The 288,358-nt window shown below is 41.1% G+C and overlaps 1 protein-coding gene across 1 annotated transcript; it reads right to left on the bottom strand.

Annotated features, from left to right (window-relative positions):
- Positions 1-4,854: 4,854 nt before the first annotated feature.
- RAPGEF4 (Rap guanine nucleotide exchange factor 4) lies at positions 4,855-217,796 on the bottom strand. The gene is made up of 30 exons (XM_016205212.2): positions 217,658-217,796; positions 215,100-215,188; positions 200,495-200,641; positions 118,332-118,404; positions 114,561-114,580; positions 86,274-86,327; positions 85,880-85,986; positions 81,655-81,776; positions 79,941-80,124; positions 65,910-65,994; positions 63,839-63,899; positions 62,066-62,142; positions 61,488-61,634; positions 59,532-59,647; positions 54,420-54,508; positions 50,272-50,350; positions 38,031-38,181; positions 36,305-36,393; positions 35,528-35,558; positions 35,235-35,313; positions 33,899-34,045; positions 32,072-32,169; positions 27,106-27,231; positions 26,506-26,684; positions 23,382-23,472; positions 19,384-19,434; positions 18,512-18,599; positions 18,034-18,098; positions 8,539-8,593; positions 4,855-5,625 (listed from the first exon to the last, which is right to left on the bottom strand). Exons 4-30 carry the CDS (start codon positions 118,387-118,389, stop codon positions 5,498-5,500), a joined length of 2,577 nt encoding a protein of 858 aa, XP_016060698.2. The 5' UTR covers positions 118,390-118,404; positions 200,495-200,641; positions 215,100-215,188; positions 217,658-217,796; the 3' UTR covers positions 4,855-5,497.
- Positions 217,797-288,358: the final 70,562 nt, after the last annotated feature.

Raw genomic sequence — 288,358 nt, forward strand, 5'->3', positions numbered from 1 at the left:
CCACGCCACTATTCTCTTGGGATTAGGAACATTTCCTCCAGTTCTCCCATCCTTAAGTGTCAGGCAACAGGCAACAGTAGCCTGGATACATAAACCAACAGAGCAGCATGGACAGACCAAGTTTCTGGGGCTGTGGCTGCCTTGTGAGCCGTCATGACCTACTGGAGGGCACAGTGGCAAATGAAAACTTTCTGCTTCATCCTTGAACATGCACATACTACTATATACAGCTGGGCCCCCCAGCTACTGCTTTTCCCGGCAGCCATGCCATACATTGGTACCCTGTTTCCAAGGAGATGACATAGGTAAGCATGGGCTATGTCATACGTAGTCCATAAAACGGTGCAGCAACTGTGAAAGACAGAATGGCAGTCCCTCAAAAAATTAGACATAGAATTACCGTAAGATTCAGCAATCCTACTTCTAGGTACATATCCAAAGAATTGAAAGCTGGGACTTGAATAGCTATTTGTACACCCATGTTCATAGCACCATTGTTCACAATGCCAAAGGTGTGAACAAATTAAATAATGGGTGAATGAAGAAACAAAATGTGGCGTATACATGAAAAGCAATATATTTTAAGCCTTAAATAGGAAGAAAGCTCTGACACATGCTACAACGTGGATAAACCTTAAAAACATTACGTAAAGCGAAACAGAGAGACAAATGTTGTATGACTCCACTTACATGAGGTAACCTCTAAATTCTAGAGCTAGAAAGTAGAATTGTGGTTACCAGGGACTGGGGGGAGGCAGAAGTGGGGGTCATTGTGTAACAGGAGGTTCCTTTAGGGAAGATGAAAAGTCGTGCGATGACAGTGGTGATGTCTGCGTTAACAGCATGATCGTACTTGATGCCAGTGAACTATGCACTCAAAAATGGTTTAAAGTGATCAATATTAAGTATATTTTACCACAACAAAAAATTTAAAAATGGCCCAGTGTGGGCCCTGGCCAGTTTTGCTCAGTGGTTAGAGCATCAGCCCGCGGACTGAAGGGTCCCGGGTTCGATTTCGGCCAAGGGCAGGTACCTTGGTTGCAGGCTCAGTCCCGGCCCTGGTCGGGGCTCGTGCGGGAGGCAACCAATCGATGTCTCTCTCTCACACTGATGTTTTTCTCTTTCTCTCTCTCCCTTCTCCTCTCTCTGAAAAGCAATGGAAAAAATATCCTCAGGTGAGGATTTAAAAAAAAAAAGGCCCAGTATTGACTAAGTCAGGAGGAGGAATGGCGTTTGACTGTGTGAGTATCTGGTCCACCACTTTTAATACTTCAATTTAATATGCTTTTTAATATTTGCCATTATCCACAATTTTCTCTGTCTGACCTTAAGCCTGCATAATAAAGTAATTAAGGAATTAGAGATGACACCATGGGTCATCTGCCGTGTGGTGTCATAAAGCAGTGGCCTTCATAGGGATGCAATGTACAGCATAGGAAACAGAGTCAGTAATATCGCGTTAACTATGTGTGGTGACAGATGGCTACTAGACGTACTGTGGTGACCACTTTGTAAGATATATAAAAATGTTGAATCACTATGGTGTACACCTGAAACTAACAAAATATTGTATTTCAACTAGAAATGGCAATAAAACTTTTTTAAATGCACCATTTGAAAAAAACAGAAAAATAAAACAAAAATAAAGCAATGACTTTGCCTTCCGAGGGCCACCGTTAGAAATGCAAACCCCGGCCTCAAGCGCTTCAGTGGCTTCCCATGGCTCTTGGGTAAAAGACGAAGCTCCTTAAAAAGGCCTGCAGGGCCTGGAGGGCTCCGAGCCAGCCTTCGGGTGCCTGTGTCTTGGCGCATGCTCAGTAGCTCTCTCCGCCCCGCACAGTCAAGGTCATTTCCTGCGCAGAACACTTGCTTCTCCGCCCTCTGCGTCAGCATTTCCATCCCTCAGCGCGCAGGTCAAACGGCACTTCCACAGGAAGCCTTTCCGCACCTCAGATCAGGCTGCATGCCCTGGATACATATTCTAGCAACACCATATCCCTCCTTGGAGACCATTTATATTTATGTGTTTGATTATTTGATTGGCCTCCTGTCTCTCCCACTGGGTGATCAGCTCCAGGAGAACAGGGACCCTCTAGTTCTTCTCGGCACTGAATCCTGAGCTCACAGGGGCCCTGGCATTCAATAAGCTCTTCAACCATTACTGGCTAATGAATGAATGAATGAATGAAATGAAAGATAAACAATAATGAAGTTAAAGGCTCTTCTCCAGTTTAAAAGGCAGGGACGCTGGGACCAGCTCATCTAAAGGCACACTCTTCTCCATGTAGGACAAATAGAGAAAACGAAGATCATTCTGAAACAAAAGAGATAATACACTTTAGGTTGACAGTAAGAAATAAAAAGCTATTAGATGGTAGGAGTTCATTTTTACCACACTGCATATTTTATGCTGATTTTTAAAAAAATTATAAGCACAACTTGAAACCAGAATGACATTTCTTTTAATTTTCTCACACTGTTAGTCATTGATCTGCATTCATGTTTCAGAGGAAATGCCACTGAATTCAGGAGAAATCTATTTAACCTGCATGGTATTCAAAACTCGCTGGAAACGCTTAGCTCCAGTGCTCTGTACCCGTGACCTTGCTAAGCGGGTGTGTTAAGCACTTAAATGTATAATTTTCTATGGGCGCTTTTGGTAGAAACATTCTTTTTTCCTCTTCACGTCTTCTGCAAACCTCATTATCCTTCTTGTGACCCTTTAGGCCTCTCATTTTCTTTTCGTTTGTTTGCAAGTTGGAAAATATTCACTGCAGCTCCTGCTTTCAGGAAGGGCTGCATGGCTACGACTCTCCATTTCTAAAGTGTGAATTCTTTTACTTAGCCATCGCCACCTTGAATAATGAAGTTTAATGCATTTTCAAAGAAGTGAGATCTAATTAAAAATCTCTTACCTTTATTAAGTACAGCAATAGTTATTCTCATTTGGAAGACCAAAGGGAATACACGTGTAAGGGTATGTATTAATTTTGAACAATGTAGAAACTGAATTAAATTAAGGTTATAAGGTGTCAGTCACCATGGAATTGGGGGAAAAGGAGCTATCAGACATCAGATACCAGTTTTAAGTAAGGTGGGAGTAAATAAAAGCACAGCAAGAGCAAGGATACCCAAGGGATTGTCTTTTGGAGTTATTTGTCTTTTAAAATGATCTAGAAAAGGAAAGATATATAAGTGAAAATCTTACAGCTGGTATTGAGGCCTATGAGATTGAAATGCTGAACAATAATGACTTCAAGAAAACTTATTCAGTGACTTCTGTGTTTTTTTTCCTCTAGTAAATTACAAGCATTGTGCTCTACTCTGGGTATAAGGCATAACACTGCATGAAACAAAATCCCTGCTCCAGAGGACCTCCCTCGAACTATTATGTGATTGACATAACAGAAAAGCATTTGCCTGGTTTAGCATTTCTCAAAGTAGGCTTGACTGTGGGATGGTAAGAAGGATTACAGCAGGACTTCTCAGTGCCTTTAATATGTTAATGAATAGTAAGAATCATTTCAAAGAATGGGGAATACTATGCATGGGTTCCCAGATTTATTTGAAGATATCATTTGGTTATGTTTTTTGCTTTGAAGTTGTGTGTCTGCTTTTGGAAAAGAGCATGTGAACTTGTGAAATTAGTATAGCTTGGAACGTACTCTGGCAAATGCTGACATAAAAAAATAGAGGTGTCTGGAATTTAAAGAATTTTGGAAATTTCTTCATCAAATATTTACTAAGAGCTTAAATCACTGAGAAATGCTATGAGGCCCTTAACTAGGTAGCTCTAAAACTCAGTGTCCCTTCCATACCAGCAATATTCCTAATAGCCCAGAAGTGGAAATAGCCAAAGTGTCCATTGACCAACGAATGGACAAACAGCATGTGGTATATCCAAACAATGGAATATTATTCAGCCGTAAAAAGTAATGCAATAACATGTGTGAACTTGAAAACATTATGCTAAGCAAAAGAAATCAGACACAAAAGGCTACACGTATGATTTCATTTATATAAAAAAAAAATGTCCAAAACAGGTAAATCCACAGAGACAAAAAGCAGATTAGTGGTTTCCAGGGACCAGAAGGAGAGGAAAATGAGGAGGGACTGCTAATGGGTACAAGGCTTCTTTCAGGAACGACAAGAATATTTTGGAATTATAATGTGATGATGGCTTTACAACCTTGTGAATATACCAAAAACCACTGAATTGTACCCTTTAAAAGGGTGACTTTTATAGTATGTAAATTTTATTTGAGCTTTAAAATTCAGGACCCTACTATACCAAATGGCTATCCCTCCCATATTATAGGAATTGAGAACAGAACCATTTCTTGTCAACAATTGTATTTAATGAAGATACTAGCTGTTATTTACAGAAGATATACATACATACAATTCCTACACATTAAATGTAGCCTAATTGTGAAAACGGGAAAAAAATGTACCCAAAATTACATACTAAATAAAATAAAATAAAATAAATAGAAAGTAATTATTTGGCACAATATCTATTATGTAGCAAATAAATAACTCTATACCATTGATTGAATGAACTATATACAATCTATTTGAAAGTGCAAAATGATTGTTGAAAATTAAGATATTTGTAATAACATTGAAGTCCAGAAAATATGTTTTTTTTTAATCAGTAACAATTAGCCAATAGTAAAGGTTTTTAATGCCCAGGAAAATATTTTAATTTTGAAAAATGTTTTGTGCATATTGTGCTCGTCTGAAATGTTATTATTTTTTTTTATCTAAACGCTGGCAATTTTAAGAACCTTGGAGTTTCTTAGTGGAATTCTTATGTATGTAATCCTGATTTGTAAGTTTAAAAAAGTTACATTGTAAACATAAATATTATTCTATATATCATTCAGAAATTACAGACTGGTCCTCCCTAAATTACATAAATAGCCATAATGTTTTATAGGAGAAATATGATCAGGTTCAATTCCTTCAGAGGTAAGACTATGAAGATGGCAGAATAAAACTTATAATTTGGATTTATACTTATTTCTCAACACCTTCCAAAAACCTCATGCTCCAAATCAAGAAGTTGAGTTAAAAATTATGAAACTATATGACCACTGATGTATCCAGATAAATCCCATTTGTAGCACATCTCACCCTGGAAACCACCTTAAAAAAAATGTCGGGCTTGATATTTCTCTTGACAATGGTATTTTTACCAAACTCTTCATGTGGACCTTATTTTATGTTTCAGCAAAGAAGATGGCACAATTGTAAATGAAACTGGGTGACTACAAACTGGGGATTCCTAAGCTAGAGAGTGCAAGCTGGATGCAAATAACTTCTTGTCCTGTCATGACGCTGGTAAGCGAAGTGCAGCCCTGAGAGGTCTCAGGATGTGTTTTTGCTTGTTTTGTATAATTCTCTAGTGACAATGCAGTCAGTAGTAGCATGAATGCCATTTCTGAAAGATTGTGGACTGGAGGCAAACCACTGTTCCGGGCACTTTAAATGTCTATGGTCGACGAGGCTCTAATCGGTGTGACATCTGTGATAAAGTTCTCTGGTTGTCAATCACGTTTAATTGCCGGACGTAACTCCGGACATCCTGATGGTTCTTATTAGCTTGAGCTGCGTCAAGATCTGTTGGAAAGAGAAGAATTGGCATTGTGTAATATATGCATATAAGATACACTTTATTTTCTCCAGCTACTTATTACATTTATCTCAGATTGCTGGGTTCCATCAAGACCTTTCAGCAATGCCCTGTTCATTGAAATGTTTCCACTTGGATGGTCCATCTCCTCCCTCTCACCCCGTTCCCCCCCAGAATCACCTATTTTCATCATTTTCCTTTGCATTGCATGTTGTAAGAAAAAAAAAAGGTGCTAAAAAAAGAAGTAAAAGCATCACCCGATAATCCCTGGTTATACATTAAAATAGTTTCCCCATCGCATCCCACCTATGTCTCAAACTCTGGCCTCTGCCCCCTCTGATCCAGATGCAGACTAAAGACAAAAGACAGTTTTCATTAGCTCCTAACAAAAGCACTTAAAACCCGGGCTGACCTGAAGTGAGCCAGTGACACTCGTAAGCCCAACTCCCCTTGTTACTTGCATACAAGATACAGAATTCCCGCACAGGTTGTGTGTTCTTAGAAATGCCCATTCTCAGAAAAAAACAAGTCATGGGTTGAAGTCAGGACTTCTGCTAGGCCTTGGATGCTCTGCCGCAGCTTGTCCTGAAATCTCAGTTACCATTCTATTCTCATTCACTTCCCCAAACGTGTGAGCGACAGAGCTTTCTGACTGACTGATTCCCTAACACCAGGCTGGGAGATGAATCAGATGCTCCAAGCCCTCTGCGGGGGACAGACACAAACGAGGAAAGCCCAATCCCATGGTGCTGAGCTAGAAACACGGGCCCCTCCAGACCTCACCTTCTGCATCTGCGCCCTGAGTTGCTAGATCTTCCTGTTTTTCTAGAGAAATGAGAAATCCAAATTTCTTCCCTGGGAATTCCCCCAATTATTAAATGATGATATTGTTTTAAAATAAAAGGTTAAAAAAATGCTTGGTTTAGACCCAACACTTCTGCTGTGGCCCTTGGGCCACCTCAGCCCTGTGGATTCAGGTGTGGGGCTCCTATCTAGTCGTGGGACAACAGGCGTGGCCAAGCCAGAGCCTGGACTCCAGACCAGTGTACTTTCCACCACAGGGCACACCTCGTGCAGTTCCTACGCTCTTCTTAGATGCTCACGCCACTCCCAAAGACAATTAGAATGCCATCTGCCTACGGGGTGAAGGGGAGTGTTGCAGGTCTGAACACAGAAAAGCAGAAAGAAGATACAAAGGCCCCTACTTGCTCTAAGAAGAAACTCATCAGTATAATTATCACATATAAATAATACCACAGTATTTAATTTCCTTGCTTCTCACTGGCAGTGTACTCCACATGTACAATATACTGTAATTACATTGTACATATTCCCATAATGTTTATGAATCTATTCCTATAGCTTTATCTATAGATTGTTGACTTCAGAGCTGAGCAGCTGTTGTTTACCATCAGTTACTGATAACTTCAACAAACGCTGTGGAGATATATATATATATATATATCCCCACCCCCACCCCCCAGAGCTCTAGGAGAAAAAGTAGGCCAATGGGGATTTATTTCCAAAGAGGTTATGGAACAAAATATATTTTATTGTGGTTCTCAGGTTCTTGGACCTCACTGAAAACCTTCTCAAGGCTACGAGCCCTCTCAGGCACACAACATTTTGCATTCAATTTCAGGAATTTCCTGGACCCCCCAAGGGGCCACTGGTTCTAGTTTATAAACCCCTGTTGTAGACTGGCACCACTTACATATCTTCATATTCACTTGTATAACTGCTTTGTGACCATGTATTTATACATATATTAAGCTACAAGATGAAGGGATATGAGACGCTTCAGCTCTGGCAGCATCCACGTAGGAGTGGCCCATGACGTGCAAGACTATTCTCACTTTGGAAGGACAAGAAGGTACAATCATCTGAATCAAAATTTTAAAGATCTACTTGCTCCTCAAGTCAAGATTATTTTTCCTAGATTATTTCTGCTGTACGTTAAAAAAATGAACATTTAGCAATTCTGGCATCCCATGTTGGCAAACCCTTGCTTTGGCCAATCTTGTGCCAAGAAGAGCAAGCATCGCTGTAATTAATAAAACAAGGACTTTTTAGTCTCTTAGAAAAGGTTTATTGGAGGGAACAGTACTGCTAGCCTCACAGTCCTGTTGATGTCAAATTATCACGTTAATGAGTCAAGTGACTTCAAGTGACTCATATGATGAAGCTAGCAAAAACTTTTACAGGGGCCACCTTCTCACTAACAGCCCAAACAGAGGGAGCCAATGCCTCACCCCCTACCCAAAGTCTCAGCCCAGAGGAGACAGTATCACTGGTCTGGCACGCTGAGCTAGCGCTATGATACAACTTAACTCCAGTTTAAAATGGCTATTTATGATAACTAATAGTTTTATATTAAAGCATTGTGTTGTGCCAGTTACTGTGCTATGCATTCAGATTTAAGTAGAGCACCTTAAATTCACCTGGGAATACTAGAAATGTAACATGAATTCCTGCTATGGAACATTTTATAAATGTGCTATCCACATTAATGCATTCTTGCAACACCATAAGGAACAACAAATATTATCTTTCCCAGCTTAGAAATGATAGAACTGAGTCATCAAAAGTTGATGGGAGTTTCTGAACATCAGGCAGGGAGTTGTAGAGTTGGTTTGAGGCAGGATTTCTTGGCAATCGTGCCTTAGTTGTCTCTAGCCACACTGGAAAGAGCAAATTAATTCTCTTTGAGTTCATTCATAAAATAATATTCTTATGGTTATTTCCTGGTTTAACAACGAGAAAATCCTATCCCGTGGATTTCATGGTCCAAAGTGTCTCTGACACAATCAAATATTGTCCAGACTTCTCGAATGTCTCAGTAGCTTCATTAAAAAAAACCCCTCAATCACCATAGATCCATATTGCAGCAGTGAACTTACTGAAAGGTTGGCTTCTGCAGTATCTCACCATTCTGGCAGTATTTGCAATCATGCGCTAAAGAGAACAAAGAAAAAAAGACCGAAATGCAAGTAAGCTTAGTGTATAATCCAAAAAAGGAAAACAAACTATTATTCATTTCTGCAGTACCTGGCCTCATGAGAAGCAGCCTGTTCTGAGGTGTTGACCAGCTGGAGGCAACTGGCTGATGCAGAACCTGTTTAATTACTTGAGAGAGGCGCCCACTCTCACGCGTGCAAAGCGTTTTTCAGGGGAGGCAGAGCAATGGCCTAATTCCATCCTGCTGTTTACCTGCTTCTCGGGACACAGAAAGCAGCCTGTTGGCCCTGAGACTACCCTGCTCCCGAGGACGAGCTCTCACCTCCTGGAGGTCACTGTGAGTTTATAAGAGAAGTTGTTAACTATCCTAGATTTGGAGATGGGTTAGTTTGTCAAGTTCCTCAAAGTGAAGAGGTCTCAGTAACGAGGTGTCAGGTCATATTGACTGAACAGTCAAAACGCTCTACCTGTACATTTTTCTATACCTTATGCATTACCGACCTTTCCAATTTCCAGCAAAGTTGTGTGTTTTAATGTTGATCTCCCTCCCTTCTTCCTGATTATAACACTAACACAAGCACATTTTAAAAAATATAAAAATATAGAAAATGTCAAGAGCAAAGTAAAAACCACTCAGAATATCACTTCACAGGGGAACTTCATCAGTATTTTGGTATATCTGTTTCTAGTACTTTAAAACTAAATATATAACAGCATATTTTTTAAAAAATTGAAGCCATGTGTATTTTTTATTTGAAAATTTTTACATGGCATTGTGACTATTTTCGACACTGTTTGCATTTTAAAACATTTTTTAAATGAGTAGGCACTGAATCATATGGACGGATCATAATTTATTTGACATCTGTTAATTTTGTCATTAAGTAATGATTTCTTTGTAAAATGTTATTGCCATAAAGACTTATTAGGAAACCTTTTGTACTTTACTCGACTTAGTTGAAAACAAAAGAAAAAAGGAGGGGATGGGGAAATGAAGCGACAGAAACATGAGGAAAAATATCAGTGTGACTTAAGCACCATTTCTTAGCCAGGATGTACTTTTCCTGCTCATGGTATTTAAATAGTAGCTGGGACCCCAGGCTCTGTGTACTGTCTCAGGACACCTTTGCTGCACAGACTCCAAAGGAGGTCCTGCAGAGGTGGTGGGTTTATTCTAACACTAGCAGAAAATTGATAAGGCTCCAGCCCAGAAGTGAGGCTTTCTAATCTCTGAGTGGCTATATAATTCCATTTCTTGCTGTCTTCTCTCTTGCACCCTTAGCTTGCCAAAGTATAGAAAACGACTTTGAGAAAGCTTATGCAGTGTTAAAAAAATATATCAACTTATTTGGCAGGACAAAAATTCCTAGAAGAGTCAAAGCTTTAGAAATACGTATATGTGAACATTCATAAAACTTCACTGTACACTCCAGCTTCAAGGACTGGCAAGCATTTCGGGGACATGTATTTGCGCTGGATAATTTCTCATACACAAAGAGGTGATCGGAAAAGTTCGAACTTCACTTTCCTAAACGATCCTAAAATCCAGCACGCCTGCTGATCAGCATGAGAAATATATTACAAATAACTCCAAGAAACTGTAGCATACAATGTGTCATTAGCCTCTGATATATGGAGCCCTGAAATAAACAGCAACTATGATAATTTTCCTGCTAATTTACTTTAAGCTGTTTTTTCACTTCTCTAAAGACTTTGCATCTGAAGGGCACAAGTATATTCCATGTAGAATTATTGTAATTCTTCAGATATTGAATGGAGTGTAATTACTGAAAACCCCGGGAGATGCCCCTCTGGAGAATAAAAAAACAATTAGCAGGGGTCAGAGACCTCTTCCTATACCATTTTGTAGGGAGCAATTGTTCTGCTTTTTAGTTTTGAAAGCTAAAACATTTCATTCTGACTTTAGTTTGTGACGACTCTTTATAGTTATATTCTGAGGCTTCATAATTTTTAGCTCATTATGTAGTTTAAAATGTGAGAACAATTGTTTAAATCAGTAATTTCCAGCTCTGGAGTTCATTCTACCTTTCTAAGTCTTTGATTAATTTTAACAATGGTTTTAATTTTGATGTATCCTTTTTAATTGCATTCAAAAATAACTTCAGTTTAACTTGGAAATCTAAATCTGGTTTGGCAATGAGGGTTAGAACTTGCCCGAGACTAGGGGCTTCCCACCATTTAAATGCAACTGGCAGCGGGGAACTCATTGCCCTCTGAGGAAAATCCCTTTTGTTTTTTACGCTTTTCCACTAGAAGTTTCTTTATTGAGTCAAAGTTTCTCTCCCTTTACTTTTCATCCATTGACCCTGCTTCTGAGTTCTGGAGCCACAACAAACACATTCAGTTCCTTTTTAACAGGATAGTTATTCGAATACTCGAAGGCAACGAAAATGGGCACCTCCCCACCCCCGCCTCTTTTCTGGTCAGCCTAAATGTTAACAACTTCTGCCACGACTTTTCATAAGAAAGTTTCAGGTCTCCTCTGGGCAGTCTCAGGGTGGTGCCGCAGACTAAGCAAACCAGATGCCAAAGAATTATTTCCTTCCTTGATCTAGACGAAGCCACATATTTAAGTGCACAATTTTTAAAAAGTCCCATTACTGACATCTGCTGAACTAACAGTGAATTAAATCTCTCCTCCTATGTCACTGAGCTGCTGTTTGGACTCGGCTCCCTTCTCTGTAGATGTGCAGTTTATTTCTTGGGCCGAAGTAAAGGACCTTGCATTTATCTCCACTAAAAGCCGTCTAGTTAGTCTTCCTGTCTTTCTGCAGACTGAAGCCTCCGTGTCCTACACTGGTGTTCTCAGTTCAGGTTGGCAGAAACGAAGGCTGAAGAGACCTGGGCTTCATTACCCAGGCTCACAGCAGGGAAGGAGCCAAGAATTATACCCCAGGCTCCAGGTCCTGCCGGAGCAGGTCGGCCCGCCCGGAGCAGGCCAGGCCGCTTTCCTGGGAAAATACCTGATCACTCCACGGCAGGCCTGCTCATCTCTTCCTATCTCAGCAAGCCCGAGGTCTATGACGCGTTCCCATTAGCAGCCGGCTTCCTAACAGAGTGATTTGTAATCCAGGGCTGACCGTGAGGAGAGCGTGCTCCTTAAAGGCTCTGAGTCAGCCCCGGCGGACAGCGTGACTCCCCTCCCCACCCCTGAACTGATCCTGATACACCCCACTCCCTGCGGGATCCGACCGCCCCGAGGGGTTCCCAAGAAAACAATCCAGCCTTCTCAAGCTCAGACAGGCAGGCCGTCCAGGCAGTGCCACCTTGCACGGCCACCCTCGGCCTCCTGCTGAGACAGCTGCCAGCACGGCCGCCCTCTTCTTAGCTGCCCAGTCCCTCGGGGAGCTGCCCCAGACGTCAGACCTCTTCTAAATGCCTGCCCCCCACATTTTTGTCTCTCCTGCTGCTGCCCCTCGAGGTCTTTGCCATCCTTGCTCTTAATGCTTGTCGGATTCCCTTTCTTTTCTTCTTTCTTCCCCTACTGATTTGCCTCTATCTATATGCCCATTAAATATAGAATCTCAGCCAACGATTCCACATTTACACCATCTGACTGTTTCACTCAGACCCTAATATATTTGGGACAAAAATTTTTTTCCACAACGAGATCTAGAAATATATGGTCTCTCAGCTACAAAGACTGTACCCACGAAGCCACTAGGTAGGATTAAGTGCACTGTAAGGACCAGAGATAAAAGGTGAAAAGGCCCGGGACTGAGCCAGCCTTCACTGTACACATCTGAGGAAGAGCCCTGCACTCTGCCCCTTGGCTATGGATCTTTAATGTCCAAGAGGTGTGTCACATACAGATACACATGTGTAACATGCAGGATGGTATATTGCTCACACGATGGCCACGGATCACAGCAGTCCAGGCACATGCAGAGTGCTGTGCATGTCTGCACTCAGGGAAGGACACTGAAGGACAGATGCCATTAGTACCACGGGGAGGAGGGGGACAGAATAATGTCCACTTAGGAACAGGCTAAGGGAGTCCTCTTGCTTTAAGTATCAGTAATGCAAGGTGCTTAATCAAATTTCCTAATAAAATAGAAAATACTTTTGGATTAAATCTTTGTTGCATAAATCCTTTAAAAATGTCTTAGTGACTGTCCTATCTCACTAAGTCCAGCCCTGGGATGTAATTGGGTCATTCTTTTATTCAACAAATATTTTTTGCATACTTATGATGGGGGAAAAGACACCTTTTTGGTGTTTGCTGAGAAATATCAGTGAACAAAACAGATGAGATACCTGGTCTAGGACATTAACATTCTAGTGGGGAAGACAAGTAATAAAGAGGTAAGTAAAGAAGATCATCTCAGATTGTGAAACCCGCTATAAAGACAAGGTTATCTGTCTGGAAGTGCAGGGTGTGGAGGGTAGGAGAATGTTTGAAGGGTGGTCAGGGAAGGCCACTCAGAGGAGGGGACACATGAGCTGAGACCTGCAGGATGAGAAGGAGCCAGACAGGTGAAGACTAGGGGAAAGCAATTTCAGACAAAGGTAACAGCTAGTGCAAAGGTCCTGAGGTGGGAAGGAAAAGAAAGAAGGCTGGTTTTGCCAACTTGGACTGAGTACAGTGAAGATGAAGTGTGAGATGAGGCTGGATGCTCAGAAGAACAAGTCTGGATTTGATGATATTATGTTGTTGTATTTAATATGGTTTTATTTTCTTCGGATACAGCTGCATGAAGTTACCTTTCTTTGCATGTTGCTTTTTGACATCTCTTTCATTATCGTTGTGAACTAGTTTTTATATTTTTTGTTGTTTTTTTAATATTTCGTGTCTTTATGTTTTATCATCTCAATTGCACATAATCTCTAGGGATTGAGGACTACTTTTGGGATTTCTTTGTGCTTCCCAGCAAAATTCTTTGACTGGACACTTTCCACATATTATATTGCTTTGAAACATGCCCTCTGGAAAATCTGCACTCAGCCCTGCCTGTGAATTCTATAGGAAGAAGTAGACCTTCAAAGTCGTCTCATAGATTTCTAAGTGTGTTGGGAAGGTCTGGGAATTAGGTGGGTTTGAACATATAGACTTTTACTTGGAGATTCTTTTTGATATTAGCCCAATGCTCTCTCCATGAACTTGTAATAATAATATTATTGGTGGTAGAAAACATATTGTTGCTAACTATGTAACAGCATGAAGGGGAACAGAGTTTGCCACCCCAAAATATGATTCTTTGGGATATTAATTATTTTAAGCTGTGTGTGTGTGGTGGTGTTTTTTTAAGGCCCAGGAGGCTCAAGGAGAACCTTTGACCTTCCCTCTAACTGCATAAAAGAAATTAAGATAGAAAGTCTGTTCCACCAAGGTGCTATCATCATAGCTAACAACAGTTCACCCTTGAACACATGAGGGTTAGGGGTGCTGGCCCCCGTGCAGTTGAAAATATGAGTGTAACTTTTGACTCTCCCAAAACTTAACTACAGTCATCTGGCAGTATCCACATGGGATTGGATCCAGGATCCCTGCTGATAACAAAATCTGAGGATGCTCAAGTCAAGTCCCTCACATAAAATGATGTAGGACGATGCATCCAGTCAGCCCTATACACCCACAGATTCCCAACTGCGGATCAGAAATACTTTTTTAACCCATGGGTGGTTGACTCTACTGATGAAAACTTGGGGATACAAAGGGCAGACTATATGTTTATTGAAAAAAATCCACATATAATTGGATCAGTGCCGATCAAATCCATGTTGTTCAAGCATCAAGTGTACAGTTGAATCTGAACGATCTGTGACATACAGGGAGGAACCTCGCAAGGCCTGCTTGATCAAAGTCTTCTCTGTCCACTGTCTCTAGATGTCCCAGCAAACATGTGTTTATGAAACATTAACTCTCTCCATCTCCCTGTGAATTACTTTACTTCCCTTTGAAGTCCCAGGCCCTCCCCTACCTCTCCTTAGTCCAGGATGATATGTATACACACACACACACACCTCATTTCACTTTACTGTCTCTGGAATTCTTCATGCTTATGTGAATTTCCCATATGTATATATTAAATTTGATTTTCTCTTGTTAATCTGCCTTATATCATTTTAATTATTCCACCAGCCATAAGCATCAAGAGGGGAAGGGATAATTTTCCCCTTCCCCCACAATACAAAAATAAAAGGATTCAAAACATTTCTCTTCCTTCGTGAATTAGCTTCTGTTAATGTTTCCAGAAGTACAGAAGTTTGCCCCATGCCTCTCATTCCAAATTAAATGACTACCTTAAAATAACATTCATAAATAAATACACCTAAATATGGGTACATCTGAAATAGAACCAACCTCCTAATACAGTAGCAACTGCGGCTATCAGCATGCTTTATGCAGCCTGGGTAGTGGCAGCCGGCCAGCACATTACCCTCTAATCCATTGCTAGTCTACCTCCTAAATGCTATAAATATTCATGTATGCCATAGAAAGCTACAAAGGGCTTTATTCAAACATTTTTTTTGAATACTCCTTTATGTTCCCCCCAAATGAAAGAATGTCTGCCTTTTTTTCCCCCTGCATAAGGATCAGAGTGTGAATTCTTTTGTTCATACTCATAAATCCTGAAAATCAATATGCAACAAATTCTCTAATCCTCATTTCATACCCCAAGGGTAAAGAGGTTCAAAATAAAAATACTTGGGGTTGGCACGGCGGTTTGCTGTGACTGCAATGCCGCCATCAAGAAAAGGCATCTGTGTTCCTGGCTACCCCGGTGCCTCCCGCCCCTGGCAGGGGCTCCTTCTGGGGACAGAGCCTACCAGCCCCACGGCGGCTGCCAGCTCCGCTCATCACCTTGGCCTTGCTGGTGATCGCCTGGGAAGCAGCATGCACATCGACCTGAGACGGGAGCTGTACCCTTCCCCAGGCACCCAGGGTCACAGCAGCCACTAGGGGGAGTTGTAGGTGGTAGCGGCGGTGGTGTGGGGGCAGGGGTGGGCCAGTGTACGCACAGAAGGAGTTGGAAAGTTGACAACGAGTGCCAGGTGGGTCAAAGCCAGGTTTGAAAAACATAAACGAGTCTTTTTAAAATTCTATTTTCTTTTCCAGTAACATCTAACTCACGGAAGGGCAACTGTAAAATTAAATACTGTCATGGTATGATTTATCAAATGATGTAAGTTATTGTTGAGGGAGCAGAGAACTAGCAGTATTCCTTCTCTATCATAGTAATAGAACCTCCTATTTTTTAGTGGGGCACATGGATACCCCAAATAAGGGCTACCTTCCCTTTCATGGGACTACATTTCTGGCCAGTAAAACGTGAGCCAAGTGGTGAGTGCACCGTCAGGCCATGCTCATATCCTTGTGTGGAAGAAGCGTGACTCTGCCTTTCCCTTTGCCCTTCCCTCCGGCTAAAATGAGGTCCTGGTGGTCACCACCTTGCACCACCTGGAAGGTGAAATGGTGAGAGAGAAGCCAGAAACCTTGACTGCCTCCTGGAGTAGAGCTACCATACTGGCTTGGACCTTAATGTGAGATAGATACACTTATCTGGCTTAAGCCTTTGCTAATCTGGGTTTCAGTTATTGCGGCTGAACTGCTATCTTAGCCACTCAATAGCTTTTAAGGAAAAGTGGACTCTTTCTGAGAGCAGGGGCTAAAGGACCCCCTTCCTCACTGCTAGGCACATAAGAATCCACTGCTATGGGCATGAAGTGCAGAAATGGGGATGGGGAACTCTTTTAATGCCCATTGAACGCAATCTTGACCTTGCCTTTGCAGGTTATGGGTGCAACACCAAGATCTAAAAACCCAGATTAAATGATTCTCATCCTCCTTGATGGATATTTTTGCTGTTCTTGTTTGTTCTGTTTAGTTAACTTTAATGATGAAAAGTTCTAAAATGTTCAGTCAACTCTTTAGGAAACCCTGACTCCCACCCCTCTGTGCAAATGTATATTTTACAGTTGGATGGGTGGCTCAGCCACCCCTCAGTCTGCACTTCTGCATGATCTTTAGCTATTTGCAAAATCTTTCATTTCTGGGAAACAGGTTTTCTTTTGAGAAATCAAGGAAACATGTTTAATTCTCCATACTAATAAGTGAGCAAAGAATGTTTTCTTCTTAATCAGAGAATTATTAAACTGACACAGTAAGAGAGATGCTCATACCCTGCCCTTGGTGTGAGGGGTAGAGGAGAAGGCTGCTGAGAAAATATTTGCCCTCTAGTGTAGAGTGTCTTTGAGGGGTGTGGACTCATGTGCTATTTCTTAAGAAGCTTAAGACATGGGGACCTAGTGCCCAGTAATTGCTGCGCTTCTTTATCAGATTGGGCTTTGCAATGAGCTCATTCCCAAAGTTGGATGGTGTGAGCCTTACAGGATTACTACAGGGTGTTTCAAATTCTCCTGGAGTCACACAGGCCAGCTGGATTTCAAGAAACAAACAGAAGAGCAGTTTTCTGATTAAGACTTCTATAGCCCTATATGGCTTACAGGATTACTTATGTACTCTGGGCTCACCCACAATCTCCAGGGACAGATGGAGCAGGTACGATCCCCATTTTCTATTGGGGAAACTGACCGGCAGAGAAAGGACAGCTGCAAAGTGATGAAGCTGAGAATTGAACCTCATGTGTCCTAAACTCCAAGCCCTGAGCTTTTCTTGCAAGAACCACCTTCAACACTGCAAAGCATGGCCCCAGGCAGACGCTCACCCACAGATGCAACACTGTCACACCTCATCCATCCCGGCTGCAGCCAAACATTTAGAAGACAATGGAGCATTCCATTCGTATGCACTATGCAGCTAAATAAAGGTTTTGGCATGACCTGTTTTATTGTTTTGAAGAAGATAAGAAAATAAACTTCGAAGTAAACTAATGCCAGAAAACACAGCTCTTTGGGGGGTGGGGAGACTGGAAAATACTGAATATGTGCCAGTTCCACATCTGTTATTTATGAAGATTTTGGTTTTGGATATGAAGATTTTCAAGTTCCCTCTTTGAACTTCGGTACTTTATTGGAATAAACAATACACATTTAGATTAATAGCCCATAATAAAGATCAGCTATAGAGTTGACTTTTACCTACATGCACTAAAGTCAGCTCAGCAGATAAACATTCCAAAGGCATCCCGGGGCAGGCTAGCGCCACAACACGGGAGTCACATGGGAGTCACTCCGGCATATTCCACATTTTAGCACCAGGCGGCCCAGGACGGAGCACGCAGCGTAAAAGCTGCCGCCGCTGTGATCCGCAGCACACATACTATTCAGCCTCACAAAAGAGAACTGACAGACTAAACTAGTAGCCAATTTGAACCAAATATTTCAAAACTCCTTTATGTGTAACTACCTTTTTAACAAGGCAGCATATATGAAAATTATTTCCTTTATTAGTACAAATGCAAATTTTATTTAAAAAAACAACACTGTGGTTAAGGTTACAATACTGCACGTACCATTTTTTCAAAGTTGACTAGATTGTCAATGAAAGTCTTGTTCCCCTCATGAGTAAATGTCATATCTGCAAAGAAATAAAAGTCGAATTCTAATCACTAACAGAAATATGTCACACTACGGAACCACAATAGCGCCATTAGATTATGCAGGAGTATTTGCATAACACTGCAGTTGGCAAAAGCTGACAATAGTTCCCTTTATGTTAGGTGTTTAACTTTCTAAAGCACTTTACCTGAGGTTAGTAAAAATTTCCCCACTAACCTTCTGTTTTACTATCAAGTCTTCCAAATTGTGGATTCTTGCTCCTTCAATAATCTTCCCAACCCTTCCAGAAAAGCCAGGGCTGAGAGGCGATGATGAAGAAAGTGGAAGGATGGGATCATTCTGACCCAAAAGACCAATCTGACTAGGCTCTAGTTCATTTCCTTCCCCACATACTCATCGCAGGGCCTCGCCTGTGCATTTCCTTAGAATTACCTTTGATGAGCAAAGGCATGAAGGGGATGAGAGGAGGCTCCAGCTTAGCTACTGTCAGCCTGTAGGCCCTGTGGTTCCTTGAAGGATCCTTCAGAGAAACGGAGAGGGCGATTAACAATCAATGACACACACTCCACTCCCTTTACCTCCTAACACACCCAGCCTTGTCATCCCACACGATCAGGTAGTTTGGAATCAAGTGTAGCTAGAAAAGAAAGGTAGACTTACTTAAGCAAATTGATTTGTGTTACAGAACAACTTTATGTGACATGAAAGTAATTTGCTTTTTGTTTCCTTTCTCGTTTGAAGGGGAGATGTGCCTTTTGGATCAAGGGGAGAGGTTCCTTTGCTAGCAAATATAAAGCATGTAAAGCAACCCCCAACCACGAGATTCCCTTCTCCCAAAGCGCTGCTCCTTCCTGGGAGCCGGATCACCCTCCTCTCTGCCTTGCACAGCCAGTCCCGACCTGCCCTCTCTGAAACCATCCCATGGCTCCTGCCAAGTCCCACTCGCTCCCTTTCTGTCTGTTAACACCTCCCAGCCAGTGGGGAAAAATAATTCTGGCAAGCCAAGAAAAATGCAGCTTCCAACCCATAGCCAACCTGTGCTAGATGGAAAGGATCTTATTACACTGCTTTTCTTAGTTACACAAATTGACCTTATGTGGGACATAAGTCCTCTTTAAGTTAGTTCCTGAGAGTGCCATTCATTAGTCAGACATGCTTGTTTTAGCAGCACTAAAACGGGATCATAAACTTCTTAAAGTCATACAAGGACAGATAAAATTTCTGAAATGAGAACTTCAATTCAGCTAATCAGAAATTGGATTAATGCAGACAGTGAACAGAATAAAGGAGCCACTGTCACTTACCATTAAACTTTCAAACTCCGCATAGAACTTCTTAAACTTGCTTGGCAGTTTCTGTTAATGAAATGAAAATGCCACACGCGTATGTCAGATTCAACATCCAGATGTGTGTCACGTGTTACCATTTCTAGGGGAAATGTATTTCTTTTGGCTCTTAATTGGTCAGCTCTAGGACAGGCCACACTGCAATCTGTCTCATCCTTTGAGGACAATCTTCTGGAATTCGGAGAACTCTCACCTTTCTCACCTGTTAAATTTTAACCTAGTTGAACCAAAAGTAACTATGGATGCTTTGGTCTTCCTGCTTTTATAATGTTTTCTGAAACATTATTTGCAAAGGGGACTGCATTCCCAGATTACAGATGTTTTGGAGTTAAACCCTCTGATTCCCACAATTAGGAATTTAGATCAGAGAATGTTAGGATTAAAAGTTTTAGAGCCGTGGCCAGGTAGCTCAGTTGGTTAGAGCATTATCCTGATATCCCAAGGTTATGGGTTTGATCTCCAGTCAGAGCACATACCAGAATCAACCAATGCATGCATAAATAAGTGGAACAACAAATCAGTCTCTCTCTCTCTCTCTCCTTTCCTCTAAAATCAATCAATAAAAATAATAATAAAATAAATTATTCTGAAAAAACGTTTTAGAAATTTCCTATTTTAACCTGTCTTCCTTACGATGGGAGCTACATGAGAACAGGGATTTTCATCAGTTTTGTTCAGTGCTCTATCCTCAGTGTCAGGAACACAGTAGGTGTTCAATAAATATTTATCTGGATAGATTAAACCTGTGTTTTATAGATGGGGGAAATGAAATTGCACAGTATAAATGAAACGCCCAGAGCCACGTGGCTGATTATGGCCACAGCCTCTGGAACTCACGTCACCTGCTTCCTCCCCGGTTGCCTCTCTTGATTGCTCCGCGCTTTTCTACACAAGCATTTCCCTCACATGATTGCCTGCCCTGCTCTACAAAACGGGACAGCTCCATCCGTTTAGTAACTTCCTATGTTTATATTTTGGCACGTGATTCAACACCACCAACTGTACCCATGTGTTTACAGCAGCGGGTCAACACAGACGTCTTTCAATCTACGGGTATCGCTCTGCTTAGGTTCTCAGCTTCTAGTAAAACTGAACTTTTCTCTTCTGACTGGGCCACACCAAGAGAGAGCAGCGTGACACATTTCCCATCCTGAGCCTATGGAAACCCTGACCGAGTCCTGGGCACAGAGGGTCCCCGCTCAGCTCTGCTTTGCACAGTGATGTCAATAACCAGTTCACCGGTCAGAAAAACTGCCACCCACAGAAGAGCTCCTCTGTTCTGTTCCCCTCATATCTGAATCGGTTTAAATATTCCCACTTAAACACTGTAAAATATATTATTTTGTTTCTAAGAAGCCAAATTCATTTTCTTAGCACCTATTTTCAAGTTAGGCTTCAGGGAAACTTGATATCCTTGCTTAGAGGGGATGCCCCAAGGGATGGAAACTGGATGGGCATCAGAGACGCAAGGATCTCATCCCACATGAGCACCCACATCCTCATGTGAGGAGGTGACTTTCCATGAACACAGACCATTTTAAAAGTTAGAAATGAATTACATTTTTTGTTAGATCTGTCACACGAGTTCTCTTTCTTGACTTAGCTGCCTTTTGGGTCAAAGGCAGGAGGGCAGACGGTAATAAAAAAATGTAATGGGTCTTAACCCTATTATCTCTCCACATCTCATGCTTCCAGAGCAGTGGTTCTCAACTGGGGGCAGTTTTGTACACCCCTCCTGGTATATAGTAGGCAGAGTCCCGGGAGGCTGCTAAGTATCCTACAATGCACAGGGCCGCCCACTCACAGAATCATCCTGCCCTAGACGTCGGCACTGCTGGGGCCAAGAGCCTGCTCTAGATTATCATTTCCATTTGCGTGATTTCAGACGGCTCTTTCCCTTCTATTTTGATCCATTTCCTATGCCAAGTGGTTTAACTTGATTTTCTCTTTTGCTCATGGACAGTTTCATATGGTTCTGTAGTTCCTGGAGGTCAGGCACCGGTCCCCACATGCTCACGCAGGCATCAGGGTTCTCACTGGAGTTGTATGGGAAGCCCTTGGGGGCTACTTGGCAAGGACAGGTAGATAAACCCAAATCAAAGACCTTTCTGCTGAATGATATAATTATATTCATCTTAAAAAAATAAAGGCTTATAAATGATGATAGGTTCGTCTTCTCTTCTCAGCAACGTGCAAGGATGCAAACAGAAGCTCACAGAATGAGGCTGCTTTCCTCTGCCCGTGAGGCTGAAGGACGGGCCAGACAGCTCTCTGCCTTTGCTGACTGCACCCCCCCCAAGCAGCCTCCATTTTCCTCTTCAGACCAGGAAAGGGGGCTCCGACAGTGTTCCCCACATGCTACAACCTTAATGTCTGCCTGCTGTCAGGCAGTGCCTACACCGTCAGCACTGCTGGGGCCCCAGACCCCTTGGATTATCCCAACCAACTCATTTGGACTCTTGGGGGGGGAAATCAGAAGTTGGAAAGAGGCTGGGGAAAGCAGATTACCTGAGGGGAAACCCTAGGTCTCCTGAGAGTCCAAGAGCTGTAGGCTCAGGACAGGTGAGTGCACTGTGGCTTCATTGCTCAGTGTCACTGGCAGCACTAACTCTGTCCTTTCCCTACGTGGAAGGTGACATAGCTGCGTGGCACGTGGCCTCACCAATGCCCTCATGCCTATATTCAGGGGATGAGCTGCTATGTGCTGCATCTGCCTGGAATTTTAAGAGAAAACCAAGACAGAAGGACTTGTGAGGACCTGCCCTCTAAACAATGTTTCCCTGGAAGAAAATTGTTTCAAGAGGGACATGGGGAAGGAAATGTTTCACGGAAAATATTTAGAGATGCAATCAGCTGCCTTGAAGCGCCACTGCGAATTAAGTCTCTGATATCTCCTTCTTGCCCTCTTTCTGTGTCCCACTTACACAGGCTTCTTTTTTTAGTAAGAGTCTATTTTTGTGTATATGCTCTATTAAAGGGTAGCATTTCTTTGACTATATACCACATATAAGGGGTCAGGCACATTTTGAGTACTTAGCTAATGAAAAATGAAGATGTTCTCTAGTACTGATGACCGACTAGCAACAAACCACTAATCATATGTGCTTCAGAAATTCATGACACACCTGCACAACTTTTGCCCTGAACTGACTACTAGCCGCTGCTGTTCCTCCTTACACAGAGAGGCCTGCCAGGCGGTTAAGAGATACTTAGTTCTCAGCTGGGCCAAACAGTTGGCCTTCTGGCTAATTCTCCCAGAAGCAAAATGACTACTTAGGGGGAAAAAGAAAGGGATCTTATGTTCTCTCTTTTTTTTTTTCCAATCCTTACCAGAGGATATTTTTTCCATTGCTTTTTTTGGAGAGAGTGGAAGGGAGGGGTGGAGGGAGGAGGGGAGAAAGAAAGAGAAACATCGATGTGAGAGAGACAGATTGATTGGTTGCCTCCCTCACGCACCCTGATCAGGGCTGGGGATCGAACCTGCAACCGAGGTTCATGCCCTTCACCAGGAATTGAACCCACAACCTTTCAGTGCGTGGGCTGACACTCTAACCACTGGGCCACACCGGCCAGGGCCTGTCCTCTTAATTATTGATAAGGTTTATTGCAAAAGCAATAAGCAGAGGTTGCAGAGAACAATGGAATCCATCAGCAAAACCTTTGAAGTCATCCAGGCAATGCTGTGGATTCACGTTACACCTGGGAACCAGACTTATTAGTATTTACATTACAGAGACCGAGGTGCCGAGACCCCCTCCATACACAGAGGACAATACCTTTTTCAATTCACACGCTGAGGCAACTAGAAGAAGGAGACAGGTCACCTCCCTCAAAGTGTCCCACCTTTTCCATTGTCACACGAGTGTGAGTGATATTTCTATACAAAAAGCTCACTGGTGAGCCTGTGTTTTTATTCTCAAGGCAAAAGTCACAGCTGGATCTCAGCTGAAGCTTACCTCCCACGTCAGTGCCAAGCGGCTCACGGCAACGTTACTTAGCCCCATGACGATGGCAAAAAAGGAATTCAGATTTTTGTACTCCTTACAGCTGAAACACAAGAGGCACATGTTTGAGTTAAATGCTACTTTTGAACGAGATTAAAAAAACAGAATTCTCTATTTTCTGGTCATCATTAATATTTGTCAGGACTCCTTTATGAGAACCGGCAACGGTGGATTTCACGCGCCGTGTGAGTTCCACCTGGGTGACCATGCTCTGCTGTTTGGTTTCTCAGTGTGATTTTAGAAAGGTGGTGGTTTGAGCCATCTAAGTCCAGGTTTTGAGGAGGAATTTAAAGACACCTACCCTAGGGATTGTTATTATGGCCCCAAAGCTCGCTAAAAGCCTTGTGGGACTTGAGGGAAACAGCTCATGGGACGGGAGAAGAGAAAGTAAATGTCCTTGAGGACATCCAGACTTGAGAGGGAACAAAAGTCACACTGCTTCAGCCACCATGATGTCTACCTGCCATGCAAATGCTTCTAATCTACTGAAAAAGATCAATGTATCTGTCATGATCCCTATGGACTCAAGGAGTTTTAAAGCTGAGGAAAAAAAACTTAAGCAATTGACAAAAAATTAAAATAACCTTATTTTCTCTGTGTATTACTGATGTTAGTGAAGTTGATCATTTTGAATCTGTACTTAGGCCACTATTAGCTTTTATAAATATATATTTGGGAATAAAAATATTGTGGGGCAAGACCAAAGATTCTTATTAGAACGGCAATATTTAGTCCAGGTACTTGAATTAGTTTTTAAAAAAGAGACTCCTCAACTTCATAACAGCTATTAGAAAAGGGAAATAAGAATTCATTTTGCAGTAAGTGCAAATCCCTTACCCCAAGTCAATATGGTCATCTAAGTTGACTATATCATAATTAAATCCTGTTTATATTAACATTATCATAAAAGGCTAATTTTTTTGCCCCCGTTCTTGCAGAGGTAGCAACGAGTGATTCTTAAATGGTCTGTGTGGAAATGGGAAAACATTTTGGAGACGCTCTAGTGTATCTGATCCCACCAGTGAAAAAGAGGGCCAGGCCTTTGCTGTGTGGCGACAGTGGCTCTCAGGACGGGGCTGAAGGCAGTGAGTGTGATCAGTACACATGTTTGCCTTTGTCCTGTCCATGGGATCTTCAAATAAAGCAGGCAGGACAGCAGGCTTGCCTTTCTGGCCACTGCTTATTACCAGCTGACTTTATCACCCTAAGTGGGTCACATTTCTCTATGCCTCAGTCTCTTCACCTGTAAAAGGGGATGATAATATTTAGACCCCCCCCCACTTCACAAAGTTCTGGACAAGTCAAAGAGCTTAAACAGAAAATGCTGACGTTCTTTAAAAATACCAGCCACTGGGCTTAGATCTCAGCCTTGTAGCTCTTGGTTTATCAGTATCTGCAACCTTCTGCAGGGGCCTGTGTTAACCGGGCCTCTGCAGGACAGCATGGAGTAATAATGGTTAAATAATATAAACTAATTTGCCCGGCAGGGCGTGGCTCAGTGGTTAAGAATCGACCTAAGATCCAGGCGATCAGGGTTCGATTCCCGGTCAGGGCACATGCCCGGGTTGCGGGCTGCAGTGGATCAATGACTCTCTCTCATCATTGATGTTTCTATCTCTCTCTCTCCCCCTCTCCTTTGCTCTCTCTGAAATCAATAAAGATATATTTAAAAAAAAATAATAATAATAATATAAACTAATTAAAAATGAAGGCCATTTCCACCTACTCATTTACATAATCAGAAGGAGGAGAGATAAGAAAGGCAAAAATATTTTTTAAAATTCCTGCGCTCTTGAGAGGCTCTCCCGGGTCACTGCTGTAAAATAAAGCGGGTTGGGCCCACATGGTTCCTGGTCTCCCGCATTTGTGTGCAGACTGCCTCTCTCGTCCCCTTGTGGCTCTTAGTGCTGCCAGGCTAAGGTGAAGAGGGAATGTGCTCCTTGTAATAGGAAGGCACATATTGTCACAGTTTCCATAATCATCTCCTTCCAAATATGTAAAGGCATTTGTCCCTTGCAACAAGGCTATTCAGTCTCTGAGGGAAAGTGGCTACGCTCTGAACCAGAAATTCGTAAGCAACCTTTTACCAAATCTTTCTTTGAAAAAGCAGCTTTTCCAAATTAAGAGACACTAGCATTTGAATCCCAGGGATTTGGATATCCTGTGGAACCTTCACATTTTTGGCAAAAAAATTCAAAGCATTTGGCAAGCAGATATGTATACAATGTCAAGCAGCATTTACTTCTTTGTTTAGCTCTGGAAATCAGCCTCTGTATGGGATCTAAACTGTTTGGCTCAAGAAAATTGCCTGGCTGGGATCACTTGTGCTCCCCACTTTCCTGCGCCCGAGCTCCCTGCATTAAGAAAGGAAAGACGTCTCCCAGCCACAGGCCACATTTAGCATTTTATTTTTAGCATTGTGGTGATACCAAAAACACGGAGGTAAACAGGAGGTTGTCAGGCATATCTAAATAGCAGAAGATTAAATTCGCGTCAGGAAGAAATTTAACTAGCCCCTGCAGTATACAAATTGTGTTCCCATGAAGTGCTGTTAAATAGAATATTTATAAGATGCGTACTTTTTCCGATGTGTATGGAGATGATATTCATGTACCAGGTTAGCTGGCCGGCAGGCATTTTACCAGTTTTATTCTGGCTGCGTTGGGAGTGCTGCTGTACATGCGTGTGCGCACTGCCCTCTACTGGTGAGAATGTGGCATGTTGGGCATCGACTTCAAGAGCCTCCTGAAACAGAACTTTCCACAACAGAACTTTGCTGAAGGGCTCTTTACCCCAAAGGAGGCACAAAGTCCGAGGAGTTCAGGGCAAAAAGAGGCCACAATTTCGGCTCCAACATCAATGCTATAAGATGTTAATTTATATAATGATGTCAAATGTTACAAAAACTAGATGAAATTCATCTTTTACAAGAGTGTGGCTATTCTTAAGCCCCTGTGGTTGGTCCTGGTGCACAAGGAGACCCTACATCTTGCTTTCCTTTTTAAGGTGTCGTCTGAGAGAACAGAGTGAAAATGCAACTCAAACACTATTCTCTTCCCAAGCTAATGATACTTACTGAGCTGCTATCTTAATAAATTTTTTTAAGAGCTGAACACGCTTGCTGGGCTGGGAACAAAGGCAAATCTCAGTGATGACCCAAAACTGAATTTCATTAAATCTTCTCAGGAACAAATCCAAGTTTGCTGTGGTCTTTTTAAAATTATGCCTTCCAAATGTGTGGTAGATTAGCTCCAGCTAGAAGAGAAAGGGAAACAGTTTCACTTCTTTGCTTTCAACCAAAACACTAGCAAGGCCTCTTTTCTCTTTGTCAAGACAAATCGACACTGGTCAGCAAATGTGAATGTCATCACTGACCAGGATTTGACCTGTCCTCTAGGTCCTAAGGTCTTTCAGTGAGGCTTGTTAAACAAATTAACGATAAACTAGGTGCTGTTGACTTAATATACTCAGGGAGACATAGCTTACAGTAAATCATAAAGATTTTTCTTTAACACTCAAAGACTTTATGACAGACTTTATTAATAAACTCAATATTTAAACAATGATCATGTGGTTTCCATATTGCAGCACACACTCACATTTGCAGCTGAGCGATGCCAGCAGCTCCCTCCAGAATTGCTGTGTATCTACTAATGCTCTCAATCAAGCAGCTTACCTCATGCACGCAGTTGAAGAGTTCCCAATCATAAATTGTCATCTGGTATGCTAAATCTTTCGAGCTCATCAGTTCAAAAGTTCCCACTGTTCCGACAGTTGGGCCTTCCTGTTCTGGCAAGGGAGTCTATGAATAATCATGCAAGAATATATCAGAATCTCAAAACAGGCGAGTACTTACTGCTGCCTGCTGTAAGGAGTCACCGAGGGGAAAGGATCCTAGAAACGCTTTCAGGGATATCTTGCAACTTTTATTTTACCCAGAGGGGAAAGATACCTTATTCTCAGGGCTCACTCGCTCTGGTGCCCTCTTTATAGTCATCATCGTCACTATAATCAGTTCCACTGGTTGAAAAACATGGACCGTGACAAGTGAGATTCAGAGCAGAGTGACCTGGGGAGGCTCTCTTCTGCTTGGGCCTGGGAGCTCCCTGGACACAATTCCTTTTCTCTGGTAAAGATGTAAGAAGTTCTTGGCGGCCTTTTCCTTCCGATTTCCCAGGGAAGCTGGTCCAAGCAGGCATGGCAGTTTAGCCACAGGGCTAATTACTACCTACTCTGCTGGGGCTGGTGATTGTGGTGGAGTTGCCACAGCTCCATCTCTTATAACACACTGCCTGGGGTTACAGGTGACGGGCTCTGCGTGCTGTGATTCGTCCACTCCCTGGGGAAGGTTGTGCTTAGAATGATTTTCACATGGTCACGATGTTCTGGACAAGGCATCAGAAAACCAAACTCCTCTACTCTCTGGAAGACCCTCAGCCAGAACTTTCCATCCCAACTTATTTCATTTTATTTTATGAGAAATGCTCTACAGTGCTTTCCTTAGTAAGATGAATGATTCACATACATTAGAAACATGTATAAAATATTAATACCTATTGATCTATAATATAGGTACAAAGTTATAAAAGTCACACAAGCCAAACAAGAATTGCCCTCATATCATGCATACCATATTTGGATATTCAATATTTAGATTGGAAGTACTAATATTGTACAAGTTGCACCCTCATCATTGTTATCATCACCCGTAACCGTTATATTCTATAAATGCCCACTGCGTTCTGGGCACTAAAGAAAGTATACGTTCAGGATGTAGGCAGTCCCTGCATTTGAAAGGTGGCCGTCTAAGAGAGGAGTGAGCCCTGACCGGCAAGTGCCTCACTGCACATCAGCGAAGAGTCAGCTGCTGGCATTCAGGTGCACGTATACAGGGACGGACAGAGGCATCAATACACACCTGACGCCCGGATACACAGATAGCCACGTGGGAGACTGTGAGTGAGCTTTTGCAGAGCTAGTGGGCATTTGGAAAGAAGTGTGGCCCGAAGAGGTTCTCAGAGAAAGAAGCTGGGCTTTGAAAGATGAAGCAGACAAACTTCAGGTGGGTTAGAGCAGAGAGGATTTCCCTGAGCAACCTGTTGTAGGCTGAAAGATGCAAGAGAGGCATGAAGGTGGGGAAGCTGTCATTAGCCTTGCCTGGCAGGAACACGGAGCTCGGGGGAACCAAATGGCCGGCTTCAGAAAGCCTTTGAGTACAGGATGAGGAGCTGGGGTTTTGTAATAGACCAGGTTAGTGCCAGCTTTAGACAGTAACAGAGTCTAAATCTAAGCCCCACTCTCTACAGACCTGGATTGATTCTCTAATCTCCTGAATGTCTGTTGCCAGCTCTGGTAAGTTGAGATCACAGTACCTAGTACCTAGGCCTGTTAGAGGACTGGAGGGGAATAATTTAAGTGTAGGGTAAACACAGCACCTGGCACAGGGTAGGTCCCCCCCCCCCCCATTAGCCCCTTCCTAGAGGTGTGGAGCATTGCAAAGCTGCAGGAATGCGTGATCAGTGCAACACCTGGATGTAGAAGCTAAGTACTGTTGTTCCTGATTTACTCTGAGGGGGACAGAGAGCAGGGAAGGAAAACAATGATGTCCACGCTCTGAAACTTAGGGAGCCAACCTGAAGCTGATGGGCAAGTAGTTTAGGCAAGTAAATACGAAGGGTGGTTTCCAGCAGGGTAGGTCTTAGGTAGAAAAGCTGAGGAAGCTTTTAAATGCTTGGTCTGAGCACGCCCCTCTTCCCTCTAACAGTTGCCTCTGTGACCACAGCCCCTCTGTCCCTCTGTCTACTCCATGGGTCTGCTCTATGCTCAGTCTCCCCAGTTCCCTGGCTCTTTTCCTTGAGGCCTTAAGGCTTTTCATAGAGGGGACAAATTACCCAACAACTGCAAAGAAGGTGCCAATATAAAGAACTATACAAAATTTCTTTTACTTCTAGATACTGGTCTATCATCCCTGCATCCCTTTGAAAGAAAAACAGAAAGCCTTGCTGCATCTTTACCTTTTTTCAGTGGGGAGGGCTCACTGAGCCTCCTCCCTTTTTGGCAAAGGGCAGGCTGACCCCTTTGCTCCATGAACCTCAGAAGCAGCAATGTGAGCAGTCAGGGGTGCTCCTCTGTCTGAAGTGGGAATGGGCTTGCTGACCCTGGCCCCAGAGAGGCATCTCCTTGGGCCGTTTTCACATAGATCCCTGTGGAAATTTCCTACAAGTGAGGCACAGCAGAGCTTGTGTAGGGTCTGCACACAGAGACCTGAAAACTGCCTACCCAGAGGCATGGCACTCCCAGGCTCTCGCTCTGTTCTTTTTTGAGAGCTGATTTCTTTGTTAGGTCTGGATGGTGGTGATTGAGAGGATAGCACTGTTACCCTCCCACTTTCCAAATGAGGAAACTGAGAAATAAAAGGGATGTGCCGATTGTCAGTGACAAAGAGACGGTGAAACTAAGCTGCCACCCCAGCGTCCCTCTCTCCTTGTGCTCCCAATTCTGTGCCTCGCTCTGAGTTCTCACTCCACTTCGGTGTCCTTACTGCACTGTGAGTTCCCTGAGCCACGAAGCCATCCCAGAGCCGGAGCCATCAACAATACCTGGAATGATACAATAGGCACTAAATAAAAGTAGAAGGAACCTGTGAACGGATAAAAGTAGAACCAAATCACAGTACGTTGGGATTTCATTATAATTGACTCTGTGCTAATAGTTATGCTTCAACACAACGTCAACAGCATTTAAAGCTCCGGACCCACGCCCTGAGCCACCTGGGATAAATCGCTGGCACTATACTAATTCTAGACAACAGAATTTAGCGCCACGATTTGTTCTGTCCCAGGCTATTTGTGTTGGCCTCACCTCCTTAACTTGACCGTGACTGTCATGAGGGATGCCAGCCTAGTGTCACACAGAAACTGGGACAGCACTGAGCGCATGCCGAACAGACATTTTGTAAGTATGTGCTGATGGCTCCCAGGCTTTGGCCAACCTTCTGGGCTGCAAAGTCACCCTGTGCGTGACTCTTCTTAGAAAGACTGCCTTTAAAGAAACCTTCAGAAAGCCGGGGAAGGAACTGCATGTCTGCGGTTTTGTGAGGCCGGTAAGGTCTGACCACTCCTTAGTATGACGACATCCCTTGCAGCCCCGTGAACAGCAGGACACCAAGAGGGGAAAAGTTAAACAAGTTCCCAGCCCGGGTACTTGTTGCAAAGTAAATTCCTTTCAATTGCTCAGGCCTTAAAATGGAAGACTAGCACGGACTAAGAACTTGTAAGGCTGCGGGGCAAATAAACAGAGGCTTAAAAGTTAGTATCTATCCCACGGGGAACTGGAGACGGTCCACGCGCTCCCTTTATATACCTCGGCAGTGCACACTGTGGCCCGGGACCAGCTGGCAGGAGAGGCCTGAGAGCACGTGGCCAACACATCCCGCAGCACCCCCATCGCGCACTAGGGGGCTTCTGGCGGCCCTCATTTCCAGGAGAGGGCAGCGTGACTCATTGACAACATCCCCCCCCTCCCCCCGCCTCTCAAGGGGAAATATTTTTTAGAAAGCAATGAATGTAAATGACTAAAAAATATACGGAAAGGATGGCGAGGAGACTCAGATCTTATAGTACTGTGGCTGAGAAAAGGCAAGGCTGCTTGTGGCCGTGATGGAGGGAGCGGTGAGAGAACTGAGGCTGCAAGGCTAAGTTTCTCTCCAGGCGAATTCCAGATACTGCAAAAATCTGCTGAGTTGTGCTAGAGTGCGCAACATGGATCTCCCCAGCCCAGAAAATCAGAATTATGATGAGGGGAAAACAAGCTCTAAAAGTCCAAGGAGGGAAATCTTGATTCACCTACAGTGTCTAACTGGATTGAACTTCAAGGTATTCATGCGGCACTTACATAGTTCAATGCTCCCCCCCGAATGCAGTGCAGTTCGCCGCTAGCCCTGTGTGTTCAAAGATGTAGAAAACTAGTCTTCTGTCCTTTGAATGGTCCCCACAGGCTTTCTAAGGTATAGCTACTCCCCTCCGTGCCTCGTTTTTATAGGATAAACAGAAATGAACCCTGCCACCTGCATAAAAAAGAGTAGGCTATTCAATTAATAGCATGGGCCAGTTAGTCCTGTAGCCACAGAGAGCTCTGTGTGGCTGGGAACGAGTGTTTTGGGAGACTTAGGGAAGCCCCTTGGCCCCTGGTATTTCCCACACAGGACAGAACGCTCTCAGGGAACAGCATTTTTTGGAGACTGGAGAGGGGCTTTGCCAAAGTGTATTTCTACGTGCCCCTACGGAGCATGATGAATCAGAATAGCTTGTCTTAAAATTATTTTTATTCTGGCTTAACTATTCATGTTTTTAATATTAATATTTAAATGGAGTACATTTCAGTGAGTGAATTACTACAAAGAGTTCTGAAAGCTGAATTACGCCCCAATCGTGGTATGATTGGCTTTTTCCACAAAGGAAAACCTAAAGCTCAGAGCTTCTCAAATGGACACCTGAGGCTTACCCAACAGACTGCAGAAAAGGGGGGAAAAAACAAGAAGCACTTGAGATTTTTTAGAACTGGGTTCGACATGACTGCCGAGTGAAGGCCCAGACAAGTTTTCCTGATTGCAGACGCTGCTCCGAGGGGGCCGCCGCACCTACCAGTGAATCGAACTGCTCTCGCGGGCAAGCGAACAGGCGTCCGTTAATGGTGAGCGTCGTAAACACGGAAACATCATTAGGTTTGAGCACCACCTTTTCTGTGAACATAAAAAGCATGAGATTGCCTATTAAGTGCATCTGCGATTTGCTGCACTGCCCTAATCACACCAACAAATTGCCAGCTCGGTGAATTACCGGAACACGCAGAGCAACTGCATAAAACATAGCGCTGAGGGGCCCGCTGAGGAAAAAAAGGGGCCTGCACAGGCAGGACACTCGGATGCCATCAGGAAGGCCCACAGACAGGCCTGCAAACGCCCGAGGGCCCGCTCCCCCGGCCCGGTGCTGCGACTGTAATTGCACACAAGACCGCGCTTGCTATTTATATAACAAGTTATCTTTCCAGGTGGCAATCGCGCCCGGCTCTTTGGAGAAGGAAAGATCACTTTTAGAAAACTCGGGCAGGGGGTTCGGAGAGCCAATTTGACTTTAGGTGCAAAATTTATTATTATGTTTCACTTATTTCTGAAAATTGGAGGGCAACCACATTACCTATATTAAGCCTTCTATATTTTAAAAATTAATTCATTCAACAAATATTTATTTAGACTTTACTACATGCTGGACACTACTCTAGGCAATGATGATGCAGAAGAGAACAATACAGGGAAAAAACCCAGTCCAGAAAGAGCTGGCATTGTAGCGAGGGAGGCGGCGACCAAGACACGTATTAGAAAGCGAGGAGTGACGAGCGACATATAATACATCGGGGGGAGGAGGCTAGACAGTGTATGTAAGGGGGAAAAGTTACAATTCTAGAAAGGGAATCGAGGGAAGGAAGGGGTTGTCAGTGAGACACTGCCATGTGGGTGAAGACCTGAGGGAGTGGGGCAGGGACCCGGGACAATTATGGGAAAAATGCACCAGAGGGTCGGCGAGGGCAGACGTCCTGGGCCTGATGGGACTGGGACAAAGGGGAAGGGAAAATCTTGGGAGAGTCCAGCATGCATTTCAAAGTCCTACATCGGTGGCATCATTTGTTTTTAAACACGGCAGAGATGAGTCACCTGATGCTGAAAGGTTTCCCCCAATGGCTGTCAAATCATTACTGGATAAACGAACATTACTGCTCCTTCCTCCTGGCTCTCACGGCCCCACGTGCTGACCGGCCCTGCACTCTTGCTGGCATGGATGGTAACAGTTTCTTTACTATTTACCTCCTTACTGGCTTGGGAGCAACTTGGGGGCATGGGCTGTGTCCAATCCTCCTCTCCTGTGGCAGCCACACTAAGTGGCCAGCAAATACAAGATGAATGAATAAATGAGATTTCAGGAAAGCACAGAGTAATCAAGAAATCCCATGGGGAAAACACTCCTCATGTCGCTTGATGACCTGCGTTCTGTCTCTCTACTGCGTAAGGAGGGGGCCGTCGTCAGCTGTGAAAAAATAACCTATAACCACTTCCAACTTCAGATTTTAGCTTGTCCTGCTAGATGCTCTCTTAGTGTCCATGCCTTTCAGAGTTCCAAGGCTTTAGCTTTTCTTTTTTTTAGGGTTTGTATGGAAAGACTTTCAGGCTGACATCCACACCAGTGGAGTCCTCGGCTCCAGCTGCCTTAGACAGACTTCCCCTCTTCCTGCTGTAGAGTGGGCACTTACCCAGCTCACTTCTAACCATGTGATTTCTGTTGTTCATGGCAGGACACATAGCACCTACTTGTCCCTTTGGGTGAATGTGGAAGGGCCACACTAACTCCGGGTGGGGTTTCTGGTTGGGTGGGATACCCCATTTTGCAGAAGCTCAAAGGACTAAGTAAGACTGTTACCTCCTCCAGAGCTCATCTTGACTATGATCAGGCCTTCCCCAGAGCCCAGCTTGTCCGCAACTGCACTGATGACTTCCTTCACTGAGGCGGCCACCGGCACCCGAATGGTTGTGTAGGTGTGGTCCATGCAATAGACCTTGAACAGAACTATGGAGGAGGCAGTAGCAATGCACTCAATTAATCTGGGGAGTTCTTAAGAAAACTGTAAGCTATGCAAAATACTTAGACACCCTCCCAAGTTTGCATCATTTTGCCATTCTTACTATTATAATTTATTTGGGCTCATCTATACCTTTTCCTGCCCCCTTCTAACTCTTTACCCTTAGCATTGGTCTAAGAACAGGTGCACACATGACTGTCGTCCCCAATTTAAAAAAAAACCAACAGATTATTTGTGGAAACCCCACAAAAAGATCATGGGGAAAAATGAGAAGAATGGTTTGGTCATTTTTCTGGGTCTGCCCTTGCCTGTGAGTCTTTTTTCCCACAATACAGGGAGCGCTGCGTCATAGGCTGATGACTAGATTACTGCTGCCTGGTGTGGCGTGGGGAGCCAACGTTACCACCTCTGCAAACAGGACTGCCTCTGCCCGGGGCAGTCAACATATGCTGACATTCCTGCTCTCTTGTTCCCGGGTTTGTGTACTTTGGGGCCAGGCCACAGAGCTTGGATGGCATTTAGGTCAGTGGATACATATGTGGCACCCACATGCTCACCTCTGAATACACAGATTCTGGAAGTAATTCTAGCTACTATAATCCTTGGGTTAAGAGGCATTCTTAAATGATAAGGTTCATTGGCGGCTTAAAATAAATTTTTTAAATCATTTTATGAGCTTCATTTTGGTTTTGTTTCTTTGGGAGAAATCTTAAACAACCAAATAATAACGGCCATTTCCTGCACCTCCCTGATGGCTGCTAATGAGGCTGTGCTCGGAGCCAGAGCCCTCGCCCTCGGCTGGAGTCCTGCTCTGCACATGAGCCTGGCCCCCCACTTCCGCTAGGAGTCTACAAAGTGCCGGCTACTTTTCTGCCAGCTCTTCCCAGAGGTGGGCAACCCTGACAATTGGTCCCTGAGATGATCTTTCTTTCCTTCAAGGATCGGAGGTAGTGGGAAAGAGGCAGAGTCAGGGAAGTGTGGATGAGCACCTCAGCTCCGGGCACAGAGTTCAAGAGCGTAAATAATTGGAATGCTAAAGGGCACCTCCAAGCAAACCATTTGGAGTGCAAAGGGGAACCCCAGGAAAAGCTATTCTGTGGGTCCAAAGTGATGCTTCCCAGGGGAAGATTTTACTCAAATAATCTAAACAATCCTGAGTTGGGAGAAAAATCTCACCTTCATCAGAGCCACGGATAGGCTGACGCTTCTGGGCTCTCTCATCACCTGTGTTGAAATGTTGCAAAAGAACTTTGTGCTGTGAAAACAATAACAGTAACTGCTTTAAAGGGACAGTGACTGATACACATTTGCAACTCAAAGCAAACACACCAGAGTAGAGTCAAGAAATGAAGAAAACATATTTTGTACTGATGAAAACATCACTTCTATATGTCGCAATATAACATTTCTAGAGAACTGTCATTTTCAGGGCACAGGCAGTGAGAGAATCCTAATCCATCGCCACTTACCTTCTTTTGTGGATTCTTTGCATCTTCTGAACTACGAGAAACAGAGAGAACACATTATTTAATACCCTTAGTGCTATTATTTGAAATTACTTCATTTGTATACAACTTTATGTTAGAAAATGAAATCACAGCATCCCTTCAGGAAGCACTCTGAGTCTCCTCATCTTAATACTAAGAGACCAAAGCATGGAGCACACGGCAGAGATCAGCTCTTGCCACAGGCAGATCTCTAATGAACTAATGTTAAAAGCCTGGGTTTCTAGCTCTCAAAATCTATCTAGCAGCGTACACTCTCTCCACTATTTAATCTATGGCTCAGGAACAGCATGTGAAAACTTTCTATGTTTTTACCAAGAGGACACAGATATTTGTCATCAATAGCTTTGGCAGCAGAAAGTGAATTTTCCACGTTAATTCCCCCCAAACTTTCTTTCAATGCCACTGACCATTTTATGACTGCATTCACTGCATTGAACCAAAGGGACCCAAGTTTATTGAGTTAGATGCCCCAAAGAAGGATCTTTTCCTTTCCAGGCTTTCTCATAGCAGCTGCCCAGCCTAAGAGGCAGCTAAGCAGAATCTCAGTCCCTTTGTTCCTCTGGCTTTATCACAGTACCTACACCCAAGGCCCAGTCTGCTCAAAATCAGAATATTGCGTGGCTGTTGGAAAACCAGCTTTCACCTTTGGGGGAGAAAAAAGACTTTGTGGAAGATGCTTTGATTGCAAGCAGGCACTTCTGTGATGGAAGCACACCCCAAAGCCAAGCCCTTCCTTACATTTGCTTGACAATCCTCTCCAACTCGGGCAGTTGCTCCTTGAGGGCGGCGATCATCCGGGCATCATCTGACACAGACACATAAAACTCCTGTAATTGGCAAAGGTCACAGGTTTTTAACAAGAGCGGAAAAAGGTACACAATTCTGTAAAGAGCAATAAAGACTTTTCCCTCTGTCACCTGCTTCTCTAGTATCTCCAGACCATGGTTTCACTGACTGAAAACAAAAAGTAAAAATACGCTGGAAGTCAAAATTGCAAGTGAAAAAATATTTTGGAAATAGGGGTGATGGTTGTATAACATTGTGCATGTAATTAATGCTACTGAATTGTACACTGAAAAAATGGTGAAAATGGCAAATTCTATGCTGAGTATATTTTAAGAAAAAAAATTTTTTATTGCTAATGAACTGTACATATGTTTATATGAAAAGGCAATGTAATGTGATGTTTTGGAACTGGTAATTTCATACCCTACCTTTTAAGAGCACTTCGTCTACCTCAATATTTTTTCAGGGAAATGTAACATTGATTTTGATATTATTTTAGTATTTGTTGTTTGTTTAACGTTTACCACTAGTTGTAGTTAATTGTCTGTGGTAAAAATGTCTGTGCTAAATTTACACTGAATCTGTGCCACCAACTCGGGTCTCTTTGCTGAAGTTCTGGGACCTGTCCTGGCCCCAGAGCAGCAGCAGCAGCAGCTGTGCTCTGCTTTGCTCAGGAGCCCCCAGAGCGGAAGATGAGAGTGGTGGCGGGGCCAGTTTAACCACCGCTTGGGCCTTTACTCCATGGGAGGAAGCCATGAGCCAAGTCATGATTCCAAGCTACTATTATTCCTTTACATTTTTAAAATACTTCATTTCCCAACTTTAAAGGACTCTCGTCCTTCCTCCCTTCCTCCCACCTCACCAGTCTCTGACAAACGATATGATTAAAAAGAAGAGGTATGTTTCTTTTGGATAATTCGTTCTCTCACATACAGACTGATAAAGTTTGAAACTGAAGCCGCATTGTGTTTTGCTTACACAGGAGTCCTTATCTAAACTTTGGAGGACAGTGTGAGTCATCAAGGATTAAGTGCCAGGGTCAGGGCTGTAATGTGGGGCTGGGGCCCTGGGAAAGAAAAGGGAAGTTCAGCTGAAAAGTAGTGTTTACAAAATAAATCATTTCTCTTCAGAACCACCTCTTGGTCCCATTAATTCCTTAATAAAATGACCCGCTTCCCTCCACTCGAAAATCTTCCATTTGACCTAGTAATTGCGTGTCTAGGAATGTAACCAAGGACAGACCTACATGCATGAAAACAATCACTATGCTATTATTCTAGGAAGGTGAAAATGGAAATGATGTAAATATGCAACAATATGAGAACAAATAAATATATTTGTGGCAGAGCTGTTCAAAGTTAGAAAGACTGTACTGACATGGAAAAAATCCTTACATGAAGTTAAGTGGGAAAAGCAACTTGCAAAATGATGGATACTGTGTGATTACAACTACAGAAAATATACAAAGAGACTATTGAAAATATATTAAAGTGCTACCAGTTATTGAATTAGAGTGGTGCGATAACGGATGATGTTTTTCTATACTTTTCTTATATTACAGCACCTTTCTGATAAACTACCATGTTAACAAGGCTAGAATTGGCGATTATAGTCTCTCCGGGAGCTGCCCTGCCTGGGGGTAGTGTGTGTATTGCCCTGGGAAGGAGGGCCCGCGTACCTCCAGGAAAGCCATGGCCACGCCATCTTCTTGTAGGAGGTCCCCATAGGCCGAGGCCCACTGCAGAACCAGGCGGACAACTCGCCTCTTGTTGTTGAGGGCATAATCCACTTTCTCCTGCTCCGTACCTTGCGAAGGCTGTGCGTGGTAAGTTCCGAGGGGTCAAGGAAGACGTTAGCCATTTCACACTCATTTGACTGTGGTGCTTGTTAAAGGCAGAGAGTGACAGGCCCCAGCCTCAGACAGCCGGGCTTCTGAACTATTCATTTCTTCCCTTAGGCCCTCAAGAAAATCACCCACACAAAGGTTCTGGACCAAATGAATATAGACCCTTACTGACAACTGCTGACCTTGACCTGATGGTTTGCCCAATAAATTAGACTTGCTCGGCTCCACCTGCACTTGCTTGTGGGCAAGGATTCTTGCGCCCAGCTCCGGCTTTCATCAGGCTACATCATGTCTCCTGCCTGCCCTCCACCTTGGGCTTCATTTCTAGGGCTGGTAATGCTTCCCACTGTCGCTTGTCTCTGGGCCTTGCCATCTCTCGCTGGTTCCCGTAATTCTGCACGTGGCTCCTTACTCCCTTTCATTTTATGCACTGCAGTTAAACCCTTCCAAGTGCCCGTCTAGTAGGGCCGGAACCGTGACTAATACATGGGGGCAGGGGTGGGGAGCCAGGCTGGGGGGCGGTAAGCTCAGACGGGGTGAGGAAGGGGAGAGGTTCCTGCTGTATTGATCTTCTGGTGAGGGACTGAGACACAGTTTTCATGCCATTCCTTCTTCTCTTGTCTAGAACCACAACTAGCTCATATTGGCTCTTTGTGCATATATGGCCAGCCACCTTAATAAGCTCTCTGAGGCTTCAGATGACATACTATTTGTCTTATATTCTATACCATGCCTAGCACAGTGACTTTTATCTAGAAATTCTATTTATTTATTAATACAGCAAACAGTTGAGTGAGTGCCCACTCTATGTGATCGGGAAAGGTCCTTGCTCTCGGTGTTCATTCTTACATGGATGACAGTAAGGAGAATCTAGTATGTGATCAAGAAAGATTTTAGACTAGACATACTGTTCCTTTTTCAGTCATTTATGGTCGTTCATATTACAGACAAGTCATTCACAGAACAATTCCTCATTGTAACTTACGCCATGACTTGCACATGGAGTCCCACAGTTAAGCTGTACTTTATAGTCTTGTGAGGAAAGTATCGTTCCCTTTCTACAAGTGAGCACGCTGACAGCAAAGGAGCACAAATGGCCGGGATCACATAGCGAGGAGGTAGAGTTGGGTTTGATTCCAGGACTCCTAATTCCAACTGTTTTTCTCCCGCATTACACAGCACTCCAAGCCTCAGGGCTGCCTGCAAGACTGGCCCTGCCTTAGCTTTCCACCAGCACTTCAAAGGCACTGCAGAAAACTGGCCCGTGGCTGTGCTGGGCCTGAGAGCTACACCAGTAAAGGGACTTTTCTAAAGGGACTATAAATAATCATGATCAAGGTAAATGACAGAACCTTAAAGCAAAGGTGTACTGCATGTAAATGGGTTGCAAAATGGCTTTCATAAATTGAGCACAGGATTCATAAAAAAGAAATTGCTCAACCTGTATTGCTACAATTCTCTCTGAACTTACAATAAAAAAAAGGGAAGAAAGATCATTTTATGTGAAAATTATTTCTTTTCTGATTAACCCTTTGGTCTCTTGCTTGTCTGCACATATAGCTAGGGTTTCCCACCCCCCAAAGAATTGTCTATTTTTTATGGTAACTAGCAGCATAGTCAAGTACATGGTGGTTGCCAAATGAATAATTCCTGACAGATTATAAAAATATGTACTGGTTCACCCAAGAGTCAGTGAGGAAAAAGAGAGTCTTTCCTACTTATATGGGGCTGAGATGGCTTGAAATTTCAAGTTGATGTCAAGTGGCTATAAGTTTAACCCTCCAGGTTATCTGGATTTGGACTCCAAGAAAACAACACAAATGCCTGTGTGTTGGACACAGAGATATCAGCACACATCTGTGGCTAACCTCTGGGGCCCTGGGATAGAATAACTAAATTAACATCTCTCTGCAGGTCAAGACAGAGATTTTTCTTATTCTCTTTCTTGCTTTGGAAATCATACTATTGTCAACAATGGGATAGAAGACCTGATTGGAAGGATTAGCATGGTAACACCTCAAATGTATAAAGAGCTTGACAGTTTATAATAAATACTCTCAATGTGCTCACATAATCATATCATGCTCTCTACAAACGTGAATGGGAAATATTTTTAGATGAGGAAACTAAGTGTCAGGGAGACAAGATCTGCCCAGCATTGTTCAACGAGTCAATGGCAGGGTTTACAAATCCAGACAAGGCTCTTTCCACTATCACCACTCCCACAGCCCCAAACAGTGGCTATAGTAACAAGACATGAGTGCTTGGGCTAATGAAATAATTAAATAATTGTATCCGAGAAGCAAAAACCCAAGTTTCGTGGAGCTGACTCAGCGTGATCGGTCCCTAAACCAGAGCTGAGTGTCTGCTGGTCGTCATGAGTAACTCCCAGCCTCCTGGGAGCTAGAATCGATCAAATCCGGGGGAAGAAGGCTTTCTCTATTTTCTCATAAAAGTTAAGTATTTTTGCCTCTGGAAAAACAAAAGGAAGCACTGATTTGTTTCACAGACCTTTCTCTTTCCCCTTACAGATAGGTGCTTATTTGCTAAAATAGAGGTGGGGTAACACTACTTTTATAGCTGAATCCAGGCATGTGCTCAAGGATGCTCCCCTCCCCAGGCAGCGCACTGTTCCATTCCTGAGCAGTCGGCTGGGTCAGACTCTTAAGGGGCACCGAGGAGACCTTACATGTCATTGATTATACCTGAAATGGTTGCAGGCGAGTTACTAGGGCTTCTATTTATTCCCATAACAATCTTCTCAGGTTTTTAGGAGTTTTATGTGATTTTTAGATTTTATTAAACTCCTACAAAAAAGGTGGGGAGAGGAAAAAAAACTATGTTCCCCTTAGATAGCAGCCAAAGAATACAGAACATCCCTCCAAGTCCCTTGTCTCAATTTGACATCAAAATGCAACTTAAAAAGAGTCATATTTCACATGTCGTATGTTCATAAATTTGAACACCTCAGACTAAAACTGGAATAATGCAGGGTTCATTCGCTTGAGTAAGTCCTATATGGAATAAAAACCTAATGCTTTTTCAGGAGAAATAACAATTTAGAAAGGATTATCAATACATAATCACACACAAGGTATTTTTAACATCTGAAGAACACTATCAGAAAGATGTAATTGGTTAATGTCTATGTTAAAAGTATATTAGTAAAGAAAAGAAAATATGTAATATTCCAATGATTTTGTCAAATTATCTGGAAATGCCCGTATTGAATAAGACCATGGTTTCTGGTATCATGGCAGTTGGGTTCAGGTAAGGAGCAATATGACTGCTTGAATTCAGAGGGAAAAGGACAGAAAGAAAACACTGTTCTGACATCTCATAAAGTAGCTGGGTAAAGTCTGTAAGAGAATCTAGAATTAGTCACTGAATTGTTATTTTAAACACAATTTTAAAAAGGCTGTAATAGTGGAAGGGACCAAACTCATCACTGACACTCAGTTCACTGCAGACGATTAACAGAATTGTAGAATTTGTGAGCCGCAAAAGCCCCTGGATTGTACCTCCTTCAAAACCACCATTTTAGAGGTAAGGAAACGAAGGTAGAATGAGGTGATTTTTCCAAACTTATCAATGGAATTCTTGGGACTAGAACTCAGTTCTTTTATCTCCCTCCCTAGTACTCTGTTTACCTCTTTGTGTTGTGTTTTATCTGACATTAATAATTTTTATGCTAACATATATTATATAGCAGAATTAAGTTAGATAACAGGGAAATCCATCTGAGATGTAGAAATTGACCCCCCCAAATCCTCAAAGACGACAAAGTGCGTGCGAAAAATCAAGGGTTTAGCCCGGCTGGCGTGGCTCAGCGGCTGAGCATCGACCTAGGATCTAGGAGATCTCGGTTCAATTCCCCGTCAGGGCACAGGCCGGGTTTCGGGCTCGATCCCAGGAGGGATTGTGCAGGAGGCAGCCGATCAATGACTCCTCATTATTGATGTTTCTACCTCTCTCTCTCCCTCTCTTGTCCTCTCTCTGAAATCAATAAAGATATGTTAAAAAAAGAAAAAGAAAAAGAAATCAAGCTCCTATTGTTGCAGCCTTGACAATCTGATGTCAGGGAGCATAGAAATTTTAACTGAACTAGACCCTCTCTGCTATAGTTTTAACCATTTCTCTTGTCCAGTATCTGTTGATTTAGAAAGCAGCAGCTCACCACTACTAACCAAACATTCTTAAATCTACTGACCATTCAAATCCTAACTTGAGGTTTCTCTTATTATGGTAATAAGATTCCTCACCATCTGGCAGCATTAAATTCGAATCTTTAACAGCAGGAACCATGTGTTAAACTCACTGTGTATCTCTACATTTTCTAGTCAAGGACTGGGCACATGAAAACATAAAAAGCCTCAAGTATTTGTTGATTGACTGCTTACCTTAAACAATTCAATCACACGGTTTGGAGTGCTATATATAAGGCAATTTTCTAAAAAATAAGACTGTTTTTATCTTACTCGCCACAGCTCTTTAAACCCCTTTATCTAAATTATCTGAAGTTCCATCTTGTTGAGATGTCAACAAGATCGTAGATACATTCTAAACAAGATCATGCTCAATGTCACCAGGTTGACTAAGTCTACACAAACACCAAAATGTGTGGTACATCCTTTACACAGAATCGCTTAGTTATCGAGTATTTATTATAGGACCACAGACTTGGAGCAACTAAATCTTCATTGAATCGGACCACCTCCTTCAGCGTCATGCAGACGTGGCTGAGGACAGACTGGATCTGCTCTTGGTGAGGTGTTAGGGCTGAAAGTCAGCAGAGCTGAAGGCCACGGTCTTTCTACCTCGCCAACGGCAGGCGTAAGATTCCATTGAGTCATTTTCCTCATGCCGGCTCTGCCGTTCAAACACTATAATTATTTCATATATTTTTACCTAGTTATTATCTTACTCACCACAGGCACCTGTGATGTTTCTGTACTTTTTTTTCACTGCTCATTTACTTATTCTTAATTCAGCTAATAATGGTTCCACATATTAAAATTATCACGGGGAAAGTAAGTGAAAGCCTCCTAGGATGCAAGGCAGCAGACTCATTACAGCCTACAACAGGGAATCCAATATTATGTATACTTTTTCCAGTAAGTATATGCTAATTATGCAGCTATTTATAAAACACTTATCAACATTCAAACTGATACTCTTCAATGTTGTTGTTTTTTAAAGCCCTGCTTTGCATACAAGATCTCTGCTTGCAGCTGAAAACAAACTTTGGGGGTCATATGCCCACTGACTAGACAAAGCCTTGGTTTATTTTTTACACTATGCCACGTACCTCTCATGATGGTATAATAATTTATTTATATGGGGCAATATATTTATATTTATAAGGGGCTTTATGGTTTATAATGTGCTTTCATGCACATGGCCTCATTTGATCTTTACAACAACCTGGGGAGGTGGGGAGGACAGGAATAACTACCCCTGTTACACAGACGGGGTTCAGAGAGGTTAAGGATAACTGCTGAGTAATAAAGCTTGTAAGACGCAGGTCTTCTGACTGCAGAGCCCTTGCTTTTCCCACTGTGCTGTGGGCCTTCTGCCCACCCTGCTTGCCCTGTGAAGCATCCCAACACCCTGATCATGGAGCCCGTTCCTTCCTTGACGCAGTATGTCCTTGGGAATGTAAAGTTCTGAAATTAGACCACTTGAGTTCATATCCCAGCTTCCCCACTTATAAACTGTGGGACTCTTGGTCAGTTCGTGAACTATTTAGAGCCTCAGTCTCTTTATCTGTAAATGTCAGAGGACTACTGTTAAGGAAGAGATGAGACAATATCAGCAAACCATGTAGAACAGTACCTGGGGCATATTAAGTGCTCAGTAAAAGTTAGCCATCACGACGATTATAGATCCACCTCTGGAAATCATTTAAAATCCTTTAAATGGTTGGCTCTGGAATTTTTCATTAGAACTGGCATTTCTGGGTTTAACTCTGTGATGCTATTCCTACCACCACAGCTGCTCCTGTGTCTGTGTTTTCCTACTAACTCTGAGCTCCCAGAAGCAATTTCTGTGCTGTCGTTTTCTTTAGATGCTTTCTTTAGATATTTCTTGCTCAGAATATGTTTTTTCCCCCCACTAGGTTCAAATCTTATTCTAACACCTACCAGTTATATAAGTTGGGGCCAATTACTTAGCTGCTCAGTCTCACTTCATATTATAAAAAGAGTCTATATACATCTCATAGTGTTGATATGAGGCTGAGAAAATGTATATAAAATACTTGGCAGAATATCTGATAATATAGTCATTTTCCCCCCCAAAGAGCACATCACATTCATATCATCAAACCAAGTCTTCTTTCCTCATTGAAAATAAACTCTCAACTTGCATATCTGCAGAAGTAAATTGCTGATAGTGACATATGGACCAAATACTTTCCAGAACTGAGTGGGAACTATAATGGTAACATTAAGCTTCAACAAAATTTAAGATGAAAATTCTCCTTAGAAACCTAAAAAATATTCCTAAAAACCTGGCTTCATCTAGAGAATAAGAACCTGATGTTGTTTTGTAAATATTTCATCAATAAGACAAGCAAATTTTGAAAAATGGTTTAGTTTCTCTTTAGAGAACCCAAGACAGCTTCTAAAAAGAACACCTTCAGGTCAATTTCACAGAGAAATATAAATGATGGAGACCTTTCCTTTTCAGAAAAGAGAGCTCGTGTGTTTACTTTATTTCTGTATAAGGGGTATCATACATATAAAAAAGTTTCAGTTAAAACTTAGTGACAAATCTGTTTTCTATTTTTTTTCTTTTTAATTCAAGAACCTAACCATTTTTTCATGCCAAAATCATAGAATTTGTGTTGACTACTAAGTCAAAATAAATTAGGATAGTAAGAGAAAATATTTGACCAAAATTATTGCTGTACTTAAATTTTTATAAATTTAAATGAGCTATTTGTCACTTAAGATTCTTTCAGCTGCAAGAACAATCAGTCTTAAACAACAGAGACTTGCATTTGTTGACATAACAGAGAATTTATTAGCAAGATTTGCCCAAGTGTTCACAATGTCATCCCAGACTCCATTTTCTTTCCTGTCTTTACTCACTTCAGCTTTGTCATTGGGCTCCTACCCCTAACAGTTGTAGAAGGACTGTCACTGGCATTGGGGCTACAGGCTTCCTGTTCTCTCTCTTAAATGTTGAGAAAGCTTTTTACCCAGAAGCCCCAGGAAGCCTCTCTTTGAATCTCATTGTTCAAGTCTACCTTGGGCCTGCAATTTGAGAACCAGTTATGGTCAAGGGAAGCCAGCTACCATAAGTAGCTAGAAAAACCAGCTGAGATCACATTGATGTTAGGGAGTCAGCTACAGTGTCCACTGCAACTAGAATCTCATTGGCGCCACCTGGAGTTTCTAACAGTATATGTGGAATCTTAGGTAATTATTTCGCTTCCATGTGCCTATGTGTAAAATGAAATAAATATCATACCAGTCCTTCTTTTGCCTCACATGTGGGGGCTGGGTGTTAGAATGATAAATAAATTATATAAAAATGCTCTGAATCAAGGATACAGTTATTAAAATTCAAAATAATATTAACTTAGTTGTGATCATTTACTGCATTGAAGGACGGCCTGTACTTGTACAAATACAGCAGAATTTAGTCATAAAAACAAAAATTAAGACAATCAGAGAGCAATTTGGTAATGAACACCAAACGTGTTAAAATATTACATATTCTTTGCCTACTTTTAGAAATTTAAAGTAAGAAAATTATATCATCAATGTGGGCAAAGATTTAACTGCAAGGACATTGATTCATCCCATTATATTTGTTACAGAAAAAAATGTGGAAATAATCTAAATATCCAATCAGAAGAGGCTAAGAAAATAAATTATGAATACCTGTCATATAATATTCTGAGTCATTAAAAATGATAACATGTTTTTCTCATGTAACTTTGTCACTTTGTTGCCCAGCACTGTATGAAACTTTGCAAGTGCTCAATAAATGTTTGTGGAATTATCTGGGAAAAAATGATGTCGTTTTATTTATATATATTGGTTTGAAAAGATATCCACAACATACCATTAAGAGGGAAAAAACATATTACAAAAAAACCCTACATATAACATGATCTCACTTATATGAAATTATATAAAATTTATGGAAGGGTTTTCATAAAACAGTAGTGAGATATCAGATGAATTTTGCTCTCTTTTTCTGTAAATTGAATTTTTTTACAGGGAGAATGTTTTATTTTTAAGGATGACAAAGCTATCTATATTTAGAAAAATTGTGTGGGAAAGTATTTAATGGCAAAGAAAGATACTCATAAAATGCTATTTAGTGACAAAACATACACAATTATTTATACTATGATCCCATTCTTATATTTATAATTATAAATCTATATGTTTTAAAAAAAGACTAGAAGGATACATACTAACATGTTAACAATAGTAAAACCTGTAAGGTAATAGGTGGTTTTAATTTTCCTTTTAAAGGCTAATGGAAGATTGAACTGAATTTTAAGTGCAGATTTAAAAAATGATTTAAAAAACTGGAGATGAAGAGTACAGAAATTGAACAAATATAATTTTAAAAACTCATTATAAAGCACTTGTATTCATCAGGTCAAATCATGTCCCGAGCATATCTAATGAATAGAGAGTCTCTCTCATTAGCACATAAAAGGCCTGAAATATTAATGTTAAACAGAGTTCTACCACCTTCCTCTGTGCTAAAAGCAAAATTGGAGGAGACACACAATGTGGATTAAGGACAGAAATTAAGTGTCAGTGGCTCAGGAATTAAATCTTTTCTGTACCAGTAATTACCTTTCTCTGAGCAAATCATAATTTTTCATTATCCTAGTTTATTGATTTGGAAAAAGAGGAGTGAAAATACTGACTTCTTCATAGGGCTGCTGTGAAAAGTCACATATTAAGCACTTTGAAAACACTCAGCCACAGTGACTCGCTTTAATGGGGGTGCTTTAATGGAACGTGGGTATTTTAATATCCCTACATTCCATGTTAAGAACATGAGAGTTAACCCACTTGTTTGGTTTTATATTTTATCTCCCTGCCGTTCATACATGTGATGTCACCCGGTTTATGTGTATGTTGTTTTTGCCCACCTGTTCTGCACTTTTGTTTTTCTTTATAGGCAGTCGCCCTACAGTAAAGCGTTTTGCCTTCCTGTGACCAAGATGTCAGCAGTGACCCAAGCTAGGCCAACTAGACCCTCCTTCCCAGCGATATGGGAGGTGAGGGCCCAGGATGCTTGGAGCAGGTTTACCCCACCAGCACTGCCTTTCGTTGCTGCCCGCCGAGGCCCCTTTCTAAGGCCCGGGCTCTTCAAAGATTCCTTCAGTTCTCTGAGTTACCCCACATCCTTCATAAATTCCTTTATTCAAGTCAGTCACAGTTGCTTTCTGTTACTTATAACCAAAAAAAAAGTTGCTTATATAAGGAACCTATATAAAATCTCCCTGGAGGGAAAGGAACTAAAAATTGAGTCCTTAGCATGATATAGAAGCACTTACACATACATGACCTTCAGGGATAGAGCCTCTCCATTGCTTGCATGCAGTGGGATAAGCTCCTGGCCACCCAGGGACGCCCTCCCTGGGCATTACAGAACAGTAGTTGTTGTTTGAGACTCTGATTCCCAGGATCTAAGGACCAGACTTAGACTGTCCAATATGGTAGCCACATGTGGCTATTTAAATTAATGAAAATTAAATAAAATTAAAAATTCATTTCCTCCATTAGAGTAGCCAATTTCAAGGCTAGAGGCTACTGGGCTAGCACAGATATGGGACATTTCCATCACTGCAAAACGTTCTATTGGACACTTCATCTATTTGCTTTCAACAAATTAGGCCTACTTTGGTGTTACCAATTGTGCAATACATTGTCGAGGAACGTTCTTAAATGGTAATTAAAGGATTAAGTTGTAAAGAATAAAGCCACCACACCCCAGGCTTGGAATCCTGAGACCTAGATGAGTCATGGCTCTGTAGCTGCCTTGGGCATGTCACTTTATTTTTTTGAACTTCAAAATCCTCATTTGTGGAATAAAGCTAATACTAACCCAATAGACTCCTGTAATGACAAGTGGTATAAAGCAGGTCAATGCTCTTAGCATGGTGTCTGATGCAGAGAATCGATCCCAAATAGAACAGCGAAGAATCTAAGTTCCTACAGGGCCAGGCATGAAGAAGGTGTTCTGAGGGCACTAGGGGGTGCACATGGTGCCCAACCACCCTGGATTCCCTCCATCTATTGAGTAAAGAACTAGGATTGGATACTCAGGTTTCTCTTGACTCTACCGTTCACTTCCCTGTCTCCCCCTACTCCCCGCAACCTCATTAGAGCCATACCACCCTACCTGGGATGGCAATGACTTTAGGAACTTTAATTCTAAAAACAGAGGTCAGCAATAACAAATTGTTCTCAATCAACTCCAGAGGAGAACAAGCTAATAACTGAACAAAGTAGAATTTGCAAACAAACAAAAAAGCTCAGTGTTTGGGGCTTGAGTTGTAAAGATGATATGACTTAGTCCACTGGACCCTTCTTTTTTTTTTTTTAATCCTCACTAGAGGATACTTTTCCCATTGCTTTTTCAGAGAGTAAAAGGGGGAGAGAGAGACAGAGAAACATCGATGTGAGAGAGACATGTTCATTGGTTGCCTCCTGCACGCGCCCCATCCAGAGCCAGGGATGGAGCCTGCAACCGAGTTAAGTACCCTTGGTCGGAATCGAACCCAGACCCTTCAGTCCGCAGTCTGATGCTCCAACCACTGAGCCAAACTTGCTGGGGCCACCATGCTCTTTACTCCTCTTTTGGTTTTGTTTGCCTTAAGCTTATCACTGTGCTGTTGAAAAAATTAGTGTAAACTCAATGGTGGTTTTTATTTTTCCTTCCAACAAATCTCGAAGATCGAATAATGACTACCACGTATGGAGCTGAAAAAGCAGAGAGATCCTGAGTGTGTTAATTTTACTTGAGAAAAATTGAATATGAGCCAGAAAGAATACATAATATAGGTAAGTCTCATTAAGCTCTTAGAAAGGTAGTTCCCAGACAAATAAACTCCCAAATTTCACTCCTGCAGCTCCCTCTGAACAACATGTTCAACTCGAATCCCCTATCGTCCCGCGTTTCCAATTCCGGAAAAGGAAAGCAGACCCAACATAGACTGGACTGCCCAGGAAAGAGAGCTAGTCTCCTTCAATATGTTTAACTGCTCACAGAAGGCCAAAGCATTTTGAGTTCTAAATTTTTGTTGCTTTAAAAATAGAGCAGAATTGGAAAATACATTTTCACAGGCCCCCCAGATTTGAGGATGTGACTCATTCATAATATTTACTTCTTTTATTCAACTTGCATTTTCTGAAAGTTCCCTGTGTGCCAGATATGGTGTACCAAGTGGCCAATTCAACAGACTATTGAAAAGCTGCCCCAAACAAACTCAGCTTTCAGGCTGCCGAGAACTACCATTAGAATTTCAAGTTTTGTATCTTCTGTTTGAATAAATGTAATGATAATACAATAGCAATGAAGGAATAAATTTCAGTATCTAGAGGAGAGGATGGACTAGGACAAACATAAAAGAAAAGCTACCCCACAATGACAACTCATCTTTATCCCAGTGGGTTAGTTGTCTGATTAATACTACAGCTTAGAGGAGGGACACAAGCAGGCCAACCTGACCTGCCAGGTATCCTAACAGGTACATAGTGTGTCTCCCAGGTTAGGGAACTGTCCCTAATAACACTCCCAGATTCTTCTCCATGACTTTCTCTAGCCGACTTCCCAGGTATGCATATTTCTAACCAGTATCGCCTTCCTGACGTGACTTGGTTCCCATTTTACACAGGTAATGAAGAAATCCTCAAACACGGCACAGCAAACCCACGCCAAGGAGAGCTGGGGTCTATGGGGAAAACCGCTGACGTTTCAGTTAGACGGGAAAGCACAGCTCTGCCCGGGACATGACTTACCTTCAGAGACTAGGATGTACATGTGGGTGTCTTCAAGGGAACAGAGACTTTTCACAGTAAAAGGATATTGGGCCATCAGGGCTGGGCAAAGCTGGGTATTTGGCATAAAAACACAGTGCATCATAACAAAGTCATTTAAAAAGGAGTCTGCAGGGGAAAGAAAATGCAAAGCAAAAAAGGAAATTAGGTTCCTATAGAAATCTTTAGGAAAGCAGGAGTATCTGGTCATTGGTTCTTGACCAATGGTCCTCGTACGCTGGCTTGGAGCGTTGCGGTGTTACTGCCCACAGATGCACCGCATATAAATAACTTCATGCGTGTGTATATTCAAAGGGCACCACGGGCCGTACCACGTATGCAGGAAAACACGGTCATTTCTTTGCCAACTTTATACCGTATGTCTTTTGTCAATATTGCTTTTTTTCTTTATCTTTTTCACATCCTGCTTCCAGAGGGAGCAACGAAGGATGAGAGGATGACAGAAAAAGGAGGTGGGAAGAGCAGAGAATTCATTGGTGAGGGAAACAAAAGCAGGGGGGAAAGAAAAGGTCAAGGCTGTGAGCAGCAACTGAAGCAAAACAAAGGTCTCCGGTAGGTTACAATGGCGACCAGCCTGCATCTGAAGCTGTTCTGCAGGCAGGTGAGCAGGGAGATGACAAGGGAAATAAGGCAAGTCCCAAGGGGAGGCTTCATTTGCTTTGTTCTGATTTCATGCTGGTCCTTTACGGCAGAGACAACACTATCTACCAGCGCTGGCAGGAAGGCGCGTGAAGACAGGCCCAGGAGCCTCTGGGCGGTCCCGGCCGGAACTCAGAATCCACGCCGCAGCGGGGGTTGCAACCAGAAAGTGAACTACACTGGCCGGAATCTGTGAAACTCACATAACTTTCCAAGTAGAAAATGGTGAGAAATATGGAAATTTTAACTATTTAAACGTTAATATCTGTGTTTTAAATTTACTTATATTGGCAAAGTTGGAATCAGTGATTAAAGGTTTAACTACTACAGTCATCTAAAATGTTGAGATATAATGACATACAACATTAAGTTTAAGGTGTATCATGTGTTGATTTAATACATTTATATATTGCAGTATGATTACCCCGTGGAGTTAGCAAATGCCTCTGCCATGTCACGTAACGCCATTATACTCATTTAAACATGAGGGATAAGGGTAATCCCAAGCTGTCGTCCTGTCATCACTCAGTGTGACCATTCATTTCAGTCCCGTTATACTGAACCAGCGAAGATGCAGACAAAAGTTGTATAGCCCTTTTTTAAGTACAAAAGGACTTTGGCTTGTCCGGTTTTCATATCTAGGGTCTCCTTTATATGTTCTGGATACTCTCAGAGGACAGGGGAGGTAATGCTCGATTATGAGGCTCCCAGAAGGCCTGTGCTAGGTTTTTAAGGAAAATGTGCAGTTCACATTTTCCTAAAGCAGAGATTTCAGTAGTCACTTCACACGGCAACTACCCAGCACCCACATTTCACCATAGCTTCCTATTCTCTACTTTTATGCAGTATATATGCAGTAACTCTTCCTGAAGAACCTCAAGAACTGATTTTTAAAAATCATTTTCTACTAGGAAATGATTGCCCAAGCCACTCAGGGACTAATGCTGCTCCTAGAAGTTAAAAGTCTAGGAAACTAATAGGTCTAGGGTTGAACATAAAAGTTTTGGTAAATTAAGAAAATGTACTGTCAAACCCAGAGGTGTTCATTTCTATGATGTAAGCCAGGTTCACTATTAACCCTGATATTTCTCACTGTACTGTAAATTTATAAATGCCAAGGGTTTCCCACTTCACTGCATCCTTTAGTTTTTTATCATGGGCTCAGGGCATTCTCCTTGCTCAGATATCCTCAGCTATTCCCCAATGCTTTGCCTTTAAGATCCTCCAAGATCTGTAGTCAAAAGCTTAGATCTCACCTTCCTTCTGCCACTTACATATACAATAGCCCGGCAAAACCAAGCTGCTTGACCTTCCCTGACCACTTCCATGCCAGTACTGACGTTGCACCTCAGTATGGAAAGCTTGGTCCTTCGTCTCCAGTTACTAGACACCACCCTGCTTTCAGAGTCACTACTAAGGCTACATTCTCCATGACACTCTGCCTGGTCCCCTCAACTAGTCAGTGCTCCTGAACACTGACTGCATCCTGCCTTATGTCCTAGCTATTCGCACATTCCTGTATGGCCTCTAGTAGGTTATACACTTCCTGAGGACAGGAGAGAGGTTTCTTGTTCACAGTTCCTAGTCCAGAGCATCCAGCTTAGTGCCTGCCCAGAAAGATGCTCGAAATATACTGAACCAAAAATACCTGCCCAGGAGCCAGAGATCCTGGCTTTATAACAATTACTCCCCAATTAATTCGCTAGATAAAGAAATATCGCAGATAATCTCTACTTATAAAATGAGAAGCTGGAATGAAGAACTAAAATAAGAAGTAAATCAGTGCTAAAATACTTTTAGGAGGTATATAAAATAATAACTTCACCTTGAGTATACTGCAAAGATGATGGAAATGGACTTTGAACTACCACTAGGTTTTTAGATAAATCTTTGAACTTCTTTTCTTAAAAAATGTTTTTATTGATTTTTAGAGAGAGAGGAAAGGAGAGGGAGAGCGAAACATCAATGTGAGAGCAGAACATCGATCGGCTGCCTCCTGCACACCCCTCACTGGGGACTGAGCCCGCAACTCAGGCATGTGCCCTGACTGGGAATTGAGCCGGCAACCTCTTGGTGCATGGGACGACTGAGCCACACCAGCCAGGGCTCTTTGAATTTTTTTTTTTTAGTGAGAAATCTTCTATGGAGTTCAGTTTGCTTAAAATATTAACCTTTTATTCTGAGTGACAGGCCAGTAGCATAGGATTTTTTTTAAAAGAACTTGAATGTAGTCTGTTCCAAAGTTACATACAAGATGGCTCCCAAAGCGGAGAATGATAGTGAAACTCTGAACACTCAGCTCACGGTGAGATTCATCTCATTCACTCTCCAATCTCTGTCTTAGTTAATAAGGCTGGTTCACTATAAGGCAGTGTTATGGGTTGGAGTTTGTCTTCCCCAAAAGGATATGCTGAAGTCCCAATCCCTAGTACCTCAGAATGTGACCTTATTTGGAAATGGGGTCTTTGTAGGTATTTCAAATTAAGATGTGGTCATTAGTGTGGGCCCTAATCCAACATGACTGGTGTCCTTATAAAAAGAGAAAATTTGGAAATAGGAACAGATGCACAGAAGAAATGCTATGTGGAGAGACAGGGAGAACACATGACCATGAAGGCTGAGTTCAGGGTGATGCATCTATAAGCCAAGGAACACCAAAGATTGCCAGCAAAACACCAGTCGCCAGGAGAGAGGCACAGAGCAGGGTCTCCCTCACAGCCCTCGGAAGGAAGCAACCCTGCCCTCACCTTGATCTTAGACTTCTGGCCTCCAGAACTGTAAGACAATACACTTCTGTTGCTTAAGCCACCCAGTTTGAGGTACTTCATTACATCAGCACTAGCAAGCTAATATAGGCGGTGTTTACTTACACTTTGGGGCAGCCTGCAAATCTACAACCACAGACAGAACCATTTTACCCCATTGGAGCGAGGTTGTGCCTCTTGTGTAGGCAGCAGGAAATTCTTTATGGGAACAGGTAGAATTTAAATGATAACCTAATAGATGCCTGTAAAGGTGAATTTAAATGATAACCGAAGAGCCCTGGCCTGGTGGCTCAGTTGGTTGGAGCATACACTGAGGGTGGTGGGTTTGGTTCCTGGTCAGGGCACATACCTAGGTTGCAGGTTTGATACCTGGTTGGTGGGTGTGCATACAGGAGACAGCCAATCAATGTTCCTCTCTCACATCAATGTTTCTCTCTCTCTGTCTCTCTCTCTCAAATCAATAAACATATCCTTAGGTGAGGTTCAAAAATAAATGATAACCTAAGAGATGCCTATGGAAGGCTGATCCTAAGGTGTATGAACAAGACTGAATCATTCATGAAGGATAGCAGGAATGCAGCGGGCAGAGGAGGGCCAGAAGGATGGCTCCCTGAGTGCGCCACACAGGGATGCTCTTAGGATGTTAATACGCATAACCACCTGCTAAAACTGTTTTGGGTACACATGCTGAGAATGAACTCAGGATTTAAAAATTTTTTTTTACAGTGCTTTACATGGATTTAGTGAACACACAAACTGTTCTAGGTATTTACCTGTTGCTTCATTTAAAGCTGGCTCAAGGCGTATTGTTTCTAGAAAATGCTCTAAAATTTTTTCAGGTGTTCCTGACATCACAGTATACCTGGATAAAAAATAAAAACATTATTAGCTTTTAAAAAGTGGGCAAATCATTAATGAATACCTTTTCAAATATCTAAGATTTTTATTTTTATTTTTTGAGATCCCAGGAAACCATCTGACTTAACCTATGGCCCATATTCTCCTGAGAGTAAAAGAGACCAGGTACCTTGCTGAAATCACATAGGAAGACAATGGAAAAATCACAAATGGAAGTAGTTACTAAAACGTGACTCTTTTTCCCTATATGGAACTAAAGTAAGTTTCTTGGAGAGGGGCTCTAGCAGGCTGAGAACGGAACAGCTCCGGCCTCGTTCCGGGAGGAATGAGAAGAAAGCCGTGAATGCAGGGCAGTTCAGGGCAGGAGCGGGGAGGCGACAGTAACTGGGTTACCCATATATGGGTTACTTGTAGCAAAATATCAGCCGCACACTGGAGTCCTCTGCCTATTTCTGGAATGCTCTGTCTTTCCCAACTGTACACTGGCATGTGCTTTGGAAATACAGCTAAGAATAAAACAGGAGGGGAAAAACCAGACCCAAACACCCATGAGCAAACAAGCAAATCCCAATAGCTTCCGAACAAGCAATAAAGCAGCAGCAGAAAACTCAGGTAATTTATTTCAATGTCGAATATATATTATTGCGGGGGGGGGGGGTTAGTCATTATTTCAGAAGATCCATCCAGGCAGCTCTTCAGTCAGCATGAAAGGATTTATTTTTTAAATTGACTGTGGGTTATTTCAAAGTCATATTCAAGACGGTGACACAGCGGTGAATGAAAACTTAGAGGCAAAATACATTAGGATGATATGGGGCTCCTGTTCCCAAACTCAGACTTTGCTGTTCTGCTTGGCATTTCACTTAAAGCAAAACACCAGGGAAGGAAAACAACAATGAAAACAAAACTCCCTTCTGTTCAGAAAGCAGGGGTCGAATTTGGCTCCAGGGCAAGCTAGATTTCTTTGCCTTCTCACCACACTCTGTCTTTGCCTGAGACCTTGGAGGCAGTGCATTGAGATCCCAAGAATATCCCTAAGTAGTAAATCTCAGGGTCTTAACCTCACGCCTGAGGGAGTGAAGGAGAAAGAGTGGGTTGAACATGTGACTCTCTGCCTGTGAAAACAGAGAGGGAGAGAGTGTGACGCAACTCTGGTGCCGACAGAGGTAACAAACGGGGCCTACCTGGGAGGCCACCGTGAGCTACAACTAGTGTGTGTGTGTGTCCGTGTCCACACGTGCGTGTGTGTGTGTGTGCATGTGTGTGCGTGTGTGTGTGTCCACACGTGCGTGCGTGCACACAGGGGCTAAAAGAATTGAAGAGTTAAATCTTTGAGGAAACCTGGCTTTGGAGACTAGAGAGAAGAGAAATAGGGAAAAAAATACTTTCATCTCAAAAGCATGACCCCTTTCTCAAAGTAAATAAGGTAGAAGACAATGGTTTTTCCTCTTGTCGGCAGTGAATATTTGAGGAAGAGAGGACTTTCAACATCTAAATGGAGAAAATTGCTGAGTTCATTCAGTAATTCCTGAGATATATGACTCTTTGATAGTGCTCAGCAGATGAGCTGAAAAGGGAGCAGCAACCGGTCTCATAATCAGGAGCTGGGGTTGGAGAGGGCGCTCAACATCTGTCAAATGTTTACTGTGCCCCAGACAACTAGCCGGGCCCTGGACAATGTCTTCATGCTTACTCCTGCTAGTTAAATATTATCTTTATTCTGCAGGTGGAGAAACTGCTCTGTAAGGGGGGGATCAATTAGAGTGTACATATATTACATTAAAAATCAGTCGCTTGTTGTTTACTACAGCATTGGGCAGCTGCTGCCAGTAAGCTGCATAGCTGGCTACAGGGCAGATATATCACAGTGCAATTGGTCCCCTTGTCAAAAGTTTAACTCTGATAGAAGGCTGGCTTCACATTCCGGTGTTCTTTGTTTGGACATCCCTTAGCTAGGGTATTATGTCTGGTCAAAAAGAATAAAGACCAGGGTGGCAAGCCAAGCATCCTGTCACTTTGCTAAAGAGACGTGGTCTCTCTATACTTGGCCACCTGGCCAACCTGACGCCAGGGGATCTTTCTTCTGCTCCCAAAGCCTCCCTCTAGTGCTACAGCTGTGGTGGCTGCCTTGCATGTCCTCTCTGCCTCTTCTCAGCTCCAGGGAAGGCTGTCCAGGTGTTGACTTCCTTTTAAGGCAGGGAACTCTGAAGGGGGAGGGACAGGGGGCTCCTGGCCAGACACAGCCTTGTATGTAGCCTGGGTTTGACTGAAACATCACGTTATTGCTTTGTTTCAGGCTGGACACTGCCAGGCGCCTCCTGCTTGACCTCTGTCTAAGTGAGGGACTTGAAGAACAGACAGCACGGCTCTGTTGAGTTTACTGCATGAAGGAGCTACTTTAGTCCAAGTCAAAGAGAACCCCAATTGGTTACATTATCCAACTTGTGAGGTTTGAAGCCTGTGACAGAACATCTTTTCCTAATATCAAGTCTGGAAATGATGTTAGGAACATTTCCATCTGTACCTAGAACAAAAAAGAGGTGGTTGCAGGGGAGGCCTGAAAGAGACTATTTTTCTGCGAACAGGATGGAGCTGAACAGGGTGGTTGACAGACTAAGGAAAAGCAGCACAGTAAGTAAAACAGGAGGGGTCATTTGAAATTCATTCTTTCTTACTAAAACCAGTAACTACAGAGCAGATGATAACCAAAACGGTAAATTTTGAGGGCTCCATAAAGTTTATCCAACATGAGAAATAGTGTCTAGCAATTGACATTTTACTATTGCACTCACTCGATGGCCGGGGCAGAGTGGGGCAGCTCTGAAACGCTCCTGGATTCTCGGGGAAAGGGGAATCAGAAAAATAGCACTGTTGTCAGCACCAACAGTGACCCCCTTTGAGCACAAAATGGATGATTTCTGAGGAGAAGCCCTAACGGTTCCTAAATTTTAAGTCCATCCATAGACATGATTGTTGCCATGTTCCTGAAGTTATCCCGAATATCAGCCAAAATTCACCTGCACAGCCTCCCATTTTCAACTCTGGTTTGGCTTGCAGAAGCCCAACGTGGAAAGCAGCCCTTTGAGAGGGTGACTTTTTATTCTTCAGGGAACTGACTTTGCCGGCGTGCTCTTTTGTATTCACTGATATTTCTTAAATGGTGTGCTGAGAACATGCACAGGCTTTGGAATTATATAAGAAATTTAGATTGGTCTAGAGGACACAAATGAGATAAAACAGAAATCAGATCCAGGTCTAAAGTGAGTTTAATACACATGGTCTCTCCTTCTCTGTTCCTTTTAGTTTGATTTCATACCAAAAAAAAAAAAAAAAAAATCTATATTTGGAAGGTGCTCTGAATGGAAGATGTTGTAACAAGCAAACGCTTTTGATCACTCTGCTATGAAGATCAAAACGAAGAGCTGAAGGAAGGGGACCTCCAGGGGACTTCTTGGTCGAATGTTTCAGGGTTAAGAATTTTCAAGGCTTCCCTTTTCAGGTCGCAAAATTTCCCTGAGATATCTGAAGCATTATTAAAGAATGCAGATTATCACCATAAAATGGCCTAGTTATATGTAAGAGCACCAAGGAAAATCGTCGGGGATAGTCCCAACCTTCAAATAAAAAATGTCCTAATTCTCATCTTCTGTGGGCTGGAAGGAAAACTGTTCAAAACACCTGAGCAAGAACATTTAAGAATGGATAGAAGTGAAAAATAAAAAAACAAAATAACAAAGAATTCTGGATGGTCATTTTTATGTTTGTAAGTGAAAGGATACTTTCTATATAGTCCATTTTATGTCAGTCCTTCTGAAATATATTGGTTTGCAAGGTTTACTAGATAGTGTTGAGGATATAGTGTTTATATGACATGTTTTGCTATCGTCATCTGAGAGGTTAAAGGAGAAAAGGCATGGCAACTGATCAAGCTGGACTTGAATCCCAGCTCTATCATTATAAGCTTTGTAATCTTGGGCAAGTAACTTGCATCCCTGAGCCTCAACTTTTCCATCTGTTAAAAGGGGTTGTAATAAGGTATTATATAATATATGCAAAATATACTATGTCTATTCAATAATAAATTTCTTCCCACCTTCCTTGTAAATATGTCGATTCATCCAGATGAAAATATCTGAGCCTTAGGCTTTTAGTCTAAACAATAAAAAGTCAGTTATGGAGACTGGTCTACACCCCATTCACATGGCAAACAAAGAAAACTACTGGGATGCATTCTTTTTCAATGTATTATTTGGTGACATTTCATTAGCTACAGAATTGCTGTTTTTATTATCCTAAGACAGAAAATAAATCTTTCTTTTCAAAACAAGATTCTGTGATTTTCTACAATTTCTTGGAACTACATTTCCTAATTCTCCTGTATTACCACTCAAATGTTGGTGCATTTGATGAAGTCTCAAGTAGGAAGTTGCTGCAAAAGAGGGAACTGAACATACATGTACTGTAAAGATCCAAGTTAAACAGGGACCTGAGAAGCAAGCACCCTTTTGACATTAGCAGGAATGAGTATGGAAGAGGCCAGATGGATGCTTCTGGGTTGCAATGAACAGTCTGTCTTAGATTTGAAATCTGGGTTTCTGTCAAAGATGCTCATTCTGATAACAAGATGAAAACGCTTCTGGAGAAATCCTTCATGTGAAATTAAAATACCAACGGGTCTCATCACCTAAGGCCTCGGTGTGCTCTGAGCTGCCTGGCATTCCCACTTCCATTGCTCTCTCCGATGCCTTCTGCTCCAAAGCTATTACAGTTGATCACTGTACCCAGAGAGCATTTTTAGAGTAGGGGAATATTCTCCCCCCAATTACTCTAGGCAGCACCAAGCTAAACACAGTGCCAGAAATGGATACATTATACTCCACAAAATGTGTGATTAGTCAATAGAGAGAAAAAAGTCACACACACTGCCGTCTTCCACAGAAAAGGAGAACATGCTATTGTAGAGATGATGATACCATGTGAAAAGGTTAATCATAGTCTGGGAATTGCAGTGTTGGATGCAAACCTACTTTTGCTGAGGCTGTGAGTTTCCTTGATTAGAAGCCCTGCTCCCTGCTGGGACCTTCTCCAGCACCAAGACATCTTGGTCATGTTCTTTCAGTCTGACTGTATTCGCCTCAACGTCCTGCAAATACAAATTACACCACGTACAGATGCTGCTATTTTCTCAGACAATGAAAAAAATTTCAAATGCGTCAGAAACTCATTTGGTGCTTGTGATGCTAATTGTTGTGTCTACAAATTAAGTCATTTTCAAAGTCAAGGGCTGGAATGGCCAGAGAGAGGACCAGATGAGGTTCAGGCATGTGGTTTTAAAGCTCTGCTTTTATCCTCGATTCAGAAAATCAGCAGAGTGGAGAGGAGAGGAGTGTGGTTGTGCTCTGAGAAACCTTTGGGAGAGGGTGGTATAGCAGGAAGATAAGGGAGCAGAGCATGTATTCTCTACAAAAATCCGTGGTAAATAGCACTCAGCTTCTACAAAGTTCTTTCATTTTGATTTTCTTCTGAGGGTATTTCGTTTTCTTAGCGGTGGTACTTTTTCTCTCTAATCAAGATGGTTTGTTTTTTAGGAAATCAGTTTGAAATGTGTTAGAAACATTTTTCAGTTATTTTGAATAACTTTATAAATCACATCAGTGATAGTGGTCCTAATGTGATTATTTCAGATAATTTTTTGGCTAAATATAAACTCCATATGTGCAAATGCAAAGTGTTAGTTAAAGTTTACCTCTAGATTTCAATGTTATTTAAAATAATTAATTTTAAAAATTTAATGTGCTTTTTGTCATCATTTGGCCCCCATTTTAAAAGAGATTACATAAGAACCAAGTCAAATTCCACGTGGTATTTTTTCTATATTATTCAATGGTACAGTTTTTAGTTAAACTTTCTTTGCATTAAGAGAATGAATTCCTAAGACAAACTTTGGTGCCTGAAATTGTGCCACCGAAGGCAACTATTAAGGCTGTGTGGTGATAGGTGTCTGCATAAGAAGTGGAGAATGCTGTCATAAGCCACCATTAAATAATGCCAAATGTACCAGAAAGCATAGAATTGTGGACGTTCAGGTAGGATGAACAAAGACACTAAGGGTGGGAGAGGCAAAGAAGAGAGTCTGCTCTGTGAACCGGAAGGGAAGGGAGCAGAGCAAAGTGATTATAGGAGGAACAGTGTCTCTCGGTTAACTCAAGCTAGGGAAGGATGAAGTATAGGCCACTGGAGAGGCCAGGGGTGCCGGGACACTGTCATTATCCCCAGCAATCCATAATCAGGCCTCTACCCGCCAAGGCTGGATTGTTCCTCCCAAGGGACCAGAGGCTGCATGGTGGGGAAAGGCCAGGGACTGTCTCTTCGAAAGATCACCCACTCTCACAAATACCTAAACAAGCTTAGAGTAGGCCCATCTGCAGAGCCAACTTTAAATGTAATTATTCTTCACCTACTTGCCTAAGTCTGAAATTCCTTTAGTATGAATCAATTTGACATTAAGCACTTGAAATAAAAATGCTTGATTAGAGTAACCACGATGAACATAATTCCCACTAAAATGTAATCACTCAATACATCAAGAGTGTGTGATGTTATAGAAAGGTTCACATTTGGGAAGAGATTGGAGGTGGAGACTAGAAAGGTTTAGGATAAAGACAGACATAGTAAGGAAGGTCTCACTTTGACATTTGCCAAAGCAGTCCCTCTGGCTTCTATTCCCATGGACTGGTTCAGGCGTGTGCAGAGTTGTTTGGTCTAACATAGCACGCCCCATTTGCAGCTTTCCTGGACTATCCCCTCTGGACCCCAGAATGTACACCAGCACACTGAACATCCCAGGTCTATGACCAAGGCTCTTTGTCCCTAGAGCATTCATTAATCACAGTACTGCTCAATTTACATGACACTCAAATGTTCTCTTCTCTGGCAAAAGGAAAAGTGGGGTGCCCTTCAGCCACTGTTTGCCTTGGACTTACCCTCAGAATCCGGTTGAAATCCTCCTTGTCTACTCTTAAGAAATGGCAATTATCTTCTCGCAAGACGATAGAAGCAGCTCTCGGAGCATCGTTCACTAGTGCCAACTTGCCAAAATCATCTCCTTCATGCAGGGTACAGACCACACCCTGAAGGAAGCAAGCATTCAGATGAAAGAGACCCCGGAAACAGAGCCAACACCCACCCACCCCACGCCACAGACCCTGCTCCCTAATACACTGCAGATATAAATGGGCTGTACCCAGCGATGCCCAAGAGGAATCACATAATTAAATTACAATGTTTCATTTTCCTTTCATTGAGTAATATGGGTTATGGAATAACTTAAATGTATACCTTATAATCTATAAGGAGATGAGCCCCAGAAAGTTCAATACTACTCTGAGTATAATAATTTAGATAATTTATGATTAGAGATGCTATAATGACTTTTCTACATTGAGTAACAATGTTGTTGCAAGTTCAATTGTAGCACTACATTGTTAATACTTAGAGCAACACTAGTAAATGGAGCATAATACAGATTCAAAAAGAGAAAGAAAAAAATATACATATATACCTTGCCGTAAATGACTACATTCACTGATCCTTTTAGAATAATGTACCAGGAGGTACCTTCTTCCCCCTGGTTAAACACTAGATACAAAGAGAAGAAAAGACTTATGACAAGAATTTAGAAGCACATCAATATAAATTATAGCCTATCAAATCATCATTTTTAAGTTCCCAGAATTACACATTTATTCCACAAGGAAAAAAATTACTGGCAAATACTAACTTATTCAGGTGGAATATTGTTCCCTTTTCTATAGAACATAAAAGGAACAGAAACACTGCTCCACTTGCCAGGCCCTGAAAGATCCATTGGTACTAGATATCAATTCACCAGCAACCCAGTACATCAAGCAGTATGCTTTCACCCACAATTCATCAAAACGTATTATGCTACAGAAAATAGTTTTTAAAGGTAATCTGACCAATAATGTGAATTGAAAACATGCAAATCAGTACTACTTATTGTTTATGGATATAGATCTACATATATATATTTTTAAATGGGTCAGAATGAGAGCCACTACACATAGGGTAGAAGTTACCATGCAGAGGGAAAGAGAAGAATGATATAAAGGAGGAAACAAGGGCCTTCAACTGCATCTATAATTTCATTCTTTAGAAAACATGAAAAAATATTGCATGTTAGTGTTTAATGAAGATTAAAAAGGTGCTTGTAATAATCTCTATTGTTTGTTTGAAATGTTTAAATACTTCACAAATGAAAACAATTAGTAAGTTTGAATAAAAAGAATAAAAGAGAAGTTGTGAATCACCAGTGATCATAAAAAAATAAAATACTAAACTGAACCTTTGAAATTTCTAGAAAGGACATTCTTACAAAAATAATTGTTGATATTAGAAACACCACTTTCGATGACTGAAAACATTTTGAAATAGAACTCTTTTTGCTTTTATGATTCCTGCCCCTGTTTATTTGACTAACACCAATCAGTCTAAAGAAAATGAAGACTTCTCAAGGAATGTCTCTGGAAGCATTAACAGGTGTCCATTAAACAAGCGTTTCATGTTTCTCTAGGTTTAGGAAGCTTGAGTCTAAATGAAGTGAACATTTTCCTTTATTGCAGAACTTCTGAGAGCCTCAGCAAGCTGAGGAGTGCCATTCTCCAAGAGAGATCAGAGAGGGCATTTCCTGACCTGAGGAGACCACGAACCCTACTTTGCAAGGACTCTGCAGATTAGTGGGCAATGTTAGTCTGAATAATTTCGTTCACATTTATTGATATCAAACTGCAATTTCTTGCTTCCAAATATAACCACAGAGCTAAAATGACAACCTGGATTCTGGAGAAATCCTAAATATCAGTACTGTATAAGTATTTGGGTCAAAGAAATTCTTTCAGGCTTGGAGCTGATAGTGGAAGCGAGAAAAGAAAAACAGGCTAGTTTATCATTCTAACGGGCAATCTCAAGAGACGGGTTAGTTCTTCTAAAACCACTAACTAAAGTGAGGTCACTGTGGAAAGATCCTGCCTGAAGAGCAGCACCTTCATCCCACCTTCTTTAAACACTTCTTGAGCCAGTAGGTTGGGCGTGAGCAGTGACTCTGACTGGCAACAGCTCCCACACAGAAAACCACCGTGCTGCAGAATGGACGTGTGCTGGGAATGATCACAGGTCCCAAAAAATGAAAGTGCTGCAGGCTGTCCTGCCAAGTCTGACCCAGGCCCAAGAAAGGAGAGCATTTGCCACCAGGCTCCTGTGGCACATGCTCGCGAGGAGCCCAGGAGGTGCAGTTTCCGATCACAGCTGTACTTACACACGGTGCCTCCTTTGGCATGAGACTCAAAAATGAGAACGCCTGCTAACTCCCGTTTCACCTAGAAGAAAAAGAGAAAAGATGTGGAAAGACCGGATTTTGGGGGGAAAGGGACATGTTCCCTTTCTGAACAGTGTCAATTGTTCCCTTTTTCCCACGCGGCCACCTCCGACTCTGCTTGCCATTACTGTCGTCTAGAACCACTTCCACTAGACTTGCCATTAGATTCTTAAAGTTCGTACAAGAGCTGCTGTATAAGCCAATTCATACAAGACAACCACCCTAGAGATGGTTTAAAACAGGGTTTCGCCCGGCCGGGCGTGGCTGAGCAGTTGAGCATCGACCTAGGATCCAGGAGATCAAGGTTCGATTCCTGGGCAGGGCACATGCCCGGGTTGCAGGCTCAATACCCAGTCGGGGGCGGGCAGGAGGCAGCCAATCAATGACTCTCTCATCATGGATGTTTCTCTCTCTCCCTCTTTCTGAAATCAATAAAGATATGTTAAAAAAAAATAAAAAATTTTAAAAAATAAAATGTTTCACATGTATGCACTAGGTGATTTCACTGCCCGTCTTTTGTGTTGGGTAAGAAGGTGAGAGCATCTACAATATCATGTGACTCCATCGCTGTTAGAGGCTCTTCCCTGCATCCCACATAATGCATTGCTGCAAACCTGTTGGGAAATTCCATGCCTTGAAGTTGAATAATTAAGCTCAAATGTGTAAGCAGATTTATACTCCAAGGTAGCTAAGAAAAAAATTTAAATTCCAAATTATGGCTCTATCTCCCTAAGAACCAAGTAGCCTGAGACTTTTCCACGTGCGTGGGTACCTGTGGTTTGAGGGAGAAGAGGAGACTATCCACAGTCCTCTCCATTCCACCAGGACTGGGGAAGTCAGACCAGGGGCATGCAGGGTAGGGAAAGGGGTGTTCCCTCACTTCCTCTGCAGCATGAGCCCATGGCGCTTACATTTGTGGGGGCTCCCCACGTGAGGCTCCCAGGCACGAGACCTTCTCCCTCACCCCATGGATGAAGTGAGGATGACAGGGCAGTGGTGGGTGGGAGGGCAGGCTGGGCTGGACACACCCCTGGTTCCTCCACCTAGGTGAGCCAGCTTGTGGACCCGGGCAGTGCAGGGGGGAGGAATGTGAAGGCAGCTCTGTTGGGTTCAAGGGGGAGGAGTTTGGAGCCCTTCTGCTTGGGGCTGTGCCAAATGCCTTGCTGCTCTATTCAGAGACCTGAACCCTATGCCCCAGAGCAGGGACCACAGACACTGCCACCAGGTGATAGCATAATATCACCTAGTGAGCTGGGAATGAAAGGCAAATGAGGAATGTAGATGTTGCTAAGGGGCCTTGGTATATAATCTGTGAACATCGAAACAACTTTTTTTATTATTATTATTGAAGTATTAGCCTATCGGAGATGTGTGTTGCCTGGAAATCCTGTTCCTATGCTCCTTCTATGGGAGGAGGTGTGTCTGTCCCTGTTCAGAGGCCACATTTCTGTCCACTGCTTTCCTAAATATCCTAGTCACATAGAAGTTCAGAGTCAGATACAGCCATTGGCCGTTTTTCACTACTGGGTACTGCTACTGTGCCCTAGCATATCTGAAGTAATGCTCTCTCAAACCTTCTGCTTCCTTTTTCAATAGGGCAGCAACCTGGGCAAAGCTGGCCACTTGGGCCAGGACAGACTACCTTGATTCCTCTCCCTCCCTCGGGCTCTGTTTCACGGAAGGGCCTCAGAGCCCCTCTGAAGGCCGGGCTGTCTCTTCTAAGTGTGCAGGCTCCAAGGCTGGACTTGGAGAATGAAGCACACGCTCCATGGATGCGAGTGGGATGCACTCACACCAAACTGCTTTGGGGTTTAGGGCCCGTGGGTGACTACTACTGACATGACGATACTTGATCCCATTACAGGGACTGTTCTTGGGTATCACTTACTTAGCATCTCATGAAAAAGACCAGGATGATTTATGAGGTGGAATTCAGACATTCTGCCCTCCAGCCCTAACAGTGCATTTAACTCAAAGTCCTCCTGACCATGCTCAATAAGAGACAACTTACGGTGGTGGAAAGGTGGGATAAGGCTTTGATGTGAAGGAGCTCATCATAGATAATCTCCAGGTCATCCATATTCCTCTGGCCAGGTCTACAAGGAGAAAAGTGAGAAAATAGTGAGAAAATAGTGAGAAAAAACTCATCACTAAAGCCTGAAACACAGAAGTAGATTCAAGGGTCAGTAATATGTCCACAGACTTCTTAGCAGTAATCTCTATAAGAAGATATTGGCAGAGGGTGAGATTACGCCATAATTATCCCTAAGGGAAGTTCGGGAACGAACGTGTTCGTAAGAGAAGAATGTGCACAGTCCCCTTCCCTCCCGGTCTCGTGGGGAAGGGCCTCTGCTCGCATTGCAGTCGGCTAACCTCTCTCGCTTTGTAGGTGATTGCTCTAAAAAACTGCTTTTCATTACCATCTTAATCAATAACAACAAAACTTGTATTTTAACACAACTACAAACAATTGATTTCATCAACTGGATGACTGATCCAAATTCCTTGGGATCCTGTGTGATATCTTAGCCTAACAATAATGATGCTGTGTCACGAGGTTTCAGGTTATATAACAAGCTTCTACCACAGGACTTGAATAAGGGATGTATAGAGACTCAATACTTTCTTGCCTATCCTGAGGAGGTGAGGACATGAGATGAGCAGAAGGCAAATAGTAGTGTCTGGGACCCGGAAGAAAGGGAAAGAAGAGAGGGATATATTTACACTTCCCAAACTCTGTTTCATGGATGACCACTGTTCCTGCCATGAGGTGTTAATCAGCGTGCTAGTTAATCAGTTAAGTTTTAACTGTAGTGCACACCTTCCTGAGACAGATGTGGGAGCTGAAGGAAATAGTGAATGTGAAGGTACCTGCATATTTATTTGTGTAAGTGGAAAAAAAAAACCCAGAAGAATGATACTCAAAACTCAAACCTTTGCATAAGAGGTTAAACTGATAAAGGACAACATTTGGGCCAGCAAATTACATCTGAAATGTAGTCAATTATAGATAAGTACACTGAGCAATCAAAACTGAACTGTAAATACTCTAAAATAGTTAATTGGATTAAATAGTTTTGCAGCCATTCATAATATGGGGTAGATGGCAGATCAAGTCGGGACTAATCAGAGGAAGAAAAGTTATTGCACACCTTGTGCATAACCTTCTCAAGGACAGCGTGAATATGAACAAAAGAAAATGATTTGCCTCTCTTCAGCGTCAATGGAGGATATATTTCCTAATCTCAACTATACAAAGACAGGTACTAAATCCATGACCCGGGGAGATGCCAGCCAGGCTCACCTCCTGCCAAGGATCACCACTGTGTATCACTCCAGTGCTTAATGGTGGAACTCAGAAAGTACTGGACCCAAACGCACCAAAGGAAAAGCTATGGCCACAGGGCTCTGAAGGAGCCAGGCCTTCTTAGCAAGGGGCCTAACCTACTACTTGACTTACACATGGGATTTTGAAACGAGGATCCTTGGGGATTTAAAAGTCAATTCAGTCACCTTAGTCCATCTACTATGATAGAGGCGGCTAAGGTGAAAGTCTCAAGATAGGTGTAATAGGATTATGGTTCTTCAGCACAAGGAGCTGCCCTGCTGTTCTTGCTACTTGACGTTAGCTGCAAATAGCATGGACCCTCCTAGAAGCCTGGCTAAAGAGAAAACAGTCCCCAAGACTCATTCTCACCTCCATGCGATGGCTGTTATGAAGGGAGAAGAAAAACTCAGCTGGGAAAAGAAAGGGTTAGAATTTAGCTCTAAAATCTTAACAGGTTCAAGTTTGGGATTTTGGGAGCAGATCTCTATGAGCTTAGAAAGAGTGTTTTTACATAATATCAATATGAAACCCATATTGATCAACTCGTTTTTTTCAGGTTTAATTGATTCTTTTTTTCATATTAATCAACTCATACAGGTTTGAAAAAAATGTTGCTTTTGGAATCTACACACAATATTATATTTTAAATGACTACATATTTTCCCAGAGTTAAAACATGTGAAAGAACTCTGCCAGATCTTCAACGCAGCATATTAAAAATCTGTCTTATGCCCTGGCTGGCATGGCTCAGTTGGTTGAGCATAATCCCCTGCACCAAGAGATTGCTGGTCTGATTCTGGGTCAGGGCACATGTCTGGGTTGCAGGCATGGTCCCCAGTGGGGGGCGTGCAGGAGGCAGCTGATCGGTGCTTCTCTCTCAATGTTTCTCTCTCTGTCCCTCTCCCTTCCTCTCTCTAAAATAAATAAAAGTACATATTTTTTAAAAATTTGTCTTTCCTTGTTCAAGGCTGCCCTTTGAGCCCTGAGAGGTAGTCTGACAATCTGCCCCAAAGTGTGGGAGAAGAGAGGCAACAATGGCAACATTTAAGCCATTTCTGAAACCTAGTCAACTTCTCGCTGCTGACACCACTGAGCACTGACCGAAGCGCTCTTCTCCCCACGCTGCCACCCTCCTGGCTCTCCCTTCCTGCTTTCCTAAACATTTCCTCTCAATGTCTTTTTTCGTCTGTTGTCCTTTGGTTTACCTCCTAAATTGTGCTGCGCCTCAATGTTCTGCCTTCAGCTCTGTTCTCATTTTGTTCTGCTTTCTCTTCCTGGAAAAATCACCAACTTTCATCTATATAACGCTGAGACCTAAATCTTTATCTCCAAACAGATGTCTTTCCTGGCCATCTCTTCCCCAAAAAACCACAAGCTCCACAATCTCAATCTGTCCAGGGTGCTCCCTTGTCATCACACAAGGCTCTTTAAAAGCAGGTCTCAATCGACTTTTGCAGACTCATTTATCTTCCTTCCATCTCTTCATGCCTTCCCTCACGGCTCTGTCCTCTGCTCCACCCACACCAGACATCTCTCCGTTCCTCAAACAGGCTATGCTTTTTCATGACTCCAAGACTTTTCACATGCTCCTCTCTTTGCCCAGGATATATTTTTTTTTTTTGGCTTCAAGCCAAGCTCAGATGTCATCTTTTCCAGGTCAAACTGGTTCTCCAACCTTTATTCTTTCACAGCACATGGTCCTACTACTGTGGTAATTACAATGTACCGTGAAGATGTAATTTGCTTAAATACCCAGAACCCTACACTGCTCTTCTCAAGAGAAGCAGCATCAGATAGTGCACAGGGCTCTGGATTAGAAGCAGAAACTGGATTTGAGATCGAAACCAGGAACTTCCTAGGTGCCCGATCGGGCTAATGCCTTATTTCTGCATCTGTAAAACGGGATAATAAACAGGATTGCTGTAAAAGTCAAATGAGTTAATACGCTCGAAGCATTGATACACTGGAAGTATGGCGCAAACGGAGAATGAATTAGGATGGGTGTTCAATAGTTTACCAGATGAAAAACACGCCAGTTCTCACGATTTGTGCTGAATCCGGGGTTTACCCAAGGACATATGGCAGCAATACCACAAACCAGTTGTTTTGTGGCCTGAGAAAAATGGGGGCTTATGCCCTGTTATGTGTCCTATTCAAGGTCAAGTAAGACAAGGTGGCCACGACCCAACTCACTTTTGTCATGGCAAATAACTGAAGGAGGAGATAGGAAGAAAATGTTGGACCTCACCTCTTACTCCAAATCCTGTTAAATGATGGAAAAGATATATTTTCTAAAAGATTACAGATCTTTTTCATCCAGCTGTGAGGAAGAAATGATCATCTTAGACCAGCTGCGGTCACTCAGACTAACTCAGTCAAACCCAGAGGGGGCCTGGACGGGGTGATCTCCAAAGACCATATAGCACCGGTTGAGCTGGGCCCTTTTGTGGCCGGAGTTTTGTCTGTCATGCTAAAGGTCTGATGGGAAAGACACTTGAAAATCCAGAACAGCACCACCACCACCAACCACAAAACTACTATCTGCTGATCAGAGGTTTAGGGATCCTTAGATGAGAGAAAGCTGATAGGAATAAAATGTCCGAGAAATAGCTGGAAGCAGCTATAGCTCAACACTCATAAGAAAACCAGCACAGGAGAAGACGGCATTGCTGATAAGACAAGGACAGGAGAGGGTCACTGTGGTTCATCACAAGGTCAGCGGCCAGTCGGGCCCTCCCCCCCGCCCCACTGAGCAGCAGGGAGTGGCAGAGTTTACTGCCAGGCTAAAACTACGAATGCCCAGCGAGAAGCCTGAGAGAAAAGCGGAGCAGAGCGTGTGAAAGCCCTGGCCCTCCCGCCAGACACAGAGGAGGGAAAGGAGTGGCAGGATTCCCAGGAGGGAAATACCCAGAAGGGCTCCATTCCTGGGAAATCCTCCTTAGTTTCGCAACTCATGGGAGGAAGGCGGCGGGGTGGTTCAGCCTGCCTGTTCCCCCTAGTGCCTCTCATAAAGCAAAGCCTGCCAGGATACAGGGCCCCCACTGCCTTCAGGGCAGGCTCTGTTGGGGATGTGACAGCCACACCTGCCCCAAGACCCATGTGGCAGCTTATCCTACCCCTGGTGCTCAAGTATCAGTCATAACCACTACAGAGAAACAAAGACTTCCCAGGGCTCCCTGGATGCCATGGAGAAAGCTATGGTAGCCATTTGAAACAGAATGGAACAAAGCTTAAAAACAGTTTAGTCTCTGAGTCCTAAGTAACATTCAAAATGAAAGGGAAAAAAACAACCCTGAGGTCTAAAGTAATCGCAGGGCAGGCCATTGTCATTTGGCAATCTGCCCAGGTAGCCATGAACTTTTTGGTCGTGTTTACAGCAAATTTTTAATGAGGTGAGAGAAGTCAGAGCTTCAAGGTGTGAAGAGACTTACTCTAAAATGTGAGTATATTCACGGTTAGCAAAGCAACAAAAGCATTTGGGAGAGGTTTGTTACCAGCAAACTCACTGTTGTCCGGGGCCTCAACATGTCATTAGGATTGAAAGTCGACAGAAATCCCAGGGAAGAGGCCAGGCGGAGCAAAAGCCAGTGTGGCCAATCTGTGCCACCAAGGCAAATCAAAATGTGAGCCCCCCTCCCACAGCAGGTGGATCTTCATGCTTGTGGCCGTAGTGACAGAGAACAGGCCCGGCCTCTCCCGAGGCCACCAGCTCAGAGCTGCTGTGCCATCTAGTGTCTCAGAGAAGACTCGCCTCTCTACTCTCGCATCAGGCAAAGGTTCTCCTCTTGATCCACCCCCACCCTCAAAGAGCCCCGATAAATCTAAAACAGCCTTCCCCACCACAATCACCGAACAAAGTCGAGTTTTCAAAGCAGGTTTCTCCTGGCAAACAGTGGCATTAAGCACTTCTCATGCTTTGGTCTTTACTGGGATGGCAGGGGAAAAAAATGGAGAAGAGATTCTACAAATCAGCCCCCAGCCTGTTCAAACAATAATGAAAGGGTCCCAAGGACTGAAGGCAATTTGGCTTTCAAGAGTCGAGGGAACACTGTGCCCCAAGCAGGAGGAGGGATCTCCCAGGCACCTTCACAGAGTAACCTACGAGGCTCGGGGACTGAATTGACTCTCCGGCTGCTCTGAGTGGCAGCCGGTGAATGTACCTGGTCTTTACTTGTCCTTCTCCAGATGTCACAGGGAGAGATATTAGGCATCCCTGCTTCTTTACAAGTCTGCGTGGTGCCACATTGATGTGGATTTGTCGGATCCTGCTGTGGAAAGGCCTAGTTTCTGCAGGGGATGCGTTCTGGCAGCAACGTCTAGTTACAGACAAGATAATAAACGGGGATGGCTGGAGAAGCAGTTTATACATTAAAGGATGGGAGGGCCCAGGTGATATTGGAAGCTGCTGGTAAATACAGTTTTATCAAGGAATTTATCAAGGTCAGACAGAGAGCCTCAGTTATTGGGACGTGGGTAAAATGAGGGATTCATCCAGCCCCCAAGCAGCACGTTGACATGGCACGTGGTAAAATGTGTGGGTGAAAAAGCAGATAACCCAGTTCTTCTAGACCTGTCACCTTTAGACTTAATCCCTGGTGCATTTTCTGGGGAAAATACCCAGAAAAGTCAACGTTGTAAGTATCTATGTAAGCCACAGTCAAGCTTAAAAATAAAGGAAATGCTTCATTATATTTTTCTGAGGTTGAGAATGCTTTATTGTAATCCAGCACTCCACCTCATCTGGCCTGGTCCTCTTGCTGATAAGTCATTTCTCCAAATTGGATCATTTTCCAACGCTCCTAAGACCTAGAGAGCTCACCTTCTCCCACTTCCCTTACTGGTAAGTTTGGTGTGGTTTCCCACCCACTTGTCTAACAAACCAGCAAATTTTGTTTCTTTTCTCCACCTCCCAAGACCCTTGCTTCTTAAGAGTTAGCTCTTACGGGGTAGAGTCATTCGAGGACCCTGGTGACTTGAGATTTAACATGTCCTGCCCCTCTCTGTCGGCTCACCTCCCTGCCATGCCACCACCCCTTCACTTTATTTTAACCCAGAAAAAACATTTTAAGTTTATCAGATGCAATTAGGCATTTTTTAGTTCTGATAGCAAAGCCTATACACACAGGGATTCTTTCCATCTCTGTGAAGTTAGAAATGAATGTAGTTTATAGCTGCAGTAAAGGGCAAATGGTTCATGAATATTCATGAGAAATAAAGTCACCCCCATCAGGACATGGGGGAAGGGATCCATAATTGAGGGCTTCTGAGTGCTAAGTGTTTTTAGGATAATATGATTTGAGATTTTTCATGTTTAGAAACTAAATATTCTCAACATCCTTCCAGCAAGAGTATTTACTACGAGGACACTAGATGTTTAACATAAGATCATTTAAAAGATGCAACCATAAATATTTCCTTTAAAACACCTAAGGCAGCAAGTTGAAAAAAATAAATTTGGATGGAATCAGATAGTACAGTTACCCGCCTTTTGTATAAGGAATATATATATATATCAGGTGGAAAATGCAAACATTTTTTAGGAGATAAGTGCGTATGAGGATGCATTATTATTTTTCCTTGTAAAAATTAATTCTTAATTAATCAATTGCAGATAGATCATATTTCTTTGGATTTCATTGTTTGTTTAGTAAATCCAGCAAAGAGGGCAAATTGAGGCAACCTAGTAGAGAGGAAAGAATATTAGATATTAAAAAAGAAAAGAAACTGGATTTGGAGTTAGCAGGCTTGGGCTCAGTTCCAGGTTAAGCCACATATACTACTGTGTGATGTTTAGGAAGGTATGTGGTATCTGCTAAGCTCAATTTCTTCATTTGACAACTCTAGATAAGAAGGCCTATTCCAGTCACAGAGTTATTTTGAGGTTCAAAGAGGTGATGTATGTGAGGTCACTATATAAATTATACTGTGAGTCAATTATTATTAATTTTTATTTTAAAATCTGTCTAGTTGGTTGCTGTGAATATTTTTCTACAGCAGATGGTACACTTGTCCTCCACTCAGGCCTATATGGTAGTAATTGAATGAGATAAGATTTGTCTGTAATAATTATTTTTAAATCAGATTTCTATGACATATTTCCTCCCCAGTACTCAAAGAATAAACCCAGGAGGCCATGGTGAACCATTTTGGGTCCAGGTCAGGTGATAGAGCACAGTAAAGGACACAGGCTCCAGAGCCAGACAGGCCTGGACCAAATCCTGAGTCCACCACTTTTGGGATAAACACAGGCAAGTGACTTAACCTAAGCCTGTTTCCTAATCCATAAAATGGGGATAATATTAATGACTACCGAATAGTTCTGTTGAAAGAACTGAATTAGATAATTGTTGATTGAACACAGTGCCTAGCCTGTGGTTAAATACAATACCCTTGTGAAGTTGGGAGAGGGTAAGTAGGTATCATTAAACTTACTTTCTAGCTTCAGAGATTTGTAGTCTGGGGTTGTTGGGTGATTTATTGGTAAACTGGTAAGACTAGCATCCAGGACTCTTGTACTCAGTATTTCTTTCACTCTGTTTAGCAGACTCTTGGGTCAAATGCATGTATCTCATATGCTGTCATTAAGTTCTCAAAATATAATTTTAGCCTCATAAAACTCAATCTCTGGCATTCTGTCTTTAGTCTCGTCCCCTCCAACCCATTCTCCATAGCCAGCAGAAAAACCTACCTACTGCAAAACTGAGCAGGCCACACTTCCCTTTAAAACTCTTCAGTGGTGCCCCAAGTGGCTATAAAATAATATCCAAGGCACACAGAGGGATAGCAGCCCCTTTCAATCTGAGCTCAGCCTACTCTCCAGCCACATTTACTAGCACTCCTGGTCTGAGCCCCCCTCCAGTGTGAAAGAGCTTACTGTTCCTTGCTGGAACTTCTGCGACATCATTCTGCCTCTCCACCACCACCACCCCCGATCCCTGCTCCCCCACCAGGCTAGATCTTTCTTTGTTCAAGGAAGAAGAGCACTAAAATATTGTGTTTTGCTGCTGTAAGGAAGAGAGGGCTTGAGAAAGTAAAGTATAGGGAATGTAGTCAACAATATTGTGATAACTGTGTATGGTGCCAGTTGGGTACTGGAAATAGCAGAGGGAACACTTGTAAAGTATATGATTGTCTAACTGCTATGCTGTACACCTGAAACTAATACAGAATAATGTTGAATGCAAACTTAATTGAAAAATAAAATTTTAAAAATTATAAAAGAAAAGAAGAAAGGGCTTGAGAATTAATCTAAACATCCAACAATGACAAACTGAATGCATTAAGGAACATTCAGAGGGCAGATTACTATGTACCTATAAAAGTTCCATCTTTCAAAAATATTTAAGGTTAAGGGGGAATGCCATGATATATTATTAAGTATAAAAAGTTAGGAATTAAAATATAACCAGAGGGATAAACACCAAAATGTTAATAATAATTATTTCAGGGAGGTGGATTGCAGGTGTCATTTATTCTTCTTTAGCTCTTTCGGTTTCCCAAATTTTTACAATGAATAGATTGACTTGAACACTAAAAAGTCATTAAAATTTTGAGGTAATCTTATAATGAACCCTAAACTGTAAATGGGCAGCAACATCCATCTTCCTCTCTGCCAAATCTGACCCCTCATGGCAGCAATCCAACCATTGGTTTCTTGGGCATGTAAACAGAAGGGAAAGGGTCAATTGCTTTTATAGGAGAGAGGCAAATCCAAACCCAAGAAATGGCCCACTTAACGCCATCATTTCTTCTAATAAATTCTACAAGCTTTCACTAGGGCACAGCAATCTTTCCAAGAAAAACAATGACGAAGTTTGTCATGCTGTGAAGGGAAAGATTCACAGTGAATTTCTTATTTCATTAATATTAGGCTCTTTCAGTCATGCTTCTCTTTTCACCTGATTTGCATTTGAGAGTGGACTTTATGACTCTGAACATACTCTTGGCATATTCCAACAAAAATCAAAACCCTAGGCACCACTGATTTTAGGCTTGCTAATCTGGGTTCCGCTGGGGAAGCAAATTTCCCTATAATTATCAGGATTTCAAATTCTATTCCCTCAAAAACAGCTTGGACAAATAAAGGCCCTATTAAAACAGGCTCTGCTAATTATGAGAAAATACACAGCCTCTCAAGCGCCCTCTAAAGCAGATGTGTGGAACAGCTAATACGTCCCCCACTCACACCTCCGGCCCCTCTCCCAATATTTTTTTTCATTTCATCTTAAATTGCTTCCTTTCAACTTGATGTACAAGCATGTTAAAAAATATTAATTTATCACATGAAATAATTGAACTTAAGTTTCTGAATTTCCAACCCATTTGAAAGACTCCAGAGCCTGCCAACAATTCTCTTGTTATAGATATGTAATAAAGAAACATATTTTAGTGCTGGCCGGTGTGCTCAGTGGGCAGAGTGTCGGCCCATGCACCAAGAGGTCACAGGTTCGATCCCCAGTCAAGGGCACCCACCTGGGTTGCAGGTTCGATCCCCAGCCCTTGTCAGGGCATGTGTGGGAGGCAAACAATCGATGTGTCTCTCACATCAATGTTTCTCTCTCTCTCTCTCTCCCTCTCCCTCCCTCCTTCCCTTCCACTCTCTAAAAAATCAATGGAAAAAATATCCTCAGGTGAAGATTAACAACAACAAAAGAAACATATTTTATATAATATATTTAATATGTAATATTAAATATATTAAATATTCATATTTCTTCTGCTCAGGTCTAACTGACTTAATCTCTTTCTGAACTACTTAAGCGTCTCAGTTTTTAGGGAATTTAAAAATTGTAGACCTACCCAGAATTAGATTTGGGAAATGCCATCTACTTCATTTCTCTCCCACATTTAGGCTGATTCTCAGAGGTCATTCTAAATAGCAGAGCAGTACATCTCACTTTACTTGGAAGAAGAGGTTGAGAACCTCGAATGGCAAGAGCCTTCTTTGTCCCCTTGAAACCTCTTTTTATCCAGCTGACCTCAAGTTTATAACATCCTGCTGACCTGGTCACTCCACATCTTGTTTCCCATGGCCCCCTACCAGAGTATCTGCTCAAAGTCAGCCAGAATGTACATTTCTACTGGTAAGGGTCTCCATCGTACCTATTTGCTGGAGGGTAGCCTCTTGTTTTTAGGCTTGTAAACAAAGCAAAAGCAAAATAGTAAGCTCCGGGAGCTCACTTTAGGTTTGATGGCCCTGTCTGTGAGCTGCAACATCAGCACCGTCAAACTGTCACTGCTCTATGGCGCTTGCCCCCAAATGCCATCCAGGTCTGCACCTGTGAAACCAGGACAGGCATTGTGAGTCATTCTGCCTGCCACCACATACAAAGCTAATTCCACATTCAGAATGTATGTGTTTTTTTCAATACCAATAGCAACAAGAGTGTGCCAAAAAATGTCCCCTGAAGCTCTATTCTGTTTTTTAAACTACAGAACATTCTTTCATACTTTGACAGATAAAATGCTGCAGTTAATGTAATAAACAGAGAATTTTTCTAAGTAGCCTGTCAAAACAAGTGACACTTTTTTTCTTTGCTAGCGAGTCTCAGATTCAGAACAATAGGAAGTACCTTTCAAAGCAACATCTTCATTATACAATCAAATTCTCAAAGTAATCTTCTCATCAAAGAATATTGTGTTATTTCTTTCCCAGTAATTATCAGAGTTCTGCAACCTCTCTGGCAGTGGTGACGGTTAGAAAATGCAGCTGTGCTGAGTTATAAAAAATTGGGGGGTCCTGCTCCGGTCGATATGGAGCCAATGCATCTCACGCCTCCACATTTCTGAACAGCTTGGCAGTTTGGGCAGTAAAAAGTCAACATTTCTAGGAGCTATGGACACACCCTCAAGTTTCCAGGAGCAAAGTGCTCAGCTAGTCTCTTCGAGGATAGCAGTGTTACTGGTAATTCTTGACCAACTAAGCTTATTTTATTCTTGCCACTTAAATAAAATAAGGTAGAAGCTCCAAAGGTTATTACCAGACTAAAAAATGGGGTGTGTGTGTGGCATCTGAAAGTCTGTCTCATTAAATGCGATTCCTTCTTTTTCAGTTTCCCTTCTCTTGGGGACTGCCTTTGCAATAGAAAGGAAAACCTGAGAATACAGACTCGCAAGAGGGGCTGCCAGCCCTGTCTCAATGTTCGCAATTCCATAAAATCTGGGAAGGTGGGAAAACCCCAAGGGCACCCAAAATAATGTATCTTGGAATTCTGCTGAAACCTGCACTTTAACAGCCAGTAATAGGCTGGAAAATTTCAATGTCTGGAATGTAATTTTCTCTGAAGAACGTTTGGGCTGCCAAGAAGCACGAGAACAGAATCCCGTTTCTAAGGGTGACTCGTGAAACTGGCTTGCAGGCTCTTGTGGGAGCGAATCAAACGATTAGCATGATGTTCCCAGCAGGTGCCTCGCACATAGTAGGCACTCAATAAATGTCTGTTGCATCTGAATCTAATATGGGATTATAAACTCCCCAAAGGCAGGAACCATTTTATTATATATTTTTTTAACCTCTTTGGTCCATACTAAAAAATCGCTGTAAATAGAGTGACATCTCTGCCTCCCTTGAAGCAGCTAAGAGCTGAGGGAACATCAGCTGGGGCTGTATGTTCATGGGGCTATGGCCTTTTCTAACTCCCACACCAGGTTAAATCCCCCTCTCTCTATTATATTCTCTTCACACTCACTACACTTTCCTTTGTGGTTCATAATGCAGCTGTGATAAAATGATTGATTGCATAATTAGTTGTCGAAGGTCTGTCTTCTGTACTAGAAGGAAGCTCCAGGAAGGAGGTGCAACCCTCTTGTTCAATGCTGCAGCCTTAGCAACTGACCTAGTTTCTAGAACAAAATAGGCGTTCAATAAATACTGGTTAAATTAATAAATGAACAGATGAAGTAAAATGAGATATGTTTTTGTCTTTAAGAAACTCACAGCTTACAGCAATGTTTCTCACCAGGGCACTGTTTCCAGGACAGCTAATTTTGTAGGGTTCTAGGTATTGAGGCGTGTTGAGCATCCCTTGGTCCCAGCCACGGGCCAACGAATGCCAGCAGCGTGTCCCTCATGCACTGAGACAACCAAACATCCTCCCGTATTTCCAAATGCTCCTGAGGGGGCTGTTCCACCTCTGGTTCACAACCACTGCATGGTGTCGGCTTGAACTTTGAAAGTGACGTCAAAAACAGCAAGAAGGGGCTAGAGGCAGGAAATGAAGAAGGAAGATGGGAAAGGGGGTGTGGAGAAGCAGCCTGACAGGAGAGAAAGCATGGTGGTGTTCATCTGAGCTCTCCAAGCCCTGCGGATTCTCTTGTGTCCCCTCAGCCACCAACCCCTATGAGCCTCAAGACAGACAAAGCACACATTGCCTGGGAAGGTTTCTTGGATGCTACTTATAATTAATTATGTCTGTGCAACTGGCTTTCTGTTTGATGTTTGGGATTTTTCTAGTAAAATTTTTGTTTGAAGAAATAAATGTTTGAGGCAATATAACCATGATTTTTTGTTTGAGGCTAAAGTTGCTGAAAACCATGGTGTCAGGGTTAAGGATGATGGTGCCACCTGGGGTGGGGGAAGACCTTAAACACCTGGCAGAGGAAACTAAGAGCCAAGAGAAAGTTTTGGCAAAGGGGACATGGTGTGATAAGAATGAAGTATGCTGGAAAGCCTCGCGCAGCACTGAGGGCAAGTGAAAAGGGACAGATCCTGGGGAAAGGACAGAAAGGGAGCTGAGAGGCTTTTGTGAGTTGGTATGAGGGTCGGATATTGAGGAAATTGTCTGAGGGACACCTCACTTTTGGAAAGTGCCCAGGGGACACACAAGACACATCAAGTCCAAGCCTCTCGTCGAGACCCACTAATGAATGGAGGTCAGCCAAGCCAGTGACTCAGAGTTGACATTCACAGCTGGCTGGCACTGGTTGTAGGGTGGAGAGCAATTTCACTTCTAGCAGGAAAACATAAGCCTGTGTGTGGCGGTTTCAGAACCTAGTGCCAAGCCATCCCTTATTGAAAGGTTTCCCTGAGCCTGGGACCATGGGGTGCGCCTCTCTGTGTACCCCATGCCAATTAGGAGAGCTCCCTGAGCAGCAGAGGGGCTCAGTTCTTTCCGAATTGACCTGATTAAACAGCTAAAGTCCTCAACTTCAGCTTCTGGGCTGCTACTGGAGTAAGGTGGGTTTCCGCCAAAACGGAAGGATGGGGGCTGAATGGGGGCCTCAAAGCGGTAATGGAGCAGTGAGGGTCTCTTTAGTAGGCGTCCTTCAGCTAAAGAGCAGAGGTTCAGAACAGGGTGAAAGGACGTGCTGAATGAATGGATGGATGAACGTTCGTACAAGCCCAGGCATAGGTCTGTGTCCTCACAGCATCTGCCTTACTGCGGTAGGAGGAGAGGGGCTGTCGTGGTGGGGCACAGAAAGGGAGCAGCTTGTCATTGACCAAAAGTTCGTTAATAAATGGACTCAGTTTTGACATCCTGAGCCAATCACTAAAAATCTCTACAGTTTGAACGCATACAAAAGGGAAATAAAGCTATCTGGCTCAAAAACAAAATAAGAAAGAGACAAACTGCTGCATCCTTCTTCAGACGCCCTCCTTTGGCCCCAGGTGAGACCAGGCCTTTTGAAATCGGCCTCCCTCCCCGCCCACGTGGGCGCCTGCTGGCTGCGTGGCCCCTGCGACTTGCAGCAGGCGGGCGCCAGGCCCTTACTCACGATTTGCGGAGGATCATCCTCATGTGGGCGTCCGGGCCCATCTGTGACAGCAGCAGCATGGTGTCCTGCAGTTCCTCGTCACACTCCTTCTTCTCCTCCTCAGTCGGCAGAGGGGCGTCCTCGTGGTCATCGTCCAGGAAGCGATAAAATAAATATTTGTCTTGGAAATGATGCTCCTGGTCCACTGTGGGAAACATGGAGGCAAGTGTCAGCGGCTGCACCTCTGCCTCCCAGCTTCGGTTACCAGAATCAAATGGATGATATTGGGCTGGAGAGCCCATCAGTAGCAAAGGGGGAGTCTCCTCGACCTTCCCGCTCCGCCTCGCCTCGGGCAATGCAGCTGGGAAGTGTGACCTCAGGCTGCCGTCCGGCACCTCGCCGCTCCCTCTGGCCCACCCATCTCCTGGGCCACCCTAGGACTCTCCTGTGGAACCTGCCAACTTGTCTGAGATGAGCAAAACTTGCCTTGGGGACATTTTCTAGTATGTGGGACATAGGTCTCAACCAGGAAAATAACCAACTGCCAGATCTTGCTCTAGATTAGTTTTTGAAAGTGCAGACTTAAAAAATATATACCCTACTTTGTCGGGATTAGAATTCATGGTTTGGTTGTTTTTTCTGTATGTACTGTTTATAAACATGTCTGTCTGTACTTAAAAAAAATAGAGTAATACTGTTTGAACAAAGCTGGTTAGACCAAGCTTCTAGGTCACATACACCCAGAAGGAGCTTATGGTCATTTCTTTCCAGTTCTGATTTTTAAAAGGTTTTTTCTCTTGTTCCTCTAAACAAAATGATTTAGATCTGGGAAGGACCAAGTCTGGGAACTTGGCTCAGAATCCCTCACCTACGTGTGTCTTAAAGCTTTTAGGCCCCTTGTCAGGTTGGAGCATCAAGATTGTGAAATGATAACGAGAAGTGGCAGATCACTGCTGCTTAAAATATGATCCTGGAACAGCAGCATCTGGGGCCTGTAGGAAATGCAGACTCTCAGGACCCAGCCCAGCCCTGCCACATCAGAATCTGCATTTAACAAGAGTCCCAGGTGGCTTGCGTACACATTAAAATCTGAGCAACACTGGCAAGACCATCAGTAGATTCCCAGGTACTGGTAAATTAAATGAATGATTTCAATAGTTTGTCAGTTTGGAAAAGTGGTCTTCGCACAAGTGGCATGAGCGATTCAGCCACAGTCGCACTCCAGGCCTGAGGAGCTACCTGCTCAGGCTGCCGCTGCAGAGCACACTCCCGACTTTAAACATGCTCCTCCTGTGGGCATACAAATTGGCTCCCCCAGATAAGGCCACGGTTAAAAGGCAGCTTCTGAATTCATTACTTCTTTTCATGTCGTCAGCCCAGCCGCACATTTCACCGCTCTCGATTCTGCCCCTGCACCGGGATTGCTGTGCGGTGTTCAGAGTATAATCACCACCAACGAACCATGAACGCAAACTAATAAACATAATTGGAACTGACGCACTCGGGTTGCAATTTCATTTTCCTTCACACAGTCTCCCGAGTTAGGAAGGTACAATGGTGGAACACAGCAATCAATAGCACCCGCTCACTGCATCTGCGCTGCTAAATGAAGACGCCAGCCTGGCGGGTCCCTGAAGGGATCATAATTCTCTCTTGCTCATTTGGGAGTTCAGCAACAACTCACCCAGGGAAATGCACTCAGCATCTCTTGAGAGGGGACTATGGCTCATCTTACCGTGGTTGAGAACACCATCTTCCACCAGGACCTGCCACATGCCGACAGCTTGAGTTCGGGAGTGAACACACGGAGTCTGCTGCAGCATCCAGTCCACCAGCTCGGTGCCCACACAGCATTGTCTGAGGGGAGGTGGGACACAGAGGACGGGAGATCACCCCCTTGTAGACAAAGATGTCTCTTTTGAGTAGAGACCCTCCAAAGAGCTTAGTGCTCTTGCACCATGAGAGGTCTCACTGCAAACATAGCACCACAAGGTGTGGCCTCAGGGTCTCAAACTCCTGTACCAACCAATAAAGCCACTCCACTTGTGAGAGAAGCTTCTAAGCAAGGCCGTCTAAACAAAAAAGCACTATAAGTTGTGGTACCCAGGAGACCAAAGGGCTGTAGGCAGGGAGCATTTATCTGGCAAGCTAAAGATCACAGGGCCAGAATCTCCCATCTTGTGCCTGTCCCAGAAAATCTCTGTGCAAAATGAAGGCAAAGTAAAACTCTGACTTCCTTCACCTGAGCCTTGTGAGGAATCAGTTAATGTGTGTGAGGCACTCAGAGGTGCTCCGTGAAGGGCGCTGTGTAAGTGCAAAATTATATAGCACTTTATATTTTCAAGTAATACTACTGATCTTCCTCAGAGGGGTGTTGGGAGAAACAAGCAATTAGCAATGCAAATCTCTCGGAAATAAGTTCCATGTAATGAGTATCAGCACTTCTACTGCGCCTGTGGTCTGAAGAGCACCAAATGCTCTCTGTATGGTCACGCATTCATCCCTAAGGTGCCCTCTGCGGTAAGTTGGTCAGGATGGGTGAACTACAATGCATTAGTTAGGAAACATAATCACACACACACATTAGGAAACACTAAAACCTTCAGTGGGGTGATGGTTTAAGGGAGGAAATGGGATCTTTAAATCCTAGCGATGAATCCCGAGGACAAAGGAACAGGCAGGGAGTCACAGAGCAGCTGGGTCTGAGTCACTGGTGGCCTCCCTCCCATACTAAGGATGCCACCAACTCTGGGGCACAAGCTGAGCCTGGGTCAAGCCCAGACAGCTCCTCTTTAGTTTCAACTGGAGGAGATTCCTGGTGCTGCAGCACTTTAGGAAGAGGCTTAGCCTGGGAGGACCAGGCTCATGTGGCTCACTAGCTACATGGCTTTGACCTTATTTTTTGACTCTCTGGCTCTCAGTTTTCTCATCTGTAAAAGAGGTGTCCTCTAAGGCCATTTCCAGTTCTAATATTCTAGGAACTGAAATTTATCAGAGCCCCTGGGCTGCCCTGATTCAGGTCTGACCCTAAAACAGTTCACAACAAGGAGGTTGTGCTGAGAAGGCCGTTGGATTCCCAGGACTTCTCTGATCACAGGCTAGACCCACACACTGGAGCTGCAATGGGCAAAGAGGCACCTGGTTACTATTCATCCTGAACCAAACCTATGATCTGTCAAAAGATACCTCTTCTAGTGTGAGAATTTATTAATGGACAAAGCCTTGTAAAAGTGTGGAAAAAATCAATCTAATGTGTTTTTTTAATTCAATGGTTACCTTTACTAAAAAGAGCACATGGAATTGAGATGATCCCAGATCACCTGGGCCCTGGCACAGGGCCTAAGAATCCTGCAGTCAGGATACAGAAAGACACCCAGCTGCGGCGCTCGGAGCTGATGGTCACTGGGTTTCCTCTCTGTTCATCATCACCAGCCACTTTAGAACTGACAGCTAGTAGAGTGATCATTAGGGATGATACTACATCTGGGGAGACTTCAACCCCCTAATACTGCAGCAATGATATAGTGGATGTAATGGGGTGAAGGCTGAATTGAGAACAAGATCTGGTACAAGGAACTCAAACTGTGCTGCAGAAAAAAAGAAATCATGCCTTTGGCTTCCAGTTGAGCCCATGGGTCTTTACCAACAGATCATTAATTTGTGTCATAGGGTGTGGAATAGACATAACACCTATATTTCAGGGGTTTAAAATCTTAGTACTATGGGGCAAGAAAGTGATTATGGTGTCTGACTTCTAGTTTCCATTATTTGTCACCAAAGATGACATATTTTAATGGAATTTCCCTAACGCAAGTTAACATTTGGGAAAACATAATCACATCTTAAATTAAGGGAAAAAACTAACAACATTTTAAAAAGAAAAAGGTCCTTTAGCCATATGAAATCTTGAAATCCACTTAATGAGTTAAAGAGGTTAAACTCTGAGTCATATGACTACAATTTCTTTTTAATTTTACTTCCCCTAAAGTTATAGCAGTGTGTCCGGACCACAGACTCCCAAAAGAATGAGCTTCCAGGGTTGGAGGAGAGGACTTCCTTCCAAACGTAATCATCCAAAATGATAAACACCAACATTAAAAGGGTTAGATGAACAATCTGTCTAAAGAGGTGGAATGTGTACTAAGAGGAATGTGCTACTGATAAGACTAAAGTGTTCTTCAAATCCCATCTCGTTTCAAAAATTCTTTCAAGAAGAGGTCAATCTAAGTGTAACAAACAAACTGTCCATTTTGGTCTTGCAAACATATTGGGATCTAAAGAACAATATAAATGAACAAACAAAACAGAAACAGATTCATAGATACGAGAACAGACTGATGGTTGCCTAAGGGGAAGGTGATAAGGGGACTGGGTGAAAAAGGTGACGAGATTGAGAAGTAAAGATTGGTAGTTACAAAAAAGTCACAGGAATATAAAGTACAGCATAGGAAATATAGTCAACAATATCGTAGTAACTATGTATGGTGCCAGGTGGGTACTGGAAATATCAAGGGGAACACTGTAAAATATATGATTATCTAACCACTAACACAAAATAATATTGGATGTAAGCTGTAATTGAAAATATAAATAAGTAAATAAATGATATTCATGGTGACCCAAGAGGAAGAATTTGCAATGATTTTCCATCTCTGTCATTTAGATGAGTTGAATCTCATCTAAATATAGTAATTTTCCTAAAAAGACACTAGTAAACAGAAGTACAAAAGTTTTATTCTGGATCTTGAAGCACATATACTCAAAGGCTTGCTATAGGGTAAACCAGGTATAATTTTATAAATTCTATCAAAGTTGACAGTCACTAGGAAGATATATACCCTTCATGGTGATGTTACAATGTGCATTCTAGCTTTGCACTGTGTCTTATGAATTTGGTTTATGTGAATCAAATGGGTTGTGACCCATACCAAGTCTCATGGGTTCTGAGGTCATGTCTAGGCCAACTGGGAAAGTGAGTCTGGCCACTGCGGGAAGAGAGCCGTGAGTCTGAACGATGGGTGCAGGCAGACAGCATGAAGGCTTGTGTGCCATATACAGGCCATTCGAATTCCTAAACCCTTAGCGAGTTGATAAAATCAAGAGTTAAAGATTAGACATAAATTCTTATTTGACTCACGATGGCTCAGTCATCCCTGACGGTTTAACTACATCATGCAGCTCCAGTCTTTATTATTTTTTTTACCTCCAGTGACAGCTATAATGAGTCCTTAATTCTATATGATTACAGCTGTGACAGTGTTGTATATCTTACTATATGCATAATAGAATAAAATCTATAGTGTTTACTTTCTAAATAAAACCTGTAAAATGCATTGTATATATTTTTTCATTCCGGCATCCTGAGGGCTTGGAACACACAACAGTGTCCAGTGGCCAGTAACTACCTAACAAATTTGTGGAATGAATAAACAATAGATTAAATGAACAGATTACTGAACCAACCTTGGTTTAAACCTTGGCTCTGCCACTCACTAGATTTATGACTTGGACAAAAACTAATCTCTCTGAGCCTCAGTTTTATAATCTGAAAAGTGGTTGTACACCTAGCAGGCTACAGTGAGGATGAAATGAGATAATGTATAGAAAGTGGCCTGGTACGGGCTTCAAGCGTAAATAAATGCTCAGTAAGTGTTAGTTGAATCTCACCTAAATACAGTAATTTTCCTAGAAAAAACTAATAAACAGAAATACAAAAGTTTTATTCTCTTTGTTCATCACAATTAAATCAATGCCCAAGCAAGCTAGTTTAGGTGTAGCCGCTGAGAGTATTAAGGCTAATTAAAGTCATGCAGCATCCACGACAAGCTTAGATCTTCCAGAACTCCTGGGAGGATTATAAAACATGCCGCCCATGCATGAAAAACAGGGAAAGGCAAGTTTGTTTCCATTTCACTAAACATGAACCCGAGGCTCGCAGCCTTTAGAATCACGGCACCTACCTGTATGTCTTTAGGTGATACTTTCTATCTCTTATCATGTGAGGTGCCCGAGAGAGAATGGCATTTCGTAAAATTTTTCCAGCCCTGAGGATCTTCTCTGAAGGAACCTGGTTTTAATCAGGTGGTAGGAGGGGAAGAGAGAGAAGAGTTTACAGAAGCAAAACCAACCAGATGAATCCTTAAATCACTTTCCAATCTGCCTCTGGCTTGCAAAATGCAACTAATTCATACATTTACATTGTTCACGTGTGCGACTGCTTTAAGTAGAGAACCGAGACACACTGAATATTTATCGTCTCTGCAGAGTGTAACTGAGGCGGCTGCTGGGATGCTCTGGCTCTCGGACCGCCTGCGGCGGTTACTGACGGTCATCAACCCACCTACATCCCATTACCTTGGGAATGGTGTTAGCAGGACGAGGAGGGACGTGAGGTTCAATGGGAGGTGTCTGAAAAATAAAACGTTAAAGCAAAAGGAAATTAAACAAAAATTCACTAAAGAAAATTATGGGTTGGGGGATAATAGGAAACATCCATTTTTATAAAACTCAAAATAGAATTAAAACAAAACAAAACACAACAAGAGTTAAAATCTGCCTACAGGACTTGAATGCACAGGCATTCAAAGGGCAAAATTAGACCATTCAATTTGCCAAAATTTAAATGTAAATTATTAAAAATGAAATAAACAAACAGATAGGAATGATTAGATGTCTGTAGGCTTAATGAGAGGGGAACGGATATCTTCTCAAAGCATAAAAACATCAGAGGAGAGGCAAAAGCAAAGCAAGAAAAGCGGGAACAGAGGCTAAAATGACTACCTCGGGGGAAGGGTCAAAGCCCTGCTTTAGGGCGGAAACCAGCAACTGCATCCCCCATGTGGTAAAGCTTCTTTTTCTGTGTTTTTTGGGGGAAACGCCTTAATTTTTAAATAATGCTTCTTGGTGGCTGTGTGCATGCAGGTTCCTGGAAGCCACTGGGGCAGGCCGTGACCTTGTCTCTCACGTGCGAGGCAGTGCTCAGCTTTCAGGACGCTGTGCCTGTCCGAGCAGCTGGGACCTAGGTAAAGCTTCTGTCACTGTCCACATGCTTCCGCTGAAGGTGCTGTATCGGAGTCCCAGGAAAACGACTCACGACACAGCTGCAGGTTGAGTCCCCGAGTCCTACCGAAATCCCTTCTATTTCTCGGAAATACCCGGCCATGGCATGTCCCAAAGGAGACAGATAGATTCAGTCAAAGGTGGTGGTAGAACCATCAATACCACACTGTTTATGCCACTTCCAGAAGGTAAGAAGAGACGGTAGGTTTATTTATGGGTTGCAGTAGGCAAAATAATGGTTCCCCAAAAGATGTCATGTCCACACCCCCAGGGCCTGTGAATGTATTAGATTACATGGCAAAAGAGACTCCATAAGTGTGATTCAGTTAAGGATCAAAGTGGGAGGTTATCCTGGTGTTTCCAGGCGGGTCCAACGTAATCATATGGATCCTTAAAAGGTAGACGATGGAGGCAGATGAGTTAGAACCAGAGAGGTGGCAGAGTGAGTAGGACTCAGCCCCATCGTGCTGGCTTTGATGACGGGAGAGGCCAAGCGCCAAGGAATGAGGGCAACCTCTAGAAGACAATGTACGGATTTCCCCCGGAGCCTCCAGAAGGAGCTGAACTGCTGGCAATGTGATTTTAGCTCTGTGAGAGCATTTCAGACGTCTAAATTACAGCGCTGCAAGGTTATTAATTTGTGTTGTTTTAAGCCAATAAGCTTGCAGCCATTTGTTACAGTAGTCACAGAAAACTAACGCACAGATTATTATACTTCACACTAAAAACCGTACATTTTGCAAATAGAAACCAATACATTGAAAATAAATTGGTAGGTTATCACTCTAACTCTAATTTTATATGAGATTATATAAATATAATTAGCGGAGGAAATAAAAATCAATATTAATTTAAAATACTTTATGTACTAATACAAATAGACATGCATGAACATATACTTATCTTTTTATCAGTGATAAATTCAGTTGTGCTGATGCTTTTAATATTATAATAACATTAAGGAAAAAGTGAAAAGACACTAAGCTTTAAGAGAAGGATAGATGAAACAGATTTATTTAGCATGACTGAAATCTCATTGAACTTAAACATTTTCATCACCTTGCTGATATCTAGTAGGCTTTTTTTTCCTCTTGAAATCACTAGGTTTGAATTAACTAAATTTTTAATTAATCAAATTTAACATGTAACATTGTGGGAGTTTAAGGTGTACAGCAGTGTTACTTTAACACATTTATATATTGTAATAACATTGCTGATATAGCGATACTTATCACCTTGCATAATTGTAGTGCAATATTATTGTCTACATTCACTGTACTGTGCATTAGGTCTCTATGGCTTATTTACCACTCATTACAAGTTTGTGCCCTGAAACACCATTCCTCTCATTCCCCCGCCCCACCCCCTGGTAATTTCCATTTTACTCTGTTTTTTTCAGGCTTAACTTTTTTAGATTCCACATATAAGTGGTATCATACAGTACTTGTCTTTCTCTGTCTGACTGTATGTCTCTTAGCATAATGTGCTCAAGGTTCATGCATGTTGTGGAAAATGGCAGAACAGCCTCCTTTCTCATGGCTGAATAATATTCCATTGTGTAAAGGTACCACATCTTTTTTATTCCCATGTTTATCTCAGCATTATTCACAATAGTTAAGATATGGAAACAACCCAAATACCCATCAATAGATGAATAGCTGATTTAACTTTTTAAAAAGCAACTTTGTGACAATAAAACATTTGGCATTGAGGAAGTGCCTTACCAGGGCTAAAACAAATACACCAGGGATATGGGTAGCAAAGTCTGAGCAAGAAAGTGGCTACCACTCATTATTTCCCACAGAGGGAATTTAATGCCTGAACTAGCTTTGTGGGTGGTGGAAGAACTAAGCCAAACAGGCGACAGGAAGGTAACCCAGATGTTAGCAAAGCAGGAAGCCTTGGGCAGAGGAACAGAAGGAGAAAGAGGCATTACCAGAGTCTGAATCAGGTGTCTTGATGTGAATCTGAACCCCAGAGAGCCCCCAGGCCCAAGAGGTATGGCCACTTTGAGGACACTGCCTACCCTCTCACTGCTGAGAGGGAGGTGACACCCTCCCCACAATTTCCCTCCAGGCAGAAGCCACAGAAACAAGGAAAAGAATTTCACTGTATAAATGATTAGGTTAGAAGTCGCCTGGTAATAGCGAGATGATCAAGCAAAACCAAGGACAGAGAAGTCTGGGAAACACTGCAGAGGTTGGCCTGACCTGAAATGCACTGCAGAGCATGGGGAGGGTGGAGAATTGCTTTGAGGACAAACAGGGCCAGGACTGGCACAGCAGGGTGGCTGCAGTGGCCATGGGGCGCGGGGCGGGGGGGGGCAGGGCTGTGGCATCTGTCCCTCAGCCCTCTCACCCTCTCACAACTCCATATCCCTTAGGCACTGTCCATGTTGGGCTACAGACAGGAAAGGTGGGCGGTGGGTGAGCACAGAGTGAGCCTTCATTAATGCAGTGCTTCCTTAGTTTGTTTCCTGGGCGGCCCTATGTTCAGACCTATAGCCAGAAAACACATATTGCAAATGGGCCCTAAAAAGGAATGGACTCTTCTCGAATTAAATTTCATACATTTCAACACATCAATCACACGCTGAGAATAAAAATTCTTCCTTCTTACCTAGGCATGAATGAATCCAAACTGGGCTACGAAAATATGATCCTAAAAAGCTAGGCAGAGAGAACAGATAAAGGCTGGGGTATTCAGCTCTCTGCTTTTCTTGGCTTTCTCCACTGAAGACTTCCCTCAGGATTGACCATAATTGATTTTTGTTTGTTTCTGGAAAGCAGATGCATTCTACTGCTTTTTATTATGTTTTTATTACTACTGAAAAGGAGAAACAGTAAGGGAAAATATTCCTTTTGGAACCAGAGCCAATTCAGAAATACTAATCAGGTGGCGGAAAATACGAATGTAGCCTCCATTACAAGATGCACAATAACTCCCCAGTAGGTTATAATGAAGTATAAGGCACTGTAATAGGCTTTGTGAAAAACCATATTCAGGCCCTTTTGAAAGCGGGTAATTCTTTTTACTCAAGTACTTGCTCACAGAAGCCTTTTGCAAGGCACAACATTTTAAGCCAAGTGATAAGAATAACAATCTGGATGTTGACACAAAGCTCATGGCAGAACTCCGGCCACCCAGTGCAATAAAAAGTCATAGGAACCCTCATCCAATTTAATTCAAGTACTTAATGAAGGCCTACTGTGTGCAGAGCAACGTGCTAGGCTAAAGCAGAAGACTCTGATAAAGTGCCCCATCTAAACAAGCTCTTGATCTTGATGGGAAAGCAAAACTTCTGTGGGCTAAATAATTAGTGAGACAATCTGAGTCAAATAAAAGCAACAACATTCTGGGTTTCAAATTTTCTCTCTCTCATTTCAGGTGAGGAAAATCTCTAGGAAGTGGGGAAAATAATATTCAGTTTTTGATGAAAAACTAAACTTTTAGGAATTATATTCCCTTGTTTTGGCATTTTGGAATAATGCAACTAAAGTCTCAGAAAAGTATGCCTCATTCTTGTAATAATGATCCTCAATGTCATCACTCTTTGGTTGACCAGATGAAATTAAAGGAACGACTAAGTCAGACTCATAGACAGATTTCACCACTCTGAAATAACTATGTAAGTTTTTCCATTTATTAAATAGTAATGGGAAAATTATCTATAGACCTCTTTGGCTTCTATCTGCAGGCTTTTTATTTTTTAAGTTTTTTCTAGTTCAAAACTGGCTTATAGATTTCCAATTTCAGCTTCCATATGTATAGAGATTAAAAGTTGTTACCCCCATCCTTACAACAAGAAAAAGCTGAACAAAGTGAAAATGACTTCTCTCGGGTCCATCAGAGAACTGAGTTTGCAGAGGAAGCTGCAACCCTGAAATGTGGAGAGACAAGGGAATCCTGAGAGTTAACAGCTGAGATTTGGCTACTTGGAACAGAAGCCACAAACTGGTAGGGACACTTAAATGGTGTTAAATTAATTAAACAAGGAAGCCATTAGGCTGATGTGGCTCGAAGACCAAGGCTGCTAATGTAAGCAAGCCCAAATCTAAGTCTGTAAATGCCTCAGGGTTATGAAACTGAAAGCTAAGGGCAACCAATCAATCACAAACAGCCAACTAGGCTTGAAGCGATAGCCAGTTAATTTCCTTGCTTTGCTTCCACCTTTTGTCTGTCAAAGCATCTCCCTGAGCTCCTATTGGTAGAGTACTCCTAACCTCTTCTGGTTGGGGTCTGCCAGATCCAAATCAACTTCTGCTCAAATGAACTTAAAATGTTTAATACGACTCAGTTTATCTTTTAACAATGGTCATTGTGATGAAATGCTAGAAACTAAAATACTTTATTAGTCTTATCCTACATGAGAGTTGCGCATTTCTTTGACTCTAGTTCCCTCTAGCCTTCCTGTCTCACCTAAGAGAGGAAAAAGGAGCTAAGAAATAATTGTGAAGGTCACAGTGTAGGGACACGTGCCCACTAAATGACTGAGATTTAATCATAAGATTATAGGACACTTCCCTTCCCCTGCGTGCCTCAGGCCAGTATAAAAGTCATGGGTTACAGCTGAAATCGCTGAAAGAGGCAGACTCTAAGTTACAAAATAATCGTGAGGACGTAAGTAAAGCATAGGGAATATAGTCAACAGTATTGTGATAACTGTGTATGGTGCCAGTTGGGGTACTGGAAATCTTAAGGGGAACACTATGTAAAGTATATGACTGTCTCACCAGTAAGCTGTACACCTGAAACCAACACAAAATAAAATTGAAAGAAAAAAATGCAGACTCTATCTAAGGAGGAGTTCTTAGGGAAGCCCAAACAAAACCCAGGAGACAGAAACAAGGACACTAGAAGCCTCTGGCATCTATAACGACAACAAACATTAAAAGCTCAAACCTTAGCCAGATTAACAAAAAGCCTCACACTAAAGGCCTACTTATCTCAGTTCCTCCTGCGAGAAACTTCACATTTGGCATTCCACCAGAAATTACAAGGCATGCTAAAGGCAAGTGAAAACAAAGTCTGAAGAGATCAAGTAAACATCAGAGCCAGACTCAGATATGACACAGATTTCGGAATTGTCAGACAGGAAACGGAAATTGCCATGTTAACCATGGAATCGTATTCCATTAACAATGCTAATTTAAAAAGTAGACACTATGCAAGAATATACTGGGTAATATAAGCAGAGAGATGGGAACTCTGAGAAAGAAATGCCTGCCTTCCCTCTCCTTCCTGCTTGGACCCACAGCAGCAGGAAGAGCCACAGCGGGTGGAGTGGGGGGCAGACGACACCCCTCTGCCAAGTGCTGCGACCGCCAGCCCAGTCTCCAGAGATTCCGCGCCGACAAAAGCCAGAAGTGAAAAGCTGGATCTAGCAAGTTATTTTGTAGATATTAACAAACTGATTCTAAAGTTTTATACAGAGAGGCAAAAGACCCAGACAGTCAGCACCATGTGGAAGGAGAGGCTGGAGGTGGGGGACCGAGCGGCTCCACCGTGGGACCCGCCGTAAAGCCACAGTGAGCGAGACGGTGAGGCCCCGGCAGAGCAGGCAAATGGGAACAGGACACAGAGCCCGGAGACAGGCCCACAGAAATGACCACACAAACTGATCGCTGACAAAGGAGCAAAGGCAAGGCGATAAAGCCAATCTTTTCAACAAATGGTGCTGGAACAACCGGATATATCCACAGGCAAAAAAAAATGAATCTGGACGCAGACCTTACACCCTTCACGAGCAATCACTCAAAATGGATCACACACCTGAATGTTAAATTATGTAACATAACAACACATTTATAACAACATACTGTATATAATGACATGTAATATAATGAGTTACCATGCTGTGTAATTCTAGTTTGAATAAAAACATGCATAAATATCACCTTATTCCATGGACATTTGAGAATGTCCTCTGTGAGGTGCTAAAGTTAATTTATTAGAATTCAAAGGGGATTATTCTGGTAAATGATGCTAAGTTTGGGTTACAATGCTAGGTTTGGGCTACAAAATGTTTAAAATGAGATTGGCCCAATTAGGGACACAACCTCTGACAATCTGAGAAGCTATAGAAACTCCTTTAAAAAAAAAAAAAAATCAGCCCACAACAAATGATTTTTCTCATCCTTGGTGCTTTGAAGATTCATAATTAATGCATTAGATGAAGCAATTGAAGGAACCATTTGGGGAGATTAGTGATTAGGTAAGAGCCGTCCTGAACTTCTTATTTTGAGGGATCTATTGAATGTTTGCTACGAACATCAATTGTGTCCCGAGTTGACCTTCCAGCCTCTGCATGTCCTGAATCTCCATTACTGCAAATATGTCACTGCTTGTGCCACAGCTGTTTACCTGTTTCTCCAAGTACAACAAGAGCTTCTTAAAATCAAAAATTGTGTTCTTGTTAGCTCGGTATGCCGGTGGTGCTTTATGCGTAGAGATTAGTCATTAAATATTTACTTGACTAATATGTGGAGAAATCTCTGAGGAGCTTTTTGCCTGGCAGCGGTATAAAAAGAATGGAAATAATTTTTCCTCTCTTCATTTCTGAAATTCCAGTTTTGCTCTTCACTGTTAGATGGGGAAAGACTGGGTTTATTGGCTGGTGGCAGATAATGTGCGGACGACTACTTTTGTTCCTTCCTTCTCTTCAGTTCATGTCTGGAATGAGGTGTTTTAAGGCTGGAAGGGAGAAGCAGTAACCTAAAGTTGACACTTTTGCATTCCCTTTATTTAGATCAAGGAAGTTATCAAAAACTGATGGCCCCAGGGACATGAAGCCATCCCTCTCCAGCATCTGGACTTTCTCTTATTTTCTCATGATAGACACAAAATAAGTTTTGAGTTTTCACTGTTTTGAAAAGTATTTCTGAAAATTTTTTGGACAGTGTTGAGAATTCATACAAGGGATGGTACCCTCAAGATGCTCATACGTACATATATCCAAAATTCTGCTTATAGTTTCAGGGGTTAACTGAAATTTATTGAAGTCCATACACAGATCTTAAGTATGAACATGTGTATTAACTATAGAAAAAATCCACTATATAAAAGCCCAATAGAAATACGTGAATATATTCACCAAAAGACATGTAATAGGATGTTCAGAGCACAGCTATTCATAATAGCCCACCCACAACAGAATTATATATATTATGATATATTCTCATAATGGAATGGGGAAAGCAACTTACAGCCACATGCAACAATGTAAACCACACAGACTTAATATCCAATGAAAGAAGGTGGGTACAGAAAGTATGTATCAAGTGATTTAATTTATCTGAAATATAAAAACAGATTACCCTTAGGTGGAGGGGTGGCTAGAGGAATATACGAGTTTCCTTGCGGGGTGATGGTGTTGTTCGGTTTCTTAATTTGGGTATGGTTTACATGAGTGTGTTTGTGAAAATCTATTGACCTAAATGACATGTGCACATTTTTATATGTATATACTAAGTTAAAAGAAAAAAACCTATGTTGGAACGAGACATTAACTTAATCTCCTTATCAAAAAAATAAAATATTTACTAACCCTCCATTATACATAAAAATAAAGGAGACCTTGGGATTTTGAAACAACATTTTTAGGGCACCTGGTCATATGTGATCCTGACACACGGCCCAACTGGCACCAATTTGTATATAGTGTTTCTCTGAGGGCGGCTCAAAGGGAAAAAGAGGATGCATATAAGTTTGTACACATGAAAAGCACCAGCAAAAACGTGACCACCACCAACCTCCACAGAGGGTGGCACTGAGGAGTAGGACACTTGGTGAGATGCCACCTAGCATTTTTACACATATTTATTCGTTTAGCAATTCTGGAAAAAAATGTGGAATACTGATTGCAAATGTCAAGTATCTACTGCTTACACACTAATAACGCTGTCAAAGGTATGTAAACACATGAAAAATTAAAACAAAAGGAGTATTCAAGTCGGCATATAATTAAATGTTTTACAGCTATTTCATTTAAATATTTGCTATACCTGGCAAAACATACCCTTTTCCAGCAGATCACAATAACTATTAACAAAATATCGATGTATTTTATTTATTCATATATTCCATCACAAATACAATACAATCACATCCTTCTCAGCTACTGCGCTTAAGAAGCCCAACAATTTGACTCTCGAGAGAGTGAAAAGCATTTTTCTACAGCCAAATATAGGTTTCTGAAGATAGAAGTTGAATCCATCAAAGATCTCAGAAATTCTCACAAATACTTTTAGGTGATGTATTAAATTCAAAATAAGCGACACGCATTTAAGTTATATATTGTGGAAACTACTACTCATTTTTTAAGTTAATGACCAGTAAGAAAATGCATACACTTTTCCAGGCAGTCAGCACTGATTAATCAGCAGGCGGGTTTCACAAGATCAGGGGGATGCCTGCGCTGCCACAGGCTGGCATGAGCAGAGGAAAATCACGTCTAGCCAAACCCGATACACATAAGTATTTCATAGAGGTGCAAGAAGAAGGGGGTAGCAACAGTCATCCATGGCGGCCCAAGGAGGCCTTGCCCGAGGAGGTGGGATTTGGACAGTATCTTTAGGATGAAGAACCTAAAGGCTAGAGTGTAGTGTAGGCCAGAGCCCAAAATCACAGGGGTGGGAGTTGAAAGTATTCTGAGTCTCCTAGTCCAGCTGTAGCACAGAGCTGGCTGGGAAAGGGGAGAAAGTGCAAGAAGATGGTACATGTGAAGATATTACAGATTCAGCTTTGTTAAGAAGACACTGGGAAGTCGGATTATCAATTGTAGTAAAGGCAATTTGGTTACCGGTTTTTTAAATCACAGAATAATGCATGCTCATTGGAAAGTATAAAAACATTTCATCATATAAACCATCACTCAAAGAAAACTATGATTACTATTTTGGAATATTAATATTAATCCCTTTTGTCTAAGTGTGGGTATCCATTAATTTTTAACTGAAGTGTGATAATACTCTAGGTAAAATTTTGTATCTTCCCTTTTCATATAACACTAAGTTATAAACAATTTCACATATCACTACAAATACTTTGTAGCATCATGTGAAAATTCATTAAATGTATATAGCATGATTTAATGGTTCTGTGCCTGCACCTTTAAGTTGTTTGTAATAGTTTGCTAGCATAAATATGCAATGAATTTGGGCAAAAAGTTCCCCTCACCCAACCATGCTTGGAGTTATCTTCTCAGGATCAATTCCCAGAAGTAGAATGCCTAGGTTATGGATTCAGGTTCTTTTTTTTTTTTTAAAGAATGCTTTTCTTTTTTAAAAAAATCTTTACCCAAGGATATGTCTATTAATTTTAGAGAGAGAGGAAGGCAGAGGGAGAGAGAGAGAAACATCCATGTGATAGAGAAACATTGATCAGTTGCCTCTCATATGCACCCCAACCAGGCACTGAACCCGCAACCTAGGTATGTTCCCTGACCTGAAACCGAACCCAAAGCTTTTTTGGTGCATTGGACAACTTTCCAACCAACTGAGCCACCCGGCTGGGGCAGATTCAGATTCTGGACACATATTGACAAATTATGAAGCTTACATTGAAGGCAATTTGGATGGGACATTTCTTCTGGATAATCTCTTGGAAAAATGGTCTATCTTTGGCCTCCTGAATATAGACATTCGTTTCTGTATTAACACTAATAAATATTAATGTGGAAAAATTAATCAATTAAGACAAAAATTTCCAACAGGAAAACACAAATACATTTTCTTAACTTTTAACTGCATGCTTTGCAAAATGCCCTAAGCCATTATTTTAATAGCATAGTAACTCCCAGGTGGGAAAGGTAAAATAATTACCATGAAAGAGAGTCCTCATGCACCTTGCACAGTCCTCTGCATGGAGGAGTATTTGTCTGCATTGACTGAAAATTTTGAAAGATTTTTTTCCCCCCTGCCTCAAACAACCTAGTAGGTGAAAGCTGCAATAAATACAACTTTAGTACCAAGACAGGATAAGAGCATTCAAACAGATGACTTGACAACCTTGAAGGACTCAGGAGCCTGAGAGTAGTTGGATAGTTGATCTCTGTTATGCAAAATTCCTGGAATAGCGAAACCTTATTAATGTTTTCAAGAAATATTTTAAGCCTTTACAAAGCTCATCAAAACAAAAATGATCAAAGTCCTAAAAGGCATATCGTATAAAATACGAAAACAAGGTAGAAAAGTAGCTTACTACAGAAGATAGGTCATTTCACATCTGGCTCAGAAGCCGGGTTTCCTAAACCACTCTTCTTTCTTTATTTTAATCATCAAGTTGCACTGGTTTAGACAGTGGTTTCAGTTCGAAGTACACACTGCCTGGCTTAAAAAGCCAAAGCAGTGTGATACATTACACTTCTAAAATTTGATTACACTCATATTTTCCTTTCTTCCCCTTTCTGTATTTCCTAATTTTCTAGAGCGTGCATAAGAAACCCTCCCAATTTTTAAAGCCTCACTGTTACTGGAGGCTGACGGAAGCTTTAGCACACTTTAGAAACCTGACATTTGTACCTCAGGGTCACAATCTTTTTTATTAACGGTAATTTGAAAGGCTTTAGAACCACTTGAACCATCTGCAGGCACAATGAGAAGGGGTCAGGCGTTATTGTGTTCTTTTATTGACAAGAAACTTAAACTGTGGACATAATTTTTTGGGGAAGTAAGATGAGGATTACAGCGAACCCTTAGGAGAGATTGTCACAGTAGCTCTTGGAGAAAGGGGAAATGTTTGGCGGCATGTAACCAAATGATGACAGTCCTTTGATTCAAGCTATCAGCCAGACTGGGGTAAATCATTACACGATTTGGTGATTAACGGGCTGCTTTTGGAGAAAGCATCGAGGATCGCATTCCCATGTGCTTCACTCACACGAGGCCCAGGTCCTGGGAGGGTTGGGCTGCACAGCCCCGGAGCAGACAGCCCTGCCGGGGGGGGGGGGGGGGGCGCGACCCTGGCAGCGACAGGGCGCCCGCGGATGGGGGGCCGAGGGGCCCGCTGCCCCCTGCTGTCTCTACCCCGCCTGCGCTGGAAACACCGCGAATCTCTGCTCTGTGCAGCCTCCGCCGAAAGAAATGCTGGGCTCGTTTCAAAGTAAATCTCTTTTCGAAATAAAGACGGAGTTTTTCATATGTTACCTACCTTCTTACCACTTAAACCTAAAAGCATTTTTGAGGACTCAAAGTTTCAGTCTTTTACACAATGGGGTCCCCTCCAGAATGCAGAGGAGGGCGGATGACCAGGAACAGGGAGGAGGAAGGGGACAGCCTCAGATGTTCAACATATTTGGGCCATAAGTGAGGGCAACACTGTCCCTGTGATTTAATCTTAGTATTAAAATATTTTATTGCAAAATTTCGCAAATAAAATGCCCTGGGTGAGTCGCTATGCTTGAAAACACCATAAATAACTGGTGTGTTATTGGTTGGAGCTATCATTGCTTTTCTTACCTTAAGTACTCATTTTGAGAACGATTTCCCTCTAATTATCATTAGGAGGTTAAACCTCAGTGATCGTATTGCATTTTTAAAAGAGGAGCACATGGGAATCTATAAATATATAGATCAGAGAAAGCTCTGAGACTATAGAGTTCATGTAAAAACTTTCTCAGGATATAAAAGCAAATGCAAACAAAGGCAAAAAGTGGGATGAAAGGCAAAATAGTGAAAATCTTGTCTGATTTGGGGCTGTGGGCTAAGGAAAGCTGCTCCACTCTTTTCTTGTCTCCTCCTTTGGGCGCTTCGCAATAGGTCCAGGAAAGAAGGGGAAGCAGGAAGGAGAGTCTGTGGGTTCATCCTGCAGGATAATAGTCCAGGCCCAAGGAAGGATCAGAAAAACAGTTATTAAGTGCTCTACACTAAGTGCTTCACATGAAGTGTCTTACTGAATACTCGCAACAGCCCTTTGATGTAGGCACTCTTATTCCCATTTCACAGATGAGAACACTGAGGCCGAGGGAGGTGAAGTCCCTCATGCAGGGTCAGAGAGCAGACAAGTGGCAGCTCCGGCACATGAATCCTGTAGTTTATCTTCTCTCTGAAGTAAGGGTGATTTTTTTGAAGGAGCCAATCTGATCATGCCACTTTTCTATTTAAAACTTTTCAATGGCTCCCCATTCTTCTGGGAACAAATCCAAAAGTCTTAACACTATTTAAAAAGCTCTTCATAATTTCACCCCTGCTTACTTCTCCAGCCTCACTTCCCACCACCCTCCCTCTTGTACAATTGCTCACAATGTTTTTCCGGTCCCTCAAATATGCCAAACTCGTTTGTTTTGGAGGCTCTGCCCAATCTGTTCCCTCTGCCTGTCACATATGTTCCCCTCCCCCTCCCTGATTTTCTCAGCCTTCGAGTCTCAGCAGCATGTGTCAGGCCCTCTATTTCTGTGCTTCTAGAGCTGCAGTGTCCTGTTGCAGAGCACAAGCTAGACATGAGCACTGTGCACGTGAACTGTGGCCAGCCTGAACTGTGATGTAAGTGAAATACACGCCAGAATTCACAACTAAGTACAAGGGGGAAAAAGTAAAAATGGTGATAATAATGTTTTCTATGGGTTATATGTTGAAACAGAATACACTGGGTTAAATAAAATGTAGTATTAAAATTAATTTGACCTTTTTTTTTTTAAATGGGCTACTAGAAAATTTTAGAGTACGAATGTGACTCATGTTACATCTGTAGAGGACAGTGCACCTTTAGGGCCCCTCCGTTCCCTTAAGTAACACCCAGTGCTATCTGACTAAAGGTCTAAGAGAAGAGGGAGGGTGATACCTGTTTTATTCCCCCTGGTGTCCCAGTGCTGAGGACAGCAGCTGGCATGGCTTAATCTGAATTGTTGAAATAATTGTAAGGCTAGTAGAAGGTGGAAGCCAGTTGGGAAAGGAGAGCAGCAAAAATATTACCTCTTTTAGCACAAAATGCAAATGTGGTCCTTAACACTTGATTTAGAAAGGAAGGAAGGAGTGGTGGTTATGAGTTTGGGCTAAGAGAATTTAAAAATATATTATTAGAGACATAAATGAGGCAAACCAACTTTAACTTGTTTACAGTTAAAAGTCTATAATATTTGTTGCATGCATTCCATGTGCCAGGTACGCTGTGAACTTTATCCGCATATTCTTATTTAATCTTCACAACAAACTTAGGAGGTAAGTTCTATTGTTATCAACCCATTTTTTAGATGATGAACCTGAGTCTTAGAGAGGTTAAGTGACTTGCTCAATGTCATATAACTAAGGAGTGTCAGAGCCAACATCTGAACCCAAGCAGTCTGGCTCCAGCCTCCCTGTTGGTATATTGCCTTAATACAGTTTCCACAGAAGTACAGTGGTCTCCCTTACCCGCAGGGGAGATACTTTCCAAGACCCCCAGTGGATGCTTGAATCTCTGCATAGTACTGAACCCTATATATACTCTGTTTTCTCCTACATATACATACCTATCACAAAGTTTAGTTCATAAACTAGGCACTACAAGAGATTAACAACAGTAACTAATAACAAAATAGAACATTTTAAACACTATACTGTAATAAAAGTTATGTGAGTGTGGTATTATTAAGTAAAATAAGGGTTACTTGAACATAAGCACTGCGATAAGGGAGAGTCGATCTGATAACTAAGACAGCTACTAAGTGACTAAAGGGCAGGGAGGACATGCAGTGTGGATACGCTGGACAAAGGGATGATTCACATCCTGGGAGGAACAGAGTAGAATGGAGCAAGATTTTATCACACTACTCAAAACGGTGCACAATTTAAAACTTAGGAATTGTTTATTTCTAGAATTTTCCATTTACTATTTTTGGGCTACTGTTAACCTCGGGTAACTAAAACAGGGAAACTGAAACCACGGGTCAGGGAAGCTACTGTATAAAGAGATATCTCTGCCCATAAACACAGGCTCTACCCTAATTTCTCTAATCACTTATTTTTCACAAGCCTTAATAATAAAAAAGCATTTTATTTATTGCTTATTTTTTTGTCAGCCATGGCAGTAAGAACTTTCCATAGATTATTTTATTATCTTATAAATAAGTTTATTTAAGATTGAAGGCAAAAACATTGTACCTTCTATTCCAGTTGATAAAGTTTGTCTTTCATGGGGGAACAGGTAATCAACCTAAAACCACCATACATATAAACTGGAATTAGACAAATAAATAGAGGGCAGATGATATGAGTCAGATTTCTCACTATTGGAGTGGAAAAAAGTTATAGGCAAACATGGAGAAAAGACTAGAATAATCCATGTAGTGATGGATTAGAGATAGAAAAATCAGTATGAACTCATATTTAGCTAAATATTGATACAGATAGGTATACATAAACAAATATTTATAGATACATATATATGCTGAAGCTAGTATACCCATATGCATGTCCTTGCTCTCTCAACTGAAAGGGCTTAGAGGCAATAACAGCCCAGTAGAAACAAGCACACGTACCACCTAGATTTTAGTTTCTAATACCATCCTTCAATAAGAGAAACCAAGATCCTTGGCAAAATGGCTGTGGCTGAGATAGGGACAGGGGATATACAAGCATCTGGTTGTGTCAGAAAGTAAGAACATGTCCAAAATACAACATTGGGAGCCGTCAAAGAGACATAGGAGCCAAGTGAAAGAGCTTCCAATGGCCAAAGCTGGAACGATTTGAGCAACAAAATAAATATGGTAGTATGGGACTGTAACCCAAAGTATAAATTAAAAACCCATGAGTCCACGCTGATATAAATAAATGACTGAATACATAAATAAATATGGGGGAAGAGGCAAATCTCTCATGTAGAAGGATTCCCAAATAGTTTATGTAGATGTTCACTATGAAGGAGGTGGAGCATAACACTGACATGTGCGCAGTGCATGGTGACTTCCTTCCAGTGTTCAGTATGGAAAGAGCAGCGGGGGAGAGTGGCTTCACAGTGGAAAAACTGGCAATACTGCCTTAATCAGGTAATCAAGGTCAACATCAACAGTGATAAACCATACTGACCATATGTATTCTTGATATGATGTGATGAAAATGGTACCTCTGTGGTATTTCCACCCTCAAAACCAATAATCTAAGTCTAATGGAAAAAAGCCAGTCATATCACAATTGAGGGACATCTGCCTAAACACCTGATCGGTATCTCTCAAATCTGTCAGTCATCAGCAAGGAAAATCTGAGAAACCTACAAGAGCCTAAGGTGACAGGGCCACAACATGTAAAGTGATATTCTGGATGGGATCCTGGAACAGAAAATGACACCATGTAAAAAGAAAAGAAACCTGAATAAACAATGGACTTTAATGATAACGTATCAATACTGGTTCATAAAAAATGCTGAAAGATTAAAACTGTCAACTCATAATTCTGTATCCAGAGAAAATATCCATTAGGAATGAAGGTTAAAAAAAAAAAAAAAAAAAGACATTCCCAGATAAAGGAAAATTTAGGGAAATTGGTGGCCAGCTGATCTGTTTTACAAGAATTCCTAAAGGTAGTTTTTCACACATAAAGGGAATAATGCCAGAGGAAAATTCAGAATGTCAGAAAGGAAGGAAGAACAGTAATGCAAACAAAATAATTCCAAAAATGGGAAGGGGATGGCGTGAAAACTAGCTTTTACAAGATACATATTGCTGTCTGGAAAAAAATTGTTGCAGAGGAAATTCATTCTCCAAAATGGTCAAGACAATATTAAATAATAAAATAGTCCTTTAAAAAGTTAACTGCAAAATGTAGGCTACGAAACTATATATATATATTGTAAACCAAATTTTGTTTCTATATATTAAATATATAAATACACAGAGCTCTGGGTGGTGGGATTTATGGGAGATGTTTAAAATAGTTTTATGTTTCCAAATAGTCAATTTAAACTCTACTATATTTATGACCAGGAAAAGGTAACCATTGTTTGAAAAATCCACTGTCTTGCTAGACTTCATTTTAGACTCTTGGCACAAACATTTCCTTTTAGGCCCACCATATAAGCTTCAGTGACTCATCTGAATGTAAATTTGGCTCATAGATGTTAAAGACTTAAAATCAAACAGATAAAAAAGAATTCCTATATCTAGGACAAATAGAATTGCTTACATCATCTGCTGGTTCAGAATCCACCTCTAAGTATCTCAAAAGACTTAAGATCAAATCTTGTTCATTTCCACATCACACACGTTAAGAAGACAGGAAAAAGAAATTATAACTCTGGATGGAATGTATGGAATTTCTAAAGCACAATGCTTACTGCAATCAAAGCTGTTGCAAAACATTGTGTCAACATTATCGTCATAAGTGCTTCTGTCCTACTTCTTCATAAACAAGGGAGAAAGACCAGCCCCAGGTGAGACGCTGTTGCACTCTGATGTTATCTGAGGAAGGGACCAAGGGAAGGGACTGGTTTTTCAGTAGCCAGCTGACTGTGTCTCCCTGGGAAAGAGCAGGCAAACAGCCCCTATTTCCTGGTCCCCATTTTTCTGGGCACAGACCTTCTCTCCGTCTTGAGCTCAGCCCAGGCTGACTCAGAGTTGGGGTGAAGGAACCCCATGACCCACACTAGATCAATCAGTGTCTTTCCTCAAGATTTTCTAACTGTAGCTGCCGTGGAAGAACCAGAAACGGTTGGTGGCCAGGCTTCCGGGCCTGGGGCAAAGCAGAAATAAGCAGAGCCCTTGGCTTCTGTCGGCTGAAGGCCAGCTCCACGACCTGTTCGTCCTGTGGATGGGGCTTGTGAGTCCCACCTTACCCTCTTGTTTGCTTTTGAAGTAGCCTAATAGGGGTTTCTGCCGCCTGTAACCGACATAGTCTAAAGTTACAGGGGAACTCTGCATTCCCGTGAAGGGGAGAAAGCTGGGGGCAAGGGTGGAATTGGAAGCAGTCCCGTTTCAGCAGACCTTCGGGTCCAAGTGCTGTGGCTCGTACAATATGCGAGGTATTCTGGCACTTGACTAATTTCTGTCAGGACCACGTGCTGATGTACCTGTCGTTTTACCTCTCTCTCCCCTAGCCTGTAAAGGCTATTAGGCTGTTTGTTCTTTGAAGTCAAGAATTAGTTGTATTGGACTTTGTATCTCTAGAGACAAAGCATGTGCCCGCATGGCACTTAATAAATGTTAGTTGATTTTAACAGGATTAAATAAAATATGATAATTGTCCCTCCTATTATGGAATTACTTTACTCCTTCAAACTTTATTAATTGGAAATTTGTGACTAGGCTATAAAAATTAATTCATTTAAGAAAAAGGGGTCATTATCCCATTTAGTAGCATTAGAAACTATAGAGAATGATTAAACTAATTAAGAAAACAAATTGTTTCAAGCAGGCCATCACCTTTAAAATCACCGATTCAGATAGAAATAATTTGCGGGCTAAGTTACAAATAATAGCCCTCTACCTATTCATTAAATTAGGTCCCTGAGGATGTCTATTAAGCAACACTTCGTTAGCTCGGTCCATTTGCTATTTGTACTTGAGATACACCATACACCAAGCTTCTATTCATTCAAAAGGAGACACTGGCAGTTACACAGAGTTTACTTACAAACACAAATTCTTTTAAAAGCTACAAAATATAGCAGAGTGAGGTGACAAACCTAATAAAATTCTTGCTAATTTTTGTCTCGTTATTTTTATTTCTTTCAGACACATTCTAATTTCATTTATGCCCCAGGTACGTGTTACTCAGTATAAACACCCAACATCCAACCTCATTATCACTCTTGCTAATGTTTATTACCATTAACTATTGACTGGACCGAGGACGTAGAGAACGAAAGTATAATCACACCCCATTCCTGGATGCTGTCCAGTACAGGGACCTTCAGATCAGGCCTCCAAACTCACTTTACCCTGAGCTTTCCCTTTCGGAGCTATCGGCAGCTGCATCTGAGGTCAGGCCCCAAACACCGAAGCCCTCCTTGACTCCCTTCTTTCTCTCTCTCCTCACATTCAGCCCATTAGAAAATCCTATGAACTCCATTTTCCAAACCCATCTAGAATGCACTTCCTCCCACAGTCCCCACTGCGACTATCCCATCTTCCCCTGTCCCCATGAAGTACCGCGCTAGCTGCCCAGGAGTCAGAATTCAGTGACACTGCTATTTCACACTATCTCCACTCCTATCGGCTTCCCTATGTGAACAGGCTTTCCCGGTATTTACTTATCCAAAAACCAAGAAGAGGAATGGAATAGAATGAATGTTAGACCCCTATTGTATATAGATAACAAATTCATTTTTAAAAAGCACCCACCTCACTCAGTCTTGCATTTTCAATAATAATTTACTTGAATATGTAACAATTATTTATTAAAAAATCTATTAAATATTTATTTTTTTTGACAACTGTATACTACTACTAATTCTTATAACTCAATCCAGAAGAAAAAATGTAACATTTATAGTCATGAGAAATTTTTAAATGTTAAGATTTAAATTTATATACTTATGTTTGATAAATGAAAGTGTAAGAATAAGACAATCAAGAAGAGACTTTCAGTCATAAAAGTACCTTGCACCATGGGTGCCATATTAAGCCTGGAAAGCTCACATTTAGACAGTTCACATGAAGGAAAATTTTCCTCTATTTAAGTGACTTTTATGCTTGGGTCTATGTTATTATTGTTGAATCTGTATATTGACTAAAACATTGACACAATTAAAAAGTAATCTGGCCTAGAAAATATTCATTTAATAGGATAAAATTCTCTAGGGAAAACAGAATGGAAATATGATTTGGTTTAAAGAAGAAAAAAGAAATAATATAACATTGCCAACTGTTAAAGAAGAGCATATTCATATATTTTTAAATGGTAAGTAACAAATTGTTTCCCACAGTACCTAACTCTGGTTTAATACATGGGAAGCATTCTATAAAAACTTGCTTGTGTAATAGAATCACTACCTGAGAACATCTGTTTCACTTACAGGATTGGAATTAAATATTTTTCTATGAACTTGCAGACTAAATACGCCTCTATTTTGGAAAGCCAAAGATCAACAACATATTAGATTGGAAGACAAATGAATGAATGAATTGGATATTTCTTCCAATTTGGAAGATCCCAAGTACCGGGTATCTTACAAATAAAAATAACACGTACCGTTAATATTTCCACTTTCATCCAAAACTTTTGTGTCCTGTAACTAAAACTTCAGCGCTAAGGTTAGACATGCAGAAATATTGGAATGGCCACCAGAGGGAGCCCAAGTGTTTTTCTGAATATACGAGACACCGAAGAGAGGAAGAAAACTCCTACAAAATACAAAGCTGTGGAAATGGGAAGCTGGGGGGTTAGTGGGAGGGGGACCATTATCTGCTTTAGTCATTTAAAATAATACCTTGTCAAATGACAGAGCCATTTTTGCATATATGTTACAAATCCCTTTACTAGACATTGCAATGCTTTAACATTTTAAGAGGATTGATTAAACATAATATTGAAAAACCTCACATACCCTAAAACTAGAAGGTCCAGGGTGGGCTGCTGTGATAACATCCATGATTCTCTGCTGGGCCCCAAACAAGCCAGGCGCCTTCTTCAGCTATCTTCATGTTCCTGCTCTGACTCTATCCTGGTTCATCTTTGCAGTGAACTTAGGGTGTGGTTTCCTCACTTTGTCTGCGATCGAGTTATCAAATTACAGCACCAAGTGAGCGCTTGGTGTGACTTGGGAATTTCTCCTTCTCCTGGCTGAGCCAAATTATATGGACATTAAGATGGATGGCTTTCCGTTTGGCATCCTAAGTTCTTCCCAGAACTCAGAACTGGACTGAGTCCTAACAGGATGCAAGAGCAACTTTATAAAGCTTCCCAGACCCAATCTCCATATACACCAGAACCCACTGGCCAACCTCAGTGAGCCTGCAGGCCAGAAAACTGTCCTCGGGCTGAGGTTACAGACAAGGGTATGATCTTATTTAGAATTAAGCTCCAGACAATATGATGTGGTGGTGTTTTTTAGAGGGGTGTCAAGTTTGGGGATTTTCCCCACGTTTTATCTTAATTGATGTCCCCCAAATTCTTTTATTGTGGTAGTTCAGGGATCACCATTTTATCGCTGAGGAAACTGAAGCTCATGGAGGTAAGTGACTTGTACAATGTCACTGGCTATTAAGTGCCAGGGACAAAAACTGATGCATTTCTGGGGACATGGACTCTAAAAATAAATGAGTATTGAACTCATTCATACTAATGCCTCCTGAGATAGAAAATGTCTTCTTCCTTTTCTTTCAAATTACAGGTGAGTGAAAAGCATGACAGAGTGACTTTAATGACTTAGTACTTGTTTTTTATCTAGTATTCCCCTCATAGTATATTTTCCTAAGTAATGTTATTATGTTATCATGTATACAAATAAATTAGTACAAATTAAATTCCACAAGGTTAAGTCATCTGCTGAATGCTGGTAGATTTAACATGCTGATCAATGCCTTTACTATGGAATCAAAAGCATTCTTATTAATTTTGACAATGATACCCATTTGGGTGGGGGTGGCTGGTACTTAGAACTGGAATGAAATTTAAAATGACCTTGACAAATGGAAAAGGTAAAAGAGGGCAAGATTCAATAGAGAGCTTTGCTGAGTGATTCATTCAAGGAAAGGGGGAAAGAACACAGGAGAACATCAGGCCTGAGGGAGCACCGACGGGGCAATCACTGCAGGAAAGGAGCTGGGGATCAGAGCGAACAGCAGGCTTCTGAGGCATCAGCCATCTAGATCTGTCGTTTAAAAAAGAAAACATGATATTGGGAGGTACAAATAGTGGGAAATTCAAGCTCATTCCCCATCTGCATTCAAAACAGATCAAGCTTGAGGGGTTAAAAATATGGTGTTTTGTTGAGACCAGGAAATGCTTGAAGCTTGGAAGCCAGATTTGGATTACTTTGAAAGGGATTCTAGAAAGCAGAGTATCCACAATAATGAACAGTTTTAAATTCAGATCCTATGAAATTAGCCTCAAAAGAGAAGGTTCTGGAACTCTGCTACTTTGTTTATGCAATATTCTCCTTTCCTTTCCACCTGGATAACATCCATTTCCACCAAGAGTGCATGCAAGCATTTCCTCCTCTGTGAGGCCTGCTCTGAGCCCTCCCTTCCCTGAGAATGCAAAGACCCCCCATGTGTCTCCTGAGAGCACACTGTGGCTTGCAGCACTGGCTGAGCGCTTGGCACGCTTCATCTCATTAATCCCCCTGGAAGCCTCCTGGGGTAAGACACTATCATTACTCCTACTCTGTAGATGAGGAAACAGAGGACCAAGGAAGTTAACTAACTTGTCCACCTTCACTTAGGTAGTAAGTGGCAGAGCTAGACGTCAACTCAAGCCCGAGAGCTCCTAAGGCCATGTCCTCATGCCACATTCTGCCCACATGTGCCCGTGACACTTCATTGTACTTTTGTGTTCACACTTCTCCATCTGCTGACTGCAGTTCCCTGAAGGTACCATATTTTATTTTAGTAGCCCCACATGGGCCTGGGATTGATGGATGTACCCATGATAAATGAAAGGTTTTTGAGCAAACAGATGGCATATTCTATGGGTATTTCTGAATTACTCTTTGACTGAAGGAAAATAGAAAATAAAACTAAGTTGAAGTGAAGAGAACTTAAACATTCATAAAAATTGGCAATATGAATGCCAGGTCATATTACTAAAGGTGGCTTGACAACTTCCTTTCCTGAAAATTTAAGAATGGAAATAGTTAAATATATATTTATATAATCAAACATATGTATGTGTCTATATATGCATGTATGTGCATGTGCATATCTACCGTCTATCTCTCTTCAATGCAATCTTACCTAAAGGTAAAGACCATGAGTACAGAATATTTTAATATCTATGGACTCAGGGGAGCCTGTCTGACACAGAATTGTTATTAGAAGAGAATCCAAGTCCTAAATGATATGTAATCACTAGATTAATTTACCCAATCTGAGAACACTACAATTTTCTCTCCTAAACATAAGACATATTTTGCAAATAATTTGGTTTCAATTTCTCAAAACAAGAACAATAAAAATTCAAAGTCATCAAACATAAATGATACTATATATTTTATTCTCACAATCAGTGGAGATAAACGCGCTAGCAGCCCAAAGTTACTGGTGATGAACATAATTGCCTGCAGCACAGGATGAGATATTTCTGAAGACAATTCCCTCTCCCATAACTTGGGGATCAGCAGTAGAGCACATAATTATCAACATGAGATTATGTTGCTCGTCCCCGCTGACAGTGGAACTAATTCTCAGCAGCGAGCTAATACTGAGCAGGCTCACCTCAAGGCCATGCTCTTTTTTTAAAGCGAGAACCGGAAGAAGCTGTTGGCTAAAGAGATTGGGAAATCTCATTTCTTTCATTCTGATGATGTTTAACTATTAAACGCTATCCAGGTTCTCTCTGTGATATCTGGCCAAGTCAAATTCTGATTACAGAAATGATTAAGAGAATATATTCAAAGCAACCCTAGAAAACCATCAGTGACAACCCGAAAAAACTATCAGCCTGGCAGCAACATGAAAAAGTTCTATGTCCCAAAGAAATTTTTTAAATGTAGAGGAACCAAAATCGGAACATTAAAACAATCACCAAATGTAATTCGTAATATTATAAACATAATTCTAAAATATGGTAACAAGGGACCGCCCAAATGCACCCCAATACGTGGCCCTTTGCCAAGCAAACTCCCGGCAAGCAAGTCCCGTGAACCTGGCTGAGAGCAGTTAGAGGCAACAAACACGTGGTCTGATCGACACACCAGGTTAGGCTCCTAGAATGTCATCTGCATTCACTGTTTACTCTTTAGCTGAAGGCCAACCACACATTCCCCTAAAAATTCAATCAATATACCACCGCAGAAGCAAGAGACAGAGACGGTAGGGTCAGCTTTCACAACAGAGAGGAACAGATGGACTGAAAAGCAGAAACAATTCAGCAGGGGCACTGCGCCCCGTAAAACGCGTAACTCACAAACACAAACACAAACACAAACACGTCTTCAGAGAGCTGAAGCTGTCCTTGGCACCTTGGACATTGTCACTGGTGTTCTCCAGGAGGCTGGGCAAAGCAAGTCTTGGCTCGCTGAGCTACGCATTCCAATAGGCCAGCTGAAGAAGTGACTATTTACACACCAGACGTCGCACGGAACGGGGTCAGCCGCCCCTAGGTCTAATCTTCATTTGGGCGGTAAGCAATTTGTCCTTCAACAATCAAAACGAGGAGGCTCAGGGTTTTCCGAGTCTCCAGCCTTTGGGAGGTTTGCTCTCCTGTGCAGGGACCTGCACCCCAGCCACGTGACACCCGTGCTGTTCTGTCCGAGGGTGGTGGCGGCCCCAGGGAAGCCACTCTCGCCCGGAGCGGGCTGGGCAGGCCCGCGGACTCGCCAACACACCCCGATAAGCTCTGCGCGCGCCAGCCCTGTTCAGGCAGGATTTTCAAAACTTCTGTGCTCTGCAGAAAACTGCTCGTTTCACTCAGTCGGTGTTCCAAAGGTGAAGTGGAAAGGTTTTACAGGGTTTTGTGGGATTGTCTAAGTTTTTTACAGGTTAAGTTTGTATCAGGATACACGCCTACAGTTTTCTTTATCTGGCCCAGGATCATAGCTAACGTATAACTGTAAAATAAGATGTTGTTATTTATTTGGTGTAAAACATTCTAATTTGTTTTCTCTCACCTTGAAAAAGAGCAATAGAGATAAATGTTATTATAGTCCCTAAAAATACCTAAAATTCCTAACCTTTGAACCCTAATAGTTGTTTATTATTACTTTATTTATTACCCTCTTCTTAATGAGAATTTTCACAAACTGTGTAGATTACTTCCTTACCATTTGCCATGTAAAACCTTATGTCTTTATAATAATTTCTGAAAATCATTCTTCATATAAATGACCTGTGATTTTTATTTTATTTTTTATTATTATTTTAAATATATTTTTATTGATTTCAGAGAGAGGAAAGGAGAGAGACAGACAGACAGACAGAAACATCAATGATAAGAGTGTCATTGGGGATTGAGCCCGCAACCCGGGCATGTGCCCTGACCGGGAATCGAACCCTGATCGCCTGGATCCTAGGTCGACGCTCAACCGCTGAGCCACGCCCGGCTGGGTGACCTGTGATTTTTAAAAGTTTGACAAACTTAAAGTCATCTTTTTTAAATGAGACCTACAAATAGTTTTATAAGGCCCTCCCCCGAGCTTGCTCATTACTAATAGCCAGCATCAGTTCCTCTAGCGCTGTGGAAACCTTTGACCTCTGCATTGAGAGTGTTTTATACTGGGAAGTACTCTCTCGTATCTAGCAAGAAGCTTGCTGGTGACACAATCAATACTATAACTGCCTAAAAAATAAAGATCTCAGATGATCTTTTTGGGAGCAAGATGTTATAAGTCAGGAAATGGGATTACTTTGTAAAACCTTCCTGAGTTTATTTTCTGGCTTCTTGCACATTTAAGAAGAAAAGCATAAACTTCTAAGACTGCGAAACTCCATAGCAGTTGTCTCCCAAAAGGACACAGCACAGCAAGCAACACAATCTACGTAAGTAGCAAAAATTACAGACAAGCTCATTCTTTCTAAGGGCAACCGTAATGTTCAACCATAAAGCTTTCTTTTACTGTGATTATTTTAGCTTTTGTGTTGAACATGGGCAGTCAGGTATGGCACAGATAGGAAACAGAAAATATACAACTTAAACAGATCAAAGAAAAAAAATTCTTTATAAACCCAACAGCCCCAAACAATCACAACCCTATCAAAATAGTCTACTTGCTTTATTGGCTCAACGGTCGTTTTTCTAATATTTTCATCAATTATTTTATAGGTTCCAGTATCCTGTGGTATCTAAAGTCAAGAATCTCTATCAATTACAATAAGTAATAAACAACATAATCCAGCAAATTAACTGCCAGCCCATTTGTTTCTACAAAAGTACGATTTATCAAAAGAAAGTTCTTTTATGCAAGGTAATCCTGGTCTGGAAATAAAATATAGCTGGCAAGGCAAGTAAAAAACACTACTTACTGACGTCTGCATATTTTATTAAAAGTTGAACATGGTGATTAACAAAATCGAGAGTAAGAGCTGGAAAGGAGAATATATTCTTTCCACAAAGACTCTGTTTGGACACCGAAATAATAGTCTAAGAGCTTTTTTTTCAGTCACAGGCGTATTATTGCTATTTAGAAACATAAAGGGAATATAATATTGCCCAGCATTGTAGTTAAAGAAGGTAAAGTATTAAAAGAAACCATCACAACACAACTTGTCTCTTCTAAAGGAAAAACTTAAATGAACACCACTTTAAGGATCTTAAGCTTCTTTTTATCTTTCTAGAGTTTCAACTCTGCTCACGAACGTCTTTCATCTCATTTGCTGTACTTTGACTGATGGCACTGGAGAGGCTTCCTGAGAGTACAGGGTGGCATTACATCCACTCTATTTGCTGATGGAGAAAACGTGTGTTTTTCCTTTTGCCAGAAGATGTGACACAGAATGGCCCAAACAAATGCAAATAAGCAGACAGCACAACTAATACAGGGGAAACTGCCTGGCCAACCCCTAAATCATTGTACCTAACTTGCTACAAGCTTCAAATTCCTATTTTGTCACAAAGTGAGCTACATGATGACAGCTGGTAGACTTTCTGCTTAGAATGTTGAGCCTGTTGTCCCACTGCAGGGAGGTCCAAACTAAAGGTCACCAGAGGCCTAAGAGAAAAGAGCTTCCTTTTGAAGCTTCGGTTATTTTAGACCCCCTGGGGTTTGGCCATTCTGTGCGCTTTCCACATCACTGATAGTCCCTGGAGGAGGAAGCAGCAGGCCCTTTTATCATCTTCATTTGGCTGATGACCTGTGTACTTTTTGTTACAGTGTATTTTGGGACATACGTGTCCAAACTGGTGGCAGAATCAGTGTGTCACTTTGGGCTCTAAAGGCTATGGCTTTAGACTCTCCATGAACCTGGTTATCTAGAACTTTATCCAACACACACAGTTTTTGTTTTTTTTAATTGAATTTATTGGGGTGAAATTGATTAATAAAATTATATAGGTTTCGGGTATCCAATTCTATAGTATATCATCTGTATACTGTATTGTGTGTTCACCACCCCAAGTCAAGTCTTCTTCCATCACCACCCCCCATACCCTCTTCTACTTCCCCTACCCTCTTTCCCTCTGGTAATCACCATACAGTTTTCTGCGGCTAAAGATATCCTTTTAAATGGCAAATGATCAATGGAAAGTTTCACTGAAGAAAGGTACTTTAAAGAGAGCCATAAAGGCAAAAAAGTCCCTCAAAAACAGTTATTTTATAAAGGACAGGACATTTTCAGGCAAGGAAAGATAGCTAGAAAATGATAGAAGGCTTGAGAAAATAATAATTATAATAATAGTCCTAACATTTACTGAGCTCTACTGTAATGTCTCTATGTTTCCCACAGACTATCTCATTCAATATTCATAATGGCCTTTTAGGATAATCAGGACTAACACCCACATTTTGAAGATAAGGCAAGAATGTTTGGAGAAGCCAAGCAGCTTGCACAGGGCCCACCAGGGAGGAACCAAAATCCTTTGCTGAAACAAGCCAAGTAAAATTTTGGTGTGACATTTGAAGCGACACTGCTGGGTCTTGACCCCAAATTTGTAGTGGGACAGCAATGGTCCAGAGTTCCCACCCAGGCCTTTAAAACCAAGACTATGAGAAGAGGAAGACCCAAAGAAAGCTAGAGTCAGATTTCTGAAAAGGAACACAGAAAGAATCTGAATTTAATTAAGACAATGTCTTAGCCCGCAGACATAGGACTGAAAGCAGGGAAAGAAAAGGGTGACCATTTTGTAACATTGCCACTTGGGTCTAGCAATCAAGGAACACAACTGGCAAGATGACCCATCTGAGAGCCACCAAGCCCCGCTTCAGATGAATCACGAGACGCTTCCATCAGTAACCCTTCCATGTTGTCTAATTTTAGAGTCCAGTTAATATAATTAACATCATTATGATTATTTACATGCAAAGGTGATGTCACTATGGCACTACCATCATTAGAACGCATGCTTGGTACTGTTCCTTAGGAAAGGTTTCTAAACCTTCTACACTCACCTCTTTTCCCTAAACTACTACAGCAACTAATTATTTTCAGCTTCCAAAGGGAAATAATAACTTTAATGTACCTGAATACAATTAGGCAAATTCATCATCTGACCCTGAATTTCATATTTTGTATTCCTACAAAGAAAAAACAACACATTTTCTACAGGCCATTAACCTAGTGATTTGTTCTACTGCTCTGTACGCATCGTGGGAAAAAGAAAACAACACTTGGACTCGTTGCCCCTGGAATAACCTTTTTTTGGGCTACTTAATGTCAAGGGCATGTGACGACCATGCCATGGTAATGACCTTCTCACCTTTATACATCAAAGTGACTGACCAAAGATGCCAGAATAAGATTAGAACAGTATTTACTGCTCTGTTGAGTGTGGATAAAGAGCTCTCTTTGCTGGCGAGGTTACCATGATTATTTTTTACCTTTTGACAGTTTTTAGGAGCTAGGCAGAGAGAGTAGCTACTCACATTCTCCTTGTCAGGAATCCCTAGAAGAGGAAAAGGAGAGAGAAAGCATGACTGTAAGATCAATCCGTAAAATGGAACTGAAATCCTCTGCTGAATCAAACCAAGTAAAATTTTGGTGTTTTTAAAAAACAAACAAACAAACTACATAACGCTGCTTAGAAAAAGAGCAGCAGCTATCACATCTGTAACATAAATAAATCAAGGAATGAGCCGGGGCTGAGAGCCAGACAACAAAATCTTAGGCTGACTTTGCTTTTCTCCCATTTGCTTTACTTTTCCAGAGGTAGAAATGTATCCCTGACTCATTTCCACCATGGGAGCAACTAGGTCCTCTGTCTTGGGCACTAGAACACTTAGAATTTCAAACAGATATATCAAGTATAAGTGGCATGTTTGTATTTTTACATTTCAGACCACCTCACATCACACTGCTCCAGGGATCTGAACCTAGGGACAGCTTGCACATGAAACCCACCAGAAACATCTTCCATCGGGGAAAAACCCACTGGAAGCAAACTCCTGCTGCCTCCAGGTCAGGGCTGAGCAGGGCAATCGCTGTTTCCAGGGCTATCTCAGTTTTCTGAGCAAAAGAGTTAAACATTCATCCATTCACTTCTTTGTTCATTCATTTGCACACATTTCACGAGCATCTACTACAGGCAGGTCCCGGTCCTCTGCACTTTAGTTTCGAACCACTGGGGGCAGTGAGAGGTGGTTTGCCGTGTTAAAGTATAGTACTATAGGTCCAAATTCTGAGTAAACAACATTCTGTGTTTAATATGAGACTATACTGATTTACAATACTGTCATGAAAAGAACTGAGCGTGTCCATCTAATGGGCAGCAGTACAGTTCAGGAGAGAAAAGAATGGAAAAGACTATTTGGAAACATTCCCGAGTCACACGTTGGCTCCCAAACTGGGATAGCACCAGGATATAAACAGAGAATATAATGGGCAGGTTTGTCATCACTGCCCAGATGTGTCAGAAGTAAGGGTGGCTTAATGTCTACACTCTGAAACTCATCCTGAATCCATCCATCCATCCATCCATCCATCCATCCATCCACCCACTCACCCACCCACCCACCCATTCATTCAACAACCACTTGAAAGAACTGGAATTGACTGAATGAGGAGATACAGGAGTGTGGCTTACATCTTGGGAGGTTTAATAAGAGAAATACACGGTTGCACAAATCACCATAAATGAGTGCCTGGAAATTAGGGTCTCTATAGAGAAATTATATTGAAAAGGTGACTTGGGGCCATGCAGGAACTTGAGAGTTGGGCTAAGGCATTAGCAGTCCTAGAATTCACCTTCCATGGCAAGTGACAAACAATTATTCAGTTGTTTTGAGCAACAGGAAAAAGAAGGAAAGGGACTGTTCATAAGTAACAGGCACTTAAGACATAAAAACAAGGTTCAATGGCAGGTCCTTGTTTGAGGTCCAGTTTGAGCAATGAGCTATAAAGATATTCAGTTGGGGAAATGTGAATATGCACTAGGTAGTAGATATTATTAAGGAAAACCATACCAGTTATTATATGTGATAAAAGTGTTAAGATCATGCATGGAAAAGTTTTTATTTTCAAAAATACCTGTTGAAGCATGTGGTGCAAAATGTGTATGATTAAAAGAAAGAATTATAGCAAAATATTAATTTTAAAATACACATTAAGTTAATAAATACATACTATTTAAATATTAAGCTATTAATTAAATTGCAGTGATAAGAACATGGGTGTTAACTGTATCATCCTGTATGTCTGAAATTTTTCACAACAGAAAGTAAATGTCTAAAAAGTTCTGCATAAGTCAGGTAAGCATAGGGTAGACCAGATGCGAGATACTGAAGGCTAGAGCCAGCGAAGTCATTCTTGCCCTCAGGTCAAGAGTGATGAAGCCCTCAGCCAGGTGGTTGTGGAGGGAACAGAAATGAAAGAATGTGAACAGGACAAAAAGGGGAGCAGGGGATGGACACGTGACTAACCTCAGTGAGTGGAGGTAAGAGAAAGGAGGGCTCCAGAACAGCTGGGGTTTAAAGCCTGGTTCATGGAGAAGAGCAATTATGAATGAAAATGCACTTGCAGAAGAAGGATTGGTTTTGTGAGAATCAGGATGTGTTCTGTTACTGACATGTGGAGTTTAATAAGCCAACAGGACATTGGATGGAAAGAGAACCAGCAGTCATTTGGAAAGCTAGGCTGCCCTTTGGAGGAATCACAGGTATTGGTTGGGGAAGTACTGCTATCAATTGCAAGAAAGGATGCAATGGTCATGAGAAAGTATAGAGAAAACAGCAAAGGCTAGACTCTTGAGTAATGCCTAAAACCTTTGAATGAAAGGAAGAACCTATAAAAGAGACAAACATGCAAGTGACCAAGAGAGATACAAGGAAACCAGGATGGTGCAGTGGAGCCTGAAACCTGGATGGAGTCTTGGCGTGGAAAGTCTCACTCAAAGTTGGAGAGGCTGGGAGTGGTAATGACTGAGTCTGGTTATTGGTCAGTGGAAGCTGCAGAGTAATTTGAGTCAAGAAGTATGGGGCAGAAGATAGACTTGAAGGGGTTAAAGAGTGACTGGTGGTGAGGAAATAAGAGCTAACACCCTTTGGGTGCTAATTATATGCTTGGAACTCTTGACAAGTTTTGCTTCATTTAATCCTCACAATAATCCTGTGAGGAAACTGAGGCACAGAGAGACTAAGTGCTTTGCCCAACATCACACAGCTTGAAGACAGCACAGCTGGGACTTCAACTCAGGCACTCCTCATGAGCCAGCCAGCCCTTGATCAGCCAGGAGAGAAAAGTCAAAGCAGGGGAGCAAAGGAAAGAAGGACCTGCCCTTCTCCCCCAGGACAGAAAAGAAACAGGAGGCGCAGAGGCCGCACAGGAATTGCGGAGCAGAGGAGGAAGGTGAGGAAGCTCGCTCAGGTCTCGGTCCAGCTGGAAGGAGAATCACCTGTACAAAGTGACACGTCCGGGATTAAGATGCAGACTCGAGGAGCAAGGAAGAGGACCCGAAGGGTGATGCTCGGGCTCTGAAGGTGCCTGGAGTGGAAGTGCTGCCTGCTCTGTCACTGTGTCAAAAAACCCCAGTACTTGGTACCTTGTCACATGTAAACGTGCAGGAGCCAAATAAGGGGGCTTAGAGATGCAACGAGCGTCTCCCAGGGACAGTAATGAGTGCTAACCAGATGCTTCCAGCACGCACAAACAGATAAACAGATTCAGGACACGAGATTTCTTGGAGTCTAGTGGGAACCTGCTAGAAAAGTGCATCACAGAGAAAAACTGCCTTTCTTTTTTGATCATATAGAGGCTGGTCTCTTATGAAAGGCCTGGAGTTTGGAGAGGCTGTGATTTAAGGAGAACACTGACTCACGCAGCTTCCCTCCTTGATCAATAACATCAACATGAGCAAGAGGCGGGGCTCTCGGGTGTAAAGTGTCCAAGATAAACAACGCTCATAAATCCCATTTTTAAAAGAGCCCAGAAACAACACTAGATTTTGCTCTAAAACGAAGAGATTCTGAGAGAGCACTCTAAGTATGCTGAAGTTTCAACTAGCACCAGAACATCAGCGAAAGCCGCAAACTAATACTGTTAACAATTTAAAAAATAACCCATGTGGGCTGGCAAGTCTGTTTATCCACAAGAGTCTGGAAACTTAATCTGTCAAGCTGGTGTAGGACTTATTTTTTTGTCACATGAAAACACACACCACACACCACATTTTTAGATACAAAATGTTCACGTTTTTCACTTACTGTCATTGTTAGAGCCCGTTTCCATAACACCATAAGGAGGAGCCAGAAGTCCTGCCATGTACTGTCGATATTTCTGAAAGACAAGATTGTAAACTCAATGCACAGATATTTACTCACTTGGCACATTCATTTATTTACACGTTAAAAAGCAGAAACGTTAGTCATCGGGAAGCATCTGAGTCTTGTATTTATAGCGCCTTGAAACATGCTATCTGGGATCAGTGGCCTAAAATAAAGATGCTGCATTCTAAAGAGGTCCTCCTGGGTAGGGCTGAGTGTGCCCCCAGCACGGAGGGGGGCTATCTCAGGCAACTCATTTATGTATTTGTGACTGATTAACTGAATTGTGTAGTCTTTTACCCTCCCTCCACCTCCTGCCCTGCTTCTCACTCCTACAAACACATGCTCAGGTTTTGGCAGAGGGGAAAAACACTTAGTTTTTATAGATGCAGATACAACTAAATAGGTGAATGACACTGAATCAGTTTTCTTTCAAAGCAAAAAGAAATGCATCCTTAGAAAAGGTCTGCTTTGAAAGAAGCTGATTTGCTTTCATTTACCTACTTCCTTTTACAAAGTACACCTGCCCGTTTTGTGACCTCCAAGGAACTGTTGCTATGTTGTCAAATAGAAGAGTCTGGCTTCGTTTAGAACTGTTTGGATTCCCCTGAATTGTATCCCCCTGACTTTCGGTCCAGGTATGCCTTAAAACCTGGGGCTCAGGGATGTCTATTAGCCCTCAAGGTCGGTTCTGTTCTGTTCTGAAGGCGTGGTGAGCGTAAAGCGATCTAGAGCATCCTATGAGAGCGGTGTGGCATTTACTAAGAATGCTAAAGGAATATTAGACATCCTCTCTTGTCAGGTAATAACACAGCCTCCTCCCCTTTCCGAATGAAAGCTGGGCAATTCTATTTATTGCAGGGTGTCATGTATATTTATGGTTTCTAACTATGATGACACAAATGTTAACCTGCATCAAAAGAATCAACACTCTATGATGTGCTGGTGGGTTACGCAGGCGTCAGCAGAAAAGACTTCATCTGTAGCAATGGGCAGCTGGCAATCTGCAATATTCGAGCAACCATCTGGCCCATTTGGTATATTTGAATGGTGTTTGTAATGTAACATTGATGATTTCTCAAAAGAGCCTTCTTCCAGTCAAGATGTGACTAGCTTTTATTTCTTAATCCATTTTTGCTGTCATTCCGAGGCAACTATACCAACACCTGCATGCAAACATTAAAAATCATGAATTTCTCTGCCTCAGAATTACCTCAACACTCAAACATGCCCGCAGGACCAATCTTGCACCCTGAATTCCTGACATTTCCTTTGATGACTTCCCAATTCTGATTCCCTTCTTTCTCATGACACCGTCTACTCTTCCTCCTCACCAGAGAGCATTGATTAAACACATTTCTCGGCATGATATCCTGCTGGACTCAGAACAAAACAGGCCCAAAGAGAGGAGACAGGGATGGGGATTTGTTCTAAGAAGACTTTGTGGCCGCCTCCCCACACACAGCCTTTTGAATTACTGTAAGTTCCTCTTACTGTTAGCAACTCCCTACTGGGCGCCTAAAAGAAAGAATTCATGTAAATTAAAGGAGCAATTGTGCTTTGCTTAGAAATGTTTTGGATGCTGAGGGTGTCCTTTGTCTCAGGCACCTCAATGTCAATTCTCATGAACTCCAGGGAAGCACCTTCTTGACCCCTGAATGAATGGGACTTCGCCTTCCTTCAGCTCCATAGCCTGTGGGCTGTTGCTCGCTCATGGGGCACATCACCACAGAGGCAGCTCCTGGGAACAGAAAAAAAGAGCAGCCCTTTGGGAGCCCGAGTGCGGGCTGGAGCTCAGGACACATTGAGCACCTACTATGTGCAGACAGTGCCCTAGACACTGACAGAAAGGCACGTTCAAACTATAGTGCAGTATCATATTTTACTTGTCAGATTTGGAGAGGTTTCAAAAAGTTAGATAACATTATTAGTGAGAATGTGGAAAACAAGTTCTCTCATATACTGCTTATTGGAGTATAAAATGATACAACCTCAGTGGAAGGCAATTTAGAAGTATCTGTCACATTTTAAAATGAGTAATTCCTTTGACTGAGCAAGGAGCCTCCCTTAGAGGACAGAGGTAGAGCCTCCTAAAATACAAGAATACATATGTAAACACACCTATCTGTTTATAATAGCAAACAAAACAACAACAACAAGCAGGAAATAATCCAAACGTCCACAAAGTAGATAACATCTGGGTTACTTCCTGAGAAGTAGATGAAGATGGGTTATTTCTTGATAAACAGATGATGTTGGAATATTACACAGCCATGAAAAAGAACGAAGCACCACCACATGTGCCGATATGAAGTGATCTCCACAATATATTGTCAAAAATTTTAAAAGCAAACTACAGCACTATGTGTAGAGTATGCTACTATTTTGTAGAAATAAAAGAATAGATGTGTGTTTGTGAACATCCATAAAGATCTGTAAATGTATAGACTCTTTCTGGATGGATATACAAGAAAGTAGCAACAATGAGTGTCTCTGGGAAAGAGATCTGGGTAGCTGAGGGTCACGTGGGAGAGAGACTCAGTTTTCACTGTTCGTTCCTGGCTGAGGCCGGGGGATCACCCACTGTGCCTGTCTGCCCAGAGGCTGGACTGGTAGGTTGGCTGGCCTGCAGTGGTCTTCAGTGGCAGTCATCTGAATGTGCATGGTGCCTGGCAGCAAGGGATAGTGGCAACAGGGGAATGAGAAGACAGCTCTTCTCTCTTAGTTAACAGTGGAGGTGGGAGTAACACCCTTTGACTATAAAATCCTCCAGAGGTGGGGAAATTGGGGAGTTAGGTACTGGGCTTCCTTGTCATAGGGCTTATTGGCACTGAAGTGATGTATTGAAAAATGAGAGGTGACTGTATTAGTAAATCTAGATCGTGGAGTAGTTCGTATCTTCATAGAAGATTAAAAGCCACTTCAAGCTTTCTGAGAACCAGAATAAAACGAATGGGAATTACCAAAGCCATGATTAATAAGGCGCCCACATGACAGTCAGCACAAGGCCAGCTTAAACCTGAGGTCAGTAGTTCTTCAGAGGTGACCCAGCACATTTGTATGGTGGTTACTCAATGTCATTCCTACACACCTCCACCACCCCGGCCGCTGAGGTGTATAGTGGCCTGGCTGAGTCCTTTGATAATGCCTTCTTTGGGCCCCTGGTTGACATTCCCTTGCAGAGCCTTTCCCTGGATCCCAACATACTCTAACACTACAACAGCTTCAATGGCCTGACCCAACCATTCTTAAATCGCCATATGCACTGGGAAAGAGCTATGCCTTTAACTGCCATGGACACTGACCCACACCATGGAAGGCCCCTGGCTGGAGTTCTCCTCAACATTCCCACTCCCCAGCCCTCCAGGACCTCTGAGAGCAGTTAGGATATAGTATTCACAGCACATGAAAACCACAAGGGCCTTCAAGAGTCTTGGAAGAGCTCGGTAGGCTTCATTCTTAGGATCTACTCCTGGCTTTGTTGCTAATCAGCTGAGTCAGCACAAACACATCCTCTGAGCTCTCTGGCCTCAGTCTCCTTATCTGTAAACAAGTGCTCTGAATCTGATCCAGGGGTTCGGAACCTTGTCCTTCAGCAGAGCCCCGAATTCCTGCAGGCAAGGGCCCCATGCAAACAGAGCCTTCAGCCCCCAGGTAAACTAGTGTTTTCACTTTTATGTTTGATAAGGTTCCAAGAGCAATTTCATTTGAAAGATGACTTTTGCTTTTTTTAAAAACAGAAGTTTCCAAACCACAAGATTAAATAATCTCTAAACTTCCAGCCAGATAGAGGTCACTCAAAGATCTCTGAAGAATCAACAGAGACAATTTAGGATTTGTCTAGGAAGTATCAGGACTCTACTCTCTGTGAGGAAGGCTTCTGTGGTTGTGGATTGGCCACGTGAAGGTTGTTCCATACCTGAAAGGTTTATCAGAACTACAGGTATTAAGGATTTCACTGAGATGCACCACAGTGCTGACCTTCTCACACTAAAGTGTGCAGCCCCCCGGGGTGGCAGCCAGCAGGGCAGGCCCGGATGTGACAGGGGCTAACAGGAGCTCTTTCTGGAGCTTAAATTTTATTTTATGTCAAGTAGTTTAGAGGATTATTTTTATACTTTTACATTATAAAGTAGAAAGCTAAATTTGCATAAATTTTAAAGATTAAAGCTTGAGACTTCAAAGAGATTTTGAGCTTGCTGCTGGCTATGTCTAGCTACAAAGGGTCTAGATCCGGGCATAAAATGTTGATTTCATCTGCATTCAGGGACTTCAGTGGGGAAAAACAAGAAGCTCTGATGTTATGGGAAGCATGCACACACTGGACTCACACAAGAACGGGGTCTTAATTCTAATTCCACCACATGAACTTCAGTAAGTTTTTACCTCAGTTTCCTGGCTAAAGGGCCTGGAATAATAACACCCATCTTTAGGGACCATTGGGAGAATGAGAAATAAAATGTATAAAAGTGCTTAGCACATATTAGGCACTTAATAAATGGTTGCTGATAATAATACTAATAGAAATAATATGGCAAGAATTAATCAAGCTAACCATAGCAGAGTCTTTAGCCTTAGGAAAGAATATTCTCTACATGACTTCACACTACTGGGGCTGTTGATATAGACACAATATAAAGACTCACAATACATCTACTGACCTGACAGTTAAATGGGGCTGTGGAGAAATAAGAATTTAAGCAACAGACTTTCTTAAATAGTTTTATAGTATTCTGCTTATTTTTATCTCCACCTAATAAAACAGTCCAAGGGAAAAACAAGAGCACAAGAGAGCAAGGCCAGAAATAGTTCAACAAAAATAAGTAAAGCCTTTGAGCCACCCGAACTGTTTTTGATTAACAGAATCCTTTTTTAAAATTTGATCTGTAAGTACAGTTGGCCAGCTTGTAAAGCAAAGTCAGTACCTGTGGCTCAAAACAGAGGGGAGAGGAAAGGCAAGGGTGGGGGGTGGAGGCAGAACCAGAGTAGAGGGGAGGGGAGATATCCGCAGGCTCGGGAGGCCAAATGCTGGTCCCTAAATCCAGGTAGAAATGTGCTACCAGCTGTACTAATGTTTTCTGAGAAGAAACAAAAGACGACAGTCTTAGAAAGGTTAAAACCTGGTCCATCTCTGGGCCAATTCATTGCCTCCACCAAGGCCCCTGCAGAGGCTGAGGGAAGGCTGGCAGAGCACCCGCCAGTGCGAGGGGTGCTGGGGAGAAACCCAGCTCGCCCCACAGCCTTGAGCCACACAGAGCAGGGAGTACTGCTGTTTACTGTGCACGAAGGCTCCGTATGGCCCAGGAGCCAGAACGCAAAGGTTTGGTGGTGTCCGCTGGGGGTGGAGGCATGCGAGAGATGTGTCGCATTCTGAAAGGCCAGCCTCCATTTCAAAGCAGGACTCAGAGAACAAAGGAAGCCTGGCGACTTGAATCTTAGCTGGACCCTCTATGACAAGAGATGGAGTCCCAGTGGGGCAGGACACCACATCCTGCAGCTCAAGGTTTTCCTGACACACTGAGACCTTTTCTGGATGTTCTCCAAGATGCTGCCCACTGCCAAGGCCTGTCCAGGCTGCCACCAGGAGCCTCTGCGAGGGAGGCCCGCGTGACACACGACTGTCTCCACATTCCTGCCCAGCCAGCAGCAGGCAGGTAGAGGCCCGAGCTTTGGGCACACCCCTTCCCAGCAATCGTCCCTGTGGCACCCACTTCCACCTAGGAGATTATCAGGTTGCAGGGAAAGCATAAACAGTATCCTTGGGCTGGGCTATCAGCACTGGAAAACATTAAAAACAGGAAGGCGTGAGGATAGTTGACAGGCACTGTGTGAACAGCCGTGGGGGGCTGTGCTCAGGACGGGGAACACTATGGCAGCCCATCGTGGCAGTGTCCGGGCCTGGGGAGGAGCAGAAGGGACTGTTCCGGGAATGTGAGGCTGTCTTGTCACAATGTCCCATCCGCTATATCTTTACTAGGTTCTCCCAAAGTATCAAAGATGAGTTTACAAAATGTAACAGCAAACGGTGCGTCTGTGCTTTCTCTGAGAGCATCATGATTATGCGGTAGAATCGCTTAGACTAGGGGTATAAAGTTTAGGTCCCTTTTTTCTGTTTCTTGGCAAGAGCTCTTTTATAGCTTCTGTATGATGTATAATATATGATGTAAAAATGGACACGGCACATTGCTCTAAAATCTCAGAGAGAGCCAGACAATTTTTTAATGTGTAAAGGGCAGAAGAGAGGGGAAAGTGGAGCAGCTGTAAATGGAAACCTTCAAGTGAAGTTTCCTGTTTACCCTTTAAAGCCACGTGCACTGCTTTTCCCACAGCCAGTCGTTGGCTGGACCAGGCTTACCGCTCATGCCAAGTTCCTGTTTCCTGATTCTTGATTTCTATAGCATTGGCATGATGGGGCACAAAGAACTCCCATAGCTATTTCTTCAATGGTGTTTCATGACATCCTATTATAGATATTTCTATTGGAGGCAAAATTCTGCTTGCTGCTTGCCAACTCCTGGCCATTTTAAATTCATGATCGACCTGCAGGAGCTGTAGTTTGGAGTGTGATAATCACACGTATAGCTAATGGAGCAAGTATTCCAAAACCAAATCATCTAAGAATCCTATAAGTAAGCAAATAAAGTCTCTGAAAAAGCCACCTGTTTGAAGTTCTCTCTCCTACTGGCCTGTGAAGGTGCCAAGGTCCTCACGAATTAAGTGTAGGGACTCTACGGAATTATTTGCTATGGGGAGTCATAGTTCTCAGCCAGTTCTCATTCCGCCAGTTATAATGGAGGTGAGTAAGGCTAACCCTGAAGGAAGGGGGGGTAAATACGCATTCACTCAGTCAAGGTGACCAGGGAGGCCCAGCAGGGTTCTTGAGGGCACCTCCCCCCCCCCAAGGCCCACACAAACAATCACCTCAGCACACTGGTGCCAAGGGCTTAAAAGGAAAGTGTGGGGTGCACTGCAAATGTGGCTGGGTGGTGGGGAGTGGGGTGAATTCAGATTTGGGGGTCAGGGTGAGGCTGAGGAGGCTTGGGGGTGAGAGACTGAAGAGGGGAGTGGGATGGGGTGCGGGCAGGTGGAGCGGGAACCCAAGTGTTAAGAGACAAAGAAGGCCACCTAGCAGGAGAGTCAGGACAAGAGGGTGGGGGAGGGAAGGCCCTGCAGGTCACATGAAGATTTTCAACATCATCTGAGTACAATGGGAAGCAGTTTAAGCGGAGAAGTGACCAGAACAGATGGGTGTTTTTAAAAGATCATTCTGGCTGCTGCGTGGAGGGTTTTGACAGGAAACAAGGAAAGCATAAGCCAGAGGGCAGGCCTGACTGGCCCCTCCAAGGGGCCTGAACTGGGGGAGACGAACAGAAAGAGACTAGCATAGGGGGTGGTAGAGACACTCTTCCCTAGAAGCTAAACCATCTCTAACTACCTACAGTTAATGATACCAAAGATTCAGACTTCTTGTTGAAGGGCTCACTGGGATGATTATCATTTAAGTCAGTGCACACTCTGCATATTCAACTAATTAAATTAGCCATGAACTCCTCTTAGAGAAACTCAAATTGAGAACAAGACACACACACAGTAGGTCAATGCTACTTAATTAAGAGTCATAAACTAATGTGCTCCGGAGCTGCGACTGCAGAGCAAATCCGCATGCCTCTCTTCTTGCCGAGCCTGAACCCACTACAGACCATCTCCTGTGTACATGTCACTGTGGACACTGAAGATCAGCTGCTGCCTCCTTGTTCACAGAATAGAACAGATGATTGACATTCTATGTAACCATATGAGTCTTCAAAGGGTGATGGATATTAAGTATAGTTATTCTGAATTAAAATGATCAAGCCCAGCTCTTATAAAACTAACAGGAATATCAGTAATACATACCACTGAAACATGGGGATTCTAAAAAAGTGCTTAAATACTGATAATACAGAATTAGGATGCACTTGTCATTTACAAACCTAAAATAAAGGGTCCACTCTGAGGTTCAAGTTCCTCAATAACAAACCAGAAATATTACCATGTGCAGTCATGGTTGATGGAAGGACTGACTGAGGTAACCCGGGCTCCTCACGACCCAGGCACACAATGACTATCGGTTCCCATTCCCTCTACACCATGATTTCTTCTCATACCGATTCTGCCAAGGGGCACATTTCCATTTAAAAACCAAATGCTTAAAAGAAAAACAGGCCTAATGCATGCAGACCTATAAAAATCATTCTAATGATTTGGCGATCTGATGAAAGAAGTTATTTGAAATCATATGATGTACACGGTTAAATATCTCTGTGATGTTTGTTTGCTCTTTATGAATAAGCTTCTTGCTTTCAGAGAAGGAACAGAAGAAGCATGAAGATCAGTTGATGCTGATAAAAACAAAACCTAAATTTAACACATCAAAGTCTATGAAGACTAATCAACTTTGTAATTTAAAAGGAAGCGCAGAGGGATAGAGCAGCCAGTCTGCTCTACCAGAATTAGCACCAAAATACACTCATTAGCGAAAATTAAGTTTTAAGAGACCCATGTATGAGTCTTGCTGAAAAAAACTGGAAGCCATGTACAAATAGCTGGAAGTAGAAAATGATTCATTTTAGATTTCCAACTTATTCATAATTCCGCCTGCTGATGTTCCTCTCTAAGCCACACCGTTTTTAATGTTTGCCTTTTGGTTTTGTTTTAACTACCATTCTCTCTCTCTTTCTCTATTTTCTCCCTCCCTACTATCACCAGTTTTATTACTACAGAATAAATAAAAGTACATGATAACAAATTTAAACTCAAGGTTATAAAATGAAAAAAATAAAAAGTAATTCTCTCCCTTCACTACCCTCCACCTACTGACCTGCCCAGTCTCACTGCCACGTTAGCCACTGCCGACACGCATTTCTTCCGTGACTTCCACAGTGTTTCTACGCGCACACCAACACGTCACCTCAACTGGCTTTAAACTGATGAGATTATACGGCATATGATGTTTTGTCCTTTCTTCTCCCTCTCTAAGAATACATCGTGGATAGCTTTTTATATCAGAACACATTTCACATTGCTTCCTTGTTAAACACTTTTTTTTTTCTTCTATCTACTCATTTAACCCCATTGGGGTAAATCTGGAAAATATATTGAATTTGCATCATCAAAATATCTTCCCTGAGTTTAAGGCCAAAAGATAAAGATCATGTCCATGGGTCTTAACAAATGGCGATTTCAGTGTTATTCTTAAAATGAGACAGCACTGTAAAAATGTAATTCCAAGGCAAACAAATATGCAAGCACATTACTCAGGAAAGCTCTTTGATCTCTCTGATGGCTTTATCTAAGCGGTGTCATTAGGCTGTAACCCCACTGACTGCCAACTGCGTTTCTGTAAACTTGGCAAAGGCTTCCCATGGAATACACTTGAAGAAAAAATGTTGTGTGTGCTCCCTCCCCAACATTGTCAGAAGGAAAAAGAAATGTAATTAAATTTCAATCTCTGACAGTTAAAAAATAAAAGAACAGAAACTATCAAACATTATGAATGGTATTTGAATATTACTGGTATTAAAAGGAGCCAGATTTCCTAATCTTGGTAACTGCATTGTGGTTATATAAGAAAATGCCCTTGTTCTAAGGAAACATATGCTGAAATATTAATATTTAGGGGTAAAGGAGCACAGTGTCTCAACTTACAAATGATTCAGGAAGAAAATGAGAGAATGATAAAGCAAGTGGGGCAAAATGTAAACAATTGGTAGAATCAGAATAAAGAGTCTAGAGGGGTTATTTATACTATTCTTGCAATTTTTCTGAGTATATTTAAAATGATATCAAACTTAAAAGCTACCAAGAAATGAAAAGGAGTCACAGTTGAAACTTTAAATGATCACTCTTAATGCATTTATTCTGTCAGTATCTGCCTTTCCCAATTTGGCTCAATGACAAGCTCTGTCCCCATTTTGTAGGTCCAACGGCCTCTGTCTCTCCAGCAAGTCCTTATTGGAGTGGGAGCCTTGTCCCCACCATCAGGGAAGGTCCAAAGTTGCCCGTGGGTGCCATGTGTTCAGGTATCTGGCATGTGGGGAGACGGGGTGCAGGGGTGAAAAGAGCTAAAAAGCCACAGCTCTCTCTTAATCACTCATGTGCTCAGCCTTTACCCCCTGTGTGTCCACTCTCTTGCTGGGACTATAGCCCAGCTTCAACACAGTCCACAGCCCTTCTTGCCCTGGCCTGCCCCTGGTTCCCTCTTGTTCCTTGTACCTCTAGTTCTAGTCTGAAATACCACCCAGCCTTTACAGATGACCCAAAACCATGAAACAATCGCCTGGTTTGATTTTTTGTTCTGTCACTGTTAGCAAATCTTTTCTCCAGGCACCACCCAACCAGACCAGAGAATCCCCTTGGTCTCAATGCCATTCTGATCGAGTAGAAATTTTCTGGGCTCTTTTAGCACTGTTGTTTGTATGGTTGGCCACTGACCTCAGGGGTCAGCCTTACTGCTTTTATAACTAGGTTGTCTGGGATGTGCGTTCTGGCAAATGTCCCATCTCCACTGTTAACAGAGCTGAAGAGTCTAACTGTCCTACACGGATTTACCTTTGATCACACATGAAAACAGATTTCTGTGACAATCTAGAAACTCGACTTCAAATGTCAATTTCCTGGTCAGAAAATAGCTGCTTTGGGCTTTTCTATAAATTATCTCTACAGTGCCTGAAGGAGAGAAACAACCTTTCTACCAGTCAACACAAAAATCTAAACAAAATAATACAGTTATGCTATACTTATAAAAATCCAAAGTATAAAACATGAACGTGTGTTTTACAATATTTGTAACATACAAGTATTCTTGATTTTAATGCAGGTTTAAATAAAATTCTTGATGTTTTCAAAATAATATTACCCCAAATAATATATGCCTAAGTCAAATATTACATATATATGTGTATATACATGTATACATATATAGTTTTAATACACACACACAGTTTTGAAATAACATCTATTGAATATAGTAAAGTATATTTAAATTTGGGGGGAAAATTAAAGCACATTGCATCAGAGAGTTAGAACAATCTGAGAAGGAGAAAACTTTAGGGCTTGGAGGAGTGCCTCACTAAAAGTTCCTTAGAAGCCTCACTAGGAGAGGAAATATTTTCAACCACTTTCCAACAAGGCACACAGCTAATCTGGACAAAAAAATTCTCCTTCCTTTTATGAAAGTGTCAAGCTAAAAAGGGCACCTTTAAGAACAGATGTGGGGACAGCCCAGAAGGAGGGCGGCCAGGTGAAGGACTCTGAATCTGGACCCCCAGGACCCAGGGGAAATCTTGTCAGAACCTTCTCTACCCATCCTGTCCCTCTAAATGATGACGTCTGGCTCCTCCTCTACAGAAGCGGGCTGGTCCACGCCATCTGCACCCCAGGGAGCTGAGCCACCTGCCCCGCGCCTCTCCCCTCGCCTGCGGGTGTCAGGGGCTGGCCAGAGGGGGCCTGGAGGCTGGGAGAGAATGTGCCTGCGGGAGCCGGCCCAAATGGGTCCGCAGAGTGAGGTGGGCCTGAGAACAGGCATGGGGTGGGGATGGAGAGTTGGAGAGAGAAAAGCAAGGACCGGGACTACTCAGACAGAGCAAAGAGCGGTGGCCTGGGCAATTCGGAGTGTGAGGTGGGGTCCAGGGTGGGCAGGTGGGGTCCATCCCTAGGGTGCAGGATTCGGCAGCCATGCCGGACCTCTTCCTGGTTCCCCACACCTGCTGCAGCTCCTCCATCCTCGTGTGCAGACGGCATCCCCCCTGGATGTTTTCCACGATCTCCACCTCTCCTTCAGATCTGTCTCCTGTTTGAGAATCCTCCATCTTGATGTCTAATCCCCAACCCCAAGACCTCCTGTAAGGAAATCCTCCTGGTCTCCACATTTTCCTTTTCACCCTGGATCCCCTCTGGCCACTGGCTCTCCTGCTGTCCCCGCTCCAGACCTGACTCTCCCCCCACCCAGTCATGCTCAGGCTGCTCAAATGTCTGGGCTCCAGCCTGAAGGCCCACGCCTCTGATGCTGCCAAATAGTATAGTTCCTCTCCTCCTCCTCCTCCAGGTGCGTATCCTAGGGACCTCTCGCCCCGACCCTGTCATGCCGCCAGCCACACCTCTCAGCTGCAGTTTGACAGGAAATGCTTTGCACACTGTAAAGTACTGTACACACACTATTATGAGGATCGAATGCAGCTGCTATGCCATAAAATGAAGACACAGGGTGAAGAGGCAGTTCCAAAGATGAGAACCCCATTTAAAAGCAGCCTAGAAACCAATCAAATGGGAGAAGATATTTGCAAACAATACCTTCGATAAGGGGCTGATATCCAAAATATATCAAGAACTCATAGAGCTCAACACCAAACAATCCAATTAAACAATGGGCAGAGGACCTGAACACTTTTCCCAAGAAGATATACAGATGGCCAACTAGCTATAAGGGACATGCAAATCAAAATCATGCCTGGCCAGGCGTGGCTCAGCGGTTGAGTGTCAGCCTAGGATCCAGGCAATCAGGGTTCGATTCCCGGTCAGGGCACATGCCTGGGTTGTGGGCTCGATCCCCAGTTGGGGGCATGCAGGAGGCAGCCCATCAATGACTCTCTCATCATTGGTGTTTCTATCTCTCTTTCCCTCTCCTTTCCTCTCTCTGAAAGCAATAAAGATATATTTTTAAAAAACAAACAAAAAAACAAATCAAAATCACAATGAGATACCACCTCACACCAAATAGAATGGTCATCATCAATTAATCAACAAAGGAGTGTTGGCAAGAATGTGGAAAAAGGGAGCCCTGTACACTGCTGGTGGGAATGTAAATTGGTGCAGCCACTATGGAAAACAGTATGGAGGTTCCTCAAAAAATTAAAAATAGAGCTACCATATGACCCAGCAATCCCTCTCCTGAGTATCTACCTGAAAATTTTGAAAACATTTATTTGTAAAAATATATATGTACCCTTATGTTCATTATTCACAGTGGCCACGACATGGGAACAACCTAGGTGTCCTTCAAAGGATGACTGGATAAAGAAGATGTGGTACATAAATACAATGGACTACTACTCAGCCATAAAAAATGATGAAGTACTGCCATTTGCCACCACATGGATTGATCTTGAGAGTATCAAGAACCACATGATTCACTCATATGTGGGAGATAGAACTGAAAACAGAAGTAAATAAACAAAACAAACAATCTCATAGACACAGACAGCAGTGTGGTGGTTACCAGAAAAGAAGGCGGGTAGGAGGCAGGGAAGAGGGGTCAAATATATGGTGGCGGAGGAAGACTGGACTTTGGCTGCTGAGCACACAATGCAATATACAAATGCAGTGTTATAGAACTGTACACCTAAAACTTATATAGTGTTATTAAACCAATGCTACCCCAATACATTTAATTAACAAGTAAATGAAAGTAGCCTAGAGAATGTTCACCTTCCACTCACTGAATTAATTTATCCAAATGTGGGTCTTCAGAAAACATTAATCGGGATGTGGCCTGTCTTTGGGGTAATAAAAATGTTCCAAAACTGACCGTGGTGATAGTTGCACAATATACTAAAAGCTATTGAATTGCACACTTGAAGTAGGCAAATTGTATGTATGTGTAGTATGTCTCAATAAGCCTGCTTTAAAAAAGAGAAAACACTGAAGAGAGTTCAGGATGTCAACCTAACTTACCCAATGTATCCACCTGGCTGCCAAGAGGGAGGTGATCAGAAAAAGATGCAGGAAAAGTCATTTTCCGGAAATTCTGGGTGGGCTCTGCTGAAGCACACACTCTGATTTCACCTGCATGAAGCCCAAGTCTGAGCACCCCTCCCGGCGGCTCTCCCCACCGGAACACTGCACACCGAGAGAACTGGCCTGTGTAGGTTTCTCCGTGCCTATGGCATGCAGAGCTATGCTGACTTTTTTCAGCTTTTGATTTTTCCAAACAAAAGGAAAAGCCAAGCACATAAAACCCAACAGTGAATTGATGAGCAACTTTGCATATATATAGAATTTCCAGGCAATAAAGCATGCTCTCCAACAAGCCTGTCTTTGTTTGGAGGAAAATTACACTTTGCTTTCTCACAATGCCCTCTGCCAAGCCCAGTGTGCCCTCCTAATTTAAATTAGTCTTTCAATTGTGTAATGGTACCAAAAGAAACTAATTTTCACTACGCTCATTTAGGGAACTTAACCAAAACTTGAAATTTTGTTGGAAGGAGGTGGCAAACCCACACAGTAAGGTTCTTCTGCTTTGTCACAATCCTAAGATTAATCATTTTCTGAATATCTATAAATATTATTTCGATTATGTGGATGGCTTTAAATAGCTGTTTATGAAAAACTCACACTACTGTAAGTCTGCAAAGAAACAAGCCTAATATAAAATGTGAGCGGGAGAATTAAACACAAATTGCACAATTATATTCTAATTTGTAGGTTATAATTCAGTATGCCATAATGGTTAATCCTGAAAAATTATGTTATCTCAAAAAAAAAAGATTAAAAACTGATTAAGATAACTTCTCTCACAAATCCTAAAATGTTTCAATTACCGAGTAATTTCATTCTACTATCTCAAAAAAAAACCATTTCAAATCAAAGACCTCAAAAGGAAGGCTAATAAATCTTGATGGCTTCAACAGGTTTTCTTATTATACATTAAATTCTGTGTGAAATTCAGTAGTCCATACAATCTGGAATAAAAATGGAGGGTTAAAAAAAAGTTTAAAACTTTGATTTCTCAGAAAATGTTTTAATGATATATTTCTCTCTCTCATTGCTGGGTTATTTCCCAGAAAAGTCTCCATTTTCACTATAATTTTCCTAAATAAAGCTGTGATAAAAGAGGATATGAGAGCAATGGAAAGTGTGAGAAATCTGATCAAAAGTGGGTTAATTTTCTTAAATTGTCATAAATATATAGCTCATCCTATAAATTCATAATCCGAACAAGCCAATCATTCTGAATGGCTTTGGGCAAATTCTTTTTTCTTTTTTTTTTTTTTAGACAGTGTTATTTTTATCCCTCCCCACCCGAACTCCTTCCTTGCCATATACAAAAATGAAATATTCATCTCTGAATGTCCTTAGTGACCTGAGTATGTATATTTCGGGGACACATTATGTCAGCATAACATTCAGAATCGGCAGTCTCAGAGACCAAGTTAGAAGTAGGTTCACGTATATAAAATTACACCATTTTAGTAATAACTAAGATCACAGAAAGTTGTGAACAATAACTCATAAATTGTGATTATGCCTTTTGGGGCACGTTCATATAAGTTATAAGACAACGTGTGCAGTTTGCCTGAGGTAAAGCATGCACAAAAAGCAGGGAGTTAGTTGGTCAAAAGTTCTTGACCTTGGGGGGGAGGCTGCAAGGGTAAAAGAGGGCCTCAAGCTCCTTGGAAATATCCACTGGTTCTGTTTTCTAGCAGTCGCCAACACCAAGTTCCAAAAAGTCAAACTTTTAATTAAATAGTATGGAAAAGTAGGATGCCACATGCCTTTTAAAAAAAGAAAAAAACCCACCACAATGGCTCACAACAGGACCGGAATCAAGGGTAAGTATTAACAGCAGAATCCAGCTGTTGTCTCGAAAAGATTAAAAACAAAGAACAGAAAACATTAAAGTGAAAGGGTTGCAGGGATGCTGCCATGGGAGCATTTAAAACAGACCCAGAAAGTGACAACAAATTGCTCCTCTCTCCACCACCTTCCCTCACATACCAGAGGCTATCGGGTGCCTTCTAAAGAAAATTCAAAAAACAGTCCTTCTGTTTGGGATTCTATGAAGATCCTCAACGTACAAAGCATCCGCCAGCCAATGGACACGCAGAAAGTTCAAACCAGTTCAAGTCCACTTTTGTGATAATTATTATGCAATGTTCACTGCCCACTTCAAAGGCCAAAATTATAAATATGAGTGTTTTTTAAAAAGGTTGGTCAAACTGGAATTAAAAAACAGATGGCGAGACATCAATACCATTATTTTGGGCTTCTCTGAAATGCCCCCTCAGAGCACAAACAGACTTCAGCACCCACTTCTCACAAAATCAGATGAGTTTTCTCTTCTCATTAAGTCATCATTCCTGCAGTCAGTCTAAAAGCTCATGACAGACTAAATCCCTGTTCAAGATGGAAATGAAAGTGTCACCTTTTCCCTGCATATCCAGAGAGTCACTTATATGTGCTTCCAAAATAAATCTCCATATGTGTATATATACATATATATATATAATTTTTATTTTTTTAAAAATAACTGTTCTACTCTTTCCCACTAAATCCTTTCCACTGGAATAAAAAGAGAAAGATAAGTGTAAGAACTAGAATTGGAGCTTTTATTAAGCTGAGCCTTGATTTTCTACTATAAGCCTTGCAGGAAAGGGAAGTTGAAAATTTCGAAGTCACTACGGGAAAGCATGGTGCAAATAGCCTAGGCTCTCCGGCCGGACGTGAGCTACCGTAAGGCGACTGTTTGTACATGAAAGCACCCATGATGACACTGCAGATGAACTTGAAAAGGCTTCTGCACAGATGTGTGGGGAACCCTTCAGATCCTAATGTTCCCTACACGCCACTCACATCAAACAGGCAGTGAGCCTGTTCTGTGGAACAGTGGAAGACGGAGAAAGAAGGTGGCTCCATGGCTTATGGGGGCAAGGCTATGAGTCGCCCTGGCAATTATGTCGAAGTGACAAGTGTGATAGGTCTTACCCATGATGTGTCCTTTGGGCACACGGAGAAATTTTCTCTGATTCTTTATGTTTTTTTAAAAAATATGTTTTTATTGATTTTAGAGAACGAAAGGAAGGGAAAGGAAGAGAGAAACACCGATGACAGAGAACCATCGATCGGCTGCCTCCTGCACACCCCGCACTGGGGATTGAGCCTGCAACCTGGGCGCGTGCCCTGACTGGGAATCGAACCGGTGACCTCTTGGTGCACAGGGCGACACTCAACCAACTGGGCCACACCAGCCAGGGCAATTCTTTATGTCTTTAAATTGAAAAATGAAGAAAAGGACTTTGCATGTAGTAATGAAGTAAAACAGGAGCTTTCAAGTAGCATCTTTACCTAGGATTTGGGCAGAATTTTTCACTGGTTTAAAAGATCAGTAGCACTGTAATCATCAATGTTCCAAGGAGTGGGGCCGAGATTACAGGTGCATTTGGAAGTGAAAAGCATACTGGTGGTGGCAGGGAGTCTGGCAGTTCCAGTAAAGATGCCTTACCATTACATTTCTTCAAGCCTTTGAGGCATTCCTCGAGCCATTTCTTCTGAGGAAGACACAGAAAGTTATGATGTGCCTGAACAAATGTCATATTGAATATAACAGTGGCTAATGCTCTATGCCCTGGAGACCCTAACTCAATCAAAAAACTTATTTTGAAAAAATAGAAACAAAGTTGTCATAATATTAAACCAACAATAAAAGAGGCTAGAATCCTGAGTCAAAAGCCTTGTGCTCAACTCTCATGGTTCAGGGCAACAGTCCGTCGACCTGGTTTGCAGAATGCAGACTGTCATAGGAGTGCACTTGCTATTCTTTCACACAGGATGTCAGGTAGACTCTTTCATCTCCTGATTCTAAGTAAACCTCAAACAGTGCCCCAGCTGCTTGCAGTTCACCCCCAGGACTGAGCTGCTGGGGCCTCCAGGCTTCCTCCTGCCCTGTCATGCCCTTGTATTCAGCCTGCTCTGCTGGCTTTCACCACTCATCCTTCATAACTCCTAACCACGCGTGCCCAACTGACCACTGCCATCATGCCCTTATTACACTCTGCACAGATTTCTAGCATCATCTCTCTCTGAGAGACCACACACTCCACTGGCAGAAGCCATACCTTATTTCTCTTTCCAGCACCAGCCCGCAGCATGGTGTCTGACAAAGAGTGGGACCTCACAAAGGTGACTGCATAGATGATTATGTAATGAGATGTCATCAATATACGTGAAAATTAGTAACATAAGAATATTTTGAATTTCCCAATTTTCTCCTTTAGTTGTCAGTTGCAAGTTTGTAACCAATGCCAAGATGAACCGCGCCATAAGGAAGGCTGGCATATATGCGTGTCAGCCTAGCCAGCACCGCATCCTACTCATTTTATGGGCATCACTTAATTTGCATTCCTCCGAAGGCAGAGCTTGAAACTGGGTGGGACTTGGATGCAGCTCATTTAGGAAGTGATCTGGGGAAATGGGAGTGAAGGGCAGGAAACTGCCACAAGGAAAGTGGAAAAGACAATAAAGGCCTTATTACTCAGCTGGTTATCCCATTGGGGACAACTGGAGAATCATCTCAGAATTCTGTCTCCAAAGCACAGTAGTCTGGAGCATTTACGACAGACTCCCATCTACCATTATTTGAGGGGTACCTTCAGAGACACTATTCCTCCCCAAATCCCAACCATCTTGAGTTTAAGTTGTGCAAGATCTTGTGGTTTAGGAGGAGGTCCTGAGGCAGAGAAGCTGAGAGGCGGGGAATGGTTGAGGTGGGGCACTGAAGTGCACCTGGACTCTCCCTCACAGCTGCAGCTGAGAGGGAAGGGAAGCCACAGCCACTGAACTACTGCTAGGGAAAGGGCCACAAGTAAATAGTTAAGGTTTCATGTCATATTTTCCTAGATTATGCAGCCAAATATAAAAATTGATTCCAAAATACAATCGATTAATCGATGAAGAGAAAGTGCTTAATGGGGCCATGAGGAAGGACGTCCTAGCTGGACCTGGGGGATGGAGCTCCCAGGGGAAGAGGTGACTTTGCCACCTGGTGCTCAGTAATATCTAAGACTTATACATCTCCCCCTACCCCAACCAGCCCTGGCTCCCCTGCCATTCAAAGGGCAAACAAAAGGTTGAGAATTGGCCATACATCCTTTCTCACTCACTGTAACTTCTTTTCAGCAAGTAAATTGGTATTGATGGTCATTTTATACAAATGAGTGGAGGGAGCAGCAAAGAGGAGAGAGGAAGGGACTTACTGATCTGAGTTAAGTTCAGTTATTTAAAGCTATCTTCCCTTTTCCTCTCTTGGGCTCTGATGAGAAAGAATTCCCATCTACTTTATATGTTGGGGGAACCTACTACAAATGCTAGCAAACTCATACTACTTAGCTTTCTCCAAGTATATTTGATAAAGCTCCTTGTATTCATTGTCACCAGAATTTTCTATGCCCATTGCAAAAGGGACAAACTAACCGCAATGCCTTTGTTATTTTTTACCTGAACCGCTGTACTACGCTGTTTCTTTATTTAGCAAGGATGACTCAGGCACCCGCCACTGATGCCTCCCATCTGCTTCTGTTCCCACCAAGCAGAACGACTGTCAGTGAATCTGGCCCTTTGTTTCTTGCAATCAGCCTCACTTTTCCAACATGAGCCTTTTAGCTTAATACTGGCCCAGAATTTTGAGATAAACAGATGTCATGGCAGTGAGATTAGGAAAAGGAACATAAAAGCAGAAATCAAAGCTGGCTTCTAAAGAAAATGCCTTTTAAGAAGGAAAAGTATGCTCAAGAGAGGATGCTCAGGGCAGTGAAAATGTTCTGTATGATATCATAATGGTGGACCCATGTCATTATCCATTTGTCCAAATTCATGGGTTATACAACACCAAGAGAGAACCCTAACGTAAACCATGGACTTCGAGGTGATAACCATGTGTCAACGTAGATTCATCAGCTGTAACAAATGCACCCCTCTGGTGCCGGATGTTAATAATGGGGGAGGCTGTGCATGAGTGGGAGCAGGGGTGCACAGGAAATCTCTGTGCCTTCTGCTCATTTCTGCTGCGAAAAACTGCTCTAAAAAGAAAGCTTATTTTAAAAAAATAATAATAAAAAAAAAAAGACAAGGAAAACAAATAGAAAGAAAAGGAGACAAAATATGCATCAAAAGACTTACGAAAATCAGAAAACACCAGGGACACATGGCTACAATTCAATACCAGTCAGATGACATAGGGCAATATTTGTCAAGATCAGGTAAGATCTTAAATAAGGAAAATAAATAAAGCCAAGTCTGATTTCATGAATGTGCAACCTGTGTGTCCACACAGGGCCCCATGTTCAGAAGCACCCTGGGCTTGGTTTAATGCTCTGTGGTTGCCATCTTGAAATTATTAGTTATTTATTTTTTAAAAATCCTCCCCCGAGGATATTTTTTCCATTGCCTTTTCAGAGAGAGTGAAGGGAGAAAGAGAAAGAGAAACATCGATGTGAGAGAGACATGTTGATCCATTGCTTCCCACACGCTCCCAGACCAGGGCTGGGGATCGAGCCTACAACCGAGGTACGTGCCCTTAGCTGGAATTGAACCCAGGACCCTTCAGTCCTCAGGAGGATGCTCTATCCACTGAGCCAAACTGACTAGGGCGATTGTTAATAATTTTTAAACAGAAGCTCCAGGTTTTCATTTTGTGCTGGGTCCCTGCAAATTATGCATCCAGTCCTCAGTGAAAGAATAAGAATCCTATTTCCTTCCAACCTAAAGCACAGCAAGGAAGTATCTGCAGGGATATTCTCAAAGCACTCTCTCCTTCTGATTCATGTGAAATGGTCTCTCTTGGTTTAAACACACCAGGAATTCCAGGCTTTCATGTCCCTTGTCCTGAGAAGTCTTATGGGTAGAGTTGTAAATAGATGAGATTCTAAGCCCTCTTCACTAGTTTCCTTATTTGCAGAATTGGGGAAATAACAGCTCAAAAAAATAACCAATGATCACTCTTCAAAATAGATTCACTTATATGAAGTCTGACTTCATTGTGAAGGAAATGCTCCAAGAGTCTCCTGTAGTACATACAGCCTGATTAGAAATCTACTTTCCTGAAAAAGAACAGAAGAGGTAACAAAAGGTCTCCTTGCGGTCCCCAAGGACAACTGGGGAAATGGCTGTTGCCAGTCATCCAATTCCTGACTCTGCGTCTTGGCTCTTATCAGTCATCAAACTTCCGCTCCTTAAATAGAGCCACTCCAAACGTCACCACAAGTTTTCCTGGGACAAACTAGAGATTTAGCGTCAGAACCTCAGCTGCCAACATGAAACCCCTCTAAATTATTTTCAGTTCATGTTGGACCTTCCTGACTTACATGTTCTCAATTCACTGTTTATCATGATGATGTCTGAGCAAGTCTTGCTTTCAGTTCTGCAGAAGTTGGCTCTAGTGGCTTTTTAGCTTAAGAGCTGTAAAATATTAAGACGTACACTCTTTTTTCTCCTAGGACTACAAAAAGTACCCAGTGCACCATGGTGCATTCCCAAAAACTGGTGACTATAACCCCAGATAGACAGACCAACCTTAAACAGTTTTGCATGCTCTAGTAAGTTTTCCTTTACAAAATCTGCTAGGAGAATCCATTTATCATCAATACGGAGCTTGATCTTAATTTTTAAAAATGTTTATCCATATTTTAAAAGTTTTCTTTGCTGACTGACATTAAAAAGTAATAAGCCAGATACAATTAGAGATATACTGTTTAGCCTGAATAGGGTGTGTGTGTGTGTGTGTGTGTGAGTGTGTGTGTGTGTGTGTGTGTGTGTGTGTGTACACATATATAGTTGATTAAAGCTCATCCTTGTGTATAGACAAGTTCTCTTATGAAACTCTGTGCTGTCAGTGGAAATTGCAAGTTAAAATGACCTCCATGTGAGAAGGGGCACTTGTTATTTGGACTGGATCCTAATTACAAAGTAGCTGGATGCAGAAACCAAATACTGCCCATGTTTCTAGCAACACGACATAATTTGGTCTCTCAACAACTGAAATCTGTTTGTAAGAAAACAAGACCTTTTTACTGACATTATTACTATACGTAAATATTATTGCCAAAGCTTGAACAATGAAAATCCAGCAAAAATGGATGTCTTTTGTTATAAAACATTACCCAAAAGATGTTAAAAGCCTATTAACCTGCAAGTGGACAGTGTCCTGTGATCTCTTCCAGCTAAGTAGTAGGGGGGGAATAACTGCTACAACTCTTAAAACATAACTTTAAAATATTAAAAGAGAGATTCTAGTTTGTGAGTTCTCATTCAAATAGATCTTTGACATGACAAATATGATTTTCCTGGTATTTAAAATTAAGTCCAAATTGCCTATCAATCTCAGAAATCGCTTGTCAGCACCCACTCTCTCCTTTCCCCTTCTCTTCATTCCCTCAGTGAAAAGGTGTCTAGGAAGTCAATTAAAGCTCATCCTTATTGCCGCAGAAGTGGTTACCAGCCCCAGGAAGATGGACAACTGGGCGCTTCGCCAGACCAAATCCCCCCATTAGACAGCTGGAGAATATGGAGCATCTAGCAGTTACCTGGCTCTAGCAACATGAAATCACCATCACTCAGACAAATACGGGAAACTCTTGAAAAACGCTGCTATCCATTTTGAATTTAATCTTTCACAGAAAAGGAGGAAAATATTAAATTGATGGTAATAAGCCAGGCCATCAAGCTGCTATTGCAAAGACCATTATGGATTTGAAGCAGCATTAAAAACATTTAAAACTTACAGATACTATAAAAGCAGTATCAGGGACTGAGAATTATCTCTCTTTTCCAAAAGGAAAAATTGAGAGAGATAGAAAATGAATTTATTTGTCTGTAAATGAAAGTCAGAGCTAATAATAAAATTCTCCGATCTGCTTTTTGTTACTGAGGGTCAGTACACCAATAAATACACTGCTTCCTTCACCATGGAAATAAGTATTAACAATTTTACTGAGCAATTAACTCTCTAATTAGCACATTATCTCTAGTCAAACCAACTGAAGGGTTTCTGTGAGGTGGTGTCATACAATTAAAAAGAGCAACGGGCTAAGATTTGGGAGAACTCAGTCAGCTTGTCCAAGTTCCTTCTTTTAGCCTCAGCTCCCCCCCCCCCATCTATAAGGACAGGACAGGGGAAATGTAGGACAATAATAATTCCCAAATACTTTAAAGTTAAAAATTCTATAATTCCTCCAACTGTTGTGTCTCTGATTAACCCCGCACTTTCATATGCACTGGTTAATAACATGTAACACTCCAATGTTCAACAGTCACTTCTTGGTATGTACACCAGGGAGATGCACTGAAGATATAAATTAAATAATGATGTAGAACCCCATCCTCTACAGCTCATGCTCTAGTAGGAGATAAACATAAAACCAGAAATTCTGATACAAATAGCGATGATAAATGTTTTAATACACATCTGTGCAAAGTGTCATGGGAGCTCAGAAGAGGAAAAATTACATTTGGGGAACTCAAAAGTTTTATAAAGGAGATGAAAACAAAGCAGGGCCTTGAAAGTTTGAATGAGTTTTCTAAGCAGGAAAGGGAAGAGTGGTCTTCCAGGCAGAAGGAACAGAATGTGCAAAGGCTCAGAGGCATGAAAAAGTTTGTCAGGCAGAGGAAATGATGAGAGCAGTTGGTCATGGTTAATATAAGGGGTTTCCCAGAGCAGGGATCAACAATTTTTTTTCCTGTAAAGGGACAAAGAGTAAATAGCTTTGGCTTTGGCAGGCCATTCAGTTTCATCAGAACTACTTCCCTCTGCCATTATAACAAAAAAGCCGCCATAAGCAATATGTGAATACATGAGTGTGGCTGTGTTACAATAAAACTTTATTTACAAAAACAGGCAGCAGCCTGGATTTCACCTACAGGCTGTAGTTTTATAACCCCTATTCTACAACATTACAGGGAATAAGATTATAAAAGCAAGTTAGAAACCAAATTGGATAAGTTTCTCTGGGCATTACAGAGATATTTAGGGAAATATTACTTTTTTTTAAGTAAAAGAATGAGATGGTAAGTTTGTATGCTAACAAGATAGCAGCATGGAGTATGTACATTTTCACACCCTGTATCATTAAAATAAAAGCTATTCTCTTTCTTTACTTCACTATTCTCTGATATCCTGAAATGAAATCTAGTTAGGGCATCCTTGCCCAAGAAAATATAAAAGTAAGATCCTTTCTAACCATCTGGAAAATACTTTACATAATACATCATGTCCCACTCGGTCTGAATACCTGGCCAAAAAAAAAAAAAGTAAACTCTTTACCTCTTTAGTAAAAGCATTACCTATAAAACCAGTGAACTTTACAATGGAGGTAGGAATCTGAATTCTGTCAGATAAAGAGCTATAAGAAGGTGGTATTACATACTCATCTGTAGATCTGGAAATGTTTTACTTTCTATAAATAGCAGTGCCACACACACAAGCAAAATTCACAAGACAAGGGGCAAATAATAAGAAAGGAAAAAGAGCAACATTTGGAGAAACTTCTTTCCAAGTTAGACAGTAAAAAAAAAAAAAACACATATAGCTGTTTGTTTGTGTTTTTTTTCAGGGACTGTGTTGGGTACCAGGTCCCAAGAGAGAGCAAGAGATGCTGCTCTTCAAGAGTTAGTTCATAGTTTAGAGGAGGGGTCGGCAAACATTTTTGTAAGGGTCTAAATAGTAAGTATTTGAGACTTTGTGAACTGTATGGTCTCCGTTGCAAATACTCAATCGTGGTTGAAGCACAAAAGCAGCCATAGATAATAGGTAAATCAATGACTGTGTTCCATTCAAACTGTAATTGTTTGCAGATCCCTAGTCTAGAGAAAGAAAGACATTAAGTACACATTGAAAATAACTTACATCATTGCAAATACTCAAAGCTTTATGAAGGAAAAGTGCAGTCTAGGAACCACATGTTTGAGTGACTGGCCTAAGCTGGAAAGGTCCAAGAAGGCTCCTGTGAGGCTGAGGGAGTAGAGGGGGTAAACAAGGGAGGGGAAAGAACACCCCAGAGAGAGGAAGAGCAGCGCAGGGAAGCAGAGACGTGGCACGGGGGCAGGCTGAGGAGCCATGAGAAGCCCATGTGGAAGCATCTGGAAAACACTTTACAAAGTACATCTCAGTACCAGTGCAGAAGCAGCCAGGCCCTTCAAGGGCGCTAAACTGAGGCAGGGGCCTTGGATTCTATTCCAAGATAAGAGGAAACCATTTAAGGTTTGGAGTTCAGCAGGACTTGATCAATTTGCATTTCTAACAGATTTAGAGGTGTTGGTGGCAAGAGCCCATGTAAGAGGAACAGTGAACCTAAACTGGTGGGTGAGGGGAAAATCCTATCTTAGTTTGGCTTCCACTGGAAACAGACTTATAGACAAGGTCTTGGGTTCTTGTATTTGAGAGGAACATATGTAAAGAAGTGGGGAAACTGAGGCAGGGAAGAGTGAAAGCCAATTATGGGAGTATCAATGAGTAAATTACTGCTGCGGGCAACTGGGGCTCTGTCCCACTGGGGACCCACTGAGGAAATGAGTAGAATACACCTCGACATTGTCTTGCAGAATGATGGCAGAGGCTAGAGTATTTATCCACCGACCCTTGATGCTCATCTGTTAAATGTTGTCCCAAGAGCATCTTGGGACATTTGTTGGATGAACTGGCTCATTTGTTGGATGAGCACCAAAGAAAACCCTCAGACAGAAGTAGAGAGACACAGGTGCAGGGGGACAGGCCACGACAGAGGAATTCAGAAATGGACTAAGGGTATACAGAATCGGGCATCAACAGGGCTTGCTACAAATAACTTTTCAGTTTCACCAGAAAGTAGAGAAATCAAGAAAAATACAAACGATTTTCAAATTCTGTGTCTAAATTTCCTGAATAAATTTCTCCTTTTTAAAATCAAAGACTGAAGTCTGCTAAGCTAGAGTATGTTTCATATGTATTTATCTGCCAAATTGAATGGCACATCACAGGGACCATGTTCAAAATATTTAACAACTGAAACAGCAAAGGTACTGGCCATTCAGAATAGACCTTGACTTTAAAAACTTTTTCAGAGCACATAAGTATGGACCAGCTGAACACCAACCCTGCCAGGTTTTCTAAAAATGTTTCTGGAGTTTGGTGAGAAGGGAGCGGGCATGGCTCAAATGCAAGCCAGAATTTCCATGCCAGGAGGAATGTTTCTGTATCTGCAGCTGGATAAAGCATGAATGATAAAGTGCTGCCTAACAGGGCATGAGAAAGCCAGGGGTGATCTAGGATGGTTCCTTCAAGGAAGAGTGTATCCTCTGGGCAAACCCAGTGCTGACATTGCAAATATTAATCCAAGACAGGTACGTAGGCTCCAATGTGTGAACTCTACTGACTGCAAACATGGGTTTTCTAACCAATCTACCTCCCTGCTGCAAATGGGCAACAAAAGTGCTGGTTATCCAAATTACAGCCCAAGGTCAACATGCGATTAAGGTCCTGCATCTGAAGGTAAAACATTTCAAACCATTTTCATGGCTTCCAAGTTGGAGACATTGCTGTCGGAGTGGCCTCCCGGCATGGAACGGTTTCATACATTTTAATGGCTCACCGCTGGTTCCCTGGTTATGGGGTGGGGTTACATGGGTAGTAGAATTTAAACACTATGATCACGGATCACTGTTGTCACAAAATTGCTGTGGCGCCAGTTTAGTTACTAGGAGAAGCCTAATCAACGAAGACAGAAATTGATCTGGTTCCACGGCAGCTGTCCCAACTCCATGAGTCCAATTGTTTTGCTGACTACATATATCATTCCTCTTCTCTACTCAAAAATGACTCTTAAATACAGTTTGCTCTTTTCACTAACCTAAATGCAAGTTAAGGAAGGACTTGATACTCTTGCCCCTTCCACACCACAGTTCGCATCTCGTTTTCACACTGCCTGAAGTTAAATTTGGGTTGGGTTTTCCGTAGTCCTGAGAATCATGCCTGAGTGGATTCTGTGATATAAGTCCTCACTCAGACACTGCTAACTAGAGCAGGCTTCTCATAAAACCCACCTTTTCTGGAAACATCTTCTCAAAGAGGAAAACCATCTTCTGGGTAAATACTTCAAGTATTTACCCAGCAGACTTTTTCTTAATGTCAAGCCCTACTATCTTTCTTCTTTCATGTTTGACCAATGAGCTGGTCTTTCCTTTAAGCGTCTGCATCCATCATCTCTGATACAAATATTCTTTATCTCTTGGCAGAGCAGGTATATCCACAAGGTCTTCAAGGTTGGGTTAGCTTCTTTTTTTATCCATATTAAACATGCTGTTCACACATATTAAACACTCTGCTTTTAAACTGGCCTAGTCTTGGTCTCATCATGTGCTTAGCCATCTGCTTCTTTGTCCCCACTCCATTCTTCCCAATCTGTGGTTAATCAGAGTTAACAAGTTTAAAATTTAACGATATAACATGAGCAACAATTTGACTCAAAGCATCTCAAAAGCAGGAAAATGTCCTGATGCTCCTAGTAGCCAGCCCTCAATAATTATGGGATCTACCATATACCTTTCTAACAACTGTTACAATGTTGACGATGACAATGATGATGATGATGATGATGACAATGATGGTGACGATAACATTTGCTAGCACCTTACAATTTGTAAAACACTTTCACATATTACATCATTTGAAGTTTACTCAACCTTACATAACAGATAAAACAGATATCCTTATTTTCCCGATGAAAACACTGAGTCTCAGTGGTGAGGTGACTTGCACAATGTTAAGTGACTCACACAGTTATAAATCGCAGGGCCAAGAAATTAAACAGATCTTGAGATTCTGAGATTCCATATGCTTTGCTCATATCACATGGCCTCCTCTCCCTCCTCTTCCGGAAGCTTCTCAAAGTGCATTTCAAACTTCTTTCTGGTTGAAATTAAGCCTCCTTCTCTCTCAGATGCATAAATTGTAGTCTGGACATCTCCCTAAAGTTCCTGAACTCTATTAAACAGCAGAGTCAAACAGGCCCTGAGTGGGGCTCATTATTTATAATGAAGGCAAAACTGGGTCCAAACTCAAGCATTCACAGGGTTAGCTAGCCCCAAAGGACACAGGACTGCAAAGAGGAATTCATTTCAAGTGGATACCCATAGAGGTTTAAAGAGATTAGGAAGTGACTATGAGGGAGAGGAAAAGTGTTAGCTAACATAAATTCAAAATGGTGAAAAAGAACATTAATAATCTCTTAGCATTTCATAGTGTATACACTAGGACAGAAGGTTAATCCAGAAATAAATTTAATATATTGAATTTGGGAAATTTAATGTAAATCTAGAAGAAAAATACTAGATCTACTTAATTATTATTATTTTATATATTTTTATTGACTTCAGAGAGAGAAGAAGGAAGAGGGAGAGACAGAAGCATCAATGATGAGAGAAAGTCATTGATCCGCTGCCTCTTGCATGCCCCCGGCTGGGGATCGAGCCCACAACCCGGGCATGTGCCCTGACTGGGAATCAAACCAAGATCTCCTGGATCCTAGGTCGATGCTCAACTGCTGAGCCACTTTGGCCACTAAGCCATGTCAGCTATTAATTATTAATAGCCCCTATTAAAATCCATGAACACACCTCAATTGTGTTGAACAGTTTCCCATCTGCATATACAAAAGAGCTTACTGGCAAAATCTGTTAGGAAGAGGGATTTCTCCCCCTCTTAACTCACAGACACCACAAAGTGGCATTTTTCATAACCCATTTCCCCACCTTCTTCCATCATCACTCATCAGATAGCAACTTCTCAACAGTTTAAAAGCCATTAAAACATTTATAAAATGTTTTAAATATAAATTTACATATAAAATATTTATAAAATGTTTTAAATGGAGGTACTTCATTTAAAGGTCACTGATGAATTTCTCTAATAAGGCATGCATAGTATTCTCTCTCAATCCCAATCCAAGGAAGTACAATTTTTTAAAAATTGCAAACGTATTGGAGTAATACTAACACTAATAATAAAATTTTAGCACTTTATAACAACGAAGTACTTTCACTCCTATTAAACTATAGTATCTCACTTAAGCCCCACTGACAATTGAGAGCCAGTCTTATTTTCCTTGGTAGAGAAGAAGAAATGAAGTAGCTGGCCCAGGACTTGAACCCGCTAGCACAGGCTGCTTCTGTGTAGAGGAAGAGCTAAAACTCTAGCCCAGTCCAAGGGTATTATGCTAAATTGTAGTTAAAACTGCAGAATAGAAAATAGAATAAAATTTCTTTGTGTATGGTATACCAGACATCCTTCATCTGTCTTATATACATGGAATATTGATGTCAATGGTAAACGATTCAACCAATATGGAAATTGCAAAAATCATTCACTTTGTTCATTAGAGAGGTCATCAAGAGCCTCATCAAGTCAGTCTTATTCATACACAACTAAAACTTGGTTGGTTGCCTGATTCCCAAGAGGACAGTACACTAGGAAAGAAAATCATGAAGGTAAGAGAAGACACCAAAAGCAGACTATCGAGAGGAATCAGAGTTGACAGTTGACTTCTTGGGAAAGTCAGACAGAAGACACCGAAAAGCAGAGCAGCTGGGGAACATGACCACTGAACCCACCTCCACAAGTTCAGGCAGTATTCCTGTGCTATGCCCAGGACAATAATGACTGGTCATGATAATGTTCCCAAGTTAAAGATTAAGATGCTCATTATACTGTTTTAGGAAATAGAATCAATTTTTAAAAGATATATTTCAAAATTATTTAGATGCATATATACATGACCTATGGACACAGACAATAGTGTGAAGAAGACCTGGGGGAGGGGGTTGCCGGGTGGAGGGGATTAAATGGGAGGGAAAAGGGGGACATCTGTAATACTTTCAACAATAAAAAAATAGTTAAGTGTGAAACTTTGGTGTTTAAAGGGGTATTCAGAAAATTTAAACTAGAATGACTCATATCTTGAAGGTTCTAGATAATTGTTAGTAATAAACAATGAATGAACTTGTCTCTGCCAGATCCTGCTGTGAAAGCTTTGCATTAATTATCTCACTGAATCCTAACACCCGACCTATGAGGTAGCTAATTTTGGTATTTCAATTTTATAGGCGAGGAAATCGAGGCACAGGGAGATTAAGGAACTTGCTCAAGTCGCCAGCTAGTAAGTAAAGGTGTCAGGATTTCAACATAGGCTTTTCACTCCAAAGCCAAAGCCCTGAACCAACTGGCCACCTAGCTAAGACTTAACTGTACCAGTTTTTAACTATTGTGCTTTGGGGTCTTTCTCTTACATCAAACCAGAGGTAACCCTAGTTTTCAATAGTTCCTTTATAAATCAGTTGTTTGGAATTTTGACTTTACATCATTTTTCAACAGTCATTTCTTGAGCATCAACTGTGTGTCAGGCACTGTATTAGTGCTGGGGACACAAGATGAACAAGACATGACTCCTGCCCTGAAGTAGCTAACAGGGTAAAGAAGGCTGACATATGACCAGTCAATTACTACGCAGTTTGCACTTATGGAAGGCAAGTCTGTTGTCAAGGAAGATGCAGTGTTAGCCTAGTGGTTAGGACCTAGAGAAGCACTTCATAGAATATGAGCTCTAATAAAACTAACAGTAGCCCTGACCCCAAGCCTCCCGAAGCTTCCTTGAGTTCTAAGGCCACCAAAGCTCTGGGGGCAGCAGGGAGGGATGTGGACAGCAGGATCTGGGTAATAATTTTTTTACCCATTTTTAATGATGGACTCTGATTCCAGCCACCAAGTGGGTATGACAGTCTTTTGCTCTCTTCAATCTGCTGTTTGTATGTATAATGCCCACCTCATCCGCAGGCTATGCAGGTTATGTTTCCCAAAAAGTATAGAAAAAAACTTCTCTCCTGCTTCATTATATAAATAGACTAACCACTACCAAAATAAAAAGGGAAAACTTCCATTACACCCACCTTTGGTTTCCTGAACAGTCTCTCTGGGAAGCAATTCAGTATGCTTTTCCCAGAAAACTTAGCTGCACCTTTCCTATTTTTATATATGTTTAATGAATTACACAAATAACACATCTACATTACAAAAATCAAAAGATCAGAATTATGCAGAATAAAAAATAATAGTTCTACTTCACCTTCTCCCCCGATTCCTCTCCCCTCTCCACTGTTAAAAGTTTGTTATATGCAATTCCAGAACTTTGTGCATTTACTTGCATATCTAAGTATCTATACAGATCTATGACTTTACATTCTTTTCTTTTTTAATTCTCACCTGGGGATGTTTTTATTGATTTTCAAGAAAGAAGGAGGGAGGGAGGGAAAGAAACATTGATGTGAGAGAGAAACATCAATCAGTTGCCTCCCATACTCGCCCTGACAAGGGATCAGACCTACAACCTAGGTACGTCCCCTGACCGGGAATTCAACCCACAACCTTTTGTGTATGGGGCAATGCTCCAACCAACTGAGCCACCTGGCTAGGGCTTTAGGTTCATTTTTTAAAATAAATGGAATCATATCAGTATGTATCGTCTTACAGCTCCTTATTTTTGAATTAATAATATTGCATGGTGATTTTTCCATATTGCTACATACAGATCTCCCTTAGCTTGTGAAACAGCTCCACAGTGTTTCAAGTTATGGATAAATTATAATTTACTTAACCAGTCCTCTCCTGATGGCCATTTAGGGTTTTCCCAATGATTTCCCATTACAAATAATACTGAAAAGAAAACTCTGATACATATATCTTTGTGAACATGTGCAAGTATTTCAGAGAATAAATATCTAGACCTGGAAATGTTTGTCCCAAATGGTGGGTGTATCTTATATTTTTATAGATACTTCCAAGTCAGCTGCAAAATATGATTCATATTTGCACCCTGCCAACAGTGTATGGAAATATCTATTTCCCACAGCTTCCTCAACACTTGATAGTTATCAATTATTTCCATTTTTGTCAATCAGATGGGTAAAGTCAGCATATCTAATTGTTGTTTTAATTTATATTTTTCTGACTACTAGTGATATTTACATATTTTTTGGCCATTTATATTTCCATTTTGTGAATTACCTGTACATAGAGTCTGCCAATTTTTCCAGCTAGTGACCTTTCCTTGTTTATTGGTAAGAGACTTGATTTCTTTATTTTAGAGGGAATGGAATGTGTAAGACTTCTCCTCTGGGTAATGCAAACTTGGATGTCAACCACAGGAATAATCATACTGCCATCTGAAAGTCGCCATGTGCCCCAGCTGTAGTCTTAGTCCTTCCTAAAAATGAACAGACTAGAAATAGGTCTCCCACAGTAAGCGCACACAGAATTCTTCTGAATACAACCTTATGTGGACATTAAAATGTCTTGAGATAAGAAAAAGGGTGAGTGGGACCCAGAGAAAAGAAAATGATTGGGGGAGAAAACCTTGCTGATAGACAAGGAGGCTGAGTGGGAAGGACCTAGACAAAAATGACAGAGGAAAAATAGCCACGGCATCACTTTCCCATCTCTAGCTCTGTGTTACTGCCTCTAACCTTAGGCTTTGTTTTTCACACAAGGTGGGTGTAGAATTAATTCACTGAAGTGCAAATTCTAATGCAAAGAGCACCAACTTCTGTAATTTGTTCTAACAGATTCAAAGCCTGGCTCCCACAGCAAATTAGTATTGCTCTCTGAGTCACAGAAGGGTCACAGACAAAGTTTCTTAGAGTCTATTTGCCTCTATTTTTAGGAATCATCTTAGAGAGAACAAAAAATAATGAGGATCTATTCATATTGCAGACTCGGTATGGATGAAATCACATGGTACCATCTTTTCAAGAGTTAGGAGATTCACATTCTCTTAAGGCAGAAGGTCCCTCATATCCAATGCTCTTCGGGGGCTTAAAGAGCAGTAATGAAGAAAGGGCTTTAGACCAGCGCCTGGCTGGGTGCTCCCCAGGGTGCAGGCAGCGAGGGCAGAGGGAGATGTCTTTTATCTGAGAGGTCAGTCCAGGATGTGTGAGATGAAAAAAAGAGCCTGGAAGAGCAAGGCTTGGCTGGAGCAGGGAGCAGCTCATTAGCCAGGTCTTGGGCTGGACTTTAAAATCCTTTTTAAAAACTCAATGGCGAAAACGAAGAAATCTTTATCTAAATCACTGCATTTGTAAATATCTTTAGTTTGTGCAGAATGACTACATGTTATTGTTGGATTAGGAAAGAGAGGATAGCAGCTGAAGGGCCAGGGGGGAAGAACTTGGAGCTGTTCCAATATTTTCTACAAAATACAGCCTCAAGACTATGCCAAGGTTGTAACGAATGTGAGAGTTGAGATGTCTCGGCTTCCAAAGTATTTTCTAATAAATTCTCTTCCCTTTTCATTGTAATCTTAAATGCACATGTACCCACATACATAGCAGCATCCCTCTGAATTAAGGTTTCGGTGAGAAACATGAGAGTGTTTCAAGACAAGATGAAAATAGGATAAACCTTGGAAAGGGTTCTTAGGTCTCTCCTAATGCGTCTGCCCTCCAGCCGTCTTCCTTTTGTCTGGCTGTACTGCGCATGCAGTCGTAGAAACACCGTAGTCGCTGTGAGGAAGTACTGCAGAGGTAGTCAATGATTTCCACAGCAGCTCAGAGCCCGGTGTCCCCGCCCGAGCCGGCGGGCATCTCTGCCATCAGCCGCATCTGACTCATGCGGCCAGGGCCGGGCGCCCAGTGACTGTCCCCGCGGGTCTGAGCTGCTCAGGGAGCCTGCGGGGGGTGGGCTTTCAGGGGCTGCAAGGAAACACAAGCGTGGGCCCAGCTTTTCATCCTCCCAGACACGACTTCAAAACCAGGACATGCGACTCGTGGTGAGGGAGGGCCTGTTTGGTGAAACGGCAGCTTTAGGGGCCAGCGCAGGACAGCAGGATTGCGCCAGAACTCCCGTAAGTGTTCAACAGCCACTAGCAGGCTATCCAGTGGCCTGAAAAATCCCATATCCTAAAAGCTGTACATTATAAAAATAGGCGTAACAGTGTTGCTAGGTGATTGACCGGAAGTCACATATTTTAAAAAAGAATAATAAGATTGCACATGGACACCTCTGAAGAGTTTCGTTAACAGACGCTAAAAGTACCAGTAAAAACCATTAACAATGAACACGCGCATTTGATAGAAACAGTAAGGTGGAAACAATATGATAATCTCCACATGAGAGAGAAATAGTTGAATCCAGGGAAAGATGAAGCAAATTTGGAAACTGAGATACAATTTAGAAACTAAATATAGCTACTTTACTTATCCAGTTTTCTTAGCAATTGGATTTATTTTAGATAGAAGAGTTCTGCTGTCTTTTAATACCGTATCAAAGGCAGGCGCTATATATATCATGAGAGGAATGCTGGGCCCGGATCAGAAGAAGACTTGAACCTGAGCCCTGCTTCTCCCCTGCTGCGACTCGAAGCAAGTTGATTCACTTCTCTGTTTCTTTATTCATAAAATCATAAACAGGGCAATAACCAACTGCTACTCCCAGCGCTGTTGGGAGTATTAAACAGCCATGGAAAAGTAAACCGGGAAGTGTCTGTGCCCTGGCTGGTGTGGCTCAGTTGGTAAGAGCATCGTCTCATGCACCAAAAGGTCGAAGGTTTGATTCCCAGTCGGGGCACATACCTGGGTTGCAGGTTCAATCCCCAGCTGGGGCACTGAAAGGAGGCAACAGATCGATGTATCTCTCTCATTTGGATGCTTCTCTCTCTAATCAATAAAAAATATTAATAAAGCTTAAAAAGAAAGTGTCTGGAATATAGTAGCTTCTCAATAAATGTTTTTATTTAATTTGAAGGATTTACCCTATTTTAATATATATTTGCCTTGAATGTTCATTTGCTCATTTAAATAATGTTGTCATCTCAAAATATTGCCGCAACTCCCCTTCAGAACTGCCTTCAGTGCCCAAAACTATTAATTCCCTCTCTTTGTCAAAATGTATACTGTCCCTTTTAGTGAGGTCTAGGAAATGGGGACCTTCCTTCCATTTTACAATAGAAAGCTCAGGCACAGAGGGGTTAAGTGATGTACTCAAGGACATAAAATGGGTCAGAGCTGAGATAAATCACTGAGACTCGGTGCCTTGCCCTGCACTACACTCCACCTCACCCTGGACTCCGTGACGCATTTCTCTGAGTTCTTGAAAAGAAATTTCCTATGATTGCCACATCTCACTTGAGTCAGCTCTCTCATCAGCAGACAGCATGCCAACACCCATCAAAACACTCTGTCGAGAGCCTCTGCACCTCAAAAATCAGGGAAAGTGGAAGGCAAGTGAATTCCCAAAGTTTCTTTTTTCAGCAACATTCTGAATCCATTCTGAAGTCACCAGAAAAAGAAAGTCTTAATATTCATGCCTCTTACTCCTGCCTGATTAGCAGGGTTCAGATATGACTCAGTCTGGTTGAATAATGATGGAGCCCTCCAGGGAGAAGTAACTGTCTCCTTTTTCCCCCTAGAAAATATATGTGACTGTCTGTGAATTAAAAGCAGTGGGCTACTCGAAAAACCACATTTAAGAAAGTCATCAAAATCTTAAGGTAGGCAATCAGGGTTTAGTTTTCTTAATTCTAATAGAAATAAATATACAAGGTTTATGCCAAATTTTAAAATTAAGTTAAAGGTGCTGTTCCTCTTGGCAAAACATTTCAAAACCTATTCTCAAGCTACTGACTCATCCAGCATCAGCCTTAGTCTACATTCAGTTAGATGGCTTTACATAGGATTTTCGATAAACTCAAATCCCAGCTTATAGGCAGGATGAAGTCTTCAAGCCTTTGCAGAAACAAGAAACAGCATAAAGAAGAACAGCCTCACCCGGCCACAGCCATGGTATCGCAGCGCATTGCTGGTGACATTCACAGCCATTCTAAGACATCCCACAGCAGCCAAACTGAGCCGTTACCACCGAGAATAACTGCATGGGTTTCAGGACTTTGTGTTGACGCCATAGCCCCATCTTGGGCCTCGTCCGCGAGGCTGTGGCCTGTCCAAAGCAGAAATAGGGGACAAACCCCAAAGTAAACCCATACAGGCTACAGCTGCTTAAGAGGGATGAAAGCTTAAAGGCTGAGCTGGCGTTTTCCCCTCTCCCATGAAGCACAAAGTCTCCACAGGTTTAATTAGACCCTCATTCCAGAAAAAGACACGATGGACAGCTTCTCAAATCTGGGAATTGGCCTGGAGATATATATATCTATCTATCTATCTATCTATATATATATATATATAGATAGATATATATAAATATCTCTCTCTATATATATATGATAGATGTATATCATATCTTATAGGTGTATAAGATATGCATATATCTTATATGTATATGTATATATCACATGCATGTATGTAACATAGCACAGTGTACAAGGTGATGATTTAAGGCTATAATAAGGGCTTGGAAAGCAGTGCAGCAGGAGTCCCTAACTCCCTCAGCTGAGGAAGCTGCAAGCAAAAGCGGCAGTAACCATACAGTGGTGACACCAGCACAGGAAGTGAGGCTGTGCGAGAGGCAAGTGGGACTAGGAATGAGGAGTGACTTGGGCAACGCAACACGCAGGGTACCAGAGTTGCTAGCACTGCTCCTAGTTTGAGCTGAACACTTCTGGGGTGTCCCCAACTATTAAGTACCTATGATTTCCATTGCACTGTCTCCACGAAGAGTATCAATAATAGTATCTGCAGCTCACATAAAAAGACATTTTACAGCCATGGCCAGGTGGCTCAGTTGGTTGGAGCGTCATCCTGTGCACCAAAAAGGTTGCAGGTTGGATTCCCGGTCAGGGCACATACCTCGGTTGCTGGTTCAATCCCGTTGGGGCACGTATGGGAGGAACTGATTGATGTTTCTCTGTCACATCGATGTTTATCTCCCTTTCTCTAAAAATCAACAAAAGCGTATCCTCAGGTTAGGATTTTTACAAAAATATATTTTACATGTATATTTCATGTATATTTCATACTTTACATTGTCTAAGTTCAGACTTCTGGACTTCAATTTAGGTATCAGATGCAATCCCTATCCTCTAGATGTCTATGTCAGACTAAGCAGATGAACAAATGAATGTCCATTCAATAACAGAAATATAATTATATCAGGCTGAATGGATGAAATTGCCACTTTGTAGGTCAAAAGCGGCAATTTTGCATGGTTCAGCAATTTCACATGGTTCAACTTAATAAAAAAAATGCAGTGAGGAGCCAAAAGGCTTAAAGACTGGGCGACAACCTGGAGGTAGAGTCCAGATGCTGTGCATGCATGCCCTACCCCCACATGCCACACACAGCCACGTGGGTGAAGATATCTAAATATCAGGAACAAATTCTCCATGATTTTCAGTGCACAAAATCTAGCATTAACTCTATTCAAGATGTTGGATTTCCTTTACTTTCTACTATTTTCCTCAAAAAATACTGGTATAAAATTACCCACAGGGAAAGAACTTTTAACAAAAAGATGTTCAATATTTTTATTTGAAAGGTTCAAAGGAACACATGCAGGGGCGGGGAAAAGGTAGGTTTACAGTTGTAATACAAATAAATAATACAATAATTAATAAATAATAATACAAGAATAAACTGTATTTCACATACTCACAACTGTAGACCTACTTTTGTGCCCCCTGTATTTGTTTCTACCCCCGCTTTTTTTTGTCTTTCTTTTTTAAATGGGTGACTATTCAACAAGAACACAATACACAAGAATTTATCAAGGCTTCAGGCTTGGTTTTATTCTTTTCTATGATAAAATTTCTATTTGAACAGAACATAATTGTTTATGAGGAACTTACCCCTGTTATCTTGTTTAGGCCTCCTAATAACCCTACAAGGTGAGGATCAGTATTCGCACTACAGAAAAGAAAATGAATCATTCTAGAGATTCACTCAGAGGGGAAGAAAACCAGCTTTGTTTTTTAACTTAACCTTTGGCCTCTGCTCGGGATTCTGGTTGGCTTCAGATTCTGGACCACGCCACTTACTAAGCACCTACGAGATGCCAGGCCTTGCCTGGGTGCTTGTCCTTGGGTTCCCTTCATCTTTTGGGAAACACTTTAGCAAGAAGCCAAGCGTTTCCTAAAGTATGCAAAAGTTCAGGAGTCATCATAGTCCTTTCCATCAAAAGATACCTCTGCTTTTAGAAAAAATTATTGGAAGAGCTGTTCCTCTTCTCGTAGGCCACTCTCCTGAAGCTCTTCCAAGTGTCATCCACATTAAAGGATGAGTAACAAGGATGAGGTCTAGGTTGTGTCACTTAGATGTCCTTGTGTAATCCCACGTTGAAGAAGCATTTGGGGGATTTTGCAAACAAAGAACCCAAAACCTCCTGTTTCATCTAGAGTACATGACTCAGACCAAAAAAAATTTACTTTTCCACAAAAGCTATGGATGATAAAGTGTGACAATATGGAGCTCTAGGGTTAATGAAAGTCTTTTTGAAGATGCTTTCTTGGGTGTACACTTTACTATCATCAGAAATCTTTCTTGCTCAGTGCTCTACAGGTTGTGCCTACAGCAATGCCTGGCACACGGTAGCAGTTAATAATGAATGAAAACAAGCACAGGAATAAAACTTAAAGAGACGCAGGATAACTGAAGCCAATCCCTCCAAGAATGAGGATCATCTCAGAGAACAAAGATTCTATAACCCCTCTTCACACCTGAAAAAAATTAGTTGGCTAATACTATGAGCTGGGGAACACTGTGTTTCTTATGCCTCAAAAATTACTAAAGAGTCCTGGCCTGTGTGGCTCAGTGGTTGGAGTGTCGGCCTGCACACTGAAGGGTGGTGGGTTAGATTCCCTGTCAAGGGCACTTACGTGGATTGTAGGTTCGCTCCCAAGCCCCAGTCAGGGCACATGCAGGAGGCAACCAGTCAATGTGCTTCTCTCACATCAGTGTTCCTCCCTCCCTCCCTCCCTCTTTAAAAAGCAATGGAAAAATATCCTCTGGTGAGAATTAACACACACACAAATGACAAAATAAATTGAAGACCTTAGTTGTATGCTAATGAACTATGGTTGATTAGGGGCAGGATAGTGTAGCCTCTTAGTCACACCTAGAACCAACTCTCACCTGTTGTATGGATTTGGCAATAAGGTTCTCCAACCATCTGCACTCTAGTTTCTGAACAAACATCAGAAACTCCAGTGGAGGATCACAGCTAGTTCTAAAGGCAAAATGGCATATGTGAATGATCGCAGCATTGTTCAGCTCTCCAGAAGAGTTGCCATCCCAACCAGTGGCCTAGAATGGGCTGAACACTGCCGGACTCATTTTGCAACCTTGCAAAATGTTGTGGTGGAGACAAGTCGCCTCTGTGTAGCGCCACACACACCCCACCGCAGAGGGAGCTGAGGCTGCTGGTGGATTTGCCTTGACACTAGCATTCTGGGAAGACCACGCCAACAGACCTTTCCTTCTGCACTGCTCCAAATGCGACTTCGGAGACACATAATTGTTCCACCACTGAATTTTAGAATTTCAGGGTGTGTTTTTTAAAGTTCAAAGCACTTCCTATGTTCTCTTTTTTAGAAAAACTGTAGAACCTGACTTAGTTGAGAAGAAACTGGAACTCTAACTTAGTCCTCTGAATTAATAAGGAGGGTCAGCTTCAGACACACAGCTGCCTCCTTGTTTGGATCTCTGTGCAAGAGGCACTTTTAAAGAAGACACGAGCACAACCAACAGGAGAGAATTACACATGAGGCTCTTACCCCACTCCAGAGGTTTCTTCCCCTCTGCCTGCCCCTCTACATTTTCTCTTATGAAAACTTGGAATAAAAAAGTAGAGATGGTCACAGAAGAACATGCTATTATGCAGTCCACTCTAACTCTACAAAATGAAATATAAGACTCACATTTTCCAGAAGCACTGTGATGTCAAAATGAATTTCTAGTTCTGTGAGGATTGCAAATGAACCTTGAGCAAAGGTCTTTCTTTCAGTTAGCACTATCATTAGGATAGGGGTTGTGTAAATAATATTGATCAAAAACCATTTAATTCATGCTTCTATAACCCAGACTGATTACTGGGTTGCCGTTTTATTAGGTGGTCCAATAATCTGTTCATTTGATTCCGATCTGTTCAAAATGCAATTGCATGCCTGGGTGATAAAAGCTCAACAACTAAAGCATGTCACACCTCCTCTAGTTTCTGTCATTGATTAATTGTTAAAATTTGGATTAACTTAGGTATGACACGATTTGAATATATGAAACATATTCCACTTTCTTTTTCTCTTGAAATTTCAAATATATTCTATATGCTTCAACAAAAATGGTTTTAGGGATGTTAAGTAAGCAATGTAAACATTTATTTTTCTGACCCAAATCACTATGTGTTCTGAGATTAGTTCCCCTCTTTGTCTTGGAGTCAAGCAAGACACTTTCAGTAAAGGTTTCTGGAGTTAGACTTGACTTTCACTGTGTTGAACTGTCCTCAAGGCAAACGATTATATGCAGTTTATGAGGTTAACAGATTTGGTGGCAGGAAATTTGGTGGGAGAACTGGACAAAGATTTGAGGAAAGTAGAAAAGTCTTCAAATAAATTTGGGGGAGAAAGGCAGAAGTGCATTAGGGAAGCACAGAAGGATCGCTGAGCTATGTTAAGGAGTCCAACTGAGACTAAAGGTCATAAATTTATCACATCATCAACCTGGACAGGGGTATAATTTTCTCTAGCAGTGTTTAGCAGTCTGGTTGGAGGAGGGATTAAGCACAGGGTTGGATTAAGGGTTGGTATCTGGCCTGGTAGCTGCCAAGGGCAGGTATAGGTCTGCTTTGTTCATTTCTAAGTATCCAAAATGACAATGCCTGACAAATAGGAATTGCTCAATAAATCTTTACTAAATGGATGAATGGGAGAACTGGAAGTATTGGTAAGAGAGTGGTTGAAATGATAGGCCATAGTATCCAAACTGTAGAGGGAAGGAAATGAAAATAAGAGGGGGTTGAAAGGGGGAAACAGAAGGGGACCAAATGTTCCTAGATTGCCCAGGTCTACCAGTCACATGAACAGCAGCATCTTTTCAAGAATCAACTTCTCTGAGTCTTAAGCACCCCCTGGTGGCTGATCCAGGGAGCTATTGACCCAATATCCTTTCTTCTTTCTGACTCCTCAAGAGCAACATGCCCCTCCTGTGGAGTCCTCTCTGCAGTGTTCGGAACTCCCTCATTTCCCTTCACATAATATCTTTCTCACTCATTCTTTAAACCTACTCCTTCTCCTCTCTCTTTTGACTTTTGCCCCAGCTACCTTAGGTGTCTCTCTCTCTCCCCCTTTTTCACTCATCTTCATTCCCTTTCTTTTCCAATCTGTGAAAACAATCCTGGTCATGGCAGCTATCAGTAAAAGTAAAATTTACGATACACCTGAAATAAGGACAGGGAAATCCTTACACTTCAAAACTTAAAAATTCAAAGTCTTGTAAAAGTCAGTGAAAGTAGACACAAATTTTTAAATAGTCATAGTGGACACCATCTTGTAATTAACCAGCATTTCCCTAAGCACTAGCATTTAAAACATTCTGTATTCTTGTGGTTATTGCTTATATTTTAATTATTAACATAGAAAGCCCTTTAGCTATTAATTTTTTATTGCAAATGTACATGATTTCTACTATAAGATGAGTTGAATAGACTTTTAAAAAGTAGCCCAAAGATATTTACAACATTGTTCCTATAAAGGATTTATAAATGAGCTTCTGGATCACAACCTATTTGCCACTGGGGGTTTGATTTAGTTTTGATTCCTGCTTGAATTTCCTGAAAAAAAATCCCAGTAAGTTATTTAAGGAATAACAGCCAAACTTTCTGACAAGTCACAATAATAGTCAACCAGTCATCTTCTGGCTCCCATCGCTTCTTGAAAACCAAGCTATTTTGGGAATTTCTATTCCTCATGCTCTTTTTCTTCCCAACCCTGACACTATTTGTATCCCCTCAGTGGCATTTTTTTAACTCAGGAAAACTTAAATAAGCTCCAAGATTGCAGAAGAGACTTATTATTTGATGATTGTGGGTCTTGTCTGGGAAAAACTCCAAACATAGATTTGCCATTTTAAGCAATTTCTTTGAATTCTCACTCTATTGTCAACAAGTTTTATATTATTGGTTTATTATTGATTTTTTTCCTTTCCCCTTACATAAGTTAACTAGGCACTCCAATTTTCCCCCCTCTCTTATGTTTTCTTAGTTCATATGTCCCTGAAGGACTGTACTGTTTTAGCTTTTTGGGTTTTGGAGAACATACACACACACACACCATACCTTGCTATTATCACAAAACCCATAATCTTTTCCCTCAGCACCATGACTATTTCTTCTTCACCCTTCTTTAAAATAATCAGCTACTACATTCTTTCAATTTTCCCTTTAAAACATATCTCAAATTCATCCTCTGTTTTCCCACTGTCACCCTCTTGTCTCAGGTCATACTCTCATCGGAGGTTCTGTTATACCCTCCTAGCCAGCTTTCCTGCCACCCCCCACTCATTCCCACCCCCAACACCCCACCATACTCTCAATCCACATGGTAAATCTTCCTGCTTATCTCCTGGGAGAGCAGGGAAGCACCTCCTCTGCATATAGGTACCTCTCTTTTAATTCTCACAATTCTGCATTAGTGTTAATTCCTTCATGTCACACATGAGGACACAAACTCTCCCACAGGTTACATAGTTTGTTCAAAATCACCTAACTTGTAAGTGTTCGGAGTCACCGCCCCTCGAACATCTGTGTTGGGAAAAGTCATCTGTGTTGTAACAAAACAAACAACAAATAAATAAATAAATAAATAAATAGCACTTGCATAAAGTAGATTTTATATTTATTCTCTTTAAAATCAAGGAATCAGATATATTTGCAATTTTTACCATATCAAGGCCAACGATTTTCAAGAGATGGATTTATACAAGAGAAGTGTAAATCCAAGTGTCTGCTCTCAAAGAATTTATAATCTAGTTGGTTAGAATATGGATCTAGAACATGCTGGATACACAATACGTGCTACATAAATACTTGTTCAAGCCTGCACCCGGAAATGGAAGGAAAGCCCTTGCTACTCTCTCATTTTGGCTTGCCACTAATTGCATTGTTTAGTCATAAGATGCTTCTTAATATAAAATGCTCTCTCTGACACTTCCTCCTGACCCAGTCCCAAAGACTATCAGAACAATACACTGTTAGGAAAAAAGATGTTGAGATTACTGGGCTGCCTTCCAACCCACAGGCCGATTTATTTTTTCCTAACTACAAGATAATTATTGCTAGATATTATTATGGGATTTTTCCATATGTCCTTTAGTTAGGACAGTGATGACCCAATGCAGCCTTTTAATGTACTCTGGTCTCCTGCCAGCTTACCTCACTCTACAACTTTGGTTTTTTATTTTTATGATTATTCAAACTTCCCATTGCCTAATCAATACCTCATTTGGCCACTGCTGCTGTTGACTAAATACCTCAACAAAACTCCTTGGAAAGGGTCTTTTTTTGCTGGCAGTAGGCTCATTTGAAACAAGTTCTTGCTAACGTTCATCATTTTGGCAAACAAGGACAAGTTCAAGGAAATTAGAGGCCAAACTTGACAGAGCACTGGGTGCAGCTGCTGGCCCAGCTGTGCAATGATTCTCAACTGGTCCATTACCTCCAAAACTCAACTATTCAGCACAGCCCTCCCTAGTCCAGCACTCCTGTCGGTCTAACATATTTGGCAACAGCCATTATTTCAGAAACGAATGCTCATGTGTATTTATAGCAAATCGCATGCCTGCTCTATCAACAATTAAAGAGATTAGGATTCAGCAGACATCGTCCTCTAATTAGGACAAGATGGAAGACATAGTGTGTAGAAGGCTGTCGTTTGGTCAAGGTTTATCCTTTCTTATCGAGACTGCCTCGCTGCTTTGCATCAGCCGAACATCCAGCCTCTCTAGGGCCACCCTGCTCCCTGGAGAGCAGTCACTTCCCGTGTCTGTCCCACGGAATTTTCAGGCAGAGGATCCTGTTTGCAGCAGACACTTCAAGTTTCCCCTTTCTCCCTCCCTCCAACCACACTATAGGCTCAATGGACTGTTTTAAGACTTGTTTTGAAATACCATGTGTACGGCACCATGTGGCCTCTAATGTCATCCAGTCACGCCCTTCCCTTGGAGCCTCGGAGCATGCTATATGCTCGCACTTACGTAGCCTCCTCTGAACAAAAGCCCGGGCTCGACGTCTGGGCCATAAATTCCATCTTGCCTCGCTCTCGCCCATGCATTATTTAGCAATCTTCTAGGTGAGCTGGCTGGCACAAGAGTCTCCCTCAGAGTAACAATCAGCAGGCGCTCCGCATGCTGTTCTAACGGGAAATGTAGGATATCTGAGAGTTCCACCCATTCAGGCTCGATAATGAAATATGATAATCTAATTTGGTAAAAATAAACTGTGAAATCAGAGATTTGAGGCAAAAACTTTAAAGATGTAATTCAGACGAGCAATCAATGCTTATTCAGTTTTTGTACCATCTCAGCTTTCTCCCTGTGCAGATGCTTAAGTGATGCTAAATTAAATAATTGACAAATTTTTAAAACTGCTGGAAATTACCATCTGTACTTAATTTTGGAATATAAAAAGGCCCATAGAAAACATCCTTTATGATTATTTTGTCTAATAACAGATATGAAACAATACAAACATCTCAGTCATAAAATATAATGCGTTTCGAGCAGTCTGGCTTACATATTCAAACACAGTTTTTCAAAACAAAAGACCACAGGAGAAGCGAAATTCTGGGTTAGCAACATGCTTTTCTAAATGAATGGCAAAAGAACTGAGTTTTCAGTTTAAAATCTACCCCTCTAACCCTCACCTCCCCACATAACAAAACACAGAAAAACAAAACTCACCCACAGGCAGTCCTACAGACATTAATGATAACCATCACTTTTCCACATTTCTCTCCCGGATAAACACTGGGCTAAACTGTCCTCTGTTAGAGAACTTTTATTAGGTTGGTGTTTCATTTAAACAAAATAAAGTCTACGACTGTAAATAAACATGCCTGAAGCTTCCATTGAAAACACAGAAAGAGAAACAAGCTCCCTGCGTGGGAACACACTGGTAAATACGTGGATAAAACGAGCTGAAACTTACACCAGACACTTGTCCCAGGTCCAACACGGCAGTAGCCCCAAAGGTACATTCTAGTGTTTTTTAATCCATGTTCTGCTCTTCTCACTGATGGGACTGCTCAGGCACATGGTCAAGTTGCAATCAGCTTCTCCCTCGGTGATGTATGAGAGCTGGGCTGATTTATCTGGTCTTCCTGCAGCATATTAGCACTAATGTTTCTGTGTATGCATCCTACCTTTCTTTAGCCGTAGCCCCGGCTTTATCATTGGTAATCTAAATTAAAGAGCCAGTGAACAGAGCAAGGTTGTTGTCCCCCACCCCTCCCTGTTTTCCATGAAACAATTGCCAGGCAGTCATTCCCAGACAAGGATTCCACTGTTTATTCTAGTGAGCCTCCCCTTCAATATCCCATTGAGACTGCAAGTCAGTTGCAAAAGGATAGGTCCAGCGAGACTGTCTCAGTTCAAAGGTCTGTTTATGATTTATTCTCTAAAATGGCACAGATGGCCTCAGGAAATACTAGAGAGAGCTGTCACTTGCCAGTTTTTCAGCCCAGGATACAGAATTGACACTATTTAAAAAACAACAACAGAGCAACCTGATATTCCACTTACTGCCCAGGGTGCAGGGCACCTTTCGGTGGCTTTTTTTCCCTGGGAAATCTCTTCCCTTTTTTTTACCTGTGTTTGTTTTACCTATGCAGGTTTAAATGCTTATTTTAATGAGGAAAATGAGTGCTGTGATTCAGGAAGCTGTATACAAGAAGAATAAAACCCTATTCCTACAAAAATTTGGGAGAATCAATCCAACAAATCATTATGAGCCTTGTAACCTTCTATCATCGAGCAGCAACTGAAGGGGGCGTGAAAGGATGCATTGAACTCAGGAACTGTCAATTCCTTTCCTTAAGATACGTTTAAAATTTTCTCCATCTCCACAAATGTTTGGGAACAGGAAACATATCAGAATATCTTCATATGAAAGTCTGCAATCTCTTGAAAATGTTGCTGTCTTAGCAGCATCTCAGTGCTTTTAACTCTGATTTCCAATGATTACTGGAACAATATTAGGTTTTTTCCTCACTTTAAACAACAGAACTTTTTAACAGCTGTTAAGCAACAGAATTTGGAGGGTAATAAAGTATAACAAGTTTCATCTCTTTTTTTGTGTACTTTTGTTAAGAGAAAATATATTTTTTTCATAATTTTAAATATGTATACTGTATTTTTAATTTTGCTTTTGAAAATTAACAAAGTATGACATACCCATTTCCATACAGGTATAAAATACAGACCTGCCATTTTTAGTAGCTTTATAACATTCAATTTTCTAATTATTTGATATTTGCATTATTTCAAGGTTTCATTATAAAAATAAAATTTCTCTTGTCAGAAATACAAAATACTCACATTCCAGGCCCTTGACCAGATTTTTTAAAAAAATCAATGTCAAACTTTCGGCTTCTCAGCCTTTTTCAAAATTGAACTCAGGAGAAATAATATTCAGGAGGGTGGCTTGAAGACTCCCCATGGTATCAGTGATTCTATATTGTATCCCTAGGCTAAACCTCAAACATTTAGCATGTTAATTTTTATACTATAGAACTTGGTTATACTAAACTACTCCACAAACATCCAGAGTAATTATTTTAAAAATTTAAATCTAGGTTTGTCACTCAGCTGCTTAAAACTCCGCATAGCTTCCCGTTATTCTTAGGATGAAAGCCAAAATCTTTATCATGGCCTTTAAGGACTCAGTTTTATTTCCCTCAGAAGATAAGCCCACCTTCCCAGAACTGACTGGCTGGGATTCAGAACCATCAATCACTCAAGTATTGAACCCCTGCTCCTTACTGGCCACGCAGGGTAAGTATGGGATCCAAGCGCTCGTGTGGGGCGCCCAGAGAATTTCAAAAGCGAACACATAGGCCTTTTCCTTTAGTTTGAAAAATAACATACACAAAGGGATTTCACTACTTTACAAATCAGCTTTTGAACTATGACAAAACCAGTATGAAGCAAGCCAGACTCAAAATACAAAGTGCAGATAAAATCAAAGGATAAGAAGAGTGAGATGGAATTTATCATTTGATGAATGTTAACTGAAACTGGTTTCAGCTAGAGGAGAAAAGGAAAACAAGAGAAAACAAACTCTAAAACGAGTATTGCTCAAGTTTGGTCCTGTTGTTATGCTTCCCAGGTTTACTGTTCACATCAGCTAAATTAATCTCAGACTTACATTTCCGAAAGGCAAATATCTCATAATTATGGCTGTGAGTTTCTTCAATAAATAATTCCTATGCATTCGTTATAGTCCTGTATATGACTCCTTTTCAAAAGTTCTCTTTATTTTAATCACTAAAAGACCACATGGCAAACTCCACCAGTTTCTAAGTAGGATGGCCCAAGGAGCCCAATATCACAGAACCCTGAAAATATGAGTGAGGTTTTTCATAACTAAAGATCTACCTTGCAGTTAACCAAAAGCAACACAGTCCTTTCATGCAACTTGTATATAACGTAATGTAAACACCCCAAGACATATGAAGCATCCATCCACTGAGTAATGAGATCTTGAGACTGGTCCAGTGCATAAGGAATTGACACCTCACGGCCCCATTAGTCCCATGGTATTTCTCATACTTCTTGCCATTGTCCTGAAAATTTCCATTAAATCTTCCTTTTGGAAGAAATCCTAAGGATCTAGAACCAAACTATCTATGTTCAAATCACAGATATGCCCTTGTATGGCCTTGGGTAAGGTGCTCAAACTTACTGGGGTGTGTGTGTGTGTGTGTGTGTGTGTATGTATGTGTTTAATTCATCTGTAAGGTGGGCTAATAGAGTTCTACTTCTGGTCATAAAAGTAACTCATCAGACCAACTTTCTCACAGATATCAATTATAACTCTGGATAAAATATTAAAGGGAAAAAAACCAACTATCTGAAGGAACTAGAGAGTTACCAAGAACAGACAGAAACTAATGGGGGGTTGCTACTTGGAAGACTGGCTCTTGATAACTTACTTATTTTTTACAGCTTCTCATCTAAAGCCAGGCCCATCAGTCAGTTCCACAGCACAGCTAGATCTCAGATAGAAACCTGTTGTTTTACTGGTTGAGGAATCAGAGGATAAGGTTCAGGGAAATGCTAACAACTAAAAAATAAGGGTGGAAACCCCAGAGGGAAAATAGCCACAGAGACAAAGCCCTAAACGCAGTATATAAAACCTGATCAAATCTCTAACTCACTCCAACATTATACATATATGGAATAGATCCCAAGCAGCTCAGGTAAAGCAAAAAATAAAAAATAAAGAGATTTCTGCTGCTGTTTGTCACAGGGAAGACAAAATTGGAATTTGAGTTCTGCCAAGTTAACTGCCTGCTAAAGGAGAAAATCAATACTCTTCAAAGGTGTATGAGAGAATTCAGAATCTCTGTAACATATGACTGACGATGTCTGAGGTTCATTCCAAAATTACTAGACATACAAAGAAACAGAAAAATGTAACCCATCCTCTAAAGAAAAAGTAATTCGTAGAGAAAAACTCTGAGATGACCCCAGATGTTCGAATTAGCAGACAAGGATTTAAAAACAGCTACTATAACTGTGCTAAAGCATATCAAAGAAATCTGAGCAGAGGAAGGGAAACTATAAAAAAGAACCAACTTGAAATTTTAAAACCAAAAAATATAATATATGAAAAAAATTCACTGGATGAACTTAACAGTTTGATGGGGGTGAAATATGAGTGAACTTGAAGATAGAACAATGTAAACTATACAATCTGAAGAAGAGAAAAAACACAACTAAAAATAGACAAGCTGAAATGGCTATATTATTATCACATGAGCTAGATTTCAAGGCAAAAAGTATTACCAGACATAAAGAGAGACATTTTATAATGATAAAAGAGGCAATTTATCTGAAAAATATATAAATATATATGTATCTAATAATAGAACATTTTGAAGCAAAAATTGACAGAATTATTAAATAAATCAACAAACCCACAATCATAGTTGGAGAGTTTTAAGCTTGTTCTCTTAATAATTGAAAGAAGAACAGGACAAATGCAGTGAGGACACAGAAGACCTGAACATCACTATCAACTACGTGGACCTAATTGACATTTATGGAACACTGCCCCCGGTAACTGCAGAATACTCATTCTTTTCAAGTGTACATGGTACATTTACCAAGATAGACAATCTCCTGTGCTATAAACAAGTCTCAAAAAATTTCAAGAGACTGAAATCCTACAAAATATGTTTCTGAACACAATTCAATTAAACTAAAAATAATAACAAGATACTAGACAACCACAAATATTTGGAAATTAAAAACACACTTCTAAAGAGCCCATTGGCCAAAAAAATAAATCACAGGGAAAATATAAAAATATTGTGAAGTAAATAAAATAAAAACACAACATATCAAAATTTGTGTGACACAGTTAAAGCAGCGCTTAGAGGGAAATCTGTAGTTTCCTATGGTTATAGTAGAAAAGAATAAAGGTATAAAAACAATGACCAAAGGTTCCACCTAAGAAGTTAGAAAAAGAGCAATTAAGTCCAAAGTAGGTAGAAGAAAGGAAATATAAATTTTTAAAAAGAGCAGAAATTAGAAAACAGGAAAACAATAACTAAACTTAAGGAAACCAAATGTTGGTTATTTGAAAGATCAACAAAACTGATAAATTCCTAGCGAGACTGATAAAAAAATTCAAAAAGAGGGCATATAAATTACCAGTATCAGGAATGGAAAATAATATATGTCAAGAGATCCTAAGACGCTGAAACAAAAATAACTAACTATAATGGACAAATTTCTTAAAAATGGAATTTACCCAAACTGGCAAAGATAAAATTAAAGATCTTAATAGCTCACTATCTATTAAAGTCATTGAATATATTATCAAAATCCTTCCCATAAAGACATTTCCAGCACAAATGGTTTCATGGTGCATTCTATCAGACATTTAAGGACAAAACAGTATTAATCTACACAAACTTCTTCAGAAAATAGAACAAGACAGAATACTCTCCAACTCATTTTATGAGGCCAACATATACCTGATACTAAAATCTGACAAAGATTCTATAAAAAAAGAAAATTACAGCTCAATATCTATTAATATCAGCACAAAAAACCTCAACAAATATTATAAAATAAAATCCAATATATAAAGTGGAGGATCATCCTTTTAATATCATGACCAAGTAGGGTTTATCTCAGGAATATAATGCTATTTTAACATTTAAAAATCAATCATTATAATTTACAATATTATCAGAATAAAAGAGGAAAACCATGTAGAATTTTAACACATTCAGAAAAATCATCTGACAACATTCAATACCAATTCATGATTTAATAAAAAAACACAGAAATTCTCAGCAAATTAAAAATAGGAGGAGATTTCATCAATCTTCAGTTAAAATCATGTTTAATGATTACCCATTGAATGTTTTTCCCCCTAAGATTGCTAACAAGGAAAGAATGTCCACTCTCACCACTTTTATTCACCCTTGTGCTAATGGTCCTAACCAGTACAATAAGCAGGAAAAAGAAATAAAAGGCATAAAAATTAAACGGAAGGAAGGAAGGAAGGAAGGAAGGGAGGGAGGGAGGGAGGGAGGGAGGGAGGGAGGGAGGGAGGGAGGGAGGGAGGGGACTCCCATTATTTGCAGATGATATGATTGTTTATATAGAAAAATCACAAGGAATCTAAAAGGGAATAATAATAGTGCCTACCTTATATAGTTGTTACAAGGATCAAGTGTCTTTAAATTTGAAATGTATTTAGAACTCTGCTTGATAATCAGTAAGCGCTATATAAGCATTAAGTAAAATTTAAAACAAACATACATCTAAATACAAAATCGGCAAAGGTTATATATTAGCTTCCTGACAGTAAGTACAGATTTATTAGTCAGAAGAGCTAAGAAAGGCTTCCTGGAGGAATAAGACCATCTTCACTCTGGGCCCAAGGTGGGAAAGGGTTCAGGGCGGGCAACCCTGGGATGCCTAGAGAACAGCCCATTCTCACTGACATTCTTCAAACAGAACAATGAATTGTGTGGGTAAAGTATGTTCATGTGGCACCGTACAGAGTTACTGCTTTATATATGATGTAACATGTTTATACAGTTTACACAAACAAATCTAGCTGTGGTTTTTGATGAACACATACCTTGCTATGATCTCATGGCAGAATAGCCATGAAAGACATTTAAGTTTAAAAAAAGAAAGCCACTGGCATAATTGTACTTACAGTATAATACAATTTTAAGGCAAAAAAATATATGTATATATGAGAATTGTATTGATATGTGTATAGAAAAATGTCTGGAAATTTACAGATAAAAGTGTTAATAACAGAGAGCCTTAGATAGTGGTAGTGGAAAGAACTGCCTTTTTTTTTCTTAATATTTTTTGCATATAGTTTGAATTTTTCATAATATTTATTAATGTTTTTGCATTGTCATTTAAAAAATAAAAATAATCCCTTACTAATGAAAAATGTATATCAACATTTAAAAGTCATAATGTTTAGAGACTTTTTCTAAGTCAAGTGAGATTAAATGAATTCTTCCTTTGTGTTCTTTAAACAAAGGTAGAGTTTTATTTTAGTCATCAAGAGCATATTCCAGATGTTTTTGCCTCTAAGCTCATTCACAGCATCCCTACCTCTCCTTCCCCAAGAGAAGGGGAGAATTAAAAACCCAGGTCAGGTCCAGGCCATCGTCAGGTGCAGGCTCATCAGAAGCCAGAGCGCTGACAAGGCAGAGGGCTGGAGGCCCTGCTTCCCTCTAATTCACGCCTTCTGACTGCAGCTTCACCCCAGGTTTCCCCAGCTCCTACCCCTGGATGCATGGAAACCACGGAGAGGAATATGGATCAGAGATAATTCATTGCCACTAGAGGCACAGAATTTTAATTAGAATGACCTTAGGAAATGTCTAATTCATGCAACCACTTTCAGGTAAGGAAATGAAGTACAGAGAAGTAACTCGTCCAAGGTTACAGGGTTACTAAGTGACCACAGCAAGTCTCTTGAACCTCAGGATAGCATCCTTTCCATCACCACAAAGATAGTCTTAAAGGGCATGCCCTGTTGATGCTGGGCCAGGGCTGTGCCTTCATGAACAGAGAGAGTACATTAGGATGCAGGCTCGACCAGGCGTGGAAGGGAGCAATCTTCCTGCCTTTCTCATAGAGCCCCAAATTGAAGTGCAAACATGAAAAACTGACTCTGTTCTTCATTTACTTTCATTACTAGTGTTCCATAAGATGCACATACACTTTCTCTGCAAATAATCCATTAGGATAAAACAGAGAATGTTTCCTATTTGAGATATGCCTGCTGGCTACATCATTCAGAGATGCTTTTAGTATATAACTAATACTAATGAAGAGCTTTTGGTAGAATGTTTTCCACATTTTGGTTATAGGCAATAGGAAATATTTAAATTAATGCAATGTGTTCTATTATGTTCCATCATATTTTTATAGGGAGAATATTAGTCAGTTTATAAAGTTTAGGAAGTAAACCAATGATTAGGCTCTGCAATTATTTAAAATCAATAAATCAGAGACTTATTTAATCAAGTTGTCCTGCAAACTTGTCCAGAACCATAATGAAATCCCTCATTCCTCTCTGCTAAAACAGAAAAGCTCCCAAAGAATAGTCAATATAGCACTCCCAAAGATTATGAGCTAAAATAAAACCCATACACAAGACCTATAATAACCAATATGCAAATAAAAAATCATTCTTACCTATTTATCAATATAAGTTCTCTAAAACCTTCTCCTCTAGGCAGTTATTTATTAACACTGATTAATGATAATAATACACTCAGAATAACAAAATCATTGCCTTTATTCAACATCACATTTTCCCATTAAAAACAGACAAGCCTTCCAGCAAATTATTGTAAGTTCCTCAAATGCATGAGAAATCTGATCCCATTACATACGCCCTCAAGCCGGCAGGAATATACCTTGGGGTTAAGGAGAGGCATGCCTGTATTCACTATAGAAGCTAAAGCGGGACACATAAGGGGCAGACCCTGGCTGGACATGAATGCTACTCATGTCTCCCTCCCAGACACTTCATTACTAATGATTTTCCAACACTGAAGCTTTTAAAAACTTTGATCATGTGTGAAAACTCAGTAGGATGATTAAAACCCTCCAGCTGAACAAACAAAGTAGGGTGGAGAGACCATCTCCTTAGCATTTGCCACAGAAAGCATCAAGTGCCCTGACTCCACCCCAGTGTTTCATTAAAGTGGTGTCATTCAAAATATGCAAATGACAGTAATAATTTAAACAAACATGTGAATTAGGTAAACCTCTATAAGCAATTTACTCAAGGTAATTAAGAATGCTAAGTCAAACAAATTATTATTTAAATAGCAAGTAAGCTTTAATTAAACTTGGCTTTTATACTAAAAATGAAACTAACTCAAGAAAGATTCAGTGTGAATTAAAAGGCAGTGTCAAGAATGAGAGAGAAAATTTATACTCTGACTTTTGATTCACAAGATTAGGACCAGGTATCTCTGCATTTTCAGTGGATGTTGGCTCAGAGAAAAGCACCTCTGTATGTGAACTTAGAATTGATAGAACGTGTTGGGGGTGCTCATTTAACATGAGCACACGTTAAATGGTAAAGATGCTAAGGAAAAATAGAATCAACCAACTCAGACCCAAGGTAATTTCTTTCCAACTAGCATCTCACTCTTCCTCAACCATTGAGAAATGGAACCCAGCAGACTGTAGCCCACCCAGGGATCACGAGTCCTCCTGTAGGGGGTGCTGGGACACGGTGATCCATAGTAGAACCTCCACAGTAGCGTGATGGCCAACCACCCCTGAAACACATGTGTTTCACGGACCAAACCAATAGGTCCCAATGAATAACCATGGGAAAAAAGGTGTCCATAAAGGGATAAAAACCTCTAGAATTGCCTTGAGATGGTCAACGCTAAAACAGGTCCTATTAAAGTAGATCGCACGTACGTACGTAGTCTTACAGAATAATATAACCTTAAAAATAATTACAGTCTATTTTGAATGCTTCAAGTAATCCCTGAGACTAGACATGTCTATGTCCCTTCCCTTTTTAATGTTTTGTCCCAGGCATTTTAATGGGACTCTGATTAGACCCCAGCCACCAGCACTGGCAAACAGCAAAGCCCTCACAGAACCACCTGTTTTCTTCTCCACATGAAGCACCTCGTCTGATTTAGCCTCCTGGGTCTTCCCTCTTCTACCTTCAGCCCAGAGTCCCACAGGAATACACACGATGCGTCCTGTCCCCTCCGCTCTTGGCTTTCTGGTCAGGCAGGACAACCCAGGGCAGGGAGTCAAGGAGGAAGCTAAGAGCAGAGCCAGGTGGTGGCAGGATGGGGCAGGGAGGGGCCTGGAGACGGGCTGGAGAAGCCATTCTAAGTCACTACCTTTGGCATCTGGGCTGGTCACCCTGCCATGCAAGACCATTTTCATATTGTTTCCCTAAATAGTCTGTCCTCAGAGTGACCTTTGGGATACTATTAAAATACTAATGACAGTGGTAAGAAGTTTGTGTCAAGCCTGTGTTCCCAGAGCAGAGAGCTTTAGAGGACTGTATTTTTTCATCTGTCCTTGTGCCTTCCTTCACTCTGGAAAGACAATCATGCCACGGCTGACTGTGTAACTACAGAGGGAAGAACAACTGTGTCTAGAATTCAAGAGACCTGAATTGGCCAGGGTGTCCCTAACTCTTCTATGTTCTCCTGACACTTGCCAAAATAAGATTCATTGATTGATTGATTGATTCATTCATTCATTCATTCATTCATTCACTCATCAATAACCTTTGGGCATTTTCAAGATGCCTCATCCTGTACTATGCTCAGGGGATATAGACAGACACCATTCTGTCCTCAAGTTGCTCACATTCCAGAGACAGGAGAGTCATGCAAACAAGCAATTACAAAAAAAAATGTGTGAGGAAACTCAGAATGGAATGGGAGCACCTGAGGGAAGCACAGAGCATATGAGCAGTAAGAAGATCGGGGGAAGGGACAGAGAAAGCTGCCTGTGATTGAGCATCCGTCCCATTAGAATGGGTCTACTTCTTTGACCCACCAGGAGGGGAGCTATGCACAGTGTGAAAAGACCTTTGTTTCCTTCATTAGAGCAGAAATCCCTAGAGTGCTGGAACCTGTCCCCTGGGTCTAGCACAGAGCTTGGTGTCCCATGAGGGCTCAGCAAATATTGTTGAATAAATGAATGACTTAAGAATTCAGATCTCCCCTTGGACTTTTTTTGGACAGAATCTTAAAGAGGGAGATCTTAGAGGCCATCTGACAATCTAATCCTCTAGAATTTACAGACGAGAAACTTCTAAAATGTTTGCACAGAATACCAGAGTTGTCTGAAGCAACTGCGCTGGGCCCATAAAATATTTGCAGGTGAATGGATAGATAAAATGTGGTGCATCCAAGTCAATGGAATACTATTCAGCAATAAAAAAAGAAATACTGCCCTGGCTGGTTTGGCCCAGTGGTTAGAGCGTCGGCCCGCCGACCAAAGGGGCTTATGATGTCGATTCCTGGTCAAGGGCATGTACCTCAGTTGCAGGCTCTATCCCCGGCCCCAGTTGGGGTGGGAGGCAACCAATCGATGTATCTCTCTCACATCAATGTTTTTCTCTCTGTGTCTCTCCCCACCCTTCCCTTCACTCTCTCTTAAAAAAAAAAAAAACAGTGGAAAAAATATCCTCGGGAGATTAACAAAAAAAGAAATACTGACTGACATTACTACATCCTGCATGAATTTCAAAAAAATTATGCTCAGTGAAAGGAGTCAGACACAGAGACCATGTATCATATGATTACTGTCACTGATACGAAATGTTCAGAAAATGTTCACATCTGGGCTCCTGTCTTTGTTTCACATCTTTATAGAGATACTAAGTAGATCAGTGGTTGCCTGGGGCTGGGGGTGGAATGGGACCAATGTGCCCAGGCCCGAGGGATCTTACTGGGAGGACCAAACTGCTCTCAAACTGGAAGATGGTAATAGTTGCACCACCTTACAAAGATACTCATTGAATTGTGTACTTGAAATGGGTAAATTTTATAATATATAAAATATACCTCAATAAAGGTGTTTTAAAAGTTTTGCAATGGGAGTCATAAGTTATAGGTCTACTTTCATGCTGCTATAAAGTGGGCTGCTATGTTGTTAGGAAAAAAAACAAAGGAGCCCAGATGTGAAACAAAGACAGGAGCCCAGATGTGAAAAGCCCCATCATCTCCTGATTCCCAACCACAGGGCTTTCTGTTCTTCTGCCTAAAAAGTCTGCTTGTAGGCAGAAAGCAGATGAGTGGTTGCCAGGGCTGGAGGGGGCGAGATGGGGAGTGACTACTGAATGGTATGTGGTTTCCTTACAGAGTGACGAAAAAGTTCTAGAACTAGATTGTGGTAATGGTCGCAAATATTATGACTGTACTTAATGCCACTGAATTATACACTTAAAATGGTTAAATGGTAAATTTCATGTTATATGTATTTTACAACAAGCTTTAAGTCTACTTTTTTTAAAAGCCCATGTTTGAGGAATCTTTTCATATTTCCCTTTCCACTGCCAAATCCATTCCCTGGTAGTCACAGAGGGATTGGCTGCTGTCCCCAGCTGTCTCATGTCAGGACATCTCAGTCCAAGTGACAACATAGCTCTAAGCAATTTGTTTGCTGCACTTTATCACCATCTCCCTAGTTGGCAAACATCAGACATTAATTTTAAAAAATTGGGGCTTGGTTTGCATTTTAATTCTGCCCACTTGAAACTGGCTGGCATCATTCAAAACACACACACAGGGATGTTCCCTGAACTGTCAAGGCATCTCATTAAGTGTTGCTACCGTAGTTTCCTGGCTCTGACGGTGTAGGAGGCAATGACTTCTCCTATCATGTATTTAGCCATGGCATATTATGAAACACTTGCTGCTTGGTCAGAAATACTATAGGCTGATAGCTCAGGGACTCCCTGTTTTCATAGAATCCAAAGCAGCTCCAGCCTGGCCTGTAATCACTTCCACAGGATCCCCACTACAAATGCCCCAGGTTGCTATGATCAGTGATAATCCCTGGAGTACTTCTTTCTGCATCTGTATTCCTATCAGACAACCTGCAAGGTTCGGTTAAAATATTCTTTCCTTCTTCCCAATTAGAAGACAAGTTGCTAAAGAATTCAGTAAGTTGCCCAAGGATATCAATTCATTTGGGGCTAGAACCAGCATTTGAACATGTTTAGTGTTCATATATTTGATGGATGTTGTACACAGAAAGTGAGTATTATCAGCTATAAAATATTTTCTGCTTCAAAGATGACATTAAACTGATACTTTCCTTTTGAGACGGCTTAAAATATGCTTGATATTGGATAGATGAAAAAACAACAACTCAGGTTTCCATTTGTGAAATAAAACTTGGAGAGCAAGTACCAAATGGCAAATGTTTAAAAAGAACTCCTCAGAAGAAATATTTCTTTACTGTCAGCCCCAAATCCCAGGGACACACTGTGGCTGAATTTTTTAATTGTATGTTTTAGATGCTGAATAATTTTCTTACCATTAAAGACAATCATAGCCAAGCCTAACAATAAAAGTAATTGAATCTCATGCTTGGGAGCACACAGCTGATTCACGTGGGGTGGAGGTGAGAAAGGAGGCAAATGAGAGGAGGCGAGAAGTCCAGAGTCATTGTCTCTCCATGAAAAGCAGAGCTTGCCTTCACCGTAAAAAAGCCCAGGGTGGAAGTGTGTCCTTAGTTCCTGAGTGCCTCCCTCTCCAGGGCCCATCCTCCTGTGTAGCATCTGAAACCATGAATGGGCAGTAATGGTCTAACCCCAGCCTCTGCCTGAGGTCTCACAGGCCTGGGGTAGGAGGTTTAGGTGAGGTTTCTGAGAGAGGACAGAGTAAGGCCACAGCCATTCTGCCCTTGGGAGATGGAGCTCACTTGAGTTTCCCAGGGTGCTGGGCTCAGAGCACAGAATTACCCAAGGGGGCATACTGACCAACCATAAAATACAGCCTGACTTAGGGTATGTGCAAGAGTTTTTGCCTTACAATATTACATATATGTATATCAATTGCATTCAACCTCAAAGATTAAGCTTCTACATGTAAAGCAAATAACACAAATGCTACACAAACCCTGCCTTAAAGGGATTTACAATTTAATGGCAAAACTACCAGCACCTGTCAGAGATAAGCTGACCAACCACCTTTTGTCAGAGCAAGACCTACTTCTGCAAACACTTCATGTGTATAGCTTTTGAAATTGAGCTGGTGTCACAGAGGTGGCCTTCATAGATTTGACCTTTACAGATAAGAGGTGCTAGTGTAGGAGCCTTGGGTAAAGTAATTTTCTGAGCATCAGTGTTCTCATTTATAAAATGGGGATTCAGGTCCACAATCTTGGTCAAACACGTAAAATTCCTGCAATGAATTACATGAATATTCACACGAAGTGGGATAAACAGAGACTATAAATAGCCTCATGTCCTTAAGAACAGACTCTACATTTTTACTTAGCTCAACAGTGACATCATCCCTCTCATTCCTTTCTTTATTCCTCTTATCTAATTATTTTTAACATCCTATACTTCCTGTTAATGTCTCTCATACCTGTCACCTTTTTCCAGTCTATAGTTACCCACATCATGACATGTCTAGACTCCTGTAATAACTTCCCAGGTAATGTACCACCTCCAACCTCTCCCTCAAACTATCCTTCACTCTACAGCCAAATCATTCTCATTAAAAATCACTGTGCTTATTAACAAAAACTCCAAAGACTCACCAGTGTCAGCAGGATCAAGTCCAGATCCCTGACTTAGATTCCTACTCATTTTCCCACACTCCAAATTCTCTGCTCCACACAACCTTTACCCCCTTTTAACTCTATCACTTCTGCAACCTCTCTCCTATAATTCCATGGCCTGTGTGGCAGACTGTTTTCCAAACTGGCCACAGCAATATCTCCCATCCCACATGTTCTTCCTACAATGTGATTTTAATGTTTTAAAGTTTGAGCCTATGTTCCCTCCTCTTAGATCTGGGTGCATGTGTGACTACGACCAAAATAGCAATGGGTGATTTACAAGGTAGGTCATACAATTGAAGGAGTTTCTGTCTGGTCTCTTGGGACACTAGCTCTTATTACCCAACCTCTGTGCTGGGAGGAAACCAAGCAGCTACATGGCAAGGCCACATGAAGGTGTTCTGGTCACTAATTCTAGCTGGTCTCAACTTAACAGCCAGCATGAACTGCCAGACATGCTAGTAGTAAGTCTTCAGTTGATCCACTCCCTAGCTACCTTCTGAGCTGCCCCCAAATGATCCCAAGTGGAGCAAAGACATGCCATTCTCTCCCCCCAGCCCCATCTCCTGTCATGCTCTATCCAAATTGCTGATTTGTAAACAAAAAAAGAGTTGGTTGTTTCATGTGACTAATTTTAGTGTAGTTTGTTATGTAGTAATAGATAGAATAGACTAAAATACCCCCCACTTGTCGGAGGCCTTTCTCAAATTCTACCTGCCTTTAGAGGCCCAGTATAGACCTCACCTCCTTCATGATGTTAACTTACCTAAAAGTGATTTCTGTTTCTCTCTCTTGTTTGAAACTTGACTAGCACTCAGGAGATAAAACCATGCTTATATCTTCTTGGGAACCCTTTTCCATCATCTTTCAGAATATCTTACATATAACAGAAAGTCTATAAATACTTGCTAGACTAATTTTCTAGCCTCCAGAGTAAAGTGCACACAATAGGTACTGAATAAATGACACACACTATGACAGGGGTTTAATATAAAAGAATATATGATAGAAAGAGAGGGACAATAAAAATGTTTTTTTAACAGAAATTTAGGTACTTGTAGGAAATTAAAAATTTTCAAGTCTTTAAACTGCCTTTAGATTGAATAAAGTAGATGCCTTTTAAATTAACAGTTTATGCTAAGGAGTGTGTGTGTGTGTGTGTGTGTGTGTGTGTGTGTGTGTTGAGCCAACATGTGGATTTGGATGTCTGCTTTGGGAATTGTTCTCTCGTTAATAATTGAATTCTAAGTGGGCATTTAGAGAAGTGGCAGTAACCATTCACATTCTATGGTCTTGTAATTACTCAAGTATAATTAGAATATGGAAGGGTTTAGAAATAGGCAGATTGTTTCCTGCCAAATACCATCTCTATCAGGACTTCCTAAAATGGGGACCATGAACTCTACATGGTTGGCACTGTGTGAGCTTCATGAAGTTCATGGCCAAAATTCCAAACAAAACTTTGTGTATTTGTGAATTTTTCTAAGGAGAGGATCTATGACTTTTATGAGATTCTCAAAACAGTTTTGGAAACACAGTTAATCAAGGGTTTTACCTTATCACATTTGCTTTTAACTCCCGGTCAGAGACTCTGCTGAAGGGGCAGCCCAGGGCCAGCAATGAGGAAATACGGAGGCTGGTCTGGCTCTGCGACTGTCGTGCATGGTGGCCTTGGGGAGATCCTTATAAGCTCTCTGGATCTGTTTCTGGCCCTCTCAACTGTAAAACCAGAGGGTGTGCTAGAGCTACCAAGACATCTCAAGACAGTTTTCCTGAAAAGCACCCTGAAGAGGAAGGAGAAGGCTACCTTCAATTGGATTTTCAATTGGTTTTTCAATTGGATTTTCTTTCCTATAAAAGAACTATAATATTAATTTTGGTTAAAATCTATAAGTGTTTACAACTGTTTATATAATAGATATTGAGGGCCCATAGTGCGACAATGGACTTTCCACTCAGTCCTTTAGGACTCCGCCACTATAGAGTAGTCCACCCCAAAACTGCACATATTTTTAGGAGGTAAAGGACACAGTAAGAATATTAAAAACGAAGAGAATGGCACAGAGACCCAACGAATAAGTGATTTATCATGAAGTGAGTGGAACAGGGGAGTGCAGGCGATCGAATGGAAACAGCACCTGACTGCTAACCAGGCTGAACTGGCTGCCTGTCCTTTAGGCTGTCCACTGCTCCTTCGCCTTCCAGAACTGCATGCTCAGTTAGAACAGCTCCCCTCTCTGGAGGAAATGTTTCCTTAAAGACATGTGAGTAGCTACACTCTGGCTCAGAACCTCTGAACCAGCTCTCACAGGAACAGAGTCATAAACAAACGAAAGCAAACAAACACAGGTACTTAACAGAAAATAAGACATAAAATAAATCATTTGAACCCAAGTTAGTCTGACCATAATTCTCCTCATGCTCAAAGGTTTCAATGATGGAAGTAAGATTTTATGAAGGTTTTGCAATAGAGAGGAAACACAAGACAAAGTACTAAAGCGAAAACAGGTTTTCAGCACTTTAGGGGAGGAAAAATGACACTGATCATTTCATCATTCTTTGGCCTATTAATTTATCCCATAATGTTAGTATTTTTAACATATATGAATACTCGATCTTTCCTATGTATATGACTTACCTCTTGAATTAGAAAGTCGTCTACTTGGGCCCAAACCCATATGTTATATTTTTGGATGTCATTTGAATGATAATGTGCCCCAACTAAATATTCAATAAATATTCTGTGAATGAATAAAGCCTAAAATGGTGGTAAAACCAATGACCTGGCTTTATAAGAAAGCTGAATAATTTCTTCCAATTTACCATAATTAATATCCATAATGTATTTCTTTCATTAAGAGTAAAAGTATAAATGGAGAGCCTCCATTTGTTGCTGATAGTCTGGGGGTGGGGACATGGAGATCTATACAAGGGCTGTTCTCTGCTTGGTATATGGAGACCAAGGGAAGGGTTAGGAGACAACCTTATTTAATACCTGCCTTTGGAAAGTGTGGCTAAATTAATTTGTGCTTTTTAAGAAAAAATGAGTGCACTAAAGAACAACATATGCTACAAGCAAATGGGGTTCAGTTTTCTCCAATATGTGTGTTTCATGCAGTTCTCCTCCCTGACCTCCCCATGACCGTGTGTTCGGTATATTGTGTATGTGCCATATCATTCTGGACTTTAGAAGTTTGCACATGTGTGAACAAAATGCCTGGAGCAGCAAAAGTGCTGGGGTGCACAATATCTTCAAATTGAATTAAAAATGTATATACAAAGTTTCTGGAATCACCTCCAGACCAAGAGAGATCTTACAATAAAAAACTCATCTACGTGATAAAAAGAGCTAAACATAAACTCATCACCAGCATGCTTGGAAAGATCTTAAGTTTAAGATATTCACTTTATACCACACATGAGATATCCTTAGACAAAGCTGCCTCTGGATTCTTTTTTCCTTTTGGTCATAAATACCCAAGAGCTGAGTCATATAATATTATCTTACTTCATTTTCTCTAAGTCAATCACTTTAGAATGAAAACAAATTGCAGGGAAAACAGAGGTGGGAAATGGTAGATTAACTTTCATCCTGATTTCCCAGTGCATTTAGAGGTTGGATTATTTGGTCATCTTGATATGAAGGGCATTACCATGGCTTTGATCTCCCTATGAGGTGTGCTGAGGTCGAAATGGGAAGAAAGACATTTTTTAGGAGGATGTTCTTTCATATCATGATTCATACAGAGAAAAAAATACATCTCATCTCTCAGAAAAACAGAGGAAAGACCCTGCAACAGGCCACTTCTTATAAGAAATGATATATGTAATAGCATGAGGGGCTAAAATAAGAACAGTAGCTTTCTTGTGTAAGAGGATATTCTTAAGTATCTCTCGATTTTCTCCTCAGGGTGTCATAAGAAGCATGACTAACACAGTGAGCACTTCATGTTTGTTGAATTTAACTCAACATTACAGATTCCAATTTCTTCATAAGTGTTGCTGAGAATGGAGCTCTAATCCATATTTAGGCTATCGTTCTCCAAGTGAATATAAAACTTTACTCCCATACTCACATACACTCCATTAAAGGAGGTTGAAACTGGGTTTGTTGTTATTGTCGGTATTGGTTTATTTGCCTGTTGGTTTGGTGATTTGGTTGGCTGGCTGATTTATGCTGATAGTGCTTCATCATAGGACAGTAAGAGAGAGGAGCAGGACGGTACACATCATGAGGTTTCAAGTCAGGCAAGACTAGTTTCTATCCTAACTCCTTTACTTTACTACCCATCCACCCGTGGGCAAGTTCCTTAATCTCTCCAAGTCCTCACTTTTTACTGATAAAATAATAATCCTTACTGGCCAGGGTTGTTAGGCAGATTAAATGAGACAATATATATACAGGGCATACTTAACACAAAAACAAGTCTACAGTAAGCATATAGCTAATGTTATGTTTACTATTACCTCATAGAGGTAATGGTTAAGATTACACAAAATAATACACATAAGTACTTACTATGGTTCTTGACATATAATGAATGCTAACACTCATGTTCCATAAGAACACAGTTTAATACACAATGTGAGCCACCTTCCCTTCCTCGCCAGGAAGGTTTCCCACACAATGGTTTCCCCACCACATGTTTCTAAGTGCCATACCTAGGTCTATCTCAGGCATATATCATGAAGCTCTCACTGAGAATTAACTCTAAAAATGCTTCCCAGTTGCCAGAAATCACAAGAAATAGAAATAAGCACCACAACATTCGGTTTGCAGTGACAATGCTTGTAAACATTGCTACTTTGACGTGACAGTTCTGGATGCTGAAAGCACTAAGTGGCTGCACCAAAGATGCTGCCACATAGCCATGAGCTATTTCTAGTCCTTCTTGCTTTTCCTGGCTTTACCTGGACGGGATATGTGCAGAATGCAGATTTGTCATCCAGGCCATTCAAATAATTATGGCCTGACATGTCCTGTGTCACATCCTCACATCTATTCACATGACTCACCACTCAGCTGGAAAGCAGGAAGGGCTCCATCTGGGGGAGGAAGTCAAAAGGACGCCACACCTCAGGACAATACCCTTCTTACTCAAGCAGTGTTATTATTCTCATCTACCTGGCAACACCCAAACACAGCATGTTTAATCACACCATCAGAAAGGAAGATTGGGGCTGAGTTTACACTGCGTTTCACATCAGACATCATAGGAAAAAGAGCTACAACCAAGAGCTGTTACACCCACCCCACACCCAGCTGACCAAATCTCTCACCTCAAAGCACAGAGACCTAAGTCCCCTCCAGTTTACTCTGGTATATCTCTTGGAAGTGATATTCCCTGACACAGAACTAAATGTAGGTAGGCAGAAGTAGGTGTGTTTTTGCACCTATGAATGCAGGCATGCACGTCCATACATGAGAAGTTTTTGGCACCCAAAGGATACTAGTGTGAAAAATCTTTGTTGCCAGGATTGTCTACTCTTCATCAATCTGCATTTTTTCAAAATACACCTGAATCTAAGCCTAGATGTGGCATCTTTTATCCCATGGAGAGTATCCATTACAATGGATCAGGAGTTACCTCACCTCCCACTTCTATTCAGAAAGTCTGGAGTGGCCAGAAACATCACCCTAACTCAAGGCCAGGGAGAGTTTAGCAAAGTGATGCTCAATCTCATCCTCTCCAGCCTTAAACCCACATTCTAATCTGAAAATGAAAATTTTAGAGGAATGAAAACTGGCTCTTTAATGACCAGTGCCAATGGGAGTTAGTCTTCTGAATTGGAAATGGATAATGAAGAGATTTTATTATATAATTGCATGGGGGTTTTCTTAGCAATTTATAACTATATATTTATTTATATATCAGTATGGGTAAGAGATTAACTTACCATGAATATTGATAATGTATTCTAATGATTTACATTTATAAAACACGTTTAAAGTAATGTCAAGTTACATAAATATAATTATCATTTAATGAACTTCCATTCCTCGGTGTTTACCTATGTGCCAGACACTCAGACACTCTACTACCATACAAGCTATATTTTATCTCATTTTATAGGTGAGAAAACTGGGGTACAAACCTTTGGCCCAATACCACACAGCCAGGAAGCAGTAAAATCTCATTTAATCTCAAGCCTGTCTGACAATCAGGCCAAATGCTTTTCCACCCTAGAAACTGCTCCCTCTATTTATTAATGAACTTGCAAATCATGGAATATGTTTGCAGCTTGACAAACAATTTAGAAGTAATGTTTTAAGAAGATTGAAATCACTGCAGCAATGTACCCCTAATCCAGAGTTCTCTCCTGAAAATCTCCTAATCAATCTGAACACAATTAAGAGCTGCAAATAGGTCACCTAAGCCCCCAAAACAAATGTGACATTTCTCTCACACATCACAGCTGGTGGATGACAAGGCTACAAGTGTGCATACTCACTTCTTCGGGACTCTTACTTCAGATGCTGTGCTGAAAAGGGTGGCTACATTATTTCCCAGCCTTTGACAGAGAAAAAGCACCAGGGGAAGGTGAAAAGGAAGGGTTTGTAGAGATAAGAATATTGACTTCAATGAAAAGTCAGAGCTGGCAGTCTGGAGCAAGGGGAAAACAGAAAAACTATAGATTGTGTGACATATTGGTGCTATTTAGTGTGGGGGCAAAAATTTCCACACAGCCCAGAAGCCTCTGAGGACACCAGCCAACTAAGCCCAGAATAAATTCAGAAAACCCATAAGGATGACATAGTCCTTAGTTAGAGGAAAACAAAATCAATATTCTACCTAAGAAAAAAAAAGGGATAGCAATTTTAAACATTTCTTCCAAAGGAAATTGTTGACTTTTTAAGGAAGGGTAGTTCCCTTTATTAAAAACCAATCTTTTTAAAGAGCTTGTCATTTCTCATAGAGGTTAAAAGCTGTTTGTTTTGTTTTGTTTTGTTTTGTTTTACAAATAAACATCAATTTGCAAGGGGAATGTTGTGTATTTAAAGAGGTTTCTGAGCTTTACTAGAAGAGGATCTCACTGACTGTTTTGCTACTCACCAGCACCTTTCACCACCACTTTAGCAGAAGTTTCCAAATCAAATGTTTAATTAAGAGTCGTCCCCTCCTCCTCTTCCATATATACACCCAGTCTTAGACACTCCTCTCAGTCTCCTTCCCCTGAGGCTTTTAAAGCTGCCTCTGCTATTTTTCACACATGGTTATATCCTGTTTTTCTAGAACCACTGATGGGTAATGCTTGGAGCACCTGGGAATGATCAGATCCAGGCACAAAAGTAGAATTACTTCATCTCTGCATCCAGGGTTTCTTAGCTTCAACCCTGCAAGGCAGTCTCACTAAAAGGATCTGATCTGTAAAGAGAATGACGGGCCAAGTATTGAATGGCGAACCATCGATCTGGCCAAGAAAAACAGCACGTGAAATAATTTTAAAATGCACTCTCCCTTTTAGTTTCCCCCAAATAGATAACAATGAATTATTGCTGGGAGCTATATTTTACAGCAAACAGATCTAGAAAGGAACTAATTTGGAACTAGCCTCCTGAAGTAGCTTCTCCCCAGTAGCAAAGAAATTTCTAGGAGAAGTGGTAGTCGACAAAACTCCTTTTAAAAAGTTTTACTTTAGAGTAATATGTCCTTAGGGATTTGTCACTGGGTCATAGTTCAAGGAAAAGAGATTAGAGGGGAAAAAGTTAGTGAACAAAAGTCTTGAGAAAGAAAACCATAAGGCAAAACAGGAGATGTTTCTCCAGTTCTAAGTGTCTGATCACAAAATATATCTCAAAAAGTAAACTTGGAAAGATATTTTAAAACATATGGCAAAACATGTTTCTTTAATTTATAAAGTGCTCCTATAACTTATAAATTGTAGACACAACCTAGAAGAACTACTCGACAAAGGATATGAACCAGCCATTCACAGACAAAAAAAAAATAAAACTGCCAAGAAATATTTTAAAAGACTCTTAACCTCACTCATGATTGGAGAAACATCATAACAACAAGATGGCTTTTCTTCCTGGCAAAATTTTCAAAATTTGAAATTGCCCACTGTTAAAGACATGTCAAAACCACTTAACTCATACACTGCTGGGGGAGTATAAATTGGTGCAGACTTTCTGGAGTGTAATTAGAAAATATTCATCAAAGTTTAAATTTCACATAATGTCCATATACTTCCATAGGTAAGAACTTGTGCCATAAGAGTACACCCATGTGTATGTACAAGAATGCCCATTGCAGCATTGTTGATAAAAACAAATATCAACACTTGTTTGTCAGTAGGGGAATAGGTTAAATAAATTATAGTAATCTGACCAATGGAAAACACTGTAGCATAATGCAATTAATCTGAATGGACTGAGAGGGGGGATCTCTAAGACACACTAAATGAAAAAAAGCAAGATACTGACCATATGAATAACGTAATTCCATTTGTAAGGGTATTTAAATTAAATATTTTAATATACACAGTTATATAGTTATTGCTCATTACAAACCACCCAAAATTTAGTGGCTTAAAACAATGACTACGTATTATTTCTCACAATTCTGTGGGCCTCTTTGTGAGTTCTTCTATTAGCACCTGGGCTTACTCAGGTGGCTGCTATCAGCTGGGAGGTTGGTTGGGGTGAGATGGAATGACGTCTCTGGGGATTTAGCTGATATGGTTACAATGACTGGAATGGACCACACGCATTTCTATACTCAGGGCTGGCTTCATGAGCGTGAGACTTGTGCCCTGTGCACTCAGTTCCATGCTCTGCTGTCACTATCTTGAAATTCTTAATAATTTTATCTGAACTTGTGTTTTTTAAGTAGAGTCCATATGGACATCAAGGATGTGTGAGCAGAGGAGACAGGGAGGCACACCCACTGTTCCTCGATGCCGCATTTACACATGGCATTCATATTGCTCTGTGAAGACAGAAGTCTGGTGGATGCCTGGTGCATGAGAGCCCAGCATGCCTCGAAGCAAGCACAGGGAAAGCACGTTACAGTTTCCAATGAGTAAATCCAGGTGCTGGCAGCCCCGGGGGCCCCATATTCTGTTCTAATCAGAACTTGCTCGGAACACACAAAGAAAGCCATGGTACTGACAAAGGAATTCCATCATATCCTTTTTTATTCATGTTACTTCCCTGGATTAGCCAACCACTTCCACTGAAAAGCATAACATAAAGAAAAGGAAAGCTAGGGCAACCCAAAGTCCTTTTCCTTTCAGTCCCTCCTTACTCGGCCGTAAGCTGAAGATGGTAGAAAGTGTAGGCAGAAGGTGTGTGCACCAAGAACTGAAATGTACAGTTCTATTAGTTCTGTGCCCAGTTTCCACTGTTCTGTGAGAACGAGATGCATAAGCATGTATGGAGCTAGAAAACACAAATTATGTCATTTTGGTGATTCCACATACATGTTCTTTTATTTGCATTTAAAATCGACATTGCACCGTAGAAAGATAAATAGCGAATTTATGCTAATAATTTAATTTTTTTATTTTTCTTTTTAGAATGGCATTAAATAGCAAATAAGAAACAAGAATTGAGACAGAGAATGCAGAAGAAAGGAAAGAGCTTTATATTTTAGTACCGTTAACAACGCTTTTTCTCTCGGGGGGAACAAGGGACCTTACATTTCTATTTGTCACCGGGCCCCACAAATTATGTAGTCGGCCTTGTCTGTATTGTTTGAATTTGAATATGTATGTTCTACTTTTGTATATTAGAAAAATGAGTTTCTTTTTATCATACCTCTTTCACTCTTATTTCAAGTTTATGAGTTTTATGCTAACTCTTACCTTAAATCATCAAAGATCTGTTTTTAAAAATAGCATCACATAAAAAGGATGATAAGATCCAGGGAACTAACAGCTGAAAGAAGACAGGTACCCAAATGAAGAAACACTTTTAATAAATAAAAGCAATAGTTCATATTATTATTCCAGCTCTTTTTCTTCTGTGGGCAAACATTCTCTCTGATTTATAGCATTAGACCCTAGTCAGCACAATGAAATTAAAAAAGAATAATATGTCAGATTAAAAAACCCAAACTCAATTTTATGAACTCAATTCCTGACAGCTGCACTGTCAACATAAATATTTATATTCTCAAGGGCCATGGATACAAGGTCATCTAAACCACAAGGGATGCTTGCCTTGGCTAGTACATATATAAATCAACTCAGGGAATGTGGAAGGTATCTTAAAGTTATTTGCAGGAATAACTTCTTGGAAAATTAATGCCAAAAGAACTCCCCATGTTTTATTAACTAGCATGGTATCAACATGCTATCCCATGGCTACAATGACTAACATCTCTATTCAAGCAGAAGGAAGTATTATTTTTATATTTACCTCTTATATTTTTAATATTACTAATCATGTATAATATTTTGACTTTTCAACAAACTTATCAGATCTTAATAACTAAAAATTAAAAATAATTATATTACAAAGGTATTACGTGCTTAGTTAAAATTTTTCATTTGAACCATAGTCACATTTTGCAATAATATTTCTCAGATTTAAAACATCAGAAAATTCAAATAGGAGATTCGAGTTGCTGATATTTAATGAAATAGTAAAGCAAAAGGAAAAAGTAAACTAAACCCTGATAGGTCTGCTGGAGCCAATTTGTGTGAAGACTGTGATTCTTTTATAAATTTTTTAACTTTTTTTTCTTTCTCAAAAGGTTGCGAGAAGAGTCAATGTAAGCTCTGGAAGTCTTGCCTAACCACCAAAGAGAATATTGTGCATAAAATATTCTACAGAAGAAGGTGATACCAGTGAATGGAGGGGAGCTGATGGTTGGGGGCTAAGGTGGGAGAAAAGCATGCTTTTCATAACACATACCCTGTGTCACTTTTTGAATTTTTTTTACCGAATGCATACATTACCTAGTCTCAAAAAGTTAAATTTCTTTAAAATAAAAAATGAAGAAAATTCTTGCTCTGCATGAGGAGCCATTCTATAGCTAATTTTCACAAGTACCTCTGTCTGAAGTTGTCCAGTTAGCTTTATGGGCATTATTAAATGTGGACCATTTGGGAGGAGGTCTGGAACTGAGAATACAAACCACACTTCCATGAAAACTTATTAAACTTCAATCATTTTAGAACAGGGTACGGAATATTAAAATGTGCTCTATTTAAAAGGGAAATAGGTCCATAAATTAGAAATATTTATTTTAAATCAGGTTTTGGTAGAATCTCTTACTGAAAAGTATTTCTGTTTTGAGCCCGGAACTTAGCATTTTTTTCTAATGATTTTGTCACTACGAAAAGATGTTCTGGACACCAATATCAAAGCCTTAAAATGATAATGAAAACTATTTTTCTATCTCTATTCTCACCATTATAAATTCTGCAGAGATGCATTAAACTGAGAGAAAATGTTCAGTAGTCTCCCATATAAAGGGGGAACAGGCTATAGAACCTGGTCTGTATTTTTTATTCTATAAAGAAATGGTCCTCAATCTTTTGGGAGGTAACATACCCCTTTCAGCTGAGGATGAAAGCAATGGGCCCTCTTTTCAGAAAAATGCACAGACATAAAAAAAAATATCACAGGTTTGTGATCCATGAACCCCCCAGGGCCCACGGGTCCAGATCAGAAGCACCTGTCATGTACCAATCCTCTTTTCTGACTCCACACATAGAACCTACCTGCCAATGGACTAAGTAAGTTATTCTACTACTACAGGGCACATTATCACTTATATCAAGTTATTTTTCAAATCAGCTACAAAAAAAAGTAAGATAATATCTTTCTACAACAAACTTTAAAAAAAATTTTAAATCACAAAATGGCCAGATGCAGGGTCAAGTTAATGCATTTAGAATTTATGTACATTAAGTATTATAAAAAATGAAAAGTAGACACACCGAGATAAAACATTTTCAGGAATTATAAAAAAGCGGTTAATGTCTTGATCAAATAAAACATTCCAACAGATTAATAAATAAACGCCAATGTATGTATAAGTAACATATCTTAATAGAGGAAATAAAATCAGTAAAGAAATATACAAGAAAATCGCAACCATCCCAGCAGTAATCAGAGAAACACAATGACAATAACAGTGCCAATTACAATGGAAAAACCTATGTAATGACTATGCTGGCCAATGCTGGATATAGTAGACATTCTCCAATACTCTTGATAGCTCAATAAAAGCTATTGAAGATAAATGTGATCATATTTATCAAGAGTCATGAAAGTTTTTGTTCCCTTCAAATCAGCCATTCTTTTTCTGGGACTTTCTCCTAGAGAAGTGATTCTCAAAGTACAGTATAGGGGCAGCTGGGGGCTCTCAAGCCACAGGGCCCATGAGTTCAGAACTCTTTTCATTAGAATCCTAAGCTATTACTCTCCATTCTCCCTCTTATTCTCTCACAGGGTACAGTGGAATTTTCCAGGAGCTGCATGATATGCAACAGCACCTTTGCTCTGACAGCTAAGAGAATGTGTGCTTACAGGATAGTGGAATCTGGGGGTGACTATGCACCTTATCCTCACACTTCCAATAACCAGACCACATAGGCAACCTGTAATCACAAAGCCAAATAAACCCCACTCACTCTGTCTCTAAAGTACCGACTGCCATTATCACCGAAATCTGGCGGAAACCCCAATTTGGAAGTAGAATGTCTATGTGAGAAAAAGAAAAGTTACACTAAGAAATGTAATACAGATGAGTAAGGAACAAACATATGATTCAATCATAGAGCCTTAGCAAAGGCAAAGATGCCAACCAGGTATATGCAGAAGCAGCAAGTGCAAAGGGGCACAGAAGGTTACCAGGGCCCACTGCCAGGAGACAAGAGTTCTCAGACCCGGCTGCCCAGTAGACCATTTGGGGAGCTTGAAGAAGCTACTGAGGCATATCCAAAAGAATATTGCTAAGAGTGATGTCAAAGAGTTTACTGCCTAGGTTTTCTTCTAAGAGTTTTATGATTTTAGTTCTTACATTTTGAGTTTATTCTTGTTCATGGTGTAAGGAAGTGGTCTATGCATTTTTTTGTATGTATCTGTCTAGTTTTCCCAGTACCATTTATTGAAGAGACTGTCTTTACCCCATTGTATACTCTTGCCTCCTCTGTTGAATATTATTTGACCATAAAGGCATGGGTTTATTTCTGGGCTCGCTATTCTGTTACATTATCTACATGTCAGTTCTTATGCCAGTTTCATGCTGTTTTGATTACTATGGTCTTGTAGTACAGTTTGATATCAGGGAGCATGATACCTCCAACTTTGTTCTTCTTTCTCAATATTGCTTTGGCTATTTGGGATCTTTGGTAGTTCCATATAAATTTAAGGGTTATCACTTTCAAGATATATAGATGTCTAATATAATATTGAAATTAATATAATATCGTATGTCAACTGTAATTGAAAAAATAATTTTTTAAATAAAGAAGCTACTGATGCCCAAGCCCCATTCTGATTTCACTGGGAATTTTTAAATAGCTTCCCAGGTAATTCTAATTTGGAACTAGTTTTAAGAACTCTACCTATAAATGATGAAAGAAACCAAAAAGTTCTTCTTCTTGCCTTTCAAATAATATATTTTGATACAGTAGGACTTGTTGCCCTATAAATTTCCTTTCTATTCACATAATCTGTGGCTCTGCCTTCTTGAATTTGCAAACCAAATGGGGGGGAAACTAAATTTTTCAATTCATCAGGCTCCTAAGTAATTGATCAATGTTAGCTTGGACCATTGTTGTCAGAAAAGCAGGATTTAAATAAAGTTATCTTTATTTTACCAATAGATGGCTCAGGAAGCTGGAGAGCTTTCCAAACAGTCATCCAGAAAAGTTGGGTTAAACCAAGAATAGATCAGAATTTCAGGCCAGACCACTGACCACATCAGTAACCTTTAGAAGGTCTGTCTTGCATTTACTGGCTTGGGCCAGACAGCTCAAAACGTTGGGGTCAGAGAGATCAATCACAGCAAGACTGCAGGAATTCAGAACAGCAGCCTTTGTGACAGGATTTCCTGCTGCTCCTTCCTCGGTATCAGATGCCCTGCCCCAGTGACTGTGCCCTAACCTCTCCTCGGTGGCCTGGAGACATCGCAGGAATGGAATTTGGCCTGATGAGAGCAGGAAAGTCCCATGACCACAGAGCTTCCTACGCATAAAGAGCTTAACAATATCCCCAGTCCACACCACGAGTTCCTTCTGAAAGTCTCAAGTTCTTAAAGTTTTCCCAACTAGAACTGCCTTTGCCTGGGGGACCCATTAAACCTTAGAGCGGATTTCTCCAGATGAGGGATGAACAACAAACAAAACACAAGGCCAGGCATTTGGAAATACAACACATGATGCCCTCAGAGGGCAGGGGGACGGACTCTGAACCAAAACCCTCAGGGGCCCCCCAGGAGGCAAAGGCAGAGTGCAGGAGAGAAGCCATGCCTCTCCGTGTGGTCAGTCCCTTGGGATGCGGCTGCTTCCAACGCTGCAATTTGGTTAACTGACCCCAGTCCTTTAGGGAAGCTGAAAAACAGCCTTGTTAGCCACATAAGAATTCAGAACCAGATCTCTCTGGATGAAATGATGCCCTCCCCATGAAAATGAATCTCTCCCTGCCCGCCCAATGTGTCCAGCGCACTGATCACTCTTACAGTGCTTTTCGGTTCCCTCAGATCAGGGGATCTGTGTTGATGTCTGTCGGCCTTCATTAGATGGTGAACCAGAAAGACAGACATGGTGCCTCTCGCACCTCCGCATGGTGGGGACCAAGTGCGTTTGTTGAGTATGACAGAAGCTTCTTAGAGATGAAATGTTCAAAGTGGCATCAATTAACATCGAGTCGAGCGGCTCTTTAGCAGGCAGAGCCCAGAGCGTTAGCTGAGAGAGTGGAGAGGGCCACTGTGAGGTAAAAGCGGGGGGGGGGGGGGGGGGGGGGGGCGTCAGCAGCGTGCTGGCAAATGCTCAGCCATGGGAGGAATTTCAGAAGCTCTGTTAACAGAAACTCCTAAAAGACCTGAGTATCCACTGCATATTCCTGAAGTGAACACCCAAAGGAGAGTCAGCCCAGAAGGAATGACTACTGCTTACAGCACCCCACCAACAGGCCTGCCCGGCAGCATCTGGGCATTCCTGGCACCTGCCAGCCGAGCCCTGATCTGTTCAGACCCCCTGATCATCTTCTGAGAAATAGTGAGATCATAGCTGCAGAGCCGGTAGGACTTCAAGTCATCAATAATGTAACAGAATTCCCATAAACTCTATGGACCTCATATAGTCTGAAAGCTGCAGGCAAGATACCTACTGGGCACCCAGAGGGTGAAATACCATCACTCTCAATCTGTTTCCTTGCGCAAAATTCATTTTTAATATACACCATTCAAATATATCACCAGAGAAGTACATATATTTAATATTAATGTAATAAATGTAACTCTGCCTAGTTACAAGCAACTATCTTTGTTTATCTTCTAGAAACATATTTAAGTTCATCAGGCTAAACAAGCATATCCTTCACAATCAGAAAAAGATGAGCTGCCACTCTGCCCCCCTACACACACACCACAAATAAAAAGGAAATCAAATTATGTCTGTGCTGTGCTACATATTTAGATCTGATGGAACATAATTAGAGAAGCCAGAGATGCTTTAGAGTGTAACTCCTCAGACCAAAATGCAAACTGTGACAGGTACTGTTTCCCCACTAAAGAATAAAAAAAGATCCATTCTGACCTTGTAGGGCATACGTCCTTCTTTTGCTGCCTCTCAAAGTTCTCAGACATCCAGTGAATATCTGACCTTTATTTGGACAGCAAAATGCGTCTTCATCGCCGATAATTCCCTGTCTGTGTCTATTCCTGTTAAGAGGATCTCAGACCACGGAGAGGAAACTGGCGCTGCTGGTCCTCCAGGAAAGCTCAGGCAGTCAAAGGCAATAGGAAGAGACTTCCTATGTACAGACACATACTTTTCAATTTTAGTTCCCTCCTAATAACTTCACTCCCTTCCTTTCTGGATTTGAATCACTTTGTCACTCCGCGGAAAAGCTTGAGGACAGAGGAGTGAGACCCTGGCGCAGACATAAGGTCCAACTCATGGAATCAGGCTTCCGCTTGGTTTAAAAGAATCAGAACTGTGAGGAGAGAGGCAAGAGAAGCAGCCAACAGGATGTGTGTGGCTGGAGTTCCTGGCATGAAGTCTTGGCTTTCATGTTTATTTTTGGATGTATTTTTCTTAGCCTTTTGATGCAAATTTCTGGCCTGGGAAGTAACCCTACAGTACAAGATCCAACGTTGCCGAAAGTAAGCACAGGCTTCTGACTTGGGAGAGTCCCCTTGGCTTTTAGGCTCCAAGGAATCCTCACAGGAGGGGGTGGGTCCCTGTGCATTCACAGGCTGGCGAGAGACTGCCTGTCTGAGGATGGGTCCTGCAGTCCTACCCCAGTGCCCAGGACCACTCAACATGCACCTGAAATGCCAGTCCACCTGGAAAGCCTACCAGCAATGTAAAAGTGCAACAACCTGAAACTGCTTGCATGCCAAATAAAGCGATAAAACCCGCCCAAAAGACTTCTGAGATTTTTATATTCTGTGATATTATGTTTTAAATATTTGGCTTTAATTTTTCTGACAGCCCAAGATAGATAGGAACATCAAGCCTATTCAAGCAGGAGCAGATGCCTCTGAAAGATATATTATTCTAATATGGTTTTTGAAACACATCGGCAAAGACTAAGCTGCTGTCTTTTCAATAATTCCTATTCTCATAGTGGCTTGAAAGATTATTAATGGAAAAGGGCTTTTTCTCCCAATATAGTCCAAAAGAGGCAGTACATAGAAATAACTAAAAAGCTTTTCAGTTCCACCACTGCCAACACATCTGGTAGAATCGAGACAAAAAGCACTCTGAAAATTAGGGACTATAGATGTAAAAATATTTCTTCAAGAATATTTATTGCCCCAGCTGGGTGGCTCTGTTGGTTGGAGTGTTGCCCCGTGCACCAAAAAGGTTGTGGGTTCAATTCCCAGTCAGGGCACATATGGGAGGCAACTGATTGATGTTTCTCACATCGATGTTTCTCTCTCTCTCTCTCTCTCCCTTTCTCTCTCTCTAAAAAAATCAATAAAAACATATCCTCAGGTGAGTATTATATATATATGTGTGTGTGTATATATATATATGTATATATATATGAATATGCATTAATCTTAGAAATATCCCTGCTTACAAATTGCTTTATTTTCCTAAGACAGAAACATGAATTTACTTCTTATTTTTCCCATTCAGCTTTATATCCCATAAAGCATGAAACAGATTTTTGGTCTGTCAACAATATTTACTGAGGCCACAGACACATTTGGGAAACTTGCTTTATCAAGCATTACCTCGGTTATAGAGAGCAGATTGGTGGCTGCCAGAGGCAGAGGGTGGGAGGGTGGACCAAATGGGTGAAGGGAGTCAGAAGGTATAAACTTACAGTTATAAAATGAATCGTGACATATAATGTACAGCATAGTGACTATAGTTAATACTGCACTGTATATTTGAAAGTTGCTAAGAGAGAAAATCTTTTTTTTTTTTTTTTTAAATATATCTTTATTGATCTCAGAGAGAGGAAAGGAGAGGGAGAGAGAGGGATAGAAACATCAATGATGAGAGAGTCATTGATAGGCTACAGCCCACAACCCAGGCATGTGCCCTGACCGGGAATCGAACCCTGATCACCTGGATCCTAGGTCGACGCTTAACCGCTGAGCCACGCCCGGCCGGGCAAGAGGGAAAATCTTAAAAGTTCTCTTCACAAGAAAAAATTGTAACTATATGTGGTGATGGATATTAACTAGACTCACTGTGGTGACCTTGTCTCAGTATATACAAGCATCAAATCATTATGTTGTACAACTGAAACTAACATAATGATATAGTCAATTATAGATTTTAAAAAATTAAAAATCATTCCATCTGAGCAATGGTTTTCTGTGGTGTGGTTTGCGCTGGTTAAAATAAAATCACAATAGTGTGCAAGAAGTTTCTGGGTAACAATTACAGCTTTTATTGTGACATGAGTCAGACTACAAATTTAAAATATGGCTTTTATTTTTAAAGGCTGTAGGTTTATTGCTGTCTTTAAATTTTCAAATAATTTATTCATGAACATATGTAATATATAATTATTTTGAACATTCTCAAATTTATAATATATAAATTACTTTGAACATGTTCAAATATTTTGAAAAAGGCTAATAAAGGAAAGCTTTTGTCCAGAATGATGTTCATGCAATTGAAACACAGGTACACAGGTAAGCAGGTGGTAGACCACTAGTTCAAGGTCCTCTAGTAGTGTATTTTATGGATCTGTTCGAGAGTGCCTCTCTAATCTACTTCTCTGAATGCACTGGACTCATCTCCTCACTGAATGTCCTGTATTTGGAACAGTCCACTTAAAGATGTCAAAGCATGCTGCAAAGCTGAAAGCATCCTTAACAGACACAACATTGGACAAAAATCAGGAAGAAAACTAAAAAATCCCTAGTTTGTTGTTCTAACCATTAGAAACCTTCTTATACTACAGGTGCTGATAAGAAATTCATGGAAGTGGACAACAAATCAGTCCTTTATTTATTCCAAGAGCCACTAACAATCATAAATACACACAATCTTGGATCAAATATTAATAACAGGCTTAAAGCTCCCAAGCCTACACTTAACTATTTTGCCATTTCACCTCCTTACTGAGAGTGTACAATGCCACTAGTGTCAGAGTTTAAGTTATAATTGTCTCAAGAATTAAAAATGATATTCCAAGACATTAAAATTAATTTTCTCCTGAATGATATCCAAAAGCATAACTATCTTCTCCCATCCCATCTCCTCTCTCCCTTCCTCCTTCCCTCCCTTCACCTTCTCCCCCTCCCCCTCGATGCTACTGAAAAATGACGTTTTATACTCTAGTTAATATATTTTATTAAGTACTAATATCAAAAAGGTATGAAAAAATGGAAGCCTTATTGACCAACTCTCAATAAATTTCCCATAATCCACTTAAGCCAAGAAAATATGACCTAACTTCAAGATGGAACAACCCAGCATCTTCAAATCTGACTGCAAACTGGAATCTGAAACATGTAGGAAAAAAGAAAGTAGTTTTTGCCCGGCTGGGCGTGGCTTAGCGGTTGAGCCTTGACCTAGGATACAGGTGATCGGGGTTCGATTCCTGGTCAGGGCACATGCCCGGGTTGCGGGCTCGATCAATGACTCTCTCATCATTGATGTTTCTATCTCTCTCTCCCTCTCCTCTCCTGTCTCTGAAATCAATAAAGATATATTAAGAGGGAGGGAGGGAGGGAGGGAGGGAGGGAGGGAGGGAGGAGAGAGAGAGAGAGAGAGAGAGAGAGAGAGAGAGAGAGAGAGAGAGAGAGAGAGAGAGAGAGAAAGAAAGAAAGAAAGAAAGAAAGAAAGAAAGAAAGAAAGAAAGAAAGAAAGAAAAAGAAAGTTTTCATTAGAAGAGATATAGGGTACAAAGGAAAGCATTAAGCTGCTACCTCAGTTATATTTGGGGGAGTATTTCTTTTACTTGATGCATTTGTAGAGGCTACTGAATAATCCTTCCAGTCATATTTATAATGATACATTTTTTTAATACTCTGGGTGCTACCAATTTGACTCACAGCATAATACACAATATAAAGCAAGAGGTATTTGGGACGAAACTGAGTAGTATTCAAACTCTCGCGTGGAGTTCTCTGAGTGTATCTACCTGGGCAGAGTGGAGGAAATTAGCCTTTGGTCAGGAAAGTAAGCAGGATTCCCTAGTTTTATGTTGCCACTCAAGTCCAAGTGTAAGATTGAAAATAGACCCTTGGCTCAGCCTATTAAAGAGCTATTCTTAGACTGTGTGACCTGTTGGTATTAGGGACCATAATTTTCAGAGTTAGAAGAAGTAACCCAGAATCCTGGTCCTTGTGTTTTACCCTCAAGCCCCTTTACGTGACATCAAGGACAGAGACGATGCAAAGCTAAATATCAGGTTGCTGGCCATACAAGGAAGCCACCATGGCATTCCTCAACAGTAGATAATCAGATGAGGTGAATACGCAAATTTAAGACCCACGATTCAGGTTGTCTCCTGTTTACTGCTCGGAACCTACGGGAAGGAGCCTGACACTGAGCTCCTTCCCTTGCTGCGGGGGCAGCTCATCTTTCTGCTGGCTTCTTCCTGCCGTCTCATGGTTCGGTGGACTTCTACCTGAATTCCGAAGCTACGTAATCCCTCCGTTCATAATCTTTCCCTTTTGGTATTTGGCTGACAGACTTGCTAACACATATTTTTGCCAGTGTAGTGAATAGTTGAATTATAAACTCTATCGCCTGACATAATCAAGGAATAGGTGTTCTGATTATCAAACATTTTCTTAGCAGATCAGTGCTATACACGCCATCAATGGATGGCCCATATTCAAAGAAAAGAATAAATTTATTTAATACTAATGATATACTGTACTCTGAAATAATATTATTGACTTGCTAGTTTGTTTTCTGTCTCTTCCGAGTAGAACAAAAGGTCTGCCCTGAGAGCAGGAGCCCTGTCAATCTTTCTCACTGTTATATCTTTACCTGACACATAGGAGACACTCAGTAAGTATTTGTTGAATAAATGAACAGTCGAATAAACATAATTCAATCTCTTCCATTTAAAAGGTACCGTAGAATTTTACATGCTCTTAGGATCCTCACGGACTGCATATGTACAAGCACGCCCATTAATAAAGTTCTGATTAACACAGATCGCTAGATAATGGAGTTTCCTGCATTTTCATTTTAGCCAGTTAAAAAATTGACTAACCATCTTATTTAAATTCTGTACTTATGTGCACAAACAGGCAAATAAGATGAAGTATCTGACTAATCTCTTACTCCTCTGAGACTCCCGTCCCCCACCGTAAGGAGGAGCTCCCACTAAAGCTCTACCCATCCCTTCAGTTCACTAGAGTCCCTGGCAGGGCAGATCAGAAATCACGCTCTGAGGTCTCAGATGAGGGGTTGGACCCACGGAACTACAAAATCATGTGGCAAGGTTTGGGATACCAAGGACCACCCTCAATACCAATACCCCAATTTCATAGTTTTTTCCTAATGGACATATCCTTGAAAAACAGCCCTGTAGTGTACAATCTGACCAAGGAATCAAGTTTAGCATCACTGACAGTAAGAGAACCAGGCATCATGAACCTCCCTATGTACTAGGTATCGCCTTTGATATTTTCTTGCCAAAATCATTTGGTTTAACTTAATCAAGTCTTTAGCCTTAACTTCCATTTACAGGAAACCCTGGTGGAGGGGTACGAAAAATATACCAGGAGAAAACAATCAGACAAATCTTGAATTTTGGAGAAACTGACCTGTCCTTTTAAATGAGCCAATGCCATGGAGAGAGAAAGAGAAAGAAAAAACAAGGAGTGAAAAGAAAAGGAAAGAAAGGAGGGGCAGGAAGAAAGGGAGGGAGACAGAGAGGCTGACAGAAATAACAGTCAAATGCAATATGTGCCTCCTTAGGTGAGTCTGATTTGGGAGAAAATACAGCTATAAAAGGCGTTTATGGAACAACTGAGGAAATTTGAATTCTAGACTGGATATTAGATGATATTAGGATATTGTTCATTTTATAGGTGAAATAATGGTGTTATAGGTATGTAGCAGAATATTCTAATTTCTCAGATATACATGCTGAATATTTAAAATGAAATGTCATGTCTGTCATTTACATTAAGTGGTTCCAAAAAAACAAAACAGATATGAAGCAAATGTGGCTGTACCTTAACAAGTGCTGCACTAGTGCAGGTACACAGGTGTGTGTCGCGTTACTCTCTTTGATTTTCTGTTAGGCTTGGAAATTATTTAAATAAGTTTTTAATATTCGCATGCAGCAACTTCTCAGAAACTTCCTAATTGGTAATTAGGAGCACTGAGGGCTCCTAATTAAAATAAGTTTTTAGTATTTCTCCAAATCATTATCAGCAGTTTGAATCAGTCATCACAGACAAAAAGCAGTTATAATGACACACATCACAGGTAGGAATCTTTTTTGTTCTTAACCAGTTTTCTGAATTTCCTTTTTGGAACAGACTTTTTTAGTTTACCTTTTAAAATGAAAGATCCAAAAAAATGGCTTATTTGCCTCAAGCTTGGTCCATTTTAATTGACAGAAACCCTCTCCACACACCTCATGCAAACCTTCTTCAGCTTTGCTTTCCTAAAACTAGCTTTTGTCTCTGAACTTTACAGAGCAGTTGGAGCTCTTTAATATTTTCTAAGGGAAACATTTCAAACAAGTAACCCCGCAATTTATTCACTACTGCCAAGAATAAAAGTAACAGGTTTCACCACCAAGGCCCTCCAAGGCTTTGCAGGACTTTTAAGGCAAAGCATCACTCATTCACCGGCAGGCTTGCTCCCTTAATGCATCTGTCATTTGTTTGGCTCTGGAGGAAACTATTTGATTACACAAAATTCTTTTTAGATCAAGTTTAAAATCTTAGCCACCCTGGGACAAGTGGCGAAGCCTGCCAACTCAATGGGTTAACACTTGGACATACTGAGCCCAGGACAAAGATAAGGAACCACCACAGGTTAAAATCAGAAGCTTGAAGAACTGAAAAGGAATGAGCGTGAAAGATGCAAGGCTTAGCTGGGTCTTTCTAAGTGCTCCACTTGCCATTACTGCATATACGATGATTTATTCCCTGTACTTCTTATAAATGAGTGCAGTACCCTAAGGGGCACTGGTAAGCAGCAGTAAATGCAAAAGCCACCAGGACCAGTTGCATCCATCCACTGCTGTGCCACCTAAGCATTTTGAAGTTGGCAAGTAACCAGACATCTTTATGTCCCTCATTTCTCATTCCTTATTATGGGGCACATCATTTTTAAAAGCATTTAAATGAAGCAGATGTTAACCCCATTCATTCCACTTTACCAGGGAACATGTCAATGATGAATTTTAAAATGCAAAAGAAAATGTCAAAGTATTTTGTTCCCTGGTTAAGAATACATCTGTGGAATAGGAGGGAGGAAATACATAAAACACTCTATGGTCATTCAAGAAATAATTATAAGGTATGTCAAACTACAGAAAATTGAGCAAGCACTAAATTAAAAAAAAAGAGATGTCTTGTGTCAAAATGGCTTTTTCACTCACTTATTTCAAAAGCAAGTTTTGAAATTAAATTCCATCCACCAGCTCAGAACAGAACACATTAAGGCCTGGCTGTAATGCCATTATCCATGTGGCAGCTCCTTTTCTTTTCCACAACCACATTAATTGACAAAGAAGCCTTGGGGCTCACCTCCCATAGAGCCTTGAAGTCCTTCTGCTCGATGCGGAGCAGTTCACTGCTCTCCCTGGTAACGATGGTCGCATGTCGGGGTGTGTTGTCCAGAATGGACTCTCCAAAGGCTGTTCCAATTCCTAGAGTACAGATGGTCACCGCATCCTGAGAATCCCAAAAACTGGTCATTAGAAAATTAAACATTTAACGAATGGGTGAGTTGTCTTTTATTTGAATTGCAGTATAATCTGTACACAATAAAACACTTGATTTAATTGCACAGTCCAACAAGTTTTGACCCAAAACAAGACAGAACATTTCTACCACCCCCAAAAGTTCCCTCGTGTTTCTTTCCATCAAAACCCTCCTTTCAGAGGGGATTTATTTTTATCGCCATAAGAGTGTTTTGCTGGTTTTAGAACTTCATGTGAAAGGAATCAGACAATACACCCTCTTTGATGCCTGGCTTCTTTTGCTCAACATAATGGATATAAGATTCATCCAAGTTGTTGCACGGATCGGTAGGTTTTTTCCTTTCATTGACAAGTGGTTTCCCACTGCATGGAAATGCTACAGTTCGCTTATTCGGTGTCCTATTGGTGGACTTTCGAGTTGTTTCTAGTTTGGGGATGTTGCGAATAAAGTAATAATATGCGAGTCTTTTTGTGGGCGGGGTTATCTTTGTATATGACTACGATCTGCTTTAAGAAGAAAGGGGAAAATCTCCTAAAAACAAAGTAAGGTTTATAGTGAGGAGGAGCAGTTATAATATTTAAGTAGGAAACTGGAATAGGGATGCCGTTACGTCAGTCTGTCTTGAAGAGATGGGGAAACTGAGGGCCAGAGTGGTTGATTCACATAGCCTCATAACGAGTAGAGCAGCCAGGGTCTAGCCACTGCTCTCTGACTACAGAGTCTAAGCTTTTGGTGTCATGCTGCCTCCTGCAGCCAGAGCAGAGGAAAAACAGCATCTGATTAAGGGCAGAATGGCTAGTTTATAAAAAGTTGTGAATCAATGATTTAAGTGTCTTAAGATGTACTAAAAGAGTAATTTCCTCTCTGCATGCAACATTAGTGATAATATTGGGATTTAATACTAACTAGGTTCACATAATACAAATAGCCATTCAAAATCACCTAACATTAATTTTGCAAGGCATTACCGACTAAGGGAGATACACAAGGGTAATCCTGAGTTAGAAAGCACAGTTTTCCTTTCATGCATCTAATACACCATAATAGGCAAATGTTATTAGGATCAACTTAGTGACTCTGTAATCACATTACTAAGACAAATGCCCATAAGAATCCAGTTCCTTGAACCATAGCAAATTGCTTCTGCACAGATATTACCATATACAATCGCGTTCAGGAAAATAAAATCAATAACATCTCAGAAAAGAATAAAAGATTAGGGCAGAATTTAAGAAGAGCGTGCTAGTAAATTTTCCAGAAAGTCAGTTGTAAATTAATTCAGTCAGAAACATATCCCCAGAACTGACATATCAATAGTCAGTGATAGTACGGTGCCTCTGAATAATTTTCAAACTCCAGTAAAAACACAGGTGGATTATGATAAAGACTTTTGTGAATTCTGTAGTATATCAGTTTCCCTTGATAATTCCACTAGCTTACTTCATTTTATAATCTGAACCCTGCAGAAAGGATTCTTTTGCCTAATTTGTATTTTCCAGTGTTAAATTTTATTTTAAAACTTGACAGGGCCCTGGCCAGTGTGGCCCAGTTGGTTGGGCATTGTCCCATGCACCAAAAGGTTGCCCGTTTGATTCCTGGTCAGGGCACATCCTGGGTTGTGGTCTCAGTCTCTGATAGGGGGCATGCAGGAGGCAATCAATCAGTGTGTCACTCTCACATCTATGTTTCTCTCCCTCTCCCTTCCTCTCTCTCTGAAAATCAATAAAAACATTTTTTAAAGAAACTTGACAGGGATGGATCATAAATATTACTCCTGCCACTATCCAGTGCCTTAAATATCTAAAGTTATCCACAAAGTATAATGCAAAAGTACAATGAAGATCTGTTATTCATGAGCTGGTTGTAGATTTTTATGAATTAAACAGTCTTCTTTCTCACTTCCTATTGCTAATACATGTAATTTATCACCAAAAAGCATACCAAAAAATACACATGAAAGTCACATGAGCCTGTCTTCTTGCTAGTGAGCAGCCCTTGTAGTAAAGACAGAAGACTGAAATTATTCTTGGATTTTCCCCAGGGAGTGTCACATTACCCAGGCCTTATCATACAGAATAAAATGTAGCCACGTCTGTATTGTCAACTGCACCTCTCAGTGTAGTTCACCGGTCAGGACCTCGGTAAGGAGTGGCGCCAGCCTCGGTCATTTGATCAAGCACCCGGGTCATTTGCAGGAGCCCACAATCTCCTACCAGAACTGAGTGTAGATTCATTTCCTCCTTCATACTTGAGCCACTCAAATTTAAGGACAGGGAATCACAAATACAGGACATGATCTTGAAATTAGGATTGTAAAACCTCACCTGAAAGGAGTATTACTTGCAAATTCAAACTTGAATTTCAGCAGGCTCGATCGTTTTAGGACAAACTTACTTAGAAATCTGAATGGATTTGAGAGGTATGGATTGGGCACTGGGATCACTGGGCCCAAGGAAGTAGAAGGTCCTAAGAAGCACATTTTTCCTCTGAGCACTAATCACTGTCTTTATAGTCATGGGCACTAGGCCTTCCTTGCATTTGAATTCCAGGCAGGGCCTTGCAAGGTGCTTAGAAAGTAATCATCGAACAAGGACACTAACATTCAAATGTTCCCTCGCTTAGCAGAACCAGTATATGTTGATCAGCACGGACGCTGAAGGCAAGAGAAACGTGAGCACGGTGAATGTGAGCCAGTGCGGCAGAAGCACTCCTGCGCTGGCCCACGCTAACATCTAACGGACCCCTGCAGGTCGGCGTCCCAAGCCTGAAACCCTGAAGATGTGCTCAATGCCTGCCTTGGCCTGTGGCTGAATGTGTCCATTTCTACACATAACGTCCTTCCACATACTCTAGAACTCTGCTTATGTCTCAACACTTATTTAATAGGGACCATTCAGACTTTTTTATGTTCTGCCTATTTGTGGATTAATGTCAGGAAGGCCACCTGAAAGAATATATTTACAGTGACACAGAGACTGAAGAAAGCAATCAGCACCTACTCAGAAAATACGATCAAATATTAACAACAGTGAAGGAATGCCCTATTTTGGGATAAGATGGCAATTTATTTTAAGGACTTCGAAATATAAAATAAGATTTAAAAACTTGAATGTCTTCAATATATGAAGGTGAGTTTAGTAGATGCTGCTGGAGTCCTGCCTTGTTCCCCCACCCCTTTATCTGTCCCCTCCCTCCCCCAATCATTTAGCTTTCTGGGTGGTTGCCATACACACCTCTGCATTGCTCCTCCTGAGGACAAAGTGCTGGGCAGTTAATGCCTGTAAGGTATACCCTCCACCAAAAAAGCACGAGAGTAGGAGCATTAAATGCCCTGGATTTCTAACCCTACACAGTTTCTTAGAGGGTCCCCTGGAGGAGTGAGCTCAGTTGCCCACAGTGGAAATCCTCTTATCAACACATTTTTATTGGCTTTCCTTCATTTCTTGTATCACTTCCCCACCCCCTATTCCTAGGGTCATGTCCAAAAAACCCCACTTATGGCCAAATTGTTGTCTCCAGGTCAGCTTCTGGAGGAAATCAAAACAAACATGGCTCTAAGGCCAAGTTACACTGGGACCTCTGGGGAGGTACTGGGTCAAACCAGCATTTCCCAAAGAGGCTACTGTAATAGGGGCAGAGGCCAGCTCATCACTTACTGCTTTGCATCTGACACATCGTAAGTGCAGTATCCTTTTGGTGACACATGGGAAGACTTCATTTTGTTAGTAAAGCATATTGGGTTTCTGAGGCAATTCTACTATGGCACTAGGGGTGATGGGCTCTCAAAAAATATTACCTATGGCATGTCACTGATATGTCACCTGGTTTCTTCTCCCGATCCGATCCAGCTCTCTCTCAGTCCACTTGATCACTCCTTCTACCCTCTAAAACACTGAATTACCCACTTACCCTTCATAGTGCATACCCTACCGTTCATCAGTATGTACGCGGATCTCCACGTCTGTTAGTGCAGCACCGTGTGCCATGTACTTGGCCAGATGTCTTGACTATGATGCCTCATTTATTCCTCACAACAGTTAGATGACTTAAAGTATTTAAGGTGCTTTGCACAGGACCTGACTCAAAAGAATGCTTAATAAATTGCAGATATTTTTATGGATGGTAATATTAAAATAACATCAGTATTATTATTATTATTATTATTGCTGTTTTATAGGTTGAAGAAAATCAGGCTCAAAGATGGTCAGCAGTTTGCCTAAAAGCGTGACTAGTAAGTGGAAGAGTTGAGACTAGAAATTAGTTATTCTAATTACCTCCTATACATTTCTTAAATTGTCATGAAATTTAAGTACCTCTTGCCAAGGCTCAATAGAAAAATCTATTAAACTACTAATTTAATCCTTATAGGTTCTCTTTTCAACCAGCCATTCTATAGATTTATTGAATACCTAATAAGTCCAAATCACCATGAAAATATAAAACATTTGGCACTGCTCCGCCTCTAACCCTTCAATTTCAACATTGGGGTCCACTTGGCCCTTACCTAGAGGGCCACATCCCCTCCAGGCTGGGACACCAATCCTCTAACTCACTAGGAGGAATGTAGGCAATCATAAGCCAGAAACCAAGGATCGCATCAGCATTTCTGCTCTTCCTACTCTGATCCTGTAATAACAGAGTTCCCACCTCAGCTGGAGAAACTGAGTTCCTGTCTGCCTGCATATCTGCCTTGATAACCTGCCTAGTATCCTAATTCTTGTCAACAGGGCTGACCACCCTGTTCTGACTGCCCTCCCTGGCCTCTCTGGCACCTTTTCTTGCCAGGCCTCTTTGTCAGCCCACCTGGCTGCCCATCTCCATCACCTGGGCCTGCCTCCTGACTCTGCCCGTTACTAAGCCATGTCCCACCGTGTTACCACTTGTGAGACCTGCCTCTGCCCTTCACCACACAAACCCCTGGGGCTGTGTCACTCCACGTTCAGCTTCCTGCCCAGGTCCTGCCCAGCACCGCCTGAACATGCAACATGCCTGTGGACAGCTCCGCCTCCACGCAGGTGCCCCCTCATTTCCAGGGTCTCTCTGCCCAGCTCGGCACCAACTCAAAGTCATGAACGATATTTGCCACGGTATATGTTACAGTGGGATAGGCGAGGTCGGGTTATCTCCGTTCATAAAGTTGGTATTGGGTAAGTGAACAAATGTCAACAAAGCTGCCCTGGTGGAGGGCAGGGAACATCAGGCAAGGACACACCTGGAGGCACCCACGTTAGCACCCCCCATGCTTAGTGGGAAGAGCCCAGGAGGCAGCACAGAGAAGCACAGGCCTAGAGACTTGGATTCAAAACTGTTCTCTGTCAGTTACTAACACTGTGGCTTTGGGTAGAAGGCTCCTAGAGCCTCAGACCCTCACTTGTGACATGGAAGCTATCTTTCTTATAAAGTTATTAGCAGGATTCAATAAAAATAAAATAATATATACAGAGTTCTGTATGGTTCCTGGCACATTGTAGGTGGTTCATAAATAATGGAAAATATTATTTCTGACTTAGCCATATTTATATACTTGTATAGGTTATCTACATTTCTAAAAAGCAAATTATATTTTTCTGTTATTTAAATAACAGAGAATTTCTATATTCATTTCCTGTTAATCTTCAATTAACAATGGCCTTTCAACACTTAAATTCCAAGTTTCTCTGATCCCCAGTTTGGATGTCAAGTGGTTTGAATGACCTGCAAAACACTTCAGCTCTCTGGGGAGCTTATATTCAAAGAAACCCTTCTGAAGAATCCTGCTGTAAATCAAAGAATCCTTTCATTCTGCTACTAATCGCCCCTTAATTTATCTGCTTTGTATGTCAGAATTATGGTATACTGGGTGTTCTTAAAGCAGCATTCTCGTATGAAGCATTTTACTTGTTTGTTTCATTATAAATATAGCTACAGTATGAGAATGGGGATGATGCTAAGAAAGCCAGTGATTATATGTCACTGATATCCAAGCTAATAAACATGTGCCTTGCAAATAATGTCGATAAGCAGCCACTAAAATCCAACTGACACAAGTTACACACAGTCTGGATGAAATTTAAAATAACAATAAAATAGACATAAGACTTCTCTGTGATAAGCACATTACAATTTTTTTTAGTTGTCCTGTAACTTCATGGGGTATCTGATCTTTTTATTACGTATTTTTTCAGATTGCACATATAAGTGAGAGCACACAGTATTTGTCTTTCTCTGTCTGACAGTTGTCACTTAGCATAATGCCTTCAAGGTCCATCCATGCTGTTCTGAATGGTAGGAGTTCCTCATTTCTTATGTCTGAGTATTCCATTGTATACATCTCACATCTTCTTTATCCATTCATCTATAGATGACACTTAGGTTGTTTCTATGTCTTGGCTATGGTAAACAATACTACTATGAATGTGGGGTGCAGATATAGTGTTTTCATTACCTTTGGGTATATTCCCAGAAGTCAATTTGCTGGATCACATGGTAGTTCTATGTTTAACTTTCTGAGGCATCCCCATACTGTTTTCCATAGCGGCCGCACCAACTGACAATCCCACCAACAGTGCACACAGGCTCCCTTTTCTCCGCACGTACACCAGCATCTGTTCTCTCGTCTTTCTGATGACGGGCATTCTACCAGGCGTGAGGGGGTATCTCACTGTGGTTTTCATTGGCATTGCCCTTATGACCAGTGACGATGAGCATTTTCTTATGTACCTGTTGGCATTTCACATATCTTCTTTGGAGAAATGTCTACTCATGTCCTTTGCCCATTTTTCAATTGGGTTGTTTTTTGCTACTGAGTTCTATGAGTTCTTTATATATTTTTTATAATAACCCCTTACCAGATATGTGATTTGTAAATATTTTCCCCCATTCCACAGGTTGTCTTTTTGTTTTGCTAGTGGTTTCCTTTGCTGTGCAATTATGAATATTTACTTCACTTCTATATTACTCAAGAAGAGTTCATTGTCTCACAGTATATTTATTGTTTTGGATATATGATTGATTAACATTAAGGAATAAATTGGTCCTTCAAGTGTGTAGACCGTAAAATACAAATTTTTACAAAGCAAATATTCTTACAATTTCTATTTTAGGACTATAGACAATAATTTCCATTAAGTTTGGTAGTGCCTGTGTTTGTTTCATGAGCTTGAATTTAGTACTGAAATTTATTGAATATCCAAGTTCTTTTAAAAAATAATAATTTAATGGAGACTCATCTCTAATTTTGTCAAGACATTAGACAGCATTTGCCGTCTAAAGGATTTATTGCCAAGCACAAAGGCAAAGTAGTTCTAAGTCAAATGTGGTTTTTCTAACCAGTAGCAAAGACAAAATTTATTACTTGGCTCTTCCCTGGAATCAGAGTGTTAGACACAGCTTAACAGGATCAGGGAAGCTGGCTGCAGGAAGGTTCCATCAGAACCGACGAGCATTAGCATTGTGATAACTGAACAAGGGAGGCCAGCTCCATTTCAGCTGAGGGCCAGTCTGTCCTGCACTGTGGCTCAGTCTTGCATCCACCCAAACAAAGAATCACATGGCAACAAACCCAAATATAGTATGTGTATGTATCGTTCAAGGTGTTAAATAAACCTGATCACTTCCTAACAAATAACATGGTCGCAGCATAGACAAATAGTAAGAGATTACAAACTGCCTCTGTGGGCTTGGCACTGTTCAAGTTCTATGGGCTCAATAAATGTGTTCAGAAAATGTTTCCCGATGGTGACAATGTTCTCTGTCTGAAAATAATGGGGTGAAATGAGAGTGAATGGAAGGAACAGGCAGGTAAAGGCAGAAAGACACACACCCACATAAAGGAGAAATCTGCCTGTCCTTTAAATTAGGTAAACAAAACAGTAATGTTTAAAAACATCTTTGACGTAGAGACAAAGAAAGGGTAAATAAAAGCACATTTTACTTTGGGGAGAGTACCAGTAAGAGATCTTTTTCCAAAATTGGGCTAAAAAGGGGCAGAGAATTGCACAGAGACAGGTGTGAGGATGCATAAAATGATGACCAAGGCCAAGTGCCGCCCAGATCCGCTGATCCCACGAAATGGCTGAACAATATTGTTAAACTTCTTGCCATTTCCAATCTGAAAGTACATTTCTTGGTTTTTTTCTATGCTAGCACTGCCCTCTTGTGATAAAATGGCAGCATTGCAGGCTTTGCAACTGACAGCATTCCCCACACTAAGCGATCAGCTTTTCTTTGCCGGGGCAGAGCACCAGAACCCCTGCTCTATGCCAAGTTTTGTACTAAGGGCTTTATATACATTAACTCATTTAAAGTAGGAACTGTTATCTCCATCTTATAGGTAATCTAACTTGCCTAAGATCCCACAGTAATTAGGTGGCAGAGAGAGGACTTCTAAAGTCGGATTTTAACCACTATGCTTTGCATTAGGTATTTATTTACACTTTAAATGAAACCTCTTAAAGAGATGTAGAAGTTTTAGTGAATTAATACACCATCCCATTCTCTATTTTTCAGCATGAACCTCTATTCACCCAGCAGCCATCAGAAATTCTTCTTTGATATGACTGAAAACATATTATATACTCTTTTTGGTGTAAAGATTAACTTAAAACCTTATATATTTCTAGGATTTAAATATTTACCATGCCAAAAAGGTCCCTCACCTGTAAAATCTGCAGAGAAAAGTAGGGCCTTTTCTCTCTGTCTCTTTCTCTCTCTGAAACACACACACAGAGTTAGACACTATTGCTTCATATAGTGAAGTTTATAAGCCTATTTATTGTTTTTAAGTTTATTGTTTATAATTTGTTCCAATCTTCACTTTTCACCCTAAATCTATTCACATATTAATGAGAAAAAAGTGCACCCATAGTATTATTTATTCTCGTGGGAATGTAAAATCTCTGACTTGTAGACCATCAAGTTAAACAGGCGTCAAACAGGCAGGGTTTTGTGCCAGTGTGGGGCCTATTCGGAGCCAGAGGCAGAGCCGCAGGGGGAGGCAGAGTGGGCCTGCCAGGTCATGCTTCCCCACCCCAGCTGGCAGATTTGTGTTTCTAAACTGATCAGGTGGGATGACCCCAAACATAACTAGGAGGAGAACCCTCTGGCTCCCCACAACCCATCAGCTCTTTTTGTCCACCTCCAGGAAAAGGCCTGAGGTTTATCTTAACTCTCACCGGGGGCATTTGTATTTTAATACTTCTCCCAAGTGTGGAATGGGTGGCTTCCTTTGTTAGAATCTTAGGCATCAGTGATTGAAGGGGGCAAAGAACGGTCAACATACCACCACCAGCCCCCTCATGGTACTGGAGGTGCTTGGGAGCAGGCGCCCTTTGTAGACCCCTTACAGATGCCCCAGGCAAATGGCAGAACACGGTGGCCACCGCTAACGGTGGCAGGACAGAACCTGATTGGGTAGGGAAATTATAATAATTTCCAGCTCTATGGGTCACCACTCTGCCATCTTGAGCAGACCATTCATTGACCTGTGACTTGAGGAAAATACAACATAGGTGGGTCCACCTAAAAGGGTGGCTCAAACAAAAGCATGCAAGTGAAATGCTTTGTAAACGATGAATGTCACTACTATACTCAGATGTCATCAATAAGAAATGTGTCACCCTCAACCTAACGTCCAAAGCATTCAAATAGAACATGTTAAACCAACCATACAGAGAGCAAGAAGCTGTGTTTTCTTAACTCAGTGAGCAAAAAGGTATAATGGAAGGGACAAAAAGTACTATTGTATTGAAACAGGCAGGAAAGTAATAGAAATTGATGAGACATATAAAATATTTATGCTCTATGTCTTTTTGAAAGTTATATATAGTTATATTTTCCTATCACTATATAAAAGAAATAGGGTGATTTTGTTCAGAAAATATTCCATCAAATCAATAACACCTAATAAATATATTATTTTAAAAAAATAGAATGTCAGAATCTGTGAAAGGTTTTTCTTCGTCATGTGTTCCTTATTTCAATTAATGGCATCACCATCCACCTCTTCACCCATCAGAATCCTCCCTTTCTCTCAATGCCCCATACATCCCATTAACACCAGTTCTAACAATTTCACCTCTACCTTGTACACACAGTACCCTAATCTCTCTCCCTTATCGCCCATTCTTATCTACCCCACGCTCTAACCCAGAAGCCTTTCGAGGGCATGGAGCATGCTCATTTCACTGTGTATCTCCTAATCTAAAAAGTGATGGCCGAGGGCTCATGTCCCACATGCAGTCCAGCGGAGTATGAGAAGTGGGCCGTCCCCAACAGCACGCCTCAGGTGGAGCAAACACCTGTAAGACAGGCTCGCAGGTGAGAGAGAAGGTGTGGAGCTCTGAGTTGGAATCAAATGCAGGAGGGTGGTGGCAGGAGCTATAAGGGAAAAGCTCCTTCTCCCCACATTCATTATTCCTTCTGGATGGCAACTGTACAACCAAAATGGTCAAGAACTTGAGCCCTAGAATCACAAAGAACTGTCTCTGATACCTAATGGCTGTGTGACCTTGAGCAAGGTATTTAGCATCTTACTTGTAATATGAAACTAATGATAGCACTAAATAGGGGAGGGCAGTGTAGTGAAATAATGCCTGTAAAGTGCTCTGCACAAAGCCGCCTGTGGTGGGCGCTCCATTACCTTTAGCTATTCCTGCTCTTATCTCTCCATTCTGGCTCAGCCAACACCCCGATGAGGGGCTGAAGCTCAGAGATAAGCAGGAGAATTTATCAGCACCATCTCCTCTGAATTCTGACTCTCAGATGAGAACACAGGCACGCAGGCCGGTAAAGACTTGAGGAACGAAAATGAAGGGGTAGGCTAGCAAGAAACTCTGCCCTATCTCTTTCCTCTTTCCTTAATTCTGAGTCTTTTAACTTTTCTTCTCCTTCTATTTTTGTTGTTGTTGCTGTTGTTTTGTTTTGTTTTGTTACTGCCTCCTGCCCACCATTTTTCCTGTGTGCGCAGTAGGGAGAACATGAAATTTGGAGTATGTCAGGCCTGAATTCAAACCTTAATTTGGTCACGTACATTTGTGTGGCCCAGGGAAGCTATACCTTATGTTGCTGAGCCCTATCTTCAAGCTCAATTGTAAAATAGGACATAAATGCCTAAAGATGAAGTCAGTTAATGTTCACAGAACCCCTAGCACAGTGTGACACAATGAAGGAACTTAGCAATGTTGCTGCTGGTCTCTAGGGACAGAAATTCCAGGTCTTTCTTTGCTTCTCCTCCCAAGGTCCATCACTCAACCCTATTTTTCTCTCATTGGGGTATATGATGGTTAATAATATGTCAACTGTGGTAAACAGTTCCTTAGACAATCTAAGTTTGCTGTGATAATATTTTTCAGTAGACTGCAAGTAAAGCAGATTGCCCTCCATAACGTGGGTGGGCCTCATCCAATCAGTCGAAGGCCTTAAGAGCAAACAGATTTCCCTTGAGGTTTCCCAAAGAAGAAGTAATTCCACTTCCAGACTGCAACACAGAAATTCTATCTGAGTTTCCAGTTTTTGGACTCAAGACTGCAGCATCAACTTTTGCATGAATCTCCAGCCTGTCAGTTGACTCTACAAATTTTGAATTTGCTAGCTCCCATAATACAGAAGCCAGTTCCTTAACATAAATCTTTATCTGTCCATTTCCAATTGGTCTATTTCTCTGGAGACGCCTAATATAAGATACTACTCTGATTAGCTAACCCATCACCTTGATTTGGCCACATCCTTAGTGAGCAGAGACCCAGAGCCCATTCCAAGGTCAGCTCAAATAGAAATAGATTTTCTGTTTCTCCTTTCCAAGCAATTTTCCATGGAAGGAGGTATAGCCATCCTGTTCATTCTCCTTGGCTTCTTCCTCCCACGTGGCAGAAACCATGTCCTGCCCATCAGAGCTGACTGGAAGGCTGGGCCCTCTGTCTACCTCAGGTCGCTCTCTGGAGGGCTGGAAGGTGCAGAGGGCACTGTGCTTCATCCTTATGTCTTAGTGACTATACAAATCAGCCCAGAAAACCTTGACTGGACGTTGAGGAGTGAAGTACACCGAGGAGGCAGGACGCCAGCTTTGATACAAACCTAATCATTCCTAAGAGACTGCCAAGCCCAGCTTAGGAAAGTTCTCTGCATTGGGTTTGAGGTCAAAATCACAGCTAAAATCTACAATTAAAAGTTTGTTAAAATTAAAAAATAACAAAACCCACAGCTAATAACAAAGTGTTATTCAGCTATTCTTTGCTAGGACCGCATGGTGAGAGATAATTGGTCCAAGGCAACATTCCAAGAGCCCCTGGACAAATACTATTTTAAAACCATCAAAATCTCACACTAGCTTTTAGCATCTGATGTGTCAGCACATCACTGCTGATGCGATTAATCATCCCTTAGGTACAGCTGCTCTGCCTTCTTAAAATGATCCTTCCCTCCTCTCTCTTCCCTGTTTTCCTTCACTCTCACCCTCCTCCTCTTTAATTCTCATCTCCTTTCCCTTCCCTCTCTTCCCTCGCCTTTCTCGTTTCAGCCTCTCCCCCCTCTCCAGCATCATTCACTCGGGGCCTCCAGGAGAAACAAGGCAAATCGCCCCCTTCTAGGCCCTCTCCCCTCCCCCAGCCCATGGGGAGGCTGGGCTCAGTAGGCATCAGAGCAGCTCTGAGCAAAAGGGCCCTGGGGGTACCCTGGGACAGCAGCCTGCAGGCAGGCGTACAGAGGTAAGGGATGTGGGGTGACCTGAAAGGATGAGAGATGGCAAAGAGAGGGGAACACCGCATGCTTTATCACGCTGCTTCTGAGTCAAACGGTGCAGAGCAGCAGCTAAGAGTATATGTTCTGGCACCAGCCTGCTTAGGTTTTAATCTTAGTTCCCGTAATTTCTAGATACATTACTTGGCGCAGGTTATTTAACTACTAGGGGCCTTAGTGTCCTCATCTGTAACATGAGTGTGGTAATGTGACCTACCTCACAGGGTTATTGTGAGGATTAAAGGAGTAAATAAACACCTGTTAAGTGCTTAGAACACTGCCTAGCAGATGGCAGATATCCAAGAAATGCTAGTTAGCTCTTCTCAGTGCCACTGGGAAACTGAGGCAGCTTACAAGAATCAAAACCTACCTCTCACTTCAGCCCTCTCAGAAATCCAAGAGAAACCTGGCTCTGTGAGAGAGGAGAAGCGGGACAGGTTCCAGGCAGTCTCTAATGGAACTTTCAATGCACTGATGCATAGGAAAAGTACACTATAGTTAGGAGTTTGGCACTGGCCTGAGACTCTAAGCATCTAGAACAATGGGTATAACACAGGCAACTATATTCCAAACTCCAAATGTCCACCTTACCAACAATCTTTTGGGACACGTCTACATTTTTTAGATGGTCACTGCCTACAACTCCAATATGCACATAAGTTCCTACAAAATTTAAATCTCAGATTTAGTGTGTCATGAACATTTCTCACATTTGAAGTGTGCTAAATATGAAAAGGCTCAGAAGCACTGTCTTAAACATGTTACTTAGCTACAGGTTATTTGTCCCTTTAACTGTTCCTTTGATTTTTCATTGATAATTCTTTCTGATTTTACAATTTGCCAATTCTCTTCCCTCTGTTTTTAACTTGAATATGTGGATAGAAAACTTGGACTATTTTCGTACTGAAGCTTGATGGTGGCCCCTAGCGGCCATTCTTTTAAGAGTCAAGGTTCTTGGTTCCAAATGGGAAGGTTTCATACATGTCAGACACATGGGTTAATGATGGAGTGTCACTGCAGATATAAAAGGAAACTCAGGGTCCAATTTTAAATATTCACAAATATTGTGGGGCAGGGGGTGCAGAATAGGAGTTTTATCTTTTGGGATGCCAAGCTCCTCGGAGGTGACTAATGAAGATAAAGGAAGCCAGTGCTGCACCTGAGAGGGGAAATTTTACTATTGGCCCTCCCACATTTGAAAAGATGAGGTAGAGAAATAGTGAGAGATTGTAAGGGGGCTGCACTGACCACATTTCCTCGCATCGCTGGAGCACCTAAAAGGCCACAGGGGATCACTTCTAGGACACAGAAAAGTCAGGACACCAGATGGAAGAAGGATCTAAGGAGAAACCTAGGAAGACCTGTTTCTCCACCCCACTTTGCTCACATTTCACCTTACACAACAACAATTCCTCACATTGCAAATGAATTGTTTGCATCTCCCAATAGACAGCAAGCTCCTGAAGGTAGGCAATGGGTTACTGGATTTCATGTTCCAACCCCTGGCACCAGACTCAAGCCACAGAAAACATTAAATGTATGTACATGTTTCTTGAGTAACTTAGTAAAGGAACTCATCAAACACTTGAACTCCTTACTATGGGAAAGAGGAAATGGATTTGAAAATGTAATTTTCATATAAGACATGGGTATAATGTGTCGTTTATAAATAATAATACATCCCACTTAAAAAAAAAAAAAGAATAAGGTATCTTACCTGGTGACTGCTGGTCTCAGATACTTTAACATCCAAAGACCCTGCCAGGACAGCATACCAGTTTGTTCCAATATCACCTTGACGAAACACTGAGAAAGAAACAGTAATGTAACTATGCTGTTTTACTGTATCACCTGACAGTTTCTCGCTGGTATTATAAGTGTGGCTCTTCCTCAACTTGTTCCCATAAGAACATGACATATTTTTCTTTTCCTCATCTATCAACAAAGCTGTATCCTATTTACTCAATATTCTATGAAGTAAAATTCTATTTCAATATAACTCATATTTATAGAGCAGTAACAAGAGAGAATAACCCTAAATACTATATGATCCTTTGAATTTAAGAAGAATTGAGTGATGTTCTATATAATTTATCTTAAATATACTTCATTATATTATGATTCTTGGAAAATTATTACTCTAGATGGGGTGCATATTAACAAGGTTATTTGACTCAATAAAACCAGACTACTACCCCCAATTTCTTAAGTCTATTTATATTAAAAGCAAGGTGTTTTCTAGGACAGAATGTCTCCTTTTAAGCTAAACAATGAATGATTTAAAAAATTAAAATCTGCTTTAAAAATTGTAATGACTGTATAATCACTGTCCACTTTCTTATTGTTTTTTGTTCATTTTTGTTTGTTTGTTTTTAATAAATTCACTGCTTTAGGCATTAGGAGTTAACTACTCTCTGGAAATGACTCTCATCAGGAATTTCTGACCTGATTTTGCTTTACCTTTGTACTCTCAGAGAGGAAACATTTAGATATTTAGATAGAACCTTAGTTCCCATATCATCCATATCATGTTAAGACCAGTACTTGGGAAAGTCATTCTGAAACACTAGGTCAGAAATCTCATACAAGCCCAACAATCCTTTTACATATCCTACCTAAACAACCAGATGCAATGATCTGATATTTTAAAATTCTTTTCACAGTTAGTCAGAAGTCTAGTGACTCAATGAGAAATCACATGACAACTCAGTGGGACAGCTGGATTCTGGCAAGGCTAGTGCTTGGGGCATAAGAGCAAGCCCCTGGGAGCCATAATTAATGCGACAAGCTGTTCTAAACTCCCTGACTAAGACATGCTGCGGAAAGGCGAGGAATGACAATGGCATCCTACCAAGTGCAATGATAAGCTCAGGATGGGGAATTGATGAGTTTATAGCCGGCCTCTCCAGTAACTGCTGTTTCTAGCCTTTGTAAGTGACTTATTTTACAGTTAAGACTTTGCCTTTCATGAACTTTCTGGCCCCAAAAGACATTATCATTTACCAATCAAATTCACATTATACATCAGAAGAGTGACTGTGTCTGTGTGTACATATGGGGAAACATCTTGAAGGATACACACAAAGTGTTAATAGTTATCTCTGGGTTTGGAAATTGCAGGTGACTTTAATTGTGTTTGTCTTCTAATTTTCTACAATGATGTTGTGACAGACCTGTTGGTTTCCCATCCAGAAGCATGCTCTCCCTTCCTCTTATCTAACTGAACATTATATACACAAGAATTATATACAAGTTTCCACCCTCCTTCAAGGGGCAAGTGCTGAGAGCAAGAGTTTCTTTCCGAGCTCCAATGGGGTAATAACAATTGGTCTTTTCAGTCACGGTGGTCCCATTATGTTTGCAGTGGTTGGTTTAGACATGGGCATGTGATACAATTCTAGCAAATGAAACAAAACAGAAAGCCTGCTGGGGGACTTCTGAAAAAGAAACACAAGAAGAAACAGTCCCTCAGCAGGATGTTTTGTATCAGCATGTAATGCTTCCAACTGCTGTAGCTGTCTTAGAACCATCTGGGCCAAGTCTAAAGGCAAAAGCCAACACCTGAGGATACAGAGCAAAAACCAACAAACAACAAGATGGGAGGGACCTGGGACCTTACTGATGTCATTGAGCCCCCTAATTAACCAACTGTGAAGCCATCCTACCTCAAGACTTCTGGCATATGGGTAATTGATTTTTCCTCTTACATAAGTAATTAATTATTCAAGCCAGTTGGATGGGAGTTTTCTGTTACTGCAGCATAAAGTGTCCCAACAGACAGAAAAGCATTATTTTTTTTAACAAGAAAATACGTTTTTTAAAATGCAGCTAACCCTATTGTTTTACTCTCCCTGCCCCTTACCATACCTGGAATAGATGATATCACTGAGGTTAAGTAAAAACACTGCTGTTAGAATTAGTTAAGTGACCTTTTATCTTTATTTAATATTCTATTGGCTAACAATTTGGGGGTTAGAGAAAATAATTATTTGGATATCTGTGGATACAGCTGAGTTATTTGAATCAGTATATCCTTCCAGCTCCATCTGGAAGTAGGCTGCTCTGGAAGAATGATTTATGTGCTGTAAACAAAGGAGCTAAGAAAATGGGTACATGAGACTGACTGCACAACGCAGAGGGGAGTTGCGATCTAATGCCCTCAGCTGAAGCTCAAATATTAGGCACATAAACAGCCCATGTGCCATCTATCCAAACAGGATAAACAAACGAGCACAAACCACACATAACGGACACTATTCGAGTTGGATTTCTTACACGTTATTCCTTTTTCCAGATTCTCATAATAACCACACAAACAAATCTGATGAAGGAGATTTGGGTGAAATTTCTCAAAGGCTTTCACTTCTTTCAGCCGCGTGAAGATTATATCCACATCTTCACTGGATCGTTCCAAAGGTCTGTAAAGAGGAGACAAGGCACAAAAAGCTGCATCAATAAGGATTTACTTGAGTCCACATGCATTATTTTAGTTATATTCAAGTTTATGCTACTATCCCAGTTACAAGGTTATTGCAAGTGTTCATCTACCTAGTCCCATCACAGGAACCTGCAAGCTTTTGTCAGCTGTTCACCTTAAATTACGTCCATTGCAGATGGTATTGCAATTTATAATAAGAAATAAACATCTGGTCATTGTCCACTGTTTCTGGTACACAGCTCCTAAAACTTGTCATTTCCTATATAAGAGCCATAGGGGCATCTTTTGTTATAATATTTGGTCTTCTGTCCTCAGTTTCTGAAATGCTTCAGAGCCATGAAGGTGAAGTGGGTGCCTCGTTACTCACAGCCAGCCCCTTTCAATTACAACTAAGTTTATGTTAATGAGGTGACTTTTGGAAAGCCCCGAAGTAAGCTAAGGATGGAAGCTGGTTGCCAGGGGAACGACCAAGTGATTAGAGGGCTGGAACTTGCAGTCCTACCCTCTAACCTCCGGGAGGGGGACCAGGCTGAAGACTGAGTTCAATCCGCGAAGGCCAATGATTCAATCAACCATGCCTATAGAATAAAGCCTCACAATAACCCTTGAACTACTGGGTTTGGGAAGCTCCCAGCTTGGTGAACATGTGGAAATTTGGGGAGAGTGCTGCACTCAAAGAGAGCATGGCAGCTCTGAGCCCTTTCTCATGCCTTGTCCTATGCACCTCTTCCATCTGGTTTTTCCTTTTATAAGAAACTGGTACATGGGATGTATTTTTCTTAAATAAAAAACTAAGTAAACTGTTTTCCTGAGCTCTGTCAGCCACTCTAGCAAATTAATCAAACCTGAGGAGGAAGTGATAGAAAACTCTCTGATTTACAGCCTGTTGGTCAGAAGCACAGGTGACAATGTGGACTTGTGACTGGCATTTAAAGTGGTGGTGGGGGTGGAGGCGGGTAGTCTTGTGGTACTGAGCCTTTAACCTGCTGGACCTGATGCTATCTTCAGGCAGACAGAATCAGAATTGAATCTAGTTGAGTTAAATTGTAGGACACTTAGTTGGGGCCTCAGAATGGCTCATAAGTGTTGGGAGTGAGGTAGTGGTGTGAGACTAAAGGGAACAGGAGAGGAGTGAGATACTATAGCAGGAATCGACCTCAGGGTCATGAGTTCAAGCTGATGCTTTTGGGTAGTGTTTAATCCCTTAAGAGCACCAGGATATGATGAGTTACAAGAAAATGCAGATTTTACTTAAAATTGAGGTCACAAACACAAATGCCTGCAGGTGCCAATCAGGTAAATATATAAGTAAAAAGATCCAAATATAAGGAAAAAAATATCGGCTATAAGAAAACAATGATGAAATACAAGGACAATTGAGAGTTGATACTCAGCCTCAGTGTTGGCAACACTATAGAGAATGGTGGGGATCACAGCAAACAGCAGAGATGGGACTGTCTATAGGGAGTAGCCCTTATTCAGTTGTTTTCCTTATTACTGGTTTTCTAGAAATGGGAGCCCAGATGTTGTCAGATCTTCCCACTGTTCAATGGAAGATAGATATTTGTTCACATTTCTTAAACACTGTGCGGGCCACACAGAAAACATCTATGGACTGGATCTAACTGGTTGACCACCATTTTGTATTCTCTGGATTAAGATGAACCAAAGAACCAAGCAAAAATGGGATAGTTTTACAGATTATATAAACTATTTTCTTTCTTTTCTTCAAGCAGTTTTTCAAGTCTATTCCTTCAATATGTTCTGCAGGATCGTATGATGTTCCTTAATATCTATTTCACTTTATAGAAAAACTATCCAGCCTCATGTGTGCCCCAAAGCATTCTGGGATCAGAAGAAATGAGCCACGAAAGGATGTGATGGAGGTAAGTTATTCGCACTGCATACCCATGTGCTCGCTTAAATTTACCAGCTTCCATTGCAATTATGTTGGAACCATACTCTAGTCCAGGGGTGGGGAACATTTTTCCTGCCAAAGCAGATTTGGATATTTATAACATCATTCGTGGGCCAGGCAGAATTATCGACTTAAAAATTAGCTATGAAAAAAGCTCCTAGATTTACTGAATTTTGAGTCCCGTCTATGATTGCCTTAGCACGACCCGGCCAAATTATTTAGCAGGCCTTACACGGCCCGAGGGCTGGACATTCCCCACACCTGCTCTAGTCAGTAGATTGAACAAAACTAGCATGTATCACTTCTGAGGTGTGACTGTTAAGAGCCAGAGGGTGTGTCTTCCATCTCTTCCTTCCTCCCCAAAACTTGGCAGGTATTATGAACTGTGTCCTTCCCAAAAGATAAGTTGAAGTCCTAACATCTGGTGCCTGTGAGTGTGATCTTATTTGGAAATAGTCTTTGCTGATGTAATCAAGTTAACATGAGATCCTAGTGGACTAGGGTGGGCCATAATCCAATGACTGGTGTCCTTATAAGAGAAGGGAAATTTGGACACAGAGACACTGGGAGGATGGCCATGTGATGGTGGAAGCAGAGACTGGAGTGATGCATCTACAAGCCCAGGAATGCCAAGGATTACTAGGAAGAGGCAAAAAAGGGTCTTCCCCTAGAGCCTTCAGGAGAACATGGCCCTACTGACTTAGGATCCCAGCCTCCAGAGCAATAAGAGAATAAACTTCTATTGTTTTAAACCACCTAGTTTGCGGTAACTTGTTTTGGCAGCCCTAGGAAACTAATACAGAAGGCATGTGTTTCCGATGCTATGAACACAAGATGGAGACTATGTGTTAGTGACAAATAAGCCTCCACTGTGTGAAGCTACTGAAATTTTGAGAACAAGGGAGTCACCCCAGCATCACCTAATTCAGAGGTCAGGACAGATGTGCTCGAGTCCCAAGGAACTTGGGACACTGTCAAAGGAAGACAGATCCCACCGGGAGAGATGAACACCTTTGGAAGACATGAACAGACGCCCCGTCAGTTAGGGGAACACCTTTAAGACACAGCTTTCATGAGTTTAGTTGGGGCTCTTTGCCCGCCCCATTGCACTTTCAGGCCCAAGAGCACTAGACTCAAAGAATATGCCCACAGTCTCAGCCAGCCTCCCAATTAGCTGTATGGAAAGGGCTTGGATTATGCTTCCTAGGGAGGAAGAGGGAAATCCTGCTGCACCCACGCCCGGTTTCTGAGATGACGAAGTGCCTGAAGGAGCTGAGAGGCTTGCAGGCTTCACCAGGGAAGGTACAGCACCTCAGTACGCGTGCTTTAATTACCAGCCTCTTTCTACCTACTGGTCCCTTGTTAAGGGGCTTTGAAACAGGGGCTCGAACTTCAGCAGTTAACAAAGGAGTCCAGACGGTGGCGTGGACCGCTTTCAACAGGAGCCTTTGTGTGCCCAGAGGGAAAGCACTTCACAGCAGGGATGGCCACAGCGGCTGGCAGAGGTCCCCCTCGGTGAGGAGCCAAGCCAGGGGCACACTTCAAGCGGCGTTGGCACCAGCAGGGAGTCACACCAGCCACAGCAAGCAGCCACGTGAACTCCGCGGGTCACTGTCAGAGCAACACTGGCACTAACCTGCAGGCCCAAAGCAACGGGAGCATTGAAGCAAACACAGGAGGAATCGCAGGACCGCCTGAGCTGGAAATTGCCTGGACATTGGTACGATGGACACTTAGTTACAAAGGAAAAGAGATAAAGGGAGACTCAAACCCATCTTCCACCGGAACAAAGCAGCATCCCACTTTACTCTCCTTAGAGCACACCCCATATGAGGAAGGCGGACGAGGGCAGCTTAAAAACATTTTTGGCCCAACACTCTCTGGAAGAAACTGGACTCCAGAAAAAAAACAGAAAGCAGCAGAAGAAAAACTTATATACTTCCATATAGTCCAAAACAAGTGCAAAAGAACTTCAGGATTCATAACCGGATGTGTGAAGCCAAGTGATAAAAGACACTTGGAACAACACAGTTAATTTGAGATAACCGGAAAAGTTTGAAACCTCTCTTCCTGATATTTTCTTTGGGCACCCAATTTAGGTTCTAACAATGTCTCCCATTGTCCAAACATTTAAGCCACTGAAACAATGAAAAGCAATGTTATCTGTCATTGCTTTTATTGGGTGCTTCAGGGAGTGGGGAAAATTCCACTCAGCTCTTAATACCTTAACTATCTCACCTCTGTAATCTACCTCTGGGGATAATCCTTCTGTTACCCTTCTTCTGCTGTGAATCCATGGTTTCTGAATGCCACAAAGGTTCTCATCTCCGTAGAGGTTATGGCCGGCACTTCCTTTGCAGATCCCACAGTATCCAGTAGAGGGCCAAGCATGCCCTTGGCTGTGATTTTCTACGGTGACCTCAAACCGAGCTCACCTTCTCTCCCACATCTGCTACCGAATCTGCACTCATTTCTATGCATGAAGCAGGCTCATCCTCCCTTGTCACATCCAGATAATTCTCCCCGCTCAGTGTATCTCCAATCCATCCTGTCCTCTTAACTCCTACTCTCACGGCCTCAGTTGAGTGTCCCTCTCTTAACCCCTCCTGTGACTGCCTCAGTTGAGTGTGAATGAAGGGCACATGAAGCCTGTGCTGGGACACAGCTGAAGATGAATGGCACGGCAGTCCTTTCCCAGAAGGCTAGAGAGCTTGGGTTCCATCTAGTAGTTAGCAGAAGTATTTTTAGCAGGGTAGTAACGTGACTGGATGTACATTTTGGAAAGATCACCTTGACTGCAAGTAGAGGCAGATGGGAGAGAGTACCGGCAGCCACCAAGAGGCCGGTGAGGAAGCTTTGCAACGTATCAAAGTGATGAGGTGGGTTTCTCTAATTATAACTCATTCCTTTCTACTCCCTTCCCACATCTGGTGCCCTAAGTAAAAGTAAGTAAAACTCCAACTTCAGAGAAGTTATTTTCCTTAGCCTGGCATCTGGACATCCAGGGCCCATTTTTTAAATCACTTTTTTAAAAACTTCATTTTTTAAAAAATTTGAGACAACACAAAGAATCATTTACAAAAGAAGATACTCGTAGGCAGGATTTAAAGGTGACCCACAAAGGTCCCCACCCTTGTGTAATCCCCTTGAATGTGGGCCGGAGCTGTAATTTGCTTTTAGCCAGTAGAACATGGGAAAAATGGAGAGCTATCACTCCCATGATTATGTTAGGTATACGACAAACGTAAAGAGATTTTGCAGGTGTAATTAAGATCCCTTGTATAGCATAGGGAATGTGGTCAATAACATTGTAATAACTATGTCTGGTGTCAGGTAGGTACTGGAAATATCAGGGGGAATACCTTGTAAAGTATATATGATTGTCTAACCACTATACTGTATAGATGAAACTAATACAGAATAATATTGAATGTAAACTATAACTGAAAAACATATAAAAAAATTTTTTTTATTGTTTAAGGTTCACAATCAGTTGACTTTAATGGATCAAAAAGGAGATTTTTCCTCCAGGTAGGCCTGGCCTAATGAAGTGAGTCCTTTAAAGGAGGGTGGAAGAAGTGGAGATTCTTCTGCTGGCCTTGAAGAAGGAAGCTCCCGTGTTGCAAGGAGGCCACGTAGCAAGGATGTGTGAGGCCCCTGGCTGGCAGCCAGCAAGAAAACAGGACCTTCCGATCTACAACTTCAAGGAACTGAATTCTACCACCAATCATGTGAGCTTGGAAGAGGTCCCCGAGCTCCAGAATGGAACACAGCCAAGTAAACACCTTAATTTTGGCCTTTAAGACCCTGTGCAAAGCCCTGGTCAGGGTAGCTCAGTTGGTTAGAGTGTCATCCTGATGCACCAAGGTTGCAATTTCGATCCCTCATCAGGGCACATATAAGAATCAACCCATGAATGCATAAATAAGTGGAACAAGTCAACGTTATTTTCTCTCTCTTTCTCTCTCAATCAATCAATAAAAGAATTTAAAAAAAAAAAAAAAAGACCCTGCACTGAGGATTCAGACAAGCTGTGCTCAGGCTCCTGCCCCATTGGGAGGCAGGATGATAAATATGTGCTGTTCTGGGCCACTGAGTTTGTGGTAATTTGTTACACAGCAATAGAAAACTAATACAGGCATGAAGCTATTTTCTCACACTGACTCATTTGCTTATGACCCAGCTCAGGGTTTACTGCCCTCAGGAAGCTTCTCCTTAAAATTTTTCTCTTGTCTCTGAAATCCAACTAATGGCATCTAATTTCATTATTTTATTGTTTCATATTTCATGCATGCAAATATTGTCTTCTTGGAGATACTGTCATTCATCCATTCATTCAGTAAATACTATAGGCTCTTATTTTTTATAAACCACTAAATCATTGTTTTTCGCTTTGTTTTCATTTTTTTTTCTCCTCAGGGTTCTTCAGCTGTTTCATTCAGCCGACTGATGAGGGTGTAGCTCTTCCCACAGCGAAGGGTTCGAAAATATTGATTATCATATACCTAAACAACAGGTTATGTAAGGGGAGCTCTTTCTGTTGACTTATGGTTACTGTATGTTTTTCTCACAAATATTTCTATGTTATCATTTCGTGTTCTGTTATTACTGAGTGCTAATTCCTGCAGAAGCTTTGAGGGCCCTCATGGGACAATGGACTCCAACAGCCAACAGTCAGACCTGCAGCATGAAAAGGAAAGAGAAAAGGGGAGCCAGCACTGCTCTCTGCCCAGCTGCCTTTCTGTGCTCATGAATTCAGCCAAGAAGTGCACAAGAGACTTAACAGCACTGCCTCTTAAGGGAATGTATGTAATGCTTAATTTCCTCAGCTGCTTCCCTTGTAGTTTTTAAAATTTAATTTCAATTATAGTTGACAGATAATATATTAGTTTAGAATGTATTTTTAAAATTTCAAGATGTCTTTCAAAGATCAGTCAATTAATTTCAGAATATTGGATGTCATGTTAACTAAACACATTTGCATTAAAATGATTCCAGTTTGTTCATTGTTTTATTTTTTATTGACTTTAGAGAGGAAGAGAAGAAGAGAGAGAGAGAGAGATTGACTTGTTGTTCCACTTATTTATGTATTCACTGGTTGATTCTTATGTGTGCCCTGACCAGGGATCGAACCCGCAAATTTTTTTGTTTTGTTTAGCAGTAACTTAGTGTTATAAAGAGTTAGTCCCTTCCCCAAATGAACTGTTAAATCTGAGATAATACATGTGAACTCTATAAATTATAAAAGGCTAGAGAAATTATTACTAGTACCATCATCTTCATCATCATCATCAGTATTAGCCACAAGGATCTTTTAAAATAAGTATTTAATGAAAGCAATAATTAAAGTGCTTAAAAACATACTAGAATTCTCATGTGCCTTTTAAAGGTTTTATAGATAGGTGTGCAAGTATGTTTTTCTCTGTCTATTATAACATTAGTAAGATCTCAAATACTATGTACTTGACAATCTTGGCCCTTTTGTAACACTATTAACTTTTTTCAAAGGGCTTTGAAAATTTTGATCAACCTGTTAAATGAAGCAGGTTTTATGAACCTCATTTTACACAAAAAACATTTGATGCAGAGGTTATGTATTAGTATGCTAAAACCATGTGTACTTATAACACCAATGATGGCATGGATCTATCAAAAGTCTTTGTAACTCAAGACACTTACCACTTATCATGTTATTTTAATTATGATTATTAACCACTTCGAATACTGAAATGTTTACTCTTTACTAATTACAAGTTTTCCCAACAATGTCAACAAAATTCAGAAAAAAATGTGTTGAAAATGTATTCATTCAATCTGTAAGTATTTACTGAGTATCTATATGAGAGGGGAATAAAGCCCTCCAGTGATAAAAAGAGCATGGTCCCTGCACCCGAGAGGTTAAAATTGAATTAGGGATATTTGAATACATACAGCAATTATTGAGCTGAAATGTGGCAGAAGCACAATTAAAATAGGAATAAAGGGACTAGGAATTCAGAGGAGGAACAGACATCACTTACAGATGGAAGTTCTACAAACACTTCATGAAAGCATTACTGTAAATTCCCCCTAAAATCAGTCTTCTCATTTCTCTTTTTATAACTACAGTAACACCACTGGTTGGTCATTTAGTCCTAAAAATGGCCACTCTCCCTAGAGACCTGTTCTACTAACTCCACTTCCTGAGTTTCTTACCCACCAACCACCCCCACCACACACACACACACACACACACACACACACACACACCATCAGATATGCATACATAGACACAGACACATACACACAGACACACACACATACATAAATGCAGACACACACAGATACATACATACAAACGCTCATACACACATACATACTGACAAAGATTCCTTGTTCACCAAACTTTAGTCAGGCTCCTGAACCTTCTCTTGGACCCATCTGTGCCCTTTCTTATAAAATCTAATTATAGCAAGAATCCTGCTAAGTCAGTTTAACCAGAACCCCCACCCTCAATACCTGACCACCCCCAATATCTGACCAGGTTGCTCTTCCTCCACCATCCCCCCGATGATGTCTATCACCCTGGCCTGTCTTCAGCGAGAATCCTCTTAGGTCAGTTTAGCAGAAGCCTCCTTACCCTTGAAGTTTCCTTTTAGTAATTTTCCATCCACTGACCCCTCCCACCCCCGCTCCTTGGCTATAAATTCCCACCTGCCTATGCTCCTTCCCCGCTGTAAAGTCCTGTGACAGTGTCCCTACATCTATCGCAGCAGTCCTGAATAAAGTCTGCCTTACTCTGTTTTTGTTGTTGTTGTTAATACTCACCACAGGATATTTTTTCCATTGATTTTTAGAGAGAGTGAAAGGGAGGGAGGGAGAGAGAGGGAAAACATCGATGGATATTTAGGTTGTTTCCTTATCTTGGCTACTGTGAATAATCTAACCACCACTCTTTTCAATGCTATACTTATATACTACTTTCAAATAAAAAATAACTGACTTAGCATTTTTATCCACTTATCCTGTGGTTTCTTCAAGTTGTCCCCAAGCAGGGGCACCAATACCAAGATGCAAGAGGTTTTCCATGAATGGCTAGGTTTAAAATAAATAAGTTAAAGGCCTCATGGAGAGTTCCAGGGGAGTATAAGTTGAATTGAAATTCTAAAAATCACACAGTACATAGCACTCTGACAGCCAGAGTTGACAGACCTCACTGATCACCCTGGACATTCAACTGAGACTCCAAAAAGGCCATGTTAGTACAAGAACTAGATCTATGCTAAAAAGTCTTAAAAATAAGCCTCAGTAAAAAGCAAGCTGACTGGCCAGTAAGTTAACTGCCAATCAACAGAAGCTAACATTCTTTAAAGAAACAAAATCCAGATTCTCAATATCATAGCATTACAATGCCTAGCATATAATCAGAAATTCCTAGATAAGCAAAGAAACAGGAAAATGTGGCTCACAACCAGAAAAAAGTAAATAGAAACAGAACCAGTGGTGACAGATGTTAAAAATACCAAACAATGACTTTAAAAACAGTTATTATAAATATGTTTAAAGATTTTAAAAGGCTAGCATAATAAGAATGGATACTTTAAAAAGGAAGCGCGTGGAAATTCTTAAGCTGAAAATACAAAATATGAAAAGAAAAAAAATTCACTGGATGGGCTTAAGAGTAGACAGGAGACTGCAGAAAAAAAGATCAATGAACCTTAATACAAGCAGTAAAAATCATCTAAAGCATGGACAGAAGAAAAGTTAAAAAATAATAATAAACAGAGACTCGATGACCCATAAGACTATATCAAGAGAGCTTGATCTATATAAAATTGAAGTCCCATATGGAGAAGAGAAAGAAAATGAGGAAGAAAAAATATTTGAAGAAAAAACGTGCTGAGATTTTTCAAACTAAAATGCAGTTAATACCCCAAAGAGTCTAAAATGTTATGAAATAAAACTGCTTTGAGTATAGTAGATTAAAAATGGCCACAATGCTTTATAATGATCTCCATCAAGAAGTGGGACTTATTTTCCTCTTCATAAATCTAGGCTGGCCTCTGACCAACAGAATATGACAGAAGTGATACTATGTGACTTACAAAGCAACTACCACCAACAAGAAGTTGCTTAACCTCCTTGGGAATTGGCTTCCTCACATCTAAAAGGAAGTCATTAGGCCTAAATTATCTTTGAGATTCTGTCCAACTTTAGAAAAGTCTATGTTCTAAGAGGAGTTATATATTGAGCCAAGAAATAAATAATAAATAAAAATAAATTAGGATTCTATGTCAAAGTGTTACCCTGTAATTACTTGGCAGTTCAGAACCAAAATGGAACAGGACCTTCCAGATCTATTGCTAAGACAAAATACACTCAGGAATGTGGCTGGAATGATGTTCTCTGTACAGTATAACTGGCTATGTCTATAAATTAAAGATTATACAGTATAGGGTCTTATCAGCTAAAGATTATTGGTAAACTAAAGATTACTTAGGACACAGTAGGACGCATATCTTAAGATATTGTCAAATTCTCTTTTCCTTCTCAGTGCCCGGGCTTGAATAGTGAGTAGACTATTAAATAAAACTACAGTTGGCTAGTAGAGAAGATGATTTTTGATAAGTTTTTGTTACACTAAAACCTTTTGTCATACCCACCCACCAAGACATCTCATTTCCATAGTTCCAACACTACAAATGCCAGGGAAAACAGACACCTTGAATTTCATTCTTAGACCCGTTCAGAGTGTAAAATGGCAAGAGCCGTCCTCACCAACACAAATTTGCAGCACGCCTCACTGCAGAGAATGAAACGCCCCAGGCAGCAACATGATTTGTGCCAAGGACATATGGCAGGGATTATGATTAGTTAGGGATGAAGATTCACTTTGACAGTCTTTCTTTTTACTGTTAGTCATTTTGGTTTTCAAAGTTATCAGAATTAATAGTCCAGGCTAGGTAGGCTGGGGTATAGAATGCTATAAAAAGAAAGCTGGCCTTGTATATAATTTCAGGAAAGGTTTGAATGATTACCTCCAGCAATTACGACTCCGCAAGCAATAAGATGCCTAGAGACGGTTCCCTAAAGGGCCAGTGGCTGGCCAAAGTCAATACCAAAAAGGGACCTTGTTGCAGTCATGTGTGGTCCATTTAGTAAATAGATATTGTGGCTTTCCACCCACACCAAAGACACAGCTCTGGTTGGAGAGAGTGTGACAGACTTCCCAAATGCCAGAAGCTGGTCCACCTCCAGTCCTCCCCTGAGGAGCAGGAAGCCGCTCCTTGGGCCAGCGAGAACCAGATGCTCACACCCACCCTGGTCCCAAGCCTCTGAGCAAACAAACAGGAAATATGCTTGTCCCACACCACTTCCTCACCGAGCAGAGATAAAGGGCATCACAATTCTGAATTCCAGTCTCTAGCCTCTGTCGTTCAACAAATCTGTTGTATGTCTCCCAAGTGCAAAGTACAATTGAAAAGTTCTTTGAGAGGCACGGGAAGAAAAGGACCTTGATTCTGACCTAAAGCAACTTCTGCTCAATAAGGGGATCTAAGGCCTCTATCTAAACAATGATAAGGCAAAGATGAAAGCAGTCATGTGGGCCCATGCAAACATACTCAGAGGTCCATACAAACACTCCTGGGGCTTCAGAGCTAGAGGAGGCAAGGATGAGTAGAAAAGCCTTTACAGAGAAGTTTTTTCTTCCAATTTTCAGCTTCCCACAGCATTTTAGCTGAAATCTGAACTAGGTCATGAAGAGTGGGCAGAAATTGTATAAGCACAAAGGGGAGAAGATTTCCAGGCAAGACGATGATAAAATATAAGCAAAGGCATGGAGGTAGGAAATTATAGGCTAGGAGCAGCCAGTAGTTCCAATGGTCTGAAGTTATAATGTTTTCTCAAAGGAGAAACTGAGAAATGAGATTGAGACCCCGTGGGGACAGGGGTGGAATGAAAGCCAGTGAGGGCACAGACTGCATTCTGCTAACCATGTGGGTCAGCACAGAGCTTAAGAAGACTGGAAAAATCAGAGCCGTTATTTTAGAAAATTAGTCCTCTAGTGAGGAATGAATCAGAGGAGAAAGAGGCAAAAGGTATAGAAACTAATTAGGACAGAGCTTTAGGGCTCCTTATATCATATTTTTTACAATATCATGCAGACTTCATTTCCATAACATAAAAACATCCATATGCCCATCCGTAAGAGTGATAATAACCATCACCCTCTTCTCCTCTGTCCAATGCCCACTTAGAAGTAGTGTCACACTAAGTCCAGTTTTTCCTGGGACAGCCAGTGAAATTATTAATAGTGTCCCCATTCAGGATACTCTCAGAAGTATCCTGGTTTGGACAATAAATTATACATGCACCTTACTTAGATAACCTTTCTCATTCCACTGTTCTGCAGGTGCTCCCCTGGATATCAAGGGTGTGGAGCCAATTTGGACAAGTCACAGCCCACTCCCTCACGCCTGTATGGTGGTTATGTGTCAGTCTCCCTCCCCAGGCTCCAGGTAATCCCCATTCTTCTGGATTTAGAGCTTCTGCTGCCCTGGTCTCCAGCTCCAGGACAGCGGGGCAGAGCAGGATGCAGCTCCCATTAAAAAGGTATTGATGTTGGAAAGCGGGAGTGGGGGTGGCAGGGGAGGCACAGGAAAGAGGACACCGGGACTCTCAAGCCTGGGGCAGGGAGAGAGAGGAGTAAGATTCCGGACCTTTGTCTTTTCTCATCTGCAAGCTTCAGGGGGAGCGTGAGGATGACGAAAGGGTACATGGAATCAGGAAAACTAAAAATGTGGCTTGATGGCAGAACAGTAATACTAATTATAGTCATTTATTTGAACATCATAGGAAACATTTGTCCCTAATTACAATGCTGTCCAAGAACAAATATGGAAATCATGAAAGGTGCCAGATCAGTTTTATTATAGCTTTAATTGGTCATGATAATAAACACTCTATATGTGTTCATAATTATGATTTCTTACTCATGTGCATGATCACTTGTTTACATTACTGATTCCCTCTAATATTAACAAATCACCTTATATAGTAAAAGATCTGGATTTTTCAGGCGCCTGTAAATGTTTATGGGAAAGAAAATGCCAACTCAACAAGAATGATCTTTAAAAATCAATGTAAATGTATAAAAAGGGGCATTACATTTCCAAGTGGACCAAAATTACTAAAAGAAAGGAAAAACTATCCAGCCACTCACATGGAAGTCAACCTAATGAATTCAAGTCCAAGAAAGAGATCCAAGAGTGGTTATGGGCATTTGCTGGAGGCTGTGGATGCTGAGCAGATTCAGAAAGCAGGTGCTTGTGATGAATTAGTAATCCTGGGTTTGTAGCACAACCAGTACAAAAAAGTAAAGAACACGAAACGTTTGGTAAGCAAATAAACTTGACTCTTCCCCCAGGCCATGGGCAATGTTAGCCCAGAGCCTATATCTGACACTTTGGTTGCCTAGCACAGTGCCTGGCACATAGTAGGTACTTGGTTATTTACATATTCATTCAACAAACATATTAAGCATTTAGTGAATCACTGGTTCATTACATTCACTTCATAAATAAACTTTAAAATAACTTTTTGCTCTATTTTAAATGTATTTATTTTTATTCTCTGATACAAAAGTGTTCTTTGTATCAGTGTCCAAATTTCAACAGTTATTACCTCTTGCTGAATGAACAGCTTTTTATTTTACCTTGAGAAATGCCATTTTTTCACAGATTAAGTGTGGACTTTTATTTAACCTTCACTGAAGTCTGCTTTATTGTTCACAATATAACAACTGTATCTACTTTACATCATTGTTAGGAGTTTATTTTATAGGTACACATAAATTAAAATTTTTTAAATAACATCAAAATATTTTTTTAAATACATTTATGAAGATTTATCGTCTCTTAATTATAGAAATGCATTTGGGAAAACATTAGGGCAAAAACTCACCCACAATTACAAAAAGCACCCACAATTACAATCTTTTCAAACACAATTCATGTATATATTTCCAATCTTTAGCTAAATCCTGTTTTGTTTTTCAAAAACAAACTACACCTATTATTTAGTGACAACCAAACATTTTACATATCAGCTTAGAGCAATGCCTCCTACCACTTTTTAAAGTCATGGCATTCATAGAAAATTACTGGGATAAACTGAGGCACGTCCCCAAGCCACCATTGAAGCTCAGGCAACCCTAAAGGCTAAGAGATTCAGTCTCTGAGCTTTAACAACGCTGCACTTCAGTTGGAAAGTTCTGGCCCAGAGAACTGGTTCTGTAAGTGTGACTGCTCAGGACCCAACCAGAGTTTATTTCCTAAATCTATGGAACAAGTGATGTCAACATTCTTCAGTTCAACAAACATTCATCCAGTGCAGTGCCTACTGAATGTCACCATGCCATGTGTTGTGGATAAAACGTGAACAGGAGGTATTACCTCTCTTCAAGCTGTGTGGACATTCAAATAAGAAATACCCTTAGGTAAACAACTATAACACAATCCAGCTAACACTACGTCAGTGGGGGTAGCCCAGAACTGGACACTTACCCACCGTATTTTAAATGAAGGGCCACCTAGAGATCTGTGACTGCCCAGGCAGGCTGCTAATTGAGGGCCACTCTGAACCTCTCTGACTATTGGTTCACTGTTTACTTAGCAAAGAGGCTGAGCACAGCCCAGGGAAAGGCAGAGGAGGACCAGCCAGTGGCAGCCCTCAGCTTCTCCTCTCTGTTCCCTCAAGCAGCTCAGCCATAACCAGATCTGCATGCCCTGCTCACCAAACAGAAGTGGCTGCCCCTACACACACCAGCCACCAAGCACAAGGACAACAAAAACCAAGCTTGCATTTAATTAGTGCCGCCTTCTTTAAGAGAGTTCATCAGTGGTTAGTCGTAAGCACCTTACTAATCTACTCTCAGAGCACCTATTAAAGTGGATCTCCTTAAAGACCATTCTTTGTGTGAAGATTGTGGTAAGCCCGGAGTCGTCCGATTTTGCAAATACACATACAGAACAGCACTTAAATTTGAATTTCAGATGAAAGATGAAGAATTTTTTCATATAGGTATGTCCCATTGCAATAATCAGGACATAATTATATTTAAAAAATATCTGACCCTTATCTGAAATTCAAATTTAATTGGATGTCTTGTATCTTATCTGGAAAACATAGGTAAGGCTAATTTTCTCCATCTCTTTTTGTTATGTTTTAGAAGCTCTTCTAGATTGGATCCCCAAGACAGTTGCTCTGAAGCCTCACAGCGCAGCCCAGCTCCGGTTCTGCCTGCTCCGCGGGACCATGACTTGTTCTATTTACACACAGGACACGGGAAAGGTGACCCAGAGCCGGCGTCCCTCGCCCTCGCGCCCAGGGCGCACGCACCGCCTGGGGGGCCGCAGTCCCGGGCGGGAAGGCGGGGCAGCCGCAGGCTCAGCAGGACGCTTCTGCCCAGAGCAGCAATTTCACAGAAAGGTTTTTGAGAATAAAAGTGCTGAGGTTTTGAATTCTTAAAAGAATTTACCACATGAATATTCTGGTTTTTCCATCTTGGCCCATGTCGAGCTTTTGCAATGCAAACCAGTAGGTCATGAATATTTTTATACGCAGTAAAAATACTGCACACTTGCTGCTTTGGAGCTATATGGGGATCCCCGCCCCAGCGCTGCGGTGTGAAGCTGTGAGCAGCGTCTTCGGGATTACACTAACGTCACCAGCACGTCCAGCTGGCACTCCCGCCCGTGTTCACACCACAAAGTGTGATTTCTTGATGAGTCCATAGAAGCTTTTTCTTTTTTTTGCTTTTGGCTGTAAAAAAATCTACTGGATCCCACAAACTACTTCCTACTGAAATTGCTGGGGGGGGGGGGGAGTGATAAATCAAATTTTTGTTTACAAGCATGAGACTATATAAATAGCTCCATTTTCAGTTTTAGTGAAAATCCCTATAACAAACACCAATCAAATGAAGAGTTTTTAAATGATACATGTATTTTTCCTCTTTACATTTTAAAATAGCAATGCATTTGTTGTATGACTGTCTGCTAGTGCATTCATTCATTCATTCATTCAATGACCTTGAGCTCCCTGACCTTAATAGCTCCCAGGATTTCACCTGGTAGAGATTTGGACCTGTCCGTGCACATGCAGTGCATACATTTTGTCCTGGTCAATAAAAAACTCAAGCATCAAAACACTGAATCACTGAAGACCATAGGACTGAGTGTCAGCCTTTAAGCTGCCCACAATGAACTCAACAGTGAAGATGCTGGTAAACCCAAACCACAGACAGTTGCTTGGTGGTACACGCAAAAGTAGATCTAAAAGCATGGGGTGTATTTCTAGGTTTATTTCAGATACAGGTTTTATCTATTTGGAGATACAAATGAGCCCAAGTCTTTTTATATCTTAAGTGGAAAAATCCTGAACTATAACTATACAAAACTATGACTCTTATAACAACATCCAAAAGCCAATTATGCACATCTTGAAGGAAAGGTGCCAGAGTGGTGTTTTTTTTTTTGTAGCTAAAAACAGTACAATTGGCTCCAAGAAGGGCAATTAAAAAAAAAGAAAGAAAGAAAATGCAGAAATTGCTTGTAGCTTTCGTTGGAGATGGTTTCAGAATATTCTTGGAGGTGAAACTCATAAAAGAAAATGTGGTAAAAACACTGCCCAATAGCTATGTCCAAATCTTTGGGCCAAAAAAGAGGCAGACAAGCTGAAAAGATGCTCCTATCAAATAATTCCATCAAACAACAAATTGTACGGTGCTCAGAAAGCATCACTGAACTGGCTGAAAGACAGAAATTAACATGACTGTTTATCAAGCTGTTGGATAAAAGCAGCAAGAGAAATGACTTCCCTCCATTACTCATAATGGTACACAGTGAACATCCACATGGACAGTAACTGAGGGTTAAAACAAACACACGAACAAATAAAACTTGGTCATGAATTTTCAACAGCATATACCTTTTTTCTGTTACCTTTAAAAAGTTTTTTAATTGAATTTATTGGGCTGATATTGGTTAATAAAATTATACAGGTTTCAGGTGTACAATTCTAAAATACATCATCTGTATATTGTAGTGTGTGTTCACCACCCAAAGTCAAGTCTCTTTCTGTCACCATTTGTCCCCCCTTTACTTTCTTCTTCCTCCCCCAAACCCTCTTTCCCTCTGGGAATCACCACACTGTTGTCTGTGTCTATGAGGTATTTTTAGGGTTTTTTTCTTTACCCCTTCACCTTTTTCACCCAGCCCCCAACCTCCCTCCCCTCTGACAGCTGTCAGTCTGTTCTCTCAACAGCATATATCTTAACAAGAGGTAACAGAACTATCAGGAAGCCTGAAGGTCAGCAGAGCTGGGATGGAGATTCGGACTTGGGAATCATGAGCAGACACCTGCCAGCAGGATCCATAAGGAACATAAGAGAGGGAAAGTTGCCTAATCAGAAAAACAAGCTGAAAATAGAACCCCATGGAATTCTTTTTTTTTTTTGCTTTCTAAGAAAACAAAGACAATAAATGGTCATGTTGCCAACTTTCATTTTGATTTTAAACACCTTAGAAATATACAACCATAGACATGGAAGGTGCAAGAATTTTTAAAATTTTAATTCAAAAGCTATCTATGAATTTCAAACATGACATGAATTTCAAACTGAGAAAAAGAGAAAGAGAAGGCAATAATCAGTGACAAGAAGTCTGAACCACCAAAGAAAGAAATTACTAAAAGAAATAAAAGAAACACACACATATAGGCACCAACACGAAGACAGGGAATGAATTAGTATTAGCTAGAGAATAGACAGAATAAATAAAGAGATGGAAGCTGAGGGTGAAGAGGTCTGCAGGAGTAAATGATTAACAAGTTGAATGCTACAGAGGTCATGCAGCACCATGACCTAAAAATATTACCTGGATTTAGTAATAACCAGCTCACAGGTAACCTTTGCCAGAGCAGCCTCTCTGGAAAAGTGGAAATAGTATGGGTTCTTAGATGTACGTATTTTATTTTTACACCTCTCTATGGTATAGTTATTATACATATATTTTTACATGAATGTTCATAGTAGTTTAATTTGTATCAGCTCAAAACTGGAAATAATCTAATGTACATCAACAGGTGTTTGGATAAACCAATTCTATATATCCATGCAATGGAATACTGCTCAGAAATGAAACGATATGAGCTGTTGATACACACAACATTAATAAATCTGTTATTGGACAGATAAGATCACATCTTTGAACTACATCCTGCCACACCCATCTCACCTGAATTTCCATTGAAAAGCCAAACAAAATAAAGGCAGGGAATTCACCAACCTGTGTAGGGCTGCAGGATTTTTGGATAGTACTCCTGCAGGTCCCATGTTTATTCAACCATCAAATAAAATTTTCCTTGGTACCTACTTTGTGCAGGAAATATGTAAGGAGATAAAGTATATTTACTAGTGAACAAGAAAGACTTGAATCATGAAATGGTAGTTAGCATTATTTTTTATAAGTTGAATAGTATGTCCACAATTCACATACAGTTTCTTTCTTAGCATGACCAAAAACTACCAGAAAAGATAATATGAATATGTATATGTTTAAATTTTTATAGCATATTCCAACATACAAAGGTGTTTGTTTTGGTTAATCCTCACCCAAGGATTTTTTTCCATTAATTTTTAGAGACAGTAGAAGGGAGGAGGGAAGGGGAGAGAGAGAGAGAAACTTCCATTGGTTGCCTCCTGCATGAACCCCAAGAAAGGCTGGGGGTTGAGCCTGCAACCCAGGTACGTGCCCTTGACCAGAAATCGAACCTGCAACCCTTCTGTAGGAGGGCTGATGATCTAACCACTTCGCCACACAGGCCAAGGCTACAAAGGCTTTTTTAAAGGACAGACTAGACAATATTTTCTTTACATAAAAGTGGAAAAGTCAACATTATTTATAACAAATTCCTTCAAAAGATCTGCTTGTATTATCTAATCATAGAAATTTATGGATCACTTTTCTAATCTATATATCACTAAGTCAAAATAATCAATTCACAATTTATGTATTCCTGGACAAGTGGGGGCTTCTCAAGAGCAGGGAGTTCATCATCTGGATGAGGTAATAATCAAATGTATGAATACACGTGACCCTCTGCTGTTCTCCCACCTTCCCCTGCTTCTGTTTACTTCTTTCATGGGGAAATCTGATCTGATCTCTCAAACTCCGAGCCTGACCAGGTCCTTCACAGCGCATAGGAAAATAGATCAAACAGCCTCTGACTCGTTCAGTAGTGTTTTCTGTGGTGTTTAGTTAAGTAGAGCAGTTATTATCTAAAAGTTTTTCCACCTTGCCAGGCTGCCTCTTTGTCTCAAGAGAACAGGCTTTTCTTGAGGCATTTTGTTTGTTTGTGTCTGTTGGCATTTCTGGGTTGCTCTCTACTCCAGCATCCAATCTGGGATAATGAGGCAAAAAGAAAACTGAAGGAACTCACTACCATGTCACTCATTCTTCAGAGACAGAAGTCCCAAGCCAGCCTGCCTTCTTCCTTCCACCTTTCAAAGTCTGTTCCGTTTGTTTTATATAGACTGTCCAGAGTGTATATTTGTATTTAGTGGGAGAATTAAGTCCTTTCGTCCAGAAATATAACTCTATATTTGTATTTTTAGCAGGATTTTTCCTTAGGTAAACTGGGTAGTTACAATTTCACAACTGCCATATGTATGAAAAGCAAATGTGCACCAACCAGAAACTCATTCACAGATGCACACTATTTCCTGAGAGATGTTTCCAGGGACATGGCAACCAATGAGCCATATGTTGTTTATTTGTTAATCACTTGCCAACTCTGGCTTTATTGATAATATCACTTCTGAGTTTCACAGCAGTCCGCATGCCTCAGCTGTGATAGTTTGCTTCCTTGCTGCTCAGTATTTATCACGGTGATAATGACTCCCTGTTCTTCTCTCCATCTGTTACGGAGAAATCACACCCTATGTTTTCATAATTGTATTCATGTTATCCTACCTCTTGTCCTCTGCACCTCTATCCCTTCATTTTTCTTCTTTCTGTACCTGGACTTCCCCATTTACCCACATTTTAGGTGGATGATCTCATTCTAGTTTAAGCCACAGGATATGCATCTGCCCTGTACCTTCTCTGTGAGAAACTTTATTTTTGTGTTCAGTTTTGCCATCTTCCTCACAACAACATTCTAAGCCCTGGCACAGAGTCTGCAACCCACCCAAATGCCAACATGCTGGATATGTAGACCTATTAGCAGTGTCATCTGTAAGATATAAAACTTCAAATGCAAACAGATTGTGGTCTTTCTTCTTCCCGATGTTTTGTCAACATGATACGATCTATCTGAATATTGAGAAACATCTCCACTTGCCTTCCAAGACACATTCCACATTCCCTTTTTTCCTCCTACCTCACTGGTCACTCCTACATGATCTGCCCTCGTTCTCTGTCTGTCTCCTAATTTTTCCCTTGGTCACTTTACTCTAGTGACAATAGCCTCCTCACTGCTCTTTGAATAATCCATATGTGCACTAATCCTATGGCCTTTGCACTGGCTGTTCCCATTGCTAGGATATTCTTATTGCAAATATATGCTTAGTTAACTCCCTCGCCTCACTGCTTAAATCACTTTCCCAGTGAACCATATTCTGACTGACCTATGTTACAATTTTCACAATCCCCACTAGCACTCCTGATCTCTTACTGAGCTCTACCTGTTTAGGTTGGTTTTTCCCCACAACACATACTACTTTCAAATGTAACATGTAATTTTTTTGGTTATTATGTCTATTGTCTTTTATCTATTTCCTCTGTTAAAATGTAAGCTCTAGGAGAGCAGGGATCCTCTGTTTTGTTCATTGAAGAATCCTAAGCACCAGAAGGTGTTCCTAAGCATTCAGTAAATATTTGTTGAGTGAAGGAATTAACCTCCTTACAGTAATGCCTCAGCTATTCTGAGGAAATTTAGCTTGAAATCTCAGTTATTAAGAAAAAAAATCATAGAAGTGAAATCATGTAGCAAGTAAATTTAAAAGGTTTTGTATAACCAAAATGAAGGTATTTAAATACTAAAACTCTGAAATTCATACACTTTACTCAGGAGAGAAATCCTTAGGGGAAAATTCATGCATTCATATTACAAATAAAGCTCCAACCAACTTGGTTAACCTGGTTTTTAAGTCCAAAGCCTTAGAAGCAGATGTCACGTTTGTGCAAAGGAAGGAGACAGGACAGACACCTAGAGGGCTGCAAGCAAGGAGAGACAGCCTCTGGGAAGTAGGGTACAGTCAGGCAAATAAAACAAAAACATGCAGTATATATATAGATATAGATATATATCTATACACACACACACACATATATATATATTACACACATATATATATATATATATATAATTTTAAAAAACAACACTGGGGCATTTGGTGTTGAAACAGATAATTCATATACTTCAAAATTACCATATTATAGTACCATTACCATATTATTATTACCCTTATTAGTATCCTATAAGTTAGGATACTAATTTATGTTCAGTACACTGAGCCTCAATCATCAAATAAAATTTATATTCAGTATGCTTCAGAAAAGCAATCATATTAAATACCACTTCTAAATACCATTACAATACCATTTCTACTAAAATTATTAAATTATGCCAAGTTTGGAACATTAATTGGGATAAATGTGCATAAAATTAACTTCTCTATGATGCTAGATAGCTAAAGACTCACTGTAAATAACAACACTGTTTGGCTCTCAGTCATTTGTTTGTTGTGTATCCAGAAATTAATTTTGTGTTCTAAACCAGCACAGCCTGATCAACTTTAAGATTTCAGCAGTTATTCAGCACCCTGGGTAACTGGAGGTTCTTATAATTTAGAAACCAAGTACAGAAAATCTTTAATTGGCCAAAATGCTTGGGAAATGGTATGTCCTGGGTCGGTGTGGTAGGATGAGAGCTTGGTTAGAAAGCACACATCTACCTGGACTATGTGACTCAAAAAAGCCACCAGGAAGATATTCTTATTGTATGCATTTCATCCAGATTTCCTTTGGGTTAAGGTTTTGTCATCTCTAGGAATCCTTTATTAAAATACAAACATTTCCACAAGGGATAGCACATTCAACTCCTTAACACTTTAGCTCAAATTACTCTATCGATGGTCAGGAGGTTTGTGACTGTACAGCTCTGAAGAAACAGGTGTAAGACAGAGAAGTGCAGAGCAGTGCCCTCCCTACCAGTCTGTGTCCACCGCCACGTGTGGGCCAAGGTGGCTGTCCTGCTTGTCCTATTTAAGAGACTGGCCTCTGAGAGAGGAGGTACAAGGCAGGGCTCAGGGAAGCAACGTCACCCAAAGAGACTGGACAGAGAGGGAGACTAAGCATAATCAAGTAGGGATATCTGGCCATACCAAATGGGTTAACAATGGCTCCTTACATGGCGCCTGGAAGCTCACTCAGAGAGGGAAGAGCAGTGTCAAGGTGAGAGTCAGAGGAGGCTGCCATCCTGGCAACCCCGGGGTGCCCCACTATCCAAAGAGCATGCTGGGCGGTGAGGTAGAGTGCAATGAGAGAGCAGGGGCTGCAAGAGGGGGACTGGAGCACACGGTTCTCCAGGGTTCTGCAGCCACAAATCACCTTTATGGTAATTTCAGGGCTCTAAGCACTTTTGAAAAAATCTTACTTAATTTTAATTTGACATTTCCCAAATTTTTTATCATGAGCCTTTTTTTTGCCTTGCACTATTACTATTCCGAGGAATATTCTTGAAACACTGTTATAGTGAAAAGGAATGGCATTTCACCCACGTTGGTTCCTGGCACTTAACAGCTGCATGACCCTGGACAAATAATGTAACTTTTCCAAACCTTAGTCTCCTTATTGTTTAAAATATAAATAATAGCAGTTATCTTACTGTCTTGAAGAAAAGTCATTTCAAGATATGTGTCAAAATCTTAAATCTTTTCACACACATCAACTAATTTTAGTTCTGTGGATATCTCTATTCTAAGGAAGTAATCCAAAATATAGTAAAAACTTAATGTAAAAGGCTATAGCAGTATTGATAGAGCAACAGTCATTTTTAAATGTCTTAGTTGTCCAACAACAAGGAAAAACTTAAGCCATATGATCCATATTATTTCAACCAATAAAATTATATTTACAAAGAATTTTTAGTAACCTAGGAAGATGATCATCCTATAACATTAGTTTTAAGAGGCATGAAGTCTTAAAGTATGAGCTCAAACAGGAAAAAAATACTCATAGAAAAAATACTATAGAAAAACTCACTAAAATTTTATGACCATTTATGCCCACTATTATAATTAATAATAATAAATTAATAATAAATTCTAAAATAATAATAAATTCTTTGGTTTGGCTCCAATTTAAATCAAATTTAAATCATAATCCATTACCTTTCACAATCTCCTGTCATTTCCTTCTGGGAAGGAGAAAGACATGTCAATACATGTCAACTTGTAACGCTCTCAGAAAGAAGCAGGGGGTGAGTGCATATTGTCAGCTCTCAGCTGCAAGCCAGCAACAGCTCTCACAAACCCAGGGAAGAGGAAGGGATGCAGTGGAAGCAGCCATGTCACGTGTCATGCCAAGGAGTCGTGCTGCTGTTTCTTACAACTGTTTTAGCACCTAAACATCAGTGGGCTTTTCTAAAAATGTTTTTCTGTTCCCCTATAATTGCCTTCGTTACTCATTTTTCATCTTAAAAAATCTTTTTCCATTCTCCAATATAAACTATGAGAGAAAACTCCCATCAATAAAGTTTTCGCTATATAATTATAGAAATATGTAGATTTCAGCACATAAAATCAATTGTATGCCTGGGTCGCTTGTCCAGACTGAAAACAAAAAAATAGATTCAAATGCTATTCTATTTGCAGAGGCATTCTTGTGTGGCAGAATTTGACTGCAAAACTCTTTACAAGCAGATAAAGATCAATAGTAGGTGATAAATTAAAGAAAAATCAATAAATAAAAGAAAATCAATGTTAAGGCAACTAAAATGGAAATGAGAAGCTCCCTTTTAGATAATCTTTCAACCTTTTAAAAATTATTACATCCTGTTGTTTTATTTTATTACGATTCTATTCACTCTCCCTTCTCCCTAATTCCTATACTCTTTCCCTAAAAGTGATGAGTAAAATATACTTATTTTAAAAATTATCTCCATTTTGCAATTTGACTACTTAATGATTCTCTTTCAGATAACCCAATACCAGACTTAAGTAATGTCCACTTTTGACTTCTGTAAGCTCTTCTGAGAAATTTCATTACTCATTTGACAATTTGGATATTTAGAGTTAGGACTTCTAATGATAGAGACAAATATTAATCATCTAACCACAAAACCTTTTTAAAAGTGAGCATTACGTTGATATCCATAATCTGTTGAATTCCAAAATGAACCTCTAAAATTGCTCAGATAAATATACAAGGAAGTGCTGAAAAGGTAGGAAGCAAAGCAACAGAGATAATGTAAAACTCAATTGAAGAAAAGATAAGGTGCAGTCACAAGCTGATAATGTCCAGTGACAGCACAGAGAGATGAAAGAGCACAATAAAACTGCATTCCATCCAATCAGCTGGCATGCGAGTTTGGCCAGGCTTCGGAGATCTGCCTTCCAGCCGAAGCTGCCTTCTTATATGGTCCTGCTGATATATTCTGTATCAATAGAAGGTTCCTCAACCTATGTTCTGATGATCTGGATGATTAAACAGGGTCTCCTGGTCTAAGTATTTAAATGCTTTTCAGTAAGTAAAAAGAAAAGCCTGGTTACTGACTAGAATAGTCAGGTCTTTGATCAAATGTTACTTCTGCGGAAAGACCTGCTCACCCTCTCCAAAATAAGACCACCCCTCAGTTTCTTCGCCTTTTCTCCTATATTGGTCTTATCACTCTCGGGCATTGTAGCGCATACTTGCCTGTCCCCCTACTCCATCACTCCATAACCTCTTACCTTCGGCCTCACGACACTTATCAACACCTAACTTTTCCTGTTTTGTTGACCACCGTATCCCTTACCACCTGGGACAGTATCCAACACCCAATAGTTACTCAACAAATAGCTTTTCGAATGATTGACTGAATAATGTATGTCTTCCCAACTAGTAGTTAAATCCATGAGGGCAGGTGCCCTGACAATTCTCACTAACCTGTTCCCAGCAAGCATGTCCGGCTCATGGAAAACAGAGTGTAAATTCTATGAATGAATGAATCGAAAGAAAGTAGATGATTAGGATCATATGCTTTTCCCACAGCACATGTGGGTTGAGGAAGGAGAAAAAGAACATGAGGCAGGGAGAAGGAAACAGGACAGGACTGACAAAGGAGTGGCAAGGGACACTGAAGATGGAACTTCCTTATATCCCAAATGTTTGTTTAAAGAGTTGATAAAGAAAACGTGTAAAACTCAAGAACTCAACTTTTTCTGCAACATGTTCAATAAGTAGACAATCAATGGCTAGAAGGATAAAACTGTCCAAGCCTGAAAACCAGGCAAAACCTTCAGACCTTCACTTGGAGTTCAAGCAGAACTGAAACTTCACAGGCAATATCAAGAGTCAGATTATTAAGTTCCAAGTCATGCCTGCTTCCCATCCAAGGTCTTTTGTATTTGTTTTTAACATCTCTAACAAGTCCTTTCTAGGAGCCTTTAAAAATTATTCCCCATTTATTTAAATAAAAGAGAGGTTCTTGACCTTTTAACCAATTTTTAAAAATCCTGTAACACAAATACTACTATTTGATATGCTTACATTTTACAATTTTATTCCATGAAAAGATTTTCAGGAAATTATATTACTTAAAGATAGGCATTTAAATGTTGTTTCATTGGAATTAACACAATTTCCTTGGTTTCCATGGTAATGATCATAGGGGCTGTGCTCTGTGGAATAACCTGTGGACTCCCTTTACCACCATTTGTCAGAGTGGCACACCATCATTACTCCTTGAAAATAAATCCTTGCCCCCACATCCTCACAGAGAAGGGCTAGACCACAATTAAGACATACATCTTTCCTTGGCTATCAAGTGAGGACGTAATTTTCCCCCAGTTAGGCTGAGTCCAAAGTCATATTACTCTTCACCCAACCAACACCACAGAATAGCAGCTCTCCCTGTCACATATCTATTGGAAAATAATACCTCAAAGTCCTTGTTGCCCAATTTTAATACTTATTAATAGCTCCGATGCAGGAAATAATATTTATGGAGGATATCTTGAAAGAGAAATAATCCATTCATTTCTAAAATATCCTAAAATATATCCTAGGATTAAATCAGACCATCAGAAAGCTGTCTATTATACTGGCCCCCTAGTTCCTTTAATGTCCCTTTGGCATTAAGCTATCAAGATATATCGAGAGTCCTCTGAAACCCATTGCTGAATTCACTGCTGAGATATTGTACATCACGCTGCACAGTACCTTCTCCATGAGGCTGACGAGGTCAATAGGGCCCAGTACTGACTGGATTAATTGTTCTTTTCTTGCAAAGAATAGTGTTGTTTTTTGTAAACACTGAATACTGAAATAACTGTGCTTCCTTCTTTGTGCCGACCCTGAGAAATCACAGCATTAATGCCCATTTAGAAAAGAGAAAAAAATTAATTAGTTATTTAAATTTCCATTTTAAGAAGCCAAGGAAGTAGAAGAGGAAGAGGGAGAGGAGAAGGAGGAGGGAGAGGAGCCAGATAAACCAGAAGTCAGTAGAATGAATTGGAGAGGAGGAGCAGAAATCCATGAAATCTCAAACAATAAAGAAAATGAATAAAAAAATGGTTCTTTTCCAAGATTAACAAAATTGAGAGGCTCCCAGCAAGACTAATCAAGAAAACAGAAAGCAAATACAAATTACTGATAGGAGATATGAAGGAGAACATCACCACATATCCTGAAGACATAAAAGGAATCATAGGGAAGACTGTGAACAGCTCCATGCCAAAAATTTGAAAACTTAGATGAAATGGACAAACTCCTTATGACAACTTGTCAAAACTGGCACAAGAAGAAATCGAAAAACTCAGTAGTCCTCTATCTATTAGAGATTGAACTTGTAATCAAAAAACTCCCCACAAAGAAAACTTTTAGCCAGATGATAGCTACAAAACATTTTTTAAAAATAACATCAACATTACACAGCTCTTTTAAAAATAAAGGAAAAAGAAAATAGAGGAGGAAAAATGTATCCTGATTCAAGGAAGTCCATTCTCACCCCTTCTGTTTAACTTTGTCCTGGAAATTCAAGGCAATGCAATAAAGCCAGAAAAATAAATAATAAAAGACAAAGATCTGCAAGAATAAATAAAACTGCCAGTATTCACAGACAACAAGATTATCTATATTTAAAAATCCCAAGAAATCTACGAAGCAACTATGAGAACTGAATAACTTACCTAAAGTTACACCATTAATAAAATCAAAACTGGAATATGAACAAATACAGTCTGGCTCTCAAATTCTTAACTCCTACACTATGCTGTCTACTTAGAGAACATGCAGATATACATGAGGCCACAAACACAGCCATCACAGTAAGTCTTTGGAGCCTCATTTGACAATTTGGAAATAGAGGTTCAGAAAAATTAAGAAGTTCACCAAATTCACATGGCTAAAGGTAGAAATGATAGAATTTGAATCCAGGACTGGCTGACCTGAAAACAAAGCTGATTTGAAAACATGATGTTTTCCAGATTGGAAGCAGGAAACAATGATCCAGACCCAGATAATAAGGCCCTCTTTCCCTCTTGCTAAAATCAATAAAAAAAAATTGGGGGGGGGGGGGAGACATATCAAGATGGCAGCATAGGTCACAGCTGCACCCGTGCCTCTTGCAACCACATCAAAATTACAACTAAAATACAGAACCACCATCACTCAGAGCCTCCTGAAATCTGGCTGAACAGAAGCCCCACAACCAGGGAGCTGAAGAAGCACTGAGATCAGTTAGAGGGGGGGCAATGCGGGTGGATCGGGGCTGAATCGCAGAGACGTGGCCGCGGGCCCACACCCAGTGCCGCGGGTTAAACCCAGGAGGGAATCTCAGCAGCGGAGGTTTCCTGGAGGAGCGAGGGGTCCCAGCCCCACATCAGGCCCCCAGCCCAGGGCTCCAGGGCCGGGAAGAGACATCCCCACAACTCTGGGCTGTGAAACCAGCGGGGACTGTCCCTGAGCATCACGGAGGCTGCGGGAGCCCCAGCAGCTCCTCTAAAGGGCCCGAGCACGGACTCACTGAGATGCCCCCCCTCTAAGCCCCAGGGCCGGGCAGCAGCTTGAAGGGAACCTGGGGCACTTGGGGAGGAACTAACCAGCCTGAGATTGGGGAGAGAGCTGGAGGGGCAGCTTTCTCCCAGGCAGAAGGGCTGGCAGAGGCCATTGCTCCTTAGGCGAGCCCTCCCTGCACACAGCCCACAGGCAGGCGCCATATTTGAATGGCCAGCACCTGACTCACACCTTTGGCCCCGCCCCGTGATTCCCAGAAGCCCCGCCCCTCCCCACCTGCAGCTCATCTGGGCCATTTCCGGTGGCTTTCTGTGCAAGTGGCCTCTCCAGCCTCATGCTTAGGACTTTCCTAAAATCTCTCAAACAAGCAGCAGCGGGCCCCATACGGCTTGCTAAGTGGCCCCAGGCCTGGCACTAGCAGCAGCCTGCACTGGCTCATAGCTTGGCCTCTCCTGGACACCTCCAAGCCCAGCACAAGTAGCAGCCAACTACGGTTTGCTGTGTAGCTCATGCTGGGTGGCCCTGGGCAAGGTACTGGCACAGGCTGACTTTGCACCTCCCAGGAGGCCCCAGAGACAGTGCACCTGGTGGTCAGGCTCAACCATGCTGGATTACAACCCTTCCACATCCACGAGTGACACACTCAAGGGGTGCACTTGGTGAACACCAAAGCCCCACTGAAGTAAATCCCGCTCCATAGGGGTGTCTCCAGCATAGCAGCTCTTTAGTTGTAGTTGCAGCTAGTCCTCACAGCTGATTGGCCTAGGGGTCAATTCCTCCCAGTGGTGCCAACAGCAACCAAGGCTCAACTACAACAGGACAGTGCACACAGCCCACTCAGGGGAGCACCTAGAAGGCCCAGCTCAGGTGACTGGGGAGGCTGAGCCACTGGACCCTACAGGACACCTACTACACAAAGACACTCTACAAATGCCAGGAGACATAGCAGCTCTACCTAATACATAGAAACAAACACCTAGAAGCAGCCAAATTGTGGAGGCAAAGAAACATGTCACAAAGGAAAGAACAGAAGAAATCTCTAGAAGAGGAAGTAAATTAAATAGATCCAAGCAAGCTAACAGATACAGAGTTCAGAATTTTGTTTATAAGGATGTTTAAACATACTATTAGGGAAATAACTGAGAAAATCGATAACATAATAAAATACCAATTTGAAATGAAGGCTACAGGAACTGAAATGAAGAATAATTTACAGGGAATCAACAGTAGAGGATGTTGAGAATCAAATCAGCAATTTGGAACATGAGAAACAAAAAACACCCAACCAGAACAGCAAAAAGATAAAAGAATCCAGAAACATGAAGATAGTATAAGGAGCCTCTGGGACAACTTCAAGAGGCCCAACATTTGTATTATTGGGGTTCCAGAAGGGAAAGAGAGCAAGAAATTAAAAACCTATTTGAAAAAATAATTACAGAAAACTTCCCCTACCTGGAGAAAGAAATAGACTTACAAGTCCAGGAAGCACAGAGGGTCCCAAACAAGAGAAACCCAAAGAGGCTCACAGCAAGACACATCATAATTAAAATGCCAAAGATTAAAAACAAAGAGAGAATCTTAAAAGCAGCAAGAGAAAAGCAGTTAGTTACCTACAAGGGAGCACCCATATGACTGTCAGCTGATTTCTCAACAGAAACTTGCAGGCCAGAAGGGAGTGGCAAGAAATATTCAAAGTGATGAAAAACATGGACCTACAACCAAGATTGCTCTACCCAGCAAAGCTATCATTTAGAATTGAAGGTCAGATAAAGAGCTTCACAGATAAGAAAAAGCTAAAGGAGTTTATCACCACCAGACCAGCACTACAGGAAATGCTGAAGGGTCTTCTCTAAGAAGAAGCTAATGAACAAAAGAATCTGATGAACTAAATAGATCCAGAGTCATTGACGCATGCAACAGACGATCATATTTCAGAGGAGAGAGGGAAGGGGTTTGGAGGGTGGGAAGAGATTAACCAAAGAATTTATATGCATATATGCATAACCCATGGACACAGTCAATAACGGGGTGAAGGCCTAGGGAGGGGGTAGGAAAGAAGTGGGGGAGGGGTAAATCGGGGGGGGGGGAAATGGGACACCTATAATACTCTCAACAGTAAAGATAAATTTTTTAAAAATTTAAGAAAAAGTTATGAAAGAAATGGAGAAACTTGAACATTGACTGGATATTTGATTATAAAAGAAAACTAATGTCAAATTTTTAATGTAGAAAAATGATACTGTTTTCTTTATAAAGAGTCTTTGCCTTTTAGAAGTATACACTGAAATATTTAGAGATATATAGTGAAGATGAAATAACACTATGGCTGTGATTACTGTTAAAGTAATCCTGAGAGAAGTGGGAGTAAATGGGACATAAATAAAACACGATTGGCTGTGAGCTGATGATTGTTAGAGGGAGAAGAGGAAGGTACAACAGAATTATACTGTTCTCTCTTATTTTTGTACATTTTGAAATTTTCCATAATAAAAGTATTTTTAATAATAGATTAGAGCTGTGCAATGTCATTTTTTTTAAAAAGTATTCATGTCAACCATGGAAACACTGAAGGAGCAGCAGAGGCAGATGTTGATGGTGCCATCCAAGCTCTTTCCAAGGCAAAGGGGACCAGTGAAAAGACTTGCCTACAAGTCACTGATGCCTCCCTCCTTGAGAAGGATGATGCATTTGGCTGTCACATCCTAATCGATCCCGTAAGCACCTTCTACAGTCAAGGCTCTGCACAAAAGCTGGAGATAAAATGATGAATAAAATACAGAGACTGACATCATATGATGCAAAAAGAAAAGTAAACGAGCCACTACAATGGAGTCTGATATGTTATCACAGTGCTGGGCAAAGTGTGCTATGGGAGTACATGTAATGGCCATCTGATTGGAAGAGGTGACAGCCAAGCTGTCCTGAAGAAGTCCCAGAACTATCTTCTGATTGTAATTCAATTCCCAGGCTCTGTCGCTCTAGGAAGAGAAGGAGCTGGCCAGAAGTTGTAAGTGTCCTGATCTGGCAACTTTGCTTCTCATTGTAAATGCATAACATTGACTTCTTATAATAATTGGGTTTCCCATACAGCTTGCCTAGAGAAGGAATACATTAGCCAAAGAATGTATGTTCATTTCTCTGATGTCATTTTCAAATTCATGAACTGTCCTTCTGGTTTTTACAGTCTCTGAGAGTTTAGTGCCTGTGTGTCTGTATCTGAACAATGTATTAATTCTTGATGTGCTGACAAATCAGGATTTAGAGATTGCAAGACCAGCCCTGAACCCTGAGAATTCACCACGGTACTGTCATCCCTTGGGACCTGCCAGGGTAGACACCAGCCTTCCCCAGCCTTCCTACTGCTCTGCATGCTTCTTTGATCTTCTCTGTTCCTCAAGGGTGGGACTGTGCCTGATGCTTCTTTGATGTCTGAGTCATCCTCTCTCACCGTGTCTGCTATAAAGCATTTTGGGTTTTAACACATTTGTTCCTTGATTTCTCTGACTCTCATTCAATCGCATCAAAATAGCTAACGAGACATCTATTTAGGGATTAAGTCAGATGCAGTGACACTACATTAGAGGCATTTTAAACATAAAATATTAATAAATTTTAAAATGCCTCAGCTGTTTTGAAAAATGTCAGTGTTTTTTACATACCCACACCATGTTAACTTCGTTTTCTGCTCGGGCCTGCAATCACTAGTGCCTCTCAAATAAGTTCATCAACTGAGGGCCTCCCACCAGTCTGTGCTTCTCCTGAAGAACAAGGGCCCAAGCACTGTGAACGCCGTCCCAGACGAAGACAATTTTTTTCATCTCCAATGGTTTCTTTGTTGATCACTTAGCTAGATTTTTTCATCTATAACAGGGGACGGCAAACTTTTTCTTCAAAGATCCACATAAGTAAATACTTTAAACTCTGTGGACCAGTCTCCATTGGTTGCAGCTACTCAGCCCTGCTACTGCAGCATGAAAGTAGCTGTAGACGATATATAACCAAATGAATATGGCTATGTTGCAATTTGAATTTCGTATAAATTTCAGGGATAATGAAATATTAATCTTCTTTGGTTTTATTTCCAACCATTCAGCAATGTAAAAAGCATTCTGAGCTCAGGAGACACACTGCCGGATCTGGCCCACGGGACATGGTTCGACAACTCCAGCTGCATCATCATGAATAAATACCGGCAATGACTCACTATACATATGTGACTATGTGTAGTCCCTTCATAACACTCCCTACCAACCTTGAGAATTACGACTTATTAATGGTTCTTAAATTCACGGGTGGCAAACTTAAACTCTTATGATAATTATTTTCACTGAAATTAAACAATGGTCAGCACAATTTTAAAAAAAGACATTTTACATATTTTAAATCTCAAACAGTGGCTACTATGTACTATGTTATATGCTTCTAGTTACCATCCCTGCTCAGGAAAAAAAAAAAAATTGTAAGATCTATGATAGTGGTAAGTTCATTTTGCTTTAACAATATTTCTGCTGAGATTTTCTCCAATGTCTTTTTATCTTCTAATTTTTCAATGCCTTTCTGAATTTAAGATTAATATTTGTATACTCTCGTCTCCTCAACCCCACCATAGTCCAAGGACTTGGATGCCTAATACACAAGAAGCTTTGGATTTTTTTTTCTTCAACCCCATCTCCACATACAAGTTTATAAGTATTGTCCTGTCTCTGATAACTTTCTAGGCAATCCTAACGAACATTTCTCAGGCTTTATTTTCCTTGTTTTATTTACTTCAACTTTCACTGCATACTTCTTTACTCTTGCAGACTTTCTACTGTAACTCCCCTTTTTATTTCTAACCCCTGAGCCCTCTTTCTCTAGCTGTCTTCAACAGTTGCTACTAACCTACATTTCCCAGCTATGGAAAAGGTTCCAGCATCATATCCCAAGTAGTACAGAGAGATTTGATGGACTACTCCTTCTATTTTTGTGTATGTGCTTGAAAATGTATATAAGCAAAAGTTTGAGAGAGATAAAGCATGTATTCCTATACACTAGATTTGGTCACAAGAGGAACTTGTGGTTGGGAAGAAATTAGCCTATTTATATGCCGTTCCTGAGTGTCTTTGTTCATATTGCTCCCTCTGCCTGGCATGCCCTCCCCCAATTCTCTGCCTGATGAGATTCCCCCCAATCTCCAAGTCCACGCAGGAACCTGTGGGAAGCATCCCTAGCAGAGCTGCCAAATCTCTCCTCTGCATTCCCAAAGCACTTCATATGTCTCAGTTAAAGCACTTATCATTGCATTGTGGTTGTTTATGTAGCTGTCCCACCCTGACACACAGACCCACACACAAGTGAATGAGCAACTTTTTTTCTTTTCTTGCATCCCCAATGCCCAACAGAGTGCTTGGACTAAGGTATCAAGATTGCATTTCTCAGAAATACTGAGGGCAGTGTGCCACTAAAGAGTAACTTCAGAGGACTTCCCCAGCCCACTTCCATCAGCACCCTTAATCTTGCTTCTCCCCTAAAAAATTAACAATCTTAGTAAAAATGCAACTTCAAAATAAGGCCCTCTTACAATGAGATTGCCAACCCTAAACCCTTCTTCAAAGGAATTCCACCATCAATGCTGTGGAAAATGCAATGGTACCTAACAGCTTTCAAAGAACTTTCACCATTTTTTTCCATTTGATCCACTAATCCTTAACAAGACAGATAGTTCTATCCTTGTTTTTCGGATACTCCAGTAAATAAAAGTGACATGTCCAAGATCAGAGCTGGTGATAGCTCTGAGCCTAAAAACCTTAACTTATTGATCTGTCCACTTCCCACACTCCACGAATGCTAGGCTCAGTATTTGGGTTTCTTTTCCCCCTGGTAGACTTTTCCCCCATTCTGAATGGTGGTATTAGATTGTGGCACTATGTTCTAAAAATCCACTCCAAACAAAATCATTTAGGCAGATACACATTATGAAAAGACAGAGTCAAATATGCCCACTTGTGTTAATATCACTCTGTGATTTTGCCATAAGTACTTATTGACTAAAGGATTTCCAGTGAGTTATTGACTATTCAAAAAATGGCCTACCATAAATTTCTGCAAATAGAAATATATATAATCTATTATCTAAAAAATTCACTCATGAAGAAGTACTATTATTTATAAGTTAAGTACAAGAGGCTTGATTTTCTCTTCTTTTATAATTCATCTTTCCTAAACTATTAAATTTAGATTACTCAGCACATTAGCAGGCTCTTCCTTTAAACATGCTCTTAGTTCCTCTACATAATTCTGTATGATTTAACCATCACTTCAGCTCTCTTAATATTTATTGCATGTAACTCTTCTAATATTATTACATATCATTTTAGACATAAATAGGAAACTGCCTGCCAAAAAAAAATCTTGCCACTGTGTGGTAGCTGAAAGTGAAGATTATTTTCAGACATATTAAGTTATTCAAATGAGCCACATTTAGCTTTTCTCAAATTACTTAATTCTCTTTTCAACAAAGGCCTGTAATAGTAAAGTATGCAGAGCATGTCACACTTAAGATTTTCAAGTTTGATCTGGTTACGAATCTGCTAATTGTAAAAATCGCAATATGGCAGAGCAAAAAATATTTCACACAAATGCAAACAGAGATACCATGCAGATAGCTGCAAGACATGAATCATTGCCCTGCTGCACCAAACTCGGAAATGCAGAGGCCACTCACTCCGTAAGATTTCTTACTCAGTTTATAAAAGTTCAGATGCATCCCCTTGTAAGCAGGGTAATAAACTATAATTGCTAATATACTGTATCATGTTTACCGCTAAACCCACAATCTAGACAAACAGAAAATTGTGCTGTCAGAGCCTGGAAACAATTGCAGTCCGCTGTGACACACACCAACTCCTTACATAGAGCTGTCGTCGGGAGCTACGGTGCTCTAGGGTTTTCGTGTTTTTAGAGTAAGGGTCTTTTCCCGGAGGAAAGCAGTCTCCGGCATGACCTTCCTAGCCCAGACCTTGGGCGAGCGGCAGGCACAGGCGAGGAGGCACTGGCCAGCTCCCCCGGGTCCCTCACACTTCGCTTTCAGGAACAACAGGAAAGACGGCTGCGCGGCACCTGCCTCTCCCCCACCCCGCCTTAAAACTTAAATTACATTTACTCCTAGTGGTCTGAACGGCTGGAAGAAGATACGAATCTATTTGTCTGTCCGGGGATGGCCAGAAAAAATACACCCCCCTCACCCAAAAGTGAGCCCGGAGCCTGCGGGGGAGGGGGCGAGGAGGGGAGGGAGGGGCGCAGGACTGGGGAGGCCCGGCTCCCCGCACCCCGCACGGCGCTGCATTCTCTCCACCTCCCGGAAAACCCGCATCTCGGGCAGGCGGCTCGCCGAGGCAGGGGTCGGTGTCCCCGTGCGTCCCGGAGGAGCCCCGCAGCCCCTCCCCCGCTCCGGGACCCTCCCCCCGCGGCCGGGCAGCCTCTGCCCAGGTGCGGGCTGCGGCTCCGCGCCGCCGTCCCCAGAAGGTCTCGGGCCGGGGCAGCCCCGCGGAGCCGCGGCCGGCAGGTGGGGGCCCCTCCCCAGTTACCTTTTATCCAGGCAGGCGATCCACTCGGTGGAGGAGGAAGAATGGGCAGCGTGCGCAGCGACCATGTTGGGCAGCGGCGCGCCCGCCCGGCTGCGGCGACCTCCCGCGCGCTCCCCCGGCCGTGCGGACCGCTCCTCCGGCGCGTCTCCACCTCCCCCCGTGCGGCAGTGACGGCCGCGGCCCGCCGAGGGGCGGGAGGGAGGGGGCCCGAGGGGCGGGCCTGGGGACGGGGAGGGCCCGAGCCGCCCGCCCTGCGCGCTGCACTGCGGTGCCCGGGGGTGGGGAGCGCCGCGGTGCCGCCTGCTGCGCTGCGGGGGGCGCTAGGTGGTGACCCCGGGGCGAGCACCTGCGACAGGTGGCCGCTGCCTCTCGGGGAAGCCTGGGCCCCACCCCTCGCCTCGGGGCCTCCCAAACGGGAAGGGGAGAAAACAAACCTCCAAGAGTATGTGGGGGGCGGGGCGGGGGGTGTCCGCCTCTATATATTTTTCATACAGCAAATGCCACTAAAATGGCTGCTGCCTCTTGGTTTCCTTAGAAACCCATTAGTCTTCCTCAGCAGCTTGTCAAAACTTGCTGGCCGTTTCTTGCTCACCTTTCCCGATTCCCCTTGAGAAAGGCATGGAGAGGAGGGCTGTCGTGTCTTGGCATGGGAACACCCACAGTGGCCCGAGTGTGGCTCGCAGGCGACAGTTTCTCCTGAAGGGCGAGGAAGGGCTGGGGTGCAGTGGGGGGCTGCACGGGCACGGCTGGGAGCTGGGCGGGAGGCTAGGCGCCAGAATGGTGACCCGTGGTGACTGGGGGGGTGACTAGCTGGCCTAGGCCCTTGAACGTTAGACCAGCTTGGGCTCCCAGCCCCTACAGAACCGGAGATCCCGGCACGCGGGTGGCTAACCCGGCTGGGCCCTGCGCGCCCTTCTTCCCACGGCTGCAGTGTTGCGGGCTTGGTTCGTCCACTGCCTGTCTCTGGAAGGAGCACACAGCAAATGCAATGCCTAGAAGTTATTCGGTTACACTCTGCCAAAAATCAAATTATGCTCTGATGGTTGTTTGGGAATTTGGGGACATGTTAAATCTTTTGGACTATTACCAAGCACTGTTTTGATAATTATGGTGTTCATTTGGGGATGGGCAATGGGTGATAGAGACACAGCACGACTTGCCTGACTTGGTTTTGTATGTTTGTCTTTGTTTTGTTTTGTTTCTCTCCTCCCCTCCCCTCACTGTCCTGCTTACAGGAGGTTTAAGGAGATTGGAGAGAATGAAACAGCAGGTGTGTTCTGGCATGTTTTTACCCTAATAAAACTTCTTCAAATAATTTGCCGTTTCTCTCTGCTCCATAGCCAGGATCTGGTTTCAGACCTGCCATCCTTCCCTCAGCAACAGACACCTCCCTGCTCAGTGCTTGTCCCCCAGTTGACCTCGATCTGGTTAATTTCTATCATGTTTAAGGTAAATAAATTTAAAATGTTATACGATATAAAGATTATCAAAGGCATGTATGTCATTCCTTTTCTATGATAGATATGAAGGAGGAAATGAGTCTCCTATATTTATTAAGATTCATTTATAAAGGCATCAAAGAACTCTTAAAATGCACGTTAGACATCTAGGGGGTTCACTCCCAGTCCAAGCAGCTTGTCGGAATCTTTCTTCCAACCCAATCAACACTCTTCCTGAAAGTACTAATAAACATAATTTTCTCTATTTCATTACATTTTCAGAGATATTTGTCCTTTCTTGTGGAGTAATACCCTGCACATCTGTCTTTCTGGCTCTGCTTCATAGACTATGCTGAAGATTAAATGAGATAACGTACATAGAGAACTCCACACGGCGTCTGACAGTCAGAGGATGTCCAATAAATGGCAACTGTTATTAGTATCATGGCCAAGAAACTATGGTAACTCTGAGGCTCTGGTAATGTGCAGTCCTTTCAGAGTGGTTGTAGCATTTTATATTCTTGTCAGCAATGTATGAGGTTCCCAGTTACCCCACATCCTCACCAACACTTGGAATTGTCAATCTTTTTAATTTTAGCTTTTCTGGTGTGTGTGTAGTAGTATTTCATCATGGTTTCAATATACATTTTCCAGATGACTAATGATGAGCTCCTTTTCATATACTCATTGATCACTTCGATATCTTTTTATGAAGTACTTGTTTAAGTCTTTTGTCCACATTTTATGTTTTTGTTTATTGTGTGTGTTTTTTTAATATATTTTTTATTGATTTCAGAGAGAGAAAAGGAGAGGGAGGGAGAGAAAGGTAAACCCATCAATGATGAGAGAGAGTCATTGATCGGCTGCCTCCTGCACGCCCCCTGCTGGGGATCGAGCCCACAACCCAGGCATGTGCCCTGACTGGGAATCGAACCATGATCTCCTAGATCATATAGGCCCATGCTCAACCTCTGAGCCATGCCAGCTGGGCTTTATGTTTTTGTAAAGACCACATCCTGTTTCCAAAATCTGTATTAGTTACCTATTGCAGCATACAAATTACTCTAAAACTTAGCTAAAAGTAATAAATCTTCATTATCTCACTTTATCTCTGAGGGTCAGGAACCTGAGAGTAGCTTAATTGGGTTCTGGCTCAAGGTCTCAGGTTGCAGGATTGTAGTCATGGCCAGGCTCAACTGGGGCCAGGGACTGCACTTCTAAGCCCCCTCACATAAGCTTCATTGATGAAGCTTATTCATGTACGATTTTTGTTAGGCTGGTGAAATATTGAAAAGATTAAAGACCCCCTACTACTCTCATTGACCTCTTGGTACCCAGGATCTCAGTTTGAAAAACTCATCTAAAGGAAGAGATGATGACAAAGAGAGAACCAAGGTCCCACAACTAGTTGGTGGTGATTGGGAGTGGGGGCTGAGATGACAAGGAAGGGCTGTTAGAAATCTAAAATTATTCAGGCTAAAGAAGTGTAACTGTTTGAAATGGCTCCCTTTTATTAAGTTCCCACTACTCCACTAGCAGAGTAAAAGAATAAATCATGGCAGTGTGTTTCTACTCCTCCACAGATGGTCATTCAAGCCAGCATCCTCACACATGGAATCTATACCAAGATCAGAATCCACAATATGGAAAAAGCTACATACAGAGATGCTCATTGAAGATTAATAGCCTAAATTAAGGCATTATTCCAAAAAAATACATATTCTCTCAAATGAATACCAAGAAATTATTAAAAGTGGTCATTATGAGTGCTTAAGATATAATATTGCAGGAAATGCTTAGGGCATAATATTAAGTGGAAAACTAGATAAAAATGTTAACAATGTAGTGTCATCTATGATGCACAGAGGAAACTACTGGAGAGGAAGAGTAAAGTATAATATCTAAATTAAAAATAATAGAGTAGTGGGTAAATTCCCTTCCTACTTCCCAAATTTTCTAATTAAAAACATATAAAATTACCAAATGCCATCCCTACCTTGGACACTGAATTCGATAAAATAGAAAATAGAAATTATCTTAATTTTTTTCTCAATTCATTTTTTTCTCAACTTTTTAATTTGAAATTTTTCAAACCTAAAGAAAAGTTATGAGACTAGAAAAACACCTGTATTTCTTTTACCTAGATTCACTAACTGTTACCACATTTGTTTTATTTCTCTGTGTGTAATACACAGAGATTTTTATTCTGAACCTTCTGAGAGTGAGTGGCAGACATTTTGACACTGTGGTGTTATATATTACAACACATATCTTCTAAGAACAAGGACATTCTTCTACCTTTTCCTACAATTATCAAAAAACTTAACATCGATATAATCCTATTATGTCATATAAAGTTTATGTTCATTTCTCCAATAGACCAAAAAAAAAAATCATCTTTTTTTGTCGTTTGTTTGGTTGGTTTTATCCAAGACTCAGTAGAAGATTGTACATTGCATTTAGTTCTTATGCCTCTTTAGTCTCGATCTAAAACAACCTCTCGACAGTGTTTTGTTTTTTTTAATTCCTTCATGACGTTGACATTTTTAAAAGACTTAAGGCCACTTATTTTTCAGAATATTCTTTAGTTTAGATGTATCTGTTTTTGCAGGCTTAGGAATTACCTGAATTTCTTGGCTCATTTATGAATCTTATTTTATATTGAAAAGTTGTTACTCTTTTCCATGTTTTGTGAAAACAGGAAGTGTTTGATGTGTTTGTTTAAAAGATTAATCTGAGGTTTTGTTTGAGTTCAGTATTAGCTGGACTCAGGTATGTGTATCTGAACTTAATCATTTTGTCATCTAGAAAATAGTAACTAAGAACATGTAGCTTAAGAAATCCAAGCACTTGAGAGCCACCGTAAATAACTAATTCCCACAGCATGAAGTAGGGATCTGTCTGCTTTTTAACCACCTATGGCTTGTCCATGTCAAGGGAATGTTTCCTATTCTTTGTTTCTTTGTATTTGTTAGGCTCGTCTTGCAGCCAAACAAACAAGGAGTCAGTTGGTCATAAATATACCAGGTCACAGTCCTAGAGGATAAAATCATGTTTAGCCCAGCTGGGCGTGGCTCAGTGGTTGAACATTGGTCTGGGATCCAGGAGATCACGGTTTGATCCCGCTCAGGGCACATGCCCAGGTTGTGTGCTCGATTCCCAGTAGGGGGCGTGCAGGAGGCAGCCAATCAATGACTCTCTCATCATTGATGTTTCTATCTCTCTCCCCCCCTCCCTTCCTCTCTCTGTGAAATTAATTAAAAAAAATTTTTTTTCTAATCATCTGCTTAGCCACTGCTCAGGTGGCAGCAGTAAGTATGGCCTTCAAAATTGTTTTACTAGAACTAGAACCTGAGAATCCTGAAAATCCCTGATTTCTGAATTAACAAGCAGAAGGAAATCTAAATTTCATTTATAACTTGGCCCATCCAGGTTGCCAATAAATCACACAATTCATATAAATAAGAGCCATGGTGAGGATGTTGTCTGAATGGTAAGTGTCTCTTTTTTGAGACTTACAAATCTGGGTTATACTTCTAGGAACAATCTACTGGATATATCCAAGGGCATTGGCTTAACCCCAGGGATGACGAAGTTTTTTGAAATCAAGCCATCATTCTTACCTCACTTGCCCATGACAGTTATTGCTAATTAATCAGCATTCTTTTCTATTGGCCTGGACACTGCCTCAGAAAATTTCCCAACACAGCACTACATGCAGCCACTAATCATAATTTGGAATCAATGCATCAGATAAAATTTTTATAACACTTACCTAGTAAAAATAATATTTTTCTAAATCTCATCTAGTTTTTAGCTCCTTGACTTTACCGGCACATCAGTGGCAAGAGCCTAGAACAGTATTTCTTATGAATGACCTACAGATAACTAGTAAACCTTGTAAAAAAAAAAATCTCATAATCAGAGAATTTTGAAAAGGTAATAGGACAAGGGAAGGAAAGGAGAATGTGTTTGTTAGGGTCGGGCATTTGCTGTGGCAAATTGACCTCAATTTATATAATAGCTAAAAGGAGATATAATTTTATTACTTGTTCATGAAATAATCCAATTGGTTCCAGGTTGGTGGGATGGGAGTATATGAGTTCCATTCTACACAGCCATTAGGAATTTAGGCTGATGGAGGCGCTGCCATCTTAAACACCTTACTTCCCAGATCACTGTGGGCATTTGCATCCAGCTGGTGTAGGAGAAAGAGCATGAAGGAGTGCCATGTGACAGGCTTTTATTGGTTAAGACTGAAAGTGGCTCTTAACAATACTGCAATATTCTTGCCTAGAACACAGTTGCATGGCTGTATCTAACTGTTAATTGGGTTGGAAAGTGTAGCTTGTGGCAGGGAAAACTCTCCCCAGTGGCACTGTACCATAGAAGGAAGCATAAATGGTGATCAGACGGCCATTTCTGCCCACAAAGAGGGCCTTTTTCTTCAAATTCATGGCTTCTTGTAGGACAGGCGAATGATATCACTAGAGTGCACCCAGCAGTATGCCAGATATAATAGTTGTCTGAGCCTTGTCATATTCCCAGTTGGTTGATTTCTCAGACAAATGTGAAGATAAAATTGATGATAGTGAAAATTATTAACCCTGCAATTGGTTACTGAAAAATTTGTGGAATTTTAGTCTCTAGAATATCCTTAAGATACAGTAAAGAGTTCTACTACTACCTAGGATGTAGAAAACAAACATGAATATTATTCTTACCCTAGAAATTAGAAAAAGTACAGATAAAATACAAAATCATCAATTTTCTTAAACCCAGATAGCTGAGGCAACAGGGCAACCAGGTAGCCTGGAATCCAAAGGCCCTCTAAGAATGTAAGATGTGAGCTCTGGCTCACCTTTGGCAGAAGGAGAGATGCTGATTCCCATATAAACAAGTAAGAAGAATTCAGCTAAAATTTCTAACAAATTGCAGAATCTGACTTTGAGATAATATGACAGTCGAGAACTTCTGGGAGCCACAGACACAGGAGAGTTCACAGTTACAAGCTCTTCTCCACAGACCTCCACTGCATGCTCATGAGAAAGATTAGGGTCAGGGTGAGGGACAAGAGGGAGTCTGCCTCAATGATCCAGGCCTGGAGGGGAGGAGTAAAGTTGCTCTGTTAAACTCATAAAGCTCAACTTAGATACTTCCCTATGGAACAAATGCCTCAAGCCACTGGGGAGAGGGCCGAACGTTGTACCCTCAGGGCAAGATCAAGACCCTCTGCAGCAGAGGGGTAAAAGAAAGCAACCCTATCATTGTTGGAGATGCAGGGAACAGCTCTAGGTTCACAATCCTATTCCAATACCCTTATAAGTCTCCTACCACTAGGCAAAGTTCCATACAAGACTCACCAAAGATATAAGGCAGTTTGGCTGTGATGGGAAGGAGAGGCAGGATCATTTAGCAACCTTACCCCTGAGACTCGGGAATACAAGAAGACTAAGGTTGGGGCAGGACAACACCCAGCACACAAGTAACAAGCAATAGCAGTCTAATCCTTGGGGATAGGCAAGAGCATGGAGAGAGACCACCCTCTCTGTGGTGTAGGTACATAAGAAAGGCTGAAAGCTGAGGATAGAGCAACAACATTGAGAAAAACTCTCTGGTACCCAAGCCCAACCTAAGTACAAGTTAATAATATTGAACTTTGAAGCCAGTGGTCTACTAAAGCTAACAATAGCAACAACAAAACCCATTCAACTGATAACTAGATTAAGGCAACCCCACACACAAAGCCTAGCAGAAAAAGAGGCATACATAAATCCCAGCATAAATGCCGTTTATCTCAGTCCCTAGTATTCTGCACACCATGTCTGGTATTCAATCAAAAACAATAAGACAAATAAGAAGGTAAGAAAAACAATCTACTGTCATGAGGTAAAGCAATCAAAACGACTAGACCCAGAGATGACTCAGACGCTAGAACTATCAGACAGGTAATTTAAAAAAACTATTACTAATCATCAAAAAGCTTTAGTGGAAAAGGTAAACACTATGCATGAACCAATAGGAAATTTCAGAGAGATGTAAACTATAAGAAAACATCTAATGGGAACTCTGGAAGGAAAGCAAGATGAAACAGAGAGAAACAAAGATTTCTTATATACAATACCAAATAAAAACCCACTGAGATACTACTACATACCCATCAGAATGTCTAAACTTAAAAAGACTGACTATAACACATGCTGGTCAGAATTTTGAGCAATTGTTGATGAGAATATAAAATAATACAGCCACTTTAGAGTATAGTTAGCAGTTTTTTGTAAAGTTAAATATGCACTTGCAATATGATCTAGCCATCCTTTTCTAGGTATTCGTCCAAGAGAAGTAAAAATCAATGTTCACCCAAAAGCCTGTATGTGAATATTTATAGAGACTTCATTCATTATCACCAAAAGCTGGAAACAACCAATTGTCAATGCATTTGTCAGTGAGTGGATAAACAAAGTGTGGTATATCCATTCAGTGGAATACTACTCAGCACTATAAGACAAAGCACTGATATGTCCAGCAACTTGGATAAATCTCACTTGCATTATGCTAAGTAAAAGGAGAAAAACTAGAACAGTTACAGACTGCAGGTTATTGGGTACCAGCTTGCAGGCTAGCTATACCAGCAAGGATCTCTACATTTGTAAATAAATACAAGTACTCCAACCCATATTCAGGTTGTAATTTCACTGAATTGTAAAGGAGTATTTCATGGAACTGAGAGGAACAGAAAACACTGATGAAGTTTTATTCCAACTAAATAGAAGCTGTTTCTTAGCAACATGAAAATATCATTTTAGTTATCTGTACTTGGAATCACAGTTTATCCAATGTCTATTTTTACCTCTATTTTAGATTTATTCAACCGACAAATGTGAATAAAAGGCCATTTAACATTATCACAAGTAATAAGTAAATCTGAAAAGCACATTGTTTGAACATATACATATATGTTAACTCCAGCGATATGAAAATAAATAGTTTATTCAATCAGACAATTCAGCCAACCTAATCAGATATTTTAGTAATAAGTGCATATTTTAGCCAAGCATACAGAAATGAGGTAGAATGAGAAAAATGAAGGTGAATGTGTAGGCCAAGTAAACACTTAAAAATCAAAGCCCTGTTTCTAACATAGTTCCACTTTCTTATTAATGAGTGTGTCAGTTATACACCCATCTTTCTACATTTCCTAAATCTCAAGGGCAGGTTGTCAATTTTGTTCATTTTGCTATTGAATTTAATTTTTGTCAAAAAAAATGTGTAAATACTTTATAAATCTGTGGCAATTTTAAAATAGGGGCTAAAAATCATTATAATTAAATGATCTTTAATGCCTTCTAAATTATTAATCACAATTATGACACTCCATATTGTAATATACACATTTATTAAACATCGTAGAAAAACAGCATGATCGTGTTATTAATTTCATCTCTAGATCACTAAAAAGAATGCAAATTTAACAAACAACTGAGGTCCAGCCCTTCAGTGGATCTTAAAACAAATACAATTTTAAGGAGGTTATGACTTTGTCTGAATTTTCTCATTACATTTTGGCTTTTTTTATACTTCTTGTTGGGCAGCCAGTTCATGAATAACAACTTTTTTCTTTCCTTATGCAAATAAACTTTCACTCAAAGATGGAAAAGTATCTAAAGACTGTGTAATCTTCCATCATTTTTCTTACCCTGTGTCCCACCCTACTGGTTCAGTGTCCAGTCAGAAAGGTTGCAGTTCCATGAGGAAGGCAATCATCACACATGCTTCAAGTTTACATGTAGGTCTCACACGGAACAGCCTGGTGAACTTCCTAGCCAGATTTTGTGCTCCTAGGCTTCCTGAAATTTTTGGATAAATTTAAAATACATTGTGGATCCCAGAGTTCTCTATAGTGGTCTTCAAACTTGGCTTGGTGTAGGTGTTGTGGGAGTTGAATATGTTATATAGTTTAAAGGGGATTAATTTCCAGGTCCTCACATTCGTGCCTATCACTCATGCCTAAATCTGATCTGCCTGAAAACATGCGCCTTATCAAGGCATTGAGCCGGCCTCTTTCCCAGTTCCTCATTCCCAGTCACCTTTCCTGTCCGTCATAAAATAAAGGCAGACCTCTGCTCCTCTGGAATCCTGCCCTGGGGCCTGGCCCCAGGGAGAAAGTGCCTGCAGGGAAGCTGCCCTGATCACAGCGCTGGTTCCTGTCTCAACCATCCGATTTCAAGAAAGAAGAGACTTAAAATTCCCACAATTAGCAACCCTGTGCGATAGTAAGCCACACTGTATGTTAAGTTACATGAAAATTACTGATGGATTGGAAATAAACATACACTTACCTTGTTCTTTTTGTATTTGTTAGAATTTATTTCAGAGGAATTTAAGAATAAATGATAGCCACTGTCCAAGGGTTCTAACAAAAAGAGGTAGTTCATAATCTCAGAGCTTTGAGAAAAAGCTTCTAACTTTATCTTTTAAACCTATTCTCTTTGCTGTCCTAATATGTTTATATTTTACATAAATACATATATATTCTTTCAACAAAAATAGAAGTTAGGCTGTGAAGAATTTTTTAAGTTTTCTTTTTCCTAAGCTTCTATAATCTCTGTCCCTCCTTTTGAGCAAAGGCATAGCTGCCTTTTTATAAGTTTATAGACTGCTAATATGCCTGAACCTCAATTCTTATTCCATTACTCAGTGACACTAACTTTGGTTTCTTAGTTAAGAGAATTAGTTTAGTCACACATTTAACAAAAAATTCATTCGGCATTTCCTGTGGACCCCGCTGTGCCAAACCTTTGCCTTATGGTTTGTATTGCCTTACGTGGGAATGTCAGCTGTGGAGGTGGCATGTAGGGGTGGGAGTGAAAGAGGAGGGCAATGCAGTATCTTGGAACTAAATAGTCTGGAAGCAGATCTGGAAGTTCTGGAAAGAAACTAAAAGACTATAGAATTCTTTATATCAGTCACAAGAGACATCATGAGGTTGCTATTCATACTAAACCTTTCTGGGAGTAATTGTCCGGTCAGTGAAGACAGTTGCAGAAACTGAACAAGAAAAGATCAAATGAAATTTGGCAGTAAAAAAAATCCAATCTTCCCTAGCCAGTTTGGCTCAGGGTTAGAGCGTTGCCTGTGCACCGGAGGGTTGTGGGTTTGATTTCTGGTGAAGGGGACATGCCTGGGTTGCAGGTCTGACCCCCGTCCCGGTGGGGGTGCATGCTGGGGGCAACTAGTTGATGTGTCTCACATCAATGTTTCTCTCTCTCTCTCTCTCTCTCCCTCCCTCCCTCCCTTCCTCTCTCTCCAAAAATCAATGGAAAAAATATCCTCAGGTGGGGATTAACAACAACAACAAAATCCAGTCTAGGCTTAAAGCTGATGATCTCTGAGCTCACTTTTATAACATGGGAAAAATTTTTAGTTATGCAGTAAAAGTAAAAATTTTAGTTATGCTGGCTTTAGCCAACACTTGGACTAAATAACTTCCAATATCTCTTCCAACAACAGGCTTGTATCAGAAGGCTGCACTCCAAGCACAGAATTAAATTAAGAGAATTTAGTTACTTGTTGATAATTGCTTAATGTCTCCAGAGCCTCCTCCACAATGTGGCTATAACAACTAAACCGACTGAGAATTAGAACATTTCCTGCTCCTGATAGGAACGCTTTTCATCCCTCCAGGGTGGCAGTGGAGGACAGGGCAGGGCAGAATAAAGGTTGAGAGCCACTTACGTGTAGTGTGACAGTCTTTGGACAGTTTCACTGTCTTTGGCACCTCCAGCAGAGGGCGGGCAGGTATGGGGACAGAGGAAACGAGCCTTTCTCAATTTCGTTTACAGGCAGTCCTCGCTTGGCAGCCTGGAGGGACAGTAACAATGGTCGTGCAAGTTGAAACTGCAAACCTATCTTAATAATTGATGGAAAAACCATGATTATTCTGTGACCTTCAGAATATTTTGTCAAAATGTATATGGGGAAATGAAATAACAGTAAAATTAGAATTGATTTAGTACATTATAATTTAAAACATTAGGAAATTTGAGAGTTAAAGTGTGTTTTATTTCTTCGTGGAAAAATAATTATCAAGAGTACTTCAAACAGTGCTTGCCTTCTCCTGGTAGAACTTATAATAGGAAACAAGCACCTTTTCTATGCCTTGGCTAATTTCTAAATTTAGATCTGCTTCCAACATGTTATCCTTTGAACTTTCAGTGTCAACATATCCAAGAGTTCCTTTAACAGAAGCTCTTTTGGGCTTGTGCTCTGCAAGGATACACCACACGCTAGCCTCTCTTCAGGTACCGAAGCAGTTACCCCAGATATTCATGGGTGTACAAATCGGCACCAACCCTGCCCACACTCCCCCTCTTAGCTCCTCCCTAAACTACCCATGACGAACTCCTCCCCGGCAACCTTATATAGTAAGTCCTCACTTAATGTCTTGGACAGGTTCTCGGAAACTGTGATTTTAAGCGAAAGGATGTATAACAAACCACATTTACCACAGGTTAGTTGATAGAAACAAGAGTTAAGTTCCCATGGCATGTTTCTGGTCACCAAAACATCACCAAACTTCTAAATAAAGTCCCAAAACACTTCTAATATTAAACATTGAAATAAATGTAAGCTGTGTATACATTTAAGAACTATTAATAAAAAATAAGTAAGACCCAACCCACTTATTTCAGTTCAGGGTCACTGGCAGCCAGAGCTTCTCCCAGCAGCTCTGGGCACCAGGCTGGACCCCGCCCTGGACGGGACACCCTTCTGTCACAGAGTGCCTCTCTCACACACACACTCACACTCACACACACTCACTCACTCACTCAGACTGGGACAATATAGACAATATAGATTCACTCATGCGCATCTTTGGGATGTGGGAGGAAACCGGAGTCCCTGGAGAAAACCACGCAGCCATGGGGAGACCGCGTAAACGCGGCCTCGGCTGGAATTGATTTTTTCCATCAGCGTTATAACCAAACAAGATTGTTTGAAGTGAGGTTATTTGAGGACCTACTGCACAACCTCAAACACTCACTCAACTGAATTCATTTGGACACTTGCCACCTTCCTCACAAGTTTCTACTCAATTCAGCTCTTTTATTTTTTTAAATCAAAATAGATCGTAAGTTTTCTGCCTGACAGCCTTTGTAGGGACTTTGACACACAGACGCAGACTGTTTGCAGGAACTGATGGATGTTTCCAAGCCCAAATCCATTATAACTCGGCACCACCGAGAGGCTGTCTCAGCTGCCGCTCCTGACCCGCACCCTCCTCACCGCTAAGTTTCATGCCCTTTAATCGGTTCTGACTGGGCTCGTGTCCTGCTACTTATTCTCTCATAGAAAAAGGGCCCATTTTTCTTGCCACAAAGTTGCACATTTAAATGTCCAGCCATCGAATTGCAGCAACAAGAAGTGAAATGCTTCTGTTATTATAACCACTATAATTCTTTAATATTTGAATGCCAGCAAATTCCAGGGGCGTGAAGCATATCCTAAGGTGTAACAGCCTTTGAAATATTTTAAATGTTCCTAAAATGTTAAAATATGCATTACTCACATAAAAGACGAACTCTCTAGAGGAGGTTTGGAGTCAAGGCCTTCTCTTAAAATCTCACTCCAACTCGCATCTCTGCTTAGAGCCAGCTTCTCTTACTGCGTTGGTTAAAACCCTGGTCGCACATTGGAATCACCTGGGAGCTTCTTTAAAAGCAAACAAACAAAAAATAGTACCTGGGACCCACCCCTAAGAGGGCTCTGATTTACTAGGTCACATGTGTCGTTTAAAATGTCCACAGGTAGTTCTAACTTGCAGGCAGAGTTAAGAGCCATTGCCTAAAACAGTGGTTCTCAAAGTGCGGCCCCTGGACCGGCGGCATCAGCATCTCCTGGGAATTTGTTAGCAGCGCAAACCCTCAGGCCCCAATGCACCCGACACTCTGTGGGGAAAGCCCAAAGCTCTGCATTTCAACAAGCCCTCCAGGTGACTCAGATACACGCTCAAGTTCAAACGAGTAGGCTTAAAGGAATATAAAAACAGGATTGTGAGGAGAATAGAGTTAAGGAGTGAGGAAGAATAAAGCCAGAAGGTGAGAGATTCTCAGGAGACAGAAAAAATGATCAGAAGACCAGTGAGCGTGAAACTTAGGAACCTAAATGTGTGTTAGAACAAAGTGGGGCGCATACATCCACACCTGCATGTAGCTACACAAAAACAGAATGCAAAATTAAATTGGCTGGGTTTAGGCAATAGTTCATGTAGCTGTGTAGGGGAGACCCAAATGGCTTCTTTTCTCTACAATAAAAATCACACAGTAAACTGGAGTCCCTTGAGGCAGAGATGGGTTATTTATCTCATGGGTAGACTGTACTTCAGAATGAACAAACGCTGAAATTCTGATCATTCTATAGAGTTTCCAGCTTTCCAATGAGGCACTCAGATAGTTGCCAAGTTGGTAAGTCCCTTTGGACAGTATTTTAAATTCTCCTCATTGTCAAGCAGCACATGGTGAGGTCCTACTATGCAGATATGCTAAAATAATAACTGTGGATAGTTCTTATAAACTGTGATCTTAAGCAAAAGGATGTATACAATATGAATGAGGTAAAGGCAGTTTGATTCCTGTTGAATGGAGCCAGTATCTTGGAAATAGGGACACTTCTTCCATCATCTGGCCTCAAGACAAGGATTACACATATTTATTGGAAAGTTGAGCTCACACTACTTGTTTTAAGTGGATTCCCTAATCTTGGGGAGAACATAATTTACTTGTCAGAGTTAACATCTCTCTCTCAGGAAACTATTTTAATTAGCAGAGACATTTGGAGTTGAGTATGGACTAGAGCATTAGTGCTCAGCATATTCTAAAGATCAGGAGGACAGTTGCTTGATCCATCATGAGTATTACGGTGAGTGCTGTACCTGGTATAATCAAAGTCCACAGAAGAAATATTCTTGAAATCACAGAGGCTCATTAAAACTGGATATGTGTGGGAGAAAATAATGGCAGGGAACTACCTGGATAGTTTGCCAGCAAATTCAAAACTAAATGCAGTATTTAATCCCATGTGTTTCTCTGGGACCAGACAAATAGGACCAATCATGGACCTTGGGGAGTTGAACACTGAATTATTTGTTGGCTTAATGATTTTGGCCCGTTGGGTTTTCCTTGCTGAAGTATGCAAATGAGAGAAACAGATTTCCTTAAGGCAGAAAAAATGAGTAGCATTAACGCAAAGAAGCTCTTCCTATTCAGGGTTGTGTCATTGCCAGGATACACTAAGCAACAGGCTCTTAAACATCTTTGGTAACATGCACAGGATAAGTGGATTTATATTAATAAATAAGTGCTTTTAAAGAAAGAAACTTGGAAATATAATAATTGTGGTAGATGTAGAGGAATAAATTAGAATATATTATATAATTTGTGAATTTTTTGTTGATTGGTAAAAATGTCACCACTCTCTCTCTCCTTTGCGTATTTTTTATATTTGAAGGTGCTCCAATGTAGAATTCTTGCCAAAGCTTGGTGTGTGTATGCGTGTGCGCGCGTGCGCTTTGAGGTGAGAAATCTAGTTATCTATTTAAGAATAATCCAAGGCGTAACTTCACCAATGTCTTTTGATCTAAATTTATCTATCTACCTGTCTTTCTATCATGATCCAAATAAACTTGCAATTGTAAAACAGCTACAATCGACATATTCACATAACATCTGCCTTAGATCTCCTCTTTAAAATCAGAGACTTATCTTTGAAAATTCAGCAGTTTTTAAATCACAGCTAACTTTTCAGAATGAGAATGATGTATGCACTGCTGTCCTATAGCAACATGTGGAAGCACATTTGCCATTCCAACAGCAAAAACAATCACAATTAAATAACATACATGCTTGCTACTGGTGACCAGAAGTGTCACCTTCATCAGCATTGGGCCACAGTATGTAATAAATAAGGACATTGTTCCTGGTTCAGAGCATCACTTAACCCTTCTTTTGACTCCTTTCCTCTGTGGCCAATAAATTAAATGCAGCAGCTACCCTGAATGATTGCTGCCGAACCGTTTCCAAGAGAATGACAACCTTTCAGGACCATTACGGTCTGAAACAGCAGAGATCACAGTATCCAGGCAGCACAAACCAGACTCACTAAGCCTGTTGCCAGGTGAAGGATATGGTACAGTTTCTTGCTGTAATTTATATATTTCCCGAGTTGCTTCACAGCGTAAGCAATGAGCTAACAGTCACTGAAAAGAAAGAGAAGTGTCAACGCCTAGAGGTAATCCTAGGTTTTCCCTTTGTCTAGTTGGCACTGGGCCCTCTGTAGTTGCTCCTGAGACCTGCCAGGAGAAATGCCTGCAAGTTGTTAAAATACTCGCTGTCCTGTGTCCTCTGGCTGAAGAGTTTTGATGGTTGCCAAATTCACAATTTATTGTTAGTCAAGTCTACAGGAGCCTTCCTTGTTTCCACAGACAGTGGCTCCTGCAGATACAAAGTAAAAAGGAATAGCATGATTCATTTACTTACTTATTCAGCAAACACTGATTGAGTCTCCACTGCATGCAAGCAGTGGTGTAATGCATTGGATGGACAAAATAGGACGGCCCTTTCCCAAAGCATGCAACTTAGTGAAAGAGACTGACAAATAAGTAGACAATTACATACCATTGACACAGGCTGTGACCGAGGGAGAAGCCCTTGGCCCCCAGCCTCCACCCCTAACACACCAAGTGACTCTGCTGGTAGAATGGACCTGATATAAATGTTTGCTTCACCATGGAGAACTAACGGCTTCAGATTAATGCGAGTGTTTTTGGTATTTGTTGTGTTTGTTTTCAGCAGAGAGTTTTCCTTTTAAAATAATTAATCAGATTAGATTAGATATACTGAGTTCAGCCTGGTTTCCAAGGACACATCTGTGCTACTGTCTTCTTTTTTTTTTTTCTGGTTTCTGTTTTGCCTCCAGTCTCAATTTTCTTCCTCGCCCATTTTTTTTCTTCCTAATTTTTCAGTTTAGAAGACAAATATATTGAGCAACAACAAGCAGCAAATTTGGGACCATTGGCCCTAAATCTACTGTAAATACTCTGAAATGGTTACTTCTCCCTTTCTCCAAGATTTCATCTTGCTCAAATGACAAGAAAGACGAGATTCTTTGGGTATGAAAATTTGGGGAAAGTTACAGACTAACAGGCATCAACTTGGTAGAAAAACAACAATAAAAAACCCTTAATCCATAAATGTGCACCTTACAGGCAATGATTTCTGAAAGTTTAATTATTTCATTTCAGGATAATTATCTTAAAAAGATCTGTGAAAGAGTGTCAGAATTTTACATTCTAGGCTCTAGAACTAAATTTTATAAAAGCCCTCCTCCAGCTTGCCTACAGGACCCCCTTCTGGTGAACCACACACTCGGGATAAGCCTGACTAGCGGCTCCACCTGTACCTGGAAATACCATCTGACAAACCTGGTTTCTAGAAGTTTCTTCTTCCTTTGAAAATATTACCAAATCTTGCTTTTATTCACTAACAAATATTTAATAAGCACCTACTTTGTGCCAAGGCCTCATTTCAGAGATAAACAGAACCTAGTACTTACTCTCTAATTGCACATTTCTTAAAGGGAGAAAGCTTCCGATTAGTAGTACAGATCATAAGTATTACAGGAGACCTCAAGTATGGCCTCCTACTGATAGTAGGGAACATTTTGGTTCATATCAAAAAGCATTAGGCAAGACTAATCTAATCTGTTCTAAAATTTAATTTTTATCAATATAAGGGGTAGTCATTGTTTTAAATTAAATATTACTAAAAGATTGCCCTAGTCGGTTTGGCTCAGTGGTTAGAGAGTCAGCCCTGAGACGAAAGGGTCCCAGATTCCATTCCATCCAAAAACAGGGACCTCAGTTGCAGGCTGGATCCTGGGCCCTGGTCAGGGTGCGTGCGAGGGGCAACAATCAGTGTGTCTCTCTTTCTCTCTCCCTTCCACTCTCTCTGAAAAGCAATGGAAAAGATACCCTCGAGTGAGCATTAAAAGATTAAAAATTGAAAATCAACATTCTCCTGTCATATTCTCTCCCCACCACCAATCCCACTCCCTAGAGGCAGCCACTTTCAACTTGGTTGGCTGTCTTATCTGGCCTTTATTTCTACGTTTGAAACAATATGCCTATAATTGGGTGACCATATACCCAATCTCCTCATAGGTTCCAGTTAGCACCCATCGTCTGGCATAATTATTACCAGTGGTCTCCTTCACTCTCAGAAGTGTCTCTGTGATAATCATATAGACTTCCATACTTAAAATGAATCATCATGATCTAAAGACTTCCTTCCCAAGTCATGGAAGTTGAGCACTTTTACACCCTCCACTTTCCCTTTCACCCATCCTCCCAACTTGCTACATAATTTTGGGTTAAATCTGTAACCAATATTTCCCTGTTTTGACAATCCAAGTATTAGTCATTACTAAGCCAAGACTTCACTGCGATGTTGCTTCCTTTCCCGTATAACTTTTTATTTCTTCTGGAGTTAATAACTGCCTTTTTAAAAATTTTCCTTAATTTTTTTGTACTTTCCCCCTCAAAATGCTTTAACAGAGCTGTGAAAAGCATAAACAACAAGTTTTCCAAATGCTCAGTAAGATCATGCTTTGACCAGAGCACAAGTCTATGCAGCTGCTCTTGTAAAAATCTAAATAATAAATTTTAGGTAAAAATCATCTCATTACTAGTCAGAAATCAGGAGCCTATTCAAAAAGACAGACTTTGGGGAATCTGAGGGAAGCCCCAGGAAAGTTTTCTCCACTTCTGCTTTCTGTACTTGCAGTATCCTATTGAAAGCCTTCCCAAAGATGAATCATGGCCAGCCTGATTGAAATCTAGACACTTAGTAGTCTCCTCCTCTGCAAGCCAGCTGCTGCTAGAGCAATTAGGAAAATCCCAACACCCTGAGCTGATGATCTCTCTACTTTTTAGCAATACAACAAAGTTGGAGAGACCCAAATAAATCTTCAAGGTCATATCCTTATTAGTTCCCAGAGGTGCCACTATCTCTCTACTTTCTAGAACAACAACAAAACAGTCATTATCTGTGAGTCATAAACCTTGTGATTCAGTTCTGTGATTATTATTTTTCTCAAACTAAATAAACCGTATACACCCTTCATGATTTAATTTTGAATTCAAGTGGTCTACTCTTGCTGCTTAGCTACACATAGAAGCTTGGATAGTAATGTGTCTAAAATGTTGGTTTAATAATTATTTTAGTCTCTCATCTTACTCTCACTTCATAGGAAATTATGGCCTCATTGGATAGTTGCTCTGCAGGCTGTAACCAGATGTCGACCAACCTTGGTGAAGATTGTTTCATTGGCTGGCAACTATCCAGGCTAATGTCAGAAAGCAAAATTATTTTAAATCACTACTATTGTAGTAGCATAACTCCTGGTTTATCATCTTCTCAATACAGATAGCTTCTTGCCCATTACTAAAATCACAGAACACTATTCCAGTTATAAACATTTAAGTGTATATAACTAGCATTATCAAATATATTAATTTAACCCTATAAATATAAAAACAAACAAAAACGAGCATAAAATGAGTGTTAAGTGGTATATATTGCATGGGTATCATTTTTGTTTTTGTTTTGCTGTTAAAGGAAAAAGACTCATGTTAGAAATAGACACGGAATTTATCAAAGTCTATAAAATTGTGAGGCTTTATGGCATTCTACAGGGCACTTTCATATCAATTATTTCATTTTGATCTACAGAAACCTTTTGAAGGAAGTGGGGCAGGCATTACCATTTCTATCTTACAGTTGAGGAAGGTTTATGTAAAAGTAAAGCAACTTGCCTGCCCTTAGAAACATGACAAAGAAACAGCAGAGCTGCGGGCAAACCTAGACCTTATAAGCCCTTCAAGACTGTGCTTTTTATTGATAGGAGGTTTTTTTCCTTCTTCTTAATTAAACTATACTCTGACATAAGGAATTAATTTTCCACTCAGATAAAATGGTATAACTGTTCTCTTCCTGTACTAACCTCCAATCTTACCAACCCATTATCAGCACCTTTCTTTAAATATCTATTAGTCTAGTCTCCAAAGACATCCATCCATTTTGGCTCTAGCTTAGCCCCCACCTACATGGCAATCAACCCAACTGTTATGAGATCAATTGTACCCCCCCCCAATTTTATATACTGAAGTCCTAACCCCCAGCACTTCATCATGTGATTGTCTCTGGAGACAGGGCCTTTAAATAGATAATTAAATTTAAATGATGTCATTGGGGTGGGGGGGTTCTACTTCAATCCCACTGATGCCCTTGTCAGAAGAGGAGATTTGGACACAGACAGAGGGATGAAGAAGACAGCGACCTCCAAGCCAAGGAGAGAAGCCTCTGAAGAAACCAACCCTGCTGAAACTTTCATCTCGAAGTTCTTGGGCCCCTCTCAGACTTAAGGAAGCAGAATCTCTGGGGGCGGGGCCCAGGCATCAGCATTTAACGAGCTCTTCAGGAGTTCTTATGCATGGTGCATCCTGAAGTGTGAGAAGCACTGCAAATATACTATATTGTAGTTGGTGAAAATCACAGGCAGGCAAACACAATTCAACCCTCTGGTCTAAACTCTCCCTAAAGCAACTGCTCCAAGTTGACTGTACACACACACACACACACACACACACACACACACACACACACACAGAGCGGGGGGTGTTTACCTAAAACTTCCCAGAATCCAATGCTCTTTTTCTTGGGTAGCATCCAAGCTGTTCCAGACATATGACTCGGTGCCTCTATAAAGCTGTCAAGTTAGAGGGGGAAGTGGATTCTTGTTTGCAAAGAGTGATGCAGAGATTCCAACACAGCAGCACTTCCTTTTTCTTTCCTTTTGATTTTCAGTGTCCTCGCAGAAGAAACAATGCCAAAACACAACAGCATAGTGTATGTGGGAAGTAGGTTGTCATTTAAACTCTTTTTGTACAATAGGAGTGACTCTCCAACAGGTATATATAAGAAGCCTTCTTTCCTGTTGCCTTAAATTATCAATTGTGTACATTATTATCCATCTACAGCAAACCTTGTAGTAAATTATAATAATCCAGTCAAGGCAGTACCACTGTGCAATTATGCAATTTTATTTAGTATTTTATAATTAGGTGTTATTTGCTTTATTGTTAAAGGTATCCGCTTAGAGAGAAAGGAAAGGATCATAATGAGTATTTTGCCAAATTTACCCACAATAGCCTGACTCAACCAGTCAAAGACTTTAAAAATCACTTTTTATGTGATATAGAACCAATCATACACATTGTTGCATTACTGCATGATCAAACTGATTTGTTCAATCATTTAGCCAACAAACATCCATTCTGCCAGGAATTGTGCAAAATCTGGGGGAAATGAAGATGAGTAAGAAGCCTGGTGGAGATGGCGACGGCCGCAGGAAGCACTGCTCCGGTTCCCACGCCCGCGGTGGCGCGGCTCTCGCCCTGCCTTCCAGACATAGATGCGTAGTAAGAGCTCAGCAAACAATTACAAATATTTAACTTAATTTTCGTCCTTATTTTGTGCTGTGCACAGTGCAAAGCCTTTTAAATGTTGATTGGATGTGACCAGTGCTGTGCTGGTATGTGCCTCTCCAGGGGGAAAAGAGCCTGATTTCTAGTGTTCGCTGACCTTGGGCAGAAATACTCCCACCAAGGCCCATTTCAAGCTACCTAGCGGCTTAACCACTGGCTTGCAAACGTCCTGAAAATTTCCTTAACAAGTGGCTTGATCAAGATGGTCTGAGCCGACTCCAGTACACTGCTACACGTAATCTTCACAAGACTATGTAGTAGTATTAGAATTGTCATTTATAACATTATTATCTCCATTTTGCAGATAAGAAAAAAAGTCAAGGGCATAGGAAGTTAAGTAACTTGTTCAGGGTCAGGCAGCGAAGGGTAAAGCTGGGATGCAAACCTGGGGCTCTGGAGACTACGGGGAGTACTACATTAAACTGACGAAAGCTAGCACTACACTAAAATTTGAATTATGTATGTAAATTTGATTGGCATTATATCCCATTAACAAATGTGGAGTAAGATGAAGAGCTGTTAAAATTCCCATTTGAATCCTTGCAGACAAACCAAACACATTCCAGGTTTGACTTTCTTCACGTTGGAACGTGAGGCTGTTACTCCCTTGTCGGAGACCCAAAGCCTTTTCCTTCCTGGGTTCAGGCTGTGTTTATCCTTCGGCTTAGAGCTGAATCCATTCATTGAAGAGTTTGCTTTCTACTTAATACTTTGCCTTTTATCCCAATAGGCAAATACTTCTGTAAGGACTAGTAGTAATAATAATAATAATGATAATAATAATGGCAGTTATCATTTATTGAATACGTGCAATGTGCCAGGCACTCCACATTCTATATGTTTCATTTCATGTTATCCTCACAACCGCTCTATAAGATAGGCGCCATTATTATTCCCATTTTACATGTGGGAAAACTAAGGCACAGAGAAGGTTAAGAAAAATTTTCCTCCAAGATCACACAGCTAGTAACTATCAGATCCGAGGTTCAAGCCACAGGCATGTGTTTTTTGAGCCTGAACTCTTAACCACTATGTTGTCCTATTTAGTCTCTAAAGGCTCCATGCCAAGGTGCTGGGCTGATTTTATATCCTAGAAGCCCAACTCTGAGTTATATTCCTTGTAGTTCTTTCCCAGTACATTTTTCAAGTCTCTCTTCCTGCCTATCCACGGTTAGCTCCCTTTGTCTTACCTAAGACAGGTGCTCACTGTGAACAGAAGAGCTGGGTGCCTCATTTTACCAGGGCTGCTCTCCAAGTTCACCTTGCAATAAACCTGTCATGCTACTTGATAGTAACCATTCTTCATAGATGGCACTCACAGAACTCAATAATGGGAACCCTGAAGGTTCGCTTCATATAAGGGGGTGGGACATATGTCACTGTGGGTGGCTAGCCCACCCCTAACATTTGTGAGGCCTTGAGCAAGAATGCTAATGGAGGCCACATACCATTTGTCTAAATATTTAAAATTATAAATCAAGCTAGTAAGTTGATAAAGAAAGCATACTCTGTTCCTCATAGTGCCTTGGGAGGGCAGGTTTTAATTTAGAATTATTGAACTCCTCCAAGTTTCTCATGATGGGCAATGAGGAGTTGGTCCCTAACTCAGGGCTGCCCATGTTTTCCCACTCCTGGCCCTGTCCTTGCATACATGACTGGACCACCTTCCAGCTCACACATTCAAGCTAGATTTCCCTCCCCAACAAGGAAAGGGCCCTTGGCTCTAGCTGTACACACACTGGAGCTGTGGTCTACCCAAAGGAGGGGGCCTGCCTAGGCCCTGGATGGAAAGCTCAGGGACTTGGCCAGGAAATTCTAGGGCCCAGGGGCTAGAAAGGAGGCCTTGAGGCTGGAGGAGGGCCTGAGTACAGCCCTCCACAGCACAGGGCACAGGGGCAAGGCCCTCTAACACAGATCTAGGGTTGGTACTTATGGTAGGAGCCTTGAATATGCTCTTCCTGGGGCACAACTTTGACCCTTTGGACATTAATTTCGAATGATTCCAGTATTTTCCAAAGGGATGCAGGAAGGTACGGTAGCAATCTAATATTTATAAAATTGCCATCATTATGAGCTTCATGCCAATGGCTAAAAGTCACCTTTTCAGCCCCTGATGTCAACAAGATCAATGTGAAAGTTAATGCAGCTTACTGCAATTTGACTAGTTACTTGTAATAAACATTATGGCATTCCCAAAAGAACTTTATTTCAGATAACTGGAAGGCATCTCACCACTTTCTTACATAAAACCCAACTTACTTAGTGCTGCCTCCTTCCAAAGTTCCTCTCTTGAATATGTAAATTTGAATATAATTTTTTAAAAATTTTAGTTCACTTGAGTGTAAAAGCAGACGATCTCCTAAGGTTAAAGGTTTGACACTTAAATTTTTCTGAATCTGAACAGCGAAACAACTGAGTAAAGCCAGTACCCTGACACAGATGCGAGTGCCTGTGGCTGGGATCAGATGCTGGGTTGCGGGGGTCTCCGTGGAGCCCACCAGGCCCAGCTGTCACTGCTCTCTGGCCCGGAAGCCCTTGAACTTTCCTGTGTATCGGACTCCCCTGGAAGGCTTGTCAAAATGCAGCAGAGTGCTAGGCCCCACCCTGAGAGCTTCCGATTCAGTAGGTCTGGGGTGGGGCCTGAAAGTCTGCATTTCTAACAACTTCCCAGGGGCGTACTAATGCTGGTGTGGGAACCCCTCTTTGAGAACCACTGCTCTAGGCCCTACACAGGTACTATGGCCCTGTCGCCACAGCATGGCTCCAGCCTGTAACTGTCCCCCCTCCCAGCTGCTCACTCGCGCGGTGCTAGACCAGCTTCACACCAGGGAACCGGACAGGAGATTCAAGCCGACCGCGTAAGCAACTTGCACACCAAAGGCGCAGCTGCCAGCCACACGTAGTTCTCCAAGGTAACGGTCAGTTCTAAGGGCCATACGACAGCAACACGCCGCTTCCCATCCTTTTCGGCTCCCGAGAGGGCCATGGCGCTCCACGCAGCCCTGTTTTCTTGCCCAACAGCAGTGGCACCTGGGGACGTTTCATGGGACTTAATCTCCAAATATACTGACTTTCATCATTAGTCTAAATAACCAGAACACCTCTTTCTTCTGAATTTGTTACTTGTGATGTTACCTAAACCCTTCCTGGTTCTATTTTCAGCATATTATCACCTCTAACAAAATAAGTCCCCTCTCCGTGTAAAAGACTAGCGCCTGTGTCACTGGCCCTGAGCAGAAGGCCACGTGCTACAAGCACAGGCCCAGGGCAGGTGGGGAAAGTGCTCTAAACAAGCCGAGCGGAGCAGACCTGCCACCCGCGAAATTTCTAAAGGGTCGCTAAGCTCGGGAACCACGCTTTCTATGAGTCTAACCATATTTTCTTCTGCCTCTCAGTCTGTCTCTAGCTCCTTTGTAGCCATTGGCCTTTTTGACCACATCTGCCAGTGGGCAGCCCGAGTTTCTCAGCCAGTTTCGGTTGGAGTGTCTCCCTGCAGGACCGTGAGCCAAGGCCCAAAGTGAGACATAGTGTTTTGTTTTGTTTTTGTTTGTTTTTTAATTTTGTTTTTGTTTAAAATATTACAGATGTCCCTTTTCTCCCCAATGACCCTTTCCGCCCCATCCCATCCCCCTCCCCAGTCCCTCTCCCCACCATTGTCCGTGTCCTTGGGTTGTGCATATATGTGTATAAATTCTTTGGTTACTCTCTTCCCCTCCACCCACCCGCCCTCCTCCATCCCTCTGACATTCGTCAGTCTGATCTATGCTCCCATGTCATTGAATCTATTCTGTTCATCAGTTTATTAAGTTCTTTAGATTCCATATATAAGCGAGATCATGTAAGACATAGTGTTTTGACCCACATCAGCCGTAAATACACATTTACAAATAAATCAAAGGCATCTTTTCCAGTTACTCTCAATTTCTGTACACTGTGCACTAGATAGAGACGGCTCATCACTTACTAAAATGTTTAAATTCTCCAGTACCTTTCTATCCCTCTTAAGGGAAAAGAAAAACATCTAAAAAATAAATTTTAAAAATAAAACAAATCTGTGACAGTTCATGGCCTCTGTCACATTGTACACTTGTGACATTTCTCAAGCTTCAGGGGTGCCCACTGATTTCCACAATCTGCTCCTGGCTCATATCCTGCACATTTGTCTCTCCTTCTACGTAAAGGTTGTTGCTAAAGCGGATGTCATCACTGACTCGCCCTGCGTTGCTGGCCATGGCCTGTTTCCCGGGGCCAAAGCCTAGTGACAGTGAAACGCCGGATGTTTCCCTAGCAATACACGTAAGGGTTGGAGTCCCTCAGGGCAAAAGTCTGATGAAAGGACCAGATTCTGCATTCACTTTGCTGAGTTTTAGAGGATTTTAGTCCACAAATATTTTACTCGCACAGTTTTTCAAGCTAAATCATTTTTATTTTAAATAAAAATCTATTTCTTTACCAATACAGCCTAAGTTACCACCACTTATTTTGTGAGTGAAAATGATTATACACAATTTATTCAATAAAAATCATGGCATACTTTGTGCTTTTTTGAATTTGATGCTTTTAATGTAAAGAATAGAGAACTCTGGTTGTTCAGATCAGGGAAGTCTATTGTAAAGTTTCTTGACCCAGTAAGAAAACAGGGATCTCAGGCACACAACTAGGACACAAGGGGACGCAGAAAAATCAAATTATGAAGCCTCAGGAAGAACAGGACTTGATCAGCCAGGGCTTGCAGGGCCTGGACAAGTGTGTCGTCCAGGATACAGGCGCGCAGTTACACCTGTAACTGTGCAGCCGGCTTCATAACTCGCAGGGCCCAGTGCAAACTGAATGTGGGGCCTTTTGTTAAAAAAAAAAGCTAAAAGGCGCCATTACCGGTTCTAAAATACAAACCTTTTTTTCTTCCATAGTCTCCCTCTCAACTTGTCATGATTTTTTATTTGCTATTTAATGTTATTCTAAGTAAAGGGGAAAGAAAAGTAAAGATTCAAGTGGGTGGTTGCCTCAGGAGAGGGTGACAAATGAGAATGGAAAGAGAAAAACAGAGAACTTTAACATTGTAATAATAATTCTGTTGTCAAATAAAATAAGTTAAATTCGTAAAATAAAATTTTATTATGAAGAGAAGTTGGCAGAATAAATGAACTGAGTGGATGTTCAGGGGTGAAACCATGTATGTTCCAACACAGTGGTGATTAATAGCATGCTCCAAAAAGGATGCTAATGACCATAATTTAAACAAACATTGTCTAAGTCAGAGCCATTATTTAATTCCTGTTATTGAATGTCATAAGCTGTTATGTAAAGGGCTTACATATTATAAACTGAGCCATAGGTTCTGGGAGATGTACGGTCTGGAGCAGGGAGGATACTTACTTTTCACTGTTTACCCTTTGACACAACTTGATTTTTTTTCTATATGCATTTTTATTTCTAAATTTAAAAATGGAAAGAAGATGATTGAGGGGATACTGCAGTACGCCTTCTGTAGATGATAGAAATGTAACTTTTATTTATATTTTAACATTACTACGAAATATATGTACAGTTTTGTAAACCTACCCTGTTGCTATAGAAATGGGTGTAATATAAATGCTCAGATATATATGTTTATATATGCTAGATTTACATATCGAACAATGCAGTCATATTGTAGACTTAAGCCCATATAACAAGAATTTCAATACTTCTGATGAAACAGTTGCATGTCTATATTTGCCAAAGAAAGTGTATGAAAAAAATGACTAGGCTGTACTTGCTCTTTCAGAAATAAAACAGGAAGTTTTTTTAAAAGTAATTTCCAATGAAATAAAGTTGACATTGTGATAAGAGCTCTTTCATGGAATGTAATTACAAAGAGACCATCTTTTCATTCCATTACGATACAAAAACATACTGCAATTATTTCATACAAAGAGAGGGAAAGTCATCCTTAGAGCTTTTATCAATTTATTTTCTTTTTGAAAAGAATAAAATAACTTATCTATGTTTTTCTTTTAAAAGTTAATTTTTTAAAAGATTGAATTTATTGAGGAAATAGAAGTTGTGGTGAAGGAATTTCTTGCACCTGAACATGAACAAGAAAATAGGTTTAAAGTTCATTGCAGCAGTAATTGTAATAATGAATTAATGGAAGCAACCCAAATGTCTCTCAACAAAGGAATTTATAAAATACTATCCAGAACTTAAACTAAATAAATTAAGTCTTTATGTATTAACACAGCAGGAACTCAAAAACAATGTTGAATGAAAATGACAGAAATAGCATGTACCACAGATGTCATACAGGTAAAATTTTTAAATCTACAAAGCAATACCATATATTACCTATGAATCCAGTTGTATGTAATAGAAGTACACAAAATATGGATGCACTGTACTCCAAATTCAAGAGAGTGGTTGCCTCAGGGGAGGGTGAAAAATGAGCATGGAAAGGGAAAAAAAGAGTTTTATTGTTACTAAATAACATAAGTTAAATTGATAAATAAAATAAAATTTTATTATTAAAAAGAAAAGAAGAAGAATTGAAGCAACTGTAAAATGTCAGCATTTGTTCATTTGGGAGGCTGGTTTATGGAAGCTTGTTATATTATCTATTATACTTCTCAAAATATTTTAAAAATTCTACAAGTAAAACAAGAACATAGATTGGCTCTAGATGCAAAAAAATGTAAAAATGCCCTTAGTATTATAAATTATTAGAATAAATAGTGCATGTAATAATTTGGAAAGTTAACGAGTATTTCTAAACAGTGCTCGGTTTTGATTTTGATCAATTGGAATTTCCAAGGGAGTGAACAAATGAAACCAAAGGGGGGGAAAAGCAACAAATGAAAAATATTAAGTAAAAATATATATAATATTTTTTGAATGAGAAACCAACTATAATTCGGTATTCCGTTATTTTATATACCAATAAGAAGGCTAGGTGGAGGGGAATATTGCTAATTATAGCTGTTAGATGTCATCAATCTCAAAATGAATCTAGATTGCAATTATGTAAATGTAAAGCAAATATAAAATGTAAAGCAAACTTTCAAATGTAAAGCAAAACAAAACAAAGTGCTTCTTAGAACTGGCAAAATGCAATAAGCTAATAGTCTGGATTTCCTATCCCAAACTAACCCAATAAAGCATGCACAAGACCGTTACTGGGAAAATTTATTAAAACTAGTTAAAACTCTTTCATGAAGAAGATCTAAATAAATGGTGATTGGGATGACTCAATATGGTAAAAATCCCATTTCTCCCCATATTAATATATAAGTTTAATACAGTTCCAATCAAAATTCCAGGGAAGGTTTTTACGAAACTTTAAAACTTATTCTAGCCCGGCTGGCGTGGCTCAGCGGTTGAGCATCGACCTAGGATCCAGGAGATCGAGGTTCGATTCCCGGTCAGGGCACATGCCCGGGTTGCGGGCTCGATCCCCAGTAGGGGGCGTGCAGGAGGCAGCCGATCAATGACTCTCTCATCATTGATGTTTCTGTCTCTCTCCCTCTCCCTTCCTCTCTCTGAAATCAATAAAGATATATTTTAAAAATAAAATAATAGAACTTATTCTAAAGTTTATATGAAATAAATAAAAGTATAAGTAAAGCAAATTTGGAAAAGAAGAGGAAAGGAAGGCTGTATCAGTAAGAAGAGTATCTGTAAGTACAATGTCAGGAGGCCCTACTAGAGGGGCCCACCCTGCGGGGATGATTGGGTTCCTGCATTAAGCCCGGAGGCAGTCTAGGATCGATACTGACAACTACACAATGCTATCAGTGGCCCATGCTCTAAACTAAGTTTTCCTGTCCTGCCATTCTTAATATATAGACCTTTGACCCCATGCTTGTCACCTCAGAGTACTGTAGGCCTCCTATCTCCATTCTAGGCCAGAAAAAGGAGAGAAAAGATGAATGGCTTTCTTATGGTAACCTTTTTAACTTGGGGGAAATTGTCCTTTGTGACTTTTGCTTCCGCCTCATTATCCATCACTGTAGCACACGCCAGCTCTCGCTGCACGAGAGGCTGAGAAAATGAGTATCCGTGACTGGGCATATTGCTGTCCCAACAAAACTGCAGGTCTCCTTGTAAAGAAAAAAGGGAGAATGGATGTCGAATACATCATTAGGAGAGTCTGTTTTAAGAGAGGACTTATATTTCTAGTAATAAACAACCAACCAAATAAACCATCAGTGTACTTCTGACACAAGTCAAACAAATGGGAGTGGTTAGGATGGAATGGAATAGAATGGGATGGAGTGGAGTGGAGTGGAGTGGAGTGGAGTGGAGTGGAGTGGAGTGGAGTGGAGTGGAGTGGAGTGGAGTGGAGTGGAGTAGAGTACGATGGGATGGGATGGGATGGGATGGGATGGGATGGGATGGGATGGGATGGGATGGGATGGGGTGGGGTGGGGTGGGGTGGGATGGGATGGGATGGGATGGGATGGAATGGAATGGAATGGAATGGAATGGAATGGAATGGAATGGAATGGAATGGAATGGAATGGAATGGAATGGAATGGATGGAGTGGAGTACGATGGGATGGGATGGGATAGAATAGAATGAAGTACTCAAATGACTTGTTATTTGATAGAGGTGGCCCCACAAATCAGCAGGAAAGGGATGGATTGTTTAATAGATAGTATTTGGAAAACTGGTCCATTGTATAGAGATAAAGTTGAAACTGTATGTATCATATATATATATATATATATATATATATATATATACACCACCCCACATGTAAAGGTGACTTCCAAATAAATAAGATCTACATGTGCAAGGTAAAGCTATAAAGTGAATAGCAGACTATGTCAGGGTGAGGAAGGATTTCTAAAGATCCCATAAGTGTAAAACTAAATGTGACTACAGCATATTAAGGATTTTTATTCAATAAAGGACACAATAAATAAGATTTATAGTCAGTTAACCATTTGGGAAAATATATTTGTCTTTCTAAAACTTGACAAGGGTTAATATTTAACAGTGCTGTCCAATAGAACTTTCTGTGATGATGGAAATCGTCTGTACCTGTACTCTCCAGTGCAGTAGCCACTACTACCTATATCAGTCTATTGAACACTTGAAATGGGGCTAGTGTAACTGAGAACTAGGTTTTTAATTTTAATTAATTTAAGTAGCCACATGTGGCTAGTGGTCACCTTATTGGACAGTGCAGAACTAGAGTATGTAAAGACTTTTAGCAAATCAACAAGAATAATACAAGATTGCCTGATAGAAAAATATAAATAGATTGACAAAACAGGAAGCCCTAACAGCTAGCAAGTATGTGAAAAGTTCTAAAATCACAAGTAATTAGAGAAATGCAAATTAAAATCATAAGATGTATTGCTAAAAGTTAGAAAGTCATGTAACACCAAATATTGGTGAGGCTGTGGGGAAGTCACCCTCACTTACCATTGAAGGTTAGGAGTACGTTCATGTGGTCATTTTGGATAGAATGAGATATTAAGTATGCGTATATCAGATAACCCATCAATTCACCTCACTTTTCCTAAAACAACTCACACACAGTCATCAAGAAGGGTGGGGCAGGAGATGGGAGGAAAGGGGCAGAAGATGGGGGACATCTGTAATCCTCTTAACAAAATAAATTTTTTTACAAAGAAGTTGCATGCTCAAAGATGTGCGCCATGACATTGTTTATGCTGGCTGAGATTTAGAGACAATATAAATTCATCCTGGTGGAAATGGAGAATTAACATGCAGTGAAGGCGTGCTACGGAACACTCTGCTGCAGTCAGAAATCATGAACCAGAACTACATACAGCAATCAGACAGCTTAAAAACAGAGTGTTTGGTTTAAGGGGGGGGGGGAGAGATTAAAATGTATTGTGAAATCCTATTAAAGAATGTTTTCAACATCAACTCACACAACTATTGTCTTTTTAAAAGATGCTCATGTATCCAAGGACAAATGCCAAGCATATTATTCTTGGCAGCTACGAGGGGAGAATGGAAGGAGACCGAGGAGCAGGGGTGAAGGGGGAGAGAGAGGCCCACTGCAAAGGAGAGTGAGGATGATATGCCGCCAGTGAACGGGTGTGATTATCTGACCCGCTGTGCCTGATGTCCAAAGGCAAAGGGTTGAAACCGCGGCCTAGTGCCTGGATTTCCCAGATCTCCTCATCACTATCTATGGTGTTCTTGATACTGTGCATATTTTATAAGCTAAATAGAAGCACATGTTGTGTTCTGTTGTCCCTTTTATGTCAGTACTTGCTTTAAACACGAGCATGCTTATAATTCATTATACTGGGCTCTGCTGGTTTCTGTGAGGCCCACCAGCTGCAACTGCTTTTGCTCAACAGAGTGTTTTATGTTCCACTCCAGTACGTCCCTAAAGAACATAAGGCTTTGTGAAACCTGTATTGCAGAAATTACCTGAATATTAAATTGAAACTGTGAGAACTGAAGAGGGTAAGGGCCAAGAACAGCCTGTGACAATTCCCAGGTGCTCTCGGTGGCTGCTGCGCGTGGAGATTTAGATACTATTCTGTCAGACAAGGTTCTCAGCCGAGCGCATCAGTTAATCCTTCCCTGCACCTGAAATGATTTGAATAATCATGTGGCTGAGCCTGGGATTTGATTCCTATTGCAAATTTGAAGCTCTTTCAGATTCTCGCTCTCTCTTCCTTTCTTTTCCTCTCTCTTCTAGAACTTTGAAGAAATGGATTAGTGGGTCTTTGTTTTTCTTTATGTAGAAGCTGATCTTGTGAATCTTTTACAAACTGAAAGGAAAGGAAATGGCCTGGCTGGTGTTGCTCAGTGGTTGAGCATTGACCCATGAACCCGGAGGTCACAGTTCGATTCCCTCTCAGGGCACATGACCAGGCTGAGGGCTCCATCCCCAGTAGGGGGCGTGCAGCAGGGAGCCGATAAATGACTCATCATTGATGTTTCTATCTCTCTCCCTCTCCCTTCCTCTCTCTGAAATCAATAAAAAACATATTTTTTTTAAAAAGAAAGTAAATGAACACACTTGTATGTTACTGACCTTCCCTAAGGTACCTATAGGGATCTCTTTGTAAGTTAGTTTACCTCTGGGGTTTTTTTAATTGACTTCTCAAATAAATGAATGACCTCCCAGAAAGTAATGTGTGACACTTCAATATCAAAACTGAATCTTTAAAATAACAAAAATTAATGTCTAGATGGATTTCCAAACTACAGCCAGAAGTTACTTCATTTCATCCCTTATAAAGCTTTCCTCTTCGGCAAAATAAGCATGCCTCTCGAAAACTAGCAATAATGTTAGCAGAAATTTAAGTACACAAATTAATTTTCATTCATCATCCCATTATCAATTATCACCCTACTTCCAAAATCAAAACAAAACAAAAACCCTGAAATTTAGCATGTATCTGACTTAGGCTATTGGAACTTTTAAAAATTTACATTACATATGCACAGACATACAACTACATGCATACACACACGTATGTATGACATAAATCTATATATTTACTACTATGTGCTAGGCGTTTCTCTAGGCCAGGGTCGAGGAACATCTGACTCACAGGTCGAAATTATTTGGTCTGGCCCTGCCAAGGCAACCACAGGCAGGACTCAAAATTCAATAAATCTAGGAGTTTTTTTCATAGCTAATTTTTAAGTTGATAATTTTGTATAGCCCGTGAATGATGTTATAAATATCCAAATGGCCCTTGGCAGAAAAAAGGTTCCCCACCCCTGCTCTAGGCCCTGGGAATACAATACCCACAAGCCCTTACAGAGTTTATAATCCAGAAAGGGAAAACAGACAATTAAGCAATTTAAATAAGATGTCATAAGTGCTTTTCCAAGATAAATAAAGAGCACTGCGGGAGCTCATTGCAGGGGCGCCTGAGTAGACCAGACGAGAGATTCAAGTCAGGCTTATAGAAGAAAGGAGCGAGTAAGCAGAGCCCCGAAAGGTGCACCAGACGGTCCCATGGAAACAAGGGGAATGTGTTCCAGGCCCAGGGAGGTGTGGCAGGGACTAGCAGGAGAGGGGGCTGGAGGGACAGTTACATGCAGAAGCACGATGCTGTCAGATGAACATTCAGGAACATCGCTCTTCCTGCAGAGTGAGCATGGAGGTGGATGGAGAACTTTGGCCAGCCTGAACCACACCCCAGCGGCAGGGGAGCCAAATCTCACGATTGGCAGCTCCGTCGGTTACGGGAGGAGCCCCTCAGTGGAACACAGCTGCTCTGATACCAGAGGCAGGGGTAAGTAGCTGAGCTGCGAAAACAACAGCTGTCACCAAAGCTACCAGAAGTTATTTCCTCATCAGACTTTAGTTTAGAATCCTGGTAAAGCTGAAAGGGAGAAAGTCAATCTATTGAATCTTAAATTAGGAGTGCCCAGTGAGCAACCTCCTGTGGTCTATTAAGTGGGGTGACTAAACCATTTCCACCTTGTAAGTCTAGAATCTCACTTTTTTCATATCTGTATGTTCATTGGTATTTTGCCTTTGAAACAGCAGAGTTTAACCTCAATCTTTAGCCTACGCTGAGGTTTATAGGTCTCCTGTGGAAAGCTAAGGTTAGTGTAAAATCTACTCTGTATTAAATCACGAAGGAAAAACGGCCTGCCTTATCCTGTTGAAATGTGATTTACGAGCCCATGCTTCGATGTTTTATTACTACATATCATAACTTTTATTAGTGCTTTCATTAATATTGCCAGTCATGAGCCATAAATTCGACTCTGAGTGTATCCATGGGCTTTGATAAAGCTCTTTCTGAATCACTAGCTTTTCTGTAAATCATATAAGACATTTTTTGTAAAAAAAATGGCAATTCACCTGGTTTTGGTTTAGCACTCACCTTTTTTAAAGTGTAGAATCACAGCTGCAGGAGCTCTTAGAAGTCATCTAGTCTCACTCTGTTTCTCTGTGAGTGGAGGGTGGGCGGTCTGTACACTTAGTGAATGAATGAATCTTCCCCATGACATCATGCTGCTGGTCAACTTACTACCTCACAACATACAGGTTTTTGTGGGGTTTTTGCTGTTGTTTTCGTTTGCTCTTGAGGCAAATTCTAATGATCAGAAACTTGCCCTAGGTTTTGTTGTTGTTTTCCCTTTAAGCCTCACAGAATTAGCCACCACATCACAGGAGCTGACCTTCTCACTTTCAGATTATCATGGGTTCCTGGGCTTTCTCTTCTTCAGGCTTCATGCCCTCAGTTCTGTCCACTTTCTTCATGTGTCCCAATCTCCACAGCCACCCATATGACCACTTGACTTTGGCCACGTTCCTTATCTCACCGCGGGTAGTGGCGCATTGTGCTACAAATCTACCAACCCCTCTATCTTCTGGTCCCTGTTTTGCATCCTACTTATAGGGACACCTCAGGAGACTGTCCAAGTATTTGCTGGAATCCACATACGGTACCTTATCTCAAGACCTTTGACCAAGACAAACTAAGAAAAAGGGAAAGGAGATGCGTCTTGTCTGGAATTTTCCCTTCGTGGAACATTAAGGTGACCAGTCTATATGGTCTCTTCCTACTTTAAAAAATGAATGGAGGCTTTTTCCTGACTTTGATCACCTGCTTTTCACCCCTTCTCTCTGAACCATCAGAGACGATTACAACTTTCATTGATCTCCTCCACAGGTCCTGTTAGGGTCCCTGGATATAAATGTGGCAAGATAAGATTTTGAGATGTTACCTAAGATTTTCTTTTCTGAATTTCTTTTACTCTTTGCCCTTCACCCATTTAGTCAATGCATTCATTGCCCCTGAAAAAGGTAG

The sequence above is a fragment of the Miniopterus natalensis genome, chromosome 8 (genome assembly GCF_054644295.1).
Source record: "Miniopterus natalensis isolate mMinNat1 chromosome 8, mMinNat1.hap1, whole genome shotgun sequence".
NCBI lineage: Eukaryota > Metazoa > Chordata > Mammalia > Chiroptera > Miniopteridae > Miniopterus > Miniopterus natalensis.

Excerpts from the sequence above, each read along its gene's own strand:
- RAPGEF4 (XM_016205212.2), bottom strand. The coding sequence starts at position 118,389 with ATGGCAGGACTTCTGGCTCCTCCTTATGGTGTTATGGAAACGGGCTCT. Across the intron at positions 23,473-26,505 it reads TTTATTAAGATAGCAGCTCA|CTGTAAGGAGTACAAAAATC; the intron begins GTAAGTATCATT and ends CTTGTGTTTCAG. Across the intron at positions 19,435-23,381 it reads GCTTGGCACTGACGTGGGAG|AAACTGCCAAGCAAGTTTAA; the intron begins GTAAGCTTCAGC and ends TTTCATTAACAG.